The 288,358-nt window shown below is 38.0% G+C and overlaps 1 pseudogene; it reads right to left on the bottom strand.

Annotated features, from left to right (window-relative positions):
- Window positions 1–120,177: 120,177 nt before the first annotated feature.
- LOC114709730 lies at window positions 120,178–121,262 on the bottom strand (annotated as a pseudogene).
- Between the last annotated feature and the right edge of the window lie 167,096 nt (window positions 121,263–288,358).

Below are 288,358 nucleotides of genomic sequence, written 5' to 3'. Positions count from 1 at the left end.
GGCTCTCACTCTCGGGAATCTACGTTTGTGATGGTATCTCCTGCAAAGTCTTCAACAGCCTTCCAGAATCAAATCAGGTCCCTATGATGCTTCCATGTTTGAGAATTTCTTGAGTCTAAGGTATGCAAAAACAGCTTTTGTGTTACCCCATGTGGGGCTTTTCTTCTTTTCTGCCTTTCCCAATTTCCAAAACTGGGTCACCCTCAGGCCTTCGTGGATTCACCTTATTTTTATGGATTGCTTTTGTTTTTCATTATCATTGTAATTACTTTTGGGAATGAGCAGAGGAAATGAAATATATTTAACTCTTCATCAACTTAAAGTTTTGGGATTTATTCATTTATTTTTTTACAATCATATTGATTTTTAAACAAATACTTTGGGGCCTGTTGTATTGCCTCTACATCAGGCAGTAACCCTTTTAATTGAGGTACGTGACAAAGTAACCAATGAGTCTATAAAGTTACATAGTTCTTCTATCCGTTTCCTGGCTCTGTTGGCAATTGGTGCTTTATGTGTCCTTGGCGGTACCATGGAGATCATATGCTCTGTTGTAGCCATATGCACATGCCATACAACCAATTCTAGAAAATGAATCATGACTCAACATACTGTGAGCTTTTTTAGAGGTGGACTTTGCTCAAAGACTGCAAAACATGAAGCATATTTTCAAGGGTTGAGAGAGCCGTCACTGTTTCTACCTCAGTGAAACTATTTTTATAGATTGTTTTATAGTTATTTTTGAGAAAATTTGAAACTCCCAAACCAGTGCTTATCTCTTGGTTTGTTGAACTTTATTTCACATCCTTTGAAATGTATATTTGCCGATTAAGTAGAGATATGATTTTAATATTCTGTAATGCTTGTCCCAGTATTACTCTTTTTAAGCTCCAAGAGTGTCTTATTCTAACATAATGGGATAAATTGAAGAAGTATATGCTTATTTTTATCTGTATTTCTTTAGGATATTTATCTCTGTGGCTCCTCAGTTTTGTTCCCCCCCCCCATAGGAGATCATAAGATAATGCTACTTATTTTAATTCGTATTCTAACTGGTACCTTTCATCATTTTAATTCTGTTTTTGGATCTCTCTCAGCATCATTGTGCTTATTTGGACATTCATTAAAAAGAACAGAAAGTGATTCTGGTGTAGATTCCTTTTAAAATATTTATTTATACTGTGTGTGTGTGTGTGTGTGTGTGTGTGTGTGTGTGTGTGTGTGTGTGCCTAATGTCTTCAGAGCCAGAAGAGGGCATAGGGTGTTAAAGATGATTGTGAACCACTGTGTGAGTACAGGGAAACAAACCTGGGTCCTCTGAAAGAACAGCTGATACTCTCAATCACTGAGCCATCTTTTCACAAGCTCTATACGTGTTTTCATTAATGGCATCATTGCTTTCTGTTTGGCTCAATATATTCCTGATGACACTCAGAATGTTTCTCATAAGTTTCATTCTACAGTCTTTCAAACAACTATAGATGCTCAGTCGCTGTGTAAGAAGAAGGTATAACCTTTCTTTGTTGCTTTAATAGAATAAAAACAAACAGGTTCAAGAAGCTTCTTTAGAAGTCTGACAGCACAGCTCTGTGTTAGGGAACACACCTTCAAAGGGGCTCAAGAGTCTTGGGTGAGGCTTGCCTACAAAGCCTGGACTCTTTGATCCTATTGAGGGATTGACTCACTAGATAAGGTTGACTGATGCATATTATATTAAGTCCATGAGAGTTTAGATAAATTTATGGTTGAGAAGAATTTGAATATTCCTCTCTTTCCTTCTAATATTCCTTATATGTTTTTTTTTATCATGCACATCTTCTTTCCCCTTGCATTCTTATGCTATTTCCAGTTTCCTCTTGGGTTCAATGACTGCTTGCATAGCTCCATCTGTCACTCCCTTGCCGAGGACAATTTTAAGAGCCATGCCATATTGCCTGCCTGAGTTAAGTTTCTGTTGTCCAGTATTGAGCCACTAACCAGAAACTGTTGACATGCCTGGACAAGTCTTGAGTTATTAGAAAATAACTTAACATTTCCTTTTCTTTCTGCTACAGAGACCATTAGTAACAATGTTTTGTAGTTAGGTTGCTTGGTTGGGTTGCTTGGCAAATCAACAGCCCCCCCCCATCTTTTCCCAAAGAAAGTTTCCTGGTCTGCTTCTATAAAACCCACCTGAGAAAAATAAAACTTTGCAACTTGATCAGAATACTGTGTTGCTGTCAATTCTTTGTGTCTCTTGTCCCTTTTATTCGCCATTCTCCCTTCTAGGGTCTCTGCTGAAGATCCCACTGGCCGGGACACTCCCACTTTTGCTTCCCATGTGTTTTGTCCTATCTGAGATCAAGAGGATTTAAGATTCGAGCTTTGGTCTGCCTGATTTTCTCTTTGGTCAAATGACTTGCCTGTATACTGCAGCACAACTTGACTGTTCTTTAGAAACGTACAATTCAAATCGTGTAACTCTTTAACTTTGTATTACACTCAAAAGTATGCTTATTTGTCAATGCCTGCCATTATGGGTCCTTGTCCTATATCCTTTTTATCTTCAGCTAAGATCTTGCATTATCAGATATGCTAGCCTTCTTGCTAGGCTGGAAGCACACCAAGCTCATTGTTGTCTTAGTCTACATGTACCCAGGTTTCTTTACCTAGGTGCCTGCTGGGTGCATATTTTTGCATAGTTCAGTCTTTCATATCATCCAAGAATAATATCATCTGAGCTCTTGAGAAAGGCCTGCCTCCTTATTCCCCCCACCTGTTGCTCTTTCTGTGTGTTCTATAGACACATTCTAAGATTTGATTCTACTTTAGTTTTTTACTGTTTTGAGCATGTTGTTTTCATAGTTCAGTGTGCTGGCAACTTGATACAAGGTAGAGAGTCAAGAAGAGGGAACCTCAACTGAGAAAATGCCCCTACCAGACTTGCCTGTGGACAAGCCTATCATGCATTTTCTTAGTTGATGATTGATGTGGGAAGACTCAGTTTATTGTGCGTGGTGGCTGGGTGTTACAGGAAAAGCAGGCTGAACAAGCCAGGAGGAGCAAGCCAGTAAGTGGCATGCCTCCATGGCCTCTGCATCAGTTCTTACCTCCAGGTTTTTGCCCTGACTTCCCTGGATGATTGACTACAAGCTATAATACGGAATAAACACTTTCCTCCCCAAATTGCTTTTGGTCAGGGTGTTTTATTGCCACAATATAAACTCTAAGACAGTTACTCTTCATACCATTTTCTTGGTGCTGCTCCAGATATAACAGTTTAATGACCTAGCTATCTATGTAGACCAGAACTTCACCACATCAGGGGGATCAGGGAAGTAGCTTTACTTCCCACAACTTAGATAAAATCACGGCCTTGAGTTTGAGATCATGTCGTGGTTTTGTTTCAGTCATCACCCACTTATTCTATATGTAAAACTCTCAAGGTTGATAGTTCATTTTATTAAATCATACATTCACTCGCATTGTTCTTTCTGGTTCCCAATGCGACAGCATTCCTTCTTTTTGTCATTCCTTGTATATTTAAAGAACTTTCTTTTTTGATTTTTAAGGGTAAAGCTATTAACAATGAAATCTTAGTTTTTTTTTTTCCAACTTAAAAATGCCATTATGCCCCCTTCACTCCTAATGAGCAGGTGCCAGCAGTGCAGAATTAGCAGTCGACAGCTCTTTCCTTTCAACTTTTGGAAACTGCTGTGCCTTTCACTTTTAGCCTCTGCTGCTTCAGGGAGATGTCTGCTGTCATTTGAACCGATGTCTTCTCAGAAGTAATGTGGCATTTCCTCTTATACTGCTCTTAAATTTCAGCTTTGTCTGTAGTTTTCAGACACGTCTTGGAAGAAGTTTGATTGAATTCATCCTACTGGGAACTTCCTCAACTTCATAAAGTTGTGACTTTTGCCAAATTCGGGAAGGTGCTAGCTATTATTTAGCTGCAGACCCACTGTGTTTCTCCTTTCCCGTTGGGGCTCAGATGATGTGAGTACCAGATCTTTTGACAGGTTTTTACTTCTCTGTTCAGCTTGGGTAAATTCTACTGATTTTCTTAAGTGTATTGTTTCTATCTTCTGTCATACTATTCTACTTCAGTAGAATCCATTCAGTAGGGTTCAGTTTCAATACTTTATTTTTAAGGCTTATCATTTTCATTCACTTCTTTTAAATTTTTCTAAATGTATTTTTTATGTGTATAGATGTTTTGTTGGCATCTATGTGTATCATGTGTGTGCAGTGCCTGTGGAGTCCAGTAAAGAGCATCAGATCCCCTGGGAGTAGAATTACAGACAGTTGTGAGCTGTTGTGTGGGTGCTGGGAACTGAACCTGGGGCCTCTATAAGAGCAGTGAGTGTTCTTAGGCACTGAGCAATCTTTCCAGCCCATGAATCTTTTAAAATAAAAAAAAGTAAAATCTTTTTCATTCACTGTATTTTGATTATATTCTTATCCCTCCTCCCAACTTCTTCCCAGTCTTCCCCACCTCTCTACCCACACAACTTCATGTTCTCTCTTTCTCTCCATCTCTCTCTCACAAAAATAAAACCCTCAGGAAAAATAACAATAAAACATTCCAAAGAATACTCAAAGTAAACTTAAAAAAAGAAGAAAAAGAAAAAAAATCAATAAGGCAAAAATACTAAAATAAAAAGCACATAGAAAAATATAAAGTATTATCTTAGTCAATGTTCTTACACCATGACCATGCTAACTCTTATTTTAAAAGAAGCATTTAATCAGGGACTTTCTTAGAGTTTCAGAGGTTTAGTCCATTATTATCATGGTGTAGGTATGTATTTTGGCAGATCATCTCCCTATTCAGTTTAATCAGACAGTTTCTTGCTCATTCTGTGTCTGTGACTCTAGTAATGGAACTGTTTTGATGACATTTTTACATGGCTGGTTTGTCTTTTGAGGCTGGAGCCCAGTGAAGTGGAAGGAAATTCCCCCAATGAGCTTGCAAGGTTTATTCATAGATTAGAGGGAACTTCTGATTCACCAGGACCCAGAGTGCTTCCTAGGCTAGGCACTTGTGAAAGCGTCCCCCACAAGGGGGCGAGGTGGCTCTTTCTTTTATAAACTAGCTTTCATAAGGGATGGGGTGTGTTCTGTCTTCTGTGGCTGGGTAGAAAGTGATGTACATGTACTGGGTCGACATGTGTGTCTCTAAATGAATGATGTGATACTTCACGATATCCCTTCAAAATTATGAATTGTAAACATAAGCTGTGATATGGATTTGATCATATTTTTTGAGAATTTGAAATCTGAACGAAGAGCAACATGTCTGTATGAATATGAGCGTGAATTGCCAAGTGAACACTTGAGAGGTGTGAAACAGCTATAATCTGCTGTCTAGACTGAGCTTGACAGACACGTGTTCGGAAAACGTACCTTTAAGAAGAGAGAAAAGAATAAAGAATATTCCCAGAGATAATTAGGGATTGAGCCCAGATAAGACAATATTGTGTTTTGCAAATTCTTCAGAAAAACTCAGCTGGATCCTCATGACTTGGAGTCATACAAAACATCCTTCTCTATTTCTGTGAGTGTTCAAATCCATTTATATTTCTACACACTGAATTGTCCTAATACTGTGTATTTAAGAAAATGATGAACTATCTGAATGCTTTTATTATGTATTGAATAGAATTTGATGAGATATTCTTTACATATAAAGCTTCATTTCCCATTGTTCCTATGGGAAATTTTGGGTTTGAATCATAAAAAATACTATTTACAATAAAATATAGTGGGGGCACTTCTGTATGTTAGCTTTTTTTTTTTTATTTAAAGTCAGGTGTGTTTATCTCCCTATTAATTTATGTACCACATAGGATGGGAGGTGAACAGGAACCATGCTGTGGTACCACCTACATTCTTGGTGGTTCACTATTGAATTTCTATCTAGGTCATCAATTTATCCCCACAAACCTCATGACTCTTTCGGTCAGAGCTTTTGAAGGTAGAGTTTAATATCAGTTAAAAATTCGCAAGGCAAATGTGGAGGAGTGTAGGGTAATGCTGAAGGAGAAACTTCTTTTACTTCAGCATTTCCCTGCCATATAAAAAGAAAGCTGTTGGCTCAAAGACCACATTTGTTTCCAAGGTTTTGAGAGGTAGAAATCAAAGCAGAAGATGAAAACTACAGCCTCTAAACTACACTGGTTCTATATTAATCAATAATCTATGAATGTTCAGCTGTGATTTCAGGTAGCCGCGTTTCATGGGGTGTGTACATTTTCACACGTGAATCTATGGAAGGCTTTGAAGTGTAAGGAAAGATTTTAAGACAGAACAGGAGAAAACAGACAAATACATCCTGTTAATCGCTGAGAAGATATCTAAGGAACAACAATCAAAACTAAAAGCTTTGAAATCCAGAAAAAAAAACGAGAGATTATTGTTTTTCTTAATTACAGGGTAAGAAGGAAGCTAATTCATTGCCTCTCCTGCTCCCGTCTCAAAAGAGCTCCTCCACCCCAATAATAGATTATTATCCTCAATAATCTGTTATTCAGCATGAGACTTTAAGAACAGTTTTATTAATCAGCAAGATGAAAGAAACAGTTGCAGGGTACTCCCCATTAGTTAGCATGGAATGCCTTTATTACATCATGTTCTTGCCTGACATTTCTCTTTGTTACTGTTAATGCTTGGCTTCCAGTCCTGCCACGCAGTGCCACAGAAGTTAGTGCACGTGGGCTTGTGTTCTATCACCCAAAGGCTCGCAGCAGTGTTACTTCTCTGCTGAAGATGCTTGGTCCACACGGAATAAGAGATTGAATATAGCGGACTCCTGGTACCACGCGTGTTGATTACTATGGGGAGCAAAATAAATAATTGGCTCTACAAGAAGCAATTCAGGGAATGAATTTCTTGGCAGACTCTTTGGATCCCATTATTGATTTCATTTTTTTTTAAAATCAATACAATCTTATTATATTTCATGGTGATGAAGTATTAAAAGTGACATTTCCCTACCTAGTTCATGTCACTAAAGATGAAGGCAAGCACTGTTTGGGGGAAGGGTGGTGCATGTTCATATCTTGTGTGTTAGTCAGTTGACTTTTCTGTAGAGAGGAAAAGACAACTAATGGAGAAGATAGCCTGTTGTCATTTTCTAAATCACTGTCATTTTCAAAACATGGACCATTTATTCACTTAGTGATGATACTCATGGAAGTAGATAAGCCAGGTTTCCTCATGTTGCTTTGCCATTCATAAGGGAAATTGACAATTATAAATTTGGATGCCTCCCTTTTTGGCTATTATCCCCTAACCACAGGATGAGCTTCATTTCATCTGTCATCTTAATCTCTCTCGTCTGATTCTGACTTTGGAAATGTTTGCTCTGTAGGTGAGTGTTGTGGCCTGGCAGCTTGTTTGGCAGCGTGTTCCCTTTCCCCAAGACCTCTCATTGCCATGTCCTTCAAACAATATAATATAACATTCTTTCCTGTCAGGCCTAGGATATGTGGAATGGTTTTCTGCTATGGGATTTCCCGCCCTCCTATATACCAGATATAGTTGGATCAATTAGTTCTTTATATTCTTATATTTCCCTTACTTCTATTATTTAAAGGACCAAATTATAGATACAATGGAATTCAACTTAGGGTTTTAAACACCTTCCTCTAGGTAATAAATTTCTCTTCTATTTATTTTCTTTTGACTTCCTGTGTTATGTTTTATGTCTTGTGGTTGACTGGTCTTTATTGTCAACAACAAGTAGTCATCTATATGTTTCTGTTTATATGACTTCTATTTTAAAATTTACACAACAATACAGTTATACACTTTTTATCTTGAGAGACATCTCTATAGATTTGAGTAGAAAATTCACTTATATAGTATTGATTGTCAATTATGGCCCTATCTAATACTAGTCTTATAAATACCTCACTTTATTATTTTTACTTACATGAATATGTATGTGTCTGCATGTGGGTGTGTCATGTGAGTCCAGGTGCCTGTGAAGGACAGAAGACAGAGTTTGATCTCCTGGAATTAGAGTTACATGCAGCTGTGGACATCCAAAGGGGGTGCTGGGAATTGAATGCAGGTCCTCTGTAAGAGCACTGCACCATTAACTGTCAAGCTGTCTCTCTAGTTGCCCCCCCCAATAATTTTTATATTTCTCTTTATAATAAAAACAGCTTTCTTCTGAACATGATCCATTAATTTCACTGCTGGGTATATATGCAGAGGAATTGAAGCTGGCATGTTGAAGAGACAGCTGCAGTCACATGCTCCCTCCTTGCATCACTATTTCCAGCATCCAAGATATGGGCTCGACCTAAGTGTTTACTGATAGATAAGGAGAATGTGGTATACACATATAATGGAATATCATTTGACCATAAAAGGATGAAAATATGCAAGAAAATAAGTAGAACAAAAGGACACATCTTGTGGGAATTCATTCCATTCAACCAATGGCTTTTGGGGTATCTGACCCAATGGGTGTGGTCTTGGTTGTATACGTGACCACTTAAGAGGAGAGAGAGGGGTCATGCTCTCTCTTGGGTAGCAAGGACTGGGTCAGGTGGTGTGGAACAGCTTGTAATTTGTTCCTATTACCTGTGGTCAGAACGGAGGACAACAACAGCTGGATAAGTGGAGGTGTTTATTTCATTCTGTATCCGTGAGTGTATTATCCCCATTTTATATCTTCATAAATTCCTGAGATCCTTTAACAGACTCTTGTGAGATTGTATAATAGACACCATGTCAAGTAAACTAAGCCAGGCACAGGAACATAGCTACTTCATGACCTAACTTATACATGGAAGATAAAAAGTGATTTTCAAAGAAATAGAGGGTGAAACAGTCAGAGAAGCAGAGAACAGTGTGGGGAGAAGGGAGGGATGGGGAAATGATGATTAATAGGTATAGTGATGCAACTGGATAGGGAGATTCTTTTGTATAATTACTTTTTCAATGTGTGCATGTGTGTGCACACATGCATGCATGCGTGTGTGTGCAAGTGTGCCAAGGCACATGTGTGGAGTCACAGGGCAACTTGCAAGAATCAGTTCTTTCCTTCTGCCATATGAGTTCCAGGAACTGGGCTCTGTTCATCAGGTTTGGGGGCATACTTTTTTTCATGGATTTAGAGAATTACAAGGTTTTTGGTTTTTTTATTATGTTGATGTGCTTTACAACTTTATTTATTTATTTATTTATTTATTTATTTATTTGGTTTTTCTAGACAGGGTTTCTCTGTGTAGCTTTGCGCCTTTTCCTGGAACTCACTTGGTAGCCCAGGCTGGCCTCGAACTCACAGAGATCCACCTGGCTCTGCCTCCCGAGTGCTGGGATTAAAGGCGTGCGCCACCATCACCCGGCGCAACTTTATTTTTTATTCTTTGTTTTCTTTTTGGGGAAAAGATTTGTTTTGTTGTTGAAAATAGATTCTTCTCTCATATAGTATATCCCAATCACAGTTTCCCCTCCCTCCTCTTGGTTTATGACTTTGATTTCCACATATTATTGTTGATTTAACATGCATTGTTATTCTGTCCAGTCCCTCTATGTCCTTGTGGTTAATTTTTGAGTTACTCTCAGGAGGAGAGGTATGGTGCTATTCAGATGGGCTTTGTGTTGTCAGTTGCTTTTTTTTTCTTGCAGTTTTAAAAGTTGGTCTTTGGATTTTAATTACAACATGCTGAACAGAGGTTATCTGATCATGCCTTATTTACAGGCTCCAAATATATCTCCTTTAATTCTGTTCAGCTATAATTTCATTAAATAGGTTTGTTTGGTGCCTTTAATTTTAACCTCAACCCTTTTTACTTCATAGGCTCTTTGGTTTGGTCTTTTGGCCATGTTTCAGATTCTTAAAAGTTATAGTCATGCTTGTTTATTTATTTATTTTGTTAATGTAAATGTAGGCATTCTTTGATTTGACTTTCAACCCTAGATATTGTGTTTTTTTCTGACATAATATTTTTATTGATTATCTGAGAATTTCATATACTACCCTCTGATCTGCTTGCTTCTGACTCCTCCCAGGTCCACCCTCCAACTCATGTGCTCTCCTCCCAAAAAAGAGAAAAAGAAGAAAAAAAAAGAAAAGAAAAAATACACCAAGTCAGATATTGTGTTTTTAATTTGACTTGTGCAGTTTTTCATTTCTAACATTTTCCCATCCCCTCAAACTTAATTTCCTTGGTGAATTTCTCTTCCATGTGACTGAATTTCTCATCCATGTTGCTGTCTTCTTCTAGTACTGAGTTGACTTCCTAATTTATTCATTTATATATTTTCATTCCCTTTGAGGTCACTGATAATCTCTGCAAGTAGGCTCTTGAGTTCTTTGTTGCATTTCTACCATTTTAGTATCTTAAATTCTAGTTATTTAGGAGTCCTATTGTTACAGGAGTCACGCTTTCTTGCATTTCATTTCTTACGTTCCTTTAATGTGATTAGCACACCTGTTAGGATAGATATCTCTTACAGCTTCATTGGAAGGTCTTCTTGGTCTGTTTCAGGAATGAATCTCCAGTACCACTCAGACAGAAGAAACAAAGCTCCATAGCGCTAGCAATTCCACACTAAAACTGATGTCAGTTTACTGTAATTACTCCATCACCAACAACCATTGAATAGTTTCATGGTTTGAATATGACACATGCCCCACTGACCCGTGCCTCTGAACACTCGGCCCCCAGATGGTCACTATTTTAGGAAATAGCACCTTTGGGGGCACGAAGCTTGGGTTCTGCAAGTGGAACACTGGAAGTGGACTCCTGAGGGTTAGACTCTGGTCCCACTTCTCCCCTGAGCACTCTCTTCTTTTGGATGCACCAAGATGTGAAATAACTTGGCCACAAGTATTCCTCTGTAAGGACAGAGGTTCCTTAGCTCCCATCCTTCCCCTCCTGGTATAGAGCATGCCCTATAAACCATTAGTCAGAATAAGTCCTTCCTTTCTTAGGTTGCTTCATGTCAGGTATTTTCTCATATTAAGAAAAAAGTAAGCTGGGAGTGGTGGCTCACGCCTTTAATCCCAGCACGTCGGAAGTAGAGGCAGGTAGATTTCTGTGAGTTCAAGGCCAGCCTGGTCTGCAAAGCAAGTTCCAGGATAGCTAGACAGAGAAACCCTGTCTAGAAAAATAAAACAAATAAACAAAATAAAGAAAAGAAAAGAAAGAAAGAAAAAAAAGTAAATTATTCAGAAAATTGGTACTTCATGCCTTCTTGTGGAAGGGTATCTTGAGATTCAAACTGGAGAAGAGCCAGAACATTGTAGGTAGGGACCATTATAGAGGGAGTGCAGAAGCCAAGAATGCTGATAAAAATGTGGACAGTGGAGTCTGTGCTACTGAGGCTGCAGAGGGGAACAAGGACTTTATTGGGGACTGGGCCTGGAAGTCATGCCTGTACCATTCTAGTCAAGAACACAGCTATATTCTGCCTATACCATGAAGATCTGTAAGAAGCCGAGTTCAAAAGTAATAGAACATTTCTTTGAGGGAGGGGATTGCAACATAGCATGGCATTCAGACGACAGAGTGTTTGTTGCTGGCTATTTTAAGTCACTTCTATAGTGAAGATTTGAATCAAAAAGAGCAGAAAGAAGTAAAGGTGTACAGTTTGGTAAGTATAGCAGCAAGAGAACACACATTTCAAAGTAGGAGGAAAGCAGATGCCGACAGAGGGATGCTAATGGCTGAGGATATTAAAGGTATGGCAGGCAAAGCTTCACTGGGACAATAGGAAAGATGTCAAGACCCTACCAGTCAAGTGTTCCAATCTACCAAAATACAAATTCATTCAAGAGGAACACATGTGAAAAAAAAGTCCCTGAACCAAGAGTGCTACTGCACAGGTGCTCAGCTCAAACAGCACTGAGGGAAACGTCTTCTCAGGTTTGCCCATGTAGGCATAGTGATGCTATAGCAGTTTGGAGGCCACGGTAGCTGTGGTCTAATTGGGCCTGGTTACATCTCAACCTGGCATTAAAATTTTATGTCACGACTGCAGTGATGATTTTGCTGGCTTGCAGAATGCTAAGAGTTTTTTTTTTGGGGGGATCATGTATCAAGGTTGTCTACAAAAGCTAATGAAGCCAAGCAGTGTGCAGAAAAGTCAGATTCCTTGAGGGAGGTTCTGAGAGCTTAGTGTGTGAAATAAGAGAAGGTGAAATCAAAGTTGCCCTGGATATCCAATGGTGTTGGAGATGTCAGGAATATGGGATGTCTGCCAAAGAAAGCTGCAGGCTGTGAGTGGAGCCCAGAGAGAGCCCGTATATGCTGCAGGCGTAATGCTGAATGGCTAGGCTCCCAAAGCTTATTTGAACTCAGATAATGACATTATCAATCCTACATGATAGACATCGAGCTACAGGGTGTGCTGTTTGCTGTTTGATTTGGTCTAATCTCTTCTTGCTATGACCCACTTCCTCCAGTTAAGAATAGGGATTTCCCCCCCTTACTACTGGACATCAGAATGATATAGCTTGTTTTATTTTATTTTACAGGATCTCACAGCTAAGAGTTGTCTTGAGTCTCAGAAGGGACTGTGGATCTTTGAGCACTGTTGGGAGTTCTAAGGACAATTGGGACTTTTAATGTTGCACTGAATACATTTTACATCATTAGATGGCTATAAATTTGGGGAAACCAGGAGCAGGATGTTAGGACATATATGTGACATATTCCCATAGACTCATGTATTGTATAATTGATCCCAAACAGGCGGTATTATTTAGGAAGATTGTAGAACAGAGGAGGGGAGCCCATGGCTGAGTTGAGCCACTAGGGCACTGGGGGTAACCTTCAGGGTTATAGCTCGAGTACTCTCTGTTTCTGACTCACCAAGATAAGAACAATCTGTGCCACAAGTTCACACTGTGATAGATGGAGCTGCTCCAGCCACCATACTTCTTCACTATGACAGACTGTGCCATTTGAATCAGCCAAAATAAGTTGATTCTGTCAGTCCTATTACAATAGTGTTGTTGTTGGCTTGTGGAGGAGGCATATTGTCTTCTTGGTTGTTCATGTTCCAACACCCCTGGGATCTAGGCATCTGAAGTTATGATGTTTGTGGTATTTCTTGGTATATCTGGCCTTGCATTTGTTGGGTAGTGTTTGGTTCTTTGGTTGCTCTTGCTCCAATCTGATGGGTAGTGGACCAGAAGAATGATGCTTGGTTTTCAGTTTTGGGGTTACTCTGTACTTTAGGATTTAGGTTCTGAGTCTGAGACCTAAAGTTCTGGTTAGAGTTCTGAGTTCAGACTCCAAGCAGTCCCAAATTGGTGTGGTGGGTGCGATGGGTGATAGACGAGCAGGCAGTGGAAGAAGACTAACTCTGGAGTTTCTTAAGCAGAACTTTGGGTATGACTCCAAGAAGGGGGTAAGACAGCAAAACTAGAGTTATCCTGGCTCTGGCTTTGAATGACACTGAGTCCAAAGGGGATGGAGGTGGCCTAGGAGGAGGGGCTGAGGTGAGTAGTCAGAGGCAGATCTAATAGTACTCTGGAGAGTCCAAAGTAGAAGAGAGGAAGGAGGACACAAGCCTACATGGTCCCAACCAAGTATGGGGTCCCTGGTAGAGAACAATTGTGCAGGTCCATGGGGACTCAAGTCATATGGAGGAATTGCTGAAGGGGTTGGGGAGGAAGAACTAGGGGTATACTGTATTTACAGCACAGGGACTTGTTATTTTTTGACTCTTTTGTGCACCCCCCCCCCCAGCTCCCAAATAAATCATACACAGAGGCTTAGTCTTAATTATGAATGCCCAGCCTTAGCTTGGCTTAGTGTCTGGCCAGCTTTTCTTAATTTAAATGATCCCATCTACCTTTCACCTCTGGCTTTTTCCTTTCTCTTACTTCTGTAAATCTTACCCTTACTCCATGGCTTGTTGTGTAGCTGGGTGGCTGGCCCGTGGAGTCCTCCTCTTTCTCTGGCTCCTAGCTCTCTCTCATTCCTCTATATCCCTATCCTCCCAGATTTTTCCTTCTATATCTTCTCTCTGCCTGCCAGCCAGAGAGCATCCTGCCCTGCCATTGGCCATTTAGTTCTTTATTAGACAGACCATCAGGTGTTTTAGACAGGCACAGTTCATAGAGTTAAACAAATATAACATAAACAAAAGTAACCCACTTTAAAATAATATTCCCCAACAGGGACTTGTCATTTTTTTTTATTGTTACAATAAGAAACACTAAAGCAAATCAAGAATTGGTAGGTTCATGAAGCTTTACTTTCTTCATATTTACTTAAAAATTTAAATAAATTTTTAATTAAGAGATAACTACACTGCTTTCTCTCTCCCCTTTAAGCTTTAGTCTCCTTTTGGTAGTTTTAGAGGTTTATTTCATAGAAAGTTTTCTATAAAATGAAGTATGTCTTATCTTGAATGAAAGAAAGTTTTCTTCTTATTGATCATCTCCCTAGCTAGAACTGTCTCATAAATCTAGGTGACCTAAAGTGCTTTGAGCTTGTGTGCTTGCAGCCTAACATTTCTGAAGGATTGTAATCGCCAATTACTTTGAATGGGATCAGAGCCACATGTGTGGGGTGACCCTCGAGAACAAGGGTGCGTTATTCCTGCACCTCATGTGTGTGCCTATGGCTTAAGGGGGATGAGTGGCCAAGTTGGCGGTTATAATGTGGTTACTGTGTTTCTCTACTCAGCTCCATGTTCAACTAGACACCTGGAATGAATATTTGGCCACTGATGCCTTGTGGCTAGTAGTGCCATTTTTGGATTTTACTCTTTAGAACTCATTGGAACTTCCGGTTTCTCAGATCTGGTTTGTTCACATGCTTAGTACATGGTTTGTTAGTCATAGAATGATGTTCCAATTTAGAGTTTTGTTTAATTATCTATAATCATTAAATGTCAGAGATAAAGAATTAATATGCTTACTTGATTTCATCATTCCTCCCTCTTCTCATCTCTCTCTCTCTCTCTCTCTCTTTCTCTCTCTCTCTCTCTCAAACTGATAATGGGTTAGAATATAGCTCTGTCAGTAAATTGCTTGCTGCACAAGCCTGAGAACCTTAGTTCAGATCCCCAGTTCCCACATAAAAGCCAGCTATGGTGACACATGTCTGTAACCTTGGATTGAGGGGATGGAGACAGGAGGGTCCCTGGAATTCATTAGCTCAGCAGCCTAGCTGTATCTATGAGAGACCCTGTTTCAAACAATAATGTGGAGAGCGATAGAAGACGACTTTACCTGATGTTGCCCTCTAGGCTCCACATACATGTACACAAATATTCATTTGTATATACATGTACATATATCATACACACAAAAGAAAACTGATGTTGCTTTTCTCTCCTTTTTCTCTTTCATTTAAATTTTTGTTGTACCATTGTGTACATTAACTAGTTAATTAAGAAGGGAATGTTTGATTCTACTATTTTCTTTCCTCTCACAGTATGAAATCAACTCATCCCACTTACCTAATTTTCTTTTTCATTATAAACTAAAACAAGAAGATCAATCAGGAGAAGAGAAGAACTCATCACACTTCTTCCCAGGTGTTTGCATTCATTAGAAGGGATTGTTTATTGCAGAGACAAAATCACACGTTTTAGGATTATTTGGTGGGAGCCTTGGAGATAGCACGGCCATCCCTTGCCAGAGAGTATATTTCAGACCATACATATTTGTTAGTGGTCAGTCCTGAATAAGTAAGAGATAGTTAAAAATGGAATGGTGACTTTAGTAAAGATGCCTTTTTTTTTAAGCCAAGGAAAGGGGCAGTGCCACTTTAAGAGGTCCATCCATCCACAGAGACTGGTAATGTTTGCACTGAGTGATGTGAACTGAAGATTGTGTATTTGCATATTGTATATGCAAGGAGTTATCAAATTCCCAAAGTGCCCCTACTGGTTGTTTAAAATACAAGAGTATGGTGCAGTGTGTTGAGCACTGGGGAAGTCATGTCTTTACTGGAAGTTGGAAAAGGATGCCAATCCTTCTATAGATCAGATGGGGATTGTGACAGGGAACCAGGCACTAGCAGTTTCTGGAAGCAAGAGATTCCAGTGTGCATCACTGAGGGATGGAGAGGCAGAGTGGGTGGGAGCTGATTGGCTCCCTTAAGGTGTGGAAGGGTTTTGTGGGTCTTCCTGAAAAACCCTCACACACTCCTATGTGAGTGACAGTATTTGGATGTCTGTGACAGCACTGACAATTGAGGAAGAGAGGCCGCTACAGCAGTGATGCCAAAGACAGTCCCTTGCTTTCCTCTTTCCTTCTCCAAGGTTCTAAACCAAAGAGGAAAAGGTGTCACCCAGGAAGGGGAGCAGAGGAGAAGAAGAGGAGGAGCTGATTCTGTGGTCCTCCAAGTGCTGGGCAGCCTCAGCTGAAGAGCAGAGCATTGAGCTCCATAAAGGAGTTAAGTCCATTTCATTTTACTGGCCTGACTAATGCAATACCTGAACCCAACTGTAATGCTATGAGTTCTAGATGAAGTGTCATTAAAGAGCTGGCACGGGATATTACATGTAATTCATTTAGGAGCCAAGAACAGAGAGAAACAAAAACCCTTCCTTTGTGCACTGCTGAGTCAGATTGCTCAAGACCACAGGACTGTTCCTGTTCCTGATCACCTCCAGGTTTTTATTTTTTACCACAATCTGCACTGGGATTCCAGAATAGATAGTTATGCTTGCTGCTCCCTCTATTGGGAAGGCCATTTCCTGTATATAAAAAAGATGGGCTCTGTCTTTCCTCAGGATGTATATCAAATGTGCCTCCCTCAGAGGGCTTTTTCCTTCTTCCGTGGACACTTTTTCCCTTATGCAGTTCCTTTATCCCATTTCTACACCCATTTCCCCATTCTATTCGTCACTTTCACTAGTTCTTCTAATGTTGATTTCTTCATTTCTTTATTGGCACTGAGGAAATCTCCATGTATCTCAGTACCACTCAATAAACACTAATGAACAAGCAAGACAAACCTCAGTAATTCAAGAGAACACTGAGGTTACTGGTAAACAGGGGGAAAAAAAAGATCACATGCTACATTCTTTCAGTTATACACTGGTAGCTATGACTAGATTTCTACCTCCCTGCAGGAACATGCCCATGGATCAACTCTGTTTTCCTTATGATGAAATCATTTCTTTTAGACAGGAAAAGGAAATAACAATTTGCATTTACTATGTATCAGGTACTTTAGACGTTGCTCATTTACTTACACAAACCTCCTTGAGGTCACTGTTGCTTTTGGAGACTCAGAATCAAAAATTGGGTTATCCAGATAGAATTTGTCGTCATGTATTGCATCTGTCTGTTTGATCCCTAGGTCCACGGTCTCTCCCCTGTCCTGAAATTACTTTTCATCCTAAAGCCTGCAGGCCACTAATGACTCATGTATGACATCATCGACAGTGGTGGGATTAAAATGCTTCTAATTCAGACTAAATTTGGTTATAGAATCAAGGGCTCAGGATAAAATGTCTTGGGTTTGTTTAATCTGTATTGTTTGGACAGAAGCATAAAAGGCCTTGAAGAACAGAAATGGTGGAGCCTTTCCCTGGCTGTCTGAGATAAAGATTGTCTGTGCATTAATTTGCTGGGAAATGTTCCCAGGAGAGATAGCTAATGGAATCAGGACAGAAGCCAGGCGAGGGACTAGTATTGGATGGTCTTTAGGAGGGTGTCGCCAGTTCCCCAACAACTGCTGAGTGGGAGCCATACTCCAGAGTTGTCTTAATCAGATGTGATGGTATGAGCTCCCATACTCCCCTTCCAGACACAGGCTGGGAGAGCGATGGCAAGGTGGCTGCAAGCGTACAGGTGCCTTTGGCCCTCAGCTCCTGAGTCCTAAGTCAAGTCAGGATTCCAGTGCATCTTTTGAAAATAATTCCACCCACAGGCCTTTCAGGGCAACAACACACCAAAACCTGAGGAAGAAATACAGGGATCATAGAGATGTTTCAATAAATATGGGCGACAGGCTGCCTAGTTTCTAGTCTACTGACTCTGTCTCAGTGGAAAGGGAAATTAAATAAATTCCTCTTGCAGAAGCAGAGCTTCAGATCTTGCTTTTGGTTATGAATTGGTTATTTAATTTCTGCTCCAGACCTAATTCTTCTCAGCTGGGTAATTTGGAATGAAGAGGCAGGTGACAAAGTAAGTGTTGAATTGGTTTTTAGTACAAATAGCATGCGATTCTAGCTGAGGCTTTGGACTGAAGGAGCGAAGAATCCTGGAAAGGCAGTTCATAGTTTACACATACTGGCTGCACTCTGACCCCAGTTTTATCTTCTCCTTCCTGAACCTCAGGACATTATTGCCACGGGCCAAACGCTGTTAAGGCAATCCACCGGTGCCTCTCTTTCTAGCAGCTTCTCTGAACAGAGAGCATTTATAGTCCCTTTCATCTTTCCCAGGGAGACATCATTTCTATTCTACAGTTTTCTGATCCTCCCAACCAATCCCTCCCTTTGACACACTGACAGTCTTTTACTGTCTTGTTCTGTAGCTCTGCCCTGTCTCATGTCTGTGTTTTCACATTACCATTGTGCTTATTTTCAGAGGAAGCTTAAATAGGCGACATGCTCAGCACAACAATTGACTTTCTTTTCTTTATATCCCTTCCCAGATCTAATACATTCATTTTCCTTTTGAGTGTAAGCTGCTCCCTAATAACCCCAGCCTATTTTCCTTCCATTTTTATTGCAGCGCAAATTGACTTAACAGACAATCAGATACATTTTAAGAAACTTTAAGTACAGTGGAATCCAATTCATAGTTATTTCCCAGAGCTGAGTTCAATTTATAGTTATTTTTTTCAGAAATGATTCCTCATCTCAAAAAAAGGTAAGCATAACATTTGAGATAATTTTCACATACATCTTACAAATTAGCGGTTAAGCAGTACGTGCTCAAGCTCTTGTGGTGGTTAATTTTTTGTGTCAGCTTGGAGCTGACTCTTAGTGTCTAGTTAGTTAGTCAAGCATTCTGGACGTCTCTGTGAAAGCAGTTTTTACATTTATTTATTTTATGTATGTATGTATGTATGTATGTATGTATGTATGTATTATGATGTGTGTATATGTGTGTTTGTATGTGTGCGTGTGCGTGTGTGTGTGCGTGTGCGTGTGCGTGTGCGTGTGTGTGTGTGTGTGTGTGAGAGAGAGAGAGAGAGAGAGAGAGAGAGAGAGAGAGAGAGAGAGAGAGAGAGATGACATGTAGTACAGAAAACAATTTTGGCTATCTTTCTCTCCTTCCAACATGTGGATTCCTGGGATTGAACTTAGTTCATCAGGACTTGGCAGTAGGTGCTGAGCATCTTGCAAGCAATAGAAGTTTTTTTTTGTGTGTGTGTGTTTTGTTTTTTCTTCGTGAGGCCAACTTTTAAATTGGTAGACTTTGGAGTAAATCAGATTGCTCTCCCACAACAGGATTGAGCACCATCCAATCAGTTAAAGGTCACATAAAAGAGAAAGGCTTCCCTCTTCCAGGTGACTTTAGACTGTGAGTCTTTGCTGTGAAAGCTGACAGTGACTCTTGGCTGGTGTTCAGCTTGTCCACGTACCCTACTGGATTTGGACTTGTTAAGCCTGTGCAATAGTATGAGCCAGTTCCACACACACACATATAACCCGGTGGTTCTGTTCTTTGGTGGACTCTGACAGTGCACTTAGCCACGTTATCTTACATTGGTCTCGTATGTACATGGACACACAGCCAGTATTCCCAGTAGAGGTCTGAAATCACAGATCATACTTATCCCCATTTGTGCTATGGTTTTTCTTACATGGCTTGAAGCATTGCTAAGCAGTGTCAGAGTTAACCTGCTCTTTGGTGTTTTAAATCACTAGTCTCATGCTCTGGGGTGATAACTAAGTAAAATAAGGTTACTTATACATAAACACTGCAACTGTTGATCTGGTACAGTGGTTCACAACCTTACTTAACACTGCAACTGTTCCTCATGTGGTGGTGACCCCCAACCATAAAATTGTTTTCATTGCTACTTCATAAGTGTAACTTTGCTACTGTTATGAATCGTAATATGAATATTTTTTGGAGATAGAAGTTTGCCAAAAGGGTCATGACCCACAAGTTGAGAACCACCAATCTGATGACTTTAACACTAGTAGGGAGGGAGCAAGTATAGCATGGATATGCTGGGCAAGGGGATAATTCACATCTTAGGGCATGGACCGAAAACATTCATATGCTATACCTAGAGATTTTTGCCAATTCAAACTTGCTAAATTAAATCAAATCGGTGACAAGGTAGAGTCATAAAAATGTATGGAACCTGTTTTCTCTGCTTTGGGTTCTGTTTGCTCAGCTGTCTTTTACAGCTCATCCTTCACCTGCTATTGAGACATCCTTACTTGGTTAAAAAAAAAGTACTCTTGTCCTTTTGCTTGATAGATGCTTTCATCTCAGCACTTGCTATCCTGTAATGTATTTTATCCATACCTTCTTCCTTGTCACACACTCTGCCTATGATACATTATTGTTTTTTACTGAAGAATGTAACTTGAGTATATGTCGTGTTTGTACATGGAAGGCCAATCTCATTTTTCTTAACATCTGATAATTAGCATCCCCAATTAAGGTAGGCCATAATTATTTAGTTATTATCTTACTGACAGAGTTTTGTCAAGAACATAAAAACTTCAGTAGAGGTTTCATTTACACAGAAGCAGGTGTTTTATGTGGATATCCAAATGTAGAATTTCTGGGTTGTTTGGTATTGTTTAAATGATCTACTCTCCATAAACAACCCCACAAAACATTTATTTGCTATCATTTCTTAAATTTCCGTGGCTTTCCTGGGTTCCTGGGTTCAGGTGGGAGATTTCTTGTTTAAAAAAAAAATCTATTATGTCACTAGAAGGCTCAACTTGACTGACACCCAGAAAGGATTCGTCACTCATACACATAGAGCCCTACTTGGTGTGGACTGGAGCTGGTTGGAGCTGGGTAAGCATTGCCCTTTCTCTCCATAGTCATCCTGTGCTTCCTTATCTCAGAGAATGGGAACGAACAGCTGGCTTTCCAAGCAGGGAGGTGCAAGGGAAGCTTGCTATGTCTTAGCCTGGATGTACTTTGTATCGCGCATTTTCATTCTGTTGGTTAAACAGGGAGATGTAATAAAAGACAAAAGATTTAAAGACCCAAAGAGCACAGAAGCCAGGGCCCTTTCCAGTGTTTTAGCTGTTTCTTCTCATATTTACTTCCATATTTCTGCTATTATATTTTTAGTTCATGTGGATTCATTCTGTTTATTCATTCCATAAATGTGCACTGATCACCTCCTATCTGCAGGGACTATTGATGATCAAAGGAGACAAAAAGCTTGTTTAGTTATAGAGGAGAGAAAGGAAAGATATTCGCCAACAGAAAATGATAGTAAAACAATTTTATAGTGTGGCAGAGAATTGTAGGTTCTGTGTGTAACTGAGAAAGTAAAACATGTTAAGGAGAGCCGTGCAGGGAAACAAACCTCAGTACTAGACAGGATGAACTGGCCTTTGCATCAGGAAGAGGGAATCTGAATAAAGATTTGGGTTCTGATCCCCCCTTTAAAGAAACAAAGCAAAACAAAACCCAGGAGATAAGGAGGGGACCACACCATGGTGTGAACAATTTAACATATGGTTTATTAGGGGCTGCATTTGGAGACTAACTGCTAAGAACGCAGCCTTCTCATAGTTTAGCAACTTGGACCTAGAACTAATATTGAAATAAAACTGGAGAGTCAGAAAAAAAGTAAGTTGTAGGGTAATTGTATTTAGTCTTGCAGTCTTACTTGCCAAGGCACTTCTGCAGGCCCTGGAAGCATTTTTTTGTTGTTGTTGCAAGGTGGAAGATCCTTCAGGAAGTTTAGTTGTCTATAACCAAGATTCCAGGGATTTCAGAGCTGACGTGATCCTAGTTGTTCTTTGTCCTGTCTCTGTACCCTATGGCAGAGGAAACCAGAGCCTTGAGAAGTTAGTCGTGTTCAAGGTCCTCAGGGCCAGTACTCAGCTTTCCTTCAACCAATTCTCTTTCCTTCATTCATATGATTATGAGTGGACCTTAGTGGGTGATGGTGTGGATGTGAGTGACAATGAGTGTGCACTTCAGGAAGACCCTTGATTCACATGGAGTTCAAATGCTGTTCAGTGACAAATCCCAGATTCAAAGCTTGAACTGGAGTGGAGTCCCACGGCACTCACTTACTTATCAGAAATTCTGTTGTTTTGGCAGCAAACTTGTGTGAGTACCAGGAGCAGCTGCAGGCCAGATGGAACTAGCAAAATGGGCTACACTCTAGCTTCCAGAAACTTCGGTGCTGAGGATGAAAGCATATGCTTAGCTGCACTCCTGCCTCCATCCAAGCAAGACCAGTTCTTGCATCCATTTCTTTAGCTGGTCTATATTCTCTCTTTCACCTATTTGAACTTCATATGAGTTTACAATATCACTTTAAGTTTCCATGAAGCTTTCTTTGCCTACTTTAGCCTACACTGGCCACATAGTCCTCACATCTGTCTCACTTGTTATATTGTAATAAACGAGTTCTAAAAATGTCTATTCTCTCCAAGTTAATATTTGATCTGTATCAGTGGCTACATATCACGAATATCCAGAGAGATTGCAGGAATCCAGATCAATTCAATTCAAATGTGAGATCTGTTCATTGATATAATGTAAAAAACCTCCCTAGTGGTTTATTATGTAGCCACTTGGTCAAACTTTCTCTACATAGACACTTTCCTTTGTAAGAGGCAAGGCATGGGGATTAAACTCTTTTCATATGTCTTACAGTCCTTAGCTTCGTCAGGGTGGTGACTGACAAACATTGATGGTTGGTTCACACCTGGGAGAGCCCCACTGCCTGTGAATTACGTACTTTGTCACTACATCTCTTTAGTAGTTGGAAAAGGCAGTGATGAAGATAGTAAGTTGTGGATTAAAATGAGTTCAGATCCTGGTTGCCCTACTTGGTTATAGGATCTTGGGCAAGTTTGATGGTCAATCTCATTTGCCAATTTGATGACATTTAGAATCATCTGAGAGATGGGGCCTTGGGAATGTCTAGGAGGGATTGTCTTGATTAGCTTAACTGAGATGGGAAAACCCACACACTGTGGTGGTGCTATGATCTGGATGGGATCCTGGAGTGCAGAGTGGAGATGGGGAGCTGAGGAGACATTCATCCCTTTCTGCTTCCTGATGGAGCTGCAGTGTGACCAGTGGCTTCAAGTTCTTTTGACTTCCCTGTCAAGATTGACTGCACCTTTCATCTGCTAGCCAAAATAAACCCTTTATTTATATGGGAATGCTCTCTGAGCCATGCAGGGCCCTTGGTGAACGAGTGTCCCCAATTTTCGTACCAATTATTAGGAGTTTTATGCTCATACAGGGTGTAAGAGTTGTTCATCTGGTTTCTGGATTTATCATGAAGGAATTGTTCCACATATTGTTGAATTGATGTTTCTTGTAGAAAGGAGTGTCTTCTTACAGGCATGTCTAGCTTGTAGCTTGTGGACCACATTTGTCCCAGGGTAGCTAGCAACACAACCAATCATGTTTTTGTAGATGGCAAAATCATACAGCAATGTCAAAAGTCTGGACCCCACTGGTGGTCTTTTATTCCCTCTTTATTAATATCATCCTTCAAGGATGAATATCAATGCAGGGAAGACTTTAAAAATTCCCCCCCTTTAGTAATCACTCTATAATTGATAGTTTCTTTTGTTCCTCTTCCACAAGGGGGTTGATATCCTTTTTACCTCATTGCCTCTATTTCTTATTTCTCTTTAAAGACTGAGAGAACACAGCAAGTGTTAAATAATACATGTCCTACAGTATATTGAATTCAGTGTCAGAGAGGAAACAGAATAAAAATAAACCATATTTGTTTCATATGAATCACTAATGCATGGTTGGTGTTATTATTTTCCCTCTATCTTACAGCCCTAAAGGGTAATTGTGTCTTACAGCAGCTTCTGAACAACACAGTCTATGTCTGCTGTCTGCAGCTCCTTAATTCAAAAAGAAGCAGACTAATATAACTCATAAAAACTAATCTGATTGAGCCATTGCCTCTTGACAAATAAAATAGAGACAGTTATTATTGAACCCAGTTAAATACCAGTAAGTTTCTGGGACAGTGTGTGGGCAGGTGTGGTTGCCTGGGCAGGTCCATTGGAAGGCCACAGGTTGATATTGAGATACCTTCCTCAATAACTCTCCACCTTATTTTGTTTTTGATTTTTATTGTATTTTTAATTGTGTGTGTGTGTGTGTGTGTGTGTGTGTGTGTGTGTGTGTGAGAGAGAGAGAGAGAGAGAGAGAGAGAGAGAGAGAGAGAGAGAGAGAGAGAGAGAGAGATTGAGAGCATGCACGTGAGTGTAGGTGTCCACAGAGGTCAGAGAAGCTAGAAATAGACAGTTGTGAGCTGCCTGGCATGGGTGCTGGAAACTGAACTTGGGTCTTTTGCCAGAGCTCTTAAATTCCAAGTCATTTTTCCAGTTCCTACCACCTTATTTTTTGAGATGAATCTGGAGCTTACCATTTGCTCAAAGAGCTAACCAGCAAGACCCTAGGATCTTCCTGACTCTGGACTTCAACATGGAGGCTACAGACATTTTACCCCATGGGGATTTATACAGATGCTGGGGATCTGAACTTGTCTTTATGGTTGTTCAGTGAGTACTTTATCCAATGAGCTCTCTCCCCAGGTCCTCACTGTGACTTCCATAATAATCACTATCTGGCTGTAGGCTTCTGTTACGACAGGGCTTATGGGTAAGAGAATTGTGTATATATATTCTTATATTGGCCAGCTATATATCCCTGTAGCAATTTCTAAAATAACGTCTGAGGCAAGGCACTGTATCTGAACTAGGGCGTTTTTGAGGGTCACAGGGGCACTAGAACACAGTGGTGCATTTCTCTGTGGCATGTCCATGCATACGTCTATTCAGGGTGGGAGAAAGATGCCGATTCTTGTTTAATGATCCCAATCTTGTTTTGCCCTGAAGACATGTCCAATTTGGTTCTCTATGCCTGTTCTCCTGTGTTCCTGAAACTTTCTACAGCTCTAGCAAAGACTGACTGATGAACACCCGGATAAAAACAGTCTTTTATACTGGACATGAGTTTTAAAAATAAAAGACTGCAGCAACTTTATGGAGTTAAAAATTCAAGACACTTTTCTCTAAAGAGAAACCACTGTTGCAGGGAGAATGTAATTTATCTTCAGTTGTAATGATGAAGCTTATAGTGATAATTATGTCTATATCTCTTGTTTTGCCTCATCTACCTGATCATTTGATTGTTCATTTCTACATCCACCTAGTTGAGATTTCTGTGCAAAGCTTTCCCAGTTAAGAAAATCTTCCTCTTGTGGGAGTTTAAAGAAAAAAATTCAACATCAATAGCAGTGTTCGAAGAGAACCATGCTAGAAGTATTCCCTAGTTACACCCCCCACACACACTCCCAGTGCTAACAATGGAATATAATTGCCTTTTAGATATTGTTTCAGAATTGTTCCTCCAGGTCCCTAAGGATGCTTCTATTTAAGCTGGTAACTATTGGAACAGTTTATATAGCTAAGCCCCCATAAGTAAGGCATCATTTGAGAAAGATATCATTCCTTCCCTTAAGTCAGAAACTACCTCAGTTTCCTACAGTTACAAGGCTACATACAGTACTGTTGGAATTGTTTGGGACTTCTCTGATTTTTGTATACTTCATATTTCAACTTTCAGTTTTTGCAAGGCAGATTCTCAAGTTCTCCGTGCTCTTTTAGTGCCCCGGTAACTCTCAGAAATATGTTGTTATCCCACACAATCCATGCTAAATCCTGACCTTTCCATTCTACTCCCTTATCATTTTCCTATATTACACAAGTGACCTTGAAATGGAGGCACTGGTCTGAGGAGGGTTGAAGTCTTGAGCATTTCTACCCAGTAGACCAAGGAATCTAGTCATGGAATGCTCTGGCTCATTGACCATTCCCTGGGGCCTTGGATGTTGCTATTTTGCATTTCCTGCATTCTTTCCTTTGCAGCTGAGTATATGTTTTTGTGTGCATGTTGTACACCTTGACTATAGCTAGAGGCAAGCCTGGAGACAACAAATGCAAAGAATTTATCTCTCTGAAGAAAGGAAGTCTGGTTAAAACCATCTGTCTGGTTTTCCAAATACATATTTTATTCCCCTTTCTTATTGAAAACTTTATTTCTTAACAGATCACCTCTCATAAAGCTGTATATGAAACTAGCTCCAGCAAGGGCATTAAAATAACTCATCTTTTGGTGAAGCCTATTAAGAAGAAGAATCCTAATTAGAGACCTTTGCCTGACTCCTAAATCCTTGGTTAATGTGAATCTACTTTCCTCTATTTTGAGTGCGAATGCCTAGATTCTGTTAGGGTGAAAGAATTAACATCAGTACACAAAGCTCTTTTAGAGTCCAAGAAGCTAGACTGCACAATGGGGAAGAGCCCCGACTCTGAGATGTCATTGTGCATTTGAATTCCTAGACTTACACTACTGGGGTTCTGACATGTCGCCCATATTTTAGTTTTTCTCATCTATGCAATCAGGATAATGAAACGTAATTCACGTGGTCGCTGCGAAGGTTAAATGAAAGGAAGGCATAAAGCCCAGTATCTGGCACTATAAAATGATAAATCGAAGGCATGTTTCTCATTTATAACACGATGAGGACAGATGTGTGGAGTGACCTTGCCACACTGCCCAGCTCATTACATTCTGCAGCGTCTCCTTTCTCAGTGCTGCGGACAACAAGCGTTCACAGTGCAATTCAAATGGAATCTCTTGAAAATCTGAAGATCATTGAATGACTAGCCTGTGTTGCTCTTTCCTAACCCTTTCTGTTTTTCAGCTTGTGTGGGTACAGTGATAGGACCATTAATAAACAAATGTGCCCCCCCAACAAAAGCAGCAACAAGACTACAGGCACGAATACATAAATTGACGGAACACTGGTGCTTATTAGCAAGGTGCTTGCTTATTTCTTCCCAGGAAAATCTCATACAACTCTGATTTATTACATTACCATCTAACATAATTTTGTTCAACTTTATAACAATAATAGCTTGCACAGAATGTTATCTGCCAGACATTGTGCTAAATGCTTTGTAAGGACTGGGTCCTCTCTTCCTTATTGCATTGCCTTACCAGTAAGTGAGAAAAATGGAATTAAAAAGGGGTCAAGACACACAGCCAGCAAGTGGCAGAGCTGGCATCTGGGAACTTGGCCTCGGAATGTTCACTCTGCTGATGAGGCTGCCGTGTTCCTCTCCTGAGATAAGACCATGTATGCAGAATGCCTGCTTTCAGTTGAGAGTCTAAATTTTTGGTTGTTGTGGCTAGAGACTGATGCCTATGGGATTTGTCTTTAAAAACCTTTGGGACCTGAGTCTTACACAGGCCTCACTGGGCAGAGACATTCCATACTGTATTTCACTAAATGAGGAGGGTCAATTTTGTAAACACCCATAGGACATTAAAGGAAGACTTACGTAGAAGCTCCAGACTGGATGCCATATTTTCCCCTTAAGATCAGGCATGTGGCTTTGCTATAATCAGTTGTAGCATGGGTATCATCTGACACTGAAAAGCAGGAGTCCCAGGGAAGCTGTGCATGGTAAGGACAGGGAAATGATCACAAAGCCACCAAAGTTAGCACTGTCTGAAGTGCAGTGTCTTTTTGAAAGCACTACAGAAGAGATGTGTTTGGGGAAGCTTCCTTTGGCATTGGTTAACAAGACCCTCAGTTTTTCTTCACTGTCAGGTTCCTCAGATGCCAGAGGATTATACATCAATAAGACAAAGTTTGGGACTAGGAGGTCTTGCATAAGTTCTGTCTTATGTCAAATAAGCTTCTTAAGAAATAACTACATCTTATATGCTGTTTGCAAGAGAAAAATGAGACAAGAGTCCTCAGAAAGCTGTCATACAATGGGATGAAGTCAGCTGGAAGCTAATCAAGCAATGTTGCACAAATGGAGTACAGGATATCTCAAGTGGGCCATAGAACTGGTGCTCAGTGTCATTGAAACTGATGACCACAGCTGTCCAAAATGAGAAAGCTGAGTCCCCAGGATCTGAAACTGCAGCTCTCTCAAGGCCCTAGACCTAGGCTTTGCCAAGAATGTTTCTACATTTAGACAAGGAGTTATGTTTCTTCACCATATTTTGGGGCCTCAGGGAAGCCTTAGATTGGCCTGGCTCCCAATAATTAGTTAGTAGGGCTCAAGATGAATCCTTCACTTACTCATTGTATGAGTCATTATATGGAACATAATTTTCATTTAAAAACACATACTTTCTAACAACAGTTAGACAACATTTGAACATGTTCAATTTTGTCTTCTTTGTCACTATATCAGTCCTATTGATCCATGAGCATAGGAGATCTTTCAATTCTTTGCTATTTTCAGCATATCTAATCAGTCCCAAATAATAAAAGAACTGCTGGAAGTATCATCATTCCAGATTTCAAGTTGTACTATAGAGCTATAGTAATAAAAGCATCATGTTATTGGCAGAAAAAGCAGATACATTTGATCAGTGGAATAAAATAGAAGACCCAGACATAACTTCACCACCTATGGACACCTGAACTTTGATAAAGAAGCCAGAAATATACACTGGAAAAAAGACAGAATCTTCAACAAATGGTGCTGGCCAAACTGGACAGCTACATGTAGAAGAACCCAAATGGAGCTATAATTAGCAGCCAACACAAAACTCAAGTCCAAATGGATCAAAGATTTCAACATAAAACCAGATAAACTGAACTTGGTAGAAGACAAAGTGGAGAACAGCCTTGAATACACTGGCACAAGAGGAGACTTTCTGTGTAGACACTGCTACCACAGGTACCAAGATCAACAATTAATAAATAGGACCACATGAAACTGAAAAGCTTCTGTAAGGCAAAGGCCATCATCAGTCATACAGAGAAGCAGCCTACAGAATGGGAAAAAAACCCAGATGCCAAGAAAGCAACCCAGTTAAAAAATGGGGTATAGATCTAAAATGAGAATTCTCAAAAGAGGAATCCCAAATGTTTGAGAAACACTTAAAATGTTCAACATCCTTAGTTATCAGGCAAATGCAAATAAAAACTACTTTGAGATTTCATCTTACAGATGACAGAATACCTAAGATCAATAAAACAAATGTTTGCTCATCTGGCGAGGATATGGAGTACGGGAAATACTCATCTATTGCTGGTGGGAATGCAGACTTGTACGGCCACTATGGAAATCAGTGTGGTGGTTCCTTAGGAAGATGGGAACCTATCTACTTCAAGATTTAACTATTACCACTCTTGGACATACACCCAAAGGATGCTTCATCCTACCCAGAGACATTTTCTCAGCCATGTTATTTTCTCCTCTATTTATAATGGTCAGGAATTGGAAGAAATCTAGATGTCCCTCAATAGAAAAGTGGATAAAGAAAACACAGTGTAATTATGCAACGAAGTATTTCTTAGCCATCAAAATAAATGAAATCATAGATATCACAGATAAATGGACAGAACTAGAAAAAAATCATCTTGAGTGAAGTATTCCAGACCTTAAAGACAGATATCGTATGTATTCACCTGTATGTGGATATTAGCTGCTAAATCAATGATAACCAAGTTATAACCCATAGAACCACGGGAGTATAGTGTAATGGACTAAGGGGTAAAAATAGATCTCATTAAAAAAGGGAAATAGAATAGATAGGGTTGGATGGGGGAAGCTGGAATGGGAGGATAAATTGGGGAGTGGGAGAGGATAAGAAGATGGAGGTAATATGTGGAGGGACAGCTAAAATTAAGGGCCATTTGAGAGCTATTATGGAAACCTAACGTAGTACAAGCTTCCTAAAATGTATACATATATGAAGGTAATCTAAATGAAATCACCAAATAATGAGGGAGACAGAGCCCCAAATGGACATTTCTTGTCACCAAATGAAGCTTTCAGTACAGGGATTGGGTAACATCTAATTGAGCTGCTAGCCAAAGAGGTCCCATGAGAATCCCCAAACAACCCAGGCTGTTGTCAATACTATAGGTTATTCTCCACAGACGGACAGCAAGGCCATGTTACTAAAGGCAATGTTTACACAACTCATTGGACATGTAGAAGTTGAGCTGGTGCCTACATAGAGCCTTCACCCCTGTGTGCTACCTTCTTTGGTGCAGGCAAGTTGTCTGTATGCTACTGAGGGAGATATGTAAACACCAAGCCAGTCATGACACCTTTGATCTATAATGGTATCTTGCCATCAAGATATGTTAGTGCAACGGTGGCACAAAGCTTGTGGGAGTAACTAACCAATGTCTGACTTGACTTAAGACCCCTCCACAAGATGGAACCCTTACTGACATTACTAAGAATCAGAGACTATCTAGCCCAGAGATCTAAGGTAACACCAGACATGACTGGAAAAACAAAACCCCAAACCAAAACCAACCTTTTGATCAATCAGTGCCTTGCTCGGCCATCATCAGAGAAGCTTCCTCCTGCACTGGATAGGAACAAATACAGAGACCTACAGCCAGACATCATGCAGAGAGTGAGAGACCTTGGAACACTCAGCCCTAAATGGGATGTCTCCATTAAATCTCTCTTTAGAATCCAGGGAACTCTGTGGAAGAGGAGGCAGAAAGCATGTAAGATCCAGAGAGGATGGAATACAAGGCCCCCTGAATCTAAATGATCAAAGCTCATACAAACTCACTACATGGGTTTGCACCATGTCCTTTGCATGTATATTATGGCTTCCAGTTAGGTGTATTTATGAGATTCCTGAATCTGGAAAGAAATGAGTCTTTGTTTCTTGTTCCTTCACTTGGGCTGTTTTTCTTTGTTTGTTTTGTCTAATTCTAATGTGTTAGGTTTTGTTTTATCATATCATATCTTATCTTATCTTATCTTATATTATATTATATTATATAATCCCTTAGAAACTTGTTTGTTTTCTATTGAGAGACAGAAAAAGGGGGGATCTGGATGGGAGAAGAGATGGGAGAAATTGGGAGAAGTAGAGGAAGGGGAAAATGTAATTAGGATATTGTTATATGAGAAAAAAAGTCTGTTTTTTTTAAATTCTATGTGTCTTTTACATCATGTATCTTGATCCCATTTATTTTTCTGTCCCTTTTCATTCACCCTCCACCCATGTACCCCCCAATTAAAATAAAATTTAAGAAAAAGAAGAAATAATAAAAAAGTAAAAATCTCATCATGCAAGCTGTAGTTTGACACAGTAAGTCACACCATAGACCCCTTTGTCCATAATCATTACTTGTAAGTGTTCGTTGCACAGACTCATTGGTTTGGCTTGAGACCTGTTGTTTCTACTACACTATTGATGCCGGGTCTTCACTAGGACTCTTCCTGGGTATCCTGTCATCGCCCTGTGTTGTGGAGATCCTGCAACTTTGAGTCTGTGGGTCAGGTCCCTTCACTTTCTCAAACAGGTCATAGATGGGGTGGGTTAAGTCATAACCCTGGGTCTGGGCCTGGGCAGTTGTAGGGTTGGTCTGCCAAATGAGAAATGAGGACAGCTCTCCCATGTTTACAACTTTGGGGCTGGCTCATCCACATCTGTGTCAATAGAGTTGTCTCTTCTACTCTTATGACCACAGGGCCAGCTATCCCACCTGCCCCAGGCATTGATGAGTGGGGGAGGAGGACAACTCTCCCCTACCCATGCCACCACAAGACAGATGGGTAATGGGGACAGCTCTCCCATGCCCATAATTTTGGGGCTGGCTTACCCACACCTGTGCTAACAGGGTTGGCTCTATTGTGCTGCCCTGGTGAAGTGCATAGTCTGCTTTCCTGAGTGTTGTAGCTGGTGGAGGCCAGAGAAAAATCTGTTTTCAACAAAAGTAAAAAAAGGAGTCAAGCAGTGTTCCTTCTGTTTCTCTTTTACAGAACCATTTGAAGAATGTTGGCATTAATTCTTTTGTTAAAGTCTGGTGGAAATCTGTACTGAATCTATCTAGCCTTGGGCTGACTTTGGGTGGGAGACTTTTAATTACTGATTATATTTCACTAGGGGTTAGTAGGTCTGTTTAAGTTGCTTATATGATCTTGATTTAACTTTGTTAGGTGGTATGTATTGAGAAAATTATCAATTTCTTCTATATTTTCTAATTTGGTGGAGTACAGGTCTTTAAATTATGTCCTTAGGATTATTTGGATTTCCTCAATGTCTGTTGTTATGCCCTCTTTCATTTCCAATTTTGTTAATATGGATATTATCTCTCTACCTTTTAATTAAATTGGCTAGGTGTTATCAATCTTATAAATTTTCTCAAAGAACAAACTGTTTCATTGATTGTTTGTATTGGGTTTTTTATTTGTTTGTTTCTATTTTGTTGATTTCAGTCATAAATTTGATTATTTATTTGTTTCTACTCCTTTTGGTTGTGATTTTTTTTCTGTTTGAACTAGAGCTTTCAAGTGTGCCATTCAGTTACTAATATGAGATCTTTCCATTTTTTTTAAATGTAGGCACTTAATGCTACGAACTTGCCTTTCAGAACCCTTCATTGTGTCCCATAAGTTTGGGTATGCTGTGTTTTCTTTTTACTCAATTCTATTTGGTTTCTTACTTAATTTCCGTCTTTACCCAGTGTGAGTTCCAATACCAAAGCTATTGACACTATTTCATGTGGAGAACAAAAGCTCTCTGTAGTGAGATTAGTAGCAAATTATTTTTAATGGTTTTTCAAATTACCATTATATCAGAAAATCATTACTTGACTTATCTTGTTGAGTAAATATTGAATGAGTTACAGCAAGCACATCTAGACCTCCTGAAGCTCCATTTCAGATCCTTTCACCATTTTGTCCTTCTTTTGGAGGCAGGGAACTTATGGTGTGCATTCTCTGGGACTGATCACTTGTTTTCATTTCATCTTTATTCTCTCTATATTGGTTGGCATTTAAAGTATTTAACAGGCATTCTAAACACAAATTCTTTCAATTGCAAAATATTTGCAAACACACACAGACACAGACACACAGACACACACACACACAGATACACACAGAGCTCAGACACAGACACACACACACATACACACACACACACACAGCTCTGACTACCAAAACAGTTAAAATAATGAAGTTTTGATAATCCATGAGTGAAAAAAATTTCACTATAAAATAAGAAATACCATAATACAGATGTCTATATTTTACTCAGACTTATCACAGCTAAATCACTTATGTATGTTTAGTGGCAAGGATAAAATTATTTTCCCACAAATTCACACAGAATAGCAATTATTAAAATGGTTTTACATTTCCAGTTTAGAGCCATTACATGAAAGATAAGACTAAGATACTTCCACAAGGCTGAAAATTTAACTTGGTTTTGATGGCGAATGTCTTCTCATCACTCTGGCTTCTCAAAGGCTGGGAAGGGCTTTTTTGGCTCTGTGCTGGAAAGGCATAGAAGTTGGTGCTTACATTCTTCTCCTTTTCTGAAGATGGGTCTCTAGGCTTAGGAACTCCCCATACTTCCTGGGTGAAAGAGTCCCGATAAAGTGGCCAGTACCTGCTGTGGTAGAAGGAGGAGCACCTGCTATGTGAAACTTGTGCTCCCATATTTACACAGGAGAGATTATGATTAATATTTGGACAAAATTATTAAAATTATTCCTGTCATATCATAGTGATGAGATAAATCAACAGGAAATTTATTGTAGCAGATTTAACCTTTACAGAAAACATATTTTTCTCTCAGTTTTCAAACAGGAAAATATAATAAATGGCTACATGTGAGGCGTGTCTACAACTCTTTTTTATTTAAAATTTTATTAAAAATATTATATACCATTTGGCTCAGTATTTTTGTTGTAAAAGATTTGTTTTCATCATCCAGATCAACCTAAATATATCTGACTTATTCTTTTAACATTGGTCCTTGTTTTTATATTTATTTATTTATTTTTTTATTTTTATTTTTTTTAGTCTTTGTTCTTTGGGGGTCCACCACCCAACTCCCAAATAAACACACAGAGACTTATTCTTACTTCTTATTGCCTGGCCTTAGCTTAGCTTATTTCTAGCCAACTTTTCTTAATGTAATTTATCTTTTAACTTAATTTATCCCATCTACCTTTTGCCTCTGGGCTTTCTCTATTTCTGTATATCATTTTTTCCCTTCTTATCCCATGTCTGCCTGTGTGACTGGATGACTGGCCCCTCACATCCTCCTCTCCTTTTCTTGTTCCTCCTTTTTTTTTCTTTTTCTATTTATTCTCTCTGCCTGGCAGCCTTTCTGTATTTTCTCCTGCCTTACTATTGGCAGTTCAGCTCTTTGTTAGACCAATCAGGTATTTTAGGCAGGCAAAGTAATACAGCTTCACAGAGTTAAACAAATGCAACATAAAAAAAAATACAACACATCTTTGCATCATTAAGCAAATATTCCACAGAATAAATAAGTATAATATATCTTAAGTTAATATTCCACAACAAACATTTCTTTTCTTTTTGGCTGTTTTTTGTTTGAAACGGGGTCTCATATTGTAGCTTGGGTTGCCTTTGCACTCACAATCTCCCAAGTGTAAGCATGAATCACCATGCTCAGTTTCATTTTGGTTTACCAAACTATTAGACCCATGTGACCCACTGAGTTTTTCCTTTTTGCTTTAGTCCTAGAAAGTAAGGAGCTCTGTCTATGTTCAGGTGCTGTAGCTTCCTTAGAGTTTATACAATAATTTCTTCTGGTTTTTTTTGTTCCTCTTAAATATACCCAAACTATTTGGGTTTTTGATCTTTCCATTTCTGTTCATCTTTTATAGGTTTCCAACTACAGTATGAAAAGTGACAATACCTTTTAATTTTTGATTTCTTAATTTGTGAGAACTATGCTAAAATTTTATTTTATTTTAATAATATTTTAGTCCATTATTTGAGAATTTCATACCATGTATTTTGATTATATTTATCCATCTCCACAAACTCCTTCCACATCCCCCTTCATTTCCCTATCCACTCAGCTATCTGTCCTCTTTAAAAAAAAAATACTCACTGAGTTCAATTCGTGAGGTTCAAACACTACTGGTAGTGGGGCCCGCCCCAATGCCTGGTTGACTAACCAGGGTCACACCTTTAAAGAATATTGGCTTTCTCTTTCCTGGTAGCTAGCAATTGCCAATAGTTCCTCAGCTGGGGTTGGGACTTTGTGTTCATCTCCCTGGTTCCATGCTGGGATTTTGTCCGGCTGTAGCTCTTGTGCGTGCTATCACAACTACCCTGAGTTCATATGTGCAGCTTCCCTGCTGGGTTCAGAAGACACTCTTCCCTTTTAGTCCTCCCCTACCTCCAGCACTTCACTGTCTTTCTGCTCCCTCTTCCTTGAAGATCCCTGAGCCTTTGTGGAAGGGGTGTGATATAAATGTCCCACTTAGTTCTAAGCACTTTGCAGTACCTTATTCTCTATGCACTGAGCAGTGTGGGTCTCTTTGCTATCTACTATAAGAAGCTTGTCTGATGTAGGTTTAGAGATATACTAATATAAGGGTATAGCAATAAGGGAGTTGTTTTAATACTATGTAAATTTAGCAGAATAATATTGTTGGGCTTATGACCAATAATAAGTATTGGGCTTATGACCTATCTAGCTTCATTTCTTGATCTGGTAGTAGTATGAGTTTCAACTCATGGTATGGGCCTTAAATCCAATGAAAAAGTGCTTCATTACTCACATAATATTCATGTCACTGTTGCACCAGTGGGAATTTATTGCCAGGAAAATCTTTATTGTAGCTCACAGGGTACACAGCTGGATAAGACTAATGATTATTTTTCTCTTTCAGTATTGTATACAGCACCTTCCAGCACTTGAAAGCTATCCAGTAGTGATGAAGCTTCCAGGTCAGCTTGTTTTTCCCCCAGTTTTATAACTCAAATATATGATGTCTTCAGCAGTAGGGTCTTATTGTCAAGTTCTGGAGGGTAACCAAGAGCATTGTCAAAAACCTGAAACATTTGAGAGTCAATGAGATCCACTGTCCAATAACTCAAAAAAAAAAAAAAAAAAAAAAGGTAACCCATTCCTGGCAAAAAGGATTTTATTTACTGACATGTGGTGTTTAGTAGGGTATTGTCCTATGTTGTTGTCCTGTGTACCTCCATTTAAACTCTTCTTATGTATACAAATATACACATTTTAGGATGTTCTACAGTAGTAGGTTTCCATATGGCTTTTTCAAAAGGCCTTCAGTATTATTTCCCCATATTTCTTCTTCCAGCTTGCCCTACTACCTATTACCCCATTTAACATTTCCTGTTCCACTATTCCCCTCCCCCCTTTATATCACTGCATTATCTCCATACCCTTTGAGAGTTCCCCCTCCCAGGGACCCTTACTAATTTTATAACCTCTATGGGTATCCCGAAAGTAACATGCATAGTTAAAGATTTAAAAGCCAGCTAAAGCTAGCATTCACATATGACAGAAAACATATACTGTTTGTCTTTCTGAGTCTGGGATATCCATCAACTGATGGTGGACAATAAAAATGTGGTAAACTTCTACAACAGAATATTTAGCTGTTAAGAAAAACAAAATCATGAGATTTGAAGGTAAATGGAAACTACTATTCTGAGTGTGGTAACTTCATTTTTTATTATACATCAATTAAACTAAAGACTATAACAATCTTATAATGCATATGATATACTTTAACTGTATCTGTCTCCCCATTATCCTCTCCTATCTCCCTTCCCCATTTTCCATGGTTTTCTTTCTCTTTCCTAGCACACACTTCCAATACTTATTAAAGTCTATATTCTGTATATGAGAGAAAGTATGCAATACTTGTTTTTATGAGTCTGGCTATTTCGCCAATTGCTTTCAGATTTCTTCCTGTTCCTGCTAATTGTATTAACGCTTTCTGCTTTATGGCCGATATTACCCACTGTATATGTGTTTCATTATTTTAATCCATTCATCTTTAGATGGTCACTCAGGCTCATTCTACCACTTGGCTGAGGAGAGAGATGCAATGAACACCCATGTGCAGTGGTCCCACTTGTACGCGTGATCAGATTCCTTCAGTCATATCCCCAGACAGTACATCTTGATGATTTTTACATTTTTAAGACATGTTTATATTGGTTTCCCTAGTGGCTTAACTAATGGACATTCCCACCAACAGTGTATTATGGTCTTTTCCTTCTCATTCTCATGACCACTTGTTTGTTATCTTGATAATAATCATTCTGATTGGGATGAAATGGAGTCTGAATGGCAATTGATTGGAACTTCCCTAATGGCTAAAACTATTATTTTTTCCTTGAATTTGTTAGCTATTTTTGCCTTTTTTTAGAACTATCTATTCAATTATTTGCACATTTATTGATTGAACAATTTATTCTTTGGTTGTTTAACTTTTTTGAGTTATTGGTATGTTCTGGGATATTAATCATCTGTTAGATGAGCATCTGGCAGAAATATCCACCCACCCCAACAGCTGTATCTTCATTCTGGTCATTGTTTCTTTTGCTGTGAAGAAACATTTTAAATTTATGCAATCCTATTTGTCAATTCTTGCTCTTATTTTCTGAATTATTACAGTCTTGTTCAGAAAGTCATATTAATGTTTTTATTTTGAAGTGTTTTCCTCCAGTTGTTTCAATGTTTCTAGTCTTATATTATTGTTCTTGATCCTTTTTAAAAGTGAATTTGGTAGAGGATGAGATACGGGGATTTAGTTTGATCTACATGTAGGTATCTGGTTTTATTGATATCCTGTGTTAAATAAGTTCTGTTGCTGAAGAATTTCTCTCCAGCTCGCCGCCAAGTCCCGCCAGTCCCAGAGCCCACTTATAAAATAAACACACAGACTCTTACATTATTTAACCTGCTTGGCCATTAGCTCAGGCCTATCATTGTCTAGCTCTCACTCTTATATTCAGCCCATTTCTATTAATCTTTACTTTGCCACATGGCTCATGGCTTACCTACAGAATATGGCATTTAAAATGTTTTAAAAATTTAGACTTTCTGGACAGTGAGATATGTCTGCTCCTGACAGCACCAATTTACTTCAGAAAGAAGTATGGGCATTGAAGACACTCCATATGGAGTTTATCTTCACCTTGACAAAAATAGCCATTTGGGCAAGAAACTGTTCTGGCCTGGTCTGCTTGATCAAGTAGACATGCAGGACCCAAAGTTAAGGTGACCACTTAACTTTGCTTGACAAAATGGTCCTTCAGGTTCCTGCTTTGCAGAGAAAACTGCCAGACATTCTACAGGACACAGAGAAAAGTAAATGAGAGACTCTAGGCCTGTGGGCTTAACACAGATGCCCCAACTTTACAAGAGAACTTTGGATGACTGTCCAGGATACCAGCTGTCTCTGTCTACCCTGCAAGACTCCTGAAAGTTGCTTGCATCCTTCTCCCACTTCTCAGGTAGTATTATATCATTCTGAGGTCTTTGATGTGGTTAAAGACTAGATACTTACAATTTTCCTTAGTTATGATAAAAGATAAGTTAGATATAAAACCTCACAAATATAAGATAGATATCTTCTTTAATATTGTAACTGTAATTCTTACTCGATAATTATTTTCTTATATGTAATTTTACTATGTTAAAGTTAAAACCTTCCTTTTTGAAAAAGAAAAAAAGGGGAAATGCTGTGGATATCGCTCTATATAAATAAAGCATTGATTGGCCAGTGACCAGGCAGGAAGTATAGGCAGGACAAGGAGAGAGGAGAATTGAAAAAGAAGGAAGAAAGGGAGACCGCCTGGAGCCGCCACCAGGACAAGGAAGATGTAAAGTAGCGGTAAGCCACAAGCCACATGGCAAAGTAAAGATTAATAGACATGGGCTAAATATAAGAGTGAGAGCTAGACAATGATAGGCCTGAGCTAATGGTCAAGCAGGTTAAATAATGTAAGAGTCTGTGTGTTTATTTTATAAGTGGGCTCCGGACTGGCGGGACTTGGCGGCGAGCTGGAGAGAAATTCTCCAGCAACAAAGTTCTTTTAGAATGTTGTCAAGAATAAGATGCCTGTTGCTATGAGAGTTTTTTCTAGGTCCTCTGTTCTAATACCTTCTTCTATCTTTCTGTTTTAATATCAGGACCAGACTTGTTTTTATGGGTTTGTAACAACTTGTATCATGTTATACCTCAATACCATACATTTTATTTGGGATTGCTTTGGCTATTTTGGGCCTTTGTGTTTTCTGATGAATTTTTTTTATTATTATTATTTCATGTCTTAGTAAAGAATGTAGTTGAAATTTCAATGGGGATTGCATTGGATTTGTTGGTGACTTTAATCAATATGGCCATCTTCACAACACAATCTCCTCAGATGCATGAACATGGTAGGTCTTTCTATATTCTAATCTTGTAGGTGATGAACAGTTTTCACAGTTTTTACTGTAGAGATCTTTGCTTGCTTTTCTGGGTTTGTTCTTGGGTTGCTTTTGAGGCTATTGTGAATGGGATTATTCACTTGGTTTTTTCCCCTCAGTGCGGTTGTTACTGGTGTATAGAAAAACTATTGATTTTTCTATGTTGACTTTGTGTCCTGCTATTTGCTAATGTGTTTTTTATATCTAACAGTTTTCTGATAGTCTTTTGGTTGTTTTTAAGTATAGAATTATACTTAAGTGTTTAGTATAGAATTACACTTATGTTTTAATTATAGAATTAACAGATATAAGTAATTTGGGTTCTTCCTCTCTGTGTCTCTTTTATTTTTTATCTTGCTTTGGCTAAAACCTCAAGTACTGTATTGAATGAAAGTGTAGTGAGTGGGTACCCCATCATCACTCAGTTTTTCATCTTTGTCTGCCTTCAGTTTTCCCAACATTGTTTGCCAGGTATAGGTTTGTGGTATATCAAGATGTGTTTTTTCTAGTTCATAGGTTTGTGATGTATAGAGATGCATTTATTCCAGTACTTTCATTAGAGTATTGGTCATGAAGGGGTACTGAATTTGTCAAAAACTTTCCTGTCTCTTTTAAAATGATCATGTAGCCTTTATCTCTAATTTAATTTGGGTGTTGTATTATACACACATATATGTATATATGTATGTATATATGTATATATGTATGTATGTATGTATATTATATGGTTTGCACATTTTGAACTATTCTTGAACTTCCAGATTGAAACTAAGTTGATTGTCATGGTCTTTGATATTTTTACATGTTGTTCAATTCAACTAGTTATTATTATTTTGAGGATTTTTGCATTTATAGTCACAAGGAATGATAAATAGGAATTTGTGATTTTGTTATCCTTATCTAATTTTGGTATTAGGGTAATGCTGTTATTGTAGAGTGAGCTTGGAACGGTTCTATTTCTTTGTATCTTAAGCAATAGTTTTGGGGGGCTTTTGTGATTTTTGCCTCTATAACACTTTTGTAGAATGCAGCAATGAATTTCTTGCATTCTGGGCTTTGCTTTGTTGGAAGTCCATTTTAATACTACTTTAATCCCATCGCTTATCATTAATATGTGTAAGTTACTTGTTTTTTCTTTTTTTTCTGTTTGATTTTTTTTAGGTCACATGTATATGTATAATTTTATGTTTTTTTTCTTTATTTTCAGGTCTATTGAAATGTAAGTTTTCAAGATACCCTAATAATAACTGCTGAGTATCAGAGACATTTTCTGTAACATCCCCCTCTTTATCTGTAATTTTATTATTTTTGATCTCTTTATTTTCTCTACTTTGGATGAGGATTTATCAATTGTTTGTGTCTTCAGAGAACTAAGTCTTGGTTTCCCTGTCTTTTGTAGTGTTCCTGTAGTCTCCACTTCATTAGTTTCTATCCCAGTATTTATTATCTATTTCTGTCTACTGATTTTGTGTTTGACTGGTTCTTTTCTTTCTGAGATTGGGAAGTGCATCATTTCATTATCTGCATGAGCACCCTCTTCTGTTTAACTTTAGGCACTCAAAACAAGAAGCTTTTACTGTTAGAATTGTCTTCCCTGTGCCCCAAAGATTGTAGAAAGTTGGTTTTCGCTTTCATTTTAATCTAGGAATTTTTCAACTTGTCTCAGGATTTGTTTTTCTATTAGAGTTCAAATGCATATTGTCAGATTTTCACACATTCATGTATCTTTTTTACTGTTGATTTCTAGTTTTATCCCATTCTTACCTAATAAAATATAAGAAGTTATGTTCATTTTTTTACTTGTTGGACTTCCCTTATGGCATATAACATCAGATGTTTTGGAATAAATTCCATGGGCTGCTGAGAATATATATTCCTCGGCTGTAGGTGGAATATTATGTGATGCCTGTTAGTCTACTTGATCTCCTTCTTTTACTGGATGACAACTCCATTGATGAGAGTGGGACATTCAAATCTCCTATTATTAATGTACCTGGATCTACTCTTTGTGTTTATGTCATAAAACTGAGTAAACCAATGTTTGGTGCTGTATTGGCTACTTTTACATTGCTTAGATAAAATACCCTGACAAAAAGCAGGTTAGAGAAGACAAGGGCTTATTTTGGCTTTTGGTTTTAGAAGGATAGAGTCCATAGTGGTGAGGAAGGCATGGTAGCAGGAGCTGGAAGCAGGGTGATCACATTTCATCTACATATAGGAAGTAGTAGAGAGAGAGAACAGGAAGTAAGTTGTGATGTTATTTTATTTGTGTGCTCCAATAAATAAAGCTTGCCTGGAGATAAGAAGAAAAAGCCAGCCATGATAAGTAAACCCAAAAGTCATGCAATGTTAGCCCTCGCCTTTTATCCTGTCACTTGGGAGGTGGGGATCTGTCTGGATCTATGTGAGTTCAAGGCCACACTGAAAACAGAGCTAGGCATGGTGATACATGCCTTAAATTCTAACACTAGTTAACCATGGAAGTCTGGAGGTCTGTACAGACAGACAGGAAATGACAGAGCTGGGCAGGAAGAGGAAGTGATGTAGCTGCACAGGGAGAGAAAATCAGATGGCAGGATAGCAAGGCATATAGGTGTGGGTAGGCAGGAAGTATCTCACATTTGGAAGCTGAGGAGTTGGTGAAGTGAGGTTAGCATATGGCTTTTCTATTCCTCTGGTCTCTCTCTCAGGTTTTTACCCCTATATCTGGCTCCGTGTTTTCTATTAATAAGACCATTTAGAAATTCGTCAACAGTGAGGCAAGACTACACACCCTCAAATCATGTACCTAGTGTCATACTTGCCCCTGAAAGGCCTCCTAAAGATTTCATTACCTTCCCAAACAGTGCCATGAATTGAGAATCAAGTGTTAGAAACCATGAGCCTCAGGCAGACATATAACATTCAAAGCACCGTAGCCACACTGTGTTTACAGTTTTATTTCTTCTTCATAGATTGTTCACTTGGTTAACATGCAGTGACCCCTTTATCTCTTTTGTCTGATTTGCCAGATATGAATGCAGATGCTCATGCTTGCTTTTAATTTCCATTTGGAATATCACTGTGTATTCTTTCACCTTCAGCATGTGTATCTCTTTGTCATTAACTTCTTACATTTAACAGAGTTGGGTCTTCTTTTTTCAACCCACATAGCCAGTCTATATTTTTTTAGCTAGAGAGTTAAAATAATTACACTTAGTGATACTATTAAAAGATGTATTATTTTTCCTCTTATGCATTTTAGTGGTCTGCTGGTTTACCTATTCGATGCTTAATTTTTTCCTAGTTCTTATTTGTCTCTGGTCTCCTAGTGAGATCTATTCTTCCATGTGGACTTGGTTTTCTGCATATATTCTTCCTTTGTGTACAGTATTCCTTTTGGGTACAAAAGTATCTTTTGTAATGATGTCTTCTTGGTCATGAATTGCTTTAGTTGATACTTACCATGTTAGGTCTTTATTTCTTCTTTTATTTTAAAGGACAACTTTGATGGTATAGTAATCTTGATTGATAGTTATTTTCTTCATCAGCCCATGCTGTCTGTTTTTATGTTTTCTACTGAGAAGTCTGCTGCTAGTCTGTAGGTAATTTCATACTTCTCTTTTCTAGATTCCAATATTCTGTGTTTATTATCTGATTTTGACATGTTAACTGTAATATTATGTTAAGGGATTATTTTCTGGCCATATTTATTTTAGGTTCTACCTTTTCCTTTTTTTTTTTTTTTTAAATTCAGGAACTCTATAGCCGAGGATGGCTTTATATTCAATATGTAGCTTAGAATGGCCTTGAATCCTGATTCTCCCTCTATTGCCTCTCAAGTGCTGGGATTTCAGGTACATGCCACTATTTTCAGCTAGAGCTTCCCTGATTGGATGCTCATTTGTTTTGTTTTTTTATTTTTGGAGAACTCTATGCATAATTTAATCAAATAGTTCTTTGTATTCTTTTAGTTTGTATCTGGGCTCCTTCTTGTATACCAAAGATTCACAGATTTGATCTTGGAATCATGTCTCTGAGGTCTTGAAATTTGTATTTTAGTGTTAGCCTCTTCACTGTTTCTTCTGAATGTGACAGTTCCTAAATTATATCTTCAATTTATGATATTCTTTTTTTCAGCAAGTCTAGTGAATTGGTGACACTTTCCATTTACTTCATTATTTGGTTTATTGAACTTTTCATTCCCAACACACTCTCCCTTAAAAAAACAAAAAACAAAAAAAAAAACTACCATATCTTTGATGAAAGTTTCATCTAAGTTACTGAATTTCTTGTCCAGATATTAAGTTGATTCCATTCATCATTCCTCAGATTTCAGACTGCTACAAGGATGCCCTGTTTTAAGTGACACACTGAGGACTTTTAGTATCGGGGAGCATTGGGACCATAGTCCTAATCTCTGTGCTGAGGAGTGGTCTTCCTTTCCTGAGGATTACCATCGATGTGGAGAATTCTAAAGCCACAGCTGGACAACCACTTAATTTGGACCTGACTTTCTAGTATGTGTGGTTTGTGGCTGGACAGGCTGAGAACCCTGAAACCAAGTATGGCTGAGTGTGGCAGTTTCCCTCCCTCACAGGACAGTTCACTGGTGGACAGAATCTTGAAGTGTTGGTGAGCAAGGGTGCTAGGATTCCTCACTTCTCAGCCTTCAGCAAAGAACCAAGTGCTCTGAGTCTGAAATAAATGATTTACATGGCATAATGGGTGCATTACATCATGGAGAGTGCTATACCATCTTGCTTTTTTATGAACACATTCCAGAAATGTTATTAAATAGCATTATATAATCTTTTTAGAAGATAAAATATTCTTTATCTCACTCAACAATTAGGAAAAAATTCTAAGTCCTCATTTTTTGAAGAAGTAAAATTTGAATGCTGAAAAAACAAACAATTGCAGATTTTTGTAATTATTTTATTCTATTATCAAGGCTTTAAAAACCATATGTATTAAAGATTTATCATAATGAAATGTAATTAAGTTCTACTAATAATGAGTGTACTTCAGCAATATTAGTAATTCAGAACATGTGAGAAATGAAACTAAGACTCAAGAAAATCAGTTTTAATTAGGTTAAAGAGTATAACTCGCAAAGAAGTGACAAGTCTCTCCACTTCAAGGCAATTATATCAAAAAGGTCACTTAAAAACAAATATACAGAAGCTCCAACAATATAGTAAGTGTATAAATTCCTTAAATATTAATTTTGATGAGTTCTCATTTCAAAATGCTAATATGATTTTTTAATGTATCCTAAAAATCTTATTCTATATATGTTCTATGTATTCATTGAAATATCTTTGCCAAGGAACTCCTAGGAAATATAATAGTATAAGGGCTGTATCTCTGAAACTTAGTCATCAAAAGTTAGTCATCATGTAAGATGTACTTCTGCTAGCATGATGTACATTGGACTGGCACAATTCCATATCAACTACATCATGTCTTCTTGGAGTCCCAATGTTGATTATCTAGAATAAAAAAAAGATAAACATCTTTAAAGATTAGCTAAAAATGATGGGACATTTCAATTTTGTTGTATTTTTCCCAGTAATCTTCAGGATTAGAGCTCAGCTAATTTCTTATGCACTGGCATTATCCACGTGACTGCAAAAACTCCAGGTAACAATCCTTCCTAAACATCATCTTTATAAGATATAAATACTAAGCTTTGAGGGATTAATATAATTAATCCCTGGAGAAGAACTAGATCCACAGAATAAAGTAGACCATATAAACATCTGTTTTCTATGTATCTATTGATCTGTTAACATTTTTCTCTTTTTAAAAAACATCTCTTTTTTTAAAACAATGATTAAGTTCTTAAAAGAATTTTTTTTTTTTACATCTATGAATGTTTGCCTGTAGGTATATGCGTTTGTTTGTAAGTATGTATGAGTATGTGTTTGGTTCCCAAAGAGACCAGAAGATTGTGTTGGATCCCTGGGAACTAGAGTTACAGACAGTTGGGAGTCACCTGATATATGTGCTAAGAACTGAACACAGGTCCTCCTCAAGAACGGCAAAGGATCTCTTCTACTGACCCATCACTCCAGCCCTCAAAGGGTTTGTTTTGTAATTGTTTTGTTTAAGATTCATTTTTGTTATTTTTATTTGAGAGAGGGGGAGAGAGAGAAGAAGGGAGGGATATATATAAAATTGAACTTGGTTACTCTGGAAAAGTAGCAAGTGATCTTAACTGCTGAGACATCTCTTTAGCCTCTTAATTATCTCATACATCTCATAATTCAAGTTGTCAGTTCACAAACCATGTACATACAGATAACCTTATATGGAATGAGCAGTATTTTTTTTTAAAGATTTATTTTATTTTTTATTATGTATACAGAAGAGGGCACCAGATCTCATTACAGATGGTTGTGAGCCACCATGTGGTTGCTGGGAATTGAACTCAGGACCTCTGGAAGAGCAGTCAGTGCTCTTAACCTCTGAGCTATCTCTCCAGCCCATGAGCAGTATTTTTACACTTAGGACTATATAGTCCTAAATATATGACTGTATCTGAGAAACTTTTTGTTGTTGTTGTTGGGTGTGTGTGTGTGTGTGTATGTTTATTTTTTTTTTTTATATATATGTTGTATATATGAAATAGAAGGCATGGATTTGAGAGAGAGCAAGAGGGGTACATGGAAAAGATTGGAAGGGAATATGAAGTAATTATATTTTAATTTCAAGAAATACAAATATATTTGAAAGAAAGTGATTAAGCATTATGTATATTTCTCAGTTTTGCTTATGAACTTGTAGTTGCATTTTACTTGGTGCAATTTGTCCATCCCTTTTATAGTCTCATACCCATTTATATTTCACATTGTTTCATGACATTTTACTCTGGGCAGATGTATTAGGCAATGTTCATTTTATTGCAATCAGTGGAAGGAAAATGACTCTGACTAACTCAGGCAGAAAATGGAGTTACTCCATAGAATTTGAAAAACAGCTAAGCAGCCATGCTTCTGGGAGGCAGGAATGAATGATCTAGGACCTTAGGGAGGCTCTCATGGAGCTGGTGTTATAGTTCTGACTTTGTTGTAGTGCAGCCATGTCTACAAGGGACCCCAGGTCCCTCTGTTAAAATTTAATTCTCATGAGAAAACATGAATTCATACAGTTTTACTTCTAATGTCCCTAGCTTTGTATCCACTAGCCATGGCCAGAACAGAAGTAGGAACACAGAACTGGCTTTAGTGTGAGGACTTTTGTGTTTGCCATAATACAGTATAATATCATTCTCTCCAGGGCTGATAGGGTCTTTGGAATAACTTATTCCCTAAATAGCAGTAATTTCATAAAGTTCAGCATCAAAGCCCAGAATCTTTGTTAGGCATAATTTGAAGCTTTGCTTATTTTCCATCCATTCCATCCATCCATCATCCATCCATCCATTTATCCATCCATCCATCCACCCACCCATCCATCCATCATCCATCCTGTCAACCATCTACACATCCATCTATCCACCCATCCACCCATCCTCTGACCCACCCATCCATCCATCCATCCATCCATCCATCCATCCATCCATCCATCCATTTGCTGCACAGACTGCAACACTTCAGGCAGGAGTGTGGCAGCCATCTATAACAAATGACCTGCTTTGCTTGTGGGTAGCATAAACTCACCTGTCTTAAAAAAAAAAGAAATAAATAATAGTGCATAGGAGTGAGAGGCTAGCTGAAAAACTCCCCTCCAGTGCTAGGAAGTAATTTACTCTGCAGCTAATTTGTGTCTCCATTACCAAATATTTTCCTCTCAATTTCAAATCTGTTCATAATGGCTTATGGGCTTCCTGGAGTTTTTGTTACTTAATTATTGCATGTGGGGAAATACATGAAATGAATCCAGACAGTGCTTTATTTCAATCTGTCTGTAGAGTCTTTGAGGGGTTTACTGACCAGGACAAGCTTTGCTTTGATGTTCATTCAGTTCTTTCATGTCCTTTGACTGTGGAAAAGAAGAGCTGAGGTGAATGGTGGCTCCCTGGCATACTGGCTTGCCCAGGTGGAAATTTTTGCTGCTGCATTCAGCAAAACTTTCCAAGCTGAACTAAAGCCATATTCCCTGAAGTTAAAATGCCAAAAGATAAATTTAGCAATACTCTTGAGATGGGAGCTAGAAAGATGGCTTAGCAGTTCATAGCACTTTCTCTTCTCTCAGAGGACCTGGCTATTGTTTCTCAGCACTTACATCAAGATGGCTCACAAATTCTGGTAATTCCAGATCCAGGAGATCTGATGCCCACTAGCATCCACCAGTACCTGCATGCAAAAGATACACAGAAACTCACGAAAGCACACACACACACACACACACACACACACACACACACACACACAAAATAAAATGCAAACTTTAAGAAATACTCCAAAGAAATATTTATCTTTCAAAATTATGTTCCTTAATAATTTTCTTAAATTTCATAGCATATATGTTTTAATGGACTTACATGTCTTTTTCCCCATTTAAGTAATAGTGCTGATGAGTAACAAGGATAATTGATTAGTTGATGACCTTCAGTAGATCAAATGGGCTTCTGAATACTTCCCATTCTTCATGCAAACCAGTGAGATTCATGTATCATCACCACTATTGCAAAGGTGCTGGTTACTCCCACCACCCAAAGTGTTCCTGCTTTTCCATGTCTTAAAAAGCTACTTGAAGTTTTGGTGTATTTAAGTCTTTTGTTGTGTTGCAGAGATAATTCTGATGAATCCTTTTTAATGTTTAGACTATTATGATCCTCCAGACGTACCCACAGGGCAATTGGCCATCTGCTGCTGCCTTAGAATCCTTCATTCTTGTTCTCTTTCTAGAGAGGATGGACTTATTTGGATTTGGGCAGGCCTAAAAATTTGTTTTGTTTACAAAAATAATTTCTTAATATATTGCAAAATTTTATTTCCTCTAGAGTTCATTGAGCCCCATCCTTTTGACTTCACTTTAAATATTTCCATGTTCTCCTTTATAAATATAAATTATTAATAAGCAATAGAAGACACAATCTGATACTGAATTATAATTTTGTCACTTTTTTAGTTATAATATTTGTCCCTTATGAGTATATTATTTAATAGCTTTCTATCTTTTCTACTGTCTAATTGAATTCTATCGTTACTGTTTCTGTTCTTCTTGATGTTCTTACCCTTGAGAACACCCCAAACTTCAAAACCATGCCTTATTCAATAAAGGCTAACATTTTCTACCTTCTTACTTTTTCTTTTTTTATGAAGAGCATAGGGCTAGAGATATAATTCAATGGCACAGTGAAGATTATCATACACCATTATAACATTTATTTATTTTATTTACCTTTTGAGACATTGTTTTGCTTTGTAGTCCAGGTTGGCTTCTAACTTGAGATCCTTATGTTGAGGAAGAGATCATGGAAACACTCTCATTCACAGTAGCCTTAAAAAATGTCAGACTAAATCTAAACTAGATGGTGAAAGATCTCTACAATGAAAACTTTAAGTCTCTAAAGGAATAGATCAAAGAAGTACTAGAAGATGGATAGATGTTTCATTCTCATGGATTGGTAGAATTAATATCATGGAAACAACTATGTTACCAAAAGCAATTTAAAGATTCAATGCAATTCCAATCAAAATCACCATGACATTCTTCACAGAGATAGGGGAAAAAATCCTAAAAATTTATGTGGAAACACAAAAGAAACCAGATGGTCAAAATAATCCTGGAGGAAAAGAAAAACAGTTCTGGGGGGATTACTATGCCAGATTTCAAGACATATTACAGTTATAGTAATATAACCACATGGAACAAAATAGAAGACTCAAACATGAGTGCACATCATTACAGCCATCTGATAGTTGACAAAGACGGCAAAGTACACAGTGGAGGAAAGACAGCACCTTCAACTGGAATGTTGAAGTGCTGGGAAAACTGAATGTCCACAAGAAATTAGATCCACATCTATCACCCTATACAAATATCAACTGTAAGACCCCAACACGAAACCAGAAATGCTCAAAGTATCCTACAAGGAAAAGACTTCTGAGTAGGATTCCATTTGCTCAAGAACTAAGACAAATGATTAACAAGTGGGACATCATTGAAGCAAAAATCTTGTGTACAGTACAGGGAACTCACAGTAGGAAGAAGATGATGACCACAGCATAGTATAGGATCTTTCCTAAGTGTACATCCAAACAGAGGAATGATAGCTAGACTATATAAATAACACAACAACAACAGCAAAAAAACAAAACACTCTCAATTTTAAAATTTACTGTGGTAATATACAGAGAGTTCTCAAAGCAAGAAATGATAGTGGCTGAGAAATATCTTGAAGTGTTCAACATCTTTAACAATCAGGGAATGTAAATTAAAACTTTAAGATCCCATCTTCCACTAGTCAGAATGCCTAAGTTCAAGAAAACAACTGACAACAAATGCTGGCAAGGGTGAGGGAAAGAGCAACTCTCATGAATTGCTGGTGGGGTTGCAAACTGGCGTGCCACTCTTGAAATCAGAGTGAAGAACTGTCAAAAAGCTAAAGTATGTGTACCAGACGACCCATTCCTTGACATATACCCAAAAGGAGTCAACACCCTAGTCTACAGATATTTGCTCATTTTTTTTATTTTTGTTTTATTTATAATAGCTGGGAAGTGGAAACAAACCTAAATGTCTTTCAACTGATGAAAATACGGTGCATATATACAATGGAATACTATTCATTAGTAATGAAAAATGAAATAATTACATTATCAGATAGATGAGTAGAACTGTAAAATATTGTTGTGATTAGGTAACCCAGAATGACAAATCCTACATGCCCTCTCTTATTTGTGGATCTTAGATCTGAATCCTTAGATATGAGTTTATAACCTGAAGTAACCACTAAGCCAGGAAAGGAAAAGGGACCTAGGTAGAGATGGAAACAAGAGCTCTGGAAAGGGGCCATAGTAAGACACAGGTGTTATTAAAAACGAATGGGGAAAATTAGAGGGTGGCATTAACAAGGGAGAGGATAGGGAAGGTAATACAGAAGGAGAGAGAGAGGAAGGAGAGATAAATGACACTATGTTTGAAATTCCATAGGGAAACATTATTTTATAATTTTACTTAAAGTACATATATAATATACATGGGGTTTAAATGGAGTAACACCATACAGGGTGATTCAAGAGCCACAAAGCCAGACATGAGAAACTTCACTTCAAGTCAGAAGGGCTCCCAAAACAACATAGTCTACTGCCATTGCACCTGATTGACTCCCAGAACTTGAAGGCAAAACTAGATAGCTGAAGATACCATACACTTTGGACACAGGCTTCAGGGGAATCAAGGTAGAACTGACCTGGAAGCCTCCTCCATGAAGGCCAGCTCTCATAGTATTAGAAGGTGCTACACAAGATGCCATGGGAGAAAAGCCATCAATAATCCTACTCAGCCTGACAAGATATCCCAAATGGTGCAGTATTGGTACTTTTATCTTGGAGTTAATCAACAACTGTCTAATTGGACTTAAGGCCCTCTCAGTAAGAGTGAATTCATGCCTGGTACTCTAAATATAGTCTACTGCCCATGGATGGAGAGGTCACAGACCCTAGAGGAGAAACTACTATTACCATTTTCTTAAATGAGCATCATTTTAAACTGTATTCTAAGTGTTTACTCCGGTATGCAGAAAGTGAGTGCATCTTTCATCTCTCATCAGAAAAGCTTCTTTCTGCAGTGGATGGAGACCATCACAGAGATGCACAACTGCTCAAGTGCTAAGAATGAGTATCTGTGGGCTGCCAAGCCTCAATGATATATCTACAACAACCCTTACACCCAAAGGTCAGGGGACATCTCATCTACCTTTCTTACACAGATCAGGCCCACCTCCCGAGGGATGTCACAGCCCACAGTGGATTGAATCTTTCTACATCAATTCAAAATCAATAAAATACACAGTAGATATGTTTAGAGGCCAATCTGATGGAGGCAATTCCCCAATTGAGGCCCCTGACCCGATTGTGTCAAGTTGATAATAAATCTAACCCATTAACCAGGTTTTGAATTTCAGTCATTTTACTGCTTTCTCTGAGATATTAATTTGGTTTCTATGTTCAGTGGATTAGGGTGATAGAGTGAGACATTAGAATTGTCCCCAGCACATTTATTTGGCAAAGTTGTCATCTCAAACCAGTGAAAAACATTACAAAATATTCAACAAATAGTTTTGAGTAAGTTAATTATTTATAGGGAAACAAATTGGGCTATATTTTTGACTATATACTATCCACAAAAAAATAAATCCTATATGTAACAATCAGCTTCCGTCAAAAACCTAAGTAATGAAAGTGACTGTAGAAAACATATGACTATGTTGATGACCTCAGTGACATAAACCATATTAAATAAGACACAGAATGGCCATAGGAAAATGATTGACAAATCTGATGTCAAACTCATCAACCTCTTCATTATAAAAAGACATTATGAATAACAGACCTTGTAAAAGTGGCTCTAATTAGATACCCCACCCCTTATCTTGTGCATAGTTACAGCAGGAAGACGGGCTAGGAGGCAGGGCTTAGTCAGGCATTGGCCTCCAGTTACCTTGATCTTTGCTAGTTTACCTTCTATTATTGAGCGAAACATATTTTTATTGTTTGTAAGCTTCTTGGCCTATGGACTGTGTCATAGGTGACTGAACAGATTAAGCCAAGCTAAAGAAAAAATATTAAAAATAGAAAAAAAAAGACTATGATCCTGGCACATAGAGAGTAGATAGTAGCCATTGCCTCTTGGGGAGGAGCTGCAATTTGAGGTGATAAAAGAGGAATTTAGTTTTCTGTACAGCATCATAACACATGTTTTTCAGGGATAATGTATTTATTGATTACTTACTTTCTGTGTGTTCTACCTTAATTTTTTGTATTTGTATATGGGGTAAATAATTGGCTTAGCTATGTGTTTCAATTAATTTGCTGCTAATTCATTACTTATTTTAATAGCTCTTTATGTATGTCCTTAAGAACATTCAGGAGGTTTTTCTTTAAGGTGCCTTTCAAGAATGGAAATGCTGGCTTACAGTATGCATTCATGTTTAACTTTCAAAGATGTGGTCAAACGCCTTCCAAAATGACAGCAACAATTTACATCTTAAGAACCAGTGTATGTCTGTTCTAGTTTTCTGCATTACTCCTTGATAATAATAGATAACTTACTTAAAATAAGAAATATGGCAGATCCATAGGCATGTGGGAAAATAATCACTTAGGGGACAATAAGCACAATGGGATTTAACACAAAATTATGCTTGTTCTCATTCGTAATTGTGAAAGTACAAAATGTGACAACAGTTGGAATGGGAGGGGGGGTCTTCCTCAGCCATCTGTTCAGTGAAATTCAAAAAAAAAGATAATATACTTTAGGTTTTCCAGAAAGCATGCCAATATACTTTACTATCCAGTCAAGTGAGACAAACATCTTCTAGGTTTTTGAAATTAGAAAAAATAATCCTAACTCAGTGTAACAGAGAAATGACCCATGGATCCTGTACAGAAAAACAAATAAACGTCAATCAAACACTACAAGTAAACTCCAGCCAAATTCTGTCAGCAGACCACATCCAGTAGAGCTTCCATAATCTTCCTGTTACAATTATATATGTGGAAGCAGAAACCTGTCTCCTGTCCAACAAAACCTGATAGTTCTAAGAATTGGAAAAACAAATAAACAAAAGCTAAATTAAACAGGAGAAACGGGAATCATGTACTAGCATGTAAGCCTTAGAGAATGTTGTGATTTGGTTATGCCCAGTGCAATAGTGTTGGCCATGGAAGTTCTTCTTTCATGGGTGAATAAACGTTGTTTTCATAATATATAGTTGGTTGCCATGGGAATAGGTCCCAGTTTTTTTTTTTTTTTAAGATAAATTCAACTTCCTTTCTCTTGCTTTCTTATGCTCACTTAACCTTCTGTCTTCCATCATGGAACAGCACAGCAATGAAACTTATCAGATATGTGTACCTTGGATTTCTTTTCTTTATCTGTTACACAGTTTGTGGTATTTCATTAGAGTAAAAACTGAGAAAGTCAGTGATGTATATAGAGTGTTGTCAAGCTAGGTTGAAATAGCACCATCATGATAAAACAAGGGGCTGAGAATTTAAAGGAATTTTCATTTGTTTGTTTGGTTTTAGTTTTTTAGGAATAGGAGAGAGATAATTTCAGATGATTATTTTTACAGAGCTCATTTTTATACCCAATGTGGTCAATCTAAGAAGGATACACATGTATGCACATGGCTTGGAAAATCATAATTAAATGCAGAAAAGTTTATAACAGTGAAGGCATTTTTGAGAGTTGACTTGAACTTAAAAGTTGAGTTCTCAGGTTTTGCTCCATTAGATTATACCTTCCAAAACTCTCTGGGATCTTTTGCTTGGAAAGATGGCCTAGAGGTGAGAAGTAGCAATGAGTTCAAACAGGAAGAGGGAAGCCTTCAATTTCACAATGGGTTGTGAAAAGGTAAAGAAAAGAAATAATTATATTGCTGTGTTACATTACAAAGCATCATAAAGAGGATGAGTTATTAATCTATAAATTAAGAAACTATGCAACATTGGTATCTTAATATTATATGTCTATATAGTAAATATACTGAATGTACAAAATGGACAAGATTTGACCTCAAGATAGCCTTTATCAAGAAGTGAGGAGTGTTGGTTTTTAGTGTTGTGTTTGGACAATGGTTAAGAAAAGTGATACAACTTTTCTTCAGTTCTCTCCTGTTGTAATGAAGTTTGTGGCACAGCTCATTCATTGAGTAATAGAGACGTTGATATTCAAAATTTTTTACATGCAAGTATAATACTGTAAACTATTTATGATTGGAAGACTATGGGCAGTCACATTGGAGAAGGAACCAGAGTTCTATGAGAATGTCATTCATTCTGCATGTCTGTGAGATATGTGTGGGGTCTAGAAAATTTTAGTAGAGAAAACCACGAATATCAGAAGATTCTGTTATTATCCTCCTCCAAGCAGCATTATAGAACTGAAGCCGTTCATAGGATGCAGTAGATACTATGCACCCAAAAAGACTCCTGATAAATAAGAAAATCTTGCCATGTTAAGAATGTCTTAGAACTAGGGAGGCAGAGCCAGGCGGATCTCTGTGCATTTGAGGCCAGCCTGGTCTACACAGTGAGTTCCAGGAAAGAAAAAAAAGAATGTCTTACCAGTATAGAAACTTCCTAGAAATCTTCAGTCATAGACAATGAAGTTGAGGTTTATTTGCTGGTTTATAATACACAATTCATGTGATAATATCATAAAACAATTTTGTGCAATAGTATTGCAACAGAGATTACATAAGAACTATTGGTATATATATTCTTGTACATATGTCTCTTTAGATTGAGAAATTTTATTTCTTGGGAATAAATTCTTTTTTCTTTTTAAGGATTTATTTATTATTTAATGTATATGGGCGATCTATCTGCATGTATGCCTATGCCAGAAGAGGGCATCAAGTTCCACTATAGATGGTTGTGAGCTACCATGTGATTGCTGGGAATTTAACTCAGGATCCCTGGAAGAGTAGCCAGTGCTCTTCAGCATTTCTTTATCCCCTGAAATAGATTCTTAAGGCTTGAAATGTTATGCAAAATAATTGAAGTGCTTTTAATTTTAGTGGATGCTCATAAAGATAGGTGTTCATGTCTCAATAAGCACACAGGTGTACCCTCTTCTTTACAAATAGAGTTGTAATGTCTCTTTTCAGTTGTGCTGGTCCAACAGTAGTGAAGCAACTCCAAGTACTCCAGTGTTTAAATTTCCTAGTCATGAATATGATAAATGCCACCATATTCTTCGTCTCAAGGTTGAGGCTGAAATTTGTCAATCTATTATCTGCTATATATATATATGACTGAGGAATAAATGGGACAAGCTTCTTTAGTACATACTACTAACTTAAGCAATAAGTTCTGTGTAGATTATTGATTGTTGAATATGATAAATTAACCAGCAATGTGCAAAAGAAAAAAAAAGGGAAATAAACATTATGACACCTGGAATACTGGCCCAGGAAATGTGAATTTTTGTATGGAATTTAGAGACCTGGGTGCTGCTTAGTTATTATCAATTTGACATAACCTAATATCACTTAGGAAGAGGGAACTTTAACTGAACAACTGATCCAATCCTATTGATTTGTGACTGTATATGTTAGGAATTATCTTGATTAATAATTGATGTGGGAGTCTCACCCACAGCGAAGACACCATCATGGGCAGGTTGGCCTAGGCTATAGCTGGGTGGGGGAAAGGAGGGAGGAAAGGAGGGAGGGAGAGGGGAGTGGGAGAGAGAGAGAAAGAGGGGGGAGGGAGGGAGCAAGCACCTGTAAAAAACAGGTTCTTTTATGATTTTTGCTTCAGGTTCCTGGCTTGAGTTCCTTCTCTGATTTCCCTCGCTGAGATGAACTATTTACCTGGAAATGGAAACTGAAATGAATTCTTTTTTCTCCCCCTCAGGTTGCTTCCTGTCATTGTGTTTATCACAGCAATAGCAACTAGAATGTCTGGATAGGAAAGACCTACCTGTGTGTTAGAGGGTTCCTTATATTCTACAGAGAGTTCATTAAACTCCCTGTAATTTACGGTATTTGTCAAGAGACTGAGATGAGGCATTTAAAATGGTGAAAGCTAGAAAATCTCATCACTCTCAGGATGCTTTCATTAATATCCACATCTAGATTAAAGAGTCCATGTGGTGGTATTGTGTTCCTCAAAATTTTGTGCACCCTAATAAGCTTATCTGGGTCAGAGAACAGAACAGCCACTAGGTATAGAGGCCAGAAAATGGTGGCATACATGCCTTTAATCCTATCACTTGGGAGGCAGAGATCCATCTGGATTTCTGTGAGTTTAAAGCCACACTGGAAACAGCCAGGCATGGTGACTCGCGCCTTTAATCCCAGGAAGTGAGCCTTTAATTCCAGGAAGTGATGGCAGAAAGCAGAAAGGTATATAAGGTCTGGAAACCAGGAACTAGAGCTGGTTAAGCTTTTAGGCTTTTAAGCAACAGTTCAGCTGAGATTCATTCTGGATGAGGACTCCGAAGCTTCCAGTCTGAGGAAATAGGATCAACTGAGGAATTGGCAAGGTGAGGTGGCTGTGGCTTGTTCTGCTTCTCTGATCTTCCAGCATTCACCCCAATACATGGCTTCAGGTTTGATTTTATTAATTAGACCTGTTAAGATTCATGCTACAAGTCCACCTATTTGTCCTTAAGAAAAAGCCACCTTCCCTCTGGGAAAAAGACTGAAATACTTAGAGAAAAGAAAGGGAGTTAGGACGAGGTCTTGGGAGTAGCTGAGAAAGCAATTATTTCAAAATGAAAATGCATATAGCTTTTTTAATAGTCCTTCAGCAAGAAAAACAGAAATAGAACCCAGAGAGCAGCAGAAATACCCTGGATAAGGTCATAGAGATGCCATTTAAAGATTTTTAAATAACTCCAAATTGTAGCGCCTTATAGCAGACTCTTGAAAGCTGATCATGTAGGGATCTAACTATCTGGTATTAGAGCACAAAGTGCTTTATCTCACCTGTAACTCTCAGAAAGGGGTTGAGTATTCCCTCTGTGAGGGTCTCCCTTTGTGGGTTCTCAGTGAATTCCATCAGAGGGACTATAGACAAAGGTAATTTATTTTCCTGTCTGTTACTGGTTGTTTTTACTCTTTACTCTTTTGAGGGTCCTCCACACAGCTCCCAAATAAACCACATGAATTCTTATTCTTATTTTTGAATGCCCAGCCTTAGCTTGAATTGTTTCTAGCCAGATTTTCTTAACTTAAATTATCCCATCTACCTTTTGCTCCTAGGCTTTTATCTTTCTCTATTTCTGTATACCTTTCTTTCCTTCTTACTCCATGTCTGGAGGTGTGGCTGGGTGACTGGACCCTTCTTTTCTTGCTCCTCCTCTCCTCCTCCTTTCTTTCTCCTTGACATCCTTTCTCTTTTTCTCTCCTTCTATTTATTCTCTCTGCCTGCTAGCCCTTCTCTTGCCTTGCTATTGGCCATTCAGCTCTTTATTAGATCAATCGGGTGTTTTAGGCAAAGTAGCACAGCTTCACAGAGTCAAACAAATGAAACATAAAAGAATGCAACACATCTTTGCATCACTAAAACAAATGTTCCATAGCATAAACAGATGTAGCACATCTTAAAATAATATTCTATAATACCTGTCCATCACTCAACCTTTCTGGTGTAAATATACTTATTACAGTAGGTAGAATTCACAAAGCCAAACTAATGGAACTCTCTTACTAAAGGAAGATACTGAAATTTTTCATTAATTTTTTTTTTAGAAATTTCACACATGTATATAACACGTACTGACTAATCTCACCCCTACTCCCTATCACCATTTTTTTTTCAAGACAGGGTTTTTCTGTATAGTTTTGGTGCCTGTTCTGGAGCTCACTCTGTAGACCAGGTTGGCCTCAAACTCTCAGAGATCTGCCTGTCCCTGTCTCCCAAGTGCTGGCCACTACTGGCCTGGCTCTATCACCATTTTTTTTAGTTCCCATTCTCTTCACAATTCTCCCTCTAGGATTACCACCTATTCACTTTGTTATGTGACTTACTGAGATTAACCAGGACAATCTGTGTGCCCACAGGTTTGGATCTATCCATTGGAGCCTGGTGGGATTGCCGTGGAAACACAACTAAAGACAGTGATTCCCTTCCTCCCATAATCTACCCAGTAGTTTAGAGGTAAAAGGCAGGGCCCCCTGAGTTCCCCTCCCCCTTCCTTGACTGATTGTTGATAGGGCTTGTTTTATATGGGCCCTGTGCAGATAAGGAGAGTTGGTGGGAGTATTGAGTCTACAGAATGACATTTTTCAGTCCTTCACCTTGCCCTTCTCACCCCCTCTTCTGCAGTGTTCCCCGAGTATTAGAGGAGGGTTGGTAAACTTCTTGTTTAGGGATGGGGTGACAATCTTTTCTTATTTTCACAAACTTGGGCAGCCTTGAGCCTCTGTAATCACCACTCTTCACTGTAAGGAAAGGCTTCCCTAGATGGGAGTATCATTTGTTTGTGTCCATAAACATAGATTCAGAAGGCAGTGCGTTTCAGTGTAAAATTAGTTAAACAACAGTGCTAAGTTCCTGCCTGGACCCATGACTTTCACAGACCAGAGTATACACTTCCTGTTATTTTGCTAAGAGGAAGGCATTCCCAACCATCTGGAAGTCCTAATACCTTTTCTGAACCAGGGAACCCTGAATCTTCCTTCCTGTTCCAACTTGATTTTGTTATAATGAAGCCAAGCCAATCCACTCCACTAACAACCTCTAAAAGGACCGGCAGTGGAGTCCTTGGGAAGCAAGAAGCAGAGATGAGAAACAAAGAAAGAAAGGTGTGTGTTTTTCCAGATGCCAGAGAAAGGGGTGTCGCATGTAAAATCTAGAGTCTAGCACAAAAGATGTTAAGGGTGTGGGCTTTGCTTGTCAGAAAAGGTCATCCAGAACATCCATATGCTTTTAGAAATAGGAATGTAGGCTGCAACCCAAATTAGAGAACTGTTTTGTAAACTTCTGAATTTAGGGAGAATCAGACTCAGCTAATAATAAGGGTGTTTAATAATACCCAGCCCCTCCCAAGCCAGGCATAAACACAACAGCACTTGCTGCTTACCAAAATCCATCCCTGCAATGTCTCACTGTGGTTGGAAAGGCTCTGGCATCCCTGTAGAGTGGCCAGGTGCACTGGACTGGGGGCAGAACACTGCAACAGTGTTCTCTTTGTTCAGCACTATTGAATTTCCCGGCATAGCGTTAGTGTCTCAGGAAATCCTCCTCAAGAAGTTATTTCCAGCCTGCGGCCAGTAGTTTATTCCAAACATCTGAATGAGCTGAAGAGCTACCCTGAGTCTGAAGTTGCTTGCCCTGGCATACACACGTCTGATTGCTTCTTACTTTCCACATAATTTGTCCCTGCTACACAAGACTGAAACGTCTCTGACCATTGTGTGGTTTACCCCAAGATGGCAAAATCATGAATTCAACAGGAAGCATATCTTACACTGCTCCTCCATAACTCTTCTGTTTGTTTTTCCTACCATAGCGATGTTATTTTCACTTGTGTCGTCATTAGGGATGTTTCTTTGATTTCCCATGTAACACTTGGCATCAGTTTCAGCCCTTACTGTTTGAAATCTCTTGGAATTTGAAGCAAAACCACAGTCAAAACTGACTTTGGCAAGCATACTTCCCACACAGGCAGATCGCTTGTTTTCCTTCAAAGGTGTCTAGAAGGCTGGGATGAGGTGATGCTCTGGGCAGCACAAAGCCCTCTCAATAGGTGTGAGGTATGATCAAAGACAGTCTGAATACCTGGCTTTTCAAAACTGAAGGAAGTGAGGCAATCTAAAGAGGTTTGCTAAAAACCAATTATTGTCTCTCAGCTTCTGGAGTTCGCTAAACCATGCATCTAGTTCTTGTCTTCTGGAGGACATGTTTAGGTAATTTCTGGCACATCTGAGGTAGAATAGCACAATAATTTCTTTAGTAACATTCCCAGACATTTAAATTTGTATATATAAAAATTCTTCTTCTTTTTTTCTTCTCCCTTCTCCTCTTCCTTCTCCTCCTCCTCCTTCTTCCTTCTCCTCTTCCTTCTTCTTTAGTAGTTAAGAAAGGCATTTATTGGGGTGAGGAAACACATACATGCAGCAGATACACAGAGAAAAAGACCCTGTATGAATAGGAGGGGGGACTTGGGAAGCTTAAAAATCCAGTCTCTAATCTTCCAAGCCCATCCATTAGCAAGTAACACATTGGTGTTTCCCTTGAACATTGGTGTCAGGATGAACAGACTGGGGATTTGAAAGCTTCAGAAGAGTCTCCCTCCCCTATTTTAAAATTTGTCAGTTTGAAGACAGATAGGATGTTTGATTAGTCATGACAACATGTCATGTGACATGTCCTGATCAGGTCTTGACCTCGTTGAGCCAGTCCTTCAGCAGGGTGCTTGGCAGCTTTTTTCTCAAGTCAGGAGACTGAAGAAGTTGTCCGTCTTGGGAATTTGTCACCATTATTTCCTAACCATGGCCCCTCCTCCTATCTGTCTGTCTACCAGGGAGTCTTCTGATTCATGCATTTTTTTTCCTTCTCCAGATATGACAGCTCAGCAGAGATATCCCGCTGAATCTTTGAAAATATAAGATCCTTTTAAAGAGTTACAGGCCACAGGTATGGTTCCTCAGGTTCCTGTAGAGTACTTCTGATGGATGCTATACCTCAGAATCCCTTAATATTTCCCATGTCCCGAGAGCTTCTCTTTCTCTGAAACCTTTCAAAGTACCCTGGGTTTTTATTCAGACTAAACAATTCTACCACCACTTTCTAGAACACTTTTCCCGTCATTGCTTTAGCTGAAATTTCCTTCTGTCCATGGACCTTTCTTCTATTTCTTGGTTTTCAAATGAATGCTGTTTATCCTTCTAGGCTCACTCACATCAGCTTTGGAAGAAAGAAGGTCTTTCTAGCATCACTTCCAAACTCCCATTTTCCACTTTTCTAAAACAAAAAGAACAACAACAAAAACCCATTCTGCTCCTTGATACATTCTTCCTCTATGTGACCACTATTGACTGTCACTTCCTGTTTGCTAGTGCACATTGGCATCTTGCTCACAAATGCCTCTCTGCCCCAAATCACATCACTGTACTGGGCAACTTTATAACTCATAGGGATTTCTATGCAGCAACACATTCTTAGAGTTCCTTAAAGTAAGAGGCTTATGTTGCCTGGATACATCAGCTATATGTCCCCTCAACTACATTATAGACACTGAATTTTTTGTGCATTGATTGCTTTACCATGGGTTAAGTACTTACTATGTGCCAGGACATCAATCTATAACTTTAGATTTATTGTTTCATTTAATTATGAAATCAACTCTATGAAGTAGATGCTACTGTAGTCTCCATTTTAATGAGAAGGAAACTCAGGTTTGAGGGGTTGAGTAGATTGCTTAAACTCAAAACAAGAGAATGGGATAGCTAATTAAAATATATAAAATCTGCACCAAGTTCAAGGTTTCAGCCAGCATAGTACTGGCAGCCTATTCTCGGCATTCTCTCTGACCCTGCCTCCTCCTTGTCCACCTTTTCATTCACTCCCTTTCCACCTCACTCAGGCTCATGTGAACTCTTTCAGCTCATTGCCTCTTTTCTTGCATATATATGACTTCTCTCCATTTTCCTTTTTTCCCCTCTTATTTGTTGTCCTCTCACACCTGTCGAGAGAGTCTCTAACCTACCCTATAAATGGGTTGCAGAACATTTTGGAGAAAGATCACCAAACTGTAGACAAGGCAAATTTTGCTCCCCTAACTTAGTATGAGGTTAAAGTGACTCTTCATCCCTCTTAAACAAATGATCTGACTTAAATGTCAAGTCTACTGTATCACAGACCCTATTTCAGTCAGTGTAGAGATCCTTTCTTTTCCCCCTGAAGTTGAAGACTCTAATTCCCAAAGGATTTACATATGTTCAAATGAGAGGTGGACCTTCTCTTGGGATTGCCAGCAAAGCTCATCATAACATAGTAAAATTTCCTGGTTTGAACTGTTTTTTGGCAGACAAAGGAGGTACCTGATTCATCCTCCTTATTACCTACTTCAAGATACCTTCATTTCTGCCAATCTCCAGGTCATTTGTGCACTGGAGAATCCAGCTACACCTCGTGTGATGTGGGTATATGAACAGTGGTTATATGATGTATGTGCACCTAATTTTTAAGCAGCTTTGCAGACTCCATCCCATTGTGCTGTCAGCAATACCCATCACACCCACTCTCTTCAGCCTTTGATCAGTGGTACACTTGAGAGCCCTCCATCTCTATTTTGTTTATTTCATTTATATTAGTTTCCTAGGAAGTTGTCAGTAGGTATATTTGAGATGGAGGAGAGTAACAAGCTTCACCTTCTCAGATCTCTTGTGAGTCCTTTTTTTGGTTTTTCAAGACAGGGTTTCTCTGTGTAGCTTTGCGCCTTTCCTGGAACTCACTTGGTAGCCCAGGCTGGCCTCGAACTCACAGAGATCCGCCTGGCTCTGCCTCCCGAGTGCTGGGATTAAAGGCGTGCACCACCACCGCCCCTCTTGTGAGTCCTTATCTCCTTAGTTTTCCTTGCTTTCCATAGTTTGGACTCCATTGCTAAATTCTATTGACTTTGATATTCTTCTCTTAATCTTAAACCTGGCCCCTAACTCTCATCCATACTCTAATAGTAGTGATTCATAATTGGTACCATTGTGTGTCCCAAGCATTGCAATGCTTGCCTTCTAATACTCAGCTTCTGGGTTGATCCTTACAGCAATGTTCTCAACGTATTGTAGCCAAAGCACTCTTCCTCAATTAAAGATGCGACCATATAGCTTCTTGTAAAGAAATTTTTCTTTAGTACTGAGAGATATTATTTCCTAAAACCATTAACTGGCTCATGCTCATTGTACAAAATGATGAGTCTCATTATGTCATTTTCATACATACATCTTTCTCGTATCTACCCTCTCTCATCCCTTCTGCTCCTCCCTAGTCTCCTTGCATTCTTTTTGTGTCTTATAGAGGCCCCAGTGATCTAGCCCTGGTAGACACTCTGGTCTCTTCAGCTACGTTCAGGGCTCCCAGCATGTGTTTAGGCCTTTAAATAAGCTCTCTTTGTCCCTAATTTCCTTCTCCCTACTTGTTCACCTATCTAGCACTTACTTATTCTTAATATGTAAACTTTGAACTCAGTTTCTTTACATCCTGAGCTAGATGGGTGCTGTATGATGTGCTTCTATACACTCTCAACAGACTGCATTCTTAACACCATTCTTGACTGTGAGATCTTGGGAGTCAGCCATTATGTCAGAGTTGTGTAGACGGGTTTTTCTTTGGGTTTTCTGCTCACAAAAAATGACCTGGAGACTTATTATTAAGTATAAAAGCTCAGCCTTAGCTTATGCTTGTTCCTATCAAGTTCTTATAACTTAAATTAACCCATATCTTTTTGTCTATGTTACTTCACGTGGCTTGGTACTGCCCACCCTGCTTCCTCAACATCTGGCTGGTGACTCACTTTCTTCTTCCCAGCATTCTCTATCTGCCTGGAAGTACCACCTATCTCTTCTACCTAGCTATTGGACATTCAGCTTTCTATTATGCCAATACAGCAATACATCTGCACATTGTACAAATATCCCACAGCAGAACTGATTATCAGGAAGTTCTTACAGACAGAAATAGATAGAAACTCAGTAATTTAGAGCTTCCTCTTTTTCTGTGACACAAAATGTAACAGAAAAATTATCTTAACTTTTACAAAGGCATCTATATATTTAATGAAAACCATTTGTCTCTGAGGGTTGATTTTTTTTCCCAGAAAATTGCTGTACTAACTTCTGTCATAGAGTCTTTACATAAATATCTTTATAATGGGATCCCTCAATATAGTTAAAGTAGTAAGGTTGATAATGCTTCCAATTGGCAGAATGTGGGATTATTATACCTTCTATACACTCTTGATGGGCATATAAATTAGTAAAATAACTTAAAAACCATTTTAGCAATTTCTTAATTAGTTCTAGCTTTCCTCTTTCAAAAACATGGATGATAATACTCACATTCCTATCTTATTTTTAATGTCCCCAAACTGAAAATAATCCAGTTATCCTTCCTCTGTACCACTGGATAAATAAGACATCATATACATGCGTATGGTGAAATAGTAGTACTACAGTGAGTGTGACTGCTCTGGGCACTGCACACACACTCATAGCTGGTTAGTATAGCTATTTTCATTTGTACAAAGTTCACTACCTTATGGTTGAAATTAAGATAGTGGTAGTTTTAGAGACGGCATAGTGATCGGGAGAAGCATGAAGCGGGATTTAGGGATGTTGGGATGTTCTATTTCTGACCTAGATAGTAGATATATATCATGGTTACCTTGTGATAGCTAATATTTTGTGATTTATGTGCATTTATATGTATGCATTTCAGTTTAATAAAAGTATAAAACAGTTAATTAAAGCAAAATTATGAGGATGTAGAGAACATGCACCTTTACCATGTTCCTGATATAAACATCCAGGTTTTGCCAGCACAAGGACAGCATTTCACTTTTGATGAGCTCCAGAGGGTATTTCTATTTGCAAAGTAACTCAAACGGTAGTATTCAGAGTAGAAGATTGTTAACTTCTTTTGTCTCACTTAAACACTCAACTACTTTTCTAGTCCTAAGTCCAAAATTTTTATAGATTCTTTCAAAAACCTAGCACGATCAGTCCTATCAGAGCAATAGCTCAGTTCCTCATACCAATTTCTATCTTAATTATTTTTCTATTCCCATGTTAAAATATTTTCAGGAGGTAACTTATAAAAGAAGGTATTTAATTTGGTTTCATGTTTCTGGAGGCTTAGAGACCATGACCATTGTGGTAGAGAGCATAGTTTCAGACAAATAGACATGGTGTTTGAATCATAACTGAGAGTTTACATCTGATCCACAAGCATCACGCACACACACACACACACACACACACACACACACACACACACACACGAGTGAGAGAGAGACAGAGACGGGGATACACCCAGAGAGAGACACAGAGAGTGCTAACAGTGAATGGAATGTGCTTTTGAAACCTCAAAGCCCCTCCCCCCTCCAACAAGTCTACAATAACATTTCTAAAACAGTTCTACCAACTAGGGACTAAGAATTCAAATATATGATCCTATGGGAGCCATTCTTATTTAAACCACCACAGACACCATATCTTATAGAATACTTGCCCTTCAAAGTTCTTTGATGCTCTATTCACAATAGCCAGGAAGTGGAAACAACCTAGATATCTAGCAGATGATGAATGGATAATGAAAATATGATACAATTCTATAATGTGATATTCAACTGTTAAGAAAAAATGAAATTATGAAATTTGCTGGTGATTAGATGGAGCTAGAAGCAAATCATTCTGAGTGAAGTAACCCAGACACAGAAAGACAAACATTGCATACAAAATTTTTCCCTTCTAGGTTAACATGTTCATTGATCTTGCCATTATTCTGGCCCAATTTATGTAGCCATTTCCAGGAGAGACTGTCTCACAGCAGACTTCCTGGTATTCTGGCTCTTACAATTTCTCTTTCCCCCACCTTCTGAGATGTTTCCTGAGCTCTGTTAAGGCTGGGCTCCCCACAAGCTGTTGATCTCTACATTGTGTCCAGTTGTGGTTTTCTGTGATGGCCTCCACTTGTGTAGAGAGGCTTCTTTGATGGGTAGTAATCATACTTATCCAGGAAAGGTGACTTCCAGAGAATGAAGATTCTAGGCTGAGAGTCTGGAACTAGACCAGGAAAGGTGGCTTGTGTATTCTTCTCTCTATCTCTCTCACTATCCTCTCTTCCTTTACAAAGTGAAGAACTCAGGTAAAGATTAAAAGGAAAATAAATATTTTAAGGGTTCACAGGGCTTGGGAGAGTCTGAAGCTACTGAACCTGCTTCCTTACTCTACATTATCTCTGGGGACTTCAAAGAATGAATGGACAGGCACAAACATTTATTTTTTCTTTGATTTTGTTTCTTAATACAAATATGGTTGCTGAAATCAAGTACCCCTGATCATCCTCAGAATCTGAGATTATCCTTCTTCAGTGTTACCTTTCTTTAGGGATCTGTTTCTAGTTCTCAAGGCACCAAGAACTCCCCTCTTACATTTTTGCTACCCTGCTAGTATTTGCTATAGGGTTTCTTTTTCCTCCAATAGATTCCAAGCTCCACACAAACAAAGACACACATGCCCCTTATTTGTTGCTCCATACCTAGAGAGTAGCATGATGTCTGCTATTCAACAAGTATTTGTGGAATGAACAACACATACATTATCAAATGTGTCCTTAAGCCATATATCTCCTATTAAAGTAAGTCTTGATGGAAAGGGGGTAGGGAAGAGAATGAAGTACAGTCTTGTATAGAGCACTATGGGAGTTCTTGATGCAGAACCCTGATGAAGCAGAATGATTGCTATCTGATGGGGCCTTTCAGAAAAACTAGAACTCAGAATATCAATAGATTGACAGACATTCACAAAAATGTAGACAAAAACTTATGAGCAAGTATCTCAAATTCTGTGTGTGTTCTTTTCATTTGCCCAAGAGATAATAATGTTATTATTCTTTTAAAGTTAGATAACCAAGCTAATGAAATATGGGACTGTATGTTCATAAAAATAGCTATTATCAAACGGTTCCTGAGAATTACATTGTTGAATAAATTACATTCAAGTAGAAGGAGATCAGCTGTGACTAATCTAAGTCTGCTTTTCCACATTACTTCTTGATTTATTTTCCGTATGTCCACCAAACAAAATAAGCTTTCCTTCTGAGGGATTGTAATCTATGTTTTAATTTGAAACAATTTCTTTGCATTCCAACTGAGTAGCTTGTGTAACAAGAACAGGATTATTATTTTTTTCATCCAGTACAGCACTGTTAGTATTAACAATAAGAGATAAGACCGAAGCCTTCATGTATATTCTTAGGCTTGCATGTTGCAAAATATTTTTATAACACCTGAAGAATTAGGGCAGGGAAATATGACCGCCAGCTCTACTCCTTTAATTCTACTTTACAATTTTACTGTTTGAAATTCTTTTTAGTGGAACCCAACTCATGCCCTCAGTCCATACAGAATAGGAAACATATGTTCCCACATACCAACAATGTTGTTTATCAACAGCAGCCAGAAGTAAACTGAGAAGATAATTGGACTTGTCATGTAAATACTGCCACAAAGAATCCCACAACACAGATTAAAAGCAAGAGCAGTAAACGAAACAACCATAAGAAAACATTTCCTGTAGCAGGTGTTTATACTAATCTAAAAAGTCAATAGTAAATCAGTCTGTCTTACAAGGAAACTGGGTTTCTGGTCAGAAAGTACATTTCATAGTTGATTCATTCTGCAATGCATGAAAGAAGTCATGAAGATGAGAGACTTGCTGTGGGATGTCATGTATGCTGCAAATCTATGTTGCCATGATTGATTGATAAATAAAACCCTGATTGGACAATAGCCAGGCAGGAAGTATAGGATAGATGGGACAAGGAGGAGGAGAATTCTGGGAGGTGGAAGGCTGAGGTGCGGAGACACTGTCAGCCGCCACAACGAGAAGCATGATGTAAGATACCAGTAAGCCATGAGCCACGTGGCAAGGTACAGATTTATAGAAATGGGTTAATTTTAGATATAAGAACAGATAACAAGCAGCCTGGCCATACAGTTTATAAATAATATAAGTCTCTGTGTGTTTACTTGGGGGACGAGAGTGGGAGAGATTTGTCCTGACCATGGGCCAGGCAGGACCAAGAAAAACTTCAGCTACAAATGGTGCCCAATGGGTTGGCAAGAGTTTCCACCTAAAACCTAAAAAAAAAAAAGATTCTAAAACAGAGCTAAAAACAGCTTCCTAGTTGTCTCTCTCAAGTTAGTGGCAGCCTGTGGGTTTGAGGTACTCCATGGCAGGTTCGAGGCAGGCAGGCTTGACCCACACTTTGTTACACAGAGGGGTCTCCAAGCTGCACACTATGCTGCATGTTAGATATAGTTTTTGCTAGTTAAAAACGAAGAGGTTATTGGGCTACACGCTGCTGGATGGAATCGTAGACCCACTGCTTCCCAGAGCCTGTGGGAGCGTGTTTCCTAGCACTCCTGGTAAATGTACCACCACCATGTTGAAAAGCTGAGGTAGGCGGAGCCAGCAGCCATAGCTGTGTTTTCAGTCTTAGAATGCTGCTGTTTAAAGCCATAGATCCACAATAAGACAGAATCAGATGGCATAAACCTCTAAACAGTTTGCAATGTATGTAGGCTTGAAAGAGAGAAAAAATATATACACTTATATAAAGAAATAGTTTTTGAAAATAAAGTCTTTAAAGAGACAGTAAAGGTAGTATAAAAAAAATAAGACATGTAAAGATCTTACACAGAGAATCTGGATTGTGTTGTCTTTGGGATTTTTAACTGCAGAAAGGCATTTGATTGTAAAAGCTGTTGAGTTAAGCCAATATGGATATTTTAAAGATACCTTGACTTCAAAATTTGGATCTAAGGATATGTTGCTTTGGAAAGGAGGCTCTTCATTTGTTTCCACAGAAAGCAAGAGGCTATGGATTTATTCCAGATTAAGATATATCAGGTTTGACCAGCCAAGACCCCCTGAAAGGTCTCCGATGATACCATGGCCCAGATGACCCAACATCCAAAACAGTTTCAAGGCCCCTGGCTCAGACGATACACCCTCATGGACTACTTCATAATCCTAAAATTTTATTTGTGTCCCATAAGATACAGTGCCCTCATCTAGCAGGAAGTAGTATAAAAAGCTATGACCAAATTCCCAAATATACCAAGCTGGCTTTGGAGATGGAATTGGCTCATTCCTTCTCTAAGCTCAAGCATATTGCTAAAACAAAAGGTTGAGAGATTTTTCTGTCCCACATCAGAAGAGCCCTCTGATGTGGGACAGAGAAAAACCAGTATTTTTATTTAAAAGCAGGTTGATTATAAATACAATCTCTTTCTAAAGAAGAAAAGGGGATAGTTTAGATATAATAGGATGAAGGGGTAGACTTTTAAAGAACAACTAGTTTAAAATGAAATGGTATAGATTTTAGTTTGTTGACACAAATTTAGAGTTATTTTGTTTTAATATATATTTATTATATATATATTATATATAGAGAAATAATATATATATATATATTTCTACTCTTGTTTAAGGTATTATGCTTATGTAACTCATTTAGATTGTAATGGATAATTAAAAATATAGATTAATAATTAGTCTTCTATGATAGTCAAACTTATAGTCATGTTAAGTTTTCTAGGTATACATAGATTTAATTCAGTTAGGTAGGTATTCTTCAAGTACTTCAAAGATCTACAGAATATGGCATTTAAAACATTTTTAAAAATTGGGGTGCATGGTGTATCACCACAGATATGAATTCTCAACTTTCCTGCTCAGTCCACCATGCCTGCAACTTGCTGCGATTCCTCCTCTTTTTGATGGACTCTTATCCTTCTGGAGCCACACCCCCCAATAAAATCTTTCTTCTATAAGTTCCTTTAGCCATGGTGTTTTATTACAGTAACAGAAAAGTAACTAATATACATACTGTCATCCTTTCTGCAAGAGTCAATCCAAATGGCCTTGTAAGTTACCTAGACAAGTAACCCCCCCCCCCCACACACACACACCAAAGAAAGCTGTCTATGCCAGAGCCTTTAGAATGTCATTTAAGATCAATCCTAAAACTCATTTTGCATGATAGTCTTTGTGGCCATTGTCCATTCTCACCGTGTAAAGGTGTTCTGCTCTGCAATGGTGTTTATCCATTCTCACCCCATGATGGTGTTCCACTTTGCATGCCTCATCTGAGTTCCTTTGAGGAAGATCCAAAGGAATGGGGAGCGGAGAGGAGGGAAGGACAAGGTCCTTGTGACACTAACGTTTAATGCATGTCTTAGTTTCATTGATTTTGCTGTGATAAAAGAAGCCCCACAAAAGCAATGTAATAAAAAAGGGGTCTATTTCAGCTCACAGTTCAAGGTGCAGTCCTTTATGGAGGGCAAGTAGAGGCAGTAAGGGCTTGAGGTCTTGACATGCATAGTCAAGAGACAAAGAGCTACTACTTTGAGTGCTCAGCTCACTTTTTTTTATATATATAAATCTGTGCCTTGCTGAGGGAATGGTTGCACCTACATTTGAGGTGGGTCTTACCACATCAATTAGTGTAATCAAGATAATCTGCCAGTAGCGTGGACAGTGACTAATATCTTAGGTAAGTCTAGTCCTGCCAAATGGATAGTTAACAGTAACCATCACAGCATGTTTGGGTCCATTTTTTTTCTCTTTTCCTTTTACAGCTTTCCATTTTATTGCCCCTCCTCCTCATATTTTTTGAGACAGGGTTTCTTTATGATGTCCCTGCTGGCCTCAAACTTGCAATCATTCTGTCTCAATCATCCAAGTGCTGTGATTATAAGCATGTGCCGCCATTCTTGGCTCTAGTATATAACCTTTTATAACCATTTTTTGGCAAAATACTTTGGAAATAAATTAACTTTATTTTGTTCCAACTGTCTACCTCCATGGCAGGAGGGACATATATTTACTTAGTGGGTAGGAAAAAGCCTGGCCAATGTGAGCATTAACTAGATTGAATTTGTCTATTAAGTTCACAAGTGTGTGTGTCCATAGCTTTTGGAAAGAACAAAATCAAGAAGTAAAATAAATCATAACAGAGAAAAGTATATGTGTAACGTGTTACACACTCATGTAGTTTGGTAGAATCACAGAATAGTGAACCGAATGTTTTATCCTTAGAAACTGCCTTGCCCACCGTCAGGAGGTAGGTGATAGTGGTTACTGAGTTTGCAGTGGCAGGGGGAGGGGAGGGGCTGAGGTTTCAACACAGGGACAGGGGATTTCAGCAAGCCTTAGGAAAATGGAAAGTTTTTTGGTCACGGTCTGGCAAAATTTGTTCAAGGCTTATTCCAATATTAACACCCCGGTAACTATATTAGTAGGAGTACCAGTTCTGCTTATAGTGAGCATTGCTTGAGATAAAGAATGACCACTGGCTGATAAGATGTGCCTTACCTGGAGGGATGGTAATGATCTGATGGGAGGTATAACCAATGTGATTGTGATAAGGGAATATATTGGTGTGCCTTTCAGGAAAATGGAGACTTTTTTGGAGAATTAGGGTCCCCCAAAACTTGAGAGCTACCAAATCTGCCCCAGACCAATGGCTTTGGTAATTTTTGTCTTGAGAATTTGTAGAATAAAATTCACAGACCACTGAGGATGGGTTGTAAAAACAAGTTTATTATAGATTCATAGATGGGAGAGAGAAAGAAGGAGTGGGGAGAGGGAGAGGGAAGAGAGGGGAGAAGGAGGGGGAAGGGAGAGGAAGAAGAGGGGAAGGAAAAAACAAAGAGGAGAGAGAGAGAGAGAGAGAGAGAGAGAGAGAGAGAGAGAGAGAGAGAGAGAGAGAGAGAGAGACTCTATATAATGAGAGGTCCCAGGAAGTAGTATACCATCAAACTGTTAGGAGACTTTTTAAGGACTTATGGCAGGAAGTAGATTAAGTTACGGGTGTGGCATGAACTGGTCAGCCCATTTGACCTAGCCAGGTGTCCAGGTGTGTCTTCTTTGTTGCAGTCACACAGTCCCATACAGCTTCTAGGGCAGAGGCACTCATTTAGGAGATAACAATAAAACAAGAAACATTATAGCATCTAGACCTCTAGCTAGGTCATTCTTGGAACTGCTTCTTTGGGATTCCTGCTCTCTTTGACCAGTTTCTATCTCCAGCTCTCATCAACTGGATATGTTTCTTGCAAAACCTCTGGAATTGGTTCAGCAATCTAGCTTCTATAGGGAGGAGACTTCCAAGCCAGTGTGGTTCATAGACTGTCCTGGGTATACATGTTTGCACCTCAAGTTACCTTTAGCTCTACTAAACTTTGGGCTAGATTTTCCTAGCTATACGACAATGAATTCACTCCAGAAAACTTTCACTACCCCTTTAAGATGTAAGTCTTTTATAACCCAATAATACCTTTCTTAAGGACCCGGGGGCCATTCCTTTGAAATGTACTAATGAAGAAAGATGGGCCTCCCTACCTCCCAGTTCTGTGGGGAAAGTAGGACTGGAACCCTTACAATAGGCAACCAGCCTGTTGTCAATTATGTGGCTTAGCCACACTGGCCACACTAGGCAGTCTTCCAGAATTTTTGCATTAGCTGAGGGAAGCATTTTTAAATGTTTCCATTTGATGGAAATTGGGTCCAGTTTTTTCCATTGTCGCAGTAGCCGTGAATAAAGTCTTCCTTGATATTTTTAGCAAGAGTCAAGTACAATGTCTGTTTTACAGAGGGCAAGAGAGAAACAAAGAGACCAACATCTGCTTGAATGTGCAGACTGCTGTCTAAACCATGGCAGGGACCCCATTGAAGCATCCCGAGGCTGTACATCTATCTACTCCAGCATGTTGGGATGCCTGTCTTCTGTGCTTCACAGATGTCTAAGACAATTGGAGCCTGTGATAAATTCTGACTCTGAATGTTTACTTGAACATAAGAAGACCAGACCACCCCTCCCACTGAATAGCCTTTTAGGATAGCCTCATCCCACTGTCTCACAAATAGTTTTCAGTTTGCTTCTAGAAGAAATAACATTCAACAAAATGCCAAGTAGACCCATAGAGTGAAAACTGAAAAATAAAATGATGAGACCCTTGCTTTACTGTTCTCTGCTGCCAGATCTCCTCCTCCTCCTTCTTTCTTCTCCTCCCTCCCTCTGTACCCCCTTCTCCCTCCTCTTTCCTTCTTTTCCTTCTTCCTCCTTCCTCTTTCTCCTTCTTCCTTATATGATTTTTTTGAGTTACTGTTCTATGGTTTCTGAGAGGCTCCTCTGGACTTGCTCTTATAATGGAGCTACTACTTGTGTTGGGCTTGGAACAATGAGCAGTGGCTGTGGGCTCGCAACTGTATTCACATGTCAAGGAGATAATTAGTACACTGCCACCAAAGGACAGGATGTGTCACAGCATGAAGCACTGGGTTTTATTCTGCATTTTCAGGGCTGGGTACGCTGATCACTGGCAGCTAGTCATAGGGGTTAGTAAAAGCCAGAAGCCACACTGGATAACCTGCCCTAGAGCAGGCTGGTTGGAATTCTCTTCCAGCTCCCACAAACACACAAACATCTTTCACTTGTGTAGGACTCTGCACAGCCATGAGGATTTCATGTGAAGACCCTTTCACCCTCGTCTGCCCCATTTCCTGTTCAGAATTTCTTGGCACACTCACAGCTGCGGCTAAGCAGGATAAGGGTGGATGTTCCCTCCTGAGGGCAGAATGTATTTTTCACAACAGTTACGTGCTTTCAATGGACCAAACCAGGAAACATTCAGAACTCTGTAGACAAGAGAAGTACATAGCAGAAAAGAAAAGGCTTTTGGACTCATTTTATTGTTTTAGTGATCCATTAAATATAGGTCATGTATTTGAAGGGAGGTACATTTAGTACTGGGGAAAATTATAACTAAAATTAAAACATATCTTGCCAGATAATGGATTGCTGCAGATTATTATACATGCTTCATCTAAAGGAGCTGTCAAGATTTTATAAATGAGTGCCACATTGCCTGAAATGCTTAGAGAATACAGGCAGCTTCCTTGGACTAATGCTAGCTGTTGGCTGGTAGTACAGAATAATTATGTCTTCAATGGCAATTCTTCCAAGAACTTGCTTTCTGAATCTGCTTATTATAATGCTCTTTCCCCTTTCTTCCTCCTTTATTTCTAACCTTACCTTTTCATGTTTTAATACTTAGTCTATGCAAAGGTCAATGCCTTAGAGTATAAAAGGATTTAACGGGAGGATTTGGAGAGACATGGATGGCACATTCTATGAAGGTGGCATAACTTTCATAGGAATAATGAGAGCAGTGTCCCAGGAACGATTCTAGAAATGTTTGCATAGAGTACAGATTCTGAAGAATTGTGGTATTGAAGGAGAAATTTGGAAATAAACTACCAGAAATGGGATTTTGGCACAATTTTAGTTCAGTTCAGCAAAATTGCATTAAAACGAGCACAATGTAGTTACCATTGGAGCTACACAGGTGAGCAGGATCTGGTTGTCCTTAAGGAATTTATGGTCAGAGTGGCCTTCTTATTCAGAAACTATTTTTTTTCTTTTAATTTCTTTTGTATTAAAAATTCATACAATACATTTTCTCATGTTTTACCTTCCCTCTATACCTTCCAGATCCTTCTCACCTCCCTCTCTACCCAGCTTCATGCTAGTGTTCTCTCTCTCCAAAAACATAACAAAAATCAAAACAAACAAGAAATAGTATGACAAAACAAACAAAAAATTCAAACCAAATGAAAAAATGTTGTATGATATTTTGTTTGTGTTCTGACAAATGAAACTTGCCTGGAGATCAGAGGGCAGAGTTAGTCACTAGTTAAGCATAGAGGCAGGGCGGTGGTGGCTCACACCTTTAATCCCAGCACAATTGGGAGGTGGAGAGAGGATCTCAGGCCCCATTCAGTCTGAGGATTTGCAGAGGTAAGAAGTTTCTAAGTGGCTGGCTGTTCTGATCTTTCAGCTTTCACCCTTGATATCAGACTCTGGATTTTTACTGTTAAGACTAGTTAGGATCACACTTCAAAAAGTGCCCCACCCTAAAATAACCTTGGAGAAAAAACCACAGCAAACCAAAATATGGAGTTTGTTTATCATTGACCGACTCCTCCTAGGCAAGGGGCCTGACTGCCCTGGAGTGTCACTGATATACTCAGTGACATTCACAGAGACTATAACAGGATGAGGGAAACCTGTACAGGTTCAAACCAGATAAAATCCCAGCACTTAGAAAGGGAAGTGGATACAAATTCCACCATAACCAAGAAGATATTTACAGTGGACACCTGCTAAGAAAAGGAAAACAGAAATCCTTCTCTTGGTAGCAAGGGTGACATATTGCCATGCCAATCTCTAGTACACACCCTGGAACATACTTAAGTTGTATTACTGGAATACGTATGCATGGGATATGAATTACTTAATGCAATGGGTAATTACTCATTGCAAGAAAACTGTCATAGAAATGAATCCAAACATCTTTCTCTGCACACTAATGGCATTTTAAAAGTACTTTTCAGCTTTTCCCTTAGAACTCATGAATTTGGTACAAAGGCATCTTCTAACAAAACAGCAAAACAAACAAGACAAAAACTGCTTCATGGACTGTTGAGCCCTGCATTTCCCTGCCTCCTTCACAGTGTTCCCCTGCTTCATCACGCTTCATTCTCTCCTAATTCTATACAGATACAGTCAAACAGGGGAAGCTCCAAAATTTTTATATATATAATTTATTTATTTATTTCTTTTACTGTGTTACAGGGTTAGGAAGGAAGGAAGCCAGGAATGTGGGTGTTTTGTACAGTTCTAAAGCCCATGTTGTTCTGACCATACTTCATGCTTCAGGAGCATGAGCCTGCAGCAACCAGACATAGGACTCTGGGAAGTAGGATACTGACCCGTGCTCTAGGAACTGCTCCCTGACAGGAGGTGAGGTAGGCTTGGTTTTCCTAAGTGAGTGATTGGAAGCTGACATTTAAGATGTCTTTTTTTCCGGTCACTTTCAAATTCCATTTGCATTGTCTGTGATGGGAAAATACATATGACTTTTTTCTCTTCTCGTTCTAGGTACAGCAAGTCTCTCTCTGTACCACCAGCTCCCCAATAATGACATGAAGACTTCTTATTAATTATGAAAGCTTGGCCTTAGCCTAGGCTTGTTTCTAGCTAGTTCTATAACTTAAATTAACCCATTTACTTTAATCTACATTCTGTCGCATGGCTCGTTACCTCATCTCTTTGTACTGTTCATGCCACTTTCTCCACATCTGGCTGGTGACCCCACCATTCTTCTTCCCCAGCCCTCTTTGTCCCCAGAAGTCCTGCCTAACCTCTTCCTGCCTAGTTATTGGCCCTTCATCTCTTTATTAAATCAATCACAGTGACCCATCTTCACACAGCGTAAAGGAATATTCAGCAACATCTAGGTTTAAATGGCACCAGAAAGGGAGGGAAGGCAAAGATTAGTAATTAATGTTCTAGGTGTTTATTATGTATTAGATATTTAGCAATGACAGGATATAACACATAAAACCCCATTCTGTAGCTCTGAAACACATTTTTCTACATTTGTTGGCTGTACTAACTCCCCAGAAACTGTCAGTAGCTTTGGCACTTGGCAGCTTGCATTTGTTTTGTTGGGAACTAGTGTCAAATCACAGGCAAGTTGTAGGTAGTGTGAGTTTGCTCACTCAGAAAGTGTAGATCGGGGTAATTTGGGTTCCTATGGCTCAAAGGCCTTAATTAAATTATTTAATTTGTGATTACTGGGACCAACACATATAAAGGCAATCTCATCTTTCCACAACACTGGCTGTGCAAGAACACTTGCCTAAGGGAAACAAAGTCTCTATTTAACACCTACCTGCCAAGTTGAGATTCCTATCTGATTTCAGTGAACGCTGAGGAACCACTGCCCTATTATTCAGAAACAAGTGTACAGTTTTCACAACTAATGAACACAATGACAGGCATGCTGTTGTTTTTCTGTTCACCATGATGCCCTGGCAGTGAGTGTTATTCCAAGCCCTGGTTCATCACCATGCGCTGGCACAGTAAAAGCTACAATGAGGATGTGTTCTCAGCTTCCACCCTGGGAATAGCCTTGTCACCAACAAGATCATGGATCATAATTTACAGGCTCCACAGGCATTTATGCAACTGTCTCCACCCCAGGTCCTGCTGCTTCAGAGGTGTGGGGAGCCGAGGAGAACCATGTCACTGCTTCCATCTCTCCGCTGCCCAGGGAGAGAGGATTGCCACAATCTTGGCTCCATTTTCTCCCTCCTCAGAGACTGTAGAGGATCCAGCCCTTCTGCACTCAAACAGAATCTGCTCCTGCTCTTGATAATTAATCTATCCTCTTAAAAAGCAGCTTTGTGTGGAGTTTTCTACAGGTTGCTCAGTGTGAAATTTCTACTTCAGCCTTGACATTTAGAACAGATGTTAACAAATTCTTGTATCCTTTCAGGAGGGCAGGGCATGTGGTAGGGAAAGGGGGGAATGACCAATGCTATTTACCAGATTCTGATAAATATTTCTTGAAATATTATATATTTATAAACATATATATATTAATTTTCATTGATTATATATCTGCACTTCTCAAATTTTCTGTAGAAAATGGCCTGTTTTCAGTTGAAATTTCCAATCAGATGCAAACCAATACATTTTAAAAATATAGTAGAAGTTTGTGGACATGTCAAAGCTTTCTGGATACTTTCAATGATCTGTACTTAGCTCATTGTTAATAGTCACTCTGGCTTGTAAACTGTATTTGGAGGAGAGCAGTATCATTCATATTTCCTTACTATATACAGTTACTATAAACATAGTTCTTTATTATTCTTCTTCCCACTTTACCATAAAATATTCTGAAGATGTTTCAATGCAAATCCAACATAGAGTATTTATTTAGAAAATAAGGAAAAACAAAGTCTTGCTTTTTTGAAAAGTACTGAGATGTCTGGGGTTAACACAGTTACAAACTGACTAATACACGTATTTCTACTAACACCATTTAGAATTAATCAGTATTAATTCCCTTAAGCTAGGAGAATTATTGATGTATTTCATTTCTTTATTTGTTCAGTATTGGTTTTTAACATAGTGATTCTTCCTTTGGGATTCTTTCATTTTCTGAAATACAGTGTCTTCGTGGTTATTTCACACATAGTCTGTGGGTTATAACTGAGTCGTTACTTTTCATAAATTCTTGAGGATGTGTGACACAAACATAACCATGTGTGTACGCAGGGGTGCATGGCTCAGAACTGCTCCTCTAAGAACTTTGATGATGTTTGACCTTCTCACTTTTGGTGGTGCCAAAAATCTTGTTGTGCATCCCTCTTCCTGCATTTTGATTACCATTTATTTGGAAGAATTTAGTGATCAAGTGTTTGTGGTTTGTTGTTTTTTTTCTCTCCTAAGGAGCATTGATGTGCTCAATTCTTGTATGTTCAGTGTTTGTCTGGTGTAGTTATGCTTAAGACATAGACAACCAGTTTTTATTGTTGTCATTATGAAAAATACCCAAAGAAGTTTTTATTTTTGTTTTTTCAAGACAGGGTTTCCCAAAGAAGTTTTTAAAAGGAGGAAAACATTATTTGGGCTCACAGTTAAGATACTTTGGCTCTCTTGTTCCTGGGCTGTTGTGAGGCAGAACAACATGGTGGGGAAAATGTAAAAACAGTTTGCTTCTTCTCATGCAGATTGAGAAGCAGAGAGAGACTCTAAGGGAAGAATGAGCTTGGACCAGGATGCAAACTTTAAAGGCACATCCCTCGTGATCTATTTTGGTCCAACTTCATAACTTCTTGACCTCCCAATATGTCATCAAATTATGAATCCATCAGTTGATTGAGTCATTGGTTGGGTCAGTGTCCTCAGGATTTAATTATCTCTTTATTGGATAAGTTGAGGACCACACCTTCAGCCTTTTGGAAGGATTCTTCACATTTGGCTATATTGCTTTATCAGGTTAAACAGTTACAAGACTCTGCTGTCTTAAATTGGATATTCTTTTAGTCAATTAATTGTTTTCATTTATTTTACATTCCGACTGCAGTTTCCCCTCCCTCCTCTCCTCCATTCCTTCTCCATTAGCCCCTCTACCCACCCCATCCACTCCTCCTCTGTTTCTGTTCAGAAAGGGGCAGGCCTCCCGTGGGTGTCAACAAAGCATGGCATATCAAGTTGAGGTAGGACTAAGCTCCTCCCCTTGTATTAAGGCTGGGCAAAACAACCCAGTATGGGGAATAGGTTCCCCAAAGCCAAGTCAAGCATTAGGGACAGGCCCTGGTCCCACTGCTAGGAGTCCCACAAGTAGACCAAGTTACACAACTGTCACACATGTGTAGGGAGCCTAGGCTGGTCCCATGCAGGCTCCCTAGCTGTTGGTCCAGAGTCTAGCCTGTAAGCTCCTATGAGTTCAGGTTGGTTGTTTCTGCGGGTTCCCTTATGATAACTTTGACACCCCCTTCTTCTCCCCGGCTCCTGCAATCCTTCCTTCTTGAGTAGGATTCCCTGAGCTCACCACAGTGCTTGGCTGTGGATCTCTGCATCTGCTTCCATCAGTTACTCAATGAAGGCTCTCTGGTGACAATTAGGGTAGTCACCTATCTGATTACAGGAGAAGGCTAGTTCAGGAACCCTCTCCACTATTTCTAGGAGTCTTAGCTGGGGTCATCCTTGTGGATTCCTGGGAGTTTTCCTGGCACCAGGTTTCTCCCTAACCCTGAAATTCCACCCCCATCAAAACATCTCTCATTATTTCCCCCTCTCTCTGTCCTACTGTCAACCTGCCCAGCCCAGTCCCTCTACTGTCTTAAAACTGTTGTCAACATATTTTCTTAACTGACATGGGATGAGCTTTAAATAACCTGAAGCAATCTGACTTTCACTATTTTTTTTTTTTGCTGCCTTTTCTATATCAAAATCTATTATCTTAGGGTTTCTATTGCTACGATGAAACACCATGGCCAAAAAGCAAGTTGGGGAGGAAAGGGTTTATTTGGCTGACATGTCCACATTGCCATTCATTACTGAAGGAAGTCAGGACAGGAACTTAAGCAGGGTAGGATCCTGGAGGCAGGAGTTGATGCAGAGGCCATGGAGAGGAGCTGCTCATTGGCTTTCTTCTCCTGGCTTTTTCAACCTGTTTTCTTATAGAACCCAGGACCACCAGCCCAGGAATGGTACCACCCACCATGGGCTGGCCCCTCCCCCATTGATGACTGATTGAGAAAATGCCTACAGCTGGAGCTCATGGAGGTATTTCCTCAACTGAGGCTCCTTCCTCTCTTATGACTCTAACTTGTGTCAAACTGACACACAAAATCAGCCAATACATCTATCTCCTTCTCTTTTCAGTGTTTGGTGCCTATTATTTTGTAAACAACAATCCCCTGGCCCCTGAATCTGGGAAATAGAGTATTTTTAGATATTCAGATTAAAACTTTTTGTATTGTGAAATAAAATGTTTTCTTTGTATGTTTTTTTCTACTTCCATTCATCATAATTCTGTTTCATGTGTTGAATGTGTGGTGTGGGATGTGTGTTTGAATCATCCATTTGTACATGTAGACTTTAACCTACAATCTGTGCCACAGCCATTACTATGTATTTGTTCTTATTTCTCTGTACTTAGAAATTTATTTAGGCTGAATATGATTTAAGTAATCTTTATCTTATGCATAGTTTGTATTTGGTGATGGGAATATCTAAAATCTGTGCCTTATATTTTAAAATATAGTACTTTTAGGTCAAGTCACAGTGCTGTACCTATTTAAGTTGTTTTTAATATATTTTTTCATGGTTTTTATTTTTATTCATATAATCACCTAGATTTTTTTTCCTTTTCAGCTGCCTTACCATCACTTATTTTGAGTCATTTGTTTCTTTTTTTGAGCTCAACATTTATGAAAAAAATAACATGATTTGAGATCTTGATTCGGTAAAGATTTCCCAGTTTGGCAAGCACATGGCAGTACAATTTAAGTAACAAATGAAGATTGTTTTGACCATTTCAGTGGATAAATTTTCCTGAACAGCAGTGGAACTAGCTGACGCATAGAAATCAGAAACCGAGTAAAGGGTAGCAATCAAAGCAACCCTTTCAGCTTGTGATGCTGGCATGATGAAGACATCAATTATTTGGTGGAAACAGACAACATTGCCATGTGAGATTGTATTAAGGACCCATTTAAGAATAATTAGACCTGAGAAATATTTGATGTAACTATGTGGGAATTTTATAAGTGTTTTTGAATGTGAGACTGGAGTTTTGGACAAAAAGTTCTGGGCTTAATAGAGACTTAGAGTACATTAACTTAATTAATTAATTAATTTTAATTTGAACCTAGTCTTGAAGGTTATAGAAGAAAAACTGAGATATTCCTTCACATTTATTTATTTGTTGACCTACTAAGAAATTTGCTCCTAGAGAAAACTGTCTCTACCTCTTTAAGCAACTAACAAATGCCAATAGCTCCATGGTTTGTGGCTGGACCATGTGCCCAATTCCTTACTCATTTGGTTTGGTTTGGGAGTACACATGTTTTGTGCATGCATGCTATTGAAATTATTGTGAGTTCATATGTGTAGTCTCCCTGCAATCCAGTATCTCAGGCTCTTACATTCTTTTATCTTTCTCTTCTGTAATGTTCGAGTCTTACAAATGAGGGTGCAGTACATATTCCTTTTAGGGCTGAACATTCTGCAGTCTCTTGTTCTTTTCATCTTGGCTAGTTGTAAGTAATGTGCCAATCATTATCTACTACAGTTAGGAGCTTTTCAGATGAGTGAGAGATGCATTGATCTATGTGTATAATAATAAGTCATTAGCAATTAGTTTAATACTATGTCCATTTAGCCACACAGTAATAGTTAATTCTTCTATAGGCCCATGACCTGTCTAGCCAGAGGTCCTTAGCCTGATTCTCATCTTTGGTGATCAGATATTAGAGAGAGGGCAAATCAGCCATCTGTCAGATGTGGGGTTGGTGAAGATCTTTTCCCATTCTGTAAGCTGCCGTTTTGTCCTACTGACAGTGTCCTTTGCCTTACAGAAACTTTAGTGTCATAAATACAGATGTTGATGAGGAAATTTAAAAAAAAATGGTGGTGAGAAAATTATGAGAATTTTATTTTCTCTGCGAAGTCTGGGACAGGTAGGAGCTGGCTATGTGGCTTAAGACAATAAAATACTAGACATTGTCCCTGTTTTTGCTTGATATACTCAAATCATTATCTCATATTGCTGGATTCTTGTTCTGGTAGATAGTTAACACAACTATAAATCAAAGCTAAATGCTCACTGGCATGTTGCTATTCCATTAGTGCCTCTTAGTGAATCCATTTTACACATTAAAAATACTGAACCTTACATATGTTAAATAATTTGCTCAAAGAGTCACAACTGGACGGAGGGAATTCAACTTCATCTCACCTGTCTGCTCTCAGAGCCTGCTCTTCATCACCACACAGTACTGCCTCTACTCACCCTGATATTGGGATAATGGCAGGGTGTGAGGGTTTCTTGTTATTTCCCTTATCTGTCTCAATAGTTAGCATACTGCCACTGATTGACATTCTTAACTGTTTTTTTTGTTTTGTTTTGTTTGTTTGTTTTTGTTTTAGATTCTAGGGAAAGGAACTTCTTATTTTTGACTTTACTGTGGTCAAGTGGAGTAATAATAAAGTTATGGATTCTCACCATTATGTTTCCCATATATATGAAGAGCTTCTATCATAAACCTTTAGTAGTCAGTGATGAAGGAACTAGAAACTGACAGCACTCTCTGACTGTGAGTGTATGTCTTCAAGAATAATCTCTCTTCCCTGCCTGGCAGTAACATTTGCTTTTGTGAACATGTTAATTTTTCCACATGACAATTTCTTTAAAATTTTTTCTCTTTTTAATAAGACAAAAACAAGAATTCAGAGATTTGAAAGAGTATCTATAAAAAGCAGAAAAGAACAAAAAGATGCTGTCTTGGCACTGAACTAATGAAGAATTCTATTGAAAAGAACTGCAAGAGACAGAATAATGTGGGCGTGCTATTCATGAGACCTGTTTATTTCTCTTGCTTTTCTTTGTGTTATTTGAAACTTGGACACAAACTTGATTTGACATTCTGGTTGTTTGGCATAATGACTGGAGCAGAGGAGAAACAGGTGATGTGGGAGGACTGTGTGTTCTGAATTTTCTAACATTTCTGTTTCTATAAGATTTTGTGAAGGGGCCTGAGTTACTCTTTTTTTGAAAAGGGAAGTGATTTGTTTTGAGATAAACAATATATTAGGAAAATATAGCAATTAAATTTATACCTTTTATTTTATTCTTCTTCTTGCTCATCTTGATTCAGGAAGCTTTGGATGGAAAAGTTGCTGAAGGATAGGGCTAATTTATGAAACTCTTACCTATCCTAGGAAAACAAAAGATAAAAGTCAAAGGGCAAATGCAACCAGAAGAAGTTTGGAGATACTACCATGGGTGACTAATCTGACAACAAATGGTGGAGAGGACATGGAGAGAAAGGAACCCCCATTCACTGCTGGTGAGGGCGCAAATAGATACAGCCATCATGAACATCAGTTTGGGGATTTCTCAAAACAATTAAAAACAGAACTATCATGAGCCCTAGACATTTCATTTCTAGTCATGTGCTCAGAAAACTCCATGCCCTACCATAAAGATATTTACACTCCTGTGTTTATTCCTGCTTCATTCACTATAGCAAAGAATTGGAATTAACCTAGTTGTTCATCAACAGATGAATGGATAATAAAAATTTGATATATATATATATATATATATGCACATATATTCATATGCCACATATGAATACTATTCAGTTATAAAGAAAAATGAAATAAAAACTTGAAGGAAAATGGGTGGACTTAGAATGTATAATATTAAGTGAGGTAAACACAATCCCAGAAAGAAATAAACTGTGTGTTCTTCCTATATGAGGAATCTAGCCAATAATATATGTATACATGCAAAAAATGTACATTTTTTATAGCATAAGAACAAAAATGGCTAAATATAAGGGACTGAAGAAGGACTGAATGCAGGTTATGGACACAAGTTACATATGAAAGACAATATCAAGGTAATTGTTTTTCTAGTTCTGATTCTGTCATAGATTTTTGGGAGGGTTGGTGGTTGATAAGAGCATAAGAAGTATTTGATACTCAAAGTGTAAAATTTAATATAAAGCCTCACATCTTCTGTTTCAAATAGCATTAATTCTAACCATATGGAAGTTCATTAAGTTGTATATACTGGGTCTGTTTAATTCTGCTGCATGCTGTTTTTATTTATTTGTAGGATCTTCAATAATGAAGTTTATAAAATTAAAAGAGAGCAATAAAAAAGAAGTTGACTGTGGAATTAAATTCATCCAGAGAGCTCAGATATATCTTGATGGTTTATCTGAATTAAAGATATCTTTTGTCAAGAGAAGAGGATGAACACTGGACCACGCAAGTGTATGAAAACCTCCAAGGTGGGTTGGTTGGCTGGAGATCAAGTGACAACTTTGCTTACTTAATTTTTCCTTGGTAGAATGGCCCTGCCTGGGAGTGATGCTACCAACATGTATTAAGAGAGTGTAAATCAAGACTTATGACTTAAGAAAATAGAAACTTTATGTCCTATCTGAAAGTAGAGGTATTCATCCCACAACATGATATTTTTCTTTAAAGTGAAGTTTCCTGTTCATCTGATTTTTTTCTTTACTACTAGAGACACATGAAGAACTATACACCACCACTCTTTCTTGGCATCTCTGAAGTGGCAGGCATATGCATGCTCCCTTTCAGCTTATACTCATGGAAATTCCTGTTCAAAGAAATATTGAGGTCTAGAGAAATGGCTACGTGGTTAAGAGCACTTGCTATTCTTCCAAAGAACACTACTTAAATTCCCAGCACCAAAATAAGTTGGCTCACAGCTGTCTGTAACTTCAGCTCCAGGGGATCTGATGCCCTCTTCTGACCACTATGAGCACACATACACACATGTTGTACATGCATGTCTTACACACAGACACACACACACACGCGCGCGCGTGCGCACGCATCTTAGTTACTGTTCTATTACTGTGAAGAGACACCATGACCATTGGCAGTCTTATAAAAGAAAGCATTTAACTGGGGCTTACTTATAGTTTCAGAAGCAAACTTACATGTAACCATGCTACTCAACTCTGTTACGTATTTTCTATCTCTTCTTCACTTTGGAATTTTTAAAAGATAATTCATCTTTGTGTTTTCATTTTTCTAACTCACTAATTTATATTGTACTTGGGTTTCTCCTTATTTGTAGCTTATTATTATTTGTGTGTGTTAAAAAATTCAATGTATTTTAAACTGGTATATTAAAAAATTCAATGTGTTTTAAACTGATACACAAGACATAAAATTTTGCATATTATTCATGTAACACATGATGTTTGTTTAATGCATTACACTATGAGTGCACTGTCTTGTAAATTCCATTATAAATGTATCTATCTCCTCAACTGTCAATCATTTCTTTACGGTGAGATGTTCAAACTTTGGAATACACAGTACATCACTGTCACTTGCATTCACCATAGCACCTAATAGCTCACCAGAACTTCTTGCTCCCATCTAATTATAGCTCAGTATCCCTTCCGAATTTCGTGTATTTCAAATTTCAACATCATTCCTGAACATACATGTATGTCTGTGCATCTGCATATGTTAACATTTTACATGCATTGTGTAAATGGTTAAACTCTATGAAGTAGATGTTGCAATAAATATGTATTAGTATGAATTGTATATACAAGCAAGTTTTAAGAAGTCAATATTTTGCAGAAACGTATTTATTATGATAAGAAAAACTTTGAGACTGCTCATACTTACTTATTTTCTCTAATATATATATTTAATTATGAAATTAATTTTCTTATAATATAGTTTTGGTGAATTATCCCCCCTGAATATCTGGCAATTCTAGATTCAGTGATAGCCAGAGCACGTGGTTTCTTTGAGTCTTTCTGACAGCTGTGCAGTGAGTATACATGCTGACAATTGAACACTATGTTTGCTGAGGTGTAAGATGACACTTGTGAAGCAAGGTGAACATTTGTGTCATTGGTGGGTTACTGACCTCAGGAGGTTGGCTACTTGGTGCTTCTTTACAGTTGCAAGATGCTTGGGACACGTCTTAGAATCACTGGCTCCATCTGAAGAGCGCATTCCAGACCTGTGGAACTCACTTCCTGTGAGGACTGTGGGACTGAAGAGCCCTGGTTCATACAGCAGAGAAACTGACTCATCCAAAACACACATTTCTCTCTTGACAAGAGGGGCTGCGTGTCTTTTCACACAGCTGCTTATCTGCTAGTGCCTACACATTTGTGAACCTTTTTTTCTCGTTAGCAAATGGTTTTCATGTGTGTTTTGTCTGCTTTTCAGATGATTTTAGGGGATTCTTTACATCTGCACTATGCTCATTCCTCCTCAGTATATAACTTACATTTCACCAGTTGGCTTTCTACACTCCAGAATTCTTAGAACTCCACTATAGTTTAATGTGTCAGTTGTTTGTGTTCCTGGTTTATTTAGTTATTTATTTGGAAGATGTTAAAAAAGCTTTTTCTTCTTCCACGTGGCTATGGATGTGATCTCCCCTCTCTTCCTCTAAGGCAAAGTTGCTATGATGAATGGATTAACAAAGTAAACATATCAAACTTTTCCCCTGCTAAATGGAAATGACTCAAGCTTTACTGAGAAGTAACTTTTACAACGTCTTCTAGTTTTATCTTATCATAAGCCAAATTTCTATACAATCTCCAGTCTTCATTTCCTGGACTCACCTATTCTGTTTTGTTTCCTTTTTGTGTAAATGTCAAGATCTATTTTTAAGAATGAGTTTTAGCCTTTCTTTTTTTCTTCCTCCCTTTCTTTCATGGAGAGAGAGAGAGAGAGAGAGAGAGAGAGAGAGAGAGAGAGAGAGAGAGAGAGAGAGAGAGAATAAGTATATGCTGAAGTGAACATCTGTGTATAGGCTTGTGGTAGCCAGAGGTCAACACCTGGCTTTCTCTGTTGCTTTTCACTTTTTATTTATTTATATTTTTTTTGTGATGTGGTCTCTTATTCTGGATCTCATTGATTCAGCAAGACTGACTGGCAAGTGAGTCCTGGGATCCGTCTGTCTCTGCCCCCAGCATTATGATTACTGCCTTGCCTGGTGCTGAAATGGGTGCTAGGAATCAAAACTCAAGTTTCATCAGTGATTGCATGGAAAGGATTCTACTCATTGAGCAATCCCTCCAAGCTCCACAAGGTTCTTTAACTGTTTACCATTTTGCATAAAAAAATCTTACTTTTTCCTTAGACTTATTCACTAATAATGGAATTTTTGTGATTATTTTGATGTATTCTCTACATTTCTTGATATTGAGAAAAAATGCAGTTGATTATGTCCCCCAAATTCTTAATCTTATGATAATAATGTATCACTACTTGTTAATTATACTAATAATTTATCGTGGCTTATTCATTCTAATAATTTATCACCTATTCTAACAATTTATCAGCAATCATTGCTCTAATAATTTATTATGACTTTTGTGGATTGCTCCATAAACAGTTGTACTACCTGTAAATGGCAACAGTTCCAACTCTTCATTTCAAATCCTTTTACGTTTATTCCTCACTGTGCTAGAGTAGCCAGGACGGCTGGAAGGTGAGGAGCAGTATGAAGACATTGAGCATCTTTGTTTTATTGCCAGAAATGAACATTCAAGAATACTTTTCCTTAGAAAGAAAACATTCAGGATTCACTGCTTTGAATACTTCTGTACGTGATTTGGTAGATATTCTAGATTTGACTATGGAGCTTTATTTCTTATTTAGTTTACTGAAGACATATATACATTAGAATCAATGCTGAATTTTGTCAACTATATGTTCTACATGTAATAAGTTATTCTGTGTACTTTTATTTCATTCTGACAATGTTTGTGAATCTCATTGACTGACTTTAGGGTGATGGGCAACCATTGCATAAACCATACTTTGTCATAGGACTTGGCAAAAGCAGATGACCTCATCTAATTGGTTGTTTTTAATACAGTTTAATAAAAGTCATGCTTAAAAGGACAGAGGGTGGAAAAGAGAAAGTGGCATGAAACGGAACAGTAGAGACTCCACATAGCCCCATGCCTGCTGGCTGGAGGCCTAGACATGGTTACCTGACCAGAGGAGTTGTGTGAGAGCTGAGTGGAAAGGGATGTCTAATAGGAACTTGGGGAATTCATTAATGAGTTAAATATCCTTATTTCCTCCCATCTCTGACCTGTGCTCTACGCTAATCAAACACACATAAAAGCCCAAGTGTAGGGGAGCTACCTTATTGTTGCCTTTGTGGCTACTCACTTTCCTACTGCACTAAGCATGGTAGATCTGGAGGATTCACAAAATACACTACAATCAAATGGATAGGTGTGGATTTTTTTATTTCTTCCTGGAAATTATCTTTGTATTTACATTTACAAATATAATTGTCTCAGAATTTCCTTTCTTAGATTGACAAAATATTTTTAAGATTGGTGTTACTTATACCTTAAACTGTTGTTAAAACTGACTGAAAAAAAAATGTGCTATCCATGTTTCTTAATTGTTCTGAAATAATACTTATGCTTATTTGAGTCTTCTCAAGCCAACTTTGCTCTGGCTCCTCAATGTCCGTTTATTTTCTGATTCATTAATGTTTACTCATGCTCCTCTGCATCTTATACTTTATCTGGATTTGATTTTCTGTTCTTTTCTGTTGTTTTGAAACACACTCTTTTTTTTTTTTTTTTACTGGATTAATGAATGTATGCAAACCACAATATGCATGTGAGTCTGTGATTTCCTGTTTTATTCACAATGCCTGAGTTTTGATATATTATTTTTATTATGTTCTACATACCATACTTGCTTGAAAATATTTTCTCATTTCTAGGTTATTGACTCCTGAGTGACTTAGAAATCTGTCCTTTCATTCTAAACACATGAGACTTTTCTTTCATGGTTTGCCCTTTGGCTCCTAGCTTTAATTGCATTTTGGCCAAAGGATATGTTAATATGTATGATTTCAGTGTTGGAAAATTTATTGGGATGTGCCTTATGAACTGGCAAAGAGCACTTTGTTTGGTAAATGTTTCATGTGTGCTGAAAATGTTTGTCCTCTGCTTTATGTTTATAATGTTTTATATTTGCCTATTGGTAAATTTTATTTATTGTATTCATTTTTTAATATTCTTAATTATTCTTTACCTCCTGCTTCCATTCTCTCCTTTCCTTTCTTCTTTCATCCCTAAAATACTTTTCTCAGAAATCTTTGAAACTTATTTGATATTAACATATCAAACCCATACAAATATGCTACATATATACATACATATTTGCTATATATATTTTTCTATTAAAATAGATATAAAATATACACGTTTTATCATTGCTAGTTTTCATTATCTAGTATTTCTATTTTTATTTTAATTTATATATTTTAATCTCTTACTTAGTTTTGTTTCTATTTAAGAATATTGTTTGTAAACAGTGTAGATTTATAGTCTTTTGTTTTGTTTCGCTTTGCTTTGTTTTGTTTTTTGAGACAAGGTTTCTCTGTGAAATGCTCCTGGCTGTCATGGAACTCACTCTGTAGACCAGGTGGCCTTGAACTCACAGAGATTCACCTGCCTCTGCCTCCCGAGTGTTGGGATTAAACCTGTGTTTAATTCATAACTGTGTTGGGATTAAACCACCGCCTGGCATGGAAGTTACTCATTTTGATATATGATGTTATTTACTTGTGTTGTAAATTCTAACAGTTCTTGTCTTATCATCAATGAAATTTTACTCTTTGTTGAAAGGTTCCCTTATAAAAATCTTTTGTTTTCTTGTGTCTATTTTTTGCTATTACTTTCTCTAGCGTAACATTTGAAATAAGAGTGTTAGTTTGGATCCTCTGACAAACAGATGATAAAATGGGTTTGTGTTCAACAGATAGGCAAAGGGAGGGACTACAGCAGGTAGACAACAGAGAAAGCTTTCAGACCACTCAGTTTAAGCCTAATGTACCTGAAGTAAAGTTAGGAGGAGGACTGGGTAGAATAATAATACATTGGAGCAGAGTTCTAAGAAGTCATTGGTTAGGCCCGTGAGGCAAAAACTGCTTGTTAATATGATTCTGGGTCTCATGTGATTGAGTCTTTTTAGTTCCATTATCATTCTGGGTTGTTGGCTGGAAACACCAAATAAGAACCTACAGTGTGAATATTCAGGACCACAAGAGGGACTTCAGTCATCTGTCCAATTGAAGCTGTAGATATGTAGTTTTGTAGGAGATGAAATAGATGAATTTTATGACCAACCCAAAACTTAAGATTGTAGTTGATATTCATATGTAGAGACGAAAATATAATGTAGACCCATTAATGCCACCCAAATAAAATGCCATAAAAGTTCTGTGATATGGAATTTTCTATTCTCTTCTGTTTACTCTCCTGGTCTCCACCCTTTATAGTCATAAAGATTATCAAGAATTTACTGTTTATTAGTTGCTTTTAAAATATTTTAATGGATCTAGAGAGATGGCTCAGTTGAGAATACTAGCTGCTCTTCCAGAGCACCTGGGTTTGATTCCCAGCACCCACATGGTGACTCACAACATTCCGGTAACTCTAGTCCCAGGGGTTCTGACACCCTCTTCTAGCCTCCATAGGCACCAGACACACATGATGCATATACAGACATGCAGGAAAAATACCCATGCACATAAAATAAAAAATTAAGAAAATAGTTATTATCTAGTGTCTTTATAGAATGTGTTATTTATTTTTTACTTTTATTACTTCATGTAATATTTTTTATATTGTTGAATTTTGTTCCCTAAGACTTAAAGAATTGTTTACATTCATTTTTAAATTTCATTTCAAAATTTGTTTTTAATGTGTGTGAATGTTTGCCTGACTGTACATATGTGCACCACATGTGTGGTTGATGCCTGTGGAAACCAGAAAATGGCATCAGGTTCCCCTGGAAATGGAGTTACAGATGGTTGTGAGCCACCATGTGGAGGCAGGGGATTGAACTTGAGTCCTCTGTAAGAGCGGTGAGTGCTTTTAATCTCTGAGCCATCTCTTTAGCCCAACACTTAAGTTTTTTCAAGGCTGTAGGTCTCCAGTTTTATTTTTCCATGAAGGTTTTGATTTCGGTGTTTGTGGTAGGCAAAAATCTGAGTCAGGCTGGTCCAGGCAATTTTTTCTGTGAAATGAAATGTTGCCTGTTATCATTGAATTAATCAAAGGAATGCTGACAGCTATTAGTACATAACCAAAATAGATTATGTAAAACAGGAGTAATGAATCATGAGAAAATACAACATATTGCTCATACAGAGTAGAGAAACAGTACAGATGTGAGCCCCAAAGTGCTGTGCAATACCAAGGAACAGACTCAGTCAGATTGATAATAGATAAAAGCACTGTATCACCTGATAAGATATGGATAATATCATGACTTTGCTTCAGTGAAACCCCAGCAGAGAACCATACATTTTACTCAGACTTCTGATACATGGTAATTGTGAGCATTGTTAATGAAGGTGACCATTTATTTTGCATTTCTATCTCAAGCAGAGGCACCACATTGTGTTAATCTTTAGGTATGCCTAATTGAACGTCTTAAACCCTTTCTGCATCATTTGCACAAATCAGGAAGTATAACAATATGCCTTCAAGATTTTATATACTTGCTCATTTATTCAATGCATTTTTGTCAGGCTCTTTATCCTATGAAATCTGTATGTGTCCACTGTAGGGGATTGTTTTGATTACTTTCCTCTAAGTAAAATAGCATGAAGTTTTAAATTAAAGGATATCTTGTAACAATGATGTGTTTTGAAAGTTACTTGAATAAGTCTCTCCCAAAGGAATCCCCACTGAATCCAAAAGGGCAAAGCTAAGGAATCCTTTTGTTTAAATACACAGGGACAGGATTGGCTATGTTCCTCACAGGAAGCCGGTTTGGGACAGCCATTATTCATGTGTCTTTTATTGAAATACTGCTAAGAATTCTTCCATTCTAGCTCTTGTCCTTTTGCAAATGATTATGCAATTAATTATTCTTCACTAACTTCCCTGCTGAGCTAAATGTTATCTGGCAGAGGAGCTTGGAGTTTGTATCTCAGTCAGATTACACGTGGTTCTTATAACATGGTGTACATTTTCCTACTATACTTACCCATTTGGTAAGAAATGTGGACAAGAGTTAGATGGCTTGAAGACTTTTTGTTCATCGTGTCTTGGTGGAGTTGACCTGTATTCCCAAGAACCCAGAAGTTGATTATGCTTCTAGGATCAAGGCTAGGATGCTATAAGAATCTCTCATACCTTCTAGTGATCTACTTTCTACCTTGAGTTCTAGTCAACAGCAAATGTTGCTTTGGCTCACAAGATTCATAATTTTTGAGGTAGTTGTATTTCAGTTGTTATTAGCAGCAACTTGCATGTCTGTAATAACTGAAAGAGGCCTTTTAAAAATGGCACTACTACAGATATTTAAGTGTGAAATTTGAAAATAGCCCGATGAATTGTTGGGCTCACTACAGAGAAACAGGAGCCAAAAGTCTCAGGAATGGAAGGTGTGTATACTCACTAGCTCTTAGAGATCAGTTTGGCCTTGAGAGAATGTTGCTGAGCCTAGGAATGACAGATCTGTGGGAAACTGTTGATAAAGCAGTTACCATCAGCCTTGACCTAGTTAATTCACTGGAACAATTTTATGTCTCTTTAGTCTTAATCATTTTAATGCTCAATTTTGATAAAATAAATCATTTGTTAATTCTCATATTTTACTCAAAGGCAACCAGATTGCACCAATTAGAACTATGTGATTAAAATTCAATTGAAAATATACCTTTAAAAATTTGTATTTTTAATTTTTTTGAAATTATAATATAATTATATCATTTAGTGATCATTTGGTGATTGTTAGTGATCATTTGGTGATCACTAAATATACGTTGAATGGAACAAATTAGTTCTTTTTATCACTATTGTGAACAAATGTGTAATAAGAAGCGATTTTAGGGGAAAGGGTTGATTTGGGGCCATTGTTCAGTGGACAGAGCCCACCACAGATAGGAAGGCATGGTTGCAGAAGTGATTCACAACTGTGGTGGTAGGAACTTGCTCATATCTCGACAAACCAGGTAGCAGAGAGACTATTGCTGATGCTCAGTGGGCTTTCTCCTTTTTCCATGTTGATTCAGTCCCAGGAACCTGGTCTATTGGTGTTTCCAGTGACACTCAAGACAGATCTCATAAATCCTCTTCTGAAACCTTGTCAGACCTACTCAAATGTGTGCTTGCTCTAAGTAGTTCTTGATACAATTGAGTTGGCAATGAGGATCGGCTCTCCCAGGAGGGAAGGGTCTTGGTTCTCCACCTCAGATATGGAGTACTCACTGTCTTAAAGAGCATGTGTTCTAGAAAATCTGAGAAGCAGGAATAGGGAAGCTTTTAAACCAGCAGGAATTCCTGTGAAGAAAAATCACTGAAACTTAGATAACAACAGAAAAGCCTTGAGCTTCACTTCCATCCTTACTCCTAAACAGGGAGTTAACTTAATGGCCATCTTTGTCCAAGGCTTGTTAAATGCACCCTAAGAAGGGTATGTAGGTAAAAGGTACTAATAAGGGTAAGAGGCTAAGAAGGAAAACAATTTCATAGTTGGCAATACCAGTATACTAATGGTGAGAGCACTAATACAGAGTACTCCAGAAACAAAGAGAGAGCAGAGTTGCTGGACCCATTCTGGAGGATTTAATTGGTTGAATCTGACAACTGGCAAGAGACTCAGGGGAAGGAGAAGAGAGTAATAATTGTGATAGACCCAAGTGCCCAGAAGTAATTTTTGTTACGAGTAAAAATATGAAAGAAGGAAGAAAATTGGAGAATGGGAGGTTGATCAAGCATAGTGACAGGGTTGTTTCAATACTGTTAATGCTCAATCTCAGTGGATAAAATTAACAAAACTTTATTTTTATTTTTTCATGTATATCTTTGTTGTGGCATGGCTGGCATTGATGTGCCATATGCTCCTTATTCAAGGGATACAAGCTGACGTATTAACCACTACCTGGAAAATGGAAATTGCTGATGCAGAGAAAAAGAGCACTTGAAGATCTTTGTATCAGGCAATGTTTTCTAAAGGAACAGAACTAATAGAAGATAAATATATATTATACAGGGAATTTATTCAGCTTGCTTAGACAATAGGATCTTGGTAGTCCAACAATGGCTGTTTGCAAGCAGAAGAGCCTGAGAACTCAGTAGCTGGTAAAATCCATTGAGAAATGCTTGCTTTGAAATATTCTACAACTTAAATATAGTAGCAGATTTAACAATGTTTAAGTACTGATGTTAACTTGGCCAGTGAAGCTGAATGTCTCAGAACTTCAATCCAGCCCTGAGGGCCTGGAACATTCCTGGAGTATCGCTGGTGTTCAGCCCACATTGGAAAACTGAAAAGATAGAGTCTGGTGTGAATGGATGGTGTCTGAAACAGAGGAACAGAAACAACATGGGTAGACACACTTGCTGTGGATACATGGTAACTGTGATGATATATTGTGCACCCTAATAAAGCTTACCTGAGGATCAGAGGACAGAACCAGCGACTAAATTAGGCATAGAGGTCAGGCAGTGGTGGCACGCACCTTTAATCCTATTACTTGGGAGGCAGAGATCTGTCTGGATCTCTGTGAGTTCAAGGCCACACTGGGCTACATGAGAGAAACAGAACCAGGTAGTGGTGACACATGCCTTTAATCCCAGGAAGTAATATGGCAGGACACAGAAAAGTATATAAGGCATGAGGAAACAGGAGCTTGCTCTCTTGAGGCTGAGGATTTTGTAGAGGTAAGAACTAGTGGCTGGCTTGTTCTGTTTCTCTGACCTTTCAGCTTTCACCTCAACATCTGGCTCTGGGTTATTTTTAAGATTCATGCCATAGGCAACACTGATTTCTTCTCAGCCCTCTCTGTATCTTGACCACCCACTGGAAGGTAACACCCAGTTTGTGAAAGGTTCTTCCAACCTCAGTTGATCCTTTCTAGAAATGCCCTCACAGACACACTCAGATCTCTCTTTCCTAGTTGATTACAGATCCTATTAAGTTGAAAGTAAAGATTGACCTTCTCTAGTTCATGCCCTGTTAGTTTGACATTCACTATATCTCTTTTAGGTCATGCTCAATTTCCAGGTGAGGGCAATAGCAAGGTCATAATTCTGTCTGGCGTGATATATATGTCCTGTGCAGAGCTTAGAGCACACTAATTCTTTCCTGTCAAATATATACTAAAATCCCTTGAGAAATGCTTGCTTTTTAAATACCCTATAACTTAAACATGATAGCAGATTTAACAATGTTTTACTTATATTAACTCAGCCAATACTATATTACATGGTAAAGGAATAGGAAGAAAATGAAATATCAGTGTGTGTGTGTGTGTGTGTGTGTGTACATATATACATATGGGTATATGCATACATATAAATATATACATATTCATACATATACATACATACATACATACATACATCATATATATGTAAACATTCTTAACAAAATAAAATAGAAACACTCTGAAGGGATTCTAGTCAGCCCAAGCATGGCAAACATGGCTCTGGCAGGCCTTGCCCTTCTCCCTCACTCCCTCTGCCTTGCTTAAAGCCATTAGACTACATTCCTAAAACCACCAAAGTCTGTTCCCTTATTTGGCAACTTCCTCCCCTTGAGGCTGACAATTAAGGTCCAGTTACCAAAGTATTGAAGTCCAGCAATCAAAAGCCCCTTGTAGCTGCCCTAATTAACATGCCCAATCAAAATCAAACATCTCCTCCCATTTCCACTTTTTTGATTCCACTCCTTTTTACCTTTATAAACTGCCATTTGCCTATGGGCTGTGTCTGTCTTCCCTCTATCCAGAGGCAGTCCTTTGCCCAACCTCCCACCCCTGGGACTAATACCCCCCCCTCCTCTCCCTTGTTCCCTTCCCCTTCTCCCTCTTCATTTATCTCCTGTCTTTGTCCCTTGTCCCTGCCCTCTGTCCCTCTGGAGCAAAGAAATCTTCTTTGTGCTGAGAACTTGGTCTTGGGCTGTCTTGAGCTGCTACTTCACATTCATGACAATTATTATTCTCATTTCTGTAACCCCTCATGTGGTATTTAGTACAACATTCTTCAACCCATTCTGTATTCCTCCCTCCATTTGTAAGCACCTCAGCAGGTCTTGTTCTCTTCTTGGTTCTTTACTTAAAGAGGTGATTCACATCTTCATTCCTGGAGGATCTGAGCTATTTTTCATCCTGCCAGAATTGGGTTGTATTTTCCATTAACTTTAACCATGAGATGTAATAACACCTAGAGACTCCAGATCTGAAGGACCTCTTGCATTTCAGATGGTCTTTGTAATAGCTCATATTCCCACTGTTTATTTGGATCAATCAACCCTGCTAACATCGAAACTCTGTTTAAGCCTGATGACTAAGGCACAGCAGGAACCACAAATGGCCAGAGGCAGGTCCTAATTTCCATTTAAATGGAGTGTTGGTTGTGCCTCCTGGCAGAAGCACACTCCTCCTGGAACCAAGGTCTCTAGGCCAGCAGAGCATGGGTTATGGAAACAGGAATTTTGCTAGTGGGCCATGAGAGGGAATGATGAAATGATGAGAGTAATACCATTCCCACTTCCACTCCTTTGATTCCTGGACTCATGAATCTTGGTTGTGGGAGAAATAGTGCAAGACCCTGGATGCTGATTCAGAGAAAATACAGCCTTCTGGAGAATCTTGCCCCAATTCTGAAAGCTGTTGCTGCTTAGTTGCTGCTGTAACTGAATCATTAAAAAGTCGTTCTATTGTTCTATAAAGCCACCTGCTATAGGATGGTGGAGGATATGGTAAGTCGAGTGAATCCCATGAACATGAGCCCACTGCTACACTTCAGATGTGAAGCAAGTTCCTTGGTTAGATGTTATCCTCTTGAGGCATTCTGTATGTCCCTGGGTGTGATAGTGTTGGGGGAAGCATTACACATAGGAAAGGCAATTCCATACCCAGAATAAACGTGTATTCCAAAAAGGAAAAAGCACGTCTCTTTCCATGACGGAAGTAGTTATGAACTCAACATGCAATCATGCCTTGGGTAATCACTCTTGAGGATGGTAGCATAGCAGAGACTCACTCAGCATTGGTTCCTGCTGCTGGCTAACTTGACTGGTAGCAGCAGTGGTAGCTAGGTTAGCAGTGGTGAGTGGATATCAATGATGTTGAGCCCATGTACAACCTCCATCTCTACTACCATGACCACTTTGTTATGAACCAATTGGGCAATAACAGGAATTCCTAGCCACAGAATGTATTATCCTTTATATTTGACTATTGATGTCCTGTATTAGGGGCAACTTTCATTTTGTATTTACACAGGACTCAAGTACCTTCACATCTTTTCCAAATTTAGAGAGATCTGTCCAAATATTTCTTCCCCAAATGTCTTTCTCACAAGTTTTCAGAAATATACTTTCTAAGTCCCTTACCATCCAGCCAAATCACTGATTACAGCCTGAGAATCAATATACAATAATATAGATAGCCATTTTTTTTCTTCCAAGAAAAATGTACAATGTGTGATGTAAAAATTCTATTCTGTCCACAGTAGAGATTTTCTTTCATTGCTGCCCCTCAGGTGTTTTCTAGAAAGGTGTTCTAATGCTGTAGCTTTCCGTTTCCAGGTGGTGCATGAGAAGTCTGCAAAACCATCTGAAGATCAGACCTCCATCAACCTGTCACTGGACTTATCCTATGAGGCCATAGGTCTGTTCTTGGGAACAGAAGGCATTTTAGCTGGAGCTGGACCCATAGCATTTGGGGCTCTTCATGTGGTTTATTTGTGCCTTTAGAGCCTGCTCGGGTCAGTCATGTATGTACCATTTGTAACTGATGAGAGGTCACTGCTGTGAATGTCCAACTTTTATGGTTTAGTCAGTCAGATTAAACCCACCCGATGAGAGCAGCTCAACTCACATGGGAACTTGTCAAGCATTCCACTTTCACAGATGCCCAGTAGCAGGCCAAGAGCGATCTCTAAAAGGGAGAGCAGTTATCTGTATACGATGGAAAGACATTGTGACGAATGCCTAAGGGCTTCTTCTGTGATTAACCTGTGTGGTCCTGACAAGGACCCCAAACATCATCCCCATCTGTTGCTGGCACTTCGTATACCATTGGATGTTTCTGGATCATATCACTCAAGAGTTAGAGCAGTCTGTATAGCAGCCTGACCCTACAGGCGAGCCTTCTCTTGCTATGTGCCCACTCAAAACTAGCTTCGTAAGTGACTTGGCATATGGACTACAATAACACAGTGAGTTCTAGGCCTCTTCCAAAATCCACATAAGCCCACTGTGCTTCTTTCTTGTGGTAGGATGGGCTGTGTACAACAACCATCCTTTACTTTAGAAAGAATATCTTTATATGCCCCATCTTTACATACCACTAGACTTCTAGAAATTATGTGAAGCAGAAAATTCTTAAATTGTGGTTAGTTTTTTTTTTCTCTCTCATTTTCTAGTGCATACATTCTTTACTAAAAAGTTCAAAATTGTTCCTGTCTTTGGAACACTTGTTTTATTCAACATAATGCCATCAATGTAATGTACCAGTGTGATACTACGTGGGAGAGACAGGTGATCAAGATACCTGTAAACTGAATTAGACGCGGGACTGTGGAATTAATAAAGCCTTGAGGCAGAATGGTAAATGTGGATTGATGGCTTTGCCAGCTAGAAGAAAATTGCTTCTGATGCATCTAATGAACATATATGGGGAAAATCATCGGGAAGACCAGTAGTTGCATATTAGATACCAGAAGAGGTACTAACCTGCTCAGTCAAGGAAACCACATAGAGTGCAGCTGAAAATGGAATAACTACTTGGTTAAACTTAAGAGAATGACCTGTCATTTTTCACAACTCATCTATATTCCCCATAGACCAAATAGGAGAGGTAAAGAGAGAGGTAGGAGCCACCACATCTGTATCTTTCAAGTCCTTGATGGTGACATTGATCTCTGTAACTCCCCCTGCATTCGTGTGTGTGTGTGTGTGTGTGTGTGTGTGTGTGTGTGTGTGTGTGTGTGTGTGATTTTTTTGATTAACTTACAAGATAGGAGCTGGGTAGACAACAATGGCCTTCTGCATGCTGCATAGGCTGAGAAGTGTATATCTTCTCATCCCATGAAAACGAATGTCATAGCAGTCCTGATTTGGAGCTGAAGGCCTATAAGATTCCTGGAGTACTGTGACTGTTCAGTTCATATTGGAATGCTGAGAAGATGGAGTCGAATTGTCAGTTGATAATGGCAGCAGCAGCAGGAGCAATGTATACACTTGCAGTGATGTAAGCACTTGTACAGGAAGGAGTGAAGGCCATGCTATTATTTCCTGTCATGTCCTGAAATCTGGTCTATTGTTGATAGGTGCCATCCAGTCCTAGTCAAAGTTTTTATCCCTAAGTAATTCCTTTCTAGAAATGCCCGAACAGTAATGCACAGAGATGGGTCTCCTAGCTGATTCCAGATCCCATCAAGATGAACCACCACAGTCGCTTTCCACCAGAGATCAAATGCTCCAGCTTGGAAGTGAGAGCAGCAATTATAGATTCCTACCAGGTGAAGCTCTCTTCCCCTAATGCTAGTCAAGTGAGTTATTTCTTGTTCATCTCTACCTGTCTTTCTCTCCTTTTTTTTCTTTCTCTGTATTGATTGACAAATAAAACCACACATATTTTAAGGTGTAAAATATAGTGCACTGATGTATATACTCATTGGGAAATGATTACCAAAATCAATAGTTTTTATTTTTAGTGATGAGAAAACATATGATCTACTTTTTTTTAGCAGGTTTCAAATGCGTAATGCATACTGTTCATTGGTTCTCCATGTATTATTGTTCATATATATATAATATATATATATATATATATATATATATATAAATCTTTGTGCTTTTTGACCAACATCTCATCCCCCATTTGCCAACTTTTGGTAACCACAGTTTCACTCTGCTTTAACGAATTTGACTTTTTAAGAGCCCACAAATGAGTGAGGTCGAGCAATACTTAAGTTTCTCTGACTGTCTTATTTCACTTAGCATGTCTTACAGGTTTGTCAGTGTTCTTGCAAATGACAATATTTCTTTCTTTCTTTTTTAAAGAGTATTATTTCATTATATATGTCACATTTCCTGTATCCATTAAACCACCAAGTGTACACTTTGGCTGTTTCAATGAATTGGCTATTAAAAAACAATGCTGTAATGAGTCAGTGCAGGTATCTTTTTGGCATGTTTGTTTTATTTTATTTTACTATCTAAATATATGGTTTCTGTGTCATCTGGTAGATTTATATTTTATGTTTTGAGAAAGCTCCACAATGAGTTGCGTGATAGCCTCTGTGATGGCTAGCTAGTTTTATGTCAATGTGACACAAGCCAGAGTCATTTTGCAAGAAGGAATCTCAAATGAGAAAATTACTGAACCAGACTGTGTATGGGAAAAACTGTGGTACATTTTTTTTTTTTGATTGATGATTGCTGTGCGGTTTGGTAGTCCTAGGTGCATAAGAAAACAGGCTGAACAAGCCATGAGCAATCAAGTCAGTAAACAACAGCATTCCTCTAAGGCAGTACTTCTCAACCTTCCTAAAGCAGTCCTCGTGTTGTGGTAACCCCCAATCCATAAAATTATCCCGTTGCTATTTCATAACTATAATTTTGCTACTGCTACAAATCATAATGTAAATATCTGATGTGTAGGATGTCTGATAATGTGATCTCTGTGAGGATCACAACCCACAGGATGAGAACCACCACTTTAAGGTCTCTGCTTCAGTCATTGCCTCCAGGTTCTGCCTTGAGTTCCTCTCTTGGCTTCCTTCAATGATGAAGTGTGACCTGAGAGTTGTAAGATGAAATAAATCCCTTCTTCCCCAAGTTGATTCTGGTCATGGTGTTTTATCACAACAATTGAAACATTAACTGAGACAGTCACTTGTCATATCACAGTGCAATATGACCTGGACCAATCTTTTAGTATTTTTGCAATTTCAGACATTAGATTTCAGTTTTATCTTTTATTGATGGCATTTGTTTGTACATGATGCAAGATAAGGGCCTAGTTTTATACTTTCTCATTTAAATACTGACTATTGTAATACCATTTATTGAAAACAAATCCTTTTTCCATTGGGTATTTTTTGATTATCTTTGCTGAGCATCAGTTGGCTGTAAATGGAAATACTTATTTCTTGACCACCTGTAATGCTGCCACAGTCTATGTTTGTTTCTATGCCAGCACTATCTGTCTGATTGCTGTATTAGAGCATATTTCAAAGTGAAACAATGTGATGACCAGATAACATCTTTTTATTAAAGATCCTTCTATTTGGAATTTTTGTGTTTCCATGCAATCTTTAGGATTCCTTTTCTGTGTTTCAGTAAGATGTTAATGGGATTTTAGTAGAAATTGCACAGACTAACACTCTTGGGGATTTGAGGATAAGGACTAGGTTGCTTGTAATTCTTTTGCCTTCTCATTTATGAGACTTTTTCTTTTCCTTCTGAGTTTTGTTTGCTCTTGGTTGTGTGAAGAAAGGATTCCACTGTCCAGGGCTGCTAATTAGTGGAATGTGAGTATGTAATTCTGGACAAGGGAGCTTTAAGATGATCTTTGTTTTCAAACCATCTCTTCTAACCTAGTTTAATTTATATGATATATTTTTAGCTCTCCTAGCTAATATTTCAGGTTTTAACTGGCTGATATCTGACAGGCTGAAGAGTATTATTTTTTTCAGCCTCCTTCAAACCTCCGTGATCTCCTTGTTATTCTGAAAAAGTGACACAGTTTGTTTACACCAATTGATTGGCAAATGCTGGGGATGCTTAAATGGGGTTGATTGGGGGGAGTGTACAGTTGTTTGCACCATTTTCAAATCTGATTTGAAGAGGTTTCAAATTGATTAGAAATTTTTAGGTTCAGCAAATGGAAGCTATCTAAGGGGAGAAACAAATTATAAGTTAGAAGTCACTGAAGGAAATTCACAGATGTGTTTTTTAGGCATATTCTAGAAAATCTCATATGATGTTGTATGGTCTCTGTTTGTACTGCATAATTTCTCCAGGCAAAGACAGAAGTCAAGGATGAAACCCATCTTTCTCTATTTGCTAGCTGTAGATAGGGCCACAACTCAGAAGGGTGCCAGTGGTTTCTTATTGAGTAACAACGCATTGAAACCCAGTGTAGCCTTTCTAGTGTTGTTTTCCTGCAGCTTGTCTCCTGCCTGTGGTATGAATGTGCACCCATCTCTGTGGAAGAACGTGCAGTTTCCTCTCACCAGGTGTCTTTTCTCTTGGTTTAAAGGAAAACTTTTATTATCAATGAAAGAAATGGCTGATCTGGGACCCAAGAATGTTGGAAAGTTCCCCCAAAGGACTTAGAAGCCAAAGTTGCCATTTATCCTTTGTCTTGAAAAAAATCTGTGTTTTCTGTTTGTCTGCTTCCTAAAGTTCTACTGTGTTTTTGCTTTGTGCCCTAGATGTGCCCAGGTACACTATATGCTACTGTTTGGGGAGCTTGGATTTGTAGAAGGAAACTTTGAAGAACATAAAACTCCAGCCCAGAACAGTTAGGGTGGAGCATGGCTGTTCTTTCAGCACTCTCTGGAGAGATCAAGGCGAGCTTGTGCTGCTTGATATGACAGTACAACAAAATACAAACACAAAACAAGAAACCCAAGATGCTGAATAATAAAAATAAGGTCCCCAACAATTTAGAGTTCCAAAGGACCTTCATGGGAGCTTGACAAGGGAGATGGAATTGTGGTTTACCTATTTTTTTTTTAAATAAACTTTATTATAAAAAACTTGTGAATAAAAAAATCACACACAAAAGTTAACCAAACTCAAAGTCTACACACTTTCATGAACATGTATACAGTTAGTGATTCCTTTTAAGACACACAAATTTCTCATTTATTTGAGGGGTTAAGAAATAGGTGGTTGTTGTTATTATTATTATTATTATTATTTGAATAAAGGTTTAACAAAGGCTTTTAGGTATATAATGACCATAATAGCAGCTAAATATTTTGATATGTGTCAAACTGAGATCAAATATTTTGAATTTGTGAATCTAGAGAAAATTTAAAATCTAGAGATTTTTAGGAAATCTAAAGGGAAGACGGCCTACACAAATGGAACTGGCCAAGTCATGGCTCACCCACCCTGGGGAGATGTTTGTTTTTGTCAGCCTTGTTGCAGTGCTGAGTCTAGGGCAAACGAAGTTTCTCAAGCTTCATTTATCCTTTTATAGCACCTTAATAAAGAGATTCACTTGTTCGTCAGCATTTTTCCTCTGTAAAGCCTAAAGTGACATCAATCACGCATGCCGAGGTGTGCAGAATGATAGATGCCCCTTCTCCAGTTCTAACCGCTGTGGATTCTTACAGCCCCTGTTCATTGCTTCACTAAGGTGATGTATTTTCATTCCTCACTGGGACCAGCTTTCTGAATAGTTAGGTGCCTATCAAGGACATAGGTGTGTTTCTTCCACTGCTCTCTGGGTTTTCGCTTCTTTTCACTACAGTGTATTTTGTGTGTTAATTTCATTCATAAACTGCATGAGTGTCAGTACTAAGGGAGCAGGCACATGAATTTCAAAGAGTAGAGACAGTGCAAACAGTCCAGGCTTTGAGTCCTCCATCTTGTTAATTGCCGGCTGTTGTTCTTAAGAAACTAATTATAATTCAATTTCCTTATCTTATCTTTAGGAATAATGTAATGATTGCTAATTTTCAGACTCACTGTGAAGATTAGCTCATATATGAGAATCCTATTAAACACCTAGCTTAATACTCCGCGTGAGGTGACAATGTTCATTTAGTATTAGATTTGTACAAACTTTGTCTATCCAGACACAACACGACAGATGCACGGATAAAAGCACAGTGGGTGTGCCAGCAAACACAGCCCTGAACAGGTTCAAGTCAGGGGATCCCAGCCCTCAGAGGAGGAAGTGGACATGAGTTCCTATCCCTAACCAAGAAGTGGTCTCCAATTGACAATGGCTAGCAGAGGAGAAATCAGTTTCTCCAACAGAGTCTCACTGGATATACTAGCTACACTGAAGGGTAGGTCCCATGTCCAGCAGAAGATGGACAACAAACTGAACTCAAATGGTATTTTTTTTTTTTACTTTTTTTTTTTTGTCTCATTTTGCTTTGTTTGGGCATTTGTTACTATTATTGTTGTTTTACTGGTCTTTTTGCTTGTGTATTAGGTTTCCAATTTTGTGTTTTTATGGATTTTGTGTTTGTGTGTGTTTCTTATGCTTTTCTTCTTTGTTTTTAATGAAGCTTTTTGTTGTTTGTGTCATTGGCTGTCTGTTTTCTAAAGAGGGAAAAAAGGGGCCACGTGGAGTTGGATGAGTGGGAAGATGGGAGGAACTGAGGAAAGGTAGGAAGGGGGAAAACTGATCAGAATATATTCTAAGAAAAAAAAACTTTTCTTAAAAAAAAAAAAACAATAACAACAACCCCCCCCAAGCCCCACCAAAAATGAAAACAAAGGCTAACAGAGATCTGCAAAAGAAGCAAGATAACTCTACTCAGAGGGATGACGGTGCAGGTTATAGGGTGACAGTAGGGTGGCACACTGTCACAACTGATAGGAAGGCATGGGAGACTGGCTTAGTAGGCAAGGGCACTGGCTGCTCTTCCAGAGAACCTGGGTTTGGTTTCCAGCACCCACATAGCCACTTACAACTATTTGTAACTACATTTTCATTTCAACATATCTGACCCTCTTTTGATATCCTTAGGTGCCAAACACACATGGTGCACAGATGTACATGCAACCAAAACACTCATATACATATTGTAAAAGACCACATTGATTAACAACATGTCACATGAGTGGAAGTACTCAAGGGTCTTGTTCTGGGCTTCCTTTTATAAGGTTCAAGAGAAGGAAGAGATGGTTATTAAGGTGGGTGGCACTCTATTTTGATTGGTCTATTAGGTCATACTATGTATGTCACTGACCACAATGCATCTGACTTTAATCATCTCTGCACATCCAATTGTGCATAAGAGTGAGATGGTATATATTGAGTCTCCCTATAAGGTTACTAGAGGACACAGTTTTGCCTCATTACACATGCACCCAAAGCCAGTTCAGGCCAGATAATCCCTTCTCTCCTTCTTACTTGGATATTTTGGGAATATGCTTGACTAGAAACTGTCTAAATTGGGTCGTTACCAGAAGCTTATACTATTGTTTGAAGGTGCAATTATGAGTAGCTCAAAGTGGGTTGGTTCTGAGATTGCTAGGTGAATTGTTTGGTGAGGGGTATATGTGCCTAATGGGTTTGAGTGAAGAAACTAGGCTGCCAAGTGCATTATTACTAGAAGAAAGGTTGTGTATAACTCCAAAGCAAATGGGAGTCCAAGGCTAACTATGTCCTATGCTTGCCTGCCTCAGGGGGTGTGGGATCCCCTGAAGGTAGAGTTTTAGGAGGTTGTGAGCCACTGGACATGGATGATGGGAACTGAATCTGAGTCCTCTTCTGGTGCAGTAAGTCCTCTTACCAAAGAGCTATCTCTTCAGTTCCTAGGTTTTCTTTTCTTTCTTTCAGGGCTTTATGTCATATAACTAAGTCTGGCCTTGAACTTGTTCTTCTGCTTAAACTTTTAGAGTCCTAGAGTTTTAGGTATGTGCTTCATGCATGACATAATAATTAGTAAATAGCCTTCTTTTTTAAGTATGCTAAACCAGTTTCTAATTCAACCACATAGTTTATTACTTTAAAATAACTTATAGATTTTAAAACATTTTTCTGTTATATGTAGAACATTTGGACCTATTCATTATATGAAGGCAATAGTCGGAATCATGAGTACGCTTATGTATCAAACAAACCAGCCACTTATATCACACAATGGGGGAATCTTTCTGGCCCCAGGTCCTCCTTTTTCCTCATTCTGCTTAATGGTACTGTAATTTCTATAGGTTTATATGCTTTTTATAATATGTTAATTATCCTGTATTGTATTAAACTGTATTTAACAACAGTTAAAGCAATTTTAAGGATGTGTTTATGTTTTACTTTATAAAATATTTTTTCTAGATGACACAGGCTTACAAAAATTACTCAAAACATTTTAAATGTATTTTCAGATCTTACTAGCTAGAGAGTTAAAATGATTATTGAGTTAAATAAATCTGTCAGTATTAATATATGTTATTAAAGTATTTGGTCAAATCTAAACTTTTAAAATAAAATTTTCTCTTCTAGTAAATGGGAACTATTTTCTCATCATAGTGTAATCTGAGGAGAGTAGCTAGAACTTGCCTAGTTCCTGAGGCTTAGTAATGCTTAACATGTGTTATGGTAGCTATTTTCTCCTAAGTATCTGGGTCACTCAACTGGGAATGGTATGTGGGCAGTGGGCATGTTCCTTGGGTATTTCTTTAGACTTTTGTCTTTGTTCCTTCTTATTGTCACCATTTATCCTTAGTAAATTTGGAGTTTTACCTTTGCTTTAGATTTGAAGTAAATTGAGCATACCATTCTCACTGAGACAGAGTAATCCAAGTATCCCAAAGGATGTTTGGCTGAGTTAAGCACTGTTAAGTGGAGGGAGGGGGAACTGTGGTTGGGTTGTAATGTGTGAGAGAAGAATAAATTTTAAAAAAGGAAAAAATACAGACCACATAGAAAGTGTGGCTGGCTGAATATAGGAAAGCAAACAACCCAAACAGCAGAATCATATTCCACTTATTAACAACTACTGAATGGTGAGCATTATAATAGATGGAACATTTAATACCTGGTTATGATCATCAATCTTGATTGTCAGCCTTATAGGTTTATAATCAACATGGAAATACATCTCTGGGTAAGTCTATTAAGGGGTTTCCAGAAAGAAACTGAAAAGGGAAGACCTGCCCTGAATGTGGTTGCACCATCCATGGTCTGGGGTCCCAAACTGAGTAAATAGGAGAAAGTGAGCTGAGTGCCAGCATGTACTTCTCTCCATCATCCATAGTCTGGGGTATCAAAATGAATAAAAAGGAGGAAGTTAGCTGAGCACCAGCATGCACTTCTCTGTTTCCTGGAGGCAATGTGACCAGCTGCTTCATGCTTTTGCCACCAGACTGTCCCCATCATAATGAATGGTACCATCAAACTACTATAAGCCAAAATAAACCCTTTCCCTCAAAAACAAAACAAACAACAAAAACAAAAATCACCAAAAAGACAAAAACCCCCAAAACAAATAAAAAACAAAACAACAAAAAGAATGTCAATGACCATGAAGTTGAGTAGATAGGGAGGTGGAAATAATCTGGGAGAAGTTATGGGAGGGGGAAAATGTGATCAAAATATGTTGCATGTAAAACAAAAAAAAACAACAAACAACAGCAAAAAAAACTTCAGGAAGAAATAGAAGAATATCAGTTATAGGCTTTTTGCTTTTTGAGACAGGGTTTATTTGTATAATAGTCCTGGCTGTCCTAGAACTCTCTTTGTAGACCGAGCTGGCCTTGAACTCAGCAATCCACCTGCCTCTGCCTCCTGAGTGCTGGGATTAAAGGCATGTGCCACCTCTCCTGGCCAGTTATAGGCTTTTATTTTAAATACCTTTTAGTATTTACTTTTCCTTTGGATATGCTTAGTTGGAGGTCTTTGGGCTTGACTCTTTGAAGTTGTCAGACCCATCTCTTGTGATCTGGGGCATTTTTCTTGGGCCAAGAACTGTCAACTGAGCAGTCACTTTTATTGTAACCAGAGGGACTGTCATTATAACAGTTTCTGGGTGCTTTGAATACTCCATAGATGCCTCGAGCAAACCATATTCCAGCTATAAGGAACACTACAACTGTGCCTTGGCATCTGCTCCAGAAAGCCCTGCTCCAGTGGACTGATTCAGATCGCTTGTGCCAGCTTTAGCCATCACAGAAGTTTGTAAACTCTAGAATACCCTACTCATCCTTCACAAAAGTGGGGAGAACTTTTTCACCTAATTCAACAGAAAGCTTGTGATTGGTACAGGTGAGACAAGTGATTGGTCTTTAATTGAGCCTTCTGATCTGTTCTTATGTAAAGTTTCTAATTGTTTGAATTAGAGCTGTGTTATAATTGGTGCAAAATATAATCTGAACTTACATGTCAGACCCATTTCACACTTTTCTCCTGATTATGTAACCAGGCTGTTGTCTTTGCTTTTCAGGCTGGCCCTCCCTGTGTGGCCCCTCTCAATATTGCAATACTAGGTTCTAATACCACACACTCTTCCAGATGATCTTTTACTCCTGTGGTCCTTATCATAGGTAGAGAATGCTGAGGTGATGATATGAAGCAAAAGCAGTAAAGAATGTGATGGATGGTATCCAGTGACTAGAGGTAGACATTATGATGAATAGAAGATGAACGAATAATGAAAACATAGAAGAAGTAAGAGGAGATGAAGAGCTAAGGATTGGAAAGGTGTGTGTGTGTGTGTGTGTGTGTGTGTGTGTGTGTGTGTGTGTGTGTATGTTGGCTATAAAGCATTAAGGTGAGAACCTATGGGTCCCAGTCACCAAAGGAATTCCAGAAAGATGTCAAGGGCTCAGAGTAAAACCTCCAGACACTGACACTGAAAGCTCAAGATCTACAACACTCCTTATTATTAAGATCCAGGAGCTCTAGAGACAGTACTTGGGAGCTGAAATGCTGGACATTACCTGCTGTTGCCATACTAACTGCTTCTACAAGCCATAGATCAGTGGTTGCTAGATATTGGTAGGATGGTCAACGTTCAAAGCCCAGAGTGATAAGCTTCTGACCTGCGTACTCGGATTATAACTCTGCGGCATCTAGATCTTTGAGTTAAAAGCCTCTAGTTCTTTGTTGCAATCCTCTGAGTTTGCTGGTCTAGCCAATGGTCCTCTTGATATCCAAGGGCCCAGGGTCACTGATAATGAGGAAGCCACCCCTTTGTTTAATCATTATTTTGTCTACACAGAACAAACAACTAAGAGTAGGTTATTGACAATATCACTACAGGGATAGTAGAGTCAAGAGTCAGTGCTAAAACTAATTTTTCTTTGGGGGTGGGAGGATGATGAGAAAGAGAAAAGGAAGTCACACATGCTTACAACATGCACGCACACAGGCACATCCACGCATACCTTTCCTCATCAGTACTTCCTGGAACCTCATTATCCCAAGTTCCCCTACTGTGAATTAAGTTAAATAGATTTTTATACCTCTGTTCAACCATATTTATGTATTTAATATGAATTATTTGAGAGCAGATGTGTATTCCTAAACCATTAATAATAAAAATTTGAATTTCAATTCTAATGATATAAAACTCACTGTTCTATAATTAGTGCTATCAATTTGAAGCATGTAAGAAATCAAATAATTTAAATTTCTTTTTTTATGATCATTCTCGAATACAACTTATCTTCTTTAGACATGATCTTATTAGGAATGTGAAGAAAAGGAATTAAGTTTCCACAGCTTACACTAGACTTCAGCAGGCAATTTTCCAAAATGTATGCATCCTTTCAGCAGATCCACTCAATTGAATTGGGTGGCAAAGAATAATTAAGTGGAATTGTAGCACAAATGTACAAGTTAAGCAAAATTACACTTTATAATTTTCCAAAATAATGCCTTCAAAGGTGGGTGTGGTGGTACTGCCTGTAATCCAAGCACTTGGGAGACAGAGGTAGGGAATTTGCAAACTTCAGGCTCGTCTAAAAAAAATCAGGGAGGCACAGTCTTAACAAACAAACAGAAGAATGGTGTCTTCTTATGTTCACTTTTACCCCCACATAGATTTTTGTTTCTTTTTCTAGAAGTGCCTAATTCATGCTTTTCTACTTTTGGGTCACCTGGATGTCTACTAGACTCTGTCACCCTCTCTGCACTAATGCTCCACACTGCATGTGTCCTTTACTCCTTTATGGTGTTTTCTTTAGCATGTATGTCTCTTGGGTTGGATGTTGTGAAATATTACTTTAACTATGTAGAGGTGTGTTACATCTGTTTATCCTGCATTTGTTGAACGATGCAAGGATGTGTTGTATAGCTAGAGTTTTCCTGCCTTGCCCACAGTCAGGACAAATCTTTGTCACCCGCCAGTCCCACAGCCGCTCAGACCCAACCAAGTAAACACAGAGACTTATATTGTTTACAAACTGTATGGCCGTGGCAGGCTTCTTGCTAACTGTTCTTATAGCTTAAATTAATACATTTCCATAAGTCTGTACCTTGCCACGTGGCTGGTGGCTTGCTGGCGTCTTCACATGCTGCTGGTCATGGCGGCAGCTGCAGTGTCTCTCCCTTCAGCCTTCCGCTTCCCAGAATTCTCCTCTCTCCTTGTCCCACCTACTTCCTGCCTGGCCACTGGCCAACCAGTGTTTTATTTATTGACCAATCAGAGCAATTTGACATACAGACCGTCCCACAGCAGTGTTGTTTTTGCTGCATTTGTTTAATTATGAAAAGATGTGTTGCTCTTTCACCTTGCCTGCCTAAGGTACTTGATTGGTCTAATAAAAAGCTGAATGGCCAATAGCTAGGCAGGAGAAGGGTATTCAGGGCTGGTAGGCAGGGAGAATAAATAGGAAGAGAAATCTAGGATAGAGAAGGGAAAAAGAAAAATGAAGAGAAGGAAGAGAAAGAGAGGGACAGTCCAGGGCCGGCCAGGTAGCTGCCAGCCAGCTAGACATGAGAAGCAGTGAAAGTAAGATATACAGAAGGAAGAAAGGTAAAAAGCCCAGAGGCAAAAGGTAAAGAGAAACAGGTTAATTTAAGTTAAAAGAGCGAGCCAGAAATGTCTAAGCTAGGCTGAGCATTCATAACTAATAAGAAGTCTCCGTGTCATGATTTGGGAGCTGGTTGGTGGCCAAAAAAAGAAAGCCTGGTACAGTGGGACATGTCTGAAGGGCTGAGGTATTAATGCGCCTATGAGCATGCCTCAGCCAATCAGGAACGGACATTGGAGAATAAATTACTGACTTCCTCATTATGTAATATGACTCGAAGGAGGGATCTATTCCCTCAGACAGTCCCAGGGAGATTGAACTTCAGTTAACCACAATGACCACCTGCATATTATCTCCTATCTCCTTTACTATTTTCCACCTGGCCTTGCTGAGATCCATCCCTGATAAACCTTCTTTTTTTGTTTCTAGAGCAGCTCACCTTAAGTCACTAGGTTTTCTTTTTCTCTTTCTTTTCCTATTGATTATTTGTGGATTTCATATCATGTCACTCATTTCTACTCATTTCTCTGTCCCATCGCACTGACTCTCTGCCCTTGCAACCCCACTTCCTCCAAATCAAAACCAAATTTAAAAGAAAAACCAACCCCCCCCAAAGAAGACAAAACAAAAACAAGATATCATCATCATCACCACCATCATCATAATCATCACCATCATCACCACCACCACCACCACCATCACCACTACCATCATCACCACCACCATCACCACCACCACCATCATCATCACCACCATCATCATCATCACTATCACCATCATCTTGTCTTGGAAGCTATAGTGTGGCCTGTTGAGACAGTTTACTCTTTAGTCTGTTCATCTTTACTTGCAAGTGTTTATTGCCACGAATCATTAGTCTGGCTCAAGGCCTCTGGTTTCTGCCACACCACAATAATGGGCTCTCACTGGGCCTCCACTTGGGTATCTTGCAGTTTTGGATCTGTAGGTTCATCTCCTTCACGTGCTCTAATAGTTCATAGATTCTGTGGATGTTGGGGTGGGCCAACTCATAGCCCTGGCTCTTGGCCTGGGTGGTAGCTGGGTTGGTCAGCCTGCTAGCTTTCCCTCATCATCACTCCCTGGATGAGCTCTCCAGCACTACCTTGGCTAGCTCACCCAATGCAGCCTACAGTAAGGAGCAGGGCCAGCTATCTTGCTCTTGGGCCCTCAGGTCTGGATCCCCCTCACTCATATGCCAGGGTCAGTTCTACTGTTTTGCCCAGGCAAACTGCAGGGCCCTCTCTCCCAACTGTTGTAGGGGGCATATGGGGGTGGGGTGGGGACAGTTCTGCTCTCATACCCTCACAGCTGGTTCACCTTGGTGGACAATAGGATCAGTTCTAGTGTGCTACTCAGGTCAGGCATTGGGCCCACTCTCCTATGGGTTGTACCTGGTATAGGGCAGGGCTAGTTCTCTCACTCTCGTGACCCCTGGACCAGATCTCTGGCCTGCCACAGGTAGCAAGGGACAAAGGGAGAAGGGCATCTTTCTCTCACTCCTGGCTCTGCATAGCAGACTGGGGCAGTGGGGAGGGGCAGGGTCATCTCTGCTGATCTCATGCCCTCAAGGCTGGCCCACCGGAGTCCCTGACAACAGGGTCACCTCTAGGGTGCTTCACAGGTGAGGTGCATGTCTGTGGTGAGGGGTGGGGCCATCTTTCCTGAGTGCAAGGGGTGAGGGGTCAGCTCTCCTCTGAGGGGTAGGGCCAGCTCTCCTGTTGCAATATCCGGTGAGAGGCAGGGCTAGCCATCTTAGGGCCAGTGAATCATGGGGCTGGCTCAGCACAACATGTTTCCAATGACTCTAGTTTTTAATAGGTTACTTTTGAGAATTTGAGTACCGAGACCTACTGAGTTAAAAATACTCATTTTAGACCACTAGTGTTGATTTGCAATAGATGTGTTATGATTTGGCATATTTATTTCTTTTAGGGCTGCTCTGTTTGATGCTCTTGTACTATTCAATTAAAAATTCCAGCCTAGTTTATAAGTTTGCAACTCCAGGTGTTATGCTGATGACAGCCTCTCCATATTCATGCCTTTGATATCTTTTGAATGAGATATAATGAATTTTATTTGAAGCACTAAAGCACAACACACACACTTAAGTCAATACATGCATCAACACTTGATAGCATTTGATAGAATTCATTAAAACTTTTCTGTTCTGAAAATTCTGACATGCTCTATAATCTTGCAAGGTGAGTACAATGATAGTGCCTTGAATTCCTGATTCATAGCTAAAGTTGAGGACCTTTTGATGGGCCCTTTAAAGGCTAGAGAAGGGTATAATTCAGATGTGCATAATATTAATATATATAATTTACCATGCTCAATACTATTGATTTCCACTCAGTAACAGGCATCCATCAGTGCCCATTATGATATATTCTACTCAGTATGACTCAATTTTCTTCAGTGTATAAAACACTCATTTTTAAATGGTTCCTTGACATTGCCAAGGTTTGCATAGCACTCTGATTGATGGTAGAAGGAAAATGTTCCTTGTATGGGCTGTCACTGACTTTTGGGTTGGGATGTAGCAGTCTGGTACCCATTTTAATGGTAGCCTCTCTGGGACTCAATACATACTCTATCTTCCATCTCATTGCTTTCCTCTCCAGTTCTTCAGCCTCCTGGAAGGTAAGCTGTTCTTAACTCTCAGCTGTCTGCTAAGTGTCTCATCTTCTGTCTCTCAAATGCTTTGTACCTGAGTATCTGTCATGCAAATGGAGGTGTGGGGGATGGCCAGTGCTTTCTCTGTCTAAGGGTCTGTTGTTGTGTCTCGTGCACTATGCTCAGTTCAACGGGTGCAGATCATCTCGGAGGCATTCTCTGGCTGTAGCTCCGAACATTAAAGGGGTGTATTCTCTTATTCCTTCTCACCTCTTACTGTCCCCATACTCTTCTTCCATATTTGGTCCAGAGTGATGGAAACATTAGGTTCTATCTCAATGACTGAGGCAATGTTGTTTTAAGTTAATGTCCTCTGGACTCCTTGAAGCCCTCTTTACACAGAAGGGCTTTATTGTTCTTTGACTCTTATGACCCTATTGCTGAAGAAACCTCATACTTAAATCATAAAAAAAAAATATAGAAATGAAGCTGTTACCTGCCTGCAAGTTGTATCCCTACTGGCTAGCTTTCATACTGCTAGGAGGTACTATGAACTACCAGTAGAGAAAAAGTAATCATCTACCATCCAACTATGAATCCTGCAAGCTGCATAATAATATGCAAGCTGGCATGGTAAGACATGCCCGTTGATACAATATTGGCATCAACATCATGGGTTCAGCCAATCACTTTCTTATTAGATTGAGTGCTTACTCAATAGGTTGAAACACACACCTGACAATGATATTAGAACCAAGAACCTGCAGATAGCTATGTCACAGATCCCAGGGGAGAACCTGCCACTATTACTCTGCTGAATGGGCATACTTAAACCAACTCCTAATGACTTATCATTGTATTCATAGATTAGTATATTTCTCAGTCCCCATTAGAGAAGTTTCTTTTTTGCAGTAAAATCTGGTTAACACAGAGACCCACAACTGATAAACGTTCAGAGAATAGGAGACTGTGGAATGCTCAGCCCTAAATTGGACACCTGTATCAAAATACTTTCTTCCAAGGCTCAAGGATCATTACAGAAGAGAGATGGAAAGAGTGTAAGAGCTGGAGGTTGTGGATAACTATAGGCAAACATTTATTTTCCCTAGACACAGCAAGGAAGTTGCATATACAAATTCACAGCGATTAGGACTACATTCATTTATAAAACCTGCCAAGTTCAAGGCAGACAAAAATCCCAGCATGGCGCAGGGCAGGTCAGTACGAATCCCACCCCCAGCTATTGGCAGCTGATAGCTGCTGGGAGAGGTAGAGTTGGTTTTCTTAAAGGGTATGGGCCCTGGTTGGTAGACTATCCTCTACTGAAGGCCACACGTTCAATAATATATGGGCAACAAGAACTGTATTTGATGGGTTAAGAAAATAGAAGGAAGAACACAAAGTTGGGTGGGTGGGTGGGTGAGAGGTAAATCGAGGAGGAGCTGGGAGGGGTGGTAAATATGAACAAAATACATCATACAAAATTCTCAAAGAAATAATAAAAAAAGGGAAAAAATTGAATCCATAAAGTCAAGAAGTCTCTGAAAGGGAATGTGGAGTTATGATTGAGTAGAGCTGGAGTCTGGAAAGGGATGATGGACAGTTCTGGAGATAAATGATGATGGTGGTGATTACACAATGATATGACCTACCTAATACTACTGAGCCATGCGTGTAAGAATGGTTAAAACGTGCTTAAAACATCTTATGGTATGCATGCTTGACTACCAATAAAAACTCAAAGTGAGAACAAAGCCTTATTTCTGTAGGCACTTCAGCTGGGGGTGGAGAATAGGCTTTCACATCTCAGCTTGCTTTTGCAATGTAAGATGAAGACTTTGGAGTTTAGAAAGCATATTCCTTCTAGAAAAACTTAGCTCCCAAGGCTGTCATCTAGCTGTGAAGTCGGGAATAATCTAGTTTGGGGCTGAAAGTTGAATAATGACTTATTTGTTCTAGAAAATAGCCAACAACACCCTGGAGTCACGAATATTACTCATTTAATGGGTGAGGAATCATAGGAAGTGGATTGATGATGAATGAAAGTATACTGTTTTAATATTTTTTTAAAGTATTATTACTTTTACAATGTTATCACAAACTGGGTATCTTAAAATAGACTCTTATTCACATATCCAGTGATAAATAGCACAAATAAAGCAGAATTCTTGAGGCTCTGATACTTAACTTTATGGGTAATACAGCATATAAATTTTATGACTAAGAGATGCAAAATTAATTCCTTCTCTGCTAATCTTAGCTTTATTGTTGCTGAAAGTATGACACAAATTCACATCCAGCTTTTGAAAACTCAAGGAACATCTTTTTTTTTTTTTTTTTTTTTTTAATGAATCCTAGCTTCACCCACAATGATAGCTCTAGTTTAGGGTAAATAGGATAGGAGGTTTAACCAACAAACAATTTTTTTTTTTTTACAATTCCACATACTTTTCCTCAATATGCATATTTGCCTTGATCCCCTTTGTGTTCATTTGTTCCAGAAATGGGTAAATTTTAACCAGCTTTGCAGTGGGAACTCCACTATTTATCTAAGGCTACGTTACCGCTCTGGGGTGTTTCAAAGTTCCTGTGTGGATGGAGACAGGTAACACTGAGAGAGACTGTGCTTGGTGAAGGCCTACCGTCTAGAGAGACACAAGGAAAGTTAGACAAGGAGCTCATATTCATCCAGAACCTCACTTCTGCTAAATGCATTTGGAGAATGCAGGGATGTGCCCTTATCTTTAAAAGTCAAGGTCCTTTCGACCTGGTAATAGGGAAGAGACATGGGATAGGAAGAGATGGATATTACTATGTGAGGACTTATTGCAAGGCATTGGACATAGTTATTTAAGTAAAACTACTTAAAGCAGTCTCCAAACCATTTAAATTTTCAACTGAGGCTCTTGGGAATTAAGACATTATTCCAATGGCACCCTGGCAATAAGTGACAGAGACTGGATATGAACCCATCTCCATTTGGGTCTAAACCTAAGGCCTTCTGTACAGCATCAAAATGAGGGTAAAATTTCATTTACTTCCTCTCACCTTGATTCTTTTAGGTTTTTTTTTTCCTTTCTGAAAAATCAGTTAATTAAGAGGAGACTTCAGAATTATTTACTGACAGAAGTTGTACAGAACATGTAAGAGTAAACCATAATACCCATAGTAAAGATCCAGAAACTTGTCCCTACTGAATAGTTATTAAATCATAGAGGTTCTAACATAACCACAAAGAGTGCTTTTCGTCTGCATGATCATCTGACAGATTTTGATAACTGTCAAGGTATCTTGCCTACTTATCAAAGTCACAATTATTATGCTGGGTCATTGCCCAAAATATACATATTTTTTCATGTCTTTAGCAATGTAGAAACTTTATATGTCTTTTAAATGTGTGAACAGATGATTTTTTCTACACTACAATGTTGCTTTCAACTTCAATAGTTTAAAATCGTATTTCAAGCCCACTAATTAAAAAAGGCAGTGAGCAAACTGTTAATTCATAAATGATACATTTTCTAATTAGAGCAGAAAAATACCATCCACCTTTGGAAATGAGAGCGAGTTGGCCCTTTGCTTTTGCTCTTCTGTCAGGGATGTGAAGGTAAGATGTAAGTGTTTTTCCTCATTGTTTTATATGTAACTTGGAAATGATGTAGTATGGTGGCTAAGCTTCATGTCTGTGGATGACAGACACAAAAATAGGTAGAAGAAAAAAAAAAATGGTGAGCACCGAGAAGAGCTCCATCAGCCTGACTAAGGCTAAGAACAAACCCTTCATCTTTAAGCAGCTGTGTCAGACATATTCTAATTCCCATCATTAAAAAGAGAAAAAAAATCAGAAATAATGTAAAGCAACTTCCCTTTGCCATTGAGAAAGACTGTCAGATTTCTTAACTCCACTTGAAGTTTGGCTGTTTTCCTCTCAGCTCATTAGCGAGCAGATTTGTCTTGTGTGGATGTCTATGACTGGGGTGGCATCTGGAAGAGGAGAATTAAACCACAGGTTTATAACTTCACTTTGCATCTTTTCTAGATCGTAACTTTGCTGTGTTTACACCTGCTGCCAACAAATAAACACTCAAGCAGCCCCAATGGCAATAAACCAGATGGAATCAATGAATTACATTCCCAAAGGACTCTGTCAAGAGGCAGAAGAGAAGAAATGATTGACTCTTCTGCAGAGTTGATATCATTTTAATGCGTAAAAGTCACATATAGTGGTTGGATTCTGCTGAGTCTTTATTTGCCTTTACTAGCATATTGCTGATATCAAGGAAAGAGTGGGGGTGGGAAGGGTAGGCAGGAGGGAAGAAAGAGACATGAGGGACAACATAATGAAGTGACAGAAATCCATTTGTCCTGAGTGATTCTTTTACCAGATAAATTTCCAGCCACCATGAATTGATTCCTTTGATCTATTCACTAAAAACATCCAGATAATAATATCACAATTTCTTTTTTTTTTTTTTTTTTTTTTTGGTTTTTCGAGACAGGTTCTCTGTGTAGCTTTGAGCCTTTCTGAACTCACTTGTAGACCAGGCTGGCTCAAACTCACAGAGATCCGCCTGGCTCTGCCTCCCGAGTGCTGGGATTAAAGGCGTGCGCCACCACCGCCCGGCTCACAATTTCTTATAAGCATGACCATCTAACTTCTCCACATTGTTTCGAACACACCTACAGTAGAATTACTGAGATACACAACAATGGTTTCCTTAGGATCAGTGTTGGGAAGCTAGCCCCCACCTTACAGAAAAGAACAGATGTCCTTCTTGTTTCCTTTAGAGGACTTGCTATACACTCTTCCATTTCCCATGAGCTTCACACTTGCATGCCAAGAGATGTTTTTCTAGTGGTGAATCTGTGTCTCAGTCTCTTTGGAAAAGTTTTGAGGAAGAATTTGAGGGAAGTTTTTAGTAAGTCCAAACAGGCCTGTGAATGGAAAAACTTGTTTTGTTAAACACACACACACACACACACACACACACACACACACACACACACACACATTGACTTAAACCTATAACCAATCGAGAAAACTGAGGATTCCAACCTTGGCCCATTGACTTTGAAATCTGTGTGATGACATCCAGGTGGTTGTCTTCCTCTTTTATTTCTTTTGTTCTGTCTGTAGCATCATTCTAGAAAATAGTGGAAGTTTAAGCATATTTAAATGCACCCAGTGAACACTTTATGCTGAAAACAGCTCTAATCAGGCTGTGGACAACAGACTGTCTTGTTCAGTCTTGTGAAACATCCCATTCATTTCACATGATCAACAAGACATGACTGAACTTAATGTTACAATCTGATAGTCATGTAGAAGGCCTCTGAATACAGGGACCTTATACTACTCACATGCACACCCTTCACCTCTCAGACAGTGTCCTGCACACATATAGATACACACCTTGAAGTACCCAGTATTAACGTTCGATTCCAAGTAATTTTAGCCTTATAAATGATTCATTACTTTTTTTTTTTTTTTTTTTTTTTTTCAACAGTTTTCTCTGTTATTTGCTTTTAGCTATTTGACAGTGCTGAATCAAGATTGGCTTGTCGAGTGTATTACGTTCAAACGGATTTTTTTTTTTTTTTTCATTACTTTTAAAAAAGAGAAATACAGGCTAATAAACTTCAAGTTAGAATCTCTTCTAAGGTCTAGAAACTGCACTCTTGCCATTTTAAACAGCCACAACAACCACAGACCTCAATAGGAGCCACGGTCTTAGCTGGTCCTCTAGTAAGACATGTTAAGATGAAATTATAACTGAACAAGATCACCACGGTCAAATTCTCCAGGTCAAATGTTGTTCCCATAAATTATATATGCTTTTACTAGTAAAATTATCCTGTGATTCTGTTGAGCCACCATACTAAATCTGACCTTTTATTGAGAAAGAAAGAAAGGTCTTAATACAAGCAAAGCAGAGAATGATTAAGAGGACACGAAATCAGAGACCGAGAGTCGTTTTTTTCCTTCCAACAACCAGAGGATTTGTGGATGTTTAACATGAACTACGGAAATGTGCACTGGCTAGTGTCCCCAGCAGAATTATTCCCTGCAGGCATGCCTCATTAGCTTTGGCAGCATTCTGTTCTCTAAATTTGGGAGAGGCTGGTATGTGAGAAGAGATGATATGGAGGGATGCTTAAAAAGTTCTGCCTTGGAGATTTGCTTAATGGACAAATTTGCAAGGACCAAAGTGTAGAAACATAAATGCCAGGTGGGTGTCTGGGTTCCCCCCACCCTGTAATTCAAGCATTCAGGAGGTAAAAAGAGGAGAGTCCAGCAGAAATCTAGAGAGCCAGATCAACTGAGAGACCCTGCCTCAATGTATACAGTGGAGAGGAATGAGGGAAGAAATGCAGCATCAATTTCTGGACTCTGTGTGAGCATACATGCATGTGTTCTCCCACACAGCAAACGTTAATATACACATGCATGCAGAACATACACATGAAAAAAGAAAATGTCTTGTGGTATCAATGCTTTCCAGGATGTAAATACCACGACTGGCAAGAAGCCATTTATTTTTGCCGAAAAGAGGGAAAATAGAAACCTTACCTATTTGGATTCTGTAATTAATTAAAGGCTACAAATGTCATTCATTTTTTTCCCCATTTTCTGTCACATGTGATTGCCTCATTCTGAAATAGATCTGAATCACAATATTGTTTATCCAATGAATTTTAAATGTATATATCTTGTGTAATAGCTCTTATACAAAGCAGCATTACTTGCACAACATTCTCATCTTATCATATGCTCATTAGAAAATGCCACAGCTTAAAAGCTATTTTGGGGGTGGTGGAGGGGAGATACCAAAATTCCTTATTTGAAGGAATGGTACAAATTAAAGAACTTACATGGATGTTTTGGAGTGACTTACAGAAAAGACAAAGGCAGCCCCAACCTGCATGCACTGCCTTGGTGACCAGTGACATCATCCGTGGCTTGGGAAAGTCAGCTTAACTCTCATTATCACTGTGACCCAGGGTATATTGTCAAAGACATATTCTGCCATGCCAGATTTGGGGCTCACATCTTCCTCAAGTTGGTTACGTGGCCACCCAGTTCTTTGATGGACTTCACCTGCTCATTCAGGTAATGACTCTCAATGAAGTCACATAAGCGGGGCTTGTTTTTATCAGTAGCCAGTTTGTGCAGTTCCAATATGACTGATTCACATTCTTTCCCAGGGGCAGTGCACACTCCATTGCATTCAGCTTGCTCTTCCAGTCATCATGGTCTGGTTTCTTGATCATCCTGCAGAAGGATTTGGCTACCTCTTGAGTGTTGCAGCTTCGTCAGTTTCTCAGCGTGTTCCCTCTCCTGGATGAGACTGGTGGAAAAAGTATTTAGGAAAGTTCTTTAGAGCCTCACCATCCTAGTTGAAGTATCCATATGAACAGATAGACATAGGAGATATTCAGCTCCAGATTGCTCTGGCATTTAATGGCAATCTTAGTGGCAGCCCTGGCACACTTGCAAGGGAGACTCAATGATCACTGCTCATGAGGCAGAGCAAGAGGCTATGGCGGCTACTCTGGAGCTGTGGCTAGCAGTGTGTGAAGGTGTGTGAGGTGAGGTGGTTGAGGGCTCTGATTTGGAGCAGCTAGCTGGGGTTGGCTGGTTTGAGCGCCTGGTTCTGTTCAAGAATTACTGTGTCCTTACAAGTAGCTGAAATTAAACACAAAGCCAACTAATTGATGGCAGTTTGTGTAAAGAATCTGACAGAAAACAGAAAATATAAAGTATCTTTCAAGTGCTTGTGGGTTTTTATTTCATTAATAAAATGAAATCATTCTGAGCATAACTGTGATAATAAAATATTTTGGTACTCAGTGTACATTCAAGTGATAATTCTTCTACTGTAGGTGGGAGCTTGAAGATCAATTTTCTCATTAACAGGACTTTCACATGCTGGATGTCGTAAACCATTAGGGAAGGGTAGGATTGTAAAGAACACAGCATGCTTGCTGCCATCCGCACCTCCCACGTTCACAACAGCTGCTGATGCTTTTTCTGGTGAGCTGAGACTTTGTCTCAGCATCCTTCAGGAGGTCTTCATCAGTAGTTTTGGCATCCTCAGGAGGCCTTCATCAGTTCATTAGTGATGGCAACAAAACCCTTACATTTTTATCTCAGTTGAAGGTTTCATTCTTTCTTAACAGCATGTGAATTCCAAAGACCCTGGAGCAAAATTTATAAAGAAATTGAAGCATCTTTCCTTAAAACTTCAAAAATTACTTGACAGACTTTATATTACAGGGAAATGAATCTTAGGTATTTTTTACTTTTTAATCTAATTTGAAAGTCTGGGTTTAATTGTCACACACCCAGATAATTGAATGACATTTAATTTACTTTTTTCAACAGTTTTGTAGGTTAGTATGTTGACTTGAATTGGGAAGAAACAAAACTAATATTCAATATTTTTTATTTGCCAGGAACTTACATCTAAAATTTTTCAGCATTTTTTTTCTCAAAACAACTATTCCAGGGAGCAATAAGTTTTTGACAAAATCTAACAGCCCTTCATAATAAAACCCCTGGAAAAATTATGGACACAATTATATATACCTTAACATAATAAAGGTAATTTACAGCAAGTCAATAGCCAGCATCCACTTAAATGAAGAGAAAACTAAAAGCACTTCCACTAAAATCAGGAACAAGATAAGGTTATCCACTCTTTTCGTACCTAGTCAAGATAGTACTTTAAGTCTTAGCTAGAACAATATGATAGCTATTCAGGGAACACAAATAGGAAGGGAAGAAATCAAAGTATTTTTATTTGCAGGTGATATAACAGTATAAATAAGTGATCCTAAACACTTCACCAGGAAACTCGTACAGCTAATAAACACTTTCAGCAAAGTAGCAGGTTACCAATTTAACACACAAAATCAGTAGCCTTCCTATATGCAAAGGACAAATGGACTGAACTGAAAAATAACACCTTTCACAATATAACCTCAAACAATATGAAATACCTTGGAGTAACTCTAAATGAGTAAGTGAAAGACTTGTATGATAAAAACTTTAAGATATTGAAGGAAGAAATTGAAGAAGATATCAGAAGATGGAAAAATCTCCCATGACCATGGATTTATATAGTAAAAATGGCCATCCTATCAAAAGCAATCTATAGATTAAATGAATTCTCCATCAAAATTCTAACACAATTCTTCACAGAACTGGAACACAGAACAATTTCCAGCTTCATATGGAAGCATAAAATCCAAGATAGTTGAAACACTCTTGAGTGAAAAAAGAACTGCTAGAGGTCTTTTATCACCATCCTGATCTCAAATTGTATTACAGAGCTTTAGTAATATAAACAGCATGGTTTTGCCACAATACAGACACATTGATCAATGGGATGAAACTGAAAACCCAGGCAGAAGTCCACATACATATGGATGCCTGGTTTTTGACAAAGAATCCAGTAATACATGTTGGGGGAGGGATAGCATCTTTAATAAATGGTGCTGGTCAAACTGGACAGCTACATGTAAAAGAATCCAAATGGATCTATTCTTATCACCCAGCACAAAACTAAGTCTAAATGGATCAAAGACTTCAACATAAAGTCAGATGAATTGAACCTGATAGATGACAAAGTGGAGGATAGCCTTGAACTCACTGGCACAAGAGGAGACTTTCTGAACAGAACACAGTACAGGCACTGATATAGATCAACAATTAACAAATAGAACCTCATGAAACTGAAAAGCATCTACATTGGTAAAGACACCATCTTTTGGACAAAGCAGCAGCCTAAAGAATGGAAAAATATTTTCACCAACTACACACCCAATAGAGAGCTGATAATCAAAATATATAAAAAACTAAAAAAAAAATGGACATCCAGAAAACAAATAAACCAATTAAAAAGGGGGTACAGATCTAAATAGAGTATTCTCAAAAGAGGAAACAAATGACTGAGAAGCGCTTAAAGAAATGTTCAATATTCTTAGTTATCAAGGAATGCAAATCAAAACTAAATTGAGATTTCCTTCTTATACCTGTCAGAACAGTCAAGGTCAATAAAATAAATGATAGCTCATGCTGATTGAGGATGTGGAATAAGGGAAACACTCATCCACTTTTTGGAGAGTGCAAATTTGTAAAACTACTATGGAATCAGTGTGGCAATTCTGCAGGAAGCTGGGAATCAATTGATCTACCTTAGGATACAGCCATACCACTTGAGTATATAGCCAAAGGATGGTTCATCCCACTATGAAAAAACTTGCTCAGCTCCATTCATAATAGCCAGAAGACATTCTAAATGTCTATCAACAGATGAATGAATAAATAAAATGTGGTACAATTACACAATGGAAGATTACTCAGTCTTTAAAAACTGAAATCATGAAATTCATAGGTAAATGGATGGAGCTAGAAAAAAATCATCATGAGTGAGGTAACCCAGACCTAGAAGGACAAATATGGTTTGTATTCACTTATATGTGGTTGTTAGCCGTTAGGTCATTGATAAGTAAGCTACCATCCATAGAACAACTGAAGTTAGGTAAAGAGTAAGGGACTAGTGGGGGAAGATGGATCTCCTTAGGAAAGTGAAATAGATTTGGATGGTTGAGGGGAGGTACTGGAATGGAGGGATGAAAAGGGGAGGGAGAAGTGAGAGGGCATTGGGGATCTCTCACTTATTGGGAAGACACAGCTAAAACTAAGGGCCATTTGAGGGGTCATATGGAAGCCTAATACAGTAGAAGCTTCCTAGGATATACACATACATGAAGGCTATCTAAATGAAATGAAATTGCCAAATAATGTGGTAGAAATAGTCCTAACTGGCCATCTCTCATTACCAAATAAAGCTTCTAGAATGGGAATGGTTACATCTAATTGATTTATTGGCAAAATGAGTCCCATGGGAACCCCCAGGGAACCCAGGCTGTTGTCCAGGCTCTTAGTTGTTTTACACAACCTGATGTTAAGGCCCCCTTGCAGAAAATAACACCTACACAACTCATTGAACACAGAGAAGTTAAACAAATGCCTATATAGAGCCTTCGTCCTCATGGACTAATATTCCAGGTACTGGAAGGTACTCTGCACACTACCAGAAAAGAAAGATGAACCCTAAGCCAGCTACAAACCCTTTGATCTACAATGGTGACCTGCCTACAAAGTATGCTGGTGCAATAATGGCATAAAACTTGTAGGGGTAACCAACAAACATCTGATTTGACTTTAGGCCCACTCCATGAGATGGTACCCCTACCTGACATTGCTTGGGTGACCAAGATTCTGAGACTAAATAGCCCAGGGACCTCAGGTAAAACAAAACACTACTATTCTCCTAAAATAACATAGCAATAAAATGACTCCTAGTGACATTTTACTACACTCATATATCCGTGCCTTGCTCAGCTCTCATCAGAGATGCTTCATGTAGCAAAAGGGCACAAATACAGATACCCACAGGCAGCCAGTGTGCAGAAAGTGAGAGATCTTGGAAAACTCAGCCCTAAATGGTATGTCTCCATCAAATCCCTCCCTTTAGGACTCAGGGAACCCTGAATTATAGGAGGAGGAAAGAGTGGAAGACCCAGAGGGGATAGAGGACACAAAAGAAATAAAGCCTTCTAAATCAACATGACCTACACACATAAACTCACAGAAATTGAGGCAGCATGCATAGGGAGGGCCTGCATGGGTCTGCTCTAGATGGGGTCTCAGAGCTGGAAGGAAAAGTAGACACATGTCCCCATCTTTAACCCAGAAGCTAGTTGTAATTGATAACAACTTGTAAATGAAAAATGAGTTTTCTTCAAGGGAATCTCACAAGAGTGGGGAACAAACTACTATTAGTGGTAGGCTGCATGTCCAATAGTTAATGGCCAATATAAAAGGAATTCACTGGCATCTTAGGAGGCTCCTTGTCTCTTACTGTGTGAGGAATATTTTTTCTGAACCTTACAGGTCTTTTGTATTATGGCTTCTGGTTTTGTGTTTCTAGGGGATTCCTGTTTGTGCAAACATGTGTGTCTCTGTGTCTACATGTATTTCTTAGGCTTTTTCTTTGGCTCTTTTTCTTGTTTGTTTGTTTTGTCCTAGTCCAACTCATTTGTTTTTGTTTTGTTATATCTTATTTTATTATTATTCCTTAGATGCCTGCTTGTTTGCTAATGAGAGACAGAAAGGGTGTGGATCTGGATGGTAGGGGAAGTGGGGAGGAACTAGGTAGAGCTGGGGGAGAAGAAACTGTAACCAGAATATATTGCATTAAAAATCTAATTTTAATGAAAAAAATGTATTGTTGAAGAAACTGAGACCTTGATAGATTAAATTACTCATTCAAATCCTGTAACCCTTTAATAGCAGAGCCAACATTCAACTCATTCTGCATATGCCTATGGGGATCAGAATTGCAAAACCTGGAAGGTTTCGTTTGTCTGAGGGCTTGTATGCAGCATGTTTTCTAATTTGAGCTAGCAGAGTCTGAATGAGGACATGCATAAATTATTACATCTGGCTTCGTACTTTAGCCATGGCTTTGTTGCTGTGATAGATCTAGAGTGGAGAACCTATCCCTCCAATACAGAGAGAATTATGGTGCCAGGTACAAAAACCAGTGCCTAACAAAGGGCACTCTCTTTGTAGAGATTTCTGGCTATTTTTGCTTTATGCATTTCTACTTAAATGTCAGAATTACCTCACGAATGCAAATGAAATTAACCTCTGGAAGGCATGGATGTTTAACACAAGTATGCCAAGGCTTCTGATATGTGGATTCATAGTTTTCTGTTATTGTTGATTTCTTTTAATAATGTGCATTTTTTTCCTGTCCTAGTTTTGGTAGTTGTCACATCTATTCCTAGAAATTTATCAGTTTTTAGTGCCTTTTAAAATGTTACTTTCAAATTGTGTTTAGCTGTTATAAATGTTGATGTCACATTAGATGTATAAATGAATTACAATGTGATATTTTAATTCATATACATAACTTCTCTTAATTCTAAAAAAAATTATATAAAGGAAATTTGAGAATATCTAGGGTAAGAGTACAAACTGTGTTCTTACAAGTTCTTACATCAAAACATGAGCTTGTACCTATGACTTCACATATTATTTCCTGGTTGTGAATTATTTTGGATTTTTGACATATACAATTGATATTTTGTTATGATATGCTTGCTTCTTTTTATACCTTTGTAAGCTATTTTTTCCAGCTCATGCCATTAGTGAGGACCTTTATACATGGTTTAAAAGTTACTGTGCATAGATACCTTGCATTTATTAATTACATGTACTTACAGAGTTGATGTGACTTACGAATACAATGTTGAATGATCAATAATTAATCAAGTAAGTTAATAAATTCATCCTTTCAAGACATTTTCATGGTGAGAATATTTGAAACTTATTCTTTGAGGGCTGTAAAATTTGTTACACTATTATTGACTCTAGTCATCACACTCTGCAATAAAGCAGACTCCACAAATCAGAAAACATACTCTTGCCGGGTGGTGGTGGCACACGCCTTTAATCCCAGCACTCGGGAGGCAGAGGCAGGCGGATTCCTGTGAGTTCGAGGCCAGCCTGGTCTACAAAGTGAGTTCCAGGAAAGGTGCAAAGCTACACAGAGAAACCCTGTCTCGAAAAACCAACAAAACAAAACAAAACAAAACAAAAAAACCCGTAATCCTTGCCCATCTCCTGCTGCATCTGATTCCAGCTCCTGGAACCTTCACTCAGCTCTTCTTTGGTGACCTTGGTTGTCTTAGATTTCCTGTGTAAGTGAGGACATACATTATTAATCTTTCTGTGATTGGCACATTTTACTCAGTGTAATGCTGTCCAGGCCTACCTATGTTGTCATGGTTTCAGAATATTTTTCCCATTAAAGGCTGAATGGCATTCAGTTGTGTATATATACATTTCACTTATTGATTCATCCACTGGTCAGCACTTAAGTGATTCTATGCCTTGGCTATTGTGAATATCCCCGCACTGAACATGGCAGAGAGGACATCTCTTCAACTGATTTCAAATCTAAAATACCCAGAAGTGGGATTTGTTGGTAATTCTAATTTTATCATTTTTCTAAACCTCCATATAGTTTTCCCCCAAAGGGGAAAGCAGTCTCATGAAAGCTCAGACTAGTCTCAAACTGGCTACATAGCAGAGAGTGATCTTGAACTCCGGATCCTCCTGCCTCTTCCTCTCAAGTGCTGGGAATACTGGCATGTGCTGCCACACTCAGTTCCCCATAACATTTTTCATACATACTGTACAAAGTTAGGTTTCACCAACAAGAGTTAGCTTTTCTATACATTCCCTGCAGCCCACTATTTTTGTCTTAAAGTGGTATCTTATGTGTGTTTGTGTGTGCACATGTGTTTGCATATGCACTTGGAAGTCAGTCGTTGATATTAAGTGTCTTTCTCAGTTGCTCTCCTGCTCTTTTACTAAACCTGGATCTTGCTGATTTGGCTGTAAAGCCCTCAGGATTCTCCTGCCTCTGCCTCCCTAGTGCTGGAATTACAGCATGTGCTGCTGCAACCAACTTTTCTCATGGGTGCTAGCAGTCCAACTCAGGTCCTTATGTTTGCATACCAAACACTTTACTGAGTGAGCCATTTCCACAGCCCCTATTTTATTGTTTCAACTTTCATTTCCCCAGTGATTAGCACTCCTAAGTATTTTTTCAAATACCTGTTGTGTGACTTCCACTAAGAAATATTTATTCATTTTCTTTGCCAATTTTATAATTGGTTTGTTATCTGACTATTGAAGAATTCCTGCTGTATTATGGATATTAATCCCTGTCTGGATGTTTGGCTTGCAAATATTTTCAGTCTGCATATTTTTCTTATTACATATTAATTATTCTGATAGTAGTCCCACTTGTCTGTTTTTATTTTTAATTATCTGACCTTTGGAGTTTACATCTAAAACAAAATGAAACAAAACAAAATGAAAACAACTTAAGCTAATGTTGTGCAGTTTTTCTTTCATGTTTTCCCTTAGTACTTTTCTAGTTTTTTTAATCTATACCTTTAAATATTCCACTTTGAGTTGATTATTCTTTATAGTATACTAGTTAAATTTAACTCATTTGCATTTAGAAGTCCAATTTTTTTGACATCTTTTATCTAAAAGAGATTGATATTTTACCATTGTATATTTTTGTTACTTTGGTCAAAAATCAATTGACTGTACAGGTATGGATTCATTTCTGGGCTCTGTATTCTGTTTCACTGGTCAATGTATCTCTTCTTACATCAACACCATATTATTCTCACTCCTGCTACATTGTAGTATAATTTGAAACCAAATTCATCTGTGTTCTTTAAAAATAAATTTATTTTTATTTATACGTGTGCGTGTGCGTGTGCGTGTGTGTGTGTGTGTGTGTGTGTGTGTGTGTGTGTGTATGTGTGTGTGTGCCACATGTGTGAGGTGACTGTAGAATCTCTGGACTGAATTTACAGGTGGTTGGGACCTCCTTAATGTGTATGCTGGGAACCAAATTTGGGTCTTTTGCAAGAGTGGTATGTGCTCTTACCCGGTGGGCCATCTCTTCAGCATTGTTCTTCTACTAGTGTTGGCTCTAGCTATATAGTTTTCGTAGTTTCATGCGAATTTTCAATTAAAAAAAAAGGATTGAAGTTGAAAATATGTTGATATTAATTGTTCCAATCTATGAACACAACGTGTCTTACCATTTATTTGTGTTTTGAATTCATTCATTATTATTTGTAGCTTTTAGCATATATCTCATTTATCTGTTTGGGTAGTTTCTAGCTAAGTATCTTATTTATTCTGGTGTTCAACTGCAAATGCGATCATTCTTTCTGCTTATTCTCCTCACTGTTATACAGCATGCTGTTGACTTCCCCATTTGTTTGTGTCATAGTTTGTGCAACTCTACTGTGTTTGTTCATTAGTTCTGACCTGTGTCTGACAGCATTGTAAGGGTTTTCCACACTTCATATCTCGTTGTCAGCAGTCAATGATCATTTCCCTCTCTTTTCCTTGATGGGTGCTTGTTATTTCTTTCTCATGCATAGTTACTCCTGCAAGGATGTCTACCACCACTGAATGAGTGGTAAGAATGGTGTCTTTGGGTCCTTCGCTGTTCACCACTGAGGATGCTGTCCATGGTAGACTATTAAAGCCATGCTAGCTCTCATCTATGAAGTTTGACACATTCTGTTTTAATTTTTCTGTCTTCATTCTCAAGACGTCTCTACTTTTCCTTTCTTATAATGCCCTTCTGAGGCTACATACTGACCTACAAGACAAGATGTACCCCTGGTGTGATAGTGTCAGGACTGCTATAGGGACAATCAGCTGCTCTCTGATTAGATTCTAGGCTCATACCACAGGAGAAAATTCATACTTGGTACTGTAAACCTGGTCAAAAGCTCATGGTTGAAGACAGCATAGACAACTGCTGTTTTGCTAAAAGGACATGGTTCCAAACTGCCTGTTAAATATTTAGGTTTGTATCCACAGATTAGTGCTGTTTTTCAACCTTGGTCAGAGACACTTGTGTTTAAAGTGGGTGCCAGCTAGTACAGAGACTCATAACTGATCAAAGTGTTCATAATAAGTGAGTGTTGAGTGCTCATCACTAAATGGGACATCTACAGTAACCCTTCCAAAGCTCAGGAACACTGCAGAAGATGAGGAAGCAAGACTGTAGAGCCAGAGGATAGAGAAGAGTGCTGTGAAACACTGTGGTAGATATGGCTCTCATCAAATCACAGCAGATGTGGATACCTACAAGTGTTGTACAGGATGGGTCCCCACACTAAAATTCGATCATGGTTGGGGAAGGACTCCTGATACTTCACTCCTCCCAGAAGAGCTATAGGCAGTTAACAATTTCTGGGCGGGAGAAGTCACTTTCTTCACTGGTTTAATCTCTGGTAAGTTGCCCATGTACTAATAAATGAAGTCCACCCATGCTCATACAGGCAACCCTAATTAAACACAGTGGGTCATAACAACAACAAAGCAAACAAACAATCAAAAAATCATGAAAATAGGTAAGAGACTTGTCAGGAAGAGGAATGAATCTAGCAGGAGGGAGAGAGAGTAGTAGAGCATGAAAAATAGTAAACATATGCATGTATGAAATTATTAAAGAATAATAAAATTCAAAGTTTAAAAAGAAAAAAGCTTCTATCATATTTTACATGCATTTTATGTTTCATTTTTGCTTTTCCTTCCTGTGTTTGAGTTTCAATATTTTCTCTTGACCTAGTTCCTATATCCTAGATCACAACTCTCTTAAGTTCAATTATGTCTAATGTTAAATCTATGGAATTTTAATTTTTGGTCACCATGTTCTTCTGGCTTATGACTTCCATTTAAAATTACATTGATATTTGTTTTCTTGTATGCATTAATAATCACAAGAATTTTTAACTAATAACAGTCTCAGTATTTGTGTCTACTTGCATCTAGCAGTGTTACTGCGGGGAGTTGGGGCATTTCTTGTTATGGGTTTTTATTGCCCAGAGAGGGTTAGTTCTCCAATTCTGTGTCTAGTAGCAGAGACATGGACAGTGACAAGGACCTTGGATGACTTGAAACACTGCACAGTCTGTATGGTGGCTCTTTTTATTTCTTCACTGACTTCTAAAATGGAAACATTCAACATTACAACTAAGGGCCTGAGGTGTTTCCCTGGATTCTTCTTCTTAATAAGTCCTGAACTCCAGTATTTGTACTTCCAATAACGTGAGATAATGAACACCTCTCCATAGTTTTCGGTTCCTCTTGACTCTGCTTCTCAATCTTTTGACCTGTAGAGCTTACTCAGCAAATGGCTTGACAGGGTAATTGTGTTCAGTACCGACTGCACTTTCCATGTTCATCATTTTTTATATTCTGTCTGCCTTAGCAGCCCAAACCCAAACTCTAATGACTTCTCTGCCAACCTGTGTTTGTTTCCCAAGCCTGGTGCATTTTTTTTTTTCTGAGAATTGTCAAATGTCCTGAGAGGAGAAGTAATGTGAAGAAAATTGAATTTATAAAAATGTGCTTTTCACCTGTCTGCATTCTATACCCTCGTGTGCTGGTTGACTTATTTTTCTGCAAGTCCTTCAAATAAAGTTTGATTTTGTATTTTGTTCAGCTTTTAATATTATTCTTAGTAAGTGCACTGGACTTCTGGGAGGAGAAGTAGGTGTCTTACATTTTCTTTTCTATAAATGCTTTTGGCTAACAATGAGATCCAAGTATTTAATTGCTACTTAAACTCTCTTCACCATAGGATACTTTTTCTTCTTCTTCTTTTCCCCAGGAACAAAAGACAATAACTTTTTTGGAACTGAGCTCATAACTAGGGTATCTTTGCCCAGTGGTACTGTTATGAAGGCTACCTGATGGCAGAGGGGCACACCTTTGGAAGTTCCCAACTTTCCTTTTTTTAGGTAATTAGCAAGAGCCATTCTTTCCAAATCTGGCATCCACACAAGGTCTCAGTTTTTATTTCAAGACATGTATTGCCATTTGGCTTTATATAGAGTGTTTTGCAACCAGTATTAGCTACTAGGATTGTGGTATGAGTGGGGACTCAAGTCATTAGGCATTGTGTTCCTGTTCTAGGGCAGAGTGCAGTACTTACTTCTTGTTGCAAATGTACTGTGTCCCAGCACTGTAGACCATGCTCTTTATAGAATATTTCCATCCATCCTCCCAACACTTGTCTGTCCTCTGTCACCTTTTGACAAGTGACATAAAGATGAAGTTCTCTAGTTGATCTGTCACTAAGAGCATACTTCAATCTTCTTTTCTGAAAGATGAGTTTCATTGATGAAGATTTTCCAATAGAAAGGAATTGTTCCTACATTTGGTTTAGATATGATTTGAATCCCACAGACCTATTTACTGATATATTTGTCTCTATCTGGTGGTGCTATTTTGAGAGAGATAGAAATTTGGTCCATGGAACATAGCTGTAGGAAATATGTCACTGGAGGTGTACCATTTGGGGCTGTATCTCACCCTGGACTTTCCTCTGTTTCTATCTCTGTTTCTTGGCCGTAGTGAGATGTGCAGCAATTATGCTCTCCCACATTCTCATGAAGTAATGGAGCCTTCCAGCCATGCACTGAAATATTTGAGACTCTCAGCAAAATAAATTCTTCTTTAAACCATTTCTCTCTTACATAATTGTCAAAGTGAGAAAAGCTTGACTAACCTGGCTAGGTTGAATTTGGATGCTGGGCATTTAACTGTATTGTTACCTCTCACTTTCATCCTGTGCGTGCATCAATTATCAAGATGATGTGCAATTACGTGCTTTGTAGTTTAGCATATTATACTTATTTCTGTTCATTTCTGTAGTGTTAAAGTCCATTTTAAGTACAAGTTTCATTTTCAGGGCTTGGACTTGCATTTTACCTTAGCAATTTTCAAGTATGTATAGTGTATAAATTGTTGTATTTATGTTATACTAGGTATAATACAGTCTTTATTTTTGTATTCATTTACAAAATAGATTTCAGTGTTTGTGATATTTTAAATAATACCAGTCAAGTTTTGAATTGCTTGTCCTTTCATATCCCAGCACCTAACTATTAACAATGTTAAACTTAATTCAATTACTGTACAATGTAAATGAATTGCATACCAGTGAAGAGTATATTATGAATGTTTTATTGTAGTGAATAAAACAAATCACTTCATAATAAATTTTGATGGCTTCCATAGAGAACTATTAAGAAAGATTTAAAAAATACAGTTGTGTATTGCATTGCTACATGCATACCTTACCATGCTTTACATGAAGGACAGAGAAGAAACTGGAGATGTGTATGTACTTTAATATGGTGGCATGAGAAGCTGTCCACTGTCATAGGAAAGCAGGCTGAGATGTGCCTATTAAAGGCTGTTTTTTTTAGAAGTGAAATGAGGAAATACACACTTTGGTGTGAACTTTTAATAAAAACATTTTTATTACAAAATAAAACACACATTCATAGAATTAATTTATAAGAGTAGTTCATTAGTTATATTACTTATAATAAAGATTACTATAGCACAATATATTATTAAAAATTAAAGAACAGGCCTTTGACTGCTACTCCACAAGCTGTTCACATGCTTTATTCTAGTTACAATATTTTCCCTTGTAAGGAGCAATCACTGTTCAGATTTTAGTAATTTGATCTGAATATATGTCATTACTGTATCCTTAAATACTGTAATTTAATTTTAGAAAGTGATTTTAAAGTTTTCTTTAACCCAAACATTCTCTTATATATCTTTTTATGTCCTAGCTACTTACTTCATGGAAATAGTCAGATGTTCTGATTTGAAGCTAGCCCATGTTCCATGTTATGTGATTGTGTTGGCATGTCCTATGTTGGTATATTAATTATTTCCTAGAAAGTTTTTAGAAAATTTGAAAGTTATGGAAACCTTGAAATAATAAGACTCAATTCATTACTAATTAGTAACTGCACATAATCTTTCCAGGCTGATAAAAGCCTTTCTGGCCGGGCAGTGGTGGCTCACACCTTTAATCCCAGCATTCAGGAGGCAGAGGCAGGCGGATCTCTGTGAGTTCGAGGCCAGCCTAGGCTACAGAGTGAGTTCCAGAAAAGGCACAAAGCTACACAGAGAAACCTTGTCTCGAAAAACCAAAAAAAAAAAAAAAAAAAAAAAAAAAGTCCTTTCTGTATCAACTGTAAGAGAAGTGAGTACATTTTTAAAAAAAAATTTTTAATGGGGAATTTAGAAGGGTCTTTCAGTAAACATGTTGAGAGGTAACTGTGAATGAGCATACTCAATGGTATTTTTATTTAGTAAAAGGCAAAAATGTGTATGCTTATGCACATGGACTTGACTTTCTGTCTGTTGGTGACCTCACTGTTTGCCAGAGAAGAGTGGAGAGAGTCCCATGGAGTGACTTGATTTCCCTTAATATAGCCTTTATAAAAAACATGCAAAGCTTGGCAAATCAAACAAGTTAGACATGGTTGCTCATGGCTTTAATCAGGAAGCAGAGGCAGGCAGATGTCTGTGAGTTCAAGGCCAGCTTGGTCCACATAGCAAGTCTCAGAATACATATTGAGGACATATCTCAAAAAAAAAAATCACTAGCATTTCTCAAAATCACTGTGTGGGAGATATGATAATATATGGTCAAATAAATGCTTCCACATTTAAATAAGATTGAAAATTTTGAGTGCTTACGTGATCATTAGAGTTGATCTGAAAAATTCTTGCATTAAATAAAGCATTTTAATTTTGGTTAAAATTTTACAAAGGAAAGTATTTAGATGAAGCTTGCTTACAGTTTCAGAGGTTTAGTCCATTATCAGCATGGCAGGGAATATGGCCTACATAGGCATACATGGTGCTGGAGGAGTAGCTGAGAGTTCTACATTTGGATTCATAGGCAGCAGGAAGAGCAAGAGCCACTGCACCTGGGTTGGGCTTTTGAAAACCTCAAATCCCACACAGGGACATCGGTCACATGTTTCACCTCAGCAGTTTTCCTTAGCTGCAGAGGGAGATTCTATAACCCCTTTCTTGTATCCTTGACTCTAATGTTAGAAACATGTGGCCAAAGCTGCCAAGCTCTGGTGCTTGCTGGGACTGTCCTCATTCAAATACACCATTTCAATGGTTTCTTTCATGGATTAAGCCCTTTTTTAATTCCTTTTTACAAATTGAAGCTTGTAGGTACTTGTCTTGAGGTTACCACTATCTTTATTCCATTTTGTGGTGATATTTTATTTGTGTTGAAATGTGGTGATATTTTATTTGTATGCTAATAAATAAAGTTTGCCTGGAGATCAGAGGAAATAGCAAGCCATTAACACAAAAGTCAGGCAATGGTAGCACATGCCTTTAATCTGATCACTTAGCAGGCAGGGTCTCTGTGTGTTCAAGGTCACACTAGGGAACAGAGCCCAGCATGGTGACACAAGTCTTTAATCCCAGTACCAACCATAGATACTTGAAGGTCTGTTCAGACAGGTAGTGGCAAGGAAATGAGGTAGCTGGACTAATGAGAGGGTAGAACAGCAAGGCAATAAAAGCCTGGGTAGACAGGAAGTAGCTCTCTTTGGAAGCTATTGCGTGGTGAGTTAAGGTTGGCTGGTGGCTCTCACTATTTCCCTGATCTCTAAGGCTTTCACCCCTATATTTGGCTCCATGTTTTTTATTTAATAAGACTACTTAGAAATTTGGTTACAGCTGCCACAATCTAAATCGTTCTCAGAACCATTGTGTTCTACTCTCCTACTAGTATGGCCAATTAAATCCCACTTAAAGTGTTCAACTGCATTCCTAATCTGGAATTTCAAAAGTCCACATTCTGCCAACAAGGATGAGGCCTGCCACAGCAGCTCCCCACTCCTGGTACTAACTTCTGTCTTGGTCAGTGTTCTATTACCATGAAGAGACACTGTTACCACAGCAATTCTTATAAGGGAAAGCATTTAATTGGGGATGGCTTACAGTTTCAGAGGCTTAGGTCATTATCAGGCTGGCAAGAAGAATGAATGGTAGCATGCAGCAGACATGGTGCTACAGAAGGATCTGAGAGTCCTACATCAGGATTTGCAGGCAGCAGAAAGAGAGAGCTTGGGCTTTTGAAACCTCAAAGCCCACCCCAGTGACACACATCCTCCAAGGCCATGCCCCTTGCTTTTTATAGTACTACTCCCTAAGCACTTAAATATATGGACCTATGGGGGCTATTCTTATTCAGACCACCATATTATCTTTCCAGTGTTTAGTCTTCTGATCCATGAATATGGACGCTTTTTCGTTTATCTAGATTTTCCTTAGATTCTTTTAACAATGGTTTGCTTTCAGCGTGTATGTTTTGTGCAGCTTTCGTTAAGTTTATTATGCATGTTTTATTATTTTTGATAGTAGTGTAGTAGAATTCTTTCTTTTCCTTTTTGTATTTGTGTATGTCTTGGTGTGCATGTGTTTATGCATGCTTGCACATGTGGGCATGCATGTGTGTGCAGATCCTGGTGCACCTTTGTGCATGTGCATGTGTAAGCCCAGAAATGAAATCTGTTGTCTTTCTCGAGTGCTCTTTCCCTTGTTTATTGCAATAGGCCCTCTCTCAGCGCTTCCTGATTCAGCTAGTATGTCCAACAGGCTTGCCTTGGGGATTCTCTGGCTCTGTCCTGCTGGGATTCCATGTAGCTGTCTCTCCTGCATGGCTTTCTTTTACTTGGGTTCTCAGAATCCAAACTCTTGTCTTCATGCTTGTGCAGCAAACTCTTACTCCACTGAGATCTCCTGTCCTGTGGTTAAATTTTTAAATTTCCCCTTTCAATTCTAATAGCAAAGGAATAAAGCCTGATAGTGCTCTGCATTTTGATCTTCTAACCTTGAACCTTGTCAAATTAGCCAGGGTTCTTTAGAGCAACAGAACTGTTAGAATGACTATTAGAAGAGGACATATTACATTACACTGCACAATACAGTCTGAATAATCAAATGATGGCCATCTCCCCTCTGGAGAGGCCGACATCCTGAGGCTGCCCAGTCCTCTAGGTTGGATGGTATAGAAGTATTATTCGAGGGCCACTGCTCCTCAGCCCACATCAGAACACAGAGGAAGCTGGGTTTTGATGTCAGCAAAGGGGGACATCAAGAGGGAATGTGGTAGCAACAGTGCAGATGAACTCATGAATGAGGAGACTAACTCCCCAGCTAGATACCAAGACACATGGTCAAATAGCCAAAGCTTGTCCCCGAAACTCCTTTTTCATATCACTGTCATTGCTAGACATTGCCACCTGCATTCAGGTTGGGTCTTCCCATTCCAGGTAAGGTAATCAAGAAAATCTCTTTCAGGCAGACCCAGAGATTAATCTCATCAAGACAGTCCCTCACAGATATGCCAAAGTGCTTGTTTCTTATGTCATTCTAGATCCTACCAATTTGATAGTCAAACCAAACATTGCACTAGCTGAATTTATTATCTGCAATATAATTCCTACAAGATTTCTTAGATTATGCTGTATAAAAATTGCATTGTGTGTTACTTAATAAACTTTACAATTTAGATGTCTTTTGTTAACATTTTATTACCTCACTGCACTGCCTGGAGCCTCCCCTACAATGTCAAATATAAGTAGTGAAAGTGGGCTTGATCTCAGTGTGAAATCCTGTCTTCATTGTTAATTATGATATTAGCTGGGATAAATCCAACACGATCATGAATGTGGTCCTACACATATGTTGATGAATTGTATTTGTTTATATTTCATTAGCAAGATTTGCATGCATTTTTTTCTTGAGTTACATTTATTGATATACTCAGCTTCATGGTTATTTCAGATGTGTATAAGTCTTTTTAACTAACTGTATGAGGCAGAGATGCTGAAACTTAAAAACATTAGGTACCAAAAATTACCAATATCAAAACAAACATTCATTGGAACTAGTGCTTATCCTAATTGCATGCACCTGCACTGGCTTCTGTTATCAGAGCACTGCAGTGTGAGCTCAGAAATGCCCTTTCTTTGATTTTCTGAGAGTTATTAGTATCAATCAGCCTACAGAATGGGAGAAGATTTTCACCAACCTCACATCTGACAGAGGGCTGATCTCCAAAATTTATAAAGAACTCAAGAGACTAGACATCAAAATAATGAACAATCTAATTAAAAAATGGGCTATAGAGCTAAACAGAGAATTCTCCATGGAAGAATTTCAAATGGTTGAAAGACATTTAAAGAATTGCTCAGCATCCTCAGTCATCAGGGAGATGAAAATCAAAATGACTCTGAGATACCATCTCACACCTGTCATAATGGCTAAGATCAAAAGCACTGCCGGCAGCTTATGTTGGAGAGGAAGTAGAGCAAGGGGAACACTCCTCCACTGTTGGTGGGAGTGCAATCTTCCTCAAGACCCAGCTATACCATTCTTGGGCATATACCCAAGGAATGCTCAATCATACCACAGGGACACATGCTCAACTATGTTCATAGCAACATTACTTGTAATAGCCAGACTTGGAAACAACCTAGATGCTCCTCAACTGAAGAATGGATTAAGAAAATATGGTACATATATACAATGGATTATTACTCAGCAGATAAAAACAATGACATCATGAAATTTGCAGGCAAATGGATGGAACTAGAAAATATTATCCTGAGTGAGGTAACCCAGACTTAGAAGGACAAACATGGTATGTACCTACTCAATGCTCTTACAATATCTGACGGAATTCAAGATTTTTTTTTTGTCAATTTAGTCTTATTAGTTGTCATGAATCTATGGAGACTATTCATTTCTATTGTTAGCTTGGTATTTTTTTATTTTTAAGAATTTGCATATTTTTCTAAATTAATGTATATTTGTTTATGATCTCTCTATAATAATGTTTACTTCTGTTCAGCAGTAATAATATCCCTTCTTTTTTCCTGTTCTTGATGTCAGTCTTCTCCATTTTTCTGTTAGTCAGTTTTACTAATCTTCTCTATTGTTTTTCTCTTCTACATTCTTTTACTTCTGTTTAATCTCTATTACTCTTCTGCCAGTTTTTGTTCAGTTTTTCTTTATCTCTAGTGTTTTCAGGTAGCAGGTTGAACTGTTGATCTGAGATTTTTCTTACTGTTTAATTAATGCTCTAGGTTTTTCTCTAAGGGTTGTTCTATAGATGTATACCACATGCTCTGGTATTCTGTGTTTTCATTTTCTTTCATCTCAAAGTATTTAACTTCCTTGTGATTTATTTAATGCTTTATTTCTTATGTATTTATGAATTTCCCAATTCTTTCTTTTGTTGATTTCAATTTCATTTCATTGTGGCAAGAAAATATTATTGAGGTTCATGGCTTAGCATATGATCAGTCCTAAACAATGTTTCAAGACCGCTTGAAAAGATACATAGTCTGTAATTGTTGGTAGAATGTTGGAAGATTGTTAGGTCTAGTTTGTTCATAGTGTCTTTGAAAACTTCATGTCACTTTCTATCTTCTATGTTTTCTAGTCATTATTTAATGAATGTTTTGAAGAATGATAATTATTTCTTTTTTCTTCACATACTTATTTTTCAGTTATGAGATGCATATATGTTTATTATGTCTTTTTCAAGAATGTTTCACTTTATAACTACAAATTCTTTCTATCTATCTATCTATCTATCTATCTATCTATATCTATCTATCTATCTATCTATCTATCTAATACTCTTTTTTGAAAGTCTGTTTTGTCTGATGTTGGTGTAGCCTCTTCAACTTTGTTTGGCTTTTCCATCATTTTAATATATTCATAATTTTGGATCTAATCTGTGTCTCTTTGGGATAACACATAGTTAGATTTTGGTTTTGCAGTTTATTGTCTTGTTTGTTTCATTCATGAACATTAGTGACTTCAGTGACAATGTGCCTGTGTTTGCAATCATTCCTGCTCCTCGTGTTCTTCAGGTCATGTGTCTTAGGTCTCGATTTTTCCCCTACTGCTTTCTTATGTGCAAAATGAGTATTTTCTGATGTAACATTCTGATTCCTTTAATGTTTTAGTTTTTTTTTTATAAATCTTTTCTTATTTTTTTGTGTGTACATACATACACATTGAACAGAACCAGCTTCAGATTTACTTTAACTTAATTCAAACAAGATATAGAAATGTTAATTTTATACATTTGTCTTATTTTTCCTTTTTGCATTCTTCTTCTACGCATTTAATCTATATGTTACAAACCCAAATTACATTGTTGTTATTGGAACTGAAGCCTTCTAGGTAACCAGGCCCTAAGCAGTGCAGGAAGATCAGTTTCTGGGATTTGAAGATATCCTGACTATGGTCACAGTTATGTCTTACAGGTTGTACATTAACCAAGCCATGCTCTCCTACCTAGAGGACTAGTGACCCCTGTCATCCAGCCTCAGTTATGGGCATAGGTCACACATGAACTAAACCTGTTTCCTTGGGTATAAGTCCTTATACCTTGGGGTATAAGTCCTTACATTTCCCAAGAAACCTTAAAAGTACAACTTCTCACCCTAAAATGATAATCTATCCTCAAATCTCTCTTAAATTACTTTTCCTTTCCCTTTATAATATTTATTACTTCATATAAGTCCACATCTTTTGATGTTTGGTAGGAAATAGAAAAGCATGTATCTGATACATTGACCATATTATTTAGCAGTTCTGCTTCTTTTCATTTGTTCATTTAAGCTACCATTGGGTGTCATTTTCCTTTTTATTTAAAAATTTTTTTAAAAAAATTATTTTTCATCCAGACTAGTTTCCTTCCCTCCTCTCCTCCCAGTCCCTCTCCCTCACCTTCCCATCTGCCTCTACCATCCTTTCCCCCTCCATTTCTATTCAGTAAAGGGCAGGCTTTCCATTAATATCAACAAAACATGGCATATCAAGTTGCAGTAAGACTAAACACCTCTTGTATTAAGGCTGAGCAAAGCAGTCCAATATGAGGAATAGGGTCCCAAAAGCCAACAAAAGAGTCTAAGACAGCCTCTCCTCCCACTGTTAGAAGTCTCATAAGACGACTAAGCTATACAACTGTCACGTATATGTAGAGGGCATAGGTAAGTCCTGCATAGGCCCCCTAGTTGTCAGTTCAGTTTCTGTTAGCTCTTATGAGCCTATGTTAGTTGATTCTGTGGGTTTTCTTGTGATGTCCTAGACCTCTCTGGCTCCTACAATGCTTCCTCCTTCTCTTCAGTAGGATTCCCTGAGCTTGGCCTAATGTTTGGCTGTGGGTCTTTGCATCTGTTTCCCTCAGTTGCTGGAGAAAGTCTCTCTGAGGACAATTGGGCTAGATACAAATCTATGAATATAACAGAATATCATTAGGCATCATTACATTGACATGTTTTTCTTCAGTCATGTTTGATTCTATCCTAGGTCTCTGGGCCATCCAACCTGTGGGTTCTGGTGCTCCAGGTGGTATCAGGAGTGGGCTCACTCTTGTGGCATGGGTCTTAGGCTGGACCAATGGTTAGTTGGCCACTCCCACAATCTCTGCACCACCCTTACCCTAGCACATCCCATAGGCAGGGCAGACTGTAGGTCAAAGGTTTTGTGGCTGGGTTGGTGTCCCAATCCCTTAACTGGAAGTTTTGCATGTTCATAGGGGATGGCCAGTCCAGGCTACATATCCCAGATTGCTTAGAATCTTAGCTGGGTTCATCCTTGTAGATTTCTGGGAGTTTCCCTTACACTAGTTTTCTACCTCACCCTGAAATGCCTCCTCCCCTCCCCTCTTTCTGGGAGGAGGGATGGAGGGGAAGGGTGCTGAAAGGGTGCCATTTTTCTAATCAAGTGTACTATGCTCCAACCTTCTCTTGTAGTTATTATAGGAAAATGCATTCCATTGTGTGTTCAACAGCCCCTACCACACAGTTATGAGCATATTGTTTTATACAATTGGTTTTAAAATTGCATAGAGAAGAGAGGAGGAGAAGTATGCATTTACACTGTCTTTTATAAATATTTAATTACACTTACTGGTAATTAAATAATACTTACCGGTAATTCTTTTCTCCTTCGTATTTAAAATTAACTCTGGGGTTATTTCTCCATCTTCAAAAACTTCCTTTAGGATTCCTTGTAAGGTCACTTTGTTAATAGTATATTATCTGAGTTTGCATTGATTGCGATATTTGATTTTGCCCTGTTTTGAAGTCTCATTTTTCTGGGTTTATAATCCCTGATGATCATTTTGTTTTTCTTTGTACACTTTATGTTGCTCTTACTGCCTTCTGGTCTCTGTTGTTTCAACTATTAGTTGTTTCAATTATGTTATCGTATTTCTTCCCTTGCTGTGTGTACATGGGCTCGTGTATGTCAGGCACGGATCTGGCGCTCAGAGGACAGCTTCTGGGAAATGGTCTTCTCCAGATACTGTATAGATCCTTAGGATGGAACTCAGGTTTCAGGCTTAATGGCAAGTACCTTTACCCACTGAGCCATCTCCCAGCTCTTGGCTATTAATTTTATTAGGATCTCTTCGTAAGTGCTAAGTTATGACTTTTGAAATATTTTCTTCCTTATTCCTTCTGGTAGTTTACTTTGTGTATGTTGTTGATTAGCCCACATTTCTCTACAGCTCTGTTCATTTTTTTTATGTTCAATATTTCTTTTTTAATTTATGTAATCTGTATTTGCAGTCTTCAAATTTGCCGAATCTTTCTTCTGCAAGTTCAAACATAAGCTGTGTGCTTCTTGTGAATTTAACATTTTAGTGATTGAGGTTTTTTTTTTAATTTTAGTAATTGAAACGTTTAACATCGAAGTTTGTTCCTTTTGCTTCTTTTTGAGATTTCTATCTCTATATTGATGCTGTCTACATGATAAAACATTGTCTTTCTTTTGTTGTTTCCTTAATTTTGATTATCCTTAGTTCTTTGTGCATATTTATAATGTCTACTTGAAGCTTTTGTCAGTTAGATCTATTGTTGAGATTCTGTTATAGGCAGTGTCATGATTTGAATCGGTATGGCCCCCATAAACTCAGGTGTTTGAATGCTTGGCTCATAGGGAATGACACTATTAGGAGGTGTGGCCTTGTTGGAGGAAGTTTGTTGCTGTGAAGGCAGGCTTTTAAGTCTCATATATGCTCAACTCATGTCCAGTGTGACAGTTCACTTCCTAATGTTTGAGGATCAAGATGTAGAACTCTCAGCTTCTTCTCCAGCACCATATCTGCCTGCATGCCTCCATGTCCCACCATGATGATAATGAACTAAACTTCTGAAGCTGTATTCCAACCCCAATTAAATGTTTTCCTTTATAAGAGTTGCTGTGGTCATGGAGTCTCTCACAATAAGAGAAACCCCGAGACAGGCAGCTTCCATTGATTGTTATGTTTCCCTATGTAAGAGCCAAAAATTCCTCTAGAAAATCTCTGATTCTTCGCTGTTTAAAATCAACTTCTTAGATGATGTAATACAGAAGCCCTGAGGGTGGTCCCCTCATTCTTTTAAGGAGGTTGTCAACGGCTTGCTTATTTAATACGTGATACTGGTTAGATTATTCTGGTTTCTCTTCCTTGAGTGAGAAGCCATTGATATCTCTAAACTGCAGTACTGAATGTTGTCAAGGTGCTTTTAGAAATGTGTCTCACTATCTCTCTGACTGCAGCCAGGTCCTCTAATTCTGCCTGATTGCTCTGTTGTTTTTTTAATAATGCTGTGGAACACACCTTTGTCTCCAGAGTGATCTGAATCCAGGCTCCTTTACAGGGTTAGTGTTTGAGGACTAACTCCAGGGGAGCAGTGTATAGCTTGCCTCTCCTCCTGGATCTAGAGGAGATTTTCCTCTGAGTGATGCTCTTGTTTTGATTTCTTGGAAGTAGGTGGGGCTTGGGAGCATCTGGTTTTTTCGCTTGGCTTCTGTAGTTTGGAATGCCTGACTTCTGAATGGCCAGGGATGGGATAACCAGTACCCTAATAAGCTTTGCTAGGCATGTGGTTAGAACATTTGGCTTATAAGTAGGGGCTGAGCAGAAGGAGTCTCCAAGCCTTTGGAGGCACTAGGAACTTGGTTGTGCAACCTGCAGCAGTATGAAAGGTGTGGTCATTCTGTTTTGCCTTGACTGGAAAGTGGAGTAAAAGTAGCCCATGTTCTTGCTGAAAACTGCTTGGAGAGGGTGGAAGTGAGTGTGCATGTATTAAACACATTAAAGAGTTCTTACCCAGTCTCACACATTCCTCACTCAGGGCACCAAAATTCAATCCGTTTGAATTAACTATTAACTCTGAGTCACCAATACTATACTGATGAGTAAGGAGAAATAAAAGCATTTCCTCTTGGTGTCATTTTAACCAAAAGTGAGGCCAGATTTGAGTTATTCGCTTCATGCTCCCTGTGTCTTGTGTCTTCTGTCTATCTGTCATGTGAATCTGATTCTGTGTCCACTTGGAGGCTGTCTTGTGAATTTAGCCCTGTGTCTGTCCCTGTCCCTGTATGTCTCTGTGTCTCTGTCTGTATGACTGTGCATGTCTGTCTCTATGTGACTGTGTGTGTCTGTCCCTAACAAAAGACTGGTTTATGTTTATTGAATATCACAGAAAGCATCACAGAAAGAGAGAAGGAAGGATACTTTAAAGAAATCTTTAATGGAGTTTTACAAGGTATTAAATCAGTGACTCCAGCTGACCTACATGACTGACAGTATTGCAAACATTATTGTTTAATAAGCACCATCCAACTGTTGTGCTCCACATTTATGGTGTATATTCATATTATAAGATTTCTTTCAACCTCTCCTTTTGTTGTTTTTAGCAAATGATAGATACACATTATTTTCAGTCAAGGTTATGGAAGAGTACATAATTAAGATTATAGCTATGCATTAGCTTAGGTTATAAAAGTTGATTACATGGGAAATTCAAGGCAAGTAAAGCTGATTGCTTCATTACTCTCTTAAGAGCAGGTTAAACAAGCAGGCTGGGTACACAGTAGGATAGCAATCTTAAATCATTAACTTCAGCTGGGAGGTCCAGCAAAGATTCCTGTCTCTTAGAATGTAAGAGATATTTTCATAATATTGCACTACCACAAAAATGGGTTATAGATTATCACTGCTGTTAAAAAGTTTTAGTAAATTTTTAGTTTTGTATTTTTTTTTTACTTGCTGTATACTTTTTCGGCCATTTTTAGAGTCTTTACATTTTTATTAAAATTTCCACAAAGAGTTCTGCTCAAGTTGTTTATAGCACTCTCACACAGTTCAGCAATGTGTAGCACATTCATATGCTCACCACACAGCCCAAGAAATAATCACATAGGCACGCATAGCTGCTGTGTTTGCCTTCCTACTCACATTTCACTCCCTCCTTTCCCATTGTTTTGAAGTCAAGTTTCCATATTCCTTGTGGGACTTCCATTTCCTTATATTAAAATATGTTCAGAAACTAGAAGCAAAAGATTCCTCAAATGCAATATATCCTGATGGCAGATGTCTCTACAAACAAGATTCAGGTCTTACTTTAAGGCTTATTAAGCAGACCATTTGCTGAATCATCACTTTAAACACTCAGCCTTTAACATTGCCATGTACGCTGAGAAACAACATCGTCACATTGTCACACATTAAGGATCTGGAATGACCAATTCCTGCTCTCACTAGTTCATAATTGCATCTCAATGATGAACTACTACACAAGCTGTCTGGGGTCAAAGTCTTGCTTGATTAGACCTCAGAATTGTGAGATTGTAAACTGGGCTAATATGCATCTCTCTCCATTCTTACTCGGCAGTTTCCACTCTTCACAAAAACGAAACAGCAAGCTCATCTTGAAAAACTGTGCTCCATGTTTGTCCAGGAAGGATATTTAGGGAAGATGGATGTTTTTCTCAGTGGTGACGAGAGCAGCACAGAGTTAGGAGATGCTGAAGGGCTTGATGTGGAAACCAGAGGAAAGCCTGGGATTAGCATCCTTGTGGGACACAGTAATGTGCTGTTGAAATGACAGAGAAGCAAAGAGGTTTGAAATGTGGAATGTTTCAGGAAAGCGGTGAATGCTAGGAGGAGGTCAATTTCTTGGAATGGCACCTCCAAAACTCCCCAGTGACAAATGTCCATATTTCTTGTCCATCCCTTGTTCAAAAGACACAAGAAGTGCCATGCTTGAACTGGTTTCCAAGATTCTTTCCTTATGGCTATAAGATTTCAAATTTTCTTAGAAATATTTTCTACTAATTAAACAATGATGCTTTAAACTAGTAATGTTATACTGAATTGGGGTTTTCCCCAAAGGCTTCCTGTTTCCTCAGACTGAAAGCCTCTGTGTCCTTATCCAAATGGATCTCAGCTGAACTGCTGCTCAAAAGCCTAAAAGCTTAACCAACTCTAGTTCATGGTCCTTACGCCTTATGTACCTTTCTGCTTTCTGACGTTATTTCCTGGGATTAAAGGCTCTTGTTACCATGCCTGGCTGTTTCCAGTGTAGCCCTGAACTCACAGAGATCTCTGTCTCTGGAAAGCTAGGGTTAAAGGCGTGTGTGCCACCATTTTCTGGCCTCTATGTCTGTCTGGTGGCTGTTCTGTTCTCTGATCTCAGATAAGTTTATTAGGGTGCACAATATTTTGGGGAACACAATATCACCACACCTTCCTTTATCAATTGATTCTTTTTTATATTAATCTCTTTTTTCAGATTAAAAGATATTGGGCTGTGTGTGTGTGTGTGTGTGTGTGTGTGTGTGTGTGTATCTGTGCATGGCACATGTCTATAGGTGCCTGTGGAGGCCAGAAGAAGGTATCAGATTCCATGGAGCTGAAGTTAGAGGTGTTTGTGAGCTACCTGATGTGGGGTTGGCCACAGAACTCAGGTCCTCTGCAGGAGCAGCCAGTGTTAGTAACCGCTGAGCCATATCTCCAGCCCCTACTATTCTGGTTTTTATAGCTATTTTTTCAGTGGTCACATATAGCCTTTTCCATTCACCTAATGGGTTCTGACCTAAAATCATTGATATCAGGGGAAAGAAAAATAAACATTTATATATATTTCTAATTATCAGATCCCACATTTCTGATATGGATAATGGATAGCTTGGGTATAAGTAAGAATTCTTAGTGCTGATAGAGAGAAAAGAATAATTACATGTTTGTATCACATCCTTTACATTTAAATTTTGTTATTTCACTCAAAATCCATTGGAAGATGTGTGATCTCATATAGAACTTATATATTTAAATAAAAAATGTTCACTTACTTTTAAAGACTATATATAGTATATATATATATATATATATATATATATATATATATATATCAAATTTTCAGTAAAGATTAAAGGACTCCAGAGGCAGCAAATTTACTATTTTTTTTTTAGAGCCAGCATACTTCGAAGACTCAAGGTTGAATAAGTCATAATCGGTGAAAATGGTATGAGACAGAGCAAACATGTTTTATTTCAGGAGTTTACTTTATAATAATGCTGTGGAGATAAAAAGAATCTTTTCCATCTGTTGAGCTGGCTCGTGAGGGATGCTAGCAAGAGCTCTGGCTAGGCATATATAGCTTATGTGTGGATGCTTCCTTCTCTCTGGTTCTATTTCTTTCCAGGAAGTAACAAATGGCAAGATCTTCCAAAATCTAGAGTTCAGTGCAATCCATGGCAGCTGTTCTTGAGAAGCAGCAAACTGATGCTTAGGAATGGTGCCAGGCTGTAAGCACCAGGCACACAATGGAAGGAGAGACTTAGTTGAAGGTGAAGCAACCAGCATACTGGAAAGTGGAGCTTCTGTCTGAAGATACATTGTTCAAGAGCCAGTCACATATGTGAAAATGTCTGATGGTACTTAGGAGGCATATTTGACATTTTGTCATTGTTGAAACCTTAAAATAAGTTGCTGCCTGCAATACACATAACCCTCTCTTTGGAATAACAGCAACCCGAATGATCTTGCATTATGGTCCCTTTCTCTGGAAAAACAGATGCATCACTTTCCAAGCAGCAATGTCTGATCATATTCCACATCCTTAGTGAGACATTAAGATGAACAAAATCTTTTGCCATGTCACTCTGCTTCCTTTTTAGTTTCTGCTACATTAGCAGAGACAGAACTGCACCTTTGTATTTATTAGCCTATGAAATAAATAGGTCAGTTCTCTGGACTAAACTCAATGCCATTTGTGGCAAAGTTCTTTGCTAAGCTGGCTGCAAGACCACAGATATCCTAGAGCTCTTTCAGCTAATGGTAATTAGCAACAGGGCAACAGCCCTATGGTATGTCAGATTTTTGAAAAAGCAACATGTCATAATGTGGATAAGAGGTAAAATTGAACGGGATGAACATGTAAGTGTTGTTGAGGTATAACTGACAAATAATAGGCAATAGGAGTGTATATATTTATGATGCAGTCAAACTATGTTTTTATAAATAAAATTACCAAAAGCAAGATAGTACTTTTATCCAAACTGTGTTTTTTCTTTACTAATGAAGCTGTTAAAATAGGACTGATGATCAAGGTCTTCCCCCGCCCCTCCCGAGGACTGGGATCCACCTCATAGATTCAGTCCAGGCAGGTCCAGTCCCCTCCTCCCAGATTGAGCCAAGCGTCCCTGCATAAGTCCCAGGTTTCAAACAGCTAACTCATGCAACAAGCCCAGGACCTGGTACCACTGCCTAGATGCCTCCCAAACAGATCAAGCCAATCAACTGTCTCACCTATTCAGAGGGCCTGATCCAGTTATGGGCCCCTCAGCCTTTGGTTCATAGGAGGCGGTGGGAATGGGGGGTGGGCTGGGGGGAAGGAGAGGCGGGCAGGAAGGGAGAGAACAAGAGAATCTGTGGCTATTATGTAGAACTGAATAGTATTGTAAAATAAATAAATAAATAAATAAAAAAGAAATAAAAAACAAAAAAAAAAAATAACGATGAACATGTCTATGAATCAGCATCGGAACAAAAATGGACAGATGATTAGAAAGGCGCAAAAAAAAAAGAAAAAAAAAAAAAAAAAAGAAAGAAAGAAAGAAAGAAAAAAAGAAAAGAAAAGAAAAGAAATAGGACCGATGAATCAATTTGCAAAACAGAATTAAAACTCATTTTTTGCTGCAGATGGAATAGCTGTTACTGTAGTCCTTCCTTATTCAAATGCCAACTGAATGTGTGAAACCATGGATTACACTCAACCCTCTATCTACCACATGCTTCGGTGTGTATAAATACACATGATAATACTGAACTTATAAATCGGTTGTAGAAAGGGATGGAAAACAATAACTAACAATACAATCAGAATTATACTGCTGCAAATTATATAAATGAGGTCTGTCTTTGTATCTGTCTCTCATGGGAGTTTTGGGAAATGTGCAAACTTTGGTGTCCATTTTCCCAATAGTCTGATACCTGAAGGAAGAGGCAGGGCACAATTGTCTTTTTGGAATATATTTATTCCGTCTAGCAAGGTTATAAAAGTGATTGCAAGGAACAGTTCCATAACTGATATTTATAATAGTTTATTCATGTCCATTAAGTGAAATGTGTGCTACTCTGAATATTCCGTTTTCAGTGATGTTTGTCCCAGATGTTGATTTATTTTTATCAAGATGGCCTTTTGACCCCACATTTAGGAACAGAGAAATGTGTTCTTCTCTCAGAATGAATCAAAACCAGACATTGGATGTTTGAACTCAAGAAAGGCAGGATATCATGCAGCCCATTCCTGCACATCATCAAGGTGTTGACTGAGGCTGAGCTAAGAAACACACAGATAGAAGATGCTATTATTTGGCTTGAGGGTGTCATTGAGTACAATGCCCTAGGAGGCCAGTGCAATCTGTTTTGACTCTGCTGCAAACATTCCTGGAGCTGCTGGAGCCAAGGAACCGGGATGCTAAGAGTCTCCAGTGATCTTAGACAAGGATTGTGGGCAGAAGAACCTAAAGATAGTGGCACAGGTGAAATACTGTGTAGGAAGACAGATGTAGCCTCTAAAACCTCATAGAACAATGTGGCCTTAGTCATCTTCTCAGGGCTATGGAGAAAGATCTACAATCAGAGAAAGTGACCTAATGATTGCAAGGGCTTAGAGGGAAGACCCTTAATAAATTACCTGTAACCTATGGGAGAAAAAAGAAGATGGTCTTTAGGGTGCTCCCTGCTTGAGTAAACTATTGGGCTTTCTTCTGGCTCTAAGATTTCCTCTTTCTCATAGGGCACACACTTCAGCAAATTTGTAGATTCTTCTTAAACCTCCTCAAAATGTAGATTTTTTTTTAAAAAAAGCTTCTTTCCATTTTCACAGCCTAAGAATATCTTTTTCAGGAAGTTGGAAGCAATCCTGTTGGGATGTAGTCACTAGGGATGATTAGACTTCCTTGGCCACTTTGCTCAAGTGTTAAAACCACCTCAGTCTGCAGTTATCAGGACAATCACCCTACAGTCTGCTGTGATCTTCTTGATCTTCACATGTGGTTTTTACTGCAGGTATACACTTGGATACTTACAAACAACCTGACTTAGCACTGTCTGTATGTTAGGTGGATGGGTATTCTATCTGAATCTATAGTGATTATTGATTATAAATTGAGTTATTTCCAGTTCAAATCTATTTTATGATATTATAATTTGCTCTCTTTTTATTTTCATTTAACATCAAGTTTGACAGGGTAAATTTTCCTTTTCTCTTTCTCAGGGCACAGTTTTGTTTGTGCTGCATTTGACGCTGTACTGATGATACAGCTCTTTTCCAGAGTCACTTGACCAACATTCATTAACCTTGTTTGAATGGAACTCTGTGTTTGTCCTATCCCTACATTGTAATGGGTTCCCAAGCAGAAACTGATCATCTCAAGGTTTTCCTATACACTTGGATGAAGACACTAAATTCTTATATGACCACACACCTGGCAAGGAACCTCTGAAGGGATGAAGGAATTATTTTGACTCACAGTTCAAGAGCAGTCACCGTGGTAGGGGAGCTGTGGTGGTAGTAGTGGCTTGCAGCTGGGATAGCAGAAGCCTGAGCTACTTGCTTGTCTGTTTGGAGCAGAAAGCAAGAAGCAGGGAATGCTGGGAATGCTGGAACTTAGCTGGTCCTCTCCTCCCTCCCTTTATTCAGTCTAGGATCCCAGCAGCTCACAGCCTGGTGCTGCTACTCACATTCAAAGCAAGTCTCCTCTGCAAGCCAGTCTTCTCTAGATTGTCTTCTACACACACCCTTGTAGGTGTATCGAGATCTTCCCTAGATACACCCTCAAAGATAATTCAAAGGTATGTCTCCCTTGTGTTCTTAGCAATTTTTAATCCAACCAAGTTGGCAATCAAATTTTTATTTCCTTAAATATCTTACATATTTACTATGATGAGCTTTTGTAAGAGAAAATGCAGGCATGACCTAGCAGCCATCCTGCTTGGCACACTGGGCATCTAAATAAGAAGCATGACATACCACACTCCTGAAGTCAGAACACTGAGTTCTGAAGTAGCATGGGTAACTAGTGGCTGGCCTGAGGGATGAATCTGTACACTCCATGTTCCTTTAATGTGCTGCTTCTGCATAAGACCCTGGTGGTGGGAGCACTCACTATCTAATCTGAGGTTACATGCTAACCAATCACAGTCTGTAGGCTTCTACTGTACAGGTGGTTGCTCACATGCAATAAAGCAGATGCTGTTTTCTGAAACCATCTCTGGAACGGTTTATCTCCATGCCCTTTGTTGCCCCACTATGAGGGCAAGCTTTGAACATGTTGGACTTCCCTTTGAATGCTTTAGCTGTATAGCTGTATTTTATATGTTCTGTGTGGTGAAGACATGGTACTTAATCATTTTTCTAACGATTCTGAATTTGTAGTTCTATTTATTTTCTGACATGAGGATAATTAGAGGGAGAATTTTAAACACTCTACCCAGAAGGGTATGGTTTTATTTCTTTGTTTCATTTCCTTATGTTACAATAGCATTAGAGGTCCATTAAGGGAAAGTTATTTCCTTCTAGCCAAAAAAAAAAAAGAAAAAAGGAATTGACCTGTTAGAGACATGTCATTATCCTCCATGAAGATCCAATCCTTTTGTGCCTGGTGAAGGGATTAACCTTAAACCATGCTAAAAGGATGGGAGGAATAATTATCCTGTTAAGGAGATAACGTACATTCTCTTCTTTGAATCCCGTGCACCCTGTGCAGTTACTGCAGAACTTCTCTGAGTTGCCCCGCTTTTCTGTGTCTGGACTCAGAAAGTCACACCTTTGCCTTTGCCTTCTGTCTTGTCTCTTTCGTTTGAAGGCTGGCCAGAGTCTAAGCATGCTTCCTCTGGTATGTTGAGTGTTTTCAGTCTTCTCTGAAGCTCTCCTCCCCACTGCTTACAAAAGGTAGCATGTATTTCTCTTTTGCATCTTCATCTCCATTCCCTGGTCAGCTGCCGAAATTTACAGCTTGCTGCCCTAGAGTTTTTCTTTTAAACTCCAATAAATTCAATAAATTGTTGAGCTTTTTTTTTTGCATGAGTCTGTTATTAAAGTCTTTTATTAATGAGACTAAAAAAAAAAAAGAGTGACCCCCAAATTTCCTGGTAACATGTGGCAATTATTGTGGGAGACTCCCAAATTTCTGGTACCACTTACAGTCAGCTTTTACCAGGCTTTCAGTGTGCTCTATGGAAAGGCACTCTCCTCAGGACTTCCCACTCTACCAAGTGTGTCTGAATCACTTATGAATCCCGTGAAAATGCTGTCTGTAATTCTGTAAGTCTGGGACATTCCAGCAAGCTCTCAGATAAGGCAAAACTCTGGGCCCATAGATCATACCTTGAGTAGCAAGGTCCCATTTCATTATGTCTTGTTTCTAGAGGAAATCCTGACTTTATCTCCATCTGTGTGTTGATAAGCATCCTAAATTTAAATTCAGTATAGCCATTTCTAATGGACATAACAGCAAAGCCAACTAAAACAAAGAGACAAATACATCCACCTACTCTCCTTAATCCTCACATCATCATCCTCAGTAAGTTTGGAAAGCTATTTGGTGTAGATGTAACCAATCGTCTTATTAAAATAAGAAACACAGAGCCAATATAAAAGAGAAAGCCGAGAGGTCAGAGCTCAGAGATAAAACCTTACCTCCTGCAGCGCTCCTAACTTCCCCCAGAGAGGGCTTCTTCCTGTTTGTCTGTCTTTAAATAGTCTTTCTGTTCTGCCTTCTCATTGGTTGTAAACCCAACCACATGACTGCCTTGTCACTGCCTGTAAGTACCGCCCTCCAGGTCTTAAAGGCATATGTCTCCAATACTGGCTGTAACCCTGAACACACAGAAATCTACCTAGCTCGTCTAACCACCACGCTCTTGCTATGGCTCTAATAGCTCTGACCCCAGGGCAACTTTATTTATTAACATAAAATTAAAATCACATTTCAGTACAAATAAAATATCACCATAATTTAGCTCACTTAGACAAGGGGCCCCAAGGGAGAACAGAGACAAGCCCAACCATTTCTCCCTCCTCATCTGTCTGCTGCCTACCCCAAGAAACTAGGGTAGCATCCAGGTGATAAAAGTTTGTGTGGTTTGTAGGGCACCTGTGGTAGTTTGAATATAATTGGCCCCCATAATCTCATAGGGAGCGGCACTATTAGGAGGTGTGGCTTTGTTGGAGTGGATATGGCTTTGTTGGAGGAAGTGTGTCACTGTGGGGATGGGCTTTGAGATGTCCTATGCTCAGGATACTGCCCAGTGTCTCAGTCAACTACCTTCCTGTTGCCTGCAAGATGCAAGACTCCCAGCTACTACTCTAGTGGCATATCTGCTCGCTTACTGCCATGCTCCCTGCCATGATGATAATAAACTGAACCTCTGAAACTCTAAGCCAGCCCCCATTAAATGTTTTCCTTATAAGAGTTGCCATGGTCATGGTGTCTTTTTGCAGCAAGGAATAGAAACCCAAGCTAAGACATTGCCTCTAGAGGAACTGCAGGTTCTTGTGTCCTGGGTCAAAGAGTTGGACAGAGACACATAGACAGAAGCAAGCACAGTAAGGGCATTTATTAGGAAAGAATATCCGTCTAATGTAGGAAGTAGGCTGAAGCAGAGAAGAGTTGAGCAGTTCCAAGGGTCCACTTAACAGAAGATTGGGGCTGTCTGGCTCATTTTCCTAGCACACTTTCTTATGCATTATCTACCGTTTTCCTGTAGTTCTGCATACAACTGTATGAGTGTCAAATCTCATTAACATCTTAAATTTCACACAGGGGCATGCATTTTACCATTATATTGAGCCACAGACTGCTGGCAGACCCTTTGGAGGCCCTCTCCACCTGTGTCAGGGGTTGAGCTGGTTTGAGTTAGTCTTGGTGGTGTGGGGGGATGTCCCAGACTCCCTACTTCCCAACTTCTTTTATCAAATGCATCATATGCTTTGTGCAAGGTTTTTAGAAACCCATTATGCCCTACTCCCCTGCCTCACAGGCTAAGTGGCATAGTAGCATCCTCGATTTAGGTGATTTTGTTTTTTCTCTGAATCTGCTGGGAAGTGTCTTATAGGCTTTCTCTGCTTGTTTTTAATGTCTTTTCTTTCAGATTGAATAGAGAATTGGCCTGCATCTCCCTTTAGAGGAGATGTCTTTCTGTGACAGCCTTTCAGAATGCCATTCTAACATCTAGACGTCTCTCTTCAACTGACTGATGGTGTCACTGAAACTTTTTTTTTAAGTGACAGCTTAATACATTTCTTGAGAAGGTGCCTAATGTATATTATTAGAGTAAAAAGTATAGAAACTTTTAAATAAAGAAATCTGTTTCATTTTATTTAAGTCTATATAACATCCCCCAACTGACCAGGCCTGGAGTCGTTTGAATGTAATTGACCCCCATAATCTCATAGGGAGTGGCACTATGAGGAGGTGTGGCTTTGTTGAAGTGGGTGTGGCCTTGTTGGAGGAAGTGTGTCACTGTGGGGTGGGCTTTGAGGTTTCCTATGCTCAGGATATCACCCACTGTGTCAGTTGATTTCCTGTTGCCTACAAGATGTAGCGCTCTCAGCTATCATCTGCCTGCATGCAGCCATGCTCCTGCAGTGATGATAATGGACTAACCCTCTGAAACTGTAAGCGAGCCACCCCAATTAAGTGTTTTCCTTTTATAAGAGTGGCTGTGGTCATGGTGTCTCTTTATAGCAATAAAATCTCTAAGTAAGACAGAAGGTGGTACCAGGGACTGGGGTATTGTTGTGATAGGCCTGATCATGTGTTCGTTTGGAGCAACTTGTACTTTAGGTTATGAAAGCAATGGAGTGCTTTAAGCACTGCTTAACAGGCCATGCTAGAAGGAGCCTGGAAGACAATGGTGCTAAATTATTTGAACTGTCAAGGGCTCATTCAAGAGGTTTCAGAGAAGAAGAATTTTAGTATGTTGCCTAGAGGTTGTTCTTGTGATATTTTGGTGAAGAAAGTGGCTGCCTTTTTGCCCTTGTCCAAAGAGTCTGTCTGAGGTTACAGTGAAGAGTTTTGGATTAGTTTCGTTAGCAGAAGCAATCTCAAAACAGCCTGGTATAGACTTTGTCATGTGGATATTAGTGGAAACTCTAATAAAAATTGATAATGAAAAGGAGCATGCTGAACGGGTAATTTACAAAAAGTGAATTTCGAGGAGAAAAAAAGAGCACCAGGAAGTGGAATGGAGCTAGATCCCATGTTCAAGGAGATAAACAGATTAAGAAATTTAAAATAGAGAGTGGTGACCTCAGGGCAAGATCCCACCTAGCTAAATTTCTAATTTGTGGAAAAAAAAAACTAAAGGAAAACTTAGAGCTGGGTATAGTAGTACACATCTTTAATCCAAGCACTAGGAAGGCAAAGACTGGCAGATCTCTGAGTCTGAGGTCAGCCTGGTCTACAGAGTTAGGTTCAGGACAGTCAACCTTATGCAGTGGAAGACAGAAAGCTGGTGAAGATATATTTGAATGAGGGGGCCATGTTCCAGCCCCAGCAAGCAGCAGAACTTGGTAGCTTTGGCCCTGTGGTTCTGGCTGTAGAGTTAAGGATAGAAGAAAAGAGTTATGGAATAAAGTTGCTGAGGTCAGGCTTGTAACAGGGGTATCCCTGGAGGCCTAGTGGAGAGGCCATTGAGTGAAGCTCCGAAGTTGAAATCTGGATTACTTTGGAGAACCTAAGATGTTAGAGATGCCTGAGTTGTGGCATACCTGCCGAGGAGAGCTGCTATCAGGGAGTGGAACCAGCCCAAGAGAAAGCAGTGTGTTGCAGTCAACAAAGCTGAATGGAGTTGGAGATCTGAAGAGCATTTTGACATCAGACATGAAGATGCAGAATTCATAGTTTGCCGAGCTGTTTTTTTGTCTTGCTTTGGTACAATATTTCCTCGTTATGCTCCCTTCCCCACATTTTAGAATAGTAACATATTTCCTGTGTCATTGTATGTTGGAAGTATGTGATCTGCTTTTTGATTTTTAATTTTTATAGGTGATTACAGTTAAGAGATTGCAAGAATCTCAAAGGAGACTTTGAACCTTGGACTGCAAAATATTGTTGAGATTGTGATATACTATGAAGACTTTTGAAGTTGAATTAAATGCATTTTATGTTATGACATTGTTTCAAGCTTATGGGGACCAGGGAGTGGAATATGGCAATTAGAATGTAGTTGGCCCCCATAATCTCATAGGAAGTGGTACTGTTAGGAGGTGTGGTTTTGCTGAAGTAGGTACAGTCTTCTTGGAGGAAGTGTATCACTGTGGGGGCGGGCTTTGAGGTTTCCTATGCTCAGGACACTGCCCAGTGTATCAGCTGACTTCCTGTTGCCTGCAAGATGTAGGACTCACAGCTGCAGTCTGCCTGCACGCTGCCATGCTCCTGCTATGATGATAATGGACTGAACCTCTGAAACTATAAGTGAACTGCCCCAATTAAATTCCTTATAAGAATTGCCGGCCCGGTGGTGGTGGCACACACCTTTAATCCTAGCACTTGGGAGGCAGAAGCAGGTGGATCTCTGTGAGTTCGAGGCCAGCCTGGTCTACAGAGCGAGATCCAGGAAAGGCACAAAGCTACACAGAGAAACCCTGTCTTGAAAAACCAAAAAAAAAAAAAAAAAAAAAAAAAAAGAATTGCCATGGTCATGGTGTCTCTTCACAGCAACAAAAACCCTAAGACAAGGCCATCAAGGCCATGCAGTCCTCATGTTTGAAATGGATGGTGCTTTATCACTTTTCTTGTGATTCTAAATTTTCATACAGATACAAACGGGTTTATTCTCAGTTGTCAAGCATTGCGCTAAGTGCTTAAAAGATATGCTTTCATTTTACACTCACAACTGCCCTTTGAGGTGCTGTAAGCTGAAGTTCATGGGTGGGAATTCAGGAGAGACTTAGAAGCTCATCTGGGAATGGTTAGCTGGTTCAGGTCAGGGCCTAAGGCATATTGGATAGCTAAGGATGAAAGGCTCTAAATCTTGTGGTGTGCTCAACATTCTCCTCTCCTTAGTACAAAGGTTAATTCACCTAATTATGACATTGCTTTTTAAAATCAAAGATGCTTATGTGAGGAATGACAGGCAGACAGTACGGGCTGTGAGAAGACTTGAGCAATAGAGCATACTTTACCAATAAATTGAATGCCCAGAGGGTGTGTTCATCACCTAATAAATGTGGCTCCATCCCAGAGAAACATCGTTCTCCACAAGAGCCTCTAATGAGTTTTCCAGGTGTCTTCTGTTTGGTATAGCTTTTCCTCCAGGGCAGCTTTGCAAAGCCAATGAGTAGAATTGACGTGGCAAGTGGTTTCTAACTGGCACACCTTGCACAAAAAGATGGAGAGCTGGGCTCTTGGCTGGCAAAGACAAGCCTTAGATCCTAAACTAAATGAGCATAATAATGACAATAAAGACCCAGAATACCTCCCCCTCATATCACATTGTGTTTATGGTTCTTGGCAACAACAGGAGGAAAAAAAAAAAAAATTCCCAAAATCGAATTAAAGTAATCTGCATGATAAAAGAATTAACGAGAGGCAATGGAGGCGGGAGCCTGCTAATGGTTTTCATTATGTGTAATGCTGCTGAGAGCTTTGTCTTTACCTTGACGCTTCGGAGAAAATTGGACTCTTTTTTTGGCAGCATAAGCCCCTTTTACTGCAGAGTCTTGTTATTGAAATATGCACCAAGCCTTTGGGGTTATTTTTTGTTTTTCTTTTCCAGGAGCCTGGAGTTTTCTGTCCCATAAGGAGAAACCTGGAGCCTCTGGGTGCTATTTATTGCTTGTATGAATGTGTTTTTTTTTTTTTTTTTTTTGCCATATTTAAAAAATGATTAGGTTCTATGGGGCTTGAGTGGAATGCAGAAGAGTGCTGACTTGCAAAGCCACGTTCTTCTATTCGAGTGTGACCCGGGGCCATTGTTTGCCTTCAGTTTTCTCTTGGTGATGATGGATTATGGTGCCCATCTCACTGGGCGGTGGCAAGGATGTCAAGGAATGTATATAAGGTCTGCAGCCACTTTAGGCAATCCATGATTGATTGCTGGTTTCCTACAAGTCTTGTGAAATCTGCTCTGCTCTCCTGGAATTTAATTTTCAGACCGAGGCTGACGGTTCAGATATTATTACTGGAGTTTTCAAGGCACCAGCCAGGGCTGCTCTTTCTCAATACGCTGGCATGGGGATGGCGTGATAGTGAAAATCAGAGAAATGATATTTGTTCAATGTGATCCTACCAGCTGAAGGAACAAATCGAGAGGTCACCTCCGCCCACCCACACAGTCTCTTCAGGATCCTCACATGAGGTTTAAGCTTAGGCAGAGAACAGAGATGGTGCAGAACTAAGTAGTCATCATCCTGTCCCCCTCCATCACCAATCCATCACTGCCTTCATTCTAGTGCCCACTGGAAGGTGGTCTGGGAAATGGTCAGCACTGTACAAATTTCTTCCTGGGAGATGAGTTCTTCCACTGGCTAGGTTCAGAGTTTCCATCTTTTCCTCCCTCTAGCATAAGATTCTGAGGAAATTCCAATTCATTGGGATTTGAAACAGTAGTCCGATAGCTAAAAAGAGATGTCTATGAAAATAATGCCACTTTCACCTCAAAGGGGTGAAGGTGGTTTATTCTGGAGCCAAATATAAGTGACCATGGCCTTGGAACAATTTAGGTTATGCCAAATTTCACTTTCCAATGTGGCAACAGTTCCATGAAATTTTATATTAACTGAAGAAAGAAAATCATAAATCAGGATGCTTTTCAAATGCATTGCTGGAAACATCAGGTAGACAAGTCACAGAAAAGCTTGGGACCATCAGATTGGCCTTAGATCCTATCTGATGGCATTCTTAGCCATTGACTTTATGGAACTGGGGTCTATTTGTACATTATAGAGGGTTTACCTAAATGCATTATGTTCAGATTTCTTTTCTTGTCTCATGCCAGGCTGCTAGCCCTCACTATTCCTACACTAATATTCCTATCTCAGCAACTCTGAACTTCACCCTCAATCATCAGTTTAACTGTGACTCTACAGTGAAATGGTAGTTTAAATTCTTCTATTTTTATGCCTGAGCTGATTGAGTATGCTATAATTAATAAAGTGGGTTTTGACAAGTGTGAGTCTAAGTCAGATATTCAGGCTTTTTTTTCAACATCTTTTTCTTTCTCTTCTGTCTTCTGGCCTTTGTGCAAACTCCTTTGTTTGAATCGAACCCTTTAACAGATTTAGTTTTCTGTAGTTCACAAGACCATCTGATAGACACCTTGTTTAAAGTGGTTCTGTTATACTCAGAAGAATTTGTTTCTAATGTGCTCTGTCTGTTGCCACAGGCTGAACCCATATCCAGTTAAAGGAAGGCACAAAAGCCTGCACACTTGACCAGTTGAGAGCATCACTTGAGATGAGCTACCGAACCAAGCAGTTCCCACTTGGTAACTGAGATTATTCACATAGATGATACACATAGGATCTGGCCAAGCACCTCCAGGTCAGATGTCTCAGAGGGGGAAAATATTCTCATCTCCCCTGCCCTCCTCAGCCCTTTACAACTCATCCTCTCACATGGTCTAATTCTAAAGAGAGAGTTCTGTAACATGCTCCTCTCTCACCCCAGCACATATAAATTGATTTGCAGAAAAGTAAAGGATTTGTCTGGAAAGAAGATGCAGGGGCTGAGCATAGGAGATCCTGTTTCCAGGTCTACAAAGAAAGTCAAGAGAAGGAGGAAGAGTTAAGCTCTACAGAGAAAAAGATTGCTCCTGCATTGTAGCCTGTTGGGTAAGCTTAAGAGACCTTCATGCTCATTGACAAGGCCTCTCTCATTTCTCAAGACCCACTTTCTGCTTATTTCTGCCTTCCCGGTTTTTTTGTGTATTTCTTTTGTTTTTGTTGTTTATTTTTTGCTTTTGATACAGAGGTAAAGGTTCAAGCCTTGGGTTCTAGTAATAAAGGCATGGAATTAGGAAGAGAAGAAAACAGATTTGGAGATAGGCCAGTCCTGCTGTCTGTCAGCGTTCTGTTGATTTAACAAGAACCTGGGATGACATTTAAGCTATCAGTTGTTAACATACAAGTACCTGAGATGATGTTCCAGGGAGAGATGAACTGTGTGCACTCATGGTTTCAGTCCATGTTAGGAGGGCTCCATTGCTTTGGGGTCCCAGGTCAGGCAGGCCATCCTGACTGGGAGTCTGTGGTGTCAGCAAAGCTACCTCCTTCATGGCAGCCAGGAAGACAGAAGAGGGTGTGGAAGGAAGAAAGGGAACCAGAAACCAGGGACCAGATACACTCTGCTCAAGGTCATGTCCCTAGTGGCCTATTTCCTGCAACCAGGACCCACCTAAGAACAGTCAGCTTATGAATCTGTTTACCTCTCAGTAGCACATCAGCTTGGCATCAGGCCTCAGCACATGAACTTTGAGAGGGTCATTTGTGACCAGACCATAATACTTGCTTTTGTTTATAGGCATGGAAACTGTTTTTTCATAGTGATCCAAGATTTAATGAGTTAGATGTCTATGCATATGTATACCTGTGCATATGAATGTATAGCACATGCAATCATATAACTAAGATGTTATTTGGACTGGTTTATTATTATCTAATCTGATAGATATTATGAATGATTCATTGGTTACTGTGCTGATACTTTATAGTAACTACAACACTATCTGTGGTCATTTAGTTTAGTTCAAAGAAAAGAAATGGGCTAAGTCCTGTGCCCATTTTAGGTCATTTAGCAGGCTCTTTGTACCAAGAGTAAAATTCTGTCTATTTATCCACCTGTGGGAGATGGTCTATGATAAAGTCCCTGCTGCTAATTGGCTGTAGAATTTTGTTGATTGCTTGACCTCTGCTTTGGTTTAAACATGTCTTTCCAAACTCGGGGAGCAGGGCCCAGTGGAAGGTAGTTTACTCCTGTGTCAGAGCGCTCATGAGTAGATTAATTCCTTTCTTTTCAAAATATATTAAATATTTTTAAGTTTAATCTTAAATGTAAAAGAATGCTTGTATATGTGTGCATGTGTGCATGTGTGCTGCAGAGGTATAACACCTGTGTGAAGGTCAGAAGACAAAATTTTTGAGTCTATTCTCTTCTTCCATTGTAGGGTTCTTGGATCAAACTCAGATTGTCAGATTTGTGGGACAAGTGCCCTACCCACTGAGCTATTTACCAGCCCAGTTAACACCCTTCTTCTGTTGTTAGATTAGTACTTGAGCAGTGAGAAGTTCTAAGTCTCCTTGACTAGACAGAGACTGTATGGCTGGGGAGGAAGCAGGCTGCCACTCATGTCCTGTCCCTTCTGTGCACTTGATCTTCTGACTGCCACATCAGGAAGCTGCATGGGGCCTTCATTTTGGACTTCCAGCTTCCAGAGGTGTGAGCCTAAGTGAATTTTTTTCCTTTACCAATTATTCAAACTTAAGGACCTTTTCTTACATATAGACATTACATACACCTGTTACAATAGGAAGTAGAAGACTGAGACAGCCTCATCAAACTTACTTTCCTTATTTGCAGGAGGCTATGAAGTGAGAAATTTGTTATAAAGGTAAAATAAAATAATGTAAATTAAACAGTGTCTAGCGTATACTAGGCACTTGAATTAACTACTGTTTTGCTGTAATCCTTAAGACCAGAACTTGGATATTTCTATTAATGTCACCAGCAATACAACAATCAGAGTTTACCATTTTTCTACCTTCTGTTTTTGGTGCTTCTATGGCTAATATTTTCCCCATATACAACTTTAGACATTAAAAATGAAATATTTTAATGTCAGATGCTTTAAATAAAAGTTGAGGTTGTAATAACTTGCTTGAAGTTTTGTTACTTTTTTTTTTCTTTTGGGTTTTACAGAAGGGAGTCCTTGGGTACACTCATTTCCTTCCATGGAAGAAATGATCACAGGCTGCAACAAGCCCTCTGCAATTCTAATGCTGCTGAGAGATCTGAATGGGATGGTCACAGCACCTGACAGTATTCAGTGAGGTCAGTTCTTGAGGCAGTGCTCACCCTGCTTCTGAGTTTCCTGCATCGCTGAGGCCTTGTCCTCCCTGTATGATTCAAAGAGTGAAGGAGGTGGCAGGTACTATAGAACCAGAAAGATGTCATCTCAAAGTCATAACCATCTTTCTTCAGGACACCATAATGCCACTGATGGTGGAGGTCAGCAAGGAGTGTCCAAAATCTTGAATATCCAAACAATTATGTATATCATCTGCTTGAAGGTCTTTGGATTGCAGGGTTCTATTCTCTGTGTTATTCAAGTGCCTATGGATGAGACAGTTGAGAGTCTTTTCTTCTATTGGAAAGAGATCTTGTCAGAGCCTCATAACTGCTTAAATGACCTGTAACTGAAGTCTGATTCTGAAGTGCTGGCTTTTTCCTACATAATTCCTCCCCCCAAAATAAACAAAAAACCCATCACTTTGTGCATATCTATTTGGTTTCAGTTTAAAATTTGTTTCTAAACTCCTAGAGTTCTTAAGACTTAGGTAGCCAACTTCTTGAAGAATTTCATGTAGTGTACACACACACACACACACACACACACACACACACACACACACACAAATGTATCTTTAGGACTATTAGAGCTAATGACACTGGATCTCTGAAAATAATTCATAACAGCACTTAAATGATTTTTAGTTATATTATGATATAACACATCATAATATACCATTATTTTTTTTCTTCTATTCCTACTAAATTTTCAGTCATTGCATACCCTTTTTCTTATTTTGGTCTTATAAAACTTATGTAAGGTAAGTATTTTCCATCATTCATTCATTACTAAGTCCTATTGGTTACCAGACACAGCCTAGGGGCTGATCATGGACACATCTGATGTAAGAGATGAAGAAAAGAATCTTAGATGAACTCATGTGCTCAAAGTCCACGACTTCTGAGTGCAGAAACAAAACCAAGTCTGGGACAGTTCTACAAACTGGTCCCCAAGGATATTTTTCTTTGTAGGTGAGAGGAAGTAACTGTTGAGGGCTTCCATAAGTGTTTGAGGTTTCTGGGTTCCTTATTTGCCAGTCAGTGTCCATGTAGGATTCTTGAGACATTTCACAGTCTCTGGAACTAAAATGCAGGTATGTGGAGACCATGATTGCTTCACTGCCCTGTGTTGTTAGTGCTTTCACACCATGCCCACTGTGCTAATTAACACACTCTGCAACTCTCTCTCCCTCATTCTTTTTCTCTGTTCTTTGATGTGGACCAGTCAGGAATTCTTACTCTCACCTGGAGTGCTTGACAAACTAGGCTTTGAAGACCCTTATAAATACTGCTGTGGACCATGGACCTTCTAAGGTAGAAAATGGAGCTTCTAGATGCAGATCCCTCAGGCTTTGCTAAGATTCAGGGTAAAACACCTTCCACCTCAGGTTCCATTCAAAACCCAATGGAAATAATTTCTTGTTCATACTGCATTTAGGTGGCTCTTCTTTTGGTACTTGATTTGTAACCAAACTTGTGATTTGTAGAAAGATGTATGAAGATTTTACAGAATATATTTTATTTTCTGATTTTTTACAAAAGGAAGGATGAATTATTTTGTTTAATATTTTTAATGATTTTTAGATCTAAACCTTTCGTGCATTCAATTTTGGGATATTATTTAATGGCTTCTGTTTGTTTGATACCTACTGTATCATGATTTTCCAGCAGGCAATTTATGCCAGGTTTAGTAAAATGGACTTACTGCTTAAAGCATGTTAAATGACACAATAAAAATGTCCCTCAAACAGGCAAATTTGCAAAACTTCCTTTTACGATTTAATGGGAGTTTCTCAACCCTCTGCTTTATTTAATGGGCAAATATATCAAAAACGACTCAGACAATGTAATTTACACCCAGTTCTTCCCTTAGGAACCAAGTGAGTCTCTTATTCCTTTCTGGACTGAATCACCACCCATGAGATTCTTTGAGTGGTAAAAGAACAAGTGAGAATCTGGTCTTCTTAAAATAATGGAGCAGTACTAGAATGACCAGACAATCCCTGAAAGAAAGGATCTTCTTTAACTTGTATATATGGAGATTCAAGTGCTTTAACTGGTATCTACAAGCTGCAATGAAAAGAATAATAACCCACAAGCAGCAAATCACTGACTCAAAAGGACAAATCCAGGTAAGGCCACTTGGTTGAGCTGTAAATTCACTGAAAGTGACCATTGGTTATTTAAATAATCTTTCAAATCTCTCAAAGAGAGGACCTGGGTAGGTGAGAAAGTACACCAAACGCTCCGATTTCATCACTGACATCCTCTCTGTCACACTTTTGTGTCTCATTTCTGCTCCTACCTAAGTAATGCCTGTGTCACTGACAACCTGGGACTGTACAATGTGGTACTTGCATTTGTCCCGGCCACCTTCACTCCTGTGAGAACTGTACAATTCCCACAATGATGTCTTAGCTGTTCTGAGAATGTAAGTTTCTGTGAACACGTATTGACATGTAAATGATTGAGGTTATAGAAATAAACATTGTCTTATAACAAAGGCAACTATTTAATCTGTGGCCTATATTTTAGTGTTGGAAACTCAAATACAATTACTTTCCTATTTGAAAGGAAGAGGTTTCTTTCAGACACAGAACTGAGTAAATGGAAATCTGAAAGTAGAAAAACTACAGGAAAAATGCTTTTATTCTAAAGGAATTAAACTTGCTTCTCTGAACCAAAGTTTTCCTTCTTGGAAAAAAAATATTATCTATGGTATTCAAATTTAATCAGCAGAGGACTTTGTTTTGTTTTCCTTATGGGTGTTTCTTTGGTTTGGTTTTTGTTTGTTTCACTTTTTATTTTTGGTTTTCTTTTTGAGATTGAGTCTCACTCTATAGTGGAGGCAGTTCTGAAATTGGTCTTGTAGTCCAGGATGGCCTGGAAATCTTAGCAATCCTCCTGCTTCAGTTTCCTGAGTTCTGGGATTACAGGCATCCTGCCATGCCCAGCTTCAGCTTCAGGTAGCAGAGGTTATTAACCCATTGCAAGATGCCCATGGGGTGTTGTTCATTGAGCTGCAGGAAGAGAGCTGCAGCATGAGGACCATGAGCTAAAGGATAAGTAGAGATTGCTTGTTAGATGAACAGAGAGAGATTGAGCAGTGAGCCTCTTCCCTGACCTCTCAGTGGCTCTTCTAATGACCTGCTTTTTCACTTGACTTGCCTTTTCTAAGATCTAATTGGAAGTAGAATGAATGTTCCAACTGCCTCCTGAGTGAACAGATGAAATAAATTAGTCTGTAAAGTTTTTACATTTGCACCATAGTGGTGGTTTTAAAACTCCACAGGACTTACAAAGTGATTTTGGGAATGAACAACTCTATAGGAAAGATGTATGTCAGTAAGATAAATGATCATAAGTTTATGAATGTTTACATATATCATTATTACATAAACATAAGTTTATGAATGATCACAAATGAATGTTTAACATATATCATCTCTAACATTCCTTAGTCCTATGATGTGTCCTATTTTTTACTAATGACACAGAATCCATGGAAGAGAACAAAATCAATAATAATTAGTTCCATATATGATATTCTAGAAAAGATAAATGAGTGTGCCCACACGAATGCAAAAACATACAGGCATATATAAAATACGTTTTCTCTTCATATGTGTGGAAGGTGAAGTGTACATTTGTATTATATATATATATATATAGTTTTATATTTATGTATCAATGTATCTATACATAGTTTTATATTTTGTGCATACAGCTACATACTTGTACCAACATCAGCTATATTCACTTCTATGGTTTAGATGGCTAGTCTTTCCAAAGGGAGACTGTAGTTCCTTCAGTTAAGAAATTAAATCAATGCACAAGTGTTTATTGCATCTTGGCTGGCAGCTGCTTTGAAATAAGGCGGTGTCTTGTGAATGTTATCTTTTTCTGAAAGAATCTCTCTCCTGCCTAGCCCTTCCATATCATCTTGAATTTTGTGGTAACAAATTATTACCAATTATTTTTTATGAACTTGAGAACCACTTATAATTCAGATGCATGCCATCCCTTATATTTTGGTGCTGTGTGAAAACTGGCAACTGCCTGTGAGAAGAAATGAACTTGAAGCATTGATGGCAATTGTTTATAGCAATTTCACACGAGTGAGATATCCAAGTGGTATTTTGCTTTTTCATTTATTTATATTTTTTTAAAATAAAAAATGTCTTTGTCCCCCACCCCATGTGTGTATGTGTTTGAATATATGTGTATGAAAGGCCTGTGGAGGTCAGAAGAGGTTGTCAGATCCCTGGAAACTGTATTTAGAGGCATGTGAGCTACTAGAGGAGTGTGCTTGGGAACCAAACTCTGGCCCTCCAGTAGAGCAGGAAGTGCTCGTAATTGCTGGCCATTTCTTCAGCACATGTTTATGCACCAGAGTGAGTTCTGGGACAGCCAGGGCTATGCAAAGAAACCCTGCCTTGTAAAACCAACTAACCAACCAACAAACAAAACCAAAAAAAAAAAAAAAAAAAATCCCGTAAACAAAGGCCTGGATCAACAGCATAGCTCGTGTTGTTTTTTAACCCTGGCTGCATACTCCAACTTATCTTCTTGACGTGTGTCACGGTCCAGTGCGGTTAGATTGCGTGTACTTAATTACCGCAGCCAGTTACATCAGGCTGCTTTAGTTTGGGGGGATTTCTGTAGAACACAGATGGTTTTGAGTACCTACACTGTCTTCTCTACTGCTGCCTTTGCTATCTGACTGGTAGCACAACATAAGCAACCAAAAATGTGGCTCCAATGAAGGAATGAATACAGGTTGTAGTTCCTTAACTTGACTGTTCATACATCAAAAACAGGCTCGTATTTTCAATTTTGCGGCTTCACCTCTTGAGGATATAAAATATCCATAAAAAACATCCTTCCAGAGTAAGAATGACTTTCCTTCTGTCCTCTCCTTATGTTCATGGCACCAATGAGTCAGTTTTTCAGCACCCAAGATTACAACCTTGAGTAACACTCCCATCTTTCCAGATGAACAGGTAATGTGGCTTTTCCAGGGATATGTATCTTCAGGCATTTGTTGTCATCTGAATTAGTTGTGGTTAACCTTAGTCTGCTGTGGAGAATTTGAAAGGAGGCACCCACTGCCACCAGAGAAATGGTTGGTCTCCAGGTGCTTTGGCTAGTGTGCTCTTTACCTGAGAACACATTCTATCTTTACAGGGATGTGCAGTCCTTTCTTACTTACGTATTTTCCTCACACTGCCCTCCTGCCCATACTGCTATTCTTTCACTCCTACCAAACAGATTTGCTCATTTTTTATGATGATCTTTCTCTCATTCTGCTCAGAAATAACCAGTGTTTCTGTTTGTCAAAAGGAATTGCTCTGCTTCCTGTTTTCCTTGCTTCCTTGGCCAAGCCATCCATAATCTATTGCATCATTTTCCTGTTATGCACAAAACAGTTTTAAATTCTTCCTTCTCCCAGACTGAAATCCTCCTGGGCTTGGAGCATGTATCACTAATTTCTATGTTGCTTCTTTGTCTCATTGTCCTTTTCAGAGGATGTACTCTGAAGATGCCTTTAATTTGGATGCAGGTGTGTTTGGGAGAAAAGGGATTGTGCGATGTGCCCAGCCTAGCATCCCACAGAGCAATCATAGAAGGGCAGTTTTATTTCTCTGAGATGAATGCTCTGGCCTTTCAGAAAGCCCTGATTCTGAGGGACTTTGAGTGTGCTGGTGTGAAGCTATTCACTAAGAACTTTAGTTGCCTCTGAAAATGTTCGTTTTTTAGCTAAGTCCTTTTGTCTTACCCACCTCAAAATACAAGCAATCATTAACCAGTGCTAAATTTAGTCTCTTCCAATTTCAGTAAAAGAAACAGTTGTTTTCAATATTCTTATCTGCTCTATAATTTTGACACAAGTCCTTTAATTCTGTCAAGATAATAGATATTTTAAAGTAATGATTAATAGCACTTCATTACTGTTATCCCTTTCAATACTCTGCTTCAAAACCTGTCCAAGGATCAGGTGTTTTGTTCACATTGTCAAAGGACATTTCATTTTGTTCTTTCTGTCAACTAAGAAGGCAGAGGTGCTCAGCAATTTTGCTTTTGTGTCTACTTCACTTTTCTACTAAGGGTTCAGATCTCTGGCTACATAGCTTCAGTTAGGGTTTCTTCAATTCTCCATCTTGAAGAATTTAAGATTAGTCATAATCCACTTCCCCCATATCCTCAAAACAGAGACTCAAAGTAATAAGAAGATAGTAGATAGATCCAGGTGGAAGCTAGCTGGTAAGCAGATTTTTTTCAATGTAATATTTTTATTGATTATTTGAGAATTTCACATAGTGCACTCCAACCACACTCCCATTCATCCCAGTTACCCCCACTCTTGTGACCTTCCCTGAAAATAATAATAATAAGAAAAAATACACCAAATCCAATTTGTGTTGTCCATATACTCACTGGAGCATGGTCAAACCCCCAGTGACCGGCCCTTAAAGAAAACCAAGTCCACCTTCACCCCTGTCCCCACCAGAAGCTATCAACCATGAAGGGCTACACTTCAGCATCTCTCTCACAATTTTTAAGAGTCCTCTTCAATGGCTTCCCATCTAGACTGTTTTTTTTATTGATAGAGTGGGGTGTGAGGAGAGGTTATCACAGAAGTCTTCTTCTTTACAAATTCTCCCCTTCGTTCTTGTGTGTGTGTGTGTGTGTGTGTGTGTGTGTGTGTGTGTGTGTGCAGGTACCTCATGTAGACATGAGCAAATATTGTTTACCCTTGACAGGGAACCAATGACAGACCAAAGTGCAGACACCACAAAAATCCAACTTGAGCCAATGTGTTTTATTGGTTAAAATAATAAACACATACAATAAACTTATATAAGATATATAAGGAGCAGAAATAACTCAAAGGCAGCTGCCTCACCAAAAGCCCAACCAAGCATAGGTGGCAGTTCATGAAAACTGTAAACCTGGAAATCCGGAGCACATTGCACAACCTGCAGACAGCTCAACAAGCTGAAGGGTATTCTTTCCTGGTGGTTCACTTGGTCTGAGCCTCTTCCAGGCAGCTTGGCAGCTTTTTACTTCTTCTAGATAGTTTAGCAACTCTGTGCTTCTTTCAGGCTGCTTGTCTTGTCTTTGCTTTTTCCAGTCTTCTTGGTCTGAACCTCTTACAAGCAGTTCAGCTAGAGTGTCTCCCAGCTGTCTTTACTGGTCCTATACTATTGAGGAGAGAAGGGGCTAGTAGATCTGGTAAATTTCAGGGACTTCCTGAAGCTTCTTTGAGTTGTTTACTTCCTATCTTCCCCAAGCTTCCCTACAGGATGGAATGTTTTACCTCCCTTTAAACATTCTGTTGTTGTTGTTTTTCTCATGTAACCCTCCTATGTCTTAAAGAGGTTTCCTGAAAGATGGAAAGTTTTAACTTTAGAGGAAACTGCTACACAACAGCATGCAGGCATGTACCTGTGTTCTAGAGCTTGAGCCTCTGTAGTCATTTTCAACAACACCCACTTCAGTTTTTTTGGGAGAGGGTCTCACATTGTTCTGGAGCTTTCCATTTAAATTCGTGTGACTGGCCAACAAGAGTTTCTGTGTAGACTTATTTTCTAGAATGTTTTATTTTCTCTTGGTGAATATGCTATCTGGAGGTACAGGTTTTCATACACTAGATCTGTGCTGCTCTAGTTAATTTTTATAGATGAATAGGTGGTGGCGATTCTACCTTCTTGGGAGAGAATATGTGCCTAATAACAGAACAAACTTTATATTTCAGTGTATTATAGACCTCAAACATCATTTTAGAAGCGATGAATTATATTGTGTGAGTGACATAAGGCTTAGAAAATTGGGAAATACTTTGTGAAAATATAGATAAACAAGACTGTGGGAAAAGAATCTTGATCTTTATATGAGATCCTCTGTCAGATTCCTCTCTAGGAGGTTTGAAATCTCTGTATTTCAACTCAAATGTGAGATGATTTTTTTTTTTTCATAAATGTGAATTGCCATGAAATTTTAATGTAACTTTACTCAACTTTTTGGTTGCTCATGTTCACATTGTTTTTAATCCTTTACCTCCTTTTAGTTGATTCTGCTTAAAATTACTCTGTCAATATGTCCTATTTTCTATACTTATAACATTCTTCCTGACCTCCCTCTTACTCAGATGTGCTAGACAGAGTCTTAATCACAGACTTCATTCTTACTTCCTTTTTTTAATCAATATTATCTTATTTTTTTTTTGCTTATAAAAAAATAAAGCACTCTAATTTTACCAAGATGTTTTTTTTCTGTTTCTTCTTAAAGATGTATTTTTAAAAGCCAGACAGCATATGAAGAATCTTAGAAACCTAAAATAAAGAGAGAGAATGCTTAAAAGCTTGCTGAATAGTAGTTATTTTTACAATGCAAAGTGCTGGATGTAACAAGCAGTTTTTCTGGTTACAGCAAATGGGTGAAACATATTCTGTGTTGTTTGATTGTGAATGTGATGGGAACAAATATCTAAAGCAATAAAGAAGAAAACAAAGTCCATGGAGCAGAATCTATTTTTAGTTTTACCATCTTGTAAACTGAAGTGGATAGTTTTACAGGCTTCTAAAAAGGCTGGATTGATGCTGAGAGACAAAGGTGAACACTAGCAAGTCAATGACTTTGTTTCCCACAGGAGAAAATGTATTTCCAACTAGAAAATACTACAAAGAGAAACCAACAACCACCTTGTGTTTACTTGATACAACATGCATGCTCATGGTAATTTCAAGTCATTATGTGCATGAACACAATTTGACCATCTCTGCTAGTTGCTTTTCCAATGCTGTATTAGAACACCATGACCACGAAACTGTTTAATTTGAGCTTATGGTTTCAGAAGGCTGAGTCCATGATGGTGGAATGAAATCATGGTGGCAGGAAAAGCTGAGATCTCGTCTTTATCACAATTATTAGGAGTGAGAGAGATAAATTGGAATGACTGAGTCTTTTGTAACCTCCTAGCCCATCCCTAGTGGCATATCTCTTCCAAAAAGACAATACCTGCTTGTATTTCCAAACAGTTCCAACAACTGGGGACCGAGTATTCAAACACATGAGCCTTTAGGAGCCATATTCATTTAAACAACCACATTCCATACCCTGGCTCTTATAGGTATGTGACCATATCTAAATGCAAAATGTAATTAGTCTAATTTTAAAAGTCACCATAGTCATTCACAGTCCCAACAAAGTTTAAAAGTCTAAACTCCAAAGTGTCTTCTAGAATTCAAGGGAACTCTCTTAGTTGTAACCTCTTGTAAAATGAACTACACACTTCTAACATACAATGACACAAAATATATATTATCATTTTAAAAGAGAATAGTGTTGTTCCTTTTTAAGAGCAGAAAATTCTTCAAGCCTTTCCCTTTTAAATTTTGGAAGCTCAGCTATGTGGGGGTCTTCCCATGAGGGTAACTCCACTTTATTCCACTTCAGAACAGGTCTCTCTTTAATCTCATCTCTTTCAGCACAAGTCATAGATTCAACATAAATTTCCTGATGCTGTTTTTCCTCCTCATACTACAGGTTTTCATTTCTTTTGTCCCCTGTGTTTTTTCATTGCAGACCTTCATAAGTATGATTATGAATACCTGAAATACAGAGTCACTATTAGGCTGTCTTGAAATCTCTTATGCCAAAGAATTTAGTTCATTACTTTTCAGTTTGACCTCAAGCAAATTCTTAGAATAAGATCAGAAAACTGACACATTCTTTACCAAATATCACAAGAATGGTCTCTAGCCAAGTTGCTAGAAACCTCTTGAACTGGGTTTCCATAGTCTACACCACTACTATCTTTCAAGTTCCTACCAGGATGGCTCATTAAACTCTGTAAATAGTGACCAACCACTTTACTAGTTCAATTTTCCAAAATCTTCCATATTTTTCCCAAACCATTGTAGTTTGACCTGTCACAGCAATAGTCTATTTCTAGTATCAATCTCTGTTTTAGTTACTTTTCTTTTGCTGTGATAAGGATTTACAATTAAGGCAATTTAGAAAAGAAAGCATCTAGTTTGAGGTTACGGTTTCAGAGGGTTGGGGTTCCTGGTGGTGGAGCAAAGGTGTGACATGAGGGACAACTAAGATGTCACATGAGGGACAACTAAGATGTCATCACATCTTGATATGCAAATGGATAGAGAATTAACCAGGAATGGTTCTACAACCAGCTTCAAATGTATGAGCCTATGGGAGCTAGTCTCATTCACAATACTACAGGGTCATCATTCTCCGTGTTTTTTTTTTTTTTTTTTTTTGAGGCGGGGTAAAAGATTTCTTACTTTTCCTTGGATCAAATTCTGCCTCAACTGAATCTCCTAAAGCAAAAATGTCATCATGTTTGATCATGACTTATCTTGCATTGAAACTTTTTAAAAGGAAGAGTCCTTGAGCACCATGTTCAAACTCCAGAAGGTAGTAATGAAAGCCTCGTTGGGCTTCATTTCACAGATAAGGAAAACCATCATTCTCAGAGATTAAAAGGAGATATTCCAGGAATGTTGCTCAACTCTTTTTAGTTCTACCTCCCCTTCCTTGCTGCAGAGGATCTTCACCAAAATACAGTGGAGTCCAGGGCTTAGAACCCTTTTGCTTTTTTAATATTTACTTATCTTGAGACAGGGACCCTCTAGCCTTGGTTGGCTTGGAACTTGCTTTGTAGACCAGGCTGGCCTCAGTTTCATAGAAACCCTCCTTGTTCTACCTAAAAGTACTCAGATTATTTTGAATAAGAGTACTTTGTATTGATAAATCCTTCACTAACACAGCTATTGTCCTAGTCAGGGTTTTACTGCTGTGAAGAGACACTATGACCATGGTAACTCTTATCAAGGAAAGCATTTAATTGGAACTGGTTTATAGTTCAAAGGTTTAGTCCACTGTCAACATAGGGGAAACATGCTGGTGTGCAGGCAGACATGGTGCTGGAGAGGTAGCTGAGAGTTCTACATATGCATCATCAGGCAGCAGGAACAGAACAAGCCACTGGGCCTGGCTTGGTCTTCGGAAACCTCAAAGCCCACCCACAGTGACACACTTCCTCTAACAAGGCCACACCTACTCCAACAAGGCCACAGCTTCTAATCCCTTCCAAGTAGCACCACTCCCTAATGACCAAGCACCCAAATATATGAGCCTATGGGAGCCATTCATATTCAAACCATTGCAGGTACATTGCCAGGGAAAACAATATAGTAGTTATTGTTTTTCTGTGTGACTTTTTGATTCTTCTCTACTGTCTAGGAGGAATGAACAGAGAAATATTCTAGGCATAGATATGTTTATTAATATGAGGGCTTATTAATATAAATATAATATAAATTATATATATATATTAATATGAGGACTCTTTCTTCTCTACTGTCTAGTATTCTAGGCCAATGTAAATTCTGGGCCAATTTAAACCCCTCACTTGGACTTTCTACATTGGGATGGGAAATATATATATATATATATATATATATATATATATATATATATATATATATTTGTAGTTCTTTTAATGAAAAGGTTATTTGCATATAAAACTGCTCATGAACCTTCCAAACAGCACACTTTAGAGAACAGTTGTATCCTGAATGTAGGTATTGCACTGTTTGGTGTTCTCACTGAAGAGTTCTTGTTGATGCTGCCTTCAGCAACTGGACAGGTGAAGTTCCAGCCTACCCAGTGTCCATGACACCATAGGGATCTGGAGCAGTCCTGTCCAGAGGAAAGTTGGCAATGTCTCCACAAAGCAGAGTTCTCTTCAAGAACTCAGAGCCTTGGAAGTTGAAAGTAGGCAGGGAAAGTTTTGAAGCATGTAAGATAGTAATGTTCTTTGCTTTGCTCTCATGGTTTCCAACTTCTGCACCCTCACAGCTGTCCTTTTCCTGATGCAGTCAAGTGCTTATTAAGAGCTGGTGCTGAAAGAAAGAGAAATGCTCACTGTGGAGCTGCTGCTGCTCCAGCGGGTTTTCTAGGTAGGCATTTTCCAGGCAATGAAATGTTTTGGCAAACAATCATCACATGTACTAAGGAAAATTTCTGCACAACCAAGACCACAGGAGGCAGATTTAACTTTTACTAAATTTGCCTTAAGGAATTTGCAATTTAGTTTCCCAGGTGAGGCAAAATCATTTACATGGTGAGCAAAGGACCAGCTTAACAATGTGCTCCTCAGGAGTCTTAAGTACTAACACTTCTGAAAAAGAAATACACACTGACTCTTCTATTGTTTTGCAGAGTCCAGTTTCTGTGTGATACCTGCATAATCAAAAGGCAATTTAATCACTGAGTCTACTCTTCCCCACAGATGTCCATTAATTATCTTCTACTCTCGTGAAATTGGGGAATAGTTTAAGTTATTGCAATTTGGTGCTTACTGTTTAGAGTCATTTTTCAAGGAGAAAAGTGCCATCTACAATGAACCTTCAGCTTCCTTTAGGAGTAGTGAGGTGCCACACATCAAACTTTTGGTTTGTATAGCTTTTGACAGCTGTTCCCCCAGAATTGTGAAATTATCCTTGATTTTCTCTAGCTTAAACAGAAAAACCCTTGTTGCTAAATGTGCTCAGTAGGGAGGAGAAGAGAGGATCCTATGAGAAAAATCACAAGACAAATGATATTATACTGATTAAGTTTAATTAATTTTTGTAGCTTAAAAACAATTTGTCCCTTATTTGAAGTTTCATCATCATCCCACTGCATGTATGCTTTGTACAATCATAGGACCCCACCTGAAAACAAACAGAGCAAATACATACACTGCAGTCAAATATATACCTTTTATATTTAAAAGTTTCATTTTATATATTAATATTATAACTCCCCTCCCTCTACTCCTCCCAGTTCCTCCCTGCTACCTTTCCATACAGATTCACTCCTTTCCTGTCTCTCATTAGAAAATAAATAGACTTCTAAGGGATGATAATAAGATATTAAAATAAGACAATAAGATAATAAAAATAAAATAAAATATGACAAAACAAAAACTAATAAGGAAAACATCCCAAGAAAAAGGTACAAGAAATATATTAACATAAGTGGTGAAATAAATATAAATTAAAAAAATACTAAGAAACTATCTTTTCAGCATCTTAAACAAATCCTTCTTTAAAATAAAGCGAAGTTAACTCAGGTAGGGTGGAAGCAAGGCTATTATTCCAATGTAAAGTTGCTGAGAGTAATTATAGGACTTCATGGGAATAAATTAAAGAGCTCAAACAAAATGTGTAAAAATTACCATACATTAGATGGATCAGTGATTGTACTTCTGTAATCAAGCCTAATGAAATAATCTGTCATACCCGAATCTATAATATATGCTCATTTGCACATTCAGTGACATCTATAATGAATTAAGATGGAAGTAACCTAAATGAGATTTGTAATTAGAAAACAGATACAACAATGTACTTACTATTCAGGAAAACGTTCTCCCTTTGAGCAAGGCTTCCACAACCATAGGCTTTTGGTCAGATTTCTAGTATCAGGCATGTATTCTCTTCTGTGGAGCAGAGGCTTTAATTCCAACCATAAAGTAGTTGGCATCCCCAAGTAGTTGTGTCACTATTGAATGAGTAGGCACATCTTGGCTGGCTGGCCAGTGTTGTATGCATGATCTACAGTTGAGTGAGTTTGTGATGAGTTTTCTTTCCATGCAGCTTGCCTAATGCCTTGCATCACTATGGATGCTATCCTGCAGGGAGGGAGTTTACAGCTCATTCAAACTTGATTACTCTGTTTCCTGTACCTTTAGCATTAGGTTCTTAGCCTCTAGTTCTGGAGAACAACCAAGAGTAATTAATAACCTGTATTCTTTTAGGGCTTCAGGGATCTCTGTGGCTAACAACTCATAGAATAGTATTCCACACCTGGCACTGGGGTTCTTATTTAAGAGACTGTGACTTCTGGGAACATTATCTATCCATACAGGGTACTTATGCTCCAAATTCTTTTTTTAAGTTTGTATTTTTTTAATTATAATTTTTGGTTTACAAAATAGTAGGTTTTTTTCCTATGGATTTTTCAGTTTGTAAAGTTTTCTGTAATGATGTGTCTACTTGGAGCCTAGATAAAAAGAAATAGAGGTCCAGAGGGGAAAATGGGGGATACTATAGGGTAATGGAGAGCACGTATAATCAAAACATGATGTATGACTGAATGTATGTATGAAACTTGCAAAAAAAAAGAGGTCTCACTAATCAAACACATAGTTCGCTCATTGAAGGTGTTTAGTTGAGTGGTTTTCAATACATTCATTGTTATCTGTAATGGTCACCAAAGACAACTTTAGAACAATTCCATCATCCTGCGAAGTTTCACACTTGTGTCCCAGCCGGATGGCCGTCAGGACAAATCTCTCCTACTTGTATTCCCCAACACACAGAAACCTATATTAATTAAAACTGTTTGGCCAGTAGCTCAGGCTTTCCACTGACTAGCTCTTACATTTAAATTCAGCCCATTTCTGTTCATCTGTATGTTGCCACGTTTTCCGTGGCTTTACCTGTGTGCCATTACATGCTGCTCCCTGGACAGGGGGCTGGTGACTCCTAACTCAGCCTTCCTCTTCCCAGAATTCTCCTTGTCTGCTTATCCCACCTGGCTACTGGCCAATCAGTGTTTTATTAAACCAGCATACAAAAGCATGATTCCACAGCTCTGACCCTCCATCCTGTTTTTCCATCCATTGCCAACTTCTAATCCACTTCCTATCTGGGTAAAATTGCCTACTTTTATGTATATAGAACTAAGTAATTTTTTTTGACAAAAATAATTTACACAATGTATATGTCTGTGTACATTGTGAGCATGGGAGAGCTGTCTCCATTACTCATCTGTCATATAGCAGCATGGGTAAGAGAGAGATTCCCCACTCCCATCGATGCCTGATTCAAGTGAGAGAACTAGCCCTGAGATCATAAGAGTGGGAGAGTTGTCCCTGTCCCTCATCAGCTGCAGCACTCAGGGGAGTGGCCTCTACACCTTGCCTGGGCATCACAGTAAGGCTGGCCCTGAAGGTGAAGGTACAGGTATGGGGTTCAGTGGATGAAGTTGCTGGCTGCTAAGGCTGACTGCTTGAATTCAATCCCCGCACCCCACATGGTAGGAGAATATACTTATTCCCTCAAGTTGTCCTCTGGCCTCCACAAGCACACCAGGGCATTCACATTGTCCTCCCTTCTCCATACGAAATATAATCTTTAAAAGTGCCTTGAATCAATGATCTTTGCAGCTGGGCATCGTATGCAAATAGAATGGTGAAATACATGTACACACAGACACACATACAGAGATTAATGATGAGCACATCTTATTGTTAAACCTAACTGACATTTGAAAACTTTTTGGCATCCATGCAACCTCATACATTTAATCTTTTTAATGTATAAATAAAAAGCACTTACCTGCTTCTTTAAATTACTGATTTTTTACAAGTACAGCTGAAGGTCAGTTTTCATCAGTCATCTTCTTCGCCTTCTTACCAGTTCTCTTCCTAAAATCATTTGGAGTTTGTTTTCACCTGGCTCTGCTAGGAAATGAAATCACTTAGGGAAATTTTAAAGAGTTCAAAATAAACTGTGTGGACTTCATCTATGATAGGCATTGTTTGTAAATATTATGCCCATATAAAAACTCCATCACTTTCTCTCTCTCTCTCTCTCTCTCTCTCTCTCTCTCTCTCTCTCTCTCTCTTCTCCTTATCTCTCCTCTTCTTCTTCCTCTCTCCTTTTCTCTTTTTAAACAAGGTTTTGTTCAGTATACTTTCCTGGCCTGAAAAATCACTGTTTAGACCAGGCTGGCTTCAGATTCACAGAGATCCACCTGCCTTTTCTCTCTCCACTACAATCTCCAATTTCTTTCAAAACACTGTAGATGAGTGATTCTGAAAGGAGTAGGAGGCTCAAGAGATTCTGGAAGTAATGAAGTCCAGGAAATGACACCTTAAAGGCCTCACAAAGCCCAAAGTTATACAAACCATAAACAAATGCTAGTGAGTGGAGACAGATTCTCTAGTGTTCCCAGCTGCCTCCAAGTCTTTCAAGGTGCTCCAGGGATGCAGCTTCCATGAATCATCACTCATACCAGGTGGAATTTTCCATGACACAATTGTTTTTGAGTCCTCCATGTTCTTGTAAGTAACTCTTCACCTATCCTCCTGTAAGTAACATCTAAATAGTCATTGGTTCACCAAGTTGGGCCGTGGCGGGATCCCTACTTCGGTAGGTCATTGGTGCTCTAACGTGTATGAGCAGACCTTTGTCTATGTGTCCCCTGGAAAATTCAAACAATAATCACTCCCGTTGTCATTTCCAAAATAGTAGATAAATCTACCTCTTTTTGACTATATTACTTGGCAATGTCCCTTCCCACTGGTTGCAGAGATTACGGTGCATTTTCCATCACTGATTATTTTGGGATTAACTTGGGCTCTTAGAACACTGAGAACACCACAGGCTTTTGCTTACAGTGCTGTGCATTTGTCCTCCTTGACGAGGAGGCAGGGATAGAGAGTGATGGAGGGGAAGCTGAGCTTCACAGCCTGCCCAGCCACCAGAGCCTGAAGCAGATCCCCAGCTGACTTGTAGATATGCAGACATAAATGATCCAGTCACCTAATTGATAACATCCTTGGATACCATTGCTCATGAGTTATACTGAAGAAACTGCAATGCATTTATTTATTTATTTTGTGGTAAGAGTTTTAATTGATACACTTTTATAAATTAGAAAAAATGTATTTTTTTTAAGGAGGGGGGAGACCAGATTTTTGTCTTTTTCTGAATAATGAGGAAAATGACTGGTGACAAGTCCTTTATTCATTGTGAGCTTTAGTTATCTCATTTGTAAAAATCAGAAAAACACTTTCATAAATGGAAGCTGGACCCATACTTGACCTTGATATATATTTTACATGTAATTTGGAGTCTTATAATCTTATTTTTAAGTGTTTTAGTTTATTCTTAAGAACTTCACACATGTATAAACTGACAACATGAATCCTCCATAGTAGGATTAAGGGGGAGGTTTTTTTAAATTATAGATATGAGAGAGGAAACAACCAGAGGCATCTGGAAGAGTCCAGAGTAGAGAGAGAAGGCAGTAGACTGAAAATGGCCAGCAGACTTGACTTTCCTGTGAGAAGCAGGAGCAGAACAGAGAGACAGAGTTGGAGTTGGGCATGGTGGATAAGAGATGAAGACAAAGAGCCCATGGACCAAAGGAGACAGATGGTGGAAATATCAGAGTTTATAAGAAGAGTGAAAGATTTAGGGGAGAGAAGGTCCTGAACTGGAGGGCACTTAGGGTAGGTGAGAAGGGAGAATAGCAGAGAAGAGCCAGCATGCCAGCATGGACTCTGAAATGTGTAACCAAAATTGGTGATACTGAGAGATCCTCAAGGCCAGCATGCACTTTGGTGTGCTAATAGGCACCACAGATGGCCCTTTGTCCCTTCTGTGAGTGATAAGGAAATGGCTCCTTTTCGTAGAGAGGATCCAGCTTCACAAGTTCCTGAGAAATGATGGCTTTCGTCTAACCACCAGAATTTGGAGAAAATGGAGTTTCCTTTGGACCTGACAATATACGCCCCTCTCTTCTTCAACTCTCCCCATTATTTCAACATGTATCCCTCCCAACTTTATGTCTTTTTTTGTTTGTTTTAGTGAACATTAAATCCTGTTTGTGCTGCCATTATGTGTGTGCATAGGTGTTAGGGGCCGTCCAATGAAGCATAGGAATCCTATAAGTTGCCATATCCTCAATAAAGAATGATTCTCCCTCCCTCAGCTAATATCTCCTTAGCATAGAATGTGGCCTGAACATCATATACCCCTTTGGTGCCAGAATTTTGGCTGCCTTGGTTTTGTGCAGACATCTGTATTTCTTCCTTGTCCTTGTTCTCGTTCTTCTCCCCTCCCCCCCCCCCCCCCCCCCCCCCCCCCCTCCCGCTCCTCCTCTTCCCCCCCCCCCTTCTCCTCCTCCTTCTTCTTTTTCTCCTTCTCCTGCTTTCTCTCTCCCTCCCTCCTCCTCCTTTTTTTCTTTAGGCTCAGAACATGGTAAAGCCTACCATAGCAGTCCTTCATTAAAGTTACATACCTAGCTCTAGATTCTCCTTCCCTCCATCTCTCCCTCTCCCCCTCTCCCCCTCCTTCCCTCCTCCCACCTCTCTTGCCATTTTAGTTTGGGTTAATTAACATAAATATATGTCCAGATAAAACAAAATTACTCATTTCTCCAGCATCTCTTACTTTGTTCCTAAGGTCACGTTTTAGAGGCTGTTAACTGAAAGGATTTACTACCCTCCAGGCTAGTATAATAAAGAAGTAAGTTTACAAACAACTCTTTCATATATATGTTTATTCATCCTCCATTGCTTTTTATAGGGGATTGAAAAAAGGAATTGCCACACAGCAGGGGAGACTGGGGAATACAGACTTGTAGCTGTGTGGCAAACTGCCCAGATAAAAGTGGGCAGAAAGGGAGAATGGGAATTGGGAAGCAATTAACCATCTCAGCTACTATTATAGATCTCCATGGTTTGCTCCTAAATTTATGAGACTATAAAATACTTGGGTTTTACTGAAATAAATTTCTATTATTTTAACATGTTCCTTCTTTCCCATTGTAACAATTCATTTTGCCACACACCTTAGGGTGCTGTGTTTCTGTCCAGCAATGGTATTGGTGTCTCCTGACGAGTTAAAGATCTGTAAACAAAACCTAATGAAAATACAGAGATGTGACTTTTGGATTTAAAATTGATTGGTGTCCACCACAGACATTTAATAATGTTGTTTTATTCCAGATAATCTGCATATTGTTAGGAACAAAGGGAAGTGATATAATTTAACAAATAGATATGGATTCTGAAGGCCAACCACATACATTGTTATTATGTAGGCAGAGTAGGAGCCAATGGACTGCCAGTTTTTCTAAATTGTGTAGTAATTTTGTAATTGAACCTACCACAGTTTAAAAAAAAAAACAAAAACTATTCTTTACTGTTAATTACATGGAGATTTCTGCAAGAGCATCCCAGAATGTCTTTAAGTTAGTCTTGTGAAGTTAATGGCTTGAGACAGGAAAGTCAAATTATAAGCAATGAACTTTCTGTAAGAATAAGCTGCAGGGGACTTTCAGCACAGGACAGAGGTTAGACATGATTTCAGGACACCATGAAACACAGCCTTAAAAATGCTAACAATCGACTGTGGACTGGATTCCACAGTGGCTGTCTCATTGGGAGTCAGGTCTCAGCTAACAGAAGAGAGTCCTGTTCTAGTGAAGTGCACTTGTGGTGTAAAGGCAGTGAATGAAATCATACAATCTGATGTTCATAAGAATCCTTTAATGCATCATTTCTGTTATAAATTATTTTATAGATCTTAGACAAGAGAATGTAGACTCCTAGAGATTAAGGACCTTGACCCAAACTGTATCTTGGCAGGACCTTTCTGAAAAGAGCCAGCCTGCTTATGCACAGAGCCTGTTGGAAACACCGTGACCCTGAGGCTCCAGAACTTAGCTTATCACCCCCCATCCTTTCTGACTCTTTCCCTCCTTTTTAAAGTTTTTTCTTTCTTTCTTTTTTTCTACACTGAATGTTCATGAATTTGAGCCCATTGCCTGCATGGACTGTGTGTTTTACCTTCTCATTCTGGTCCTGGGCCAATTCTATGACAACTACACTTTGGACCTTTGGTCTCTGTTATAATATTGGTTAGAAGACACTAAATGAGGGAACTGAGCACTAATAGGAGTCCCAGACAGCAAATCTGGTATTTTTTCTGGCTTACAACAATACCTTTCTGAGTCAACAATATGGTTGTACTCATTTTAAACTTAAACGTGGCTTGATCATATTTTGAGTCAAAGAGAAAGATAAACGATTATACATCCATATCATTCAAGCTGAATGTTATGCCAGTGAATTTTTCATCTTATAGTCTGTTTTCTCCATCCTCAAAATAATATTTTGATCCTTTTTTGAATCAAATCATGGTAAAAGCCAGAATTACATTTATTTCCTCATTGTATAGTTGTTTGTACAACATTTTAATAGGTTTTATATAATTTTAAAATTGACATTGTTTTTATGGTTATATTTATATTCCATACTATATATGTGCATGATAAATTCAGCCAGTATTCTGTGTTTGAGTTTTTAGAGTGTTTCCTTTTTTGAAACTAAAGGTATTATAATCATATTTATATCAATCTATATATCCCTACCTATTGTTCATCAGTCTATCATTTATGTATGTATGCATGTATATATATATGCCTCTATCTATCTATCTATCTATCTATCTATCTATCTATCTATCATCTATCTATCAATCAAGTATATATGTGTATATGTATGTATCATCTATCTATATGTTTGTCTTTCTGTGATAAATCTCTAGGACTAGATTTCTGGTCCAGAGGGTGTTGCATATGAACATACACATATATACTAGAGAATACTTTTTTCTTTTTAAATGGGATATAAATGTATAGCACATATAATTCAAGAGGAATACAAAAGTGAAAATATAACTAATATTCTCTTTGATAAGCAACCACAGTTATCAGCTTCTTACTTTACAGAGATACTGGATGTAAGCATGAATTGTTGAGAGCTGTGTGGCCTAGTTTTGGATGAGCATATAAATGTTCCTTCAACGAGTCTCCACAAGGCAAGACTCATGGAGATGATCTCTCACTTGGGAAGAGCCAGTGGACCTCAGGACAGTGCAGAATCCTCTTGAGATTCTGTAGCCCACATGCTCTCTTCTTTCTCATAATTTCAATGATTCTCTTGGTGGTTTATAGTTTTACTTCAGCAGTCATGCATGGGACAGATGTAATCATTCCCAGAAATTCTGCGTCTTTATCCAATATTTTTCCCTAAAATTCTTTGGAAACTGATGCTTCTCAGTTTTCTTATAGAGAAGCATAGGCATGCAGGAGCCTTTTGTAGGACTAGGGTACAGCTAGAAAAATACAAGCTAAGTGTATACAAGCAGTTTATGGCAAATCATCCCTACTTTTATAAATATGTTTTGTTAAGGTTTAAATGATATTGTTACTCTTGTGCCTATATTTATCATCTCTTAGCTTTTTAATAATAGGATATGCCTGGCTAACAAAATGGTAAGTGTTGTTTTTGATTTAAAGTTATTTTTGTGTAAAAGTTGAGGAAAAACGTATCTGTTTTTTTCTGGAAGTTAATCCTGGAGGGTGGGAAGAACATGCTTGATTTTGAAGTATAAATTAAGATGTTTCAAGCTATTTGGGGCCAGCAACTTGTGGGAAACTCACCTGGTGGTTGGATACATCATTTCTTCACACCAATGTCCCTTCCCCATCTCAGTACCTGAAGCTGGGCTGTGGCAAGACTACAGCAATGAATGTGTGAGGAGTTAGGACAATTCTTTCATTTGAGAACATTTATATTTTCTTGTACATTGAACTTATTAGAGTCTAAACGTTCTCGACAGGCAAAATAATTAGTGAGAGAAAGACCCCTGGGTTCTTCTGTCGCTACTGGAAGTTTAGAGCCCACTTCTGTTCATTTCATCATTCAGTGCATGTTGCATACTGTAATTACTGCAGATTTTTCTACAAGGGTTGCATTTCTGTTAATTTCTCACTCTGCCTGTCCTTTCACCTTGGAAGAAGGATATCTATGGATATGTATGGTTCTCATTCATAAGATTTTTAAAAAATTACTTTTTAATGACTCTTTAAATTTTTATACAATGTATTTTGATTACATTCTTTCCCCTTTCCAAACTCCTCTAAAATCCTCCTCACCTCTATACCCACCCAACTGCAAGATCTTTTCTCTGAGAAAACAAGGCAAAAAACAAATCAAAAGAAGCTGAAAAAAACCCAAGAAAACAAAAACCAACCAAACAAACAAACAAAATAAAACAAAGCAAACTATCAAACCATAACAACAACAACACACCTACCCACCCATACAATCACATATACAAACATGGAGTTCAATTTGTGTTCAGCTTCTCCTTAGCATGAAAATGAAGCTATAAGGTATAGTTGATATACCCAATGTTACAACATTGGAGAAAACCGATGTTCCTTCTTCTAGTAGGTATCAGCTGCTTGGTTAGGGACAGAAATTGTTCCTACTTCCCCTTTTCCATACTGGGAATGTGTCTGGCTTGAAATAGTACAGGTATTGTGCCTGCCACCACAGTCAGTGAGAGCATATGTGTTGTGTCCAGAAAATGCTATTTTCTTGGAATCATCTACCACCTCTGGCTCCTACAATCTTTCCACTTCTTTTTTTTGCATAGATCCTAAGCCTTGGGAGTGGGTGTTGATGAAGATATCCCGTTTAGGACTGAGTACTCCAAAATTTCTTACTCTATATATTGTTCAGTTGTAGGTCTCTGTCAATTACTATTGAATGCATATTGAATGGTGAGGGTTGTGTGATATACTGGTCTATGGGCATACCAATATGTCATTAGGAGTAGTTTTATTGCTATATTCATTTAGCAGAACAGTAGTATGTTTTCCCTTAGAGCCCATGACCTACAGGCTCATATTATTGGCCTCATTAATAGTTTCAAGTGTTGGTTCCATTTCATGAAGGGGGCTTAAATCCAATTAAAATAGTAGTTGGTTACTATCATAACATTTGTGCCACCATTATATCAGTCTATCTTGCAGGCAGGACACTATTGTAGGTTCAGAGTTTATAGCATGGTAATATTGATAGCACATATAGTACCTTCTAATATTCTGAATGTTGGTCAATAGAGGTAAAGATTCTAGTTGGGCACAAGCTTGATTTCTACATGTTCAATGACGAAAGTAAGTAGTGTCTTCAGCAACAGGGCCCTACTGTCAGGTTGTGGAGGGTAACCAATAGCATTTTCAATAGTATGTAATGTTGGAGATCCCACTAGCCAATGACTCAACAGGATGTAAAACATTCCTGGTAGTAGGTGTTTAATGGTGTCTAGTTGAGGTATTTGTTACTCTGTCCTTCTTAATTCTCCTACACTAAGTTCCCTTTATTCCTTTATAACACTATCTTCTATTTCCCCTTCCTTAAATATTCCTTTGCCCAGGTCCCTTATGAGCTACCTAACCTCAGTGGTTATTCTAAATAAAACACAAATATCTAAAACCTAAAGGATAATATGCACTTATAAGAGAAAAGGTGCAATGTTTTTGTTTCTGGGTCTGGGTACTTCTCTCAGGATGATTGTTTCTAGCTCCTCCATTTCCCTACAAAATTCATAATTTCATTTTTTCTGAACAGCTAATATATTGTGTAGATGTACCACATTTTCTGTATCCATTCACCAGTTGAGGGTCATCTAGGCTGTTTCCAATTTCTGGATATTCTGAACAAAGCAGAAATAAATATGGAAGATCAAGTATTTCTATAGAAAGATATTGAGTTCTTTTGATATATGTTCAAGAGTGGTATAGTTGGATCTTGTGGGTGGATCTATTTTTAACTTAAGGAACCTCCACACTGATTTCCATAGTGTCTATACCATATGATTTCCATAGTGTTTTTTCACTACTACAAGCTAAATAGGTCTTTTTACATGTAATTTTTCTTTTGTGTTTTGGGTGCTTCTTGTACTTTCCAAAGGCATCTCTTTCTTTAGATGTGAGAAAGTTTCTTCAAACTAGTTTTTGCGTTTCTCCTAGGTCCTTCTCCTTCCTTTATACTTATTATTTGTAGGTTTGGTATTTGCACTGTGTAGCAGATTACTCCATTGCATTCATTTTATAACTTCTTAACCTGTTTCTGCCAGCTTCATTAATAAGTTTTTAAAACATGATTTAATTTGTACTGAATCCTCAATGTAAGAGAAACTTTGCATAGTTTACTTATCACCCAAAAGGTAATTTAAACTAGGTACTTGGTTGTATCATTAAGAACTGTATTTGGTAGGTGGTGGTGGCACATGCCTTTAATCCCAGCATTCAGGAGGCAGAGCCAGGAGGATCTCTGTGAGTTCGAGGCCAGCCTGGGCTACAGAGCTAGATTGAGATCCAGGACAGGCACCAAACCTACACAGAAAACCCTGTCTCAAAAAAAAAAAAAAAAAAAAACCCAAAACCCAAAAAACCCCCAAAAAACCCACAAATGAACAAACCTGTATTTCATAACTTCTCTTCTTGAAGGTGTGACCACATGACTACATTATCATTGATGGTGTAAGAGTGGAAGTAATGTGTGTATGTGAATTCTTTAGTTGTTTACTGTGAATTTATATTCATCATCCCGTGAGATCATAGATGTATCCTTGGGCTGTAGGTATAATGAAGAGGGAGATTCTGAATGGACAATGTGACTGACAGAACCAGGGCCTTCAAGTGATTTTAACAAAGCACAACTATGCCACCAACCTCAGAATACTAGAGAAAAGAGAATGGTTTCTGCCTAAAACCATTGGAACTACAAGACTGCTTTGCTACAGATCTATCTTGTACTTTCACTAATAGCCTGGGCCTCAAGAGATAACCTGGGTTCTTAAGTTAGTTCCTGAGCCACTGTAAAGTTTCCTGATCTGTATCCTCAGTTTGGTAGAGTGCTGTTATGTAGCTTTTCCTGGGAAATCTATTTCTACTTACCTCAGATAAAGAGAGCAAAAAGAGACCAAATAAACAATTCCATCTAAGTCCAACTTGGTGAAGTAATAGGTTTATTGAGATTACTTAGAGAAGCTTGGGTGACTCAAAGGCAGCTGCCTCACAGAAACATTACTCCAGCCATGGATGATGGCTGTTGGAAGCTGCGTAACTTACAGGCAACCACTCTACCAAGAGTCTTTTCTGCCCTCCCCAACCCTAACATCTGCTTATTGCTTATTCAACCTCAGAAAGAGGCTTCTTAATCTTGTAAGTTTTCTGACTTTTAAGTTTTCCTGATTCTGATGAGTCCTGTAACATGTAAATTCATGAGCTTTTGCTTTCTCTCAAGGAGGGAATGTTTCAATTCAGAGGAAACAACTATAGGGACACAAAGAAAGTATTCAGAAATAATGTCATTATTTTGTGCATTTGAAAGTTGGACTCTTCTATTGGTATTTGAATTGGAATGGGATTCTCTTTAGAAAATAAATTTTCTTCTCAGTTTTAAAGTTATTCCTTCATCTTCTTTGTCCTTCTAGAAAACGTTTAACTCATGGTCTTTCCTTATTTCATGAAGGTTCTACGATCTTTGAAAATCTACAGACTGAATTTCTCAATAGAGTGGATTAGACAGACTGTGTGAGGCATGGGGTTCTTGTGCTCACATGTAAGTACTAGAGGAACCAGGATGTTAAACACACAGGGTTGTCTCTTTAAGGAGAGAAATATATAACCTGTTTTCAACCCAGAAGGCTAAGAGTGGATGTAATTAATTGCCTTGTGAATGTGGCTAAGACCACACTGAATCCTTCCCAAGACCTTTATCCTGAGCTTCTTTTTCTCAGTCAATCTATAGAACTAGTTTTTATGGAAGATGTCACATTACAAAAAGTTTTGATATAGTCATGCCAAGAAGTTTTGTTGTATACATAGGATTAGGTTAATTATCATCAGAAAATAAATTTCACCAATGTGCTAAAATAAGCCTAAAGTAAAGTACTTGGGGTCAGACTCCTGAAGTTTGAACCAACACCAACTACTGAGTTGTGTTGAACCAAACTGCCTTCTTGCCTCCCATGGATTGTCACTCTGCTGGCCATGGTGGTCTCAGAGACCATTAGCTGCAAGCCACAGATTGTAGTGTCTTTTTATTCTCTCGACCTGATGAGATATTCCAGAGAAGCATGTTGTAAACATAAAATAACAGGTACATTATCTAGCTACATAGTTCTGAGAGGAGAATCAGGGGAGAAAGTCCACAGCACCAGCATTCAGCATTCACTGTAAATACTTCATTGCCGCTTTTTAAAAAAGTAACTTGTCCAAGCCCATAGCTATTTTTAGCAATCACAATCCAGAGATACTCCATTTTAAACTTTTCTGAAGAATATTTTGTTAGAGTGGAGTAGAGAGGAAGTCATTTATTCTGTAGAGTGAAACCTAGGAAAGCATCCAAGACCTTAAATGATTGCCAAGCAACTTTTATCCAAGTCTTGGTATTTAACTTCCTTGTCCAGGCTTTGCTTTTAATTTCCAGAAATATAAGAATAAATCTCTCTGAGGATTCTTCAGAGTCAGTCAAGTTATTTTTTAGGTTTTTTTTTTTCCACTATAGACTTTGGGGCTTGTCTGCATAAATCTGTATAATGAGTGGTCATTCTCTTACTTCCATGTTGGTGTGAGGAGAAGAAGAGGAAGAGGAGGAGAAGAGAGAATGTGATAGATATGTAATTGATAGATATATAATAGATAGATAGATAGATAGATGATAGTTAAAAGAATCCATCTGGTTCTCCTGTCACTAAGGCATGAATATGAATTTAGGTGTCTATTGTCAATCTACTATTATAACTTGGAATTCAAATGACTGATTTTATTAGTTTTGTTGTTGTTTTGTTTTTCTTGCTACGGAAGAAAAGGTTTAAGATGGTTTACATTTCCCTGTATATGTTCTTTTAAGAAGAAATTGAAGTTTAATATAATGTTGGAAATAATTAAGAAACACCTATAAACTCTAATTCAGGGAATTTATTACCAGAAGAATTATATAAATAGAAATATTAAAATTTTGATGATTTTCAATAAGTTTTTGGGTATTTGACATATCTATTTAAAAAGCAGAAGATATAAAAATGTACTTATATTAAAAAATAAAACTAGAAGGCAGACAGTAAACTGGAAAATTTTAAGATCACACAAAAAAAATATATGAGATTCTGATTGAAGGGATGAAGACTCAGAAACTGGACAGGCAAACAGTACTACTAATACACTTTAAAACTATATATTCTAAGGAAACTGAAGTACTTCCTCTGTTCATTGCTAACTGGCCTTCAGGAATCTTCCAGTGTGTTTCTAAGTGAAGGAAATGCTGAACTACTTCTGTTTTTGTCTAAATGTTCACTCCAGTGCTCTTCTCTTAGTTAATTGCACACTGAGTTCACTGACTCTCTGGCTGATGGAAATAAACTTTCTTTCTCCCCATGCAATTTTTAGATGGAAGACTTCCATAGGCGTCCAGCGTTATCTGGCTTTCTAGAAGTTATTAAAAAGCCTGAGTGCAGGAGTCTCTAATGGTTATCATTCAGGTCCAATACAATCAGCTGTCCAACTGCTCATCACTCCCAACAGCAGCTTTATTTCACAGCCTCCTTGTTTCTGAGGTGCCTCTCTGTGGATCAATCACATCTGCCAAGGCAGAGGGAGATTTAATAAACCAGATTCTAGTTTGCAGACCAGCCATCCCACAAAGAAGGAGATCATTTCTAATCAGGTAGCTGGTAGGGCTCTTGACCTTTGCCAGCGTTAGCATATTTGAAGAGCATTCTGGAAGCACTTCTCTGCACAGAGAAAGCTAATGTGGGTTGCATTTGCAGTTGGGGTTCAGGGTTGTGAAGCATCAGTGGAGCATGATTCAACTTGCTGAGAGTCTTTTTTGAAAGCATGTTAATGATTCACACGACCATTTAGCATGATTCATAGTGAATCCTATCAGGTTTTTTGCCTCTGTTGCTACTGAAGACCACTGAAGGGAAATAAAGGTATTTCAGAAAGGCTATTTGTCTTTGAGATTCCAATTTAGCAGTCCATTTAAAGAACAAATGGAGGGTGGAGAGTTGGCTCAATGATTAAGAGCTCTTGCTGCTCTTCCAGAGGATCAGAGTTTGGCTTTCAGCATTGACCCAGGTGGCTCACAATTGTACATAATTTCAATTCTCATGAATCTTCTGGCTTAGGGGTGGGAGACATTATATATTTCTCTCTCTCTCTCTCTCTCTCTCTCTCAACCCCCCCACACGTATATAAGTATAAACCTAAAAAAGATAAAGCACAAATAGATTATGCCACTTGAAGAAATTTCTTTATATTTATTGATTAAAATGACAATTTTATAAATTGATAGAGTGCAGTGTGATATTTCTACATAATAATTTGGAGAGCTCCATCAGCAAGACCAAACAAGCTTTCCAAGATTTTGCCTCCTATTGCTGGCCTTTTGAGGTGTTAATATTTCAACATATGAATTTGAGAACAAAGCAAAATACTCAAACCATAGCATTGATCAAGTAATTTTCAAGATTTGTAATGGCAATAGATAATAAGAATACAGTACAGAATTTACTTTAGAGGTTTCTTTTCCTTATGGCTATGTTATCAATTTAATATGTGATTAAGTTTATATGTTGTGTTCAATATTTTCTCCATTCTTATTAGCTTAAATTTGTATTTTAATGTTCTATAGCTTAAAGATCAGGATGAAAATGATAGTCAGAAAATCGATACTTCTTTCCCTATGCTTTATACTATATTCTTTGTAAATGGAAGTTTCTGTCCCAACAGCAACTCCCAAATACCTGGTAGCCACTTCCCAAATTACCACACACAAGCTTATATTAATTATAACTGCTTGGCCATTAGCTCAGGCTTATTACTAACTAGCTCTTACACTTAAATTAATCCATAATTCTTATCCATGTTTAGCTACGTGGCTTGGTAACTTTTCTCAGTACAGCATTCTCATCTTGTTTCCTCTGCATATGGCTGGCGAGTTTCTGTCTCCACCCTTCTCCTTCCTATTATTCTTTGTTTGGTTGCTCTGCCTATATTTCTTGCCTGGCTGCTGGCAATCAATGTTTTATTAAACCAATTCAAGTAACATGTCTTTACAGTGTATAAGAGGATTATTACACAGCAGTTCTTACCACTATTTTATCTTTCCTGATAAATAAGCAATTAAGTAATTGCTAACCTTCATTTCATTGTAAAAAATTATAATATATACATATACTAATATATACTTGTCATGGTTTGCATTAATTAACATCTTGATACAGCTTAGATTAAGCTGAGAGGAGAGGCCTCCACTGAGAAATCATCTACATCAAATTGGCTTTTGATCATGTCTGTGAGTGACTGGATTGCCTTGATTCTTTAGTGATTTAGGAGGGCCTAGCATACTATGGGCAATGCCATCCCTAGACAGGTGGGCTAGGCTGTATAACAAAGGTAGCTAAGTATAAGTCAATGAGAAAATCAGTAAGCCATGTTCCATGATTTTTGCTTCAAGTTCTATTGTAGAATATTATCTTAACTGGGCAAAGATGTGTTACATTTGTTTATGCTGCAGAATATTACTTCAACTCTGTAAAGGTGTGTTACATTTGTTTATGCTGCATTTGTTTAATTATGAAAAGATGTGTTGCATTTGTTTCACCTTGCCTGCCTAAGGCACCTGATTGGTGGAATAAAGAGCTGAATGGTCAATAGCTAGGCAGGAGAAAGAATAGGCTGTGCTGGCGGCAGAGAGAATAAATAGGAGGAGAAATCTAGGCCCGGAAGAAAGAGGAATGAGAGAAGAAAGAGAGAACAAGGGATACATGCAGAGCAAGAAGCCAGGCAGACACCAGACAGACAGACGGAGAAGCAGTGAAAGTAAGACAAATGGAAGTAAGAAAGGTAATAAGCCCTGAGGCAAAAAGTAGATAAAGAGAAACAAGTTAATTTAAGTTAAAAGAGCTAGCCAGAAAAGAGCTAAGTTAAGGTCAAGCATTCAAAACTAATAAGTTTTTGCATCATGATTTGGGAGCTGGTTGGTGGCCCAAAAGGAAAAAAGCTTGGTACAAAGTTCCTGAATGAGTTCTTGCCTTGACTTCCCTTTATGATGGACTGGAGCCTGCAAGCTGAAATAAACTCTTTCCTACCATAAACTGCTTTTGATCACACTGTTTTATCACAGTGACAGACAGGAACCTAGAATACTGTAACTTTGTATATTTATAGAAGTGAAGATTATATGGTACATATACTTACTTATTATATGCAAGCTGTATGTGATATGCATATCACATTTCTATGTCTTTCTCAAACAATAGGTTGAATACAAATGAGATATATTTAGTTTCCATTATTTTCTTAAAAAAACATCCTAGAAATTACTTCATATTCATTCTTAGAGATATGAAATGTCTCTATGTACCTATCATTTGTTTCATATACTTTTTAAAATTGACAAGTGTGTATTTGTAGTGGGTGGTATGATGTTTGATCTATGCATGCATTGTGGAATAGCTAAGAAACACTAATAAGCCTTGTTTAATGTATTTACATTGTTTTGTGGACAGAAACAGTCTATACTTAGTATTGTAAGCACACAATATGTTATGAACATTAGACACCATGATGTAACTCTTTTACTCAGCTAAACAATGCGTTATGCGTTTACTTTTCCAACCAGCCTCCTCCATATAGGTTTTTAGGTCATTTTCAATACTTTCCAAAGCAAACAGCATGATGATTAGTAAAGTGTGACAATGTGTCTATGTATGTTCATAGTATAACACTGTACTGAGTGGAAAGATAACTAACTACACATGGAGTTTGTTAGATGTTACTGAGTTCACGTCCATCAGGATGGTACATTGTCTCCTTTCCCAACAAGGTAGGGACACGCTGGTCATTACAATCTCACCTACAAAATGTACAACCAAGTTTTTGAATGGTTGACATGGTGAGGGATGTGTTCCACATGGTTTGAATGTGAATTTCCTTTATTATGTGCTCATAGCTCTAGGATCTGCTTTTGTGCTTTGACAACTTATGGATTATGTCTTTTTCGTCTCTCATTTGTGTCATTCCTCTGTAAGTACTACAGTGACTGGTCCCCTCCATGTGACACACTGAAAAAAAAAAAAAACTCTTTCTCCCAGTTTGATATATTTTTTTAAATGTTCCTTACTTGTTGCCTTGTGAAAAATACTGTTTTAAAAGCTAACATTAATTGATTTAAAATAGCAACTGGGTTCCCAGGCCCTGAAGTTAAGGCCAAAGTGATTTAACATTTTTTTTTCCCTCAAGAGTTCGATGTTTTCAGTCAGGTCTCTGATCTGTTGTAAGTTTATTCTGGCATGTGGTCTGAAGTAAGCATAAGTTTTATCTCCTCGCAGTGGTTCTCTAGTATTCCTCACATGGTGTGTTAAAAGGTCAGGGTGTTGTTGCTTGTCTGCACTGTTTTTATTATAGATGATTTCTACTGTTTTGAATCTCATAAGCTTGGCCTTAGAGTTCCCCTATGTAGCCTTACAGGCCTACTTTTACATGTAAAATTTCAATAAACATCTCTAGGTATCAAAGATAAAAATTTAATATTTTTAACTGTATGTCATTAAATTCATGTAAACACTTGAAATTTTCCATTATGATTCAGAATCTTCCTGACCTAGAGCAAATGATGCATTTTTATATATTTCAAGTGTTTTCTAGTTTTTCTTATATAAATGTTACATATTTATGATTAAATTTATTCCTATTTTTGGCAGTATAAACAGAATTTTTCTTTTCTCCTCCTTTCTTCCTCCCTTCCTCTCCGTTCTTTCTCCCCACCTTCTCCTCTGTTCTCTCTCTCTCTCCTCTCTCCTTACTTCCTCCACCTTCCTTCCTTTCTCCCTCCTTTTCTCCCTCCCTCCCCCTTCCTTCCTTCCTTCCTTCCTTCCTTCCTCCTTCCTCCTCCCTCCCTCCCTCCTCCCTTCCTCTTTCCTTCCTTCCTTTGGTTCTTCCCTCCCTTCCCTTCTTTTCACTTCTCTCTCTCTCTCTCTCTCTCTCTCTCTCTCTCTCTCTCTCTCTCTCTCTCTCCCTCTCCCTCTTCAGGGTCTCATGCAACCCATGCTGACCTAGACCTCAGTAAATGGCTGTAGATAATCTTAAATTTCTGACCTTCCTGCTTCTCCCTCCCAACTGTAGAGATTACAGATTTTCTCTGTGACACCCATTTCATGTGTTGCTGAGTATTGAATTCATGGATTTGTTCATGCCAGGCAATCAACCATTCTACCAACTGAGCTATACCACAGTCAAGTTTTTCTTCAGTGGTAAGGTCTAACAGATTTTTGTTGTATAAATGAAGGCTTTCAGATTTCACAGATATTACATACTTCTATTTTAGTGAATTTATTACTGAGTAATATTTATTGTTGATTTTTAGAAGTCTCACATTGTCTTAATGCCTTTGAAGAGATTACCTTTCTATTCCTTTTGATAACCTTTTCATTTTCATCCATTTTCCTTACTTAACTGTGTTGTGAAGGACACAGTACAGGGATAAGTGGAAGTGGAGACAGTGTTCTAGATGTTTTAAAGGAAAATAATTTTTGGTACCTTATTGTTTTGATTTTCCTGGTAAATCTCTGTCAATCCCTTTGATTTTATCCTTTATGAATTGCTTTGAGAAAGTATCTCTTGCACACATTATAGAATCAGGCTTTGCCTTGGGAAATCTTCATATTTCATTGAGTAGAGACTTAAAATCTTGCTACTTTGTCTTAAGGCAGTGAGGTAAAATTGTTTACTGGATTTCCGGGATGCTAATTTAAGTGTAATAGAGTACTCTACATTATTGTGCTGATTCTATCTCTAGATATATGTCATGTGGTTTACTTTAACTGAGTTGCCTGAATGGCAGAATGAGGTTTTGAAAGGTGTACATTTTGAGGTGAAATAAGTACCATGAAGATGCTGAGAAGGGTGTGGACGATGTCCTAGCTTTTGTATGACAATAGCAGGACTTAAAATAGGGAAAACATCAATGTTTGTAGTTTGTAGGATTTGTAGATCATGGATTTATCTTCATATTTCATCTTATCATTGATTAGTTTGGGGCAGTTTCTTAAACTCTCAGAGCCTAGTGTTTGAAATTAGAAACTGCAGATAAAACATAGGTTACTAACTTTCTTTTTAAAAAACTGTGATCAACAGATTTCATTTTCCATAAATAACCTCCCATAATGCTTGATTCCCTAACAAAAAATTATCTTGTAGATATCATATAATGGCATTCTTTTGTCATTATGAACTTAAATAATAGTACTGTTATACAATGAAGTACTAGATATATCTTTATTTGCATTATTCTTGTCTGTGCCCTTTCTGAACTTTAATACTCTCAGGGAATGACTCTCCATTTCCTGTTTTTAGTTTTGTGCCCTCTCTCTCTCTATCTTCTTATCATCTCTTTTTCTCTGCAAGTGTGTATGTATTTGACTCCATATTTCTGAATCATCTAAATCTATCATTATTTCTCAACTTATTAGCTTGAGTGTCTTAGGAGATTTTTTGGATATTCACTTTTCATGGACATATGCACAGATGGGTATATTCATTCATATTTAGCTTCTCTATGAAAAAAATCATTATTATATTTGACCCTCATTTTTCTTATCAACATTTGATGCCTATACTGTGTATTTTGGGCAATCTAACTTGTAACATTAAATAGTAATATGTTTATGACTGCTGCCATTGTTTCATCACTTTTATGCCTTTGCAAATTCATTTTTATTTTCTTATAGTCATCTCCACATTTTCTATGTTGATCATATCCTCTATTTTTGTCAACCCTACCTGGCATCTGTGTGGTTATGGTTGTCACATTCCCATCCTCCTCTACAATCATACTAGCTTATTCATAGAATAATATGCAAAGACATATTTTAAAATAGAACTTCAAGCATTTGTACTCACCTTGTTGTCTACTTTTATTTCAGTAATCCAGCCCCATTACATTTATTTTCTGGGTTCTGAATATTGTCCTTGTGCTCCTCAAGGGATCAAATTCCCATCATCAAAGTTTGTCATTGTTTTGTTTATTTGTTTGTTTTCCATTCAAAGTCTACCTCTGTATCTTGACTTATTTGAAGATCTCAGGTTTCTTTCATTTCTGCTTTCATGTAGAAGCTGATCATTCTCCAAACATCTTCTAGATAGAGAGAATCAATCTATCTATATGTCTATCTATCTCTATCTATCATCTATCTATCTATCTATCATCTATCTATCTATCTATCTATCTATCTATCTATCTATCTATCTATCTATCATCTATCTATCATCTATCTATCTATTTATATCTATCTATCTATCTATCTATCTATCTATCTATCTATCTATCATCTATCTATCTATCTGTAATCTATTTATCTATCATCTATCTTCATCACCATCTTCATCTCTATTACTTATCGACCAATCATGTATCTATTATCTATCCACCTATCATGTATCCACAATCACTACTTTACTTTGTGTTTGTCATTGCCATTGTCATTTCTTTAGATGATGAAAAACTTGGTTGTTTGCCAGTTTTGAGGGGAGGAGCACAAAAAATTAAAAATAGGATATACTATTCTAAGTGTTCAGCCTTCACACTTCTAAGAGTTTGTGTTTGTAGCTCCATTTGTCCCTCTCCTCACTCACACAGCCTTTTAGGTTATGTCTTCGATGAAAGCTTCTGCAGGTCTATTACGGATCACAGATTCCTCTTTCCTTTTCCAATATTAAATGCTTTTTGACTTGCTTTCAAGCATCCCCAAAATGTGTTAGAATTCCTCACTCAATAATAATAAGCTCTCTTATGTGCATCTTCAAAATTACTTTGTCAGGAAGAAAGGAAGAGAGATTGAAGTATGTGCCCAGCTGGCTATGTTTTAATGGAATCCATTGCTTTAAAATCCCAAACGCCTTCTCTTTCATCTGGGCTACAGTGGCTTCCTCACATTATTCTCCATCTTTTCCTCATGGTCTCACATTTTCTTTGTTTATGTATTTGTTCAGCTTGTGGTGTTTTCTCTGCTGTCTATTTACTCAAATCTTTTTCCTCTTTCTTTATATGGACTGCCCTCTTATTTTTGGCTTAATTCAATAATTTACAACATTTTGCTTCACATACATCATAAGTAATTTTTCTGTATAATGAAAAGAACACTTTCCAAAATGTATTTTTTAAAACACCACAGTGTGCTGTTATCTGTCTTATCATTCTCACACTCTTTGTACCTATATTGATTCTCATATTTTTCTGTCATAAAATGTGGAAAAACAATTTGTATACTAGTAATTAATTTTTATTTCTTATTTAACTTATATAAACTGCAAGGTTCTTGGTTTATATTTTCAGCTTCTCAGAAATGTGTACCAATGACCATTTTATTAATAACTTATCCAATTGCATTTTTCATTGATTTGGTTCTCATCAATTTTTTATTACATTGATGTGTGCACATGCTGTGGATATCACTCTATATAAATAAAACACTGATGGCCAGTGACCATACAGGAAGTATAGGCGGGACAAGGAGAGAGGAGAATTGGGGAAACAGGAAGAAGAAGGGGGAGACACTTCAGCCACAGCCAGGACAAGCAGCATGTAAAGATGCTGGTAAGCCACCAGCCACGTGGCAAGGTATAGATTTATAAAAATGGGTTAATTTAAGATATAAGAACAGTTAGCAAGAAGCCTGCTACGGCCATACAGTTTATAAGTAATATAAGCGTCTGAGTGATTATTTTATACGTGGATTATGGGACTGTGGGACTTGGTGGAACCTGGAGAGAAGCCCTCCAGCAACGTGTGTGTGTGTGTGTGTGTGCTCGCGCGCGCGCGCACGTGCACGTGTGCACACACCACTGTATATATGAGTAGCCAGAGGACAACACAAAGTCAGTTCTCTTCTTTCTACCGTGTGTGTTCCAGGGATTGAACTCATTCATGTTGTCAGGTTTGACCCCAAGCACCTTCTGAGACATCTCTTTGGACCTGGATCTTATTATTTTAAGATCTAAAGAGGAAAGAAGATACCAAGAGAAAGAATATTTCATTAGAAGCTCTATTTGAATCTTAGGTAAAGTGGTAACAATGGTGGAGCAATATAGAGATATTTACAACAAAGCATATGAATTTCCCAGTGATGTGTTCCAAGTGAAAAAAAACTCTGAGTCCATGCCACTTAAGGTTGGGAGATGTTCTGCATCATCTGACATTATAGATTACATCCTCCTCTATTGGACCATACCAAATTCCAGGGGTTATTTGAGGAGGGACAGGAGCATTGGGTTCTAATATACGATGGCCGTCACCACATTTGTTGCGGTCATTACAGTTATAGTAATTCAGAGCTCAAGCTCTAGAGTCAACATAAATCATATGAATGGAGTATTTATTAATCATGCTCTGCCACCTCCTGCCTATGGTGATTGATCACCCAGTGTCTCCCTTTCTTCAGCTTGGAAACGAGTGGCTCACAGAATTGCCAGGATGAAATGATTGAAGCATGCAAGGTGGCAATAACGTCCTGCAAGACCTGCACTTGGCTGCAGTTACTGTCACTGCCACCATTACCACCACCACTACAGCAACATGGTTCCAACATGTTCTTGTTCTGTGCTGGGTTTTTAATTCAGCAGGGCAGTTATTCTCTTGGCAACTTTTCACAGCGCTACTGTGCTTTCTTGGTTGCTTGCCTGATCGTAGCTATCTTTGACTATTAGGTAGCTGGGGACGTCCTATTACAAAACAGAAAATGAGAGACAGTGGGTATGAAATAAGTATAGTCTCAGGCATACAGTTTCAAGATAAAACAGCAAATAATTGAGAATCTAAAAGTGGTGCACAATGCTGCCAAGAGAGTGCAGAAGGGAAGGTTAATTGGGGGGACTTTCTCCTCTGGAGCATAAAGGCAGCTGGCTATTGAGTATAAAGCTTGCATAATACTATTTATTATGAAGCATGAAGGTAACTGCACTGAAAGAGCTAAGAACAGAGACCATTACCAACGTTGCCTGTTGTGAGGAGGCATGGGTTAGGAGGCGCTGGGACAGTGGATGAGGCTGATAAGCACAAGCCTCCCTACAATGTTCAATTTCAAAACTCACGGTCATTTGTTACTCGATAAAAATGAAGTAAAAGAGTCTTTAGAGTGAAATGTCGAAAGATCTAGAGAGGAATTTTATATTTACTTGACTATAATGGTTCTTCAGAAGGTTTCCATCAACATGAGAACTGGCTTCCCATGAAGCTCAGAGGCATATATGTTTTGCTAGGGAGACAAGAACAGATGTCTGTTCACCCCTAGTTAGAGTTCCGAGCACAGACTCCAACCAAAACAAAATTGAACAAAAATAACCCCACCCCAGTCTAGATCAGTGGGCCAATGAGTTCATTATGGTTATTTAAAGATATAGATATGTACATCACTCAGCTTGCAGGCAACTCTCAGAACATCTCCCCACCCCTAGCAATTCTTTACCGTTTCTACATGACCTTGGTAGGGGCTTTTTTAATTTTGTGACTTTATATTTAAGCTTCATAAGCCCTTGAGTCTTATACTACTGTTCTCCCTCCAGGAGGATATGTTTCAATATGGGGGAAACAGCTATATGATATATGCTTACCAACTACTGATTTCAGTGTGTTTAAAAAAATCATAACACACACACAACTCAAAGAAATCTCTTTTATTTATTTTACAAACATAAACAATTTCAAATTTAGAGCTCTATAATGTTAGCTCATGTGATTTTGCCATATGTAAAGCAGCAGAATTATACCCTGGGCTGTTGCGTCCCAAGCTACTCCTACAGAATATGTATAAATGTAGAGGAAGCCACAGCTCTGTGTGCAGAAGGGCGTATTGAGAAGAAGGTAGGTACAATGCAGGTGTCAGTAAAAACACACACAGCACAGACTTCACGGTGACGCTTATTCATATTTATTAATATCTCTATCCAAGTGGATTTTCCTGTGTTAGAACTTAATCTGTTCACGATACATTAAAATGTACTCTGTTTATTTAGGCTACTGCATACTGAGGCTAGTCTCTGAGACACATTCTCGTTCCTCACAAACAGCAAGCACGGTTCTTACCTACTGGGAAAGAGTTTCCATGATTTTGTCATTGTGAGGGCACTGTAGAGATTTCAGCTCATGATTCCTAATCTCGAGTTGTTTCTCATTCTCTCTGCAAAACATGCAGATCAGCCTAAATCCACTCACTCACCTGGCACCTGAATAAGAAATCAGACACTGTGTCAGGAAGACAGGGTTGTTTCAAAGCTGAGTTTCTTATGTGAAGTGTCTCTGTTTCCCCTTTGGACATTCCTCTCACCCTTTGTTTATCCAGCACTCTTTATATATGTCCTATTCCTATTTCAGAAAGTTTATTTTATTGGTACATGTATTTGTTGGTCATACATTCTTAGACATATGTCAATTTGTCCTTTTAAATATTTATTCTTGTGTGTTTGTGCATGTGCAGGTGTACATGTATGTGCAGGTATACATGTATTACATGTATGTGTAGGTGGCTATGCATGTGTGTGTGCATGAATATGGAGGTTAGAGGTCACACTTGGGTGCTATCCCCCAGCGCCATTCACTTCAGTTTTTAAGACAGTCTCTTCATTGGCCTAAAGCTTGCCCGTTAACTAGCCTGGCTGCTTTGGAAGCCCTGGCAATACTTCTGTCTCATCCACCTCCCACAGGGCTAGGATTACAAGCAGGCACCACCATGCCCAGCTTTTTACTTGGGTTCTGGGGATTGAACTCAAGACTTCAGCAAATAATTTACCAACTGAGTCATTCCCCTAGCCTTTCATTTATTTTTTAAAGCTGCTATAACATTTATAAATTTATTTTCTAAAACATGCTGCTTTGAATTATGTATCCATTTTAAACAGCCATGCTTATTAGCAGTTGAGTGGATAAATATAATGGAATACCACCCAGCCTTACTTGAAAAGAAATGTAAGTTGAGAGAAGAAAGGTGATTGCTGAAGGCTGGCAATGGCATAAGATGGAGAGATACTGGTCAAAGAACAAATTTCAGTTCAATAGGAGGAATACGTCTAAGACATCTGTTATACAATATGTGGACTTATAGTTAATAATAAAATCAATGCAATATAATCTTGAAAAGTTCTAAGGGCAGTTTTGTTGTTTTTATTTGAGACAAGATCTCATGTAGCTCAGGAGTGTGTGGAACTCCTTATATAGTAAAGCCTGGGTCTACAGTGCTGCTCCTCTTGCCCCTACCACTCTGCTGCTGGGATGACAGATGTGCATTCCCACCACACCAGTATAGGAATGCTTTGTAGGTGTATTCACTGGGCCTGGGCTCTACAACTCTCCATGTTGATTGGTGAGGGCTTTCTATAGCGGTCTCTGTTTATTGCAAGGAGAAGTTTCCTTGATGAGGGTCACCCCTACAGTTATCTGACTATTACTATTATAAGACTACACTTATACACTTACCAGTTTTTATAGATTGTTATTAAGGATTGTGCTGTTTTAGTAAATCAGTGGTTGTAGTTTCTCTTCTAATAACCATGATTTCATAGAACTGATTAGTTAGCTAGGTTTCACATACCAAGTACCTTACCAATATGAATGCTCAAACATGATATGAACAAGGAAGACAACAATCAACTCACCAAATTGCATGGGGAAAAAGCCCACAAGTCTCAACCCCACACAAAGAACTACAGGCAACTGAGGAAAGCTGAGAGTGGAAGAGGTGGCCTTCCCCAGGGAAGAGTACACCAATTGGCTGTCTAGTGCCAAATGATCAGCCTTGAAAACGCACATACCAGTAACATTATGTGGACCCAACAGGTCATATTTGGGAATATATGTGTATATGCAAATACATATGTGCATACAATAACAGTTGGAGAAAAAAGAGGCCATAATTTGAAAGAGAGTGGGGAGGGGTATATGGGAGGGTTTGGAGGGAGGAAAGGGAAGGGACAATGTTGTTATAAAGATACAATCTCAAAAACAAATAAAAAAGAAAAAAATGTATGTGAAGTAATGATGTAAATTCACTTGGTCTAGTCATCTACACTCCACTTTCAGCCCGCACATGACCCATCACATAGACCTTCCATTGGCTTTTGTCCCCCAGTGGCTCTTCCACTTCTTATTGTTTCTCTACATTTGTATAAGGATTTGGAAAAATATCAAAGACTTTTGACTAGTGCCTATCTTGAAGTAATCATATCTTTTGTCCTTTATATAGAATAACTTGACAAAGCCTTATTTATTTATTTATTTATTTATTTATTTATTTATTTATTTTTCTTCCTTGTAGTTTGAGCATGATTGAATTCTGTGTGGGATTTTAGGCTTTCAGCATTTTGAATGAAGGACATAGGGTCATGCTGTTTTGGGAAATACCCAACAAAACTATTGAAAAAGACGACAGGGGTAAGAATGGTTTTGATTATAATATACATAATTCAGGTGACCTCAGAAACTTGAAGCACTGAAAATGAATACATCTGATTTTAGGCTAATTAAGAATTGAGAAGGTCATTTCATGCTTAAATGTTAGTGCACTTAATTCTGGAAGTGTCTGGCATTTTTAATTCTAACATGATAGTTCTGAAAAATATGAAGGAAATATAAGAAACAACACTTAAAATTTTATGTGCTAATAATACTTCTACATTTTGGCTATATTAGAAGGGCATTGTCTATATTATTTGTGATTAGAGTCTATGTTATTATTATCTATATTATTTGTGATTCTTGGTTAAGAATAATACATCCTTATTCAGTGACTTTGGCTTTGGTCCCATTTTAGTGATAGTTATTTGCCACTATTTTTCAATAAAGTAGGATCAGAAAATCTTTTAGGGAGAATAACATTGTCTAATATATATATATATATTAGTTGAAATTGCTTTAATTAGGTCCAAACTAGATGCCTGAACAAAAATGACAGACACTGTAGCAGGCCTACCTGAAAGATAGATGGATTCCTTATATTACTATTATTACTAAATTGCATTAAAACATTTCCTCTCATGTTTCCACTAAAAGTCATTGTTCATAAGGTGTTCTTGCTTCAGTAGTTAAACCTTGTTATGATATGTTATGAGCTATGTTAGATAAGAAATCGATTTCTTGATGCCCATGATTCACAGAGAATACTAATAGGAAAAGTCACAAGAAAGCCATGTCATTGGTTATGGGTTCCACTGCCTTTGGACCACATTAGGGTGCCAAATGTCATCGCAGAGAGTACACATCACCATGCCTTCTGGTGTCTCTTCATAGCCTGTTAAGTAGAAATATTTATTATCTTGGTTGTGTCCCAAATTCAATTCCCTGCAGTAAATTAAAATAAATTTCTTTAGTGTTTCCATGCATGTTCCCTACTCAGTGTGTCATTTAGGACCAAGTGAAAAAGGATGGTTTGTGTTACTGAATGCCTGGACAAGTTGAAAACCAATTAGTATGCATATGACTGTTCTTCCACCAGTTGTAATACTATCTGTCCAGGGGAGCACATTCTGGGCTATGTGGGCTGGTATGTTCCACTGTGGGCTGCTAGCTGCGACACTCTCATCTGTCACATCTAACAGATATGCCATGCAAGCCTCTGAAGGAAAAGAATCCCCTTCCCTTCCATGGTCAACAAAATTGACTGAGACATAAGTTAAAAGACACATGCTCCTTTAAAGTTTAAAAAAAAGGAAGGTGTGATTCTGGAGAGCAAACACAAAGACCATTTCTCCACAGTGCTGTGGCTTTTCAGTTAGCTTCTGAAGCACTCCCAGCCTGCACATGATAAATAAGAAAAACCATGGCAAGAGGCAATGTCAGCATTCGAACTTTTACACTACAGTGGGAGGCTTTCTCAGTGGAGGGTAGAAAGAGTCCTTTATAACACTGCTCCTTTGGCTTTTCTTCATCTGTTTCAAAAACAGCTATGGGTTCTTGTCCTTATAAAATGAAAGGCTAGTTAAAAATGAATGGAAATTGTCTCTGTTGGAGAAAAGTCCAGCAGACTGTTGTTTTTGTAGGTCCTTCTTTCTCTCCCATCAGCTGCCCAAGTGACTGTTGTCCATATGAAGTTGCTGCCATTATTTGCTTGTCCCGAACTCAGGATGGGCATGCATATATTGTTCACATATAAGAGCCAAGATCACCTTGTGATGCTTGTGACAAAATGCAGAGATAAAATGACTTATCTCCATTATTGCTTCCCAGGGAAAGAAGCATAAACCTGTGCCATAAATTCTCGGTGTTTACACTCGCAGTTGACCTTTACAACAGCCCTCTGTGAGTAATGCCTTCTGTGGGAGCTCTGAAAATAAAGATAGGGTGATTTATAGAGCACGAAAACACTGGATCCTGGTTAAGCATTTGGAAGCCATTTATCAACTCTATTATACTTTCCCTTCTTTCCTATTCCAAGAACAAATGATTTAGTATTGTATTCTTTCTTCTGACTTCTCTACAGCAGGATTTTCAGAACCTCCAGTTCATGACTACACACGACAAGGTCTCTCCCACAGGAGCAAAGCATACACATGTCAAAATTACTCCATATGCTTTGTAACACACACTGTGATAGAAAGTCTGTCACTGCAATAAGGACACCTCCTTGTTGATAACTCTGATGTATTAATGAGAAAATGAATTGTGCTTTGAATACATTGAGTTAAATCAGATGTAGTTTGACTTCTGCCTTCTATATCATTGTGTATTATTTTCAAACAGTGTAAATTACTAAGAAGATCTGAAAATTCAAAGGACATAATAACATGCAATGCCAGGAGAAGAAGAAAGAATGTGTATTTAATGGCATATTAATTAATGCTGAATTCAAATGATTGTATGAGAGCCTATGAATGCATCAAGGGACTTGGCTCTAATCTCAGCAGCCAAAGTGAATAAATTAATGATAAAACATGGAGTATACTGTCAAATGTATTATTTCACCACAGAGACTCCAAACTCCTAAGTAACAGTGAAAAGGCACATAGGCTTTCAGGGAGCTTTCATTCAGAGCACTTATATCTTTCCTTTCACATTTTTCTCCATACCCAGAAAGCTACTGGATCCTTATTTTTGTTCCTGAATTTCATTAATGAAATGAAAAATTGAAGATATACTAAAAACTTGTTCTTTCTGTTTCACTGATGTTTTTGAAATGTATCCACAATTTTAAAATAATTATCTATAATCATTGTATATGGTGTTGTGTTACTTAAGGACATTCAATGCAAATATATATTATACATTGTGCATGTGCCCCCTCATGCCCCACATACTCCCATTTTTCACCCTCCCATTGCCTGTTAGTCCTCTTTTTTCTCTAGATAGTCTTGCTTCTCCTTTCATGTTTTATATATATGTACATGACTTTTTGTATCTCTATAAGATCTGGGGATCATATATGAAAGAAAATATACAATATTAATCTTCCTGAGACAAATACAATTATCTAAACTTGCATAAATTTTCCTGCAAATGGTATAACTTTGTTCCTCTTCATGACAAAAAATTCCATTTATTTTTACCACATTTTGGGTACACATACATTGCTTCCATAAGTTAGCTGTGGGGCATTTACCCACCAACCCCACAGCTTCCCAGAGTTTTCTTGAGTTCAAGCAGCAGGGAATATTGGATAGAAGGATTTAGATTGTGGAGATAAATGGATAGAAAATAAAGGATAGCCTTGAGAGGGCCTGGAACCTATTCCAATGGGCCCTGACTATCTCTGCCCCAGGGTATTTATAGAGATGCCAAGGGGTGGAGCAAAAGACCTCCCCCCCAGCACATCTCAGACATCTACACTCTGGCCCCTGGTGAGGAACCTGAAAACGGGCTCCCACAGTTAGCCATTGTGACTAGGGCTTCAGTGGCTATTGATGTGCAGGGATCACTGGTGTGTTGATGTGGAGTCCTTTACATAAACACCCAGGGGTGGTCCAGCTCTGTCAATTGTTAGATATACTTCCAGCTTTTGAGGAATTTCTAGACTGACTCTCAGTTTGAATGGGGAGAGATGAAATCTGATAGCTAGTGAGGTTGACAATGGTTTCATATGTTTAATGGCCATTTGTATTTCATATTTTGAGACTGTTTCACTAGCTTTTATTGATTTGGTTGTTTGATTGCTTACTGTTTATTTTATTGAGTTCTTTGTGTGTTTTAGTAATTCATCTTCTGTCAGATTTATAGCTGGAAGAGATTTTGTTGCATTCTATCTTTATTAGCAGCTTCCTTTATTGTGCTGAAGATTTTTAATTTCATGACACTTCAATTGCCAACTGTTGACATGATTCCTTGAGATATTAGAGTCCCATTCAGGAAACTTTTGCCTCTGTTAGTACCTTAAATTGTTTGGCCTACTTTTTCCCCTAATAGTTTCAGAATTTGTGGTCTTACAATAATATGCTTGATCCATTTGGATTTGATTTTTTGTGTATGGTAAAATACAGGGATATAGTTTCATTTTATGTATGTTTTCCCACCACTATTTGTTATTCCGGTGTATTTTTTGGTATTTGTCAAAAATCAAGCAGGTATTTCTATGTGAGTTTGTATATTAATTCTCTGTTCTATGTCACTGATATACTTGTTTTGTGGCAGAACCATGTTGTGTTTTGTGGCAGAACCATGTTGTGTTTGTTGCTGTGATGTTTATGTATCCTGAAATCAGGAATGGTGATGCTTCTAATGTATTTGAGCAGGATTGTTTTGGCTATGTGGGGAGTCTGTATTACCATATAAATTTTGAGACTTTTTAATTTCCATGAAAAATGGCCTTGGAATTTTGTTGGCATTAAACTGAATCTATAAATTGCTTTTGGTAGTAAAGCCATTCTCACAATATTAATTCTTCTAGTACGTGAATATAGGAAGTCTTTCCATCTCCTAGTGTCTTTTTAAATCTCTTTATTCAATGTTTTTGTGGTGGTTTGAATAGGAATGATCCCCATAGGCTCATAGATTTGGATGCTTGGTTATTAGGGAGTGGCACTCACTACTTGACAGTGATTGGGAGGTACGACTTTGTTGGAGGAAGTGTGTCACTGGGAGTGGCCTTTGGGGTTTCAAATACTCAAGCCAGGCCCAGTGGCTCTCTCTTCCTGCTGCCTGCAGATCCAGTTGTAGAATTCTCAGCTACCTCTCCAGCACCATTCTGCTTGCATGCTGCCATGCTTCCCATCATGATAATGATGGACTGAATCTCTGAAACTGTAAGCCAACCCCAATTAAATGTTTTATTTTATTATAAGAATTGCTGTGTTCATAGAGTCTCTTCACAGCAATAAAATTTTACCTAGGACAGTTTTAAAGTTTTCTTTTCTATTTTTTGTTTTGTTTTGTTTTTACTTCTCTGCTTAGGATTTTTTGAAAGTCGGTTTTTGAGGCAATTGTGAATAGGATTATTTTCCTGAGTTATTTCTTGGTATGTTTGTTATTGGTACATAGGAAGGCTGCTATTTTGTGTGTCAATTTTGTAGTTTTTTTCACTTGCAAAGAGTGTTTAAAAAAGAGTTTCCTAGTAGAGTCCTTAGTGTCCCTTATGTATAAAATCCTATCATCTCATGAGGTGATATTTTTATTTCTTCCTCTCCTAATTGTATCCTTCTTTCCTTTGTTTATCTTGTTGCTGTAGCCAAGATTTCTACCACCCTGTTGAATAAGAATAGAGAAAAGGGGCACTCGTATCTTTTCCTGATTTTAGCCGAAATATTTTTTTCCCATTTAGTATAATGTTGGATAGATGCTTGGCACATGTCCTCTTTGTTCTGTTGAGATATGTCCCTTTTATTGCTAGCCTCTTAAAGGATTTTATCATGAAGGTATATTGGATTTTGTCAAGTGCATTTTCAGCATCTACTGATCATGTGCTTGTTTGTCTTTGAATGCATTTATATGGTACATGACATTTATTAATTTGCATATGTCAAACCATTCCCATATCCTCTGGAAAGAAGCCAACTTGGTCATGAGGAATGATCTTATGGATATCTTCTAGAACTTAGTTTATAACTTTTATAGAGAATGTCACTTCTTTACTCATAGTCTATAGTTTTCTTTTTGGTCATGTCATTCATTACCTGTTTTTTGCAATTAGCGTAATAATGGTTTTACAAATAGTTTGGTAGCATCAATTACTTTTTCATTTGATGAAGTACCTTGAGCATTGGGTACTAATTATCTACCTGGGCCTGATTTTTTTCAGGGGGGAGGTGGTTGGAAGAATTTATATTTCTGCTTCATTCTCATTATGCATATATATTTGTTCACATTGTTTCTATTCTTGCTTTGAATTTAGTAGCTCACAATCATGTAGATTTGTATACATTTTATTTATATTTTATATTTAAGGATACATGTTTTTAAGGATGTCCTAATAAATTGCCCCCTGTCAGTGATATCTGTTGTTCTTTTTTCCTTTCATTTCTAATTTTATTAGTGGTTTCTTTTCTCTTCCTTTTGTTTACTTGGCTAAAAATTTGGTCAATCTTATTTTTTAAATTTCTATTTTTCTACCCTGGTCTTAAGTACTTCTCCCTATTGTATTAGGTTTGATTTTTTCTTATTTTATCAACATCATAAGGCAAGATTGTATTTCATTTGTGATCTCTCTGGTTTTGTAAAGTAGGCACTTATAGCTGTAACCTTCTCTCTTAGGACCTACTGATTACATCTCAGAGGTTTTGATGTGTTGTATTTTCATTTTTATTTGAGTCTATGTTTTTTTATTTTATTATTGATCATTTTCAATAACCCCTTCCTTACTCAGTAAATTATTGCTCAGTGTCCACAAGTTTGTATATTTTAGTTTCTTTTATTGATTTTTGGTTTCATTCTGTTGTGGTCAGATAGAAGAAATTATTTCACTGATTTTTGTTTGTTAAGACACTTATTATGTGGAATTTTTTTTTTTTAGAGAATACCTTTAGGCTTCTGAGAAAAGTGTGTCTTCTGTAGTATTTAGATGGGATATTGTATAAATGTCATTTAGATCCATTTGATTTTGATCTCATTTGATTTTGATCTCACTTAACTCAGATGTTTCTCCTTCTATTTCAAGTGTGATACTGAAATACCCATCGTTGTGTTGTGTCTTTTTGTCTTATAGTGTGCATTTTATGAAATGCGACGCACTTGTTTATGGCGCATATATATTTAAAATTCTGATGTACTCTTGATGAATCATTGTATTATTTAGTATGAAGTAGCTTCTTTATCTTTCCTCACTAATTGTTGCTTGATGTTTGTCTGGAGTATAACAGTGACACTAGCTTACTTCCTAGTTCCGTTTAATAGGAGTACTTTTTCCATCTACCATAAGACAGCATCTGAGTTTGATGCTAAGATACACTTCTTGAACACAACAAAGAGATGGATCCTATATTAAATCCAGTCTGCTAGTGTAGTAGTATTTGCTCTGCCCATGACCTTGGGCTATAGGGCCCAAAGGAGGTGGTGCTTCCTGTCCTTGTTTGTGACCTCTGATAAGGACAGGGAAAGGGTCACATGCCTCTTCTTGCTCCTGCCTGTGAGATGGCTCCGATCAGTCAGATCAGAGGATGACTTCTGCTGTCTACTTCGTTCTGTAATTACGAGTGTATTTCCTCAATTTATATCTCAATAAATTCTCTAATCCATTTAATAGACTCACATGGATTGATTGTAATATACTAGTCTTGATCTTTTGATTGGAGAATTGGGACAATTTATAGTCAAAATTGTTATGAAATCTATATATTTATTCATGACTTTTTGTTTATTATATAGTGCTTGGTATTTTCACTCACATAACTACTGCTCTAGCATGGTTTATTTTTTCCTGTAGCCTCATGGATATAGTTAATTCTTTCTTTCTGTTTGAAGGACTCCTTCAAGTATCTTCAGTAGAATTTGTCTTAGTGTCCATGAATTCCTTTTACCTATCTTAATTATGATATTTCACTTTATTGGGTGTAATAATTTGGGTTGATAGGGTTTTTTTTTTTTTTTGTTTTAGAGCATAAACAAACTGTTTCAAGATCTTGTAGTTTCTAAGTTTCTGTTTAGAAAGTGTGGTAATTCTGATGGGACTGTCTTTATTATGACTTGGTATTCCATTACCTAGTGCTTGAACTACAGTATGATGTGGGGAGATTCTTTTCTGGTCTTATCTGCTTGATGTTCAAAATCTTTCCTGAGCCTGTATGGGTATCTCTTTCCCTAGATTTGGAGCATTTTGCTATGGTCTTATGAAAATACCTTTATGGTGGTTTGAATGAGAAATATCCCCCATAGGCTCATGTATTTGAACATGGGGTCTACATTTGGTGGCGCTGTTTGGAAAGAGTGTGGAACTTTTTGAGGGTGGAGCTTTGAGGGAGGAAGCATGGCGCTGGTAGCAGACTTTACTTCCTGTGCATGGATGAAATTATTTCTCTGCTTCCTGCCCCTGCAACAGACCAATCTTCCCTGCCAGGATGGACAGTTCTCTCTTGAACTATAAATCCAAATAAACTCTTTCTTACTTAAGTTTCCTTGGTTAATGGTATTGTATCACAGCAATAGAAAAGTAACTAAGGTTTACAATGTCTTTAGAATGAACATCTACTTCTTCCATGCCCATAAATCATAGATTTAGTATTTTTGTAGTGTTCTATAGATCTCAGTTGTTCTGTTTTTCCATTTATTAATTTTTAATAACTAATTTCAGTTTGTCATTTTCATTTTACCCTTCCCTTTATTCATTCTTTTGGTGAAGAAGAAAGTCCATGTTTTCCCAGAGGATTTTTAGAGTGTTTAGTAGACCTTAAATGTTTTGTTCATATTCTATAAATTTATACAATTTTTAAAATTTCTATTACTATATCTTTGTCTTTCCCTCTCTGTTCTCTCCTTGGCCTTTTGATGAGGCTGAAAGTCCTCGTTTTTGAGAGGAATTCATAGACACATGTACACACACCAGAAAACCTTGAAGAAGCACACTTATCTGCATGAATGGCTTTTTTAATCTAGAGAGAGATGGTGGCTGTCGGCACCCACTCAAAAGTTTGCCATTGTTCATTGAGCAAACTCATTTTATTTTCCCTAACATTTAATATTTGTTAATAGGAAAGATTTTTCTTCTTTCTTTATTAGAATTCATGGGTTTTGTCTCTGTTGTTTGCTTGTTTGGTTTGTTTTTCCTCAGACAGGATCTTGCTATATATTTCTGACTGGTCTAGTGTGGCCCAAACTGGTCTTGAATGTATGGCAATCCTCCTACCTCATCCTCTCTAGTGTTGAGACTATAGGTTTGTGCTACTGCATGTTGCTAGCTTCCTAGATTTTAATTTGCCTTCCTGTTATCTATTTTTCATATTTGTTTTCCACCCCAAAAATCCTCCTTCTGCTTATTCTCATGTAAATTCATCCCTTCTCCATCATGTTACTTGTGACTGGTCAGGTATCTGTACTTTGGGATTCTATATATAGAAGAAGCTTCACTCTCCTACTGTGGCATCTGTATCTTTTTCAAATGAATTTTTTGGGTTTAGTTTAGAGTTAGCCCCAATTATATAAGGGGAGATTTGGAAATGTTAAACAATTAATGTGAAAATAACTTTGCTTATCTTTACTTAGAAACTCCAGTCAAGATATATTCTAAGGAAAACTGTAAATGTGCCACCTTAACCAGTGACCAAACTCTTTAAGTTATGCATCTATCAAAGGATTTTCTGTGAGGCATTTCCCTCCTTCCATAAAGTAACTGAGGTTATTAAGTCTTTTAATAAATTAATGTGAGTAACTTACAAATTTTGAAATGCATATACCCATGTGAGCAGTTCAGAAATTTCTTAAACATATCATCTTTAAATTAAAGCGATGCCAGGTATGCCAACCTTGAACTGGCAAGACAGAAACCTTGTACAGTTTCCACTGTTTTAATGTGTGGGTTCATATTCTTAGCAATTATTAAATCTAAGTAGAAGTGGAAAAGACATATTACATAAAATAAAGTATGAGTACAATACTTAGTAGAAAGGAAAATGTACATTCAATATTCAGTATTTGCCCTTGTGAGGGTAAGTGAAGTTTTGTATTTTCTTTTCTGTTTTATATATATGTATATATGGTTTTTAGAATTTTCTAAACTTAAATTTATCACATAAAACTTGGAGAATATAATGGAGACTGATTGTTCTTGGAATATATCCTAGAATATTCCATACTAAGGGTTTTCCAGGCAAATCTATTTTGATTTAAGCCAAAATCCAGGATTAGATAACTTTTGTAAACTATGAGTAGACATTAATTACCATGTTAGGACTTTTATAAATTATTCATGTATCAAATTCCCATCCTTAGAACATAGCCAATAAATAAAATTCAATCTGTAGAGTGTTCATGCAAAGTCAGAATTATGTAAAAACTTGCAATCTTGCATACTAAAAATAGAAAACAGTGTCCTTAACCAACTTTCTGCTTACTTGTTAAGGCAGTCAGCCTTCAGCAATAAAAACCTTTCCTTCAAGAAACTAAATATGCCTAGTAAGCACCATGACTCATTTCTCCCAAGGAAAATTTGCCTCCTTAGTTTTTTATTACTTAGTATTTCTTTCTTTCTCTTCCTTCCAAAGTCTTCTGTCCATTTGATTACTTTCTATTCTCTTCCTGGGTACAGGCTGATTTTTTTTTTCTGTCTCAGCATTCTTTGGCAGCTACATGAGTGCTTCATCATCATGTACCTCAGGGGTTATTCTGCCATGAATCCCTAGTAGATGACCCCAAGCTCCATCTCCCAGCTGCACTTATAGACCCGTCCTCACTGTAGCCTTTACTCTTAATACCTGAATGTCTTAGTTTTATCGGATAGTACATTAACAGAAGTGACCAGGGACTTTACAAAATATTTACTTACCTTGTGCTATGTTGTCTTATATATTACATTAAATGTATTAGATTTTTCTCATTGTTTGAAAGAAAACATATATGGGATTAAAAATACTCACCATTTCAGAGAAACATGCTGAGTCTAGCTCAGACCTACTTAGATTGCTGCATTAGATGGTTCTTCCCTTTCCACATGTCTAACACATCTTGGGATAGCCAGGGAATCCCTGCCAACTGGGGATAAAGGGTTTATATCAGATTGCTAATGAACTGTTACTTAATATGATGTAGCATTCATCTGACATTTTAATTTTAAACTTTATTATCCTAAGCCTTGTTAAGATATAATTGATTTTCTAAAACACAGATGTCTAATGTATTCTTAAGAACCAAGAAATGTCAAAAATCTTCCCTACATATACATGCACACACAAAGAAATTCACACATATACACATGAATAGAAATACTTTTGGAAGTCATAGATATGTTTAATAAACAGTAAACATATCTTGGTTTTGGTAATGATGCCATGAATATATGTAGATGCCCATACACATTTTGAATACAGTTTATTTCTCTGAATGTGTTTTCACATGGGAGTGGGCGTACATATACACATTATGTGCACACAAAGGCAAAAGGTTGGTATGGATGTCTTCCTCAATCATTTCAGCTTATTTGTGAGTCCACATATCTCACTTAACCCAGGGCTCCACGATTCAGTTAGCCCAGTTGTTTTGAGACATCCAGGGATCCTCTTATCTCCGTCTCACTAGCATTGGGTGCCATTCCTGGAATATCATGTTGGTGCTGAAAATCATACTCAGGTCCACCTGTTTACTTGGTGAGCACTCTACCAACTGAGACATCCTCATAGCTTTCTGAAGCAAAATTTTTCTTTGAGAAAGAAAGCATCAGTGTGACAAACACTGGAGGTAAAAATCCTTCATTTCAGTAAGGACATTGAGGATAGCAGGACATGTTCTTGTGACAGCTCTGATCTATTAATGGGAAAAATTAATTGTGATTGACTTGTTTTCTAATATATCTCAAGCCTTGTACTAATGTGTCTGTGTCTGAGATACTGGTAATCGCTAGGTGCTTTGCTATGTACAACCAAGCATAGCATTAATAGAGCAGATGGTGTGTGAAGTCCATCAGATATACTCTTGTGTCTGAAGCAGAAATTCATTCAAGTTTATATTTAGCACTTACTTTCTTCTGCATTGTGCTAAGATCTAGGAATCAGCTACCCAATTCTTACCATAGCAGCCCTTGTGCTTGGATGTGTGAACACACTGGGCTTCCATTGGTCCAGAGGGCATAATCTGGAGTAGTTGAAACTTGGACTTTGTCTTGCTGCCTGACCTGCTTCTGCACCTGCATGAAATGTCCTTGTCAACCAGAAATTCTGCAGGTGCCATTTCTGGGGTGAGGTGGGCTTTCTGAGGTGTTTACCGCTTAGGTTCACTACTAGGATAAATCTGAAGTTCTCACCCTTCAATCCTGGTGTTACTATGAGCCTCTGGTGACTCTGGACCCCACAGGTATCTTTACTCCTTCTGTTCTGCTTGTTCTCCATTCATGAGAAGCCATCTGCTTCAAGATCTAAATGTTGCACATGATTTTCTGTGATGTTTGAGTGAGGGCAGCAGTCTAAACTTCACAAGTCAGTTTTTCATTTACTTTCCTAAATAAGATTTAGAAACATCCATCTTGGGCACACTCTGAAACCACATTATCTCTCTTGAATGTATACAGTGTACTTGGGAATGGATATAAGTTAAAATGTTTTAGGCATTATTTTATTTGATGAAGTCACAATGGCGATTTCTGCATGACATTCTATGCAGTGGCATCTAGCTATTATAAGGATCCTGGCCAATCCTGTGGGAAGTCATCTGCCTGTGTGTTAAGCCCATCAGCATCCCAGACTGGTTGTTATGTAAAAGGAAAGACTGCTTATTTCTAAAAATGTATTTCTCTTCTCACCAAAGGGATCTGTTGGATTTTTAAATCTATTCACATAAAATTTGTCTGAAATAAAATCTTGGAATATGGAGCTGGCAAAATGGCTCAGCAGTTAAGAGCACTTGCTGCCCTTGCAGAGTTCCTGGTTTAGATTCCTGGTACCCAGATGGCTCAAAACCACCTGTATCTCTAGTTCCGGGGGATCTGATACCCTCTTCTGATGTTTGTAAGCACCAAGAACACATGTTGTCCATATGAATACATTTAGGCCAACACTCATACACATAAAATAATCTAAAATATCTGGCAAAATGCATTTTTATTTTCATGTTAGAAATTGGAAATTTTCTATACACACATGTTCATGCACACAGACATATACTCACAGAAACATATAACTCACACACATATCACACACACATATATACACATACACACACACACACTCATGCACTTAACCCTCACCCAACCCTTCACACATTCACAGACACACTGACACATACTCACACCCACTCACACCCACACTTACTTACAATACATACTCTCACACCACACACACACATGCACACTCATACATGACACACACGCATATATCACATACACACATACACACACAAACATCACACAAAGACAACTGTAAAAAAATTAAGATGTAAAAATCATAATGTTCCCATGTAGCTTCATATTCTTTTTAGTATTTAAATATATACTTGCTTTGAAGCCAGCCACACTGTGTTACCAGCACTGTGGAAGCTGAAGCAGGAAGATTGTGAACTCCAGGTCAGTGTAGGCTACATCATGACACTTTGTCTCCAAAGCAAAGCAAAACAAACAACAAAGCCTTGAGTTTGAAGAGAAATTATTGAAATGGCTTATTTTTTAAATAGGGTTTGTCTTTTAGATACCATCTTTATTCATTTCCTTTCTAATTCTTATTGTGAAATGTGGTATCCCTTCTGGGTTAGTTTCTTCCTGAAGAAGATGCATCGGTATCCGTGGCTTGTATCTAAAAGGGGTGAGGTATGAGAAAGGAGAGGCTTGCAGAATATGGGAGGAATGTGCGCAAAATAAGTTACCCACTTGAATGAAATGGTTTTATGTAACACTGTATAATAAAACTAAAAAAGATAGACAAATTAATACAAATGACGTGTTTGGTGCACAGTTCAAGGAAACAAAATAAATAGTGTCATCACACAGGGGATAAAAGTAATAGAGGACACTACTCTAAATAGTTATTCAGAATTATGTGACACAAAATTAAATGCCATGAATATGATGCAAGAAAATAAAATATAATGAAAACCCATTCCCCCCAATGGTAATTAAATTAAATCAAATTCAATTAGGGTTCAATTACAGAAATTGTAGGCCTGCAGCCTTAAGGCTTGAGTTTAGGAAATACACTGATTAGAATGTTAAAATATGCATTTAGGGCTGGAGAGATGGCTCAGAGGATGAGTGTTCCGTGCTCATATAGAGGACTTGGTTTAGGTTTCCAAAATCCATGTTAGGCAGCTCACAAACACCTATAACTCCAGCTTCAGGGAATCCAACATCTTCCAGACCAATGACACTTGCCCTTATGTGTGTATACCCCCACACAGACCTGCACATATACACATATTTAAAAATAAATATTTTTAAAAATAAAACATTTATTTATTGGACATTCTCCTACTGTGCAAACTAAGTTCTCACATACATTAAATTTGAACGACTATTTACAATGGAAAAAACATTAAAATAAGTAGGAGATCAATTATATTTTCTATTAGAGATTCATAGATAGATTCTGAGCTCACTGACAAGATCCTGTGTAGTGTTCTAACTTCACACACTTGCAGAGGTGTATAAAGTTACACTCATGACACCCATTACTCAGTGTAATCACAGCATATGAGAAGGTGGTGGCCTGGTTTGCTTAAGTGTAAACAGGGGCTGAGTGGGTCACTATTGAGTGATGAGTGATTGAAGGGCCATTTAGGGGATGGAGCAAGAGTGTGAATCATCTGTGGGAGTCTTGAGAAAGGCAAAACACATTATATGAGGTTCTAATTTTGAGGCTTGGAATTTTGACTGCTGTAGTTTTTTTAATAAAAATAATCACACCACTTCCTCCTTCCCTTTTCTTCTTTCAGCTCTTCCCATGTCTCTCCAACCTCTCTCATGTACCCTTCTCATTCCCTCTCAGACTGATAACCTCCCTTTCTTTGATTTTCATTGGTAACAGAAGTTGAAATTTGAGCTAGCATCTAGCTTTGGTCAGGGGCAAAGGTAATTTAAGGGGAAGACTAACATAATCCTGATGGTAAATAGAATATGACATTAATATCTGTACTGTTTACTTTTGGGAGAAAATAACAACTAAGGGTATTGGAGAGGTGATGACGGACTTCCTTGGAAGGTTTAATGCAGTAATATGTGGATACAAAGCAAGTTTTACTTTGTGTTGAAAGGACACATTTTCTTTGTTCTGCTCTTAATAGGAAATCGTACAAACTTTTCTTTTGCTTAATCAACTATGCAGATTCTCTGATTGGTCTGAACAGTTCCCTATGATTTACTGTGACACTATCATATTGTTGATTCTCTGTAAGTACCAAGATTTCTTTGAAAACTACCTATATTGACCTTTTTTACTGTGAATTTGGGTATTTAGCCAAGTATTATTTCTTAGAGTCTCGTGATCCTTTCTCAGTATCTAAATCTCTTGACTATGGTATTTCTGTTTCCTCTAACTGAAATCCTTAAGGAAATCTGAATCTAAAACTGACCTTGGGGACACCCAGAAAATCACAAAAGATCATTTACCTTCTCAAAAGAGATTTGAAAACATAATTAAATTTCATTGACATCTTGAATGATCTGAGGAACACTGTAAATAAGAGATGTTTAACTTTTCCTGTTATGTTTGTATGGATAAAAATATTATTACGATTATAGTATTTAAGAACTTGTATGAAGTTCCTAGAGTATGTCTGTGTCCCTTGTGTTCATGTTTTCTGGTGTTCATTTGCTTGACATTAAACAATTGCTGTAATTTTAGCAATGGAAAAACTATTGGTTAGGGACAGAACTTGGTAATAGAATGCTTGCATGTTGTGTGCAAAGTCCTGAGGTTGACCAGTAATACAAATTAAAGAAAAGAATTAATGAAGGAAGGAAGGATGAAAGTGTTAAATGAATGTAGGGGAGGAAGGAGAGAGTGAGGGAGGAAAGAAGAAGGGAAGAAAGGAAGGAAGGAAGGGAAGTAACCAAATAGTTAAAAACCAACCAAATATTGAAAATAAGTCCATATCAATTGTAATTTTTTTAAAACAGATGCTCATTAGGTCTTTAATCTTTGCTATTTTAAGTTTATCCATCCACAGGTGGTTTTCATTTTATTCTGACATATTCTTCATTGTACTTGCAATAAGCTACAAGTCATAAGCGACCAGCACACTGAGACCAAGTTTCTGCTGGTGGTATTTAAAGGTTTTGAGACTGTACTCTTGGATCAAGCCAGGATTTCTTTAACTGTAGTGAAGAAGCTAATAAGTTCATAGTACATCTAACCCAGCAGATCAACAGAAAATAATTACCTAAGTTTAAATGCTGCTAGAGAATGCTCAGAGCTTTTGTTTGGAGTATCATTAATATTTTCATGTACTACTTTCTGGATGTAAGGACTTCGTTTCTCATTTTCTTAACCAATCAATAAATCTTAACAATTTAATAGACTGTAGGTCTGCAAACAGAAATGAAGCATTTATACCTTTTTCATTTCCTGATGCCTTCAGAATACAGAAACTCACATTGATTATCCTAATATTCATTACAATATAATCCTACAGAGATATAGTAAGAATCTCTTCTTTTTAGGATGATAAAATTGGAAATAAGGTTTGTATATCAAGATATCTATGTAATGTTATGTTTGAGAGTGATACAAAGAGCCAGCTATGACCAAACTGTTGTTAGAAACTGCTGTGGTTTTTATGAAACAGATGCTTGGAAAAGCTGCTCTGGTCCCTGACTTACACAATTCCTAACTTTCCAGATAAGTAAGGAATGTTGCTTCCTGATAAACCCAGAACTGTCAGAATTATTCTGGCAATCTGAAGAAAAAAAAATAGTCAATCCAATCTATGGATGTTACAGGTATTTTGGTGATAATTTGCTTGGCATCTCAGTCAAGAAGTTTAAATTCCCATTTGAGATTCCTTAAAAACAAACAAAAAATAAAAGAATAAAACTTCCAACAAAGCAAACTCATAAGATTTATGTGGGCATTCACCATTCTTGCTGAACCTCTATCAGTAATCATGATACCAGCAGTTACATCAGTGTTTGTGATAAAGTTTATACACACTTTGATTATGTCTTATTAAATGGTAGGAGAGTGTAGAGATTAGAAATAAATAACTCATGTCTTTATGGTTAATCAGACAAGATACTATTTATTGTCTGTAGCTGAAGTTTTCCTGTGTCCACCCAGCTCCTGTAGCCACTCAGACCCAAGTAAACACACAGAGACTTATATTACTTATGGACTATATGACCATGGCAGGCTTCTTGCTGTTTAGTTCTTATATCTTAAATTAACCCATTTCTATTAATATATACATTGCTACATGGCTCGTGGCTTACTGGTACTTTACATGTTTCTTCTCATGGCGGTGGCTGGCAGCATCTCCTGACTCAGCCTTCCTGTTCCCAGAATTCTCTTCTCTGCTTGTCCTGCCTATACTATACTTCCTGCTTTGCTACTGGCCAATCAGCATTTTATTTATCAGTCAATCAGAGCAACACATTCACAGCATACAGAGCGATCGATATCCATAGCAATTGTCAATTAGCTATTTGTAAAATTGGTCAATAAATTTCATAGTTTTATTGCCAACCTGTAATTTATACTCAGTCCTACCATCTTGCACCAGTTGTCAACCTGTACCAAATTTTTAAAAAGTGAAGGCTTTTTTTTTTTTTTTTAACCCAATTTCAACTCTTCAAACTAACCCAGGTAATTTTTTTCCTACCTCCAGACACAGCATTCTACAGAAAACTAAAAGCTGATCAATTGAATCTTTATTGGGACTCCACACTGTTGCATAGCTGGCCTGTTAAATCCTTTCTACCTGGTTCTAAAGGAGCCCTGTGAGTCAGAGTTGGATGACTTGACAGTTATACCACAACAGCTATGTAGACAGACTTTGTGTCTAGAGCCACTGCTGTGCAGGGCAATCATAGTTCACTGGAACTCCAGTATCTTCCATCCCCTGATACTGGAAATAATCAAGACTGTGGACACTTACCAAATCACCTTGGCACTGTACCATCACCCTAACCATTAGGACATCAAATTAAGAAATCTATTAGATTGCCACTGTCATCATTATCCTATCATTAAAATGTGCTCATGTTTAAGGCGTCTTCTACTTGGATGCATTTGTTTTCAGAACCAGAGCACAAAGGTTAATCTCTGCTTGTTGTGTTTCATGCTAAAGGACTCTTTTCACTAAATGCCTGGTTACATGCACCACTAAGCACATATTTTCTATTGCCATTCTCCAGCAGATAGTTCAATTAGTTCTTCACCAATGGTGACTTGCTGAATTGAGCTCCATAGACTAACTTTTAGGTGTGAAATATGCTCTTTTCTATACAAAAATCAGCCTCTCCATTCCATTGACATTTCTCTCTATTCTACTAAAGCTGATGCAGGCTTCTTTGTGCCTTGAGGTCTTTGGCTCTCTTGAGGTCATTTACCTTTCTAGAAGGACACTTATACATACAAATAAAGAATATTAATACAAAGGCCCCCTTCAGCTCAGATCAGTGAGGGTGTCTGATAAAGGAAAACATTCTCCATTTCATGTTAACTATAAATAAGCTCATTTGTGGGTGCTGGTCTCTACATTCAGTCCTCATCCTTGTGTGGCAAGCTCTTTACCAGCTTAGCCATTTCCCATCCTTCTGAATTTTCTCACAAAACAAGGCAGATAAGAAACCTCCACAATTAAGCATGCAAACTGATTTTAGATGAGAGCAGAGATTTTTTTTTCTGTTTGTACAAGTAGGCTAAAAAAAATTGCCCCTAAATAAATAAGATTGTTATTTAAAGTTATATTTATTCTTAGAATAATTTGTCATAGAATAGGTGTGCCATCTTTTCTACAGGAGCATTTGTGTTTACTTTCATTTAACTGAATTTTTAAGTTTTTGTACAAGGTTGCATGTTGACATGTCCCAGCCATGTCTTCCCATCCCTGTTAGTCCTCTTTGTCCTGTCACAGAAGTGTGACTTCTTCTTTCAGATCATATATTCATAGGCAATTTTATGTATTTATGCAAAAATCTCAGAACCACTCCAATGAGGAAAAATACAATGTTTGACTTTCTGAGACTAGCTTAAGTCAGGCACTATGATTGATATCGGTGCTATCTATTTTTTTCCCCCACAGGAGCAATTTTATCCCTCAGAAAAACATGCAGAATTATAAAATGTAAAACAGAAATATGGACTTACATTGACAATATTAGAAACATGCAAATATTAGATTAACATAAAGAATTATTGCTATTTACAAATCTATAGGGCAGACTAATGAAATTTCATACTCGGTTCATTGCTTCAGAGATTTTGTATAATTTAACCAAAGACCGCAGGCAGTCTTACTAAAATCCAACCATGAAAATACACTGCCTTGTGGCACAATGTCTTCCCTGCTACTTTTCCACATTTGTAGGCGATGCAAAGCAATCATCCAATACTTGTCCATGTGATGTAGTATGTTGGGCCCCGAGGTACTATGATGACTCCTCCCTGTGCTCATATTTGTCTTGGGAGGAGAAAAGAGACACCTGGCAGTGATGGGGAGTTTACACCATACACTCTCTATTTCATTTCATCTTCACTTTACTAAGTAAATGTTATTTTATTGTTCTAATGTCTGGGATAAAGCTGACACTGTGAAGGAGTCTATCAGAATTTTAGAATGCACGCTTGTACTTGATTTTATGAAAGTCAAGTAGATAACGTGAGGTCTCTCAGGAATTCTACACTTTGCCAACAAGCACAGTTTTGCAGAATAAATACAACTTCAGATCAGGGGAATTAATTGGCTGTTTACTCAGTTTAATTGCAGAAAAAAAATAAAGATCATTAGTGAGAGACACTTTAAGGTATGGCCAGAAGCCTTTGGAATGATTTCATGGTTGAAGATACGATCTAAATAAAGATAATCAATATTTCTTCTAGCATGTGTTGTTGCTCCGCTCTGAAATTATCTGGATTTAGGTGGTACTGTATCTTTTGTGCTGGCTATACGGGACCTTTTTTATATTCTCAGGAACAGTTCTTTCCCAGAGGAACTGAGTAGCTATTCCAGGAGTAAGAAACTATGTTGTAATGAGGACTTCTTTCATCATCCATCCTCACATTGTTCTCTCAAGTCTCACTGCTGTGTCCAGTGCATCAAGATATTTGGAAAGAGTTAATAAGTTTGTTTTGTGTATTGATATTTTACTCCTTTAATAGCTCATAACAACCAATGATCAAAGTTGAGCTACTCATTAATGATTTTTCTTGTTGTTTTTTTTTCTTAAAACATCAACATAAAAATAAAGGGAGAAAAGACTATAGCATATCAAGAGAGTTGAAGTAAAAATACCCAATTTGTTAATTTTTTATTTTAAATAGAAGAAAACTTAATTAAACTGTTTTACTATTTTTTCTGTGTTATACATATGTCTAATTTAAGAAAGATTCCTAAACATTTAAAAATATTCAACTTAAATTAAACTTTTGAATTGTTTTAAATGAATTGCATATATGTGAACAATACAGGAAATTAGTTTGCAATATTTTTTATTTATTTCAATATAGAAATCTTCTAGGTAGAGAGTACAATAGATTTTTCCCATAAAAAGAAAAGCACATTTTAAATTTAACAACCATTTCATTACAACTCTGTTACCTAGCATAGAATCATAAAATATGAATAGCAACTAAGTTTGAGAAAAAATACTTATTTATAAGAGCAAAACTTAAATGCAGCTAGAAGTTACGTTTCTAGCATCCAATTTTTGAGAAGCAATGTGGCATATAGTGGGACTCTATGATAAAAAAACAAAACAAAACAACCCCCCCCCAAAAAAAAATAAACAGTAGGCTTGAAAATATCTAAGAATGCATTCCCGATCTCATTTACAATAAGGTCTGCAGCTATTTCTCAAAACCATAATGTGGTTTGCAGCATTCCTATTCACCTCACAGCTGAATAATGCTTTGGCCTATGATTTACATAGAGCCCAAGAAAGCACTTTAGTAATTCTAGGTAATATAGCTAATGCCTGGAAGCAGCACCTTGGGGAAAACAGTTAGGTATGCACACATGTTTTGGAAGAGCATATTTAAGTGCAGGCATTCAGGCGGGGTTTCTTTAGTTTATTCTCAGCCATGTTCATCTACTGAGTTGGTTGACTGGTTAAAAAAAAAAAAAAAACAAGGTCCATTATTTCCAAGTTAGAAAATCACCTTACAAATCTGGCAGTTGAATCTCTTCTTTTTATTATGTGGGTCCATTAGGAAGTCTCCAGAACTGTTGAAAATGGCCTTAAAAAAGACAAAGTGCCTAGTAAGGTACTTAAGGAATAATAAAAAATTTATTCCTTAGGAATTAATTTGAGTGATCACTGAATTCGGGAATCTCGTAAGTGTAAAAACATAAAATCCCACTTTTCTCTATTTTGAATTGTATAAATATTTCATTAAAATATTTCATTTAAATTATTATATTAAAATTGATGAGAATTAAATGAAATTTCAGATGGTAAAATGATTCGTATACTAATATCTTAAACATGCAAATTAGATATGTTAATTATAAACTTAATGAGATGTGATTAACATAATGCATAATCGTTCTTCAACACAAAAATAGTATGGAGTTTTGTTTACTAAGGATCTTCCTTAAAAGCCAGTGTCAGTACCTTGTGGCTACAGCATTTTAAGGACAATCTCATTGTCCCTGTTTTTCTAGTTATAAGCCCAGGTGAGCAAGAGAGGTTGTTGGCAGGGCAACTGAGAAACTCAGCCCCATGGGAAACGTGTTACCCAGCATGAAACTAGTGACAGATGGGAGTTGCAACATCAAAAGGAAAATTCTGTGTTCCTTTCCAGTCTGCAGACACATCCCAGCTACCAGAAAGACAAACTTCTCCAACTGGTTTTGAATTTCTTCCTTTTTTCCCCCCTCTCTGGAAAGAACTGAATTGAATTCCATAGGCACTTTCTTGCAAGATCCTTTAGTCTATGTATAGTCTTCCTGAGAAAGACTGGCCACCGTCTCCGTGAAGTGGTTCTACTCGGTGCAAATCTGAGGTTTGCTGCCTTGTGACTTTCTGAAACTAGATTAAAAAAAAAATGTTATGCTAATTGGAGTTACAGAAAAAGTGAAGAGGAAGTTAAAGGGTTGGTTTTGAGTAGAATGGGGGGGTGGGTGAAGGGATGAGTTTTCCTTTGGGTGGTGACATTCAGTAGTAATTATCAAAACTAGCCAACCAAGTGAGGAAGAACTGACTAAGCATGATTGTGGTGGCTCCTTTCTGTTTTGGCTCAACTGAAAGTAATTTCGGAAATAATCTTGGGATTAAAAGAACAATGGTAAGATAGTCCTTCTTTTGATAATATTTTCTCTGTGGAATTCTCACTTATCCTGCCTTTCTACAGTAAATGGAGGTAGAAATTGGCAAACCATCTATGCCTGTTCATTATATTTCAGTGTGGTTTTCCAAAGTATATGTTAAATTCGTCTGAATATCTTTTAGTATCCTTATAGGTCAAAACGTTTTATGTATCACAGTGATTTTAGTTAATGGATAGGAAGATGTTTTGGAGGATGAGAACAGTGTGGATTTAAAAATCGTGTATACCTTGTTCATATATGATTTCATGAAGACAAAAAGAACCTTGGTCTTCAAGCTGGCTCCATTTGCGGCATGATTGACAGATCAGTGTCAGTGTATGGAACTGTGAGAGTGTTTCTGCAGCCCTCAGGGGAGGAGTGGCACCAACTGCATGTGCTACTTGGTGGTTGGGATTTCCACCACCATGAATGCTCCCAGAGAGCCTCACCACTAGAGATACTCAGGCTTCCCTGTTGGGATCTCCAGAACCTTGTCCAGCAAAGGCTTCCAGGAGCTGGGCTGAACCTCCTCCTGCCTCAGGAGTCCCAGTATAACCTTCTGTATCTGGTGACTTTCTATATGTTTGTGTCACCTATATCTTGTGACCTCTGTGCCTCTACCCTCATACTTCTACTGACATGACATGCCTCCTGTGTCCCATGTTGTACCTACAGTTCTTGGCTTGCAATGCATTTCTCTCCTGGGGGGGGGGTGTTAAGAAGTCATTGTACTTTGGTGTGAAGGGTACAGACTTTGAATTTAGTCAGGCCAGACATACAGTAAACAACTCAGAATGTTGACCATCCATGCCATACAAGGACATCATGTAAATACCTTGGATATGTAGAGAAAATGTGGAATATTTATGTTGTCAGCAACATTCTGGTCATTTATCCTGAACTGTATATATAGAGAAATAAGACAAGTGTATATAAAATACTACATTGAATAGGTATGAAGAGAGTAGACAACCTTGTCTCGTTCCTCATTTTAGTGGAATTGTGTTGCTTATCTCCATCTAATTTGTCTTTGGCTACAGTCTTGCTGTAAATTGCCATTATTATTTTAAATATTTCCCTGATTTCCATAATCTCTCCAAAACCTTTATACTGAAAGGGTATTAGATTTTTGTCGAAGGCATTTTCTGTATCAAATGGGATGATGATTTGGTCTTTCTGTTTGTTTATATAGTGGATTATAGGTACTGATTTTCACATATTCAACAATCTCTGCATCTCTGGGATGAAGCCTAGTTAATTATGGTGGATGATCTTTTTGATATGTTTTGGATTCAGTTTGCAAGTATTTTATTGAATTTTTGTATCTATTTTCATAAGGAAAATTGGTCTGTAATATTCTTTATTTGTGGAGTTTGGATATCAGGGTAACTGTGATCTCATAAAATGAATTGGGCAATGTTCCTTCTGTTTATATTCTGTGGAATAATTTGAGGAGTATTGGTGTTAACTCCTCTTTGAAAGTCTGGTAGAATTATACACTAACACTATCTGGCCCTGGGATTTTTTTGTTTGGGAGACTTTTAATGACTGCTTCTATTTCCTTAGGGGATATAGATTTATTCAAATTGTTTGTCTGATTCTGATTTAACTTTGGTGAATGGCACCTATAGAAAAAAGTATCCATTTCTGTTATGGAATGTTACTTTAGCTATGTAAAGATGCATTACATTTGCTTATGTTACAGAATATTACTTTAACTATGTAAAGATGTGTTACACTTTTTTATGTTGCAGAATATTACTTTAACTATGTAACAGTGCCTCATATTTGTTTACACTGCATTTTTTAACTATGTAAAGATGTGTTGCATTTGTTTTACCTTGCCTGTGTAAGACATCTGATTGGTTTAATGAATAGCTGAATGGCCAATAGCTACACAATAGAGGGATAGGCAGGGCTGGCAGGTAGAGAAAATAAGTAGGAGGAAGAATGTAGATTGGAGAGAGAAGAAAGATTTATTACCATCTACTCATCTTGAGCATGCTTACTTCTTTTGTTCTAGAGATTTCTAGATAAGTTATATCAGCATGAGATCTCTCTGATTTTTTTTTTTAATGTAGGCACTTAGTGCTATGAACTTTGCTCTTTGCAGTGCTTTCATAGTGTCCTATAAGTGTGGGTTTGTTGTGTATTCATTTTCATTGAATTCTAAGAAGTCTTTGATTTTTTCCTTTATTTCTGTCTTGACCCATTTTTCATTCAGTAGAAGGTTGTTTGATTTGTAAGCTTTTTGTTGTTGTTGATATCCAGTTTTAATCCATAGTAGTCTAATAGGATGCAGGGTCTTACTTCAATTTTCTTGTCTCTATTGAGACTTTCCCCATATGTGGTCAGTTTTGGAGAAAGTTTCATGAGGTGCTGAGAAGAAGCTGTATTTGTTTGTGGGCCTTGGTGGAATTTTCGGTAAATATCTGTTAGGTCAATTTGGTTTGTAAAGTCAGTTTCGGTTTAGTTTTTGTCTGGATGACTTGTCCCTTGGTGAGAGTGAAGTACTGATGTCTCCTGCTCTCAGTGTGTGACGGCAATGTGTGACTTAAGCTGTAGTAGTGTTTCTTTATAAACTGGGTTGCCCTTGTGTTTGAGAATTAATGTTAAGACTTGAAATGTCATCTTGTTGGACTTTTCCTTTGATGAGTATGTAATGTCCTTCCCCATCTCTTTTGATCAATTTGATTTGAAGTCTGTTTTGTTAGATATTAAAATAGCTATACCAGCTTGCTTCTTAGGTCCATTTGCTAGGAATATGTTTTTTTAACCATTTACCCTGAGATGATATCTAAACTTGATATTGAGGTGCATTTCTTGAATGCAGCAGAACAGGCAGGAAGTATAGCCGGGACAAAGAGAGAGAAGTCTGGGAAGTGGAAGGCTGGAAGGAGGAGAAGCCTGCCTGCTGTCTAGGGAGCAACATGTAAAGGCAACAGGTAAAGCCACAGAACCGTGGCGACATATAGATTAACAGAAATTGGCTGAGTATAAGTGTAAGAGCTAATGACTGAGCAGTTTAATTAATATAAGTTTCTGAGCGATTATTTTATAAGCAGTTGTGGGGTCCATGGGGCTGGACAGGACTGGAGAAAACTCCAGTTACAGAGTTCTATTTGACCATATCATGGAATATCTTATTTTCTCCATTTATGGTGATTGAAAGTTGTGCTGGGTATTGTAATCTGGGATGACATCTGTGATCTCTTACAGTCTGCAGTACATCTGTTTAAGCCATTCTGGCTTTTAGAGTCTCCATTGAGAAGTCAGGTGTGATGCTAACAGGTCTGCCTTTATATATTATTTGGTCTTTTTCACTTTAAGCTTTTAATATTCTTTCTTTGTTCTGTAGGTTTAGCATTTTATTCTGTTCCTGGGGAATTACTTTTCTGGTATAGTCTATGTGGTGTTCTGTATGCCTCTTGTACTTTTATAGGCGTCTCCTTCTTTCAGTTAGGAAAATATTATTCTATGATTTTGTTGAAAAAAAAAATGTGCCTCAAGCTGGGTTTCTTTACCTTCCTCCATTCCTAGTATTCTAAGGTTCAGTCTTTCCATTGTGTCCCAGATTTCCTGAATGTCTTGTATAAAGAGTTTTTCGTGGATTTAATATTTTCTTTGACTGTTATATCCATTTCTTCTATTACATCTTCAGCTCCTTAATTTCTGTCTCCCATCTCTTATATTCTGATCCTGATGCTTGCCCCTGTAGTTCCTGTTTGAATTCCTAAATTTTTCATTTCCAGAATTCCCTCACTTTGGGTTTTCTTTATTGATTCTATTTTTACTTTCTGATCTTAGACTTTTTTTTTTTTTTGAGACAAGGTTTCTCTGTGTAGCTTTGCACCTTTCCTGGAACTCACTCTGTAGCCCAGGCTGGCCTCAAACTCACAGAAACCCACCTGCCTCTGCCTCCCACGCGCTGGAATTAAAGGTGTGTGCCACCACTGCCTGGCAGACATTTTTATTTATTTTCTTATACTGCTTGTGTTTTCCTGGAGTTCTTTAAGGGATGTATTTATTTCTTCTTTAAGTCTCTCTAGCGACTTCATACAGGTGGTTTTAAAGTCTTTTTCTTACGCTTCAGCCATGTTGGAATATTCAGGGCTGGATGTGATAGCATAGCTGGGTCCTAGAGGAGGCATGTTGTCTTGGCTGTTATTGATTTTGTTTTTATACTGGCATGATTACAGGTCCAGAAGCTGATTTCTGGATTTGTCTTCATTGGGTGGGTGTTTTGTCTCTTGGTTTCTCTTCCCTCTCTGGATTTTTAGAGAATGTGATGCCAGTGTGTTGCCTGGTAGGAAATTTTCTTTGGATCTGATAGTTGTGGCTGCTGTGGATTCTAGGTAAAATGTGTTTCTGGGTATTGCGAGCTGATACTTAGAATGTGGGTAGGCTAGGGATTTGAGGGCATCTGCAGGAGAAAGGAGAGCAGAGAGCTCAAAATGGGTGTGGTTATTTTGTTTTCTGGGAAATGGGGAGGAGGAGACAGTGAAGAGAGGTCATCCCAGAGGCTCTGCTATAGCATTGTGCATGAGACTGGGGGTGGCAGATCTAGAAAAGCAGAGAGGAAGGGAAAGTCTACAGCCTGCCTTCTTTCTTGGCAGGAGTAGTCTGTGAAAGTTCCTGCTAGATTTGGTTGTGTTTGATATATTATGCACCCCAATAAACTTATCTGGGGGTCAGAGAACAGAATAGCTACTATATTAAACATAGAGTTTAGGCAGTGGTAGCCATGCATTCCGGAGGCAGAGATCCATCTGGATCTTTGTGAGTTCAAGGCCACACTGGGAACAGCCAGACATGGTGACACATACCTTTAATCCCAGCACTTGAGATCTCATGTCTTGCTTGGGAAAGACACATGTCTTTAATCCCAGGAAGTGATGGCAGGAAGCAGAAAGGTATATAACGTCTGAGGACCAGGAACTAGGGGTTTTTAGGCTTTTAAGCTTTTAGGCTTTTAGCAGCAGTTCAGCTGAGATCCATTCAGGTGAGGATTCAGAGGCTTTCAGTTTGAGGAAAGAGGATTGGCTGAGAAGTTGATGAAGTGAGGTTAGCTGTGGCTTGTTCTGTTTCTCTGATCTTTCAGCATTCACCCCAATACCTGGCTCCTGAGTTTTTATTAATAAGACCTTTTAAGATTCATGTTACATCTGGGGGCTGGCATAAAGTGATGAGTGGGAGAGGGAGGTTAGAAGGGAAAGGTCTGTGGGATCTACAGGAAATGGGAACAGGAGTAGGGGCAGGCAAGGCTGTCACAAGTGTTCTACTGTGGAGCTGGGGATGAGACCAGAAGATTGGGGTTTGAGTGGAAGGAGTGAAGAAGGTCTTCAGTTGGCTTACCTATTTCCCTAGCTCTGCTCAACTGGTGTGTGCACAGTCAAAACCCGCTGGCATTGTAGGCTTGGATATTGGGATGAGCTGGAGGAAGGAAGGTTGAAGAAGTGCTGGGGATGTCTTTTTGTATGCTGTGGATGTGTTGCTCTGATTGATTGATAAATAAAATGCTGATTGGCCATTAGCCAGGCAGGAAGTATAGTATAGGCATGATAAGCAGAGAGGAGAATTCTGGGAAGTGGAAGGCTGAGTCAGGAGATGCTGCCAGCCACTGCTACCATGAGAAGCAAGATGTAAAGACATTGGTAAGCCATGAGCCACTTGGCAAGGCATAGATTTATAGATTAACTTATAGGTTAATTTAAGATGTAAGATCTAACTAGTAAGAAGCCTGAGCCATTAGGCCAAACAGTTTAATTAACACAAGCTTCTGTGTGTTTATTTAGGTCTGAGCGGCTGCAGGCCTGGGCAGGACTGGAGAAAACTCCAGTTACAGAGAAGATCTTTGTGATCCCTTGAGAATGTGGTCATATCAGAAAGGGAGACTTCAGCAGGTTTTCTGCTACACATCTGGGGATGAAACTGGGGGTATTGGGTCCGGGGGGAAAAGTAAGGAAAAGTATGGAACTGCTGTCAGCCTACACTTGCCCTGACTGAAGCAGCCCTTGAGTTAGCATGGATTGACGGGTGAGGGTGGGGGCATGAACAAAGCAATGGGGGCAAAGGGAATTAGAAGTGGAAGATCTGTGAGATCCACAGCAGATGGGAGCAGGGTGGCAAGGAAGGTTGCCATAGGTGTTCTGCTATAGAGCTAGGCATGAGACTGGGGCATTGTATCTGGAGGAACAGACAGAGAGTGCTTTGGAGTAATTTCTTGTTTCCACCTCCCATCTTATCAAGGAAGTACTAAGAAGACTACAGATATTCATTACTGCATCCAGCTTTACTTGAGTTATAAGGTTTTGAACTCAGGTCTTCATACTCGCATGCCAAGTACTGTACCCACTGAGGCATCTCCCTGGTCCCTACTATTATTTTTAAAATATTTGCATGTATCCTAAATATCCATATTTAATCTAGATGCATGAAGTCAGAGATAGATTTTTTTTAAATCAAATACCTCATAATAAGTAATAAATTGGTTAGCTTCTTTATCTTACTTGTGGTGGTATTGTGTTCCCCAAAATATTGTGTACCTTAATAAACTTATCTGGGGTCAGAGAACAGAAAAGCCACTAGTTAGGCTGTGATAGCACATGCCTTTAATCCTAGCATTCCAGAGGCAGAAATCCATCTGGGATCTCTGTGAGTTCAAGGCCACATTGGAAACAGCCAGGCATGGTAAGTCACGCCTTTAATCCCAGGAAACAAGCCTTTAATCCTAGGGAGTGATGGTAGGAAGCAGAAAGATATATAAGGTGTGAGGATCAGAAACTAGCAGCATTTGGCTGGTTAAGCATTTGACTGGTTAAGCTTCAGGCTTTCGAGCAGCATGTGGCTGGTTAAGCATTCAGCTGGTTAAGCTTTCAGGCTTTGAAGTAGCACAGTTCAGCTGGGATTCATTCTGGATGAGGACTCAGAGGCTTCCAGTCTGAGGAAACAGGACCAGCTGAGGAACTGGTGAAGTGAGATAGCTGTGGCTTGTTCTGTCTCTCTGACCTTCCAGTATTCACCCCAATAACTGGCCTTGGGTTTGATTTTATTAATAAGAACTTTTAAGATTCCTGCTACACTTACTCCCAAACTATGAGATACTATAATGATATCCAAACCAATGGTATTATACAAGTTTCTATACTGACACATAGGTAAGAAAAGAGGGGGAAAGGATTTTTCTATTTTTATAAAGGGCTCTCCTCTCATGTCCTGAAAGGGTCTCCTTCCTCCAGACATTTGATACATAAATAAAACCTCTCAGAAGCTAAAGACTCACTCCAAGTTGCTGGGCTTCATTTTCTCTTCAATGAGAGTACTACAAAGATAGTAGCTCTAGTTTTCCTAGTACTTTATGGCATTAACATAGGAACCTAGATAATAGACACTGGTCCTCTGATGTGAATCATTCAAGTATTTGTTTTATTAATAGGACTCACAATAATATATATTATATATTATATATTATATATATATATATATTTATATATAGCAAGAGAGGCTTTCTAACCTATAATTAGTTGTCTCAATCCAACATAAAAATAATAGTGTTAATAACAGCAGACACATGACATTTGCTATGCACTAGACACACTATTATGTTCTACATAATTGAGCTAAATGCTCAGTCTCATAGTAAATTGGGAGTGATGTTTTTAAGCCCTAAGCATATAAACCAAAAATGCAGAAAATTTATGCAATATCCCTAAAGACAAACCACCCAAGCAGAGACCATTTTTAACCCAAGTAGTTGGGCTCTATATATCATGTTCTTAGTTACTGTATAAGCTATATATGGCACATTATTTCACAATAAGATGTTTATTTCACATCTTCTAAATATCAGATACCATTTTAAGTACCAAGAATGCATCAACATATGCAAAGTCTGGACCTTTATGCATTTATTTTATGAGGAAAGCTAGAAACAAGGAGAAAACACAAACTAAGCAAGTAAATACACAAAGACTACAACATTTGGGTGAAATATGCTGCTGTGGAGGAAAAGTAAACACAGGAGAAAAACTGAGACAGAGGGAGCTGTATTTCAAGCTGCCATGGAAGTCTGAGACACTGTTGTGGAAACGTGAACTGCCATTTAAATTGTGGATAATCCAGTAAGTTTGTTCATCACAAACAAGATTCTTCTTAGTAACATAGAATCCAGTTCTACCAAATAGAAAACAATATATCAATGTCTACTTCACAAAGTAGCACAGCTCTTCCTGGGATGATTCTTCACTGAGTCTTTGAATGCATGCTAAGTAATGAAGTCAACATTATTTTTTTTGAAAGTGTCATAACCTAAAAAGCAGGAAGACCAATTCAGTCTAGAGGTATTGGTCACCCAGGGGGAGAATGTAGGGTGGGAAAAGCCAGTCAACTCTCTGGTGAAAGGCAGCAAGAGATACAAGCCCCTCTGTGGGAGTGAACAGCACTGGCACCATGAGGAGCCAGCAGGGACTGAAAGGATGGAGATGAAATGGATAAGTGAGCAAGCAGCACCCCTTTCACACCAGAGTACCCAGAGAGGAGCAAGCCCACCAGAGACTTCTAGCTCTGTTATAAGTGTGCTAGGAAGCCCTTTGAGTGTTTTCAGGCAGAGTAGGCACAGTATGATTTACATCTTAGAGGGGTCATTTTGGCTGCTCTGTGGGAAATAGATCTTGTAGAAGTAATTGAAACCAGAGCACACTTTAATGCAACACCATTAATTAGATTGGAATAGGACACATACGTCCTGATTCTTGCATCACAGGAGCAGAATACTTATTTAGCCTTCAACTGCAGAGTTGAATCCTTTTCTTAAGAACCAGTCCCTCTTTCTCCACACCACTTTTGTGCAAAGGATGAATGTGTCCCACTTCAACATTTAAAAGGAAATTCCAAATAACCCTAAACTATCCACCGTAAAGTTGGTAGTAATGGTTGTAATGAGAATTGATATTTGTAAATAACCAGTGTGCTTTTTTCCTTTCCCTTTATGAACAAATGACTATAAATTTATTGTTTGATATCAGCACCTGTTATCGAAGAAACAAAGAGAAATCCAGGCACAATTTACTTTCCAACATTCAAAAATAGAATTTTGTGAATAAGCTGATCTATTGTGAAAGAACTGGGAGAGAAAGTCTTGATTTCTTGCTTTTATGTTTCTAGAAAAATATAGTGGGAAGAGATGAAAAGAAGTTTCACTCTTTTGATAATTTTGGAAAAGACAAAGAAAAATAAAAGGATATATGGATATGGAACAAGTAAAAATGAAAGGAAGGGAGCAGACCCATGCCTAAAATTCCTATTCCAATTTTGGTCAAGAGGGAATATATAATAGAAAATGAGGGTTCAAAAAAGTATAAGCATTCCTCACCCTTCAACATGTATACATACACACCTACCTCAAATATTTAGGTTCCTGGCAATAAATCCTATGACAGGGCACTGCTGTCCCCATCTTCTGACATATAACTTGGCGGAACAAATTGCTGAGACAGAGTCAAATAGAATTGGAACATTTGTACCCAGGAAGCAGCTAAAGCTTATGGTGAAATGCTTACAAGTAAAGTACAGTAACATTACAGAATTGACCACTTACGCAGAATAGGATGAAAGCCAGATTCAGAGGTGCTTATGCCCTGATGAGGGCAGAGACTGTGGCTATAGCAGAGTGGCCGATTGGCTGATTCAATAGGAGACCCAGATCTAAACTTGGGCAATGATTACTCATCAAGACAAGAGTAACTAGGAAGGACACAGGGTGTCATAACCAGGACACCAATTATTCCCAATCTCTTTGAAATCATGTTTCCAGGATACTGAAGGCAATTCTCAGAGAACCCAAAATATCTTTAAAAATATCCAAACACGACAGTGGCTTTTTTTTTTATTATTAAAGACAGACTAAACTTAACACTAATTTGTCTATGTAGTGAAGGAGATCAAGATGACACAAATCAAAAAGAAAGAAATTGAGGTATTTTCCAGTTGCAGATGGTAGAATAAGTCACCCTCAAAATTCCACCAGGGAACGCCTACAGTCGTTGACAAATTAGACTATATAAAATTAAAAAGCTTCTCCACAGCAAAAGAAACAACGTAGTGAAGACTGCCCACAGAATGAGAGAAAAACCTTTGCCATCTATTCAGCTGACAGGGAATTAGCATGTAGAATGTCACAAGAACTCAAAAGCTGAAGGTACAAGTACAAGTAACCTAACCAGTAAATGGGCAAATGAATTTTACTGCTAAAAAGGAGTACAAATGTCCAGTAAATACATGAAAACGTATTCGATTCAACATCTTTAGTTGTCAAGGAAATGCCAATATAAAGGTAAATATTGAAATTCTATATGACCACAGCCAGAATTACTATCATCTGGAAAACAAAGACCAACAAATGCATTGATGATGGAAAGAGAAAAGAGCCCTTATCCTTATACACTATGGTAGGAATTTACATTAGTACACCCACTGTGGAAATAAGAATGGAGTTTTCTCATGAATTAAAATTAGAACTCCCACATAATTAAGCTATACTACCCTTGGGTATATACTGAAAGGATATGTGTGTAGCAGCAACTCATGTACATACACATGATCATTGCAGTTTCATTCACAATAGCCAAGATAAAGGATTCATTAAGTTTCTTAGTGGATAGATGGATAAAGATGTACTATGCATACACAGTGGGGTTTTATCATCTGAAACAATGAGTGAAATTATGTTACAAAATGGAAATAACTGGAGATCATCATGTTAAAGTAAGACATATTTAGAAAAGATATTAGAATGAAACAGTATTTTATACAATTAATATACACTAATAAAAACCAACCCTTAAGCTCTTAATCACTTTCTACACAATTTCAGAATTTCATTGTATTATATGTGCATGCAGGTAAGGGTTTGGATATATCTTCTTAATCCTGAATTGCGGGCTTACAAGTGTTGAGCACACAGTTTCACAACATCCAGGCTATCTATTTCAATTCCTTTATCAATGGAGACAGCTAAAGAGAATACACATCATTGCAACTAGGAGACAGTCAGGACCTTCAATTTATAGATTTTCTTTTCCTGGTATTAAAAGCCAACTAGACATTACTTGGGAAAGAGGGGGCACTCTGGCTTTAGCAGGCAATGGCTTTTCTTAATGGTTATTAGTGTGACATCTGCCATGAAATTCTATTTGCATTTAATGAAGTTTGAACAGGAGCAGAGCTCCAGAAGCTAAAGAAGCTGCCTTGTTGTGGCTTCATACATAGCAGGGCAAGTTATTTTGTTCATAAAGACAGTCAGTCAGACACACACACACACACACACACACACACACACACACACACACACACACACACACATGTGCACCCATGCTCTGTGGGTGTAAACTGACCTTAGGTAAAATGCATATGGAAATGAATTATAAGTCTGTTGTTTCAAAGTTAATGTCAGGAGCCAAAAGGCTAGCCTCCTTTCTCTAGGGTGCAGATTAAATCAAGCCTAAAATGGTAATAAACAGAAGCTTCTCACCTGGGAAGAAAATGATTTGGAACCAGATGGCGATCCTGAACTCCAAAACTCTTTCTTCCTGTCTTTAGTATTTTATTCTGAGGCAGATAGTAGATCTAAAAACATTAAGAATCATGATTTTATAATATTTAGGGAGTTTTATGTACAAAATAATGATATAACTTTTAAGAATGAAAATTTTAGACCCATTGACAGTAAATAACTGTCTGGTTCTTTTCCCCACACCTACCCCAGGATTTGCTGTCAATTGTTTTTTTGATCTTAGCAGTTCAGACTGGAATAAGATAAAATCTCAAAGTAGCTTTAATTTGCATTTCCCTGATGTTTCTTTTCTTCCTAAGGTAGCATCTGAAATATTTTAACTATTCAGGATAAACTTACCACTGATTAGAGAGATGTTTTATGTTCTGATAATTTTGCAGCTATCTGTGGAAAGCTCCAGAATCAGGTTGTATTAGCGTGGCACTATGTATAGGTAGGTTATCCTCTGAATAAGAAGGGAGGCTGGGGTAGGTTAAAGGACAGACAGTTCACTAAATTAGGTTCCTCAAGTATCTTTAGTTCCTTAGAGATAATTTTAATTATCAAAAAAGGTTAATAAGATTGTGTGCTGAGACCTTTATGTGGTAGAATCTGAAATAACTGTTTAAAAATCCAGCTTGATTCTCATCATGACTTATGCTAAATTTAACCCACCAGTACAGGGGACTGATAACTCATCCTTTCTTGATGGCGATTACAGATACAATAATGAATAGATTCTTAGTGAAAGTGTATTTATGAACATATATATACTCACCTTTCATGTATGTCTAAGTACATATTACCACTTCTGGTAAAGAATTTACAGAAAAACAGCAAAATGTCTTCATAAGGAATTATCTTTGGTATTAATTACATAGTGAAGTTCTTATCAACTCATATTAACAAATGACATACTGATATTAAAGAATGAGAATGTTCATTGGCTTCAGTGTTGGGATGATGTAGGTAGTGATGAGACACTGTGCTTTTGTTACAAATGATGACACTTTGGACACAATAACTCGTTGGCAGTACTCATCAAGATAAGCTCAATGATGTGGTTCCTTCTGTTGAAGTTGTAGTTACCTTGTGAGCTGAGAGTAAGTTGTAGATATTGTGATTTGAACCTAAAAATATGGCATCTATCTTATAGAAAATAAATTATTCTCTATAACTGTAAGGTAATCAAATGACAAAATTCAGCATTAGCATTTTGTAAATAATGTATGTACTTTATTTTCACTAATATTATCTACCTTTTAGATTTTTTCCTTGTTATCAAGTCTGTCCAATGATCACATATAAAACATGACTTTCATCTCTTTAGTTTCCTTAACACCTGGGAGGGACACTGCTTAGACCTTTATCTCTTTTTTGATACTGATTTTTTTATTGCTCTTATTTTTTGAACATTTGTGCTCTGACACTTTCCTCATGCTTACATCCAGATAATGCAGTTTTAGCAGGCGTGATATTCACAGTATTAAGAATTATTAGACATGCTGTCTTAGTTTGCTTTCTATTGCTGTGATAAAGCAACATGACCAAAAGCAACTCAGGAAGGAGTTTATTTCATCTTGTAGCTCATGGTCCATCACTGAGGCTGGCAAAGTCTTTGGAGGAATGACTTACTCAACTTGCTTTCTTGTACAGTTTAAGAACATCTTCCCGGGGGTGGTGTGGCCCCTAGTGGTTTGGACCCTCCCATGACAGTCCTTAATCAAGAAATGCCTTGTATGTTATCTGATGGGGGCATTTTCTCAATTGACGACCCCCCTTCCAGATGGCTCTCGCTTGTGTTAAGTTGACAAAAAACCCACCATCACACAAAAGATGTCCAGCAGATTTCTGCATTCACTGCAAAAAGAAGAAATTGGACCTGTCAACAGTCAGTCATGACTGGGAGGAGGCTTCCTGGGGAAGTATTAGCCACTGATGGATGTTGAGGGAAGATCAGTCATTACTTTCAGCTGTATTGCCATTGATGGATCCTCTAGACTCCAATGCATGGTTCAACACCCATGCTCATCTGGACAGCCCTGGTTAAACTTGAAAGGTCCCAAAACAAAACAAAAAAACATGAATGTGGGAAAGGTGCTTAAAGGGGGTTATCGACAGGAGTAAGAGGATGATAAGAACGGGTAGTGGCAGTGAGTTATCAGAGTCCACTGAATACATGCTTGAAATTGTCAAGAGTAAATTTAATTTAAAAAATATGGGAAAAGGGACATAGACAACAGCCCCCCTCCCCAGAATCAAAAGTCTCCATAAAATATAAATAAGTTTTCAGAGGCAATCATAGCACTTGTTTACTATCCTAACAATGTAGAATGTCAAGTCACCTTCTCCTGCCTATCAGAATCAAATATAGAAGGCAGCACACTACTAATAAATACAAAAATCTCGGCTGCTGTTTCTGGGTATGTCAAATGTCTCAACTGCTATGAGGAAGGAATAGGAAAAATCTGAAAACAATCATTCACTGTGACTCTGCTTTTAGGGATTTATATTTAGTTATAGCTCCAAAAAATATGAAAATGCGTCAACATGAGACATTTCAATATTTTTGTATCATAAAATATTGGTCAAGAATAATTTAATTCTGGGACATGGGGATGAAGATGGCATATTGAAAGACAGCTACTGTGGAGGTATGGGAGAAATGGGGCAAGAAGAACCTTCTATAAACTACTATGAAGTGATTTCTAGGGTAGATTGGGAAGCAAAGAACAATAACAGCAACAAAACAAAATGCAGTATAAACTGAATCCTAATTTTACATGTAAAAAGTGAGGGAAAGCGCGTGCACACACATACTTTCATATACTAACACCCAAGAAGAAAACAAACAGAAATTAATGCAATCGTTCATTTTATTTCTCTTTCTAAAAAGCATGTTTCTGGGACTGGAAAGAGATTTGAGTGGGTAAGATCACTTGCTGGTCTTGCAAAGGACCCAATGTTGGTTTCCACCATCCACATGGTGGCTCACAATCATCCATAACTTCAGTTCCATTGGAACTGCACTTAATTCATTAACTATTTCAACCACAAATGGATGTTAAATTTCATCAATTATTTTTCTTACTTCACTGGGCAGTTTTTCTGATATTTTGTTACATTTAAAAGCAGTAATGTTGTTTGCTATTCTTTTGATTTGTATTTATCATAATACCCAGTTCATAAAACCTGCTAAAATATTTATTTTTCATAGTTTGGAAGATAGTATCATTACTGTCTCTCCTTTGGAGAAGTTCTTTTCTGACCCCTGGCAGCTTCCTCCCACGAACATATAGTTTGATATGGTAGAATATTATTTTAAGATGTATTACATTTGTTTATGTTGTGAAACATTTGTTTAATGATGTAAAGTTGTGTTGCATTCTTATGTTGTATTTGTTTAACTCCGTGAAGCTGTGTTACTTTACCTGTGTAAAAAACCTGATGGTCTAATAAAGAGATGAATGGCCAACAGTAAGGCAGGAGAAAGGATAGATGGGGCTGGCAGACAGAGAGAATAAATAGAAGGAGAAATCTGGAAGAAAAAGAAGAAAGAACAAGAGTACAAGGAGAGGAAGATGCTAGGGGCCAGGCACTCAGCCACCCAGCCAGCCACAGACTAAGAGTGAAAGTAAGATTATAGAAGAAAAGGAAAAAGCCCAGAGGCAAAAGGTAGATGAGATAATTTAGGCTAAGAAAAGCTGGCAAGAAACAAGCCAAGATAAGGCTGGGCATTTGTAATAAAGAATATTTCTCCGTGTATATGTATTTGGGAGCTGGGTGGGGGGTCCTCCAAAGAGCAAAAGAGTAGAAAAAAAAAATAACTAGCAACAGCTTGGTACTCTAAAGGGTGGGAGTTACCATGGGATCTGTTCTCTAAACAGAGCTGTCCTATATCATCTCACTAGAGTTGGAAAATTACTCTGGAAAGAACGTTCCTAGGCCCCCAGCAAAGGTTTACTGATCGCTTCCCTCTTTTCTTGTATTTTTTAGGCTGGCCAAGTAAACTCTTTTTTATCTTTTCCTCTTTACCTCTCTGAATAGTTACTCTGTGTTTACACTTCCCAGATATTAAATCACAGCTCTTCACCAATTTGTGAGTTAATTCAACTTCAAAATATACAAGATAGCTCTATCATCAGAATCTCAGTGAATGGGGCCTGGAAATGTATATTTTAAAGAGGCACCTTGGATGATTTTTATACGTGTGTACTGAAGAGCTACATTAAGAACCAACTACCCCAAATAATATTTAAGTTAGGCAAAGGCACTTATGCTTAAGTTATGACTATTTGCTATTTTATATTTGAGACAGAATGGAAGAATGCACTGCTTACTTCTCACTCCCTAGCCAAAGGAAAGGCATCAGACAGAGTAGAGATGATATTTTATATTATCAATGAATTGAAAAGGAAATTTTGATTGTAAGATATTAAGTATACTTCCAAATTATTTTAAAGATAAGGACATTGTTCATTATAACCGATTGTGTCATCAGGGACTATTCTGCAAAACGTAAAGAAATATGTTTCACATTCCGTATGTATTAAAGCCCCAAACGTCATATTTGTATCCTATTTATGTGATGAAAATTGTTCATAAATACAAGTAATTATCATTCATGTTCTTCTCTGAACACGTGTGAAAATGAGGAAGCAGAAGAACTTGTGTTTCTCATATTACAATTAAAATAACAATTTTATGATTTGGGAATGCCTCAAGCAGGCATAGTCTAGAGTGGGAGGCAAATTAGTACACAAGTGGTACAATGTGCTGTGACGAATGTTTATGAAACATGTTCTTAGACATATCAGGAAATAGCGGTTGGTTCATGTAAAGATGACACACATCGGCTTTTGAAAAATGTTTACACAGAGTAATGATTTTGACAGCTCCATCTCTCCATCCTGTCTCTTCCTAGAAATAGTTCTTTTTCCTTACGAGAATTTCTCTTCTACCTGCTAGACAATCAGTGAGTCTTGCTTCCTTTTTATAGGAGTCATTGGGAGGTCACAGCTTTAAATTCTGCATTCTCTCTCTCTCTCTCTCTCTCTCTCTCTGATTTGGGATGAAAGGAAGAGTGGAGATAACTTTCTTTCATTTCCTGAAGCCAGTGTTCTAGTTTTCTTTTTTTTTTTTTTTTTTTTTTTTTTTTACTGTGATAAATCATTCTTAACTCTTGTAATTGGTGGAGGAAATGATTTATTTCAGCTTTTGGGTTACAGTCCATCCAGTCCCTCAGGTCAGGAGCTCAAGACAGGAACCTGGAGGCCTGGAGCAGAAACCATGAATCAGTGCTACTTATTGGCTTGCTTCCTTTGGCTTGCTGTTAGCTTTCTTCTATAGCCGAAGCCCACCTGCCTAGAGACAGATCTGCCTCCAGTAGGTTGAGTATCCGACATCAATTTGAAACCATAAAAATATCCCACAGCCTTGCCCATAGGACAATTTGATAGAGGCCATTCTTCATTTGAGATTTTCTCTTCCCCAGGTGGTTCTTGTTTTGTGGCAAGTTGAGAGAGGAAGATAACTATGACAACTGGCCAGTGAGATCATTGTCGCTATTTGGAGAAACCCTGCTTTAGGAAAACAGTGCAATTTATTTGTACCCAAACATAGATTGCCAAGCTTAAGTCTCATAAAGATGAAGAGACAGACCTTGCCAAGAGATAACATTCTGCATGCAATTATATGTCAGAGGATTTTTAGAATTTTGTATTAGTTGATATTAATTTTTAGAGATGAGACTGGAAATTTTCAAAGAAAAGTCAGTATGCCATATGAGGGAGTGGGAATTTTTTCTTGTTTTTAAAAGAATATAATCTGGATGACTCAATGGTGAGTGTATTTTCCAAATTATCTTGAGTCAAGTTGTCTCAAGATATTTTAATGGGGACCTTGTAAAGACAGTTTAATCTTTTGATTTTTGCCAAGTAGCCAAGCAAGCTGGTTAGTTTTTATGGCAAATTAACACAGGCTGGAGACATTTAGGAAGAGGAAATCTTGATGGAGAAAATGCTTCCAGCAGATTGGCCTGCAGGCAAGTCTGGGGGCATCTTCATTTTAATGATTGAAGTGAGAGGGCCCTGCTTCCTGTGGGTGGTGCTACCTCTGAGCATATAGATGGTTCCAGCTAGTATAAGAAAGCAGGCTGAGTACGCCATGAGGAGCAAGTCCGAAAGCAGCACCTCTCCATTTTCTCGGCTTCAGTTTCTGTCTCCAGGTTCCTTCTCTGGGTTCCTGTGCTCACTTGTCAGGATGTGTGACCTAAGAGTTATAAACTGAAATAAACCGATTACTTCCAAGTTTATTTTGGTTACAGGGCTTTATCCATAACAATAGAAATGCTAAGGAAGACACTGTGAATAAATATTCTATATTGTCTATTCCTCATAATGGTTTAGGTAGAAAACAAATATGGTTTTCTCAAAAATTAAGTTAAAAAATTAAGTCAACTATAAGTTAATTTCCTATATGAGCATGTTGCAAGACTTCCTTTAAAATTAAAGACTTACCTGAAAAAGTTGCTTTACCTTCCTGTATGAGTTTGACTGAAGGTTCAGAATCTCACAGTCAAATTATTTAAACAGCACATTTCTCCAAAATCATTAAAGATAAATACAATACTTGGGATATATTTGCCATGTGTTAGTCACTTCTTGTCAAGGGACAAAATACCTTAGAAAATATGGTAAGTGAAATTTCAGCCTATGGTCATCTGGCTCCACTGCTGTGAGCCTGCAGCATCATAGAGGAAGAGTCTGCCTGAGGAAAGCTGTTCAAACTCATGCATGAAGCTGAGAAGTGACAGGCTGGAACCAAACACAAAATTTATTCTCCTAAGATGCTTCCAGCAGCCTGCTTCCTTCAACAGGCCCTATTTCATAGTTTTCGTCACCTCTCAATCTAAACCTCATCAGGTTTAGAGTCCATTTGTGGGCAGACCTACTGATTTGTCCTCTGTAGTGACCTTTGCTGGCAGATGATGTGACAAGGAACTGGAATAGCTTTACAAAGAGTATGTGATGGTCTTTAGTTAGCTCAACACATTCCAGAAAAATGAAAGCCTAATTTCTTAGTTCAAAATGTTAAGACTTGCCTTTTGCTGTTTATGACCTGTATCTGAGTTCTGGGTTTTTAAATGATTTATCTTCTCTTACATTGCACTTCCACTGGACTGCAATAAAGTTATTCTTATCATTCAGTGCTTCAACCTAGAATAGAGAGCAGACAAGCATCCATGGAGCCTAAGTGTTGGAATGCTTATTAGAAAGCTTCGTGATTATTATACCAAAAAAGCCACGGACATACCCTTTTCCATGCTCCTTTGACCTCAGTGAAATCATTTTATTAAAGTATCAAAACAAAAATGAGCCAATAACACCAAGGAAATTGTAAGAAGGAGTAATTGAAGCGGATTATTTGTGGAAGGATAAGAGTTAACCGAAATCAGGTTACACGTAAAACTAAGCAGTGGGAGGTAGAGCTGTGGCCCAGAGGTGACAGCGCCTCTGTCAAGCAGAATCTAGAAATAGAAAATGAACAAAATGTATGCACTAACGGAAGGTCTTTTTGAATGACAGACAAGTCATTCAGTTTCCAAACCTCTTTCCCTTCCTCCCCTCTCCTTGCACCAGGTCTCAACTTCCATACCCTTACCTTCCTACTCTGGGAGAGTGAACTTCACCCTGAGTGGTGGAACACCTGATGATTCCTCCTTGATGATATTTAACATGGCTATTGGTGCTGTCAGAGAAAACCCTTCCTTGTTCTATGAGAAGCCCCTCCTTTCCCCGACATTGTGCTGGAGGCTCACTTACGGTGTACGCTAAGATGACCTAGGGATAAGCCAAGAGCCCTGTTCTATCTGCTCTGGGATAGGGTAAGAAAATATCTGTTTTCTAGAATAATCTTATCATATTTTATTAATAATACCAAAAAGTCAAGGATTATCTAAGAGGAGGAGAAAGACCAAGGAGATACAAAAATACTAGAAAAAAATTACTTCCAAAGGGAAAGAAGATCATTCAGAATCAGAATAGTGACTAAAAATATTTAAAAACTTCAAATTGGTAATAATGAGGTTGAATTTACAATAAGAAGAGGAACTAAGGGAGAACCTCATAATATATGTGTCCTAATTAAAAGAGCAAAATTAATAAGAAAGGCTCACATAGGTACAGTCCTCACATATTAATATCATAAATAAATAGAGTTTCAATCCCTCAGAAATTTGATTAAATTAACAGCAAAAGATGTACATTATGCTATAGACCTTTGCTGCCTGCCACAGTCCAGGATGAAAAAGTAGGTTGGGTTGGTAATAGATCTACAAACTTTGACAATATGATAGAAATTCTTCTAACAATAAATTTGAGGATAGCAAAACTGTTATTTTTATTACAAGAATGAAGGCTGAGATATTTTTTTTAAAAAGCCAAAAACCAAAAAACAAACAAAAACCAAAACAACAGCAACAAAAAGCCCAGCAACAACAAACTTCTGAAAACTAATAATGAAAACAAAAGTTAGCCATGATTTTTTGAGGAGATTTTGCAGAGAATAGAAAGAGACTACATTGGCATTTATTGTTCATTTTTATTTTGTCCTCATTAAAAAGTTAAAAATGTAGAAGAGAGATTTCTATATATTCCTCATTCAGCACAGATAGTGCCAACATTTTGTGTAATCACAATGAAATTCTGCAAACCAAAGGAATTAGTACCACCATGATATTATTAAGTCACGTACTTAACTCAATCTCTACAATGTTTTCTGCTGACATTTCTTCCACTCCAAAATCTAAGCCAATTCTCACATTGCATCTCATCTTCTAGTGTAGCTACGGAGTCTTTCCTTATTTTTCCTGACTTTGACAAGCTCTGACCAGAGACTTTGGAGAATGCATCTTAGTTTTTGCTGGTGTGTTCTTGGGATCACGTAGAAGCTATGTGTCCTTGGTAAGATTACTGCAGGCGTGGTGGTGTAGAAGTGAACCTACACATACATGGCCTTTTGATTCGTTGCAACTGTGTCAGTACAGTGCATTGGAAAACAATCTTTTCAGTAAATAATACTGACTCAACTGTTCAATATAAAGAGTAAGCTGAACTTTTACCATTTCTTCACACCAGCTGCACCAAGCAATTTTAGGTGGATTATTTATAAATTTAAACAGAAAGGCAAAACTACATGACATTTGGAAGAAGCACAGCAATGACTTTGGAATCCTTTTTAAGGAGGACATAAAGAAGCAAAAAAGAGAAATAACTTGGATCACCTTAAGATAAGACTATTTTAAGTGAATTTAATGAAATAAAAATATACATTTCCATTTAATGTAAATGATAGAATGAGAAAAATAATTTGATATTACTTATCATATGTAGAATGTAACATGTCCACAATTTATAAACGTGACTGAAAATTGATAACAGAGAATAAAAAGTTTGAAGACATTTTATAGTAGAGCCCACTCAATCAAATCACAATGAAAGCATAAAAAGTGTTCAGTTGCATTAGTTATTATTAGTGCAATGAAAACTGAAACACAATCATACAAATGATACAAATACTCACTCACTAGAATGGATAAAGAGAAAACATATAATAAAATACCATGTTCAGGAAGAAAGGTTTCTGTGCACAGGGGTTCTCCCTCTCTTGTGTTGCAGGCATTCTGCTAATAACTCAGAATACTCAGACATGGGAAACTAACTGAAGAAAGAGAGACTTCAGTAGAGTGGAAGGGTGAACTCGTATGTGTATATAGGCAGTTGATGTCAACTCTGTAGCTACCTTCTTTGAATAAATAAAATATGGATTGGGCCTATAACACTAAATTCCTATGGAAACTAGTGCTGTATCTACAGTAAAGGGCATCAGATTATGTTTTAAACAGAGATTCTCTCAATGTAATCTGGAATCTTAGTTTTAAGATTGTACAATATGAATATAGTAACAGATGAGAAAATAAAACATATAAACACCTTCTACCACTTTAAAAACGGTTAAGAAAAATGTATAAATTAGTATCTTGGACATCAGAATCATGTAGCCAGGGAGAGAAAATATCATAATTTTACACAAAGCATATTTTTTTCCTATGTAGTTTTGTGTCTTGTTCAACTCAAGTCTATCACATGCTACCTGGGTGTGTCACCCTGAGTTTCAGAGTCTGCGCTACAAAGGGGAGAAGTTTTTGAAACTTCCCTCGCAAGCCTCTTTGGAGGGTTAAAGCAGAACATAATGGGTCTGGTGAGATGCTCAGCACTGGCTGCCCTTTCAGAAGACTGGGATTTGATTCCCACAGCTCACATGATGGCTCCCAAACATCAAATCTGATGCCTCTTTTGGCCTCTTTGGGTACTACGTCCACATGGTGCATAGATAGATAATGCAGGCAAAACACACACACACACACACACACACACACACACACACACACACACACACACATACACACACACACAGAGTAAATATTTGTTTTAGAAAGCCAAGTGTGATATTGAGAAGTACATACAAGACATTCAAATGTTTGGAATGCTGCAATTATCTAGTAAACACATCTGGTTTGTTTTCACTATGTGTTGGGAAGAGAGGAAGGACAATGGACAGATGCGAAGGAGATGAAAAAGGAGAGGGGAACGGAGATGAGCTTTCTGTTTTGAAGGATGTATATGTGAGCAGGTTGCCACAAGAATAAGGGAATGTGAAGTAAATATTTATTCATGGTTTGATGATTTAAAAACATGAAATTAGGTTGGAGTTAAAAAATCAAGGTGGTAATAATTGCTACAGGAAAATCATTGCCTGTCTTTGAACTGATGTACTTGTTCATCCTATGTCCAGCAGTGACAGTTCAAATAAAGTATGAGATTCAATCTCTTTGAGTAGTAAGTTCTGGGATGGACACTTTTCTAAAGGAAGTGGTGATAAATGTACTGTACTACAATAAAGGGCATCAGATTATGTTTTAAACAGAGATTCTCTCAATGTAATCTGGAATCTTGGTTTTGAGATTGTGCAATGTGCATATAGTAACAGATGAGAAAATAAAACATATAAACACCTTCTACCGCTTTAAAAAAGATTAAGAAAAATGTATAAATTAGTATCTTGGACATCAGAATCATGTAGCCAGGGAGCCTGTGACTCATCATAATAGATGCCCAGCCACTAGCATTATTTCTGTCCATGGTCGAACTCTCTATTCCTTAGGATTATGGAACTTCTGTGTGAAACAGGGAGAGCCTTCATGCCCATAGGACAGTAGCTTGTTATTGCCTCAAAATAACTTCTGCAGCTATTAGAGCAGTCAGCTCCAGGGGTGACAACGCAGTCATTACAGCTGCTTAAGTCAGACAGCTCGAAATCTCTTTTCAGTGGCAGAATTGGGTCCCAGAGAGCACCAGAGCCCATTTTCCTCAGGATCAATACAAGTGGTTCTGTCCTGGAAGATGGATTCCCCATTATGTGCACTTATTATTATGTTTTATAGTGAATCTATCATATATTTTGCTGCTCTTCTGGGGGCATGAGAGAACCCATCATTTCACAGATGCACCTCTGAATCATACTTAATAAGACTGACTCATGGGAGATCTCACTCCAAGCAATGTGGGATAATTAATGATTTTCTACAGCACAATATAAAGACAATGTTAAAAATTAGTAACTTTCTGTTGCATGTCCAGGGGTGACAATATGGCCATATCTTTTTAGAAATACAGTGAAATATTTGCAGCCTAAAAACTGAAAAGAAATATATAATGACATTCACAATACTGTAACTAACTGATAAGTATAAATATAGTTAGCACTGAAGTGTATTTGTTTCTAATTTTTACATTTATAATTTCTTGTATACTTAAGGCCATATACCTTTAGTTTTTAAAATATTTTCAATATATTAAAAACATACCCTCAATCATTACATTTGAGTGACTATATAATTCAATGTTGTTGAGTATATAATTTAATGTCCTGATTTTATGTTATGAGTTACTAACACCCTTCTTGCTCCACCATTAAACTAATATTGCAGCATATATGTTTCCTATTATGGTTCTTGCTTTATTATTTTGTGGCAAGAATTTTTGTTCTTATAATCTCCCTCTACCATGGTGGTGTGACAGGTACCATCAATTCATTGTTCTATTTTTCTTTTTCTTTTTTTTTTTTTCATTACTATCATTGCTGGTTATTGTGTGAGTTTGGTGTGGTTGTGGAAGAGTAGGCATCTGTGTGCTGCATTCATCTACTTGACACTGTACTTGAGTGGAAGTCAGGGGAAACATTAGGGTGTCAGTGGTTCTTTCGTTTCCACTGTGGGGTCTTGGGGTTAGAACCAGGTCATCAGGCTTGTATGGCAAGTAGTTTCACCTGCTCTGCCATCTCATTGGCTTTGTTCTCTTTTTCTTGGCTAAGTTTCGAAAATTATTTTAAAAAAAGACTTATTTTCATCTTTCTAAAAAGAAGATCTTGCTTTTATTTAATGATCTCAAGGTTTAAATAATACTTTTATTTTGCCTGATTCATTTACTCTGTTTTTATCTAGTTCCTTACTCTGGAGTGTTTTAAGAGTTCTTTCTTTAAAAAAAAAAAGGGTTAAATGAGTTATTTTTTGTAGTAGAAGGTTGACATTCTACTAGATTTCAAAATTAGTAAATAAACATGATTTTAATGCATTTCAAAAATTTATTATTCACATTTAGGAATATTCATACATTCTGTGCTGTGTGCTATTTGATAATACATTACTTTCAAAGTATTCTTAAAATTTCCTTTATTTTCTTACCTTTCCCAAGTAAGCCACTAGTAATGTCTAGGTATATGATCTACATACACATTTTAGAAGGTACAATGCATATATAATTGTAGCTATTCACACATATATGTTTTGTTTTTTCTACACATGTGATAATGTTACCTGTTTTCTTCCTGTTAGCTTCATGTTGATACATTGATGAGGTTTAGTTGTTTAAGATAATTACCCGGGGCTGAGGATCTGTGGCTAAGAGCACTTGCTGCTCTTCCAGTGGACCTTGATTTGATTCCCAGCATCCACAGGGCAGCTCACAACTATCAGATCCAGGGGAACCAATACCCTCTTCTGGCCTCCTTGGGTGCCAGGCACACATGTACACATACATGACGGCAAGTACACATAAAATAAATTAATTAAAACATTTTCACAATTTGTCATTATGGACACATCACACAAGGGACGGCTGGCTCTGTTGCCAGGACTGTCTGGGGTGGAATGTTTAGCAGCATCCCTCATTTCTACCCATGAAAAGATGCAGGAAATGATGCTGACCTACACCTTATTCTTCAGTACATTCAGAGACAGCCCTTATCTCCAGATACAACAATCTGTTCTTAAAATGTCCCTAAGTGTCACCAAAGTGCCCATGCCAGGCCCAGCCTCACGCTCTACTTGCAGCTTAGGATGTAAGCTCTCAGCTACTCTTGCGGTGCCAGACCTGCTGGCATGAGGCCTTATTTCCAACCATGAAGATCTTGGCCTCACCCTTTGAAACTGTGGGCCAAGCCTCCAATTAAATGCCTGATAAATTGTCTGGGTCATGGTGTTTCATCATAGCAATAGAACACTAAGATACCAGTACAACCTCCCTTGCTTGAGAACTGATAATTTAAACTAATGTGCAGCATGCATTGTGAGGAAGGCTTATTTGATTGACAGTTGAGCTGACAGTTTTCAGCATTGTAAGCAATACTAAGAAGAAGAATAAAATGTATGTATCTTTTCCAAGGATACATGGTACTGGCTTTGTGAGATTGTAAAGAATATGCATTGTGATTTTAAAGATACACAAGTAACTTTAAATAAATATACTATTGCCAGCAATGTATGTGTTTCATGGGATTCCACATCTTTGCTGCTTTTTTTGTAAAACCAGAATTAAAAAATTCTTATCATTCTCATATATGAAAGATACCTAAAGATTATTTTACTTTCTATTGCCATGGTTACTAGTCAGGGTGAAAATTCTTTTCAGTATTTTATTAATCTTTTTTTTCCCTTCTTTATGTCAATTTCCTGCTCATGTCCTGTTCTCATTTTTGAATTGTTACATTTATTTTTTAAATATTTTTTAAATTATTCTTTGAGATTTGTGTACATATATGTAGTGTATTTCAATCATATCCGTGCCCCTCTAACTCTACCCAGGCCCTCAACTGCAGCCCCCTTCCAAATTTGTGTGATTTTTTTAAATAACCAATTAATGCTGCCACATACTCATGGGTGTTGGGCCATTTAACTCATTGTAGAAGTTCTTTCTCTTATAAACAAGCCCTTACTTTGTTTTCACCCTATTCTTAGCTTATTGTGATTTTCATTATATAATTCAAAACAATGCAAACAGTTTCCAAATTTCCCTTTATGATTATGATTGCTTTTAAAACCATAACAAAAAGTGTGTGTAGAAATGTTAAATAAATCTTTGTTATTTTATCCCCTGGCTTTAATCAACACAAATTTGTTAATATAAGAACATTGTAGTGTAATTAACAATATACAAACCAGCTCATGGTTAAAGTGTATCATTTTACATATGCTAAAACATTACAGTATTTAGCATAACTTTCATCCTCAAATTGTTCCTCTCATCTTTGTACAAAGTTTTATTCCTTTCTCGTCTCTTTCACATCTTTGAGCCAACTCTTTCTTGTTGCTGAAGATAAACTTATTTTCTATGGAATTTTGTATGAAATTGGGTCTGCAATAGTTTGGATGTTGACTGTCTTCATTGTTACATATATAAAAGTTTGGTCTCATTGTGGTGCTATTCACAGCTGCTGTGGAATTACAAGAGGTAGGGTTTGTGGTATGTCCTTGGGTCATTGGGAAGGCAGCTCCCAAAGTGGGCTGTAGATCTCTTACCTGCCTTATAGATTTCTAATTCCTCATTCATGATACGAGTGGTTTGCCCAGCCATATGCTCTTCACTGTTGAATTCAGCACCCTCATGTGAGGCTCAAAGCAATGGATTATAACCTCTAAAATGATGAGCTAAAGAAATAATACAGAGTCATACAGCTAGCTACTTCCATGAAGTATGATTTTGAAATTCATTGATGTTTCATACACCAGAAATTTGTTATTCTTAATTTCAAAGTATATTTTCACTGTGTGGCTGTTTTATAATTTGCTTATGTATTCATCTATTTATGGATTAGTCAGTGGTCCTCAACCTGTGGGTCAAGACCACTTTGGCAAACTCTAGTTCCAAAAATATTTACACTACATTCACAACCAGCAAAATTATAGTTATGAAGTAGCAATGACAATGAGTCAGGGTCACCACAACATGAAGAACTTTATTATAGGGTCATATCATTAGAAAGATTGAGAACTACTGACTTGGATCATTTTAAGATCTTAACTCTTAAAATACAGTTGCAGCAAAATATGATGGTGCATGGCTACAATCCCAAGTCTTGTGAGAATGAGGTCAGAGTATTGAGCATTTGAGGATATCCTGGACTACATAGAGAGATAGTCTCAAAAAGTACAGTCCCCATGGGAATAGGAAGAAGCAGAGTGCTAGAGAGGTCCCAAGAAATCCACAAAGATACCTCCACTATAGACTACTGGCAATGGTCGAGAGAGTATCTGAGCTGACCTACTCTGGTGATTGGATGGCCAAATACCCTAATTGTCATCCAGTGACTGGTGGAAGCAGATGCAGAGATCCACGGCCAAGCCCCTGGTGGAGCTCCAGGAGTCCAATCAGTGAGAGAGAGGAGGGATTATATGAACAAGTGATATTGAGACCATGATTGGAAAAAGCACAGGGACAAATAGCCAAACTAGTGGAAACACATGAACTATGAACCAATAGCTGAGGAGCCCCATGTAACTGGACCAGGCCCTCTGGATAAGTGAGACAGTTGATTGGCTTGAACTGTTTAGGAGGCCCCCAGGCAGTGGAACTGGGACCTGTCCTTGATGCATGAGCTGGCTTTTTGGAACCTAGGGCCTATGCTGAGACATTTTGATCAGCCTTGGTGTAGGGAGGAGACTGGACCTGCCTCAACTGAATCTACCAGCCTGGGCTGACTCCCCAGGGGAGACCTTGCCTTGGAGGAGGTGGGAATGTGGGAGAGATTGGGAGGGGAAGGCTAGGGGTTGATTGGAGGGAGGACAGGGGAATCCGTGGCTGATATGCAAAATTAAATTAATTGCAAAATAAAAATATTTATTTAAAAAAGTAAAACAAATTAAGTTTCTAAAACATTCATAGACATTTCTATTAATAGGTGTATACACCTTCATATCAGTAGGGGTTGATAAGGGCATGTTGTTTTAATTGTACAGATAACTGTAGGGCACTACCAAATCATCTCTAAGTGGTTGAACCATTTTTATAAGCCTACCAATCATAGATGAAAAATCCCATTGATATCCATTTTTGTCAACTTTCGGTTTACTCAGCATTTCAATTCCAAATTGCTTTATACAGAGATTTTTGTGTGTGTGTGGAATTGGACGTTCATGTTTTTAAATGTTTCTAGAGTAAATGTGCTGCATTCTCAAATTCAAAACTTCCCATATGCTGTGTTGTATGAGTCTTGTTTGCTCTTGCAGTCTTTGATGGGTTTTTTTTTTTTTCAGCTTCATTTTGAACTGAATTGTTAATCTTTAAGTAATATATTTGCCTTCATCATTTAAAAATAATCAAATATCCAGATGTCCTTGTGGATTTGAACTAACTTTCAGGGTGAAAATGTAGAGAAACATTATGGCACAAAATATTATATAAATGCTAAACAAATGAACTGCGTTTTCAGGCTCCCTCTTCCCTCTGGATAGTGTCTGACCTTCTTGGATCCTAATTGAAAATGAAGAGACAAAATGTTTTTCTACACTTTTCAATACTTCTAGACATTAGACTTATTTTTTAAAAAATAAGTTCTCATTATACAATTTTAGTAACTGTAAACTACTTTGTCCATATTATCCAAATTAGTTTTAATAATCTATTAAAGGGTGCATGTTAATGAAACTTCCCTATTCAAATAGTTAAGAATTACAAAATGTTTATGCAGTTTGCAGTTCAGGGGAGGATAATAAAATTATTCTATTTTTTGAAAGAACAAAGTGATAAAAGTTGAAGGCAAATATAAAATACTCATGAATATTGATTGCTTCACATGTTTAAATATTTAAAGCTCCATTTTCTGTGCATTACCTGGGTTATGATGCACCATGAGATATTAGCTTGAGAAACTGTAATACCAAGACGCTAAAAACAAAGCAGTGTGCTGTCTTGCACAGCATGGTCTAGAGATGTAATGTGTTTCACAAGCTTTTGTTTGTAAGTAGGTCCTGGGTTATGTTTGCAAATCAAGTGTCCCTAGGAGGACAGGTAAGTCAAAATTATTTAAAACACCCCAGATGTGCATATATACACACATTCCCTGGGGAAAAGAACAAACCTTGTGCTTGTATATTATAAACCCCATTGTCTTTAGGACTCCATATTGCCACTGAGTTTTAGAAGAATAACTCACAGTTTCTTTCTTTCTTTTTTTTTTTTAATATTTCAAAACCTCAGTTTTAATCTGTGAGCTGTTTGTGCAAACATTCAGAGAGGGGGAAGAGAAAGAGGGGGGGAAATGTATAATTAATATGAAAATCTGTGAAGTAAAGTTCCAGGAATCATATTATATGCTACTTCTGTGGACAGTTTTAGAACGTGTTATTATAGTGTGGTTACCTCACTTTGTAGTAGGTAGCCATTCCAGCTTTGATCTGGAAATTCCAACCCCCATTGAGGCTTCCGTAACTGTCACGCCTACAAGGCGGGGCCAAGGGAGGCGCCGGAGACCTCGAATCTGGATGGGCCAGCGTGCTCACTCTGTGCCTGGACCTTAGATGGTGGAGGTTGACCGAGCAGAGCTCCAGAGGACACCGCTAGACTGCGATACACCTTCCCCAGACCCCACAACTTACCTTTCCCTTTTTTGTAAGTTACCCACTAAATAAACCTTCCTTTTAACTACGTGGAGTGGCCATAATAATTTCACCAATATCACTTGTGTTTCTTTTATCTTTTCTTCTATCAGATAATTCTTGGATTCATGATGCCACTTGTTTCCTCTGTGATGTGTGAAGAAAGAAGATAAATGGGATGTTTCCAGGGTTAGTGAGCCTCCTTTGAAGAACAGTCTCTATTGGACATTTACATTCATCTCCTTGAGTACTTGTGTTTATAAAGGAATTTGGAAAATGAAATTTGAAATGCTGGCACATGTGTAATAAGATTTCTCACAGGAAAGAGAAAGAAGATATTGGCAGCAACTGTGGTGTCTAGCACAATCACAGGGAAGCCTGATTGTATGGATACTTATAGCATATGGAAGATACATTGTAAGAACCATAATTTGCGTTTATACCAAGATCAGAAGTTGGTCCACTTTTTATGAAGTGAATTCTATTTGATTTATTTTCCAATAGAATAATCTATAATAAAAGAACCATTTATTTAGCACATTTGACTCAATTCATTTATAGGACAAATAGAAGATGTTGTTAGTAAAATCATTTAGGTCATAGTCTCCTAAACATTATTTTTTGAAATAAAACCTGATTGGAAGGTAGATGAATAAGTTTTGTTACTTCCTTCAGTTACTTCCCTTTTGAATTTCCTGTTTGAGACACAAGACTTTTCTGGTTTTCAGCTTTCCTAATTTCTCATTTTGAAATCCTCCATCGGTTGCCTGGAAACATCAGTAAGTGACACTCAGGAGAAAAAAAAAAATGCTTAATAGTAAATACCAAGTAGTGTATTTGAGAAAGGACTTAGAATATGCTATGTAACTTTTGGGATTTATATATGGATACAAGGTCATCATATCTTATTTAAAAATTTAATAATTCCCTAGTTGACTATGGCATTGGATGTGATTTGGCATAATAATTTAGTAAAATTATTTATCTAAATCTCTCAATCCTTATATCTGTAATGAATGAACAGAGTGATTTTAGCCATAAAATTAGCCATAAAAGGGTTAAAATTATTTCTTTGTTGGAATAAAGAGGAAAATGAAAGTGGTTACACATTGGCAAATATGATATTTTGTGTAAGAATGTGACATGTAGGTAAGTTCAAGCACACATTGGTAAGCACATTAATTAATCTAATACTTTCAGTACTTAAAGGATAATTAAAATGAATATAGTTTTGGTTGATGATATTCTGGAGTACTGTTAAGTATAATGACTAATAAAAGCAAATAAATCTGGAAATAGCTACTAGATGCATTGGAGACTACTAAAGACTAGAAAATCCAAAGTTAAGGAGATGAAATCACTTATCAGAAACCACAGGTAACTGATTCTTTAAATCCATTTAACTTAAAGAAGAGAGAGGCTAGATAGAAATAATCCCAAGAGCATAGTTCAACTCACTACTACTACAAGAATACCAAGAATACATACTAGGTATTATTCTCCACAAAGGGCCATCGCTTTAATAAATGATGCTGAAAAAGTGGATATCATTCTACAAAGAAAGGAAATTGAGCTTCTATCTTAGTTTTACGTACAGAAATAGACTGACATCTGTGGGCCAGCCTGGAGTTTCACATTCCGGGGAAGCTGAAGGCATCGACAGGCCCGACCGGCGGTGGGTGCCAATATGACGAGCAAGTATATGGTGGAGAAATGGGAGAGGAAGAGAGGTGGAATGGTTTGTGTGCTGTGATAAGATCTGAAGAAATGAGAGTGGTGAGGAGTGGGCTGATACGGTTGGGACCTGGGAAAAAGGTGATGCCCGGGCCTGGGCTGCTGCCTAGAACCATGTCTGAGTCCATGGTCCTACCAAAGCTGGGATCTGTGTTGACATCCATGACTCATGGTGCTCCCAAGGGCAACGGGGATGCCCTTGATCTGGGCTGCCAACTGTGGCCATTGGTGTCCAAGGGGTGTGCCACTGCCAGGGCCATGCTGATCTGTGTGGCCTGTGCTGCTGTGGGGGAGCCATGATGACATGGGGGGCAGAGCTGCTACCTGGGCGGTATCTGGGTCCATGGCCCTGCAGTAGCCAGGGTCTGTGTTGTTGTCCATGTGTGGATGAGCGGGGTCTAGTCAGATGCCTGAATCCATGCTGGTGTCTGAGAGCTGTGCTGCTACCAAGGCCATGCTAATGAGGGTGGTCTGTGCTGCCATCCAGGGCATGTCTGGGTCCTTGACCCTGCTGAAGCCAGGGTTGTGTTGATATCCATGGCTCCTGGTACACTGAAGGCCATGCAAATACCTGGAGTCTGGACCATCACGTGAAGCTAGTGGGGGTCTGAGGGTCATGCTGCAGCCAGAGCCATACAGATCTGAGTGGCTTGTGCTGCCACATGGTGCCATGGTGACATACAGGCCCAGGCTGCAGCTAGGGACCTTAACTGGGTCTGTCGCCCTACCACAGCTAGGGTTTGAGTTCATGTCCATAGCTTCTGATACCACCTAGGGCTGTGAAAATGCCCAGGGTCTGGTCTGCCACCTAAGACTATGTTGGCATTCCAGGACCTTGTTGCCTATGGGCCATACTGATCTTGGTGGCCGGTGCTGTCACTGGGGCCATGGTGATATCTTGGCCCAAACTGCTGCTGAGGGCCCAGTCTGGGTCCATGTTCCTGGTGCGTCTGGGGTCTGTGTTGATGTTCATCTCCCATGTTACCACAGGGGGTCATAGAAGCCATGTGTGTTGAAATATGAGTGCCATGCTGAGCTGGCTCCACCTCTCACTGGTCCTGGGATAGCTGACCCTGTCCATTGCTGAACACTGTAGCAGGAGAGTTAGACCAGCCCCTCATGGGAGAGACGGCCCCCACACTTAGAAGAGATTGCCCCACCCCTCACCACAGACATGGAAGAACTGGTCTTGATGGCATGGGCCTAGGAGTGCTGGCTCTTCCCCTTGCCTGGGGGTCTGGGGGATCGAGATCCCAGTGGTTGAGAACAACAAGCTCAGGTACCACCCAGACCCACATCCTGGGCCTTGGGTTCACCCATCCTAACATCTATCCCGTCTATGACCTGCTGGAGCACGTGAAGGGACTGGTCTTCCAGGATCTCCATGACTCGAGGGAGCAGCAGGATATCTGAGAGGATTTTGGTGAGGGTCCAGTGATGATGGTGTACCAGAGGCTTTGAGCCAGACCAGTGACTCACTGTCATGAACATTTTGAGGGTAGGACTGATTGGACAAAAAGGTATACTGTGTGACACACCACAGTTCCTAATGCCACTAGGATGTTGGGAAGATGGAGGAGTGAAGTGGTCTGGTTCTTTGTTTTGTCTTTAATTTCTTTCAGGGGTGTGCTTCAGGAGTGAGGGGCAGATATGGAGGGACTGAGAGGTAAACGGGATTCAGATGTATGATGTGAAATTCCCCAAGGATCAATAAAGAATTATGTTATAAAAAATAGACTGACAAACAGTTTAAGACTTAAATATAATCAGAAAGCATAAAATTCTTAGGAAAAAAAGGGAAAGAGCTCAATGGCGAGGATTATTTTTAAAATCTGTTAATATAGGCTGTGAAATAAAAAGCCCAGTGTCAGGTGTAGGTTACCTCTTTTTGAATTGTTGCTTAGTGGAATCCCACTAACATTGTTCTTGGTTACCCTTCAACACTTGACGATAAGACCCTATTTCTGAAGACATCACAGACTCTAGTCACTCAGATATGGAGATGCCAAGCTGACAAGAATCTGGAAGTGCCATCCTTCCTTGCTAGGTTTTATAGTTCTGGAAGGTTCCATGAATACTACCAGAGGAGAAAGTAATCATCAGTCTAACCCAGCTGTGAACCCTATGATCTGCCATAACCACTGGCCCAGCAAGGTATGCCTACTAGCTCAATAATGGCATTCACGTTATGGGAGTGACCAACCATTTTCTAATTTTTTTTTTCTTTTTCTTTTTTTTTTCCGAGACAGGTTTTCTCTGTGTAGCTTTGTGCCTTTCCTGGAACTCGCTTTGGAGACTAGGCTGGCCTCGAACTCAGAGAGATCCGCCTACCTCTGCCTCCTGAGTGCTGGGATTAAAGGCGTGCGCCACCACCGCCTGGCTCTAATTTTGTTAACTGGGCCAAAGAAACATAATTAGTGAGGTGATAGTCCCTAGGAGAGAACCTAATACTATTATTTTTCTAATGAAAATAGTATTAAACTACCCCCTAAATTTTTATTCTTATACATTTAAATTAGTATGTCACTTACACTTCATGAGAGAAACTTCTTTTTTTCAGTAGATGGTGATTACCACAGAAACGCACAACTGGTCAACATACAGAGAATAAGAGATTATGGAGGGTTCAGCCTTAAGTGGGACATCTATATCACACTTGTCTTCTCTAAGACTCACCCAAAGTAGTGGATCTTTTCAGTGATGCATTAATTGCTAGACATAACAATGCCTTTGGCAACATGAACTCTCAGGCTGTGACTGCATGCATAAGACCTGCATATGATCCGTCCAACTGAAATCTTACCAGCACAATAGGTAGGGGGTCATGGAGTACCACTCTAAGGTGATAGAGTAGTAGCAATCAATGGCTGCTGGGGAAGGGGAAATAAGTTTTCTTCAGGGATGTAGCTTCTGAGAGGCTGCTTATGCTCCAGTAGATATCAAACTCATGCATAAATGGGCAGCAATAAATAGATTCTGTGGGACTTTTTTTTTTTAAGAGAGAGCATATGAAGTGGGGAGGAAAAATTCATAAAGGTAAGAGGGGAAGAATTAAGGGGAGGGAATGGTGGTTGATTTGATCAAAACACATATGCATGTATGAAACTCTCAAACAATAAAAAATGTAAACTGTGGGCAACAAAGGCAAAAGTAAACAAATGAGAGTGCTCATTCCGATGGAAGACCTTTTGCAAAAAAGAGTAAGTGACTCAAAATAAAAGGGCAGCATATGGACTAGAAAAAATATCAGCAAGCCATTTATCAGACAAGTTAATACACCCAAACTGCAAGCAAATAGTATAATCTAACAGAAAAGGTGGTTTGTAAATATGCAAAATACTTGAATAAATATTTGCAAAATGGATTTACTTGCTGTGGATATCGCTCTGTATAAATAAACACTGATTGGCTGGTAGCCAGACAGGAAGTATAGGTGGGACTAACAGAGAGAAGAATTGAGGGAACAGGAAGGTAGAGGGAGAGACTGGCTGGAGCCGCCACCAGGACAAGCAAGATGTAAGGTACCCATACGCCATGAGCCACGTGGCAAAGTATAGATTAATAGAAAGGGGCTAAATATAAGAGTAAGAGCTAGACAATGATAGGCCTGAGCTAATGGGCAAGCAGTTTAAATAATGTAAGAGTCTGTGTATTTTATAAGTGGGTTCCGGGACTAGTGGGACTTAGAGGGAGCTGGAGAGAAATTCTCCAACAACATTTATTATCCATTTTGGAATGGATAATAAATAAGAAAAAAGTTTGTTGAAACACCACCAACCATCAGAGAAATGCACATCAAAAAAAAAAAAAAAAAAAAAAACAGATGTTAGAATCTATCTATAAGGATGACTGTTATCATAGTGACCAGAGGCAGCAGACATTTTTGACAGTGTTGAGAAAGGGGGACATTTTTATACTGGTGAAAATGAAAATTGGAACAATTGTTATAAAATAATGCATATCTTTCTTAAAAAATGAAAATGTACAACTACTATATGATTCATCTGTCTCTGTTCTATGCATGTACAGAAAGGAAATGAGATCAGATATATGTATATCTGCAATTACTAGTTCATCAAAGCATTGTGTACAATAGCGACAAAAGAAGGACATCCTTGGATTCTGTCATAGGGCTAATGAATAACAAAAATTTATGATATTATATGTGAATATATAAATGTATATGCATGAGTATTATTCACTCTATTGAAAGAGGAGTTTATGCCACTTATGAAAATATGAACTGACCTAATGGATACTATGCTAGCACAACAACTAGGCACAGAAAGACCAATATTACATGCTGTGGAATATTAGTTAAAGATATGTTACATTCTTTCATGCTGGGGAATATTTGTTTAATGATGCAAAGACATGTTGTATTCGTTTAACTCTGTAAAGCTGTGTTACATCGCCTGTCTAAATACCTGATTGGTCTAAAAAAGAGCTGAACAGCCAATAGCTAGGTAGGAGAGGAATTGGCTGTCAGGCAGAGAGAATAAATAGAAGGAGAAATGTCAGGCAGAGACAATAAATAGAACGAGAAATCTAGGCTCAAGAGAGAAAAATAGAAGGGGGAAGTGTAAGAAAAGGAGAAGGAGAGGAGGACATCAGGATCCAGCCACCCAGCCACACAGCTGGCCATATAAGTAAGAAGGAAAACAAGGTACATAAAATAGAGAAAGGTAAAAAGTTCACAGGTAAAAGGTCAGACAGGGTAAGTTTTGTTATAAAAACTGACTATCAAAAAACAAAACAAAACAAACAAAGAAAAACCCAGCTACAATTACACAACCTGGCTTATATACAAAGTCTAAGAAAAGCTAATTTTGTAGACATAGAGAATAGACTGTAACTACCAGAGGATGAAGACAGGGAAAAAATAGGTAGATATATCAGCTTAAGTGTTCAAACTTACCTGAATGAATGACTTCTGGTAATGTCATACATATATGACATGTATTATAATAGTGTATTATAGACTTGAAATTTGCTATAAGGGGTAGATTTTGTGCATTCTTACCACAAAAGTAACTATTGTGAGGAAATAGACATAAGAATTAGCTTGATTGAGATATCATTTCATAATGTATATTATATAATATATTAAGTATGTATTTTGATAGATTATACATATCAAAATATGGCATTGTGCATAAAACCTTACAAATGAAATTGAGCAAAAACCACATAAAGTAGAATACACAAAGTGTGACTCCATACATACAAAGAGCAAACATCCCCTGTGGTATTAGAATCAGAAAAATGAACACATTATAGAAAGCAGAAGTAGTGGTGACTGGGAGAAGCTATGATGGGAGGGGCTATGTGACTTAGAGTCATGTTCTACTTCCTGTCTTCGTGGGGCAGCATGGTGCATTGGCTAATTGAATTATATTTATGATTCTTACATATACCATATTTTTATAGAAATAAAGTGACTAAGGCAACATGTTATTTTTACACAGATTTTGTGGTATGTACTATATGTATGTGATGTGATTCTACAGGATGTATGTAGAGTAAAAAAAAATCAAATAGACATGCTCACCAACTTACACAATTATCCTTTTGTAGCATGAGCAGTTTAAAAACTGACTCATTTAGCACAGATTCCATATACACACAGTTTTATGGCCTATCATCACCATCTTGCAAGTTATACTTTTTCATCCTACATATTTACTACTACATATATGTGAGATTATATATATACATGTATATGTATATATATGTATATATATATATATATTAGTATGTGTATATGTGTGTGTGTGTGGTATCTTGAAATTAAAAATAAATTTGAACTTAGAAATTTGTATTTGGCCATATTTTCACTGCAATGCAAATAAAAATATTTATATGCATATAAATACCTGCAGTGCAATCCCTTTTAGAAGAAATTTGCATGCTAGGAAGAAGCAGATTCTGGAAGTAGTGAACAAAATCATCACTGACAAAATATCTTTACAAAGCTTGTTATTTCACAGAAGTAGCAAAATATCAATATGAATAAAATGAAGGTCAAATAAGAGCCAGGGGTGTAGCTGAAGTTTCCCTGTGTCCCACCGAGTCTGTAGCTGCTCAGACCCAAGTAAACACACAGAGGCTTATATTAATTATAACTGCTTGGCTATTAGCTCAGGCTAACTACTGACTAGCTCTTACACTTAAACTAAGCCCATTTCTGTTGATCTATATGTTGCCATGTGTTCTGTGGCTTTACCTGTGTGCCATTCATTACATGCTGCTCCCTGGACAGCAGTCTGGCATCTCCTGACTCAGCCTTCCTCACCCAGAATTCTTCTTCTCTCTTTATCCCACCTATACTTCCTGCCTGGCTACTGACCAATCAGCATTTTATTTATGAACCAATCAGAGCAACACATTCACAGCATACAGAGCAACATCACCCATCAAGGAGGAGACTATCTCTTCTTAGCAATTAGAGCTATACCACAACCGAACCAAAACTTGTGAGAAAGTAAAGGGTATTTCTGATTAGCTAGATGAAACAGACAATAATCATTAAAATGATGTGAGTAAATAAATATGACTCTCAATTTGTGTTATAGACACCAGTATAAAGAAAAATAGTGTAAACATTAATCCAACAGAAAATAATTCAATCTTTTCAATAGAAATCATGAAAGGAGAAAACTAAAATATGTGAAGTTAAATTAGATCACACAAAAATACCAATACTGTGCTATCTATCTATCTATCTATCTATCTATCTATCTATCTATCTATCTGTGTGTTAAACAGTTACCAGTTAAAACACAGTTCCCTCTGAATGTATGAATAATGCTAAATTTTTTCTATGACATTTAGAAAGCAAATAAAGTGATCTCAATGTCGCAAAATGCATGCTTTCCAGGTATATATAAAGAGCATGCAGACTACCAGAGTAGGTAAGCATGCACATAAATCATCAGAAAACATAGATGGAATAGCCACAATAGGTGAAATTGAGGCTATAAAACTTCTGGAGAAAACAGGAGAACACTTTCAAGGTTTCTTAAGCCTAAGGGCAAATTTTTAATAATATAACCCACAAGTACCAAAATTATCTGATACCAAATGTTTTTTCTTCCTTCCTTTTTCATTTCTTTCTTCTTTTCTTTCTTTCTTTCTTACTTTCTTTCTTTTCTTTCTTTCTTTCTTTCTTTCTTCTTTCTTTCTTCCTTCCTTCCTTCCTTCCTTCCTTCCTTCCTTCCTTCCTTCCTTCCTTCCTTCCTTTCTTTCTTCTTTCTTTCTTTCTTTCTTTCTTTCTTTCTTTCTTTCTTTCTTCTTTCTTCTTCCTTCCTTCCTTCCTTCCTTCCTTCCTTCCTTCCTTCCTTCCTTCCTTCTTCCCTCCCTCCCTCCCTTTTCTTCTTCTCCTCCTCTTCCTCTTCCTCTTCCTCCTTCTCCTTTTCTTCTTCTCCAGCCCCCTCCTCATGTATTGCTGGGACTTGAGCCCTGGACATTGTGCATACTAGGCAAAGCAAACACTATTTCTATGGTCTCTCCCCTTTTCTTCCTCCTCTTTTTTTTCTCCCCCTCTATTCATTAACACATAGCTGTTGTTTTCAACTTAGGATTTGTTGTTGTTTCTATCTGGAATTTTCTAATCATACCAATCTGTTGAATAGGTAATTTCTTCAACTATGTCTAATCTTAGGCCCCCTAATTAACCAAATACAATGATTTTTCTTTCTCTGTACAACAGATTAAAATTTATTTTCTTCATCTCATTTATGTGTAATACTCTCTTATTCATTACCTCTAAATGTATGAAAATATAAAAAAATTCATGTAAAGATTTCATTATTTTTATTTTAATCAGTGTCTCCCTGGTGCCTATAATGCATGTTCAGTCAATTGTACTTAAATTACTGCACAGAATGTATCTTGGAAACCATTATTTCAAATGTTTTATAATCATTACTCACCTCAGCAACATATAAATAAAAATAATGACTATAGAGAAAAAAGGTAAATAAAAACCTGACCACCTGACATGAAATTAGTGTAGGCTGAACACAGGAAAAAGGGAAAGGACACTGGTGGCAGTTTGGTTTATTTGGGAAGACTGGAAATAGAAACGCAGTTCCACCTCTAATGGTCTTTGTCCCACAGCTTTCTCTCCAATTTGCCTAATTAGTTGAATTAACTGGAGACTTCATTTTAGATGAGGATTCTAGAATTTGAACACGAAGAGGATAAATTAAGTTTTGCCAGTAACTCAAGCTGAAGAAAAGCAATTTGTAGCTTCATTATTTAGACTCTGAAATTTAGAACACAATGAATCTTAGTTCATGATCAGCATTCAGGAAAGAACATTCAGAAAGGTCATTTTGAAAAGAATTATCTTTTTATTTAGCTGCAAGTTTTATGGTTTAAAATATATCTGTACTTTGTAAATATTTTTTGAGAAGACTAGCATCTAGAAAAGGAAGCCAATAATTTGGGTGACCTATGGAACTATGTGACCATTAGTTGGTCGATGGGTGTAAGAGGAACTGAAAAAATGTGTCTATTTGTGTGGAATAATTGACAAGAGATTTTTCTCCTCATTGAAAATTTAGAGTACCTTTTTTACAAAAACAAAAACAGAAAATAAAGAAAACATTTAAGTGCTCACAGTGTCAGTCTGAAATAGGCAGACAGGTCTGAAGAGGGTACCAGTACTTGGGGAAAACTTTCTTTGCTCCTGGCTTGGCGGTGTTTGTAACAGACTGAGTCATCTCAGTGCAGAGAAAAGTTGTTTCTCTGCAGTGTTAATATGCTCTCTTCCTATAGCTTCTGCAGTCACATTACTGGGAGCCATAGGAAGGTCATAGCATCACTTGTTTCCTAATATCTCACCTAGACAACAGGAAAATCTAATTAAAGCCATAGGTTCAAAGGAGTAATAAAGATTTAATTATCATTTAACATAGAAATTGAAGTCATCGTGTAAGATTAGTAATTGAAAAAGGAGTAACCATAACATAGTAGATAAATGAACATAGTATGGTAAATGAAAGATTAATCTAAACATCCAGGTGGATGATTATGGGTCTTCTTATCACACACACACACACACACACACACACACACACACACACACACACACACACACCTATATGTATCATATTCTTCCTGCAAAAATACTTTGGATAATTAGTTATAGCCTGGTTATGTGATGATCCTCATTATTTTGAAATCCCAGTTTCCACTCATTTGTCTTTAACTTGAATTCTTGGAATTAAACTTTAAATTTTGCATGTTAATTTTCTGCTCCTTCAATTGAGCAGCTAATACAGCATTTTTTAGCTAAAGCATGAAATTTGGCTAGAGGGTGACCAGGGTTTTTGGTTGTCTTTGATTTCTCATGCTAAAATTTGAACAATCTGGGACATTTGATGACCCTTATCCCTGACCCCAAGAGAAAAAAAAAAAGAAAATTCTTTGAAAACATAACATCAAATATGAGCTAAGTGTTTTTAAATTCTTGTGCCATTTAACTGTAACATTGTCGGTCAGACCATCATAGATTCATGAAAACTATCTGATTTTTAGGGCATTTTGAAGTTAAAGTCATGCAGGATTTCAACTTAGGAGTAATAATATTGGTTGGAGAAAATGCTCTGCTTGCCGAACCGCTTATCGGAAATGAAGTAGTTGCTTCAATGTTGTTAAATAGAAGTAGCTAGCATATAGTCACAATGTTCCATTTGTTTTAGAAAATTCCTGAATTCAGCCACAAACACCAGTGTGGTCTGTACTGCTGTACTTGACATCTTTTCTATGAATTTTATTTCATTTATAATTATTAGAGAATTACCACGGTATCATATTGGTCCTAAGGGAAGGGATCATGTGACCTGTGATCAATGATTTTATGAAATATCTTTGACATATTTCTAACCTTCTTCTTAATATTTTAAGCTGTTAACTTCCTGGATTTTCTCACTTTATACTTTAATTTTTCTTTGAGCCTTTCAAGATGTCTTTAAATATTTTCTCATTCCACTTAAATATTGAGATTTCATCACAGTTTATTCTTTCCTTTCTTCCTCCCTCCCTTCTTTCCTTTGTTTCTTTTCTGTCCTTCTCTCATACAATGCATTCCAATTGCAGCCTCCTCTCCACTCCCTCCTACCACCCTCCCCTCTCCTCCAGATCTAATGCTCCCCTGTTTCCCTTCAGAAAAGAGCAGGTCTCCCAGGGAAATCAACTGAACATGACACAGCAAGTTACAATGAGACTCGGCACGAATTCTGCCATCAAGGCTGGACAAAGCAACCCAATGGGAGGAAAAAGGTCCCAGGAACAGGCAAGGGTCAAAAGACCCACTCCTCACTGCTAAGAGTCTTCACTAGGGTAACCGTTGTCTATTCCAGGGAGTTTCCATGGCACTAGGTTTCCACATGGCCCCCCAAATGCCCCAATTCCACTTGTCTCTCCCTGTATTCTCTCCTTCCATCCTCCAACCCCACACCCAATTCCTCCTGTTCCTTTCCCTACCTGACCCTAGCCCACAAGAAACTTCTATTTTCCCTTCCCAGGGAGATTTATGCATCCCACCTTGAGCCCTCCTTGTTTCTTAGCCTCTCTGGGTCTGTGGCTTATAGCATGATTATCATTTACTTATCAGCTAATATCCACTTTATAAGTGAGTACATACCATATTTGTCTTTCTGGGTCTGAGTTAACCTCATTTAGAATGATTTATTTTTTAGTTCCATCCATTTGCCTGCAAATTTCATGAAGTCATTATTTTCAACAGCTGAGTAATACTCCATTGTATAAATGCAACACATTTTCTTTATTCATTCTTCAGTTGGGAGACTTCTAGGATGTTTCCAGTTTGTAGTTATTATGAATAAAGAAGCTATGAACATAGTTGAACAGGTGTCCTTGTTTGCTTTGCTTCTTCCCTATTCTTGGAGAAGATTAACCTGGAGCATAGTTAAATGATATTTCATCAAATTTCCATAGTTCCACTTGTGCCTCTCTACTGGTGACTCAAGTGCACACAAGCAGCTGCAGCCTCCCCTCTCTGAAGAGATTGAACATTGGCAGTGTCTGGCCTCTTGCAACAAGGCCTCATACACTCTCAATATCCACCACTGAGATGCTGCACTCATAATTGAACAACTACTCTTTTCTCAAAGAGCACTTCCCTGTTTTCCAATTCACAGCACAGTCAGGACACATCTTTCCTAAATCCTTGAAATTGAGCCTTACTTATCCCTGTTCTCTTATCCATCCAGTGATGATCAACTTTGAACTTTTAACATGTCTCTCTCCCTTTATGCAGACCTTAATGTTATCTCATGTGGATCACTGCGACAAGCTGTAGTTTGTCTTCCTATGGCTGAATGATCCTGTCATTTCATCAACAGATCATAGGTACCACATGCAGTTAGTTGATTTCTAAACAATGACTCATGTCATTCCCAAAAAATTAAAAATCCTTCCAAGTCTGTATCATAAATGACACAGCTTTCATTGATTATTATCTATTTACCTTCCCAGATTCACTCTGAATAAGACCAGAGGACCTCCCTTCCATTCTCCTTTGACCTCTCTGGTCATACACTGTATATTTCCTTTCATTGGTATTTGGTTAAACCTTTTCTGCCTGGTTCACAGAGCTCATCCTTTAAGCTCACAATCAGGACTCATATTTTTAATAATATTTTTGAGACTATAATATAATAAATAATTTTCCACCTTCCCTATCCTCTCTCCAACCACTCCTATGTACTTTTCCTGTTCTCTCTCAAATTCATGGCCTCCTTTTCTTTATTTGTTCATATATACATGAAATCAATCCATATAATATTACTTTGTTACTTAAATGTATATTATTTCCAGATCACAATAGGATTCACATAAGGAGTCTTATCTGGTTGCTGGGCCTATGTAGTAAAATCACTGCACACACCAACTACATAACATTTACCTCAGTTTACTCTAGGTCTTCCTTCATTAGTCTTCTTTAATAGACTGTTAGCTCCTTGAATACAAGATCTACATGACATTCATCTTTCTGATGAGAAGCTGAAGTTTCCAGAATTAAAGGTGGCACACAGTAGGTATTTAGGAAATGGTAAATTAGTATCTGGAACCAGAGTTTTTGTAAGGGTGGGTATCAGTGTGACTTTCTAAGCCTGGCCCTGCTGCATTTGAGGCATGCCTCTGAAAGGATGAGAAAACAATTCCTTGCTTTGCTACACATTTCATGTGACTCAGAATCAAAACAACATCTATATTGTCTTCAGGTTGAATTTGTGGCCTCTCTCTTCTTTTCCAAAACAAACATTTCATCATTATTATTACATTTCAGTTTCATGTTACCTGTTCATGCACTTTATACTTTTGACAGTTCAGGTAAGATTGATGATGGAATAAAAATTAAAATTTGATTTCTTAGAAGAAACAGTTTTCAGTCTGGGTTCTGCATTTCTTAATCTATGCTCCTGCATACACACTTTGTCCCTTTCATTCTTAGATTCACCTTTAAAAAGGGAAATGGCAGTGATACAACCTTTTAGATAAGATTGTTACAAAATGTATGTCCAATGTCATAGTTGATGATCAATACATTATGACTACTGTGGCAGCTGCCCTGGACATTGAGGCCACAGCAACAGAAATAGCTATGATTGAACCACAAACTGAATTCTTCTGTTTATAAACAAAATCCATGATGGAATTTGACAAACATGAAATTCCTAGAAAGGAAGTGTGCCTGGAGATTTGAATTTATAAGCCATAAGTACTTTCTACTGGCTGGTATTGTGTGTTAATTTGACACAAGCTAGAGTCATTAGAGGAAGGAGCCTCAGGTGAGGAAATACCTTGATGAGATCTGCCTGTGAGTCATGTTCTCTTTTAGCGATCAATGGGGAGGCCCAGCCTGTAGTGGGTGGTGCCATCCCTAGGCTGTTGGTCCTGGGTCTATAAGAAGGTGGACTGAGCAAGCCATGGGAAGCAAGTCAGTAAGCAGCTCCCCTCCATGGCTTCTGCATCAGCTCCTACTTCTGTGACCCCACCCTGTTTGAATTCCTGTCCTGACTTCCTTCAGTGATGAATAGCAATTCTGAAATGTAAGTCCAATAAATCCTTTCCTACCCAACTTCCTTTTTTGATCCTGGTGTTTCATTGCAGCAATAAAAACCCTAACTAAAACAAGTGGGTACCAAGAGTAGGGTATTTCTGTGACAGACCTGACCATGTTTTGCGAAGGTTTGTAGAAGGACTGTGTAACTGCACTAGATGAGTGTTAAAAGGTCTGTGGGAACTTGGAAGACAAGAATATTAAGAGCAGTGCAGAAGATAGAGACCTGGCTTGTGCAATTTCAGAAGAAAGTTTAAAGACTCTATCAGGGCCATTTGTTGTTTTGAAGTTAAAATCCTTTGGTTCCAGTTAGCTGGGGCTGAAGAATTAGCTGTGATTGGCAAGATACCAGAACTGCTAAAGCAATTCTGTGGTTCTGGTTAATTAGAAACAGGTTTGATTAACAAGATACCAGAAGTACTAAAGCAAAACTTTGCTTTGCTGGGAACTTGATGCTGGTCAGCTGGAGCTAATAAATGAATGGTGATTAAGAGGAGACCACCATCACTGAGGTGAAATCTTCTGGTACTTGTTTCCTGAGAGCACACTGGAGCTGTTTCCCAGAGGTGGCCAAGGTTGTACCTCATGCTGGTAGCTAGACTTTGTAATGTGTAAGAGTCACCCAGGTAGTATTGGTTTTGAAGGCATGAAGGGGTCATGGAGAGCAGCTGAGGCTGGCACTATGAGCGACCAGGAGAGGCCATTGGTGAAGGTGCAGCCTCAGTGGCAGCTGAAGACCTAGGACTGAAGGAGTCATGCAAAGACCTCTGCCTCTGCATATCCTATTGTAACATGTGGCTTCTTCAGTGTTTCTTCAACTCCCTAGAGACTGAGGGCACCTTTGCTACCTGTTCATTGTGCTTCAAACATTCTTTCTGCTCTTTGCACACTTTACTTTCTCACCTAATTCAGATCTCATTTCAAATTTCACTCTATCAGAGAAACTCGTTATATATTATATATAGCTGCAATCACCCAGAGTTTTCTCTCCTCCTTGCATGATCCCAAGCACCCCTTTCTGCCATAATGATCCAAAATAGCTTTCTGTCTTGCTTTAGAAAGAAGCCATAAAAGGCGTGCATTATTTTCTTATATACATTGCTTCACCCAAAGTGCTAAGGTTATAAAAGCCAGGCAAAGAGTAAATACTAACAAATGTACGTCAAATAAATTACTAAGTCTAACTTAATTGCCGCCACTGGGAAGCAAAAGCAAAGAGCAAATGTGAGTTTCTCAATGTAACTTAGTAGTCTATAACTTTCACACCAAAGAAACAATTCACTTATTATCAGTCAATTACCTTACTTACTTCTGTACTCCTAATTTCCAGTTTCTGTGTTTATGCAGGACAATGGGTTTTACTTATAACATCTTAATGTTCTATTTGATTAAAATGGCATCTGGATACTAAAGTTTCCATTTTGCCTTGTGAGCATGTGTATTACTTAGTACTAGTCTTTTGAGATACTAACTAATGGCCTCTTTTCTTGGCTTGGAAAATAGTTTTGAAGTAGGATTTATCTTCCTGTCACCTTGTGAAGCATTAATCTGTCATCACACTTGTAAAATGCAATGCACTGGATGTGAGTGCAATCTGATGGTGAATTATGTCACCCCGTTGATCAACAGGATTGATTCAGTTGATCTGACTGGCTTAGGTGTGTATCCTATCCCCTCACAGTCTCCCTGCTACATGTCTGTCCTTCCTGAATCTATGCTCTTTCAAGAAAGACAGCCTTCCCTGATGGAGGACCAAGATGGGCCAAGTTATGTTCCTTGCTCAACGCCCCTGATAGAACATCCATACCAGCTCTCTAAAACCAAGCACCATTTTCTTTCCCTGGCAGAGAGAAGGAAATGCTCAAGCCATTCTAGGAATTTTCATATTCTTTTCTGAATTGCTACACATAGGTTAGAAGGTAACCTTTGCAAAAATTAATATTTTCAATCCCATTGTTTATAATGTGTGTGTGGGTGTATGTGGCAATTTTGTAGAGACAGTGGGGGGTTTATATAGGAAGGACTATCTTTCCTTTCTTCCCTCCTTCTTTCCTTTCCTGTTTTCCATCTTTCGTGTCTCTCTCCCTCATTCCTTTCTCCCTTCATTCCTCTCTCTTTCCTTCCCCTCTCTCTTATTGGGCTGAGCCGGATTAAGCATGTATCTGAGAATAACCTTTAATTTCTGGTCCTCCTGGACCCACCTTTTAAATTCTAGGATTATAGATGCATGCTGCTGTGGTGGTTTGCATGAGAATGGCTCCCATGGGCTCATATGTTTGAATGCTTGGTCCCCAGTTAATAGAACTGTTTGTAAGGATTAGGAGGCGTGGCCTTGTTAGAGGAGGTGTGTCACTAGGGCTTGAGGGTTCAAAAGCTGAGGCCAGGCCCAGTCTCCAACTCTCTCTCTCTCTCTCTCTCTCTCTCTCTCTCTCTCTCTCTCTCTCTCTCTCTCTCTCTCTCTCTCACACACACACACACACACACACACAGAGGCTTCCTGCAGCTTTGGGCTCATATGTGTACTCTCAGTTGCTTCTCCAGCATCATGCCTGTCTGCTTCCCATCATGATGGTCATGGATTCACCCTCTGAAACTGTAAGCAAGCCTCCAATTAAATGATTTCTTCTATAAGCTGAGTCATGGTGTCTCTTACTAGCTAAAGAACAGTAATTAAGACAGCCACAATACTCAGTTTCATGTAATGCTGGCAATCAAACCCAGGGTTTGTACATAATAATTGAGTAGTCTACCAACTTAACTATATCCTCAGTCCTATTATAAATTTCATTAAGCTAATTTAATATTTTCAATCTGAAATCATAAAACTCATCATCAATGAAACCCAAGCTTGGGGTCGCAGTCCTAACCAGAGAAACAGTGTTTTGGGATGCTCAACAGCTTTGACCACACAGTAGTCTAGAACTGTATATTTAGGAACAGGATGTCAGGGGTCTTGTTTGAGAATTTCTTGTGAGATAATGATTTTAGCAGTAATAGAAATATGTCCTTATATTTCCCTTTTACTAGTTAACTGTAGCCAAGGGCTGGACTCCATGTCAGTTAGACCTGTCGTCTAGATTGCTGGACTCCCTTATTGATTTGGATCTATGATAATGTTATGACTTCATCTGCATCCTATTACACTTATGCCACTACAACCATTACTAAGAAGATGCTCCACATTGCATCTGGCTCAGTAATCCAATTTGTGAATTAATTTCTAACTCTAGATAACATCTTAGAGAACATTCTGTAATAATTTGAGTCTTTAAATAGTGGACATTTTGCTGGGCAGTGATGCCTCATGCCTTTTATCCCAGCACTCAGGAAACAGAGGGAGGCAGATCTCTGAGTTTGAGGTCAGCCTGGTCTACAAAGTGAATTCCAGGACAGCCAGGGATACACCTAAACATTACAGCAATGATCTCAACTTCCTTTCTGATATATATATATATATATATATATATATATATATATATATATATGAAAGGATGCACACACACACACACACACATATATATATATGTATGTATTTCAGTTTTTGACAAATGATTTCAGACTTATGCCATATATATGATAGTTGATGACAGGCTGAGAATAAGATGTGGGTAACTTTGACTAATGAAAGGGGGACTTTGAATTTAATAGTCTCAAAATAAAAACTCATTGTGTTTATTTTTATTGAAAAAGTTATGGAATCAGATGTCTTGCAAAAGAATGTCACAGAAATTCTCCAAATATAGTTTAGTTAGGAGGGCGAATTCACTTCTAGGTTTATAGCTAGAGTTCAGGGCCCAGAGAACACATTACCTGTTCCAAAATGAATTGAAGTTATAAAAGTAAGTGGCATTCCTAACAGTGAGACTAGAGAGGAGAATGTAGCCTAGGACATATTGAGGAGCATGTGATTAATTATAAGAAACTATACTGTGAGTCAAGGGTTCTTATCTTCCATTCAATATATTAAAAACTCTATATTGAGGCTTAAAAACAAAAACATTAACAGTGATTTGTCTCCCCAGAAATATGTTGGGTTAAATTATATTTTTTCCTGAAATTGAGACACATTTAGGAAAACATTAATATTTAATACAGTTTAAAATGATTAAATTCAATTGGGCACATATATATCCCTTTCCTTCTCTTAAAAATAATAATAAATGGACTCAAATGAATTGATGGTTCAATATGTCCTTACATTGGAAATTAAGACAGCAAATGGTTTTGCACACTCATATACATTTATGTAACACCTTTAGTAAATCACTATTGGTGGTAGACATTAAATATGTACTAAGTGTATTGAATGCTGAAGAAATGGGGAGAGTATAGAAATGAGGTGCTGGCCCAATGGGTTTTCACACTCAACACAGCTTTTCCTCTCATCCCTGTCCTTCTTGATTGTTCTTTGTTCTATTATTATTATTATTATTATTATTATTATTACTGTTATTATTATTATTATTATTATTATTATTATTATTATTATTTTGCTTATTCCTGGTAATCATGTCTTGGTCTGAATAATGCAAGCCCACAGAATTATGTTTCTCTCATCAAGAGTGCCCTTTCAGTTGTACGCTTTTTGGCTCTATTTATAGGTAGAAGTCTTATTTGTATTTAACAAATACAAACTTGTTTACTGATCTAGGATAACATTATGAAATATGGCAGGTCAAGCAAACATCTCAAGCACTTGAGGTTTTTAATGAGGTCAGTAAGCTTGTGAGCCAGTGATAAGCACTTGGCTAGCAAAACTCCAGGCCAAACAGTTGGAATTTCAGATAAGCAACAAGATGCACTTTTTCCCTGGCTGAAAGAAATCTGAAGTCATCAGTGGATGCTACTGTATCCTTATTTGTTGTTATAGGTAGGGTGACTTAAAAAGCAACTCTGTTACTTCCTAGAAACATCCACTCTAGCCTTTTAATCTGCAGAGGAAAGGGCTTTAGAAGTAGCTCACGTGAATTCCTTGTTTGAACAACAAGAATGTGACACTTAATTCCCTAGTTGAACTGAAATGAGCAGGAAAGCTCCTGCAATATGCAGACAGTTGGTCATAGCCAGGGAATGTGGATTCATTAATATTTGAAACATTGTTATGGCTTGAGATGATTGCTCAAATTAGTCTAAAAATCTTCATGATTAAACCAAAATGACTTTTAGTTTCTCTCCTTATTGTCTGAGTGGTTTGGTTCAGAATGTCAAGTTCCACATCTTTGGCACAGAATAAATAGACTTTATAGGTCTGAGGACACCCTCTGACCAGAGTGCTACATGGTCTCCAATCTGGATGCCTACAGTGACTACTGGCTGCTCTCCATATCCCATCTTTCCCCTTTATTACACAGCATCCACATTGAGCTTTAGTCTGATTGTGGTTCCGACTGAAAGTTTTCAAATAGACACTTAAAAGAGCATCTATTTCTATACCATATTTCACACATAACAAAGAAAAACTAAAGAAACATTATTACTATGAGAACACACAGGGAAAATTTATAGGTCTAAAAAGTAGTGTTAAATGTAGAACATAGCAACAAAACAGCATTTTGTGAAAATAATGTATATTATTCTCAGGGCTATGGTCACAGTTGACCTTAAAGCATTCAAAAGAGTTTTACTGTGTTGAAAATAACATTTCAGACATTAAATCATGCTCCTGGGGATACAGACACATCAGGGATGGAAAAGATAGATACAACTTTGAAGTCCTTGGTTTATACACAAGTAAATGCAAGATAAAACCTTTATACTTCAGCAAAATTAAGCTGATCTTATTTTTCTATTTCTTATGAAGAAAAATTAAAACATCCATATGCTATGTACTTTTAGGGTCAACTCTTTCTCTTAAAAATAATGAAAATATCTGAAGTATCCTCTACTTGCCTTGCAGACGAACTAATAGTTCACAGTGCTGATTCACCTGAGACTGTTGTCTCATGTGCAAAACTTAACTAGCAATGGAAAACCTTACATAGCTGTGATGAAGATGTGTCGTGCTCTTGGTGGGACTTCAAGCTCTGGAGACAGATGATTCAGATCCCTTCTATTTCTCCAGTGGCTATAAAAACCCTACAGGGGAGTTAAGTGTCAATAGCTTCAATATTCTCATCTATAAGTTACAGATAATGGCATCTATCCTGTGCTGTAATGTAGAGATGAAATAATAGAAGTAAACTAGTACCAACTGAACACTGGCTCGTCTTAGCTATTGCTAGAAGAGGCCACAGAAAAAATAATTCTTTATGATTTCTTGAGATTGTACCTTGGGAAAATGTTCTAACTGTAACTAGCAGTATCCATTTAACTTCACCTATTTGGTACTTAAAATGCCCACCAAATGCTTCTGTGTAGAAGACACAATAGGAACTGTTTATGATGTTACTTAGGTCTTTATCATATGTTCCTTAAGTCTTTCACTTCATCTCTATTGTCTCTTAGTATTTCTTCTCCGGTCCATTCTTTGGAGTTCTGTCATACTCCACCCAGAGGTGAGTGCTATATGTCATGCACTGACTGTTAACTCTGAAAATCCTATATGCTGGAAATGCACTGTGTCATTCCCTCATTATGGTTTTAATGTGCTTACCTATTCTCTTTGTCCATGGAGCTAAAAATGAAGAGATATAGGTACAGGCTTACATTTCAAAATTCCTCTGAGCATTCCAAGCTTACCATGTTACAAAACATAAACATTCCTTCTCTCATACACTTTCAGAATTTCCACTTTAAGAAAAAAGTCAAAACGCCCTCACCAAATCACTCATATTGAAAAAAAAAAACCTAGCATTTTTCATGCCCTGGCACTCAATCCCTGTACATTTTCAGCCACAACCTTGATGCCACCTTTAGACCTCTCTGATCAGCATACAGCATGGTTATGGACAGCTAGTTAACAATTGAAGAATTCATTCTTTCTTTATACAAATGCATAGACCTACCTACCTATATGCTCAGTGGAGCAGTGTGTAATCATTTCAGTCCCACTGGGGGTAGTCAGCAACATTTTAATCATCACCCAGATGTAAGCATAAGGATTTTAGACAGGAACCTAAAGGATGACAGATAGGGAAATGTGCCAAATGTTGAAGGTGGAGATGGTGGAGTCACTATTATAGCCTCCTGTCTGTCAATATTGGCACATGTGCTGCTGTTTTATGGTTTCTGTAAAGTACAGTCAGGCACAATTTAGCTGATACAATGCACTTAAAATCCAACTTTATTCTTAGAGAACTTCCTAATGTGCATCTAACTGTTTCCACCTAGGGGCCGAAAGGCCATATGGAATCTCTGTTGTTCAGAGGACAAATAGAACCTGTTTCTGTTTGCACCTTACTGATCTTATACATTCCCTGGTCTTTGGCTTATACATTCTCTATTTTCTCCTCAGCATCATTCCTCAGATAAAACAACAGACACTGAAGTGTCTGAAAAGTCTCACATAGTCTTCTAAACCACACTTTGATGCCCCTTCTTGAGTGTTATAAGCACTTTTACCTTCCTATACTGGTCACTTTATTAATGTATTTGGACACATCTGTTTATTATTTACCTGCATTCCAACTAAGCAAACGAGAGGCTGGCTTTCTTGATGGAAGATGAAATGAAATGCTTTCCATTTAAAATGATTTATTTATTTTTCTATGTAAAGATGTTTTGTCTGAATGTATGTCTTTGTACCTCACATATGCCTGGTGGTCACAGAAACCAGAAGAGAGTGCTGGATCTCCTAGATCTGGAGTTACAGACAGTTGTAAGCCACCATGTTGGTGCTGGGAGTTGAACCCATGTCCTCTGGAAGTGCAGCCAGTGTTCTTAACTACTGAGTCAACTCTCCAGACCCTGCCTTGCATTTTTATAACCTTAATCATTGCAAATTAATTGGGAAACTTCAAACTTTTCATTAATTGTGATACATTGTTTATAACATTTTGTGATGAATAAATTCTCAAAAAAAGCTTCTTCGGGTATATATTCCTTTATTCTTCTTCTCAATATATCTTCAGATGGACTAGGAAGTCCTTCTCCATGATAGTACCTAACATGGCTAATATTTAGCCCAGTGAGTAGAAAATTGAGTGATCTGTTTGTATTAGGGATGGTGCTGTGTGATTCACATTTGTGTTTTTTTGCACAACTTATAACAAAGCAATGAGATAATTAATATCAACCCCATACACACACATCCTGGTTTCTCAGTGAGATATGTCTAGAGTTAGATAGACAAAGGAATTGTCAAAAAAATAATTACACATGCCACAAGTTGTGAAAGTCTGGTCTGATTCCAGGCAGTGGGACTATAGAGACCCACATGTTGCCCTGCCTCCTTTGCAGAATGGCTGATCCTTGGCACTGGAACGCCACCAATCCTAGCTTTGAATTGTTCCTCTACCATTTATTAACTATGTGACCTCAGGAAATCAGTGACTCTTTTCTGTGTAAAATTGTAATATACACAGATTGTCCAGATCACTACTCTTAACTTATTCCTACAAGAGGAAGACTCTTTTCTTATACAGATTGATGGTATTCATTTAGAGGGAGTAGATTTAACAGCTAGTGTGCTTTTTCAGTGAAGAAAAAATGTTTATTTTATTCATTTTTCAATCTTAGGTGATGTAAAAATGCCAGGCATTTCTAGTGACAGCATCAACATTTACCTGTGTTTATACTGCAGGGACATGGAATTAATGATGATGAAACTTCATCATCCAAGGCAGCCCCTATGGAGGATTAACCAAATCCTTTCATAATCCAACGAATCAGTTAATTACAGAAGTTCAGTGAAGTGCAACACACGCTGGAGACTCAAAGGGATGGATTTCAATTGATTCTGACTTTTTGGACATTCATTTCATATTTTGTTCATTAAAAATGATGAATAAATACAGAGTTATCACTACATCTAAATATTTTAATTCTATGCAAGCCCCTAGGGAAAAAAATTACAATGTTTTTGAGCAAAGTATGTAGAATAAACTCTTCCCATGAGTCAACAGGACCTTCAGAAAGAAAAATTGACACATAAAATAGACTAGAAAAATTATTTCTAGTGATAAATATATGTTTGAGGATGGAATTATCATACCACATGAAATTAATGGGATGGAACAAAACAAGAACTGAGCATAGATTTTAAATGAATAAGCCAACACTATTCTTACTTCAAGGAATTAAGAAGGAACAAACTGAACTCAAAAGCTAGAAGGAGAAAACAAAGGCCAGAGTAAAATGAAATGAATTAAAGACTTGAATAATAATAATAATCTTAGTTATTATTAACTAAGAATTAATGCATGTACATACCTATCTCAAAATACCTGTTGTTCATCGTGAATATGTAGAATTTTATTAACTTATGAAGTAAAGTACAAAGAGAATTGAGCTACATGCAAATGAGGCTTGATATCACACAAAGCCACTTGGGAAAATGATGGGACACCTGTGTTAGGTTTTGTCTGTAAGATGATGGCATGGCACAACCTTGTCACAGAACAGCTTCAAGGTAACATTACAAAGTAACAAGTTTTCTGAATTTTGGGTTAAACTCTTAAAATATAGGGTCTTGTTTAGGGATATGACTGCCAGTTGCCTGTGTTAATTTGTAACAGTTACCACTGATGTCCAACTCCAAGACTTCTCTGCTCTGCTCTTTAGCTTCTCTGCTAGAAGTGACCTCCCAACCCAGAAAATACAGATGTTTCCTTGGTGCATCTACTTGAAATTGTGGCAGTATTCCTTTATGGAGGAATGGAGAGGCTGGCAGTGATCAGTCTCCAGGGGAAGGTAAATTGTTCAGATGCTGAAACGTGTATGCATACTCCTCCCCTTCAGAACCCAAGGCATGAAAAAGCTTTAGAAACAATGTGATCTCTTGTAGTTTCAGACAAGTGCTTAGACATCAGCACCTTAATAACTGTGTTCTGACTGACATTTGATTAAGTCCTACATACCATGTCTGGCATTCTCATTCTCATGGCATATTTCATCCCCATATCATTTCCTATTACTATCCTAACTATGCACGTAGCATGCTTTTTTGTGAGGGGGGACTTCCTTTTTTATACTCTGAGGATAATTGAACAACAGCTCTTTGAATATTATATATTTCCTGAGCATGACTTAAAAGCATGTAAGTTGAAGACTGTCCTCATGGTTGGAATTTTAGACCTGAACCTAATGACTTGGCAAGATAATTTGTTAAGACTGTAGCCAAGTCTTAGCACAGATGGAAAAATCAGTACTTAAACATCTGAGGACGTAAGCCAAAAAGGACTGGTCCTTTGCAGTTTCTGCTTTAAGCTCCTACCTTGACTTCCTGCTTTGATGCCCACCAATAATGAATCTGTAAAAATAAACACTCTCCTCCCCCAAGTTGCATTTTGTCAGTGTTTTCTCATAGCAACAGAGAAGCACAGTAGGACATCATATGTTTTAAAATTCTGCTTACTCATATGTCTTTGTTGTAAGTTTATGTACCCACAAGTATGTAATTTCTGTGGGAACAGGGAATATTTTGTTCTTACAACCATATTTACTACTCCAAAGGATCTTTCACATAGAGTAGGTCATCAGCAAATTTGTTAAGAATGGAGGCTTGCTCTATAACTGTTTCACATATGAACAATTCCATTAGGAAAAAGTAGCAGCAGCTCTCTTTGTAGAAATGAGGTCTACTAGCACCTCTTTCATCAAAATTAACTTCTATAACCATTTGTTGAGTATTCGTCTAAAGTGTGATAATTACAGCCCTAATCCATCTATCTTACTAGGCTATGGGAAGAAAACAGGGAAAAATTTAAAAGCAAATAAGATAAAAATCACCCCAAAAATTACTGAACAGAATTAACTCTCTAAAGTTGTCCAGTTACAACTTGATGCTATAAACTTGGCATATTGCTGCCTGGTGGACCAGCCCCCAGGGCTGCAGGTCTCAAAGGGAATCCATGGAGTCAGCATATACTAAGACTTTTTCTGTCTGAGGGGGTAAAGGGAAAAGATACTCACACACTCTCTTGATGGTTTTCTTCAGACCTTTTCTTTATTCTTCTTCGATACTCTCTATTCTTTATTTTTTCTCGTGATTTCCTTCCTCTTTCTTAATGTTTTCCTTTAACTATCTTTATTCTTGATGTTTTTTTCTAACTCCTTCTAACTCTTTCATTTTTGATGTTTTCCTTCTAACCTATTTTAACTCCATCTTTATTCTTTTCCTTACAGCTTATATACCCAGCAATATAAAAATTACAATGTGGTTACATTCTATTTTTCAAGTGAATGATTACAATAAATACAAGTAAAAAGCAGCATGTTTCCATATCCCTTACATGATTAAACATTTCATGTTTTACAGGTGAAAAATTATCACAAGATCCCATGTACATTCATACCTAAGCAACTTGTTATAGATTAACTGTGTAGGCAAGCAAGATATTCTTTTAGTCAGGTCTTTTACTGGCAGGCTGCATTTTACATTTACAAAGAAAGGGCCAGTTACTTTATTACTTATCATTTTTTTTTCCAGAGCTGAGGACTTGACCCAGGGCCTTGTGCTTGCTTGGCAAGCACTCTACCACTGAGCTAAATCCCCAACCCCTATTACTTATCTTGAAAGGCAATCTTATAAGGATTCTTAAAGGAATCACAAACCTAAACGTGAATACATGGAAAAGAATCAGTTAGCTCTACTTTAAATCTTTAAGGTACATATCCACCCATCGATAGTTTTTTATATCAGGATAGTGAGGGTAAAAATGGGTAAAATGAATTAATCATCACCTTTGGTCATCAACCAATTCTAGCAAGAAAGGCATGTCAGCTAATGATAATTAGGGTGCTTTGTTCTTGTTCCCTGACCATAATGAGTTCCTCATTCAACCATGTGCCTTTATAAAACTTTAAATTGTCTTCTTGGGTACTTTACCTCAAAGCTATTTGATGAAAACATCCTAGTCTAACTTTAAGTTACTTTCAAAGCTTTGTTTCAGTTATTATGCACTCCAAAACCTGTGAACACATCTCCCAACATTAAGGTTAAAAGAAGTTAAGGTAGCTGGGCTACAGGAACTCCACTGTGTTTCTCAATCATTAACCTAAGCCATAGTTGATATGGCTTCTCAATAGCAACTTATGTGTTCTAGTTTTGAGACAGTTCCTTGTTTATAGTTTTAATCATCAAAACTCAATTTAAACTAACATTATTATTATCAATTGGTACAGCTTAGGAATAAATCATCTTCATAATAATCCACAGTTAAAAATGCACAGTAGGGCGGGATAGTTTCCATGAGATAAACACTACATTACAGGCGGTAGGGATCTCCCCACACCCATTCACACCATGCCAGATACCAGAGAAAGACGACAGCTGCAAACATAAAGGTATATCAGAAGCAAAAGACATTCTGGGATCTGTGGTCTCAGGGTCTTGCCTATCCAAGATTCACCTGTCAGGGAGTTGCCTCCTGGTGGGCTGACACCTTGAACTTGAATTGCCACCTGCTGCTCCTATGACATAGCCACTGGTATCCGTAGATGTATTAAATTTCACCATCATAAATGATTTTATTTAACTGTAAAAGGGAACTATTACAGAAAACAATAAAGCAATTTATTCTGAGAATTGATACAAAGTAAATATGTTACTATTAATAACACAATACTGAGTTTATTCTATTTACCTGGAGGTCATGACATCTGTATATGAGTAGTGTGATTAGAAATTTTGTCCCAAGCACTGCAAGTCCCTGAGAATTAGAATTTAGCGCTGTTTATAAGTCTGATGACTAGAAGTCTGTGAATATGACAAAGTGTGTCTTGACTAGGTGGGCTTCTTCTTGAATCTATTTTATTATGAATATGCATCTCATTTATGGCCAAACTCTAGCACTAGAGCTAGGATTCTTATGAGGGTGGACACAAACAACACCATTTTTTGTTTTTCAACACTAACAATAACAAATCCTCAAGAACCCATATACAGGGCAAGGAATAGCACTGGACTTCTGTTTTTTTTTTTTAATTCATTACTGCTGAACATGTTCGATCAGTTCAAATCCTCAGATATCCATTCTATGTTATGATCTCACTGTAGTTTTCAATTTTCAACTCAGTGTAAAGGGGAAAACTAAAGACTAGGGGAATACCCCTGAGGCTCATGTCTTCATAAATAACTTCCTGATGTAGATTCTGTAACTGTTCTACTATGAATTTTGAACTTTAAAACTTTAATATTAAACAACAATTCTCAATTTTATATTCTTTGTTAATCAGGTCAGAGAAAATCTTTAAAATCTATACTGCAGTTCATATGGGTTCTCTGAGGACTGTTTCAAAGCCAGTATAAAGAGAGATTGATAGACTCTCTTGTACAACATCCAAAAGTGACTCAGAGCCAGGACTTAACAGCTTTATAAGCAGTCAAGATGAGTGATGTTGTTCATGGAGAAATTTTACTGAAATAATTAATTGGGTACAGAGAGCTATTCCTCTTCAATACAGCATCACTCTATCATCCCTGAAGGAAAAATAGTGAGCCACACGTGTACAAAATTTGCTAAAACAAAATAAACAGACACAAATCTTTCCAGAAAAATAATGTAGCTATTTTACTTCCTAAAATAGCTAAATATCAAATGGTCTAATAAATTGACCTCTTCAGATTTTTTCCATTTCTGCTGTCAATGTTGTGGTATTATATTTAGTTCCTACAATAACCTTCAAGGCTGCAGTTGAATCAAAAATATAAAGTAAAGCTAAACTGAAATAATAAATCAAGGGTCCTTTTGGCTCCAGAATTATTTTTTTAAAAAGTTTTATAACTGGTTCCCCTTTTCTTATTATTGTCACCACTGTCAAAACAGAAATAACAAATGAGAATGCATGAGTAATTTGACTTGTAATCAATCTCTACTACAATAACCTATCAAAAATATTAATATGTGAATTTCAACAGCAATTGGGATAAACTAATGTGTATCTTGTGTGTCTGGTGCACATGCATTGTACACCGTCCTCTAGCTCTGGGAATTTCTAGGTTAAGTCATGACTCTGGAAAGAGAAGTGTAGTGGATTCTAATTGTAGACACTTTCAAAATATAAGTCAAGATGATCTGGGCCATGGTAATGTACCCCATGAAGCATTTGATACTATGGCACATATAAAGGAATATATACATTTCCATATGAGGGATGTAGTGATTTGCTCATGACTTACATCAGTGAACATTATTCTGCCCACTCATACCCCCTCCACAACTGTTGAAAAACATCCTCTCAGGATATGTACCATCATATTTAAAGTCCATATTAATTTTTCTTTCATGTGTATTAGACACAATAAGATTGCTTTTCCATGATGATTAAAGTTGTATGAAGTACTTCTTCATCCATTACCTCTTGATACTCTTATAAAATTGTATATTGCATGTAACTAAGAGCTCAAAACAAACAATAGGAACAATAATATGTGCATTATTGTCCTTGTTGATGTTGTTATATTCTGTATTATGGACCAAACTGTGTAGACATGACAAGGAGCAACTTGCACCTAGGAGGTTAAGACTGATTCTCATAAGCCTGAGAGAGCTGTAGGTAAAGGAGGCTCTGTGAGAAAAAGTGTCCAGGCAAAATGATAAAAGAGGCTAAGGTTATTTCCTGAAGCAAGCTCTCCTTTATCTTTGATATCAGCTTTGAGATCTCCATCCATCCTCTTTATCAACATTTCTCTATAATTTCTAATCAACATTTTGGAAGGTACCTCAAAGGTGTCTAAAACCTCATCCCATGAGCCTGTGAATATGTTAGATGATGTCAGGGGGAGCTAGAGATAGAATTCAGGTGGCTTGAAGTAACAGTCCAGTCTCACAGATGTTTACTAGATGTGAGCCATTACAGCTGTCATCACAAAAACATGTGGAAGGAGAAGGATCAAGGGTACGTGATATTGCTGCTTTGAAAGATGGAGAGCAGAGTTGAGAGACCAGGAATGCATGTGGTCTACAAAATCCTACAAAAGAAGGACAACAAAACTTTATGGTGGTTAAAGTATGTTTAAACCACTAAATATGTGATAATTTGATGTGATATTAAAATACTACCTATATAAACACTGAAAGTATTTTTAAATTAACAAAGATTTACAGTTGATAATATTTAAATTGACTCTTTCTTATAGCATTGTTTAAACCTGTTTGCTGTTTATAATTTGCACTTAACGCTGTCCAGGGAAACTGATGGGCTATACAGAGAAGCCAACTTGTTTTATTGTCAGTTATCAATGTTTCAGAGTTCAGTAAGTATGAACTAAATAGGTTTGTAATACCAAAAGGAGCCTGTAGGAAGGACCCAGGACACCAAAACTCATTGTCAGGAAGCTGGTTTCTTTTTCTCCTTAAAATAAGAGGAACCTAACCAAGGCCTCCTTTTTAAAAAATTGTCCCATTTCTTTTCTTGTCTGAACTCTGAAGTAAAGATCAGAGAGGAAACACAAGATAGTACTGGGACTTTAGGTCTGTTATTTGATTTCTCCATCTGTCTAATCATTATAAACCCACTGCCCCCCCCCTTTTAACCAAGAATTGTGTAAAAAGTGAGGCATGAATGAAATGATTTATGACACCTTTTATTAAGCTCCTAAATGTATCAAGTGATTCCCTGAGATGAGGAATATCAGGCTAAGATATCTACTTAAGATCCTTGTGAATTTGAGGCAGAACAGCAGGCTGAAAAATGGAAATATTTTTCTGAAGGATTATATAAGATTATCACATCACATTTAGGGAAAATATCTTGGATATTTATTTCTGGGTGAGAAACACCAACTGTTGGACAGAAATTAAGAAGAAACTTTAAGATCACTTTAATTAGCAATTTAATTTGAGGGAGAAAGATTGCTTAGATGTCTGGTGATCATTATGGAGGGAAAGATAGAGGGAAATGTTTTAAAAATTACATTGGTTTTCAGAATGCTTCAGGAGGATGGGCTTAATTTTCATGCCAATATTTTGTTTCATTTTAGAATGAACTAACACAATTACTGAACTCTAAGCCTTTCCATTTGGTTTTAATTTTTTTGTTTCTTCTTTTTATTCCTTGCTGTTACCAATAAGAGGATTGGACAAAAGATGTTTGTTTTCCTGACTTAGACATTCAAAACAAAAAAAAATATTTTTACATTCTAAAATGACATCTAACTATGTGTACAACCATGAGTCACCTCAAGATGTCAAATGTGTTCCTTTCTTCAGTGAATCTGTCTCATTCCCTTATACCAAAGAAGTTTTTATTTTCTATTTCCTCATCCATATCCAAATCCTGTGCTAAGATTTAAGGACATTATGGTTTGTAGTATTATGTTTTTCCTTTTATCTATTCCCAGATTCACAAATACTTTATACAATCCCATTAACTTTATAATCCATTTATAATTTAACTGTGAAAAAACCCACTCACATCATCTCATGTATTCTCTCCTCATATTCTAGCTGCAATATCTGCCTGAATTCCGAATGGTTAGCATGTTTTCTTTCTTGAATATTTTTATCAGACAAATAATTTGGCTAATAGAACTGCTAAATCCTTTCAGGCCCCAGATGTTTCTCTCTTACTTGACAGATAAATTATATCTTAGTTCTATAGAGTATTATTAAAATGCAATTCTTCACTCTCAAGACGTAGATAATTACCCAGTCTTGTTACTTCCATCACTGCAAATGTAAATACTATAGTTTAAGTAGATTCCTAAAAGTGCCACTGCCTGGATGCCTGTGAAAGTTCCTTCTTATTCTTGTAATTCAGAATTAGCCACATTGTCTTTAAAGGCATGCCCAATGTACTGCTCCCTGTGACCCCACTGTTTCCCTCTCCTCTGCTGTAACATTTGACGAGCAATGGACTGTATTATTTTTATTTTTTTCATATAATACATTTTGCTTATAGTCTTTCCTCTCTCCCAACTCTTCCCAGATACTATCTCTTCCTACCCACCCAACTCCATGTTCTTTCTTTCTCAAAAAAAAAAGAGGAAAAAAAAAAAAGAAAAGCCACCAAATCAAGTCAAAACAAAGCAAAAGCACACATGAGTTTCCCAGACACATCAAGGCAGATGGGCATATGAACTCACAGAAACTGTGGCAGCATGCACAAGACCTGCACAGGTCAAGCCAGACAACATCCAAGCACAGAGACTGGGAAGTGGGCACCAAGTCACACTGCTAAGCAAGACACTGTTTGCAACTGACACCCACTAGTAAAGAGAAAATCAGTTTTCTCCAATGAAGTGACATTGGGGGTATAAACCACACTCCAGGGTAAATCTGGGCTCAGGAGTAGTTGAATAACAACAGCAACAACAACAAGAAAACAACTTTAAAAAGCTCTATATTCTCTGGTGCCACCTCTTTGGGCTTGCTAAATATTTTTCTTTCTGATACTCTTCAGCTTGTTTCCTGTGGGATTCCTCCCACGTTTCATACTTCTCCTGGAATATCTTCTGTTTGGTATTGTCTTGACATTTGGTTTTTTTTTTTTTTTTTTTTTTTTTTTTTTTTCGTTCGCTCTTTGGTATTATCTTCTGTTTAGATGTCTCACTTGCTATTTGTATGTCAAGTGTTCTGAAAAAAAAAAAAAAAAAAAAAAAAAAAAAAAAAAAAAAAAAAAAAAAAAAAAAAAAAAAAAAAAAAAAAAAAAAAAAAAAAAAAAATTAAGATAAGTCTCTTTTAGGTCTAGCGCACTTAAATGATGGCAATTCAGTCCTGGCATCTTATGGGAATCTGTCTTCTAATTTTAATGTTCCAGTCACCCATTGTCCAGATCCTATCATGCCCTCAAATAACTGCTATTTACTCTTAAAATCTCAGTTCCATCCTTTTCTGGTTTCTTCTTTTATTTAAGAAAATTACTTTTCCTTGCATCATCTTTCTCTGTTTGCATTTTAAAATAGCTTCAGATTTATAAGACTATTAAAAATGAATCTTCTTGCAAATTTATCACTTTTAGCATTTTGTTTAATTTTATGTAGCTTAACAACACTATATTAATGTGTTTGTCCTATTGGAATTTTTTTCTATCTTTATACATTTTTTGAATTTCACTATGAAGAAAAATTTTATTCTGCACTTGTTTATATATTACCTGGTTTATTTCTGTAAAACAGAATCATGGTTATCTATTTCCTTTGATGAAACACAATTTGTTACTATTATTTAGTCTGTATTATTTTGTCAAGGGCAAACCTTCAGATTTTTCCGTATCCCTATAATATATTCCCATCATGTTCTGAATGTTTTTTGACTTCCTGGTCCTATAGAGTATTAGTATACAAGTACCAGCTCCATCATGTATTCTGTTATCAAGTTCGATTTACTTATTACTCTAAGGGACCGAGTTTGTTTTCTTGGACAATGATTATTTTTTAAGTCTATGTTGCCTTTTATAACAAAACAACATGGGATATATGTAAAAGAAAGAAATATACAACTCAGTTTGTGGAGAATGAAAAGTACAAGGTTTAAAATAAAATAAAACAAACAAAAAATAAGAGGAAAGTCACTTTTGCGGCTAAGGCAATGTATCAGTAGTTAAGAGCACCTGTTACACTTGCAAAGGACCCAGGTTCAAGTCCCAGAACCCACATTAGGCATCTCTGAACTGCCTGTAACTCCAGTTCAAGACAATCTGATGTACACTGAAAGCATGTGATACACATTTAGACAGACAGACATACACCATGCTATGTATCCCTCACAAAACAACAAGTTAAACAAATATTTTTAATATTTTTCTTTATAACCAGAAATATATAAAAGTCATAATTTTAGAAATAATTAGATGAGCATGGTATTATCTGCTTGCAGCCCCAGAATTTGAAAGACTATAATAGAAAAATTGCTGTCAGCTTGGGGTTTGCCTGATCTGCATAGTGAGTTATGGACGTCTAGGCTAGCCAATGCCACATAAAGACTCTGTTAAAAGACCAGGGAAGAGGGAAGATAAAGTGACTCCCAAAAGACCCCACATCCTTTCCTTAGATGTGTCTTATTCTCTTCCCAAGTGATTTCATTCAGTCCTCCAAACCCTGTCTTTCAAACCTATATTAAAAATGTCTTTTAAAGCAAAGGACACAGTCATTTGGAAAAAGTGGAAACCTACAGAACAAGGAACGATATTAGCAACTCCACATCTGCTAGAGAACTAATATGCAAAATATATAAAGAACTCAATAAACTAGATATCAAAAAAAAATCCAAACAAAATATGGGGTACAGATCTAAACAGAGAATTCTCAGTAGAGGAAACTCAAATGGCTGAGAATCACTTAAAGAGATGTTCAATATCTGTAACCACCAGGGAAGTCCAAAGCAAAGCTACTTTGAGATTTCATCTTAACACCTGTCATAATGGCTAAGATCAATAACACAGTGACAGTTCCTACTGATGCGGATGTGGAATCAGAATTGCCAACAGGCCAAGCTGATGGAGGTGATTCTTCAGTTGACATTCCCTCTTCTTAGATTACTCCAGTTTGGATCAAGTTGACAAATAGCTAGGCAGCACAAGCACTTGTTCAGGATCTATCTGAAGCATCACTGGTGAATTTTTCTTGATTTGTATTTACCTTCTTATTTGTCCTTTCTGAC

The sequence above is a fragment of the Peromyscus leucopus genome, chromosome 19 (genome assembly GCF_004664715.2).
Source record: "Peromyscus leucopus breed LL Stock chromosome 19, UCI_PerLeu_2.1, whole genome shotgun sequence".
NCBI lineage: Eukaryota > Metazoa > Chordata > Mammalia > Rodentia > Cricetidae > Peromyscus > Peromyscus leucopus.
This window is presented reverse-complemented; position numbering and strand designations above follow the sequence as displayed.